General features: G+C 45.3%; 1 protein-coding gene across 2 annotated transcripts; it reads right to left on the reverse strand.

Annotated features, from left to right (window-relative positions):
- Positions 1 to 1,844: 1,844 nt before the first annotated feature.
- Positions 1,845 to 162,737, reverse strand: LOC138797559 (excitatory amino acid transporter 5-like). 2 transcript variants are annotated; one of them, XM_069977878.1, is made up of 11 exons: positions 162,333 to 162,737; positions 111,087 to 111,166; positions 99,413 to 99,622; positions 70,454 to 70,496; positions 49,199 to 49,421; positions 34,123 to 34,222; positions 14,277 to 14,510; positions 11,707 to 11,901; positions 7,528 to 7,662; positions 3,142 to 3,241; positions 1,845 to 2,147 (listed from the first exon to the last, which is right to left on the reverse strand). In XM_069977878.1, the coding sequence occupies exons 1-11, from the start codon at positions 162,546 to 162,548 to the stop codon at positions 2,010 to 2,012; spliced, it is 1,674 nt and encodes a 557-aa protein (XP_069833979.1). In that variant the 5' UTR covers positions 162,549 to 162,737; the 3' UTR covers positions 1,845 to 2,009. The 2 variants fall into 2 exon arrangements, with proteins under 2 accessions (XP_069833979.1, XP_069833980.1); XM_069977879.1 differs by lacking the exon at positions 162,333 to 162,737 and adding an exon at positions 153,265 to 153,336 and having other exon boundaries at positions 1,850 to 2,147.
- Positions 162,738 to 250,954: the final 88,217 nt, after the last annotated feature.

Below are 250,954 nucleotides of genomic sequence, written 5' to 3' on the forward strand. Positions count from 1 at the left end.
CTGCGTGTGAGCTTTTTTCTCCAATTCCCTCTCATCCCCCCCCCTCCCTTCTAAGACAGCCAATGTAAACAAGTCCCTGGCCACCCGTATGTGCACTCTGTAATGCTGGGGTAGTTATTCTGAAGTCAAGTTGCTGATGAACTCACTGTGATTATCCCTTCTGGCATTACAAAGAAGCTACAAAGTTGCAAATAGGACTTGTTTGCATCACCCGTCTCAGAAGGGAGGGGGAGGAGGGAGATACGGAGAGAAAAGCTCACATACAGATTTTTGTGTCTTCAGCAGAAAGCAGCAGCTCAGAACTGAGGAAGGGAGACTGAATAAGTATTTCATGAATTGTTAGTCTCACCTTGGGCAGCAACATATGTTTGACCGGAATAACCTTTTAAGGGGAAATGTGTTAGGCCTCATGCACACGTTCTGTGAATCACCTGAAGCGCAAAGATTTAAATACTTTAGGCCCTCCCTGTTAGTTTTCAATTCCACTGCGTAGCTTTATGGTCTACACGTTCTGTGATTCACTAAATGTATATATGAGGCCTAACTGACTGTGCATGTGTCTCTTTTAACCCACCTGGTTATAATGGCCTCGGCTATGCCTTTTTCCGCACCCTCTCTCAGAACCTATTGGTCTGATACCTGCTGGACAAGGTAGCTCTGCATAGTGTTGACCCATGTCCAAGTCTCTATGTCCATGGCTCATAGAGTTGAATAGAAGGGAAATGGGTCACAGCAGTCAGATCTTCATGATTAGACACTGTCCTGCGTATGGGCAAATCCCATTAAAGTTGTATACATCATGGTGGGCAAATATGTTCAATCGATAAAAACAAGGATACTGCAGATGTACACAGTATATACAACTGTAACTGGACAGCTTCCATTATTGTCTAAGCCTACCTTTCTGCATATATCCTCCACATAGTAAGCCAATGTGCTGTGAACAGAGCTGTCATCTCAGTCTTTTGTCTTGGTGGGTTATTTTATCGGATTGAGTTTTTATATTATTTTGCACATTTTTTTATATAATGATTGACAGTATATATGTTATTACTTCAGCCATGTTATAGTGTTAATGAAGAAGCATTGTAGGTTTGTTGGTCCGCATACTCTGGAACAGCTAAGGTGATGTTAATAGTAAGATCAATGACCCGGCAAACAGGCATTCATGACTTCATTCATCAAAACTAACAGTAAAACTAGACTTGTTTACACAGCAACCAGTCACCGTCCAGCCAGTCCACTCACCTTTCAGCTAGTCCAGCCACTGTGCAGCCAGTCTGGTAACTACGCAGTCAGTCCAGTCACCGCTCAGCCAGTCTAGTCACTGCCCAGTCAGTCCAGTCACTGCCCAGCCAGTTCAGCCACCGTGCAGCCAGTCCAGTACCATCCAGCTGGTCCAGTCATAGCCCAGTCACCATCCAGCCAGTTTAGCCACTGCCCAGCCAGTCTAATCACCGTCTAGCTAGTCCAGTCACCATCCAGCCAGTTTAGCCACTCTGCAGCCAGTCCAGTCACAGCCCAGTCACCGTCCAGCCAGTCCAATCACCGCCCAGTCACTGTCTAGCTGGTCCAGTCAACATCCAGCTGGTCCAGTCACTGCCCAGCCAGTCCCATAACCCTGTAGTCAGTCCAGTCATCACCCAGCCAGTCCAGTCACAGCCCAGTCACCTTCCAGCCAGTCCAGTCACCCTCCAGCCGGCCCAGTCAACATTCAGCCAGTCCAGTCACCCTCCAGCCAGTCCAGTCACCCTCCAGCCAGTCCAGTCACCCTCCAGCCAGTCCAGTCACCCTCCAGCCAGTCCAGTCACAGCCCAGTCACCATCCAGTCACTGTCCAGCCAGTCCAGTCAGTGTTCAGTTGGTCCAGTAGCGTCCAGCCAGTGTAGTCACCAACCAGCTGACATTTTCAGCGCAGTCTATGAGAAAACACTGAGCTCTGACTATTTTCTATAGAGGTTTTCTCTGTTAGCTTTGATATATAAGGTTTATGTTTAATGAGTATATGTTTTACACCTGACAGATATTAAACTGGATTCTTCTTTTTTCATATCGTGACTCTTCAATCATCTCCATGATCTGACAATCAGCATGTTGCTGGGAATCATTTGAAGATAGTTGCAATTGTGTTGTTTCACTGGATAGATCCTAAAATAGAAAACAAAACAAGCTTACACCATCTCTGTCCAACCCATCTCCCCATCTACACCCTGTGAGGTGTGATTACAGCATGCTGCCTAGTGGTGATTGATGCTGTAGGTGCTGCAGGTGCTGCAACTTCACCAATTATGTAACAGTCTGGAGTGGAATGAGATTTTGTAACAACTCTGGGCAGGAATCTGGGGGAAAGAAGTAGGTAGAGTGGAAGGACTGTGATAGAGAGCTGAGGGAAAGCAGTGCACTCTGGGTATTGTGGTACTGAGAAAATGCTCATTCAGGTAAAAAACTAAGACCCCCTAAAACAGATGGATATTTGGTGGTTTCAGAGCTGAGACAGGTAAGCAATGCTATCTGCTTCTGCAGCAGGTTTAACTTCACCTGGTGATGGAGTACCCCTTTTAACATTTACACTTGTAGTGTTAAATATACAATATGGATTCCTAGAAAATGCTGTATGGACATTTGTGAGCAAGTAGCAGAGGTCACTAAGATGTCTTATTGATCTGTGCCATCATCCTCTATTGATCTGTGCTATTGTGTCTTACTGATCTGTGCCATCATGTCTCATTTATCTGTGCCATCACCCTCTATGGATCTGTGCCATCATCCTCTATTGATCTGTGCCATTGTTCCATCGAGCTGCCTGTAATGATCCGTAATGCAAATGGCAGGCAGGACAGGGTGATGAGCATTGTTGTGTTCCTGCCAGCACTCAGCTTTTTACTTGAATATAATGATTGGACTAGACCAGTGCTTCTCAATTCCAGTCCTCAGGCCTCACCAACAGGTCATGTTTTGAGGCTATCCCATACAAAGAACACCTGTGTTTATACCTGATGCACTGAGTATAATTATATCACCTGTGAAATACTAAAGAAATCCTTAAAACATGACCTGTTGGTGAGGCCTGAGGACTGGAATTGAGAAGCACTGGACTAGACTAAAGGTTCAGCATGCGGTTCAGCATGTGTTATTGCCTTACCGTCTCTGGATTAGCAGCAAAATCGTGTCGACACACGTGAGCTACAACCCCCGCAGCCAAAGCATCTCCAAGGACATTGATCATTGTTCTAAATCGATCTCTGGATGTTTAAAACACATAATTAAATATTAAAAGTATGATATTCCAAATACAAACCATTAACATCTACCATATGTTTAAACACCCTAATAACATTTGGATGCTCTTACACCATGCGGTACAGCTAGTGGCTAATCCAATTCATTACAAAATACACACAAAAGTCACAAAAATCTTTACAAAACCAAGAGGGAAAAGTATCATCTGTTCTCTATCTTAGGTAATTCAGAGGTTGCCAACCAGGCAGCAGACCAATACAGGCCAATACCGACCAATATAGGCCAATACAGACTGAGGCTATGTTCCCACACAGCATTTTTACATCCAAAATCAGAAGTGGATTGAAAACACAAAAAGGCTATGTTCACACACTGTTGAAATTGAGTGGATGGCCGCCATTTAATGGCAAATAATTGCCGTTATTTTAAAACAATGGCCATTGTTTTGAATTAACGGATGTTATTTGCCATAAAATGGCGGGCATCCACTCAATTTCAACAGTGTGAACATAGTATTTCTGTGTTTTCAATCGCCTCCTGGTTTTGGTTGCAAAATAGTAAGCAAAAAAAATGTGTGGGAACCTAGTACAGATTAATACAGACCAATAAAGGCCGATGCAGATTAATACAGGCTAATACAGACTAGTACATATCGGTCCAGGCCAACACAGACCAAAACACACCAATAATGGTCACTATTAACTTTTTTTTGGTTAGTTGTTTGATAGAGATGAGCGAACCGGGTTCGGGTTCGAATCGATCCGAACCCGAACTTTCGGCATTTGATTAGCGGTGGCTGCTAAAGTTGGATAAAGCCCTAAGGCTATGTGAAAAACATGGATATAGTCATTCGCTGTATCCATGTTTTCCAGACAACCTTAAAGCTTTATCCAAGTTCAGCAGCCCCCGCTAATTAAATGCCGAACGTTCGGATCGACTCAAACCCGGTTCGCTCATCTCTATTGTTTGATCATTGCCGGCATACACACCAAAAGATTATCCCATGAAATGAAATTATTTAACGATTTTTCACACGATAATCTTTCAGTTTAATAGAGCACTTAGGCCACATTCACATGTTCTATAGTTTTGTCCATAATTACAGATTCACAGTTATGAAAAAATAAACAAATTTAGGTCCCATTGATATCAATTGGGCTGTTCCCACTGTCTGTATATTTACAGAGCTCCAATCCGCAAAAATTACTGACAAGATCTAGTACGGACCCTAATTGCAGCACAGATCGTCCCATAAAAGTCTACAGAAGCTTCTGTAATTCATAAGGAGCCGTAACTTTCGTGGATGAAACACTATTAACATCTGCAATTACGGATGAATAATAATTTTACTCCATTCCCACCTATTTAACCTATCACCTTTCCCTATTTTGATGATCTGCAAAAAATACAGATTACGAATGAATTTTGTGCAGATGAAGATTGCGGACGACTGCAAACATCATATATGGTCCTGAACATGTGAATGTAGCCCAGGGAACACCATGCTGTTTGTTCTGCACCGGACTGGAACTAAAAAGCAGCCGTGGCACGCAAATGCCTCCAGCCCACAAACCATACTGCCCCCTGCACTATACGAGGGTAAATAGTGGGGCAAATTGGAGGCTGCAATGGATCGTACTTTACACCTTCCCAGCCTCTGCCCTAATATGTAATGCTCACCATCAATACAAGAAAGGACATAAAACAAACTTTCAGACTATGTTAACACACTATAAAAAAGGTAACAGATGTATTTCCAGTATAATAATGAGCTTCATTGAACTCAATAGGAGATTGTCCGGCAGAGCACACTGTTTAGAATAATGTCTTTAATTGATTACAATTAGAAATGAGCGAACCGGGCTCGGGTTCGAGTCGATCCGAACCCGATCGTTCGGCATTTCATTAGCTGGGGCTGCTGAACTTGGATAAAGCTCTAAGGTTGTCTGGAAAACATGGATACAGCCAATGACTATATCCATGTTTTCCACATAGCCTTAGGGCTTTATCCAAGTTCAGCAGCCACCGCTAATCAAATACCGAAAGTTCGGGTTCGGATCGACTCGAGCATGCTCGAGGTTCGCTCATCTCTAATTACAAACGTCCACATAATGAACATGCTCAGTATTTACCACCTATTTTTGCAAAACAGTCTTTTTTTTCTTTTTTTTTTACCTGTTTACATATTGTTTTATTTTCACTCAAAATTGCGACCGTATTTAGCTTTGGGATATATTCACACAATGTTTTTTTTTTTTTTTTTTTTATTAAAAAAGAACGGCCGCTGTTTTCAATTAAAACAGTTGTCATTCTTTTCAGCCTGGCTGGCATTGCATTGAAATCAGTGCAATGCCATCCATTCCATGCACACACTGCACCGTTGTTCGGTGCAGCCGTGCAAAAAAATGAACATGTCAGTTAGTAACGGCCACTGTTCCACAAACAGCGGCTGTTACTAATCTTCCATGCACACGCGGATGCAGTCTGTGCATCTGTCGTGTGTATAGAAATCAATGCTTAATTGGGGCTATGCTGTGTGAACATAGCCCCAATTTTACTGTGAACCTAGAAACCTAGCTATAGATCAAGGGAGAAATGTATGCCACCACTATGCAAGCTCCAATATAATCAATACCGCCATACAGTGACCGTAGTGTAGACTGGTACATGGTGAACACAGGCTCTGCAGAGCATTACCACACTGCAGACTAGATGGGACAGGTCAGTACTATAATAGCATAACACACCTACCGAGTTCCATGGTGACACACTGTACCCCCCCTTCCCACGACTCTTAACAGGATTATGTATACTGTACACCCCTGAATGTAACAGGATCATGTATACTGTACACCCCTGAATGTAACAGGATCATGTATACTGTACACTCCTGAATGTAACAGGATCATGTATACTGTACACCCCTGAATGTAACAGGATCATGTATACTGTACACCCCTGAATGTAACAGGATCATGTATACTGTACACCCCTGAATGTAACAGGATCATGTATACTGTACACTCCTGAATGTAACAGGATCATATATACTGTACACTCCTGAATGTAACAGGATCATGTATACTGTACACCCCTGAAAGAAACAGGACCATGTATACTGTACCCCTAAATGTAACAGGATCATGTATACTGTACATCCCTGAATGTAAATGTGGTATCACTGTAATCCTAGTGACCCAGAGAATACATTTACAATGTTATGTCTACTGCACATTAAATAGTGGAAGTTTAGTATTTTTAAAAAAAAGATTTTTTCTATTATCCCTCAAAAAAAAAGGGATAAACAAGACCTCATACGATTATGTGGGCAAAAATAAAACAATGGCATGACTCTTGGAAGGCGGCAATGAAAAAAGTATAAAAATGCCTTGGTTATTAGGGCCCAAAATAGGCAGGTTACTAAGGGGTTTAAAAATTTTGCATATATAAGGTAAAGCAGCAGGCACTCTAACATGGACCCCTAAGGAAGTCGGCACATAGCTGACGGAACACGTGGGGCAGGGTTTGGTGCCGGGGGCCGATTCTCCTCCCTTTTCAATATTACTTAGTTGGTATGATATTGTTATTTGGGCATTTTGCTGTATGTTATGTATATTGTATTATACTATTCTTTTCATGGCACATGCTTGTTATTTTATATATGGATTTGTAAACTATCCTGTGGATGTAAGGCTAGGTTCACACTGCGTTTTCAGCATCCGTTTAACGGATCCGTTTTTTTTAACGTCCAGAAAAATAGGGTCAGCAACGTTTTTTGGTCCGCCAAAAAAAACGGATCCGTTTTTTTTATAATGGAAGTCAATGGAAAAACGGATGCACACAAATGAATCCGTTTTTTGCAATCCGTTTTTCATGCGTTTTTTGCAAAAAACGGATGCGTTAAACGGATGCTGAAAACGCAGTGTGAACCTAGCCTAAGGATATAGCAGAACTTTATATTGACATGATCTGACTTATGGGCTTCCGGTTAAAAGGTAGGATTTACCTTGATCCCCCTCAAGGTTTTTGTATTTTATTCTGAACTCAGCTTTCCTTTGTTTTAGTTCTTGTTGCATTAATAAAATATATTTTTATATATGTACTTCCACGTTTTTAACATTTTTGCCACGATCTTGGTAAAATTGTAGCAAAACAGCCCAGTAGAAAATTGAAACCCGTGAACACAGTCTAGTCTCTGCCATATAAAGCATAGGAGCAAGATGTGGGTTTAACTATAGCATACTAACTCAAAAACATTTAATACCATCATGTAAGAAAAATAACTTACAAAGCCCAATCAACCGCAACAATGAGTGTGATGTCATCAGTAGGTAGTCCGACAGATGTGAGCACAATCACCATAGTGACCAGTCCAGATTGGGGTATCCCTGCAGCCCCAATGCTCGCTGCTGTAGCTGTTATGCTGTAAAAGATTGTGTTCTTCCATCATTTATGTTTTATAACTATTCTTGTAACTATGTAAATAATTATCATTTTCTGACACGCTGGCTATTATGTAGAAACATGACGGGAATTTAGAGACGTCACAGAGATGCCAGAGAGAACGGTGAGATGTTATCAAAAACAAGGAAAGCGGTGAGATACTGATGCCACTATAGATGCCATTACTGTGTGTGAATAAGACCCAGCAGCTATAATAGTGTTGAGTTTACAATATCTCTTATGTAAATGTTCTACAAACACCTGGGACATCATGCGGATAGGCTTCATTACGGGACATCATGCGGATAGGCTTCATTACGGGTCATCAAAAGTGTAGGCGTGTGTGTGTGTAAAGTATAAAAGGGTAGAACAGGTTAAATATGGAAGGACATTGGATTAGCATTTTACTATACTCCAAAGACTGAATGGGGCCCTCCAATATTCTTGCATTTTATGGCTGCTCCTTCCAAACTCTGATGTGTAGATTGGAGCAGGGTAATATGTAAGAATATAGATTTGATAGACATCACACTCCTGGCTGATAAGCAGGACGTGGGGCATTTGGTGGAGGTAACTTCAAAGATCACTCTTGTTTTCCCTGGTAGGTTTAAAGCAACTCTGTACCCTTAATCTGTACCCCCCAAACCATTTGTACCTTCAGATAGCTGCTTTTAATCAAAGATCTGTCCTGTGGTCCGTTCGGCAGGTGATGCAGTTATTGTCCTAAAAAACAACTTTTAAACTTGCAGCCCTATGCCCAATGGCCGTGGCTTGGAGTATCTGTGCTCTGACTTTGCACCACCCCATCAGTCCCTCCTCCCTGCCCTCTTCACCATTTTTCCTTTTCCTGTGCAGTGAAAACTACACAGGTGCCTTAACGATCCAGCCCTTGTGCCGTATTCACACAGCTGATGAATAGGAGACATTCTACCTGAAGCATTCCTAATGATGAGGAGGGTGGGGAGGAGAGACAGAGAGGATGTGCCAGCCTAATGCATACACAATCTAGGCCACGGCCGTTTGGCACAGGGCTGCCAGTTTAAAAGTTGTTTTTAAGGACAATAACTGCATCACCAGCCGAACCGACCCCAGGACAGATCTTGGATTAAAAGCAGCTATCTGAAGGTACACGCGGTTTGGGGGGGTCAGATTGTGGGTACAGAGTTGCTTTAATTGTTTAGATAACACATCTCTAAAAAATAGGCTGACCTTGAAACCTTCCCTCCAAAAATCTTCAAAGGAAGGAAATCTGCATAGTTAGTGACACAAAATAGTATCAACCTTTTGGATCAATTAAAGTGAATGTTTAGTTATGAAAAACAGATTATCCTCCTCTTATCTAATCAAATGTTCTTCAATGTTAACCAATGAGGCAAAAATAGTATAAGAACTGGGTAAAAAGAAGCTAAAGCTTCTGAGTATTGTGGTGCATTCATTCATTACCCTATTACATCAGAGACATAACCACTTGCTGTCACTCTGGGACTGAATCTGAATAAAGGCTTCATTTCTGGAAAACAACTCAGGTTGGACTGGATTCTTACCTGGCTGTGGTAAAGAAGATCCCATGTGCATATTATACACATTATATACACTACAAGGATAGGCTTGATTGTGGGACATCATGTGGATAAGCTTCATTAAGACATATCACACGGATAGGCTTAATTATAAGACATCATGTAGATAGGCTTCATTATGGGACATCCCACGGATAGGCTTAAAGTGACACTGTCTCCACCATGTCTACACAGGTGTAAAGGGTAAATTTAGCGGTTTTCATACCTTATTTTATATCATATGTCATGGTGCTTGTTCAAGTACAAAGTGATCTTTTATCAACTGCAGATTGTGTTAAGTGGGTGGGGCCTCGCGGCATTAGCGCAACTTAGCCACGCCCACTGTGTCACCATTGGTCAAGCCCCCTTGTCGGCCATTGAAACAGGCTGGCCTGAAGGTCTAGGCCAATGGTGGAGCGGTGGGCGGGGCTAAATGGCGCTATTGCTGCGAGGCCCCGCTCACTTAACACAATCAGCAGTTAATAAAAGATCACTTTTTACTTGAACAAGCACCATGACGTTTGATATAAAATTACTGTATGAAAACTGCTAAATTTACCCATTACACCTGTGTAGAGATGTCAGAATGCAAAAAGGGGGCAACAGTGTCACTTTAATTACGGGACATCATGCGAATAGGCTTCATTATGGGACATCATGCGGATAAGCTTCATTACGGGACATCATGCGGATAGGCTTCATTACAGGACATCATGAGGATAGGCTTCATTATGGAACATCATGCGAATAGGCCTCATTATGTGACATTATGAGGATAGGCTTCATTAATGAATATCATGCGGATAGGCTTCATTATTGGACATCATGCAGATAGGCTTCATTACTGGACATAATGTGGATAGGCTTTATTATGGAACATCATGCGGATAGGCTTCATTATGGGACATCATGCGGATAGGCTTCATTATGGAACATCATCCGGATAGGCTTCATTATGGGACATCATGCAGATAGGCTTCATTACTGGACATAATGTGGATAGGCTTTATTATGGAACATCATGCGGATAGGCTTCATTATGGGACATCATGCGGATAGGCTTCATTATGGAACATCATCCGGATAGGCTTCATTATGGGACATCATGCAGATAGGCTTCATTACTGGACATCATGCTGATAGGCTTCATTATGGAACATCATCCGGATAGGCTTCATTATGGGACATCATACGGATAGGCTTCATTATGGGACATCATGCGGATAGGCTTCATTACTGGACATCATGTGGATAGGCTTCATTATGGGACATCATGTGGATAGGCTTCATTATGGGACATCATGCGGATAGGCTTCATTACGGGACATCATGAAGATAGGCTTCATTATGGAACATCATGCGAGTAGGCTTCATTATGGGACATGATACGGATAGGCTTCATTATGGGACATCATGTGGATAGGCTTCATTACTGGACATCATGTGGATAGGCTTCATTACTGGACATCATGTGGATAGGCTTCATTACTGGACATCATGTGGATAGGCTTTATTACTGGACATCATGTGGATAGGCTTCATTACTGGACATCATGTGGATAGGCTTCATTACTGGACATCATGCGGATAGGCTTCATTATGGAACATCATACGGATAGGCTTCATTACTGGACATCATGCGGATAGGCTTCATTATGGAACATCATACGGATAGGCTTCATTATAGGACATCATGCGGATAGGCTTCATTACTGGACATCATGTGGATAGGCTTCATTACTGGACATCATGTGGATAGGCTTCATTACTGGACATCATGCGGATAGGCTTCATTATGGAACATCATATGGATAGGCTTCATGATGGGACATCATGCAGATAGGCTTTATTACTGGACATCATGCGGATAGGCTTCATTATGAGATGACTGCTTTTGCCCAATATGTTCCCGAAGTGGGAACATGGCCCATATGTGATGTTATCTATTTGCCACACATTGGTATTTTGGTGAAAGTCCAGATGTCTGTCTTGTAATTTAGCCTCCATGTAGAATTCTAGCATGCTCTATATCACGGTAATACTTTAATAGAACTGTGTTCATTTTGAGAGATGTTTTCTTTCTCTTGGCCCTGGTCACTAAGGCTAGGTTCACACTGCGTTTTCAGCATCCATTTAACGGATCCGTTTTTTTTAACGTCCAGAAAAATAGGGTCAGCAACGTTTTTTGGTCCGTTTTGGTCCGCCAAAAAAAACGGATCCGTTTTTTTTTATAATGGAAGTCAATGGAAAAACGGATGCACACAAATGAATCCATTTTTTGCAATCCGTTTTTCATGCGTTTTTTGCAAAAAACGGATGCGTTAAACGGATGCTGAAAACGCAGTGTGAACCTAGCCTTAACCTAATAATATCTTCCTATACTGCTCCTGTACTGTAATGTAGATTTCATCTGACATTAATGAGGATTAAACAATCAATGTTGCTAATTTGATGAAAGAACTTACCTTATTGTTATGATTTGTCCTAAATCCAGATCATACTCATTCACTTGGGCAATAAATATTGCAGCCACGGCTTCATACAGCGCTGTGCCATCCATATTGATCGTAGCACCAACTGGAAGAACAAATCTGGCCACTCGTCTGTCTATTTTATTATTTTCTAGAAGGCATTTCAGTGTTATTGGAAGAGTAGCAGAACTGCAGCCAAAGAAATAATTGATGCTGGTTAATAGATAAGCTAGATATGCTACGAAAGGCTAGATATGCTATAATAGATAGGCTAGATATACAGCCTAGATATGCTATGATAGATTAACTAGATATGCTATAATAGATTAGATAGGTGCATGCTGCTTTGCTGTTTACATTTAATCTATAAGACATATGTCCTTGACTAGAATCGTATACAATGCTAAAAATTAATTCTTCTCTATGCCATAAAGCAGAATCGGTTTTCCATTGAGGTGCCTGACAGCTCCATTATGCCTCCCAGTGTGAAGGCAACACCTTTCATTCTCCAAATAATGTACAGCAAAACTATGAAAATTATTTATAGAGTTTTGTTCACACCATGTGGTAATAAATAGAGCCCCAGGAAGTATGTGAATGGTGTTGGTGGGGAAGTGGGGAGGGGAAATTTCCTGCCATTTCCTTTGTGTCAAGGATAGTGTTGAGCGAACATGCCGAATGTTTGAGTTCGGCAACGTACGTCTGAATCCGAAGTTAAATGCCGAGCATTCGTTTTTGGATGAATTTTGCCAAACCTGAACTTTCAGCAAGTTTTCTCAACACCAATCCGGACCAGGTAATAAGAGGTGAAGATCAGGACCTGAAAGTCAGTGAAGTCCTTGGTAATGTCAGAACAACAACGTGGAAAAGCAGGAAGAGAGAAAGGCTTTTTAAAATTCTTTTTAACCATTCTATCCCTTTAAATAGATAAAAAAAAATGCTGCTGGACAACCCCTCTAACACCTTCAACAGTAGTGAGCTAACCCTCTTTCGGGTAGTCATAGAAAGTACCCCCCACCAGACCCCACTTCCATTTCAATAGTCACAGAAAGTCTCTTAGGCTACAAACCCACTTGGCGGGTCTGCAGCGAGTCTCCTTGCTGCGTTTTTGCAGCGAGACTCGCTGCAGATCCCAGCCCTATACTTTCATTAACAGAGAAACTCGCAGCAGGGATGTACATCCCTGCTGCGATTTTGTCTGCAGCCCGCCCCATTAACCCCCTAGCCGGACATTATACATTACCGGGTCCCCGTTCCTGCTTGCTTCGGGGCATGCCCGGCCAATCAGTGCGCTGCGGCGGGGAAGCGCACTGATTGGCCGGGCGGAACGTGCCGGGAGCCGCCGAAGCAAGCAGGGGTGGGAACATGGTAATGTATATCCTGCCCGCCCCCCCTGCAGCCCCAATCGCCCCCGGCCGCATGATCGCCCCCCGCACCCCCCGGCCGCATGATCGCCCCCCGCACCCCCCGGCCGCATGATCGCCCCCCCGCACCCCCCGGCCGCATGATCGCCCCCAGCACCCCCCGGCCGCACGATCGCCCCCAGCAGCCCCCGGCCGCACGATCGCCCCCCGCACCCCTGCCGCATGATCGCCCCCGCACCCCCCGGCCGTACGATCGCCCCCCGCAGCCCCCGGCTGCACGATCATCCCCTGCAGCCCCGGTCCGCACGATCGCAACCCCCCCCCCCCCGCGCGCAGCCCGTGCGGCCGGGGGGTGATCGTGCGGCCGGGGGCTGTGGGGGGCGATCGGGGCTGCGGGGGGCGATTGTACGGCCGGGGGGTGCGATCATGCGGCTGGGGGGTGCGGGGGGCTATCATGCGGCCGGGGGCGATCGGGGCTGCAGGGGGGGCGGGCAGGATATACATTACCAGGTCCCCGCTCCTGCTTGCTTCGGCGGCTCCCGGCATGTTCTGCCCGGCCAATCAGTGCGCTGCCCTGCCGCAGCGCACTGATTGGCCGGGCGGGCCGTGAAGACATGTATAATGTCCGCCGGCTAGGGGGTTAATGGGGAGGGCTGCAGACAAAATTGCAGCAGGGATGTACATCCCTGCTGCGAGTTTCTCTGCTAATGAAAGTATAGGGCTGGGATCTGCAGCGAGTCTCGCTGCAAAAACACAGCAAGGAGACTCGCTGCAGATCCGGAAAGTGGGTTTGTACCCTTAATCTGAACTGTTTCTGTCACTATTTTTTTTTTTCAAGGAATTAGCAGGAGTTGTGATCACAAGCAGTTTTGCAATATGTAGTCTATGCTCCCTTTGTGCCAATATTCGGTCTTTTCTCTGGTCAAAAAAAGAGACCAAACACAGCACCAAACACAAGCGTACATGTTACACCCTTTGATAAATATGGGCCCTAATGTCTAGTTATTTAATATCTTATGATTCAAATTAAGTAAAAATTATTTATTGTAAAAAAAGAAATTGTGTTGTGCATGATAACTAAAAGCGAATGTATGTTCATTTTATAACCCCTATAAATATACATATCATACACCACCATCATCATCATAAAAATTCATGTGATTATTTCAGCACTAGACTATATATGAAAGGTTTAGAAACCTTGAAGAAGTGGCGAGAGCGATGAGCAGAGCCTGGAGGATTCCTTGTATGAATGAGAATGGGTTCTTCTTGGTAATGATGAGGTATAATAGTGGGAGAAGCAACACACCATGTATCATCAGTCCAGCCATAACTGTTATAGCGTACAGTCCCAGCTTCTTCCCAATTACAGACGGCTCTTCCATCTCAAGGATTTTCCCAGCAATCAAGAAAACGATTCCAAACGGAAAATACCTGATAAAACGTGGGTGAAATACATCAAATATGTGCTCCATTATTGACAATATAGTCCAATGTACATCTTGTATGATGTATGCAAACCTTGAAAAACCGATCGAGGTGTGTGAGATGTGTACATGTTGCTTGTTTAGAAGCCCAGATTCTGGATCTTAATCAGCAGCTGGCAACATTGAGAAACATTGCCAAACTGGAGTAGATGGGGGAGTGGGTCATAGCATGGAGGTGCAGGAGGAAGAGGCAGCTAGTTGGGTGACAGTTAGAAGATGGGGTAGAGGGAAGAGTGCAAGGGAGGCTAGTCCCCCAACAAGTTTGCCAAATTGGCAGATGAGAGGGATATTAGTTCAGGGGTGGCATTGCTGCAGCAGGACACTGCCTCTGAAAGTCAGGGGGTGTCTGCTCCAGTAAGGTAAGGAATAGGAGTAAGGTTAGAGACAGGTGGAGGGTCCTAAAAAATGATTTGAGGGACTTAGGGTACTATTACACCAAGGGGTAGTTTTATGAAAGGGTGTAAATATACACCTGGTGTAAACATCCCACAGCAACCAATCACGGCTGAAAGCTGAACTGTGATTGGTTGCTGTGGGCAGTTTACACCAGGTGTATATTTACAACCTTTCATAAATTTCCCCCCAAGAGTTTTGTCGCCGACTAACGATTAATGATAAACAATCTTTAACAACCGCTATGGCAAACGACCCCAAATCGTTCACCCAATTACATGGAACAATGATCATTTTTTATAATCATTCTTGTGTTCTTGTGGTCGTTTAGTTGTCGCTATTGCATATGTTTTAGCTATGACTTCTTATTCCACCGAACGATGTTCGAACAATTTGCAAACGATCAAACGATACAAATAGGTCCAGATCCTATTAAACGATCAACGATTTCTTGTTGGTTGTTTAATCGTACAATTCCGAACGATCTAACGATTTTTTTTTATGTTTTTATTTATTGCTTTTAAGATTTAACAGTAAAAGGCATAAACTAATGGCAACAGAGACAAAACATCCGTACTAGTGAGCAAAAGGGTACAGCAGTAGTACATTTTAACCCTCAGATCAATGGAAAATATGCAGGTCAACCTAACTATCAGGCTGGGTTCACACGCAGTAAATTTCAGTCAGTATTGTGGTCCTCATATTACAACCAAAACCAGGAGTGGATTGAAAACACAGAAAGGCTCTGTTCACACAATGCTGAAATTGAGTAGATGGCCACCATTTAATGGCAAATATTTGCTATTTTAAAACAACGGCTTACGGCTGTTGTATTGGAATAATGGCAGTTATTTACCGTTGTATGGCTGTCATCCACTCAAATTTACCATTGTGTGAACAGAGCCTATCTGTGTTTCCAATCCACTCCTGTTGGGGGCTCGGTTCACACGTTGTAAGAGTGCGGCTGTATTTGCGGCTGTAATTGTGCGGCGGTATTTTTGGTGGTTCGTGTGTATGCTTGGAAGTATAGGATATGCGGCTGCACAGTGCACACTATCTCTGAATCTACGGCCCGATCGTAAACGGACCCGTAAAAAATGAACAAGACCATTGTTTGCGGCTGAACATGCGGCCGAGGATTGACAGGCGGTCCGTACGGAGTACTTCAAAAATAGCCGGCAATGATGCCGAATGCCGATGCCTCTAATAGTTAATATATTAAATTAATCAAACACATTTTCTTTGTAATCAAGACACTTTCGTTGATCAATAATTTATTTCTAACGAATCCATCATTTTGCAATTAAATATACTGTTAAAAAAAATAGATATATAAATAAATGTATATTTATCTATATATTTATTTTTTGACAGTATATTGAATTGCACAATGATGGATTCGTTAGAATTAAATTATTGACCAACGAAACTGAATTTATTTAAACGAAAATGTGTTTTCTTAATTAAATATTAATTAGTACAGGAAGCTCTATAAGCCGTTAATTCATATGCCGGCAATAGAGCATTCTGTACTAATCATCACTTTACTTTAATGAAAACATCAAATGTTTCTTCTAATTATGTTATCACAATAGCATTATTAGAAGAAACATTTAGAATTATATGTGCGCTCAGCTGATTGGCTGTTCGGCTGAGCGCACATATAATAAGCCGGTCCGCAGTACAGTGACTTCATTGTGCTGCGGACCAGCGAAGAGGACACATCGGGGTGAGTATAGAGCTCTCCCCACCCCCTCCCCAGCACTCCACCCCTCCCAGCAAGGAAGGGGGGTCACTTAACCCCTTCCTTGCTGGGATGGGTGCAGTCTGACATCAGTCTGGCCCCCAGGGGGTAAGGGGGATACGATACATCCTCCCTTAACCCCTTGGGGGCCAGACTGTAAGCAGCGATCTGTAAAGATGCTGCATACTGTAAGGTGCACAACACCGCTCACAATGATAGGTGTTGTGCTCCTGTTTGTGTGTTTTTTGTGTGTTTCTCCCTTTTTGTTTTTCAGATATCGGTATCCTGGGGATTACGTCGGATTCCATGGACTACGTCAATGACCAGCGGTTGTTCTTTGAATTTTTTTTAATAAAATGGTCAATGAGGGGTGTGGGGGTGTTTTTATTTGAATAAAAAAATTTGTAAACTTGTGTCTTGTCTTTATTTCTTTACTTTATAGACTTAGTAGTGGAAGCCGTCTAATAGACGGAATCCATTACTAAGTTGGGGCCTAGTGTTAGCCGGTATAAAATGGCTAACACTAACCCCCTATTATTACCCCAGTACCCAATGCCACCAGGGGTACTGGGAAGAGCGGGGGTGCCAGTGGTCCCGGAGCGTCAATATTGGCGCTCCTGGACTGGGCGGCAGCAGGCTGGTAAGATTTAGGCTGGGGAGGGCCTAAACCAATGGCTCTTCCCACCCTGGTGTTACCAGGCTGCTGTCGTTTGGTTTTTAACCCGGCTGGTTATAAAAATAGGGGGGACCCTATGCGTTTTTTTTTTAATTATTTATTTATTTAAAAAAAAACGCATAGGGTCCCCCCTATTTTTATAACCAGCCAGGTTAAAAACCAAACGACAGCAGCCTGGTAACACCAGGGTGGGAAGAGCCATTGTTTTAGGCCCTCCCCAGCCTAAATCTTACCAGCCTGCTGCCGCCCGGTCCAGGAGCGCCAATTTTGACGCTCCTGGACCACTGGCACCCGGCTCTTCCCAAGACCCCTGGTGGCATTGGGTACTGGGGTAATAATAGGGGGTTAGTGTTAGCCATTTTATACCGGCTAACACTAGGCCCCAACTTAGTAATGGATTCCGTCTATTAGACGGCTTCCACTACTAAGTCTATAAAGTAAAGAAATAAAGACAAGACACAAGTTTACAAATTTTTTTATTCAAATAAAAACACCCCCACACCCCTCATTGACCATTTTATTAAAAAAAATTCAAAGAACAACCGCTGGTCATCGACGTAGTCCATGGAATCCGACGTAATCCCCAGGATACCGATATCTGAAAAACAAAAAGGGAGAAACACACAAAAAACACACAAACAGGAGCACAACACCCATCATTGTGAGCGGTGTTGTGCACCTTACAGTATGCAGCATCTTTACAGATCGCTGCTTACAGTCTGGCCCCCAAGGGGTTAAGGGAGGATGTATCGTATCCCCCTTACCCCCTGGGGGCCAGACTGATGTCAGACTGCACCCATCCCAGCAAGGAAGGGGTTAAGTGACCCCCCTTCCTTGCTGGGAGGGGTGCAGTGCTGGGGAGGGGGTGGGGAGAGCTTTATACTCACCCCGATGTGTCCTCTTCGCTGGTCCGCAGCACAATGAAGTCACTGTACTGCGGACCGGCTTATTATATGTGCGCTCAGCCGAACAGCCAATCAGCTGAGCGCACATATAATTCTAAATGTTTCTTCTAATAATGCTATTGTGATAACATAATTAGAAGAAACATTTGATGTTTTCATTAAAGTAAAGTGATGATTAGTACAGAATGCTCTATTGCCGGCATATGAATTAACGGCTTATAGAGCTTCCTGTACTAATTAATATTTAATTAAGAAAACACATTTTCGTTTAAATAAATACAGTTTCTTTGTTCAATAATTTAATTCTAAGGAATCCATCATTGTGCAATTAAATATACTGTCAAAAAATAAATATATATATAAATATACATTTATTTATATATATATTTATTTTAACAGTATATTTAATTGCAAAATGATGGAATCGTTTACATTTAATTATTGAACAATAAAAGGGACTTTATTACAAAGAAAATGTGTTTTATTAATTCAATATATTAACCATGAGAGACATCGGCTATAGTGCAGAGGATCGCAAACCCCGGTAATAGCGATTCATGTAAACTGTGTTCCCTGCTTTCCCAGATGCATCCAGAGGTGTTTGCATCACTTTCTTAACATTTTATTTGTTATTTTTAGTTGAACCAGATTTCCAAGTAAATGACCGTATGTTTTGAGCCGCATGTCTATTTTTTCCCACGGCAGTAGTTTCACCCGCACATTTACAGCCGCATAAAAAATACAGCCGCACAGTTACAGCGTGTGAACCCAGCCTCTGAGGTTGCAAAATACTGAACAAATACCGACTGAAATATACTGTGTGTGAACCAAGCCTTATACTACGGCCTTTGCAACAGAGTGTCTAACGGAGCAAGGGTGCCCAGGATGTGGTATCAAGGTATAAACTAAATCAAAGCCTCAACATTGTATATAGCCTGTTCTAGAATCAGAGGAAACACATGTACTATTCATTCGCTCACTCCATTCACACATTGCTCGGGAGGTGTGCCTCAACCCCTTAACCTAGCTAAAGTTGTTTTGGCAGATAACCAAGGTTCCCAAATGTAATAGAACCTTTTAGGGGTGCCTCTTGCCGACGACGCAACATTATACATTTCCAAATTATCATCTACCAGTTTCAGACAGTGGGACAAAGTAGGACGCTTAGGAGGTTTCCAATTGAGTAGAATTGTTTAACGGGCATAATATAGCATAAACCTATACAGAATACGGCTATATTTAGCAGGTATCAAATCATTTACCAGACCAAGCAGACTATTTTAAGGTGCGCATACTCCGGGAAGCCCCAACTCCGCATTTAGTAAATGATGCACTGTGGACCAGAAATTTTGAATGACTGGACAATGCCAAATCATATGGATCCATGTACCCTTCCCCCCACCACACCTAGAACAAGTGTCCACTGAAAGGCTGCCCAACCGCACTAATTTAACTGGGGCAAAGGCCCTATTCCATGGAACGATTATCGTTTGTATTCGGCCGATATCGGCCGCTATGGACGATAATCGTCCGGTGGAATAGAGTGCAACGATCAGCCGACATTGTTCATGTCGGCTGATCGTTGCAGTCGCTTGTTTTTCAACATGTTGAAAAACAAGCGACTGATATAGCAACGATCTGCTGCCGTCGCTCCGCTGAATAGGAGCATCGGCAGCAGACGCTGCTCCCCGCCGCCCCCTCCCGCACTCACCCGCTCGTTGCAGCCGCGTGGAATAGCGGCGGCAGCGAGCGGGGAACGAGGAGCAAACAAGCGCTGAGAGCGCTCGTTTGCTCCTCTAAACGACCTGTGGAATAGGGGCATAAGGTACACTCTGTGGAGCCACTTAACCTGGATCAGTTGGTCTCTAGCACATATTACTGATTTTTTTCAATAGCTTACCAATTCTTTAAGATGATGGTCTTCAAGAGTATCGGAATAAGTATTGGAATAAGACAGATTGAGGGAGATTAAACCTTTGCTTAAGGTCTGCAAATGCGGAGAAGACACCTTTCGGGTACAAATATTTAAGTCCCCGCTGGGCCCAAAAGGTGAAATCTGGAAGACTAAATAGTTCTGGGAGATGGCCATTTATCCATAAGGGAATATAGGGCGACCAAGAATTCTCCTCACCATTCCTGGGGTATGGTGCAGCTAATTTATTTCACACCTGAAGTGTGATGGCCATATTAGTAGTAGTGTACGGAATATACGCAGTGCCCTTCCTGTAAATAAGGTTTGTAAGAGCCTCATATGAACCAGTTAAGGCTGCTTCTAGTACCACTGCAAGGTTATTTGCATCCACCCTCCATGCTGCATATAACAACTGGGCAGCCATATAGTATGCATACATATCAGGCAAGGCTAAGCCACCCTTTTCCCATGGGGCCTTCAATGTGGCTCTAGCTAGTCTGGGTGAGCATCCACTCCACAGGAATGGTGTCAGGAATCTGTCCATGGCTACAAAGTGGGCTTTTGGCAAAGGAATCGGTGTTGCCCTATAGAGATACAACAACTTGGTTAGCAGAATCATTTTGAAAATATTGATACGACCTTTCAGAGATAGTAGGAGAGTATCCAAGGCTTTTAATTTACATGTAACCATTTGTATTGTAGGAGTGATATTTAGGGAGGCGAATAAATGTACATTTTTGTGTATTAGAATACCAAGGTATAAAAACTTATTAACCACCATGAGGGAGGAGGATGCTGTGACAGAGGTGGGATCTATAGAGTCTACCGCGTATAGTACAGATTTGGACCAGTTCACTTGAAGCCCAGAGTAGGAGCCAAACTCGTCAACCGTCTGTAGCAGTGCTTTAAGTGAAAGGCCCGGACCTGCCAATTAAATTAGCATGTCGTCGGCATTGAGAGATAATTTTTCAGTGATGCCTACAATATTCCAACCCTCAATCGCCGCGCTGCTATTGATCAGACTCAATGGCTCCATAATTAAAGGGGTCCTCCAGCGGGGGGGGCTATTTTGGGATCTGGCCAGGGAGGAGGTGGCTGAGAGAAAAGATGTCCACTCACCTCCCCATATCCAGCAGCGGGTCCCGTATCACGGCGCTCCGGTCCCCGCTTCCCGGCTGCTTCCTGGTGTCTGACGCAGGCTCAAGACGCGACGCTTAGCCAGTCAGTGACAGAGGCGGGATCCGTTTCAAGTCCACTAAGATCCCACCTCTGTCACTAACTGGCTGAGCGGACTTGAGACGTCACGTCTCGAGCCCGCATCAGACACCAGGAAGCGGACGGGAATCGGGGACCGGAGCGCCGCGATACGGGACCTGCCGCTGGATCCGGGGAGGTGAGTGGACGTCTTTTCTCTCAGCCACCTCCTCCCTGGCCAGATCCCAAAATACCCCCCCCCCCCCGCTGGAGTACCCCTTTAAAGTAAACAGCAGTGGGTCTGGTGCCTTGACCCAGTGAAAAGGGATTTGACAGGTATCTATTAACCATCACTTTGGCCCTTGGGCTTTTGTACAGTACCTGAAGCCACTTAAGGAAATTTTTAGGAATACCCATCCGCTTCAGTGTTAGGCTTTTTCATTATCTAGAGAAGCGATCACTCTGTTGCCAGCATTGTCATGGCTCAATTGAAAGTTGGTATAAAGACGCCTAATGTTGATATCAGTCGTTTGGCCTGGCATGAATCCGGATAGGTCTGTTTCCACTATGGACAAGATCACTGCGCCTAGTCTTATTGGCAGAACCTTTGCCAGAATTTTGGCATCCAGGTTAATAAGACGGTATGAGCATTGGTCCAGCGGCTTCTCAGCTTTATAGATCACCTCAATAGTGGCCACGTAGAATGGGTCCTGTAGGGTGGACGACTCAAGGGCATGTGTGAACAATGTCAACAGTCTAGGGCTGTGTTGCTCCACATATTGTTTATACCACTCTGCCGGGAAGCCATCCACGCCAGGAGCCTTGTGGGGTGCTAGTTGAGTGAAAGCTCTCTGTATCTCCTCTTCTGTGATAATGTCTAACCGGTCAGAAATAGACAGAGAAGGCAGAGCAACCTTGTCCAAGTAGGCAAACAAACTCTCCCTCGAGGCTCTAGAGCGTGAACCATATAGCTGTGAATAATATTATAAGAATTGGTCACATGTAACTTGTGGCTCAGTCACAACTGTACCATCTTCCAAGTTTAATTCTGCCACTACTGTTAGTGGTCTCTCGATCCTGGCAAGGAACGCCAACGCTCTCCCATTTTTGCCTCTCAATGCAAATGCAGATTGTTTGTGTGCCAACAGCCATTTCTGAGTATACTCAGTAAGGTGGATATTATATGTTTTTTTTGTACCTGTAGCCAGTGTGCCTGATTTTCCAACGTGGGGTCCCGAATATATGCCGCCCCTGCCGCCACCAGTTTAGATTCAAATGCGGTGCGTTTAAAAGACAGTTCTTTCCTATGAGTTGTTATTGCATTCATTAGAACACTCCCTATTACAGATTTGAGAGCGTCCCATTCAATGAGTGGATTAGAAGACCCCTCATTGTCTCTCCAATAATTATCAATTGCTTTGGACATGTCCTGAGCATAAGCGAAATTTGGGGGGGTGCAGGGGGGGCAGTGGCTCCTGGGCCCACACTGGCAGGGGCCCACTGAGGTCTCAGAGGCTTAATGCTGTCTGCAAAAGCTATTTCTTTTGCAGACAGCCTGCAGAGCGATGAGGAAGGACCTGTGGTGACGTCATAAGGGGCGGGGCTGAGAACTGGAGAGGATTCTTGTGGATGAAGGACCTGTGGTGATGTCATGAGGGGGCGGGGCTGAGAAGATGCTGGTGCATGAAGGACATGTGATCATTGTCCTCTTATATCTCCTCCTGTAATGTGATAGATAGATAGATAGATAGATAGATAGATAGATAGATAGATAGATAGATATCACAAGAAAATCCAAAGCACTCCAGCATAAGGTTAAAAAAGGTAGTGGTTTATTACAAAAATGTGCATCTCTCACAGAACCATTATCAAGCATAGATAGATAGATAGATAGGTAGATAGGAGATAGATAGATGCAGAAAGTCCGCGGCACACTAAAGTCCAGTGAGAAACAAACGTGATTTATTTAAATCATAGTGCAGCAATCCAGACGCGACGTTTCGGCGATATCATATCACCATTTTCAAGCGTAACAAGTGAAACACATAGTGGAGCATATATAGCAGTAAAAGCAAACATGATTGGTGTACAATAATTATCAAACAAAAAACAACTGTGTCAGGTGGAATCTCATTAGTGGAAGTCCCCTTTCACCGCCTACTGAGGGCGTTTAAGTCCGTGTTGGTAGTTTTAGGTCACATGGGCTAATTCCAGTTAGCCACTGTGATAGGTGGAAAGTCCGTGCAAGTCCGTGATCACCAAAGTGTAGTGAAAAAAGTGTGACCACTTGGAAAGGATGGCGATCAATCACATATTCTGAAACGTTTTCATATTTACAAAAAATTGAAAGGTAGAAAAAAGCTGGCTGCTGTTGGATCCGGGCTCCCCACCATATCCACGGGATCTCGGTCGGCTGGCGCATGCGTGGTCCATCAGCCTCCCTCGCGTCCTGTGTTGTCCTGGAGACTGGAGCAGGGTACGCACCTAGGAGTATCACTGCAGTAGTATAAGGAAAGCTAATTCTTTGTCACACGGCCCCTGGACTGGAATTAGCCCATGTGACCTAAAACTACCAACACGGACTTAAACGCCCTCAGTAGGCGGTGAAAGGGGACTTCCACTAATGAGATTCCACCTGACACAGTTGTTTTTTGTTTGATAATTATTGTACACCAATCATGTTTGCTTTTACTGCTATATATGCTCCACTATGTGTTTCACTTGTTACGCTTGAAAATGGTGATATGATATCGCCGAAACGTCGCGTCTGGATTGCTGCACTATGATTTAAATAAATCACGTTTGTTTCTTACTGGACTTTAGTGTGCCGTGGACTTTCTGCTGATATTTACGTCGGTCCCTAGTCAGGACTTGGACTGCAGGCACCTGCAATCGCATAAAGCAGTGCTGCTCAGTTTTCTTTTTTTTTCTTCTATAGATAGATAGATAGATAGGAGAGATAGATAGATAGATAGATAGATAGATAGATAGATAGATAGATAGATAGATAGATAGATAGATAGATAGATAGATAGATAGATAGATAGGAGAGAGATAGATAGATATAGGAGATAGATAATAGATAGATAGATAGATAGATAGATAGATAGATAGATAGATAGAAGATATGGAAATAGATAGATAGAAGATAGATAGATAGATAGATAGATAGATAGATAGATAGATAGATAGATAGATAGATAGATATAGATAGGAAATGGATATCTAGCAGCTCATCACATATCTTGGATTGTACATGTATGATAGATAGATAGATAGATAGATAGATAGATAGATAGATAGATAGATAGATAGATAGATAGGAGATAGATAGATAGATAGATAGATAGATAGATAGATAGATAGATAGATAGAAGATATGGAAATAGATAGATAGATAGAGATAGGAAATGGATATCTAGCAGCTCATCACATATCTTGGATTGTACATGTATGATAGGAGATAGATAGATAGATAGATAGATAGATAGATATATAAGATAGGAGATAGAAGATAGATAGATAAGATAGGAGATAGATAGATAGATAGAAGATAGATAGATAGGAGAGATAGATAGATAGATAGATAGATAGATAGATAGATAGGAGAGAGAGATAGATAGATAGATAGATAGGAGAGATAGATAGAGATAGATGATAGATAGATAGGAGATAGATAGATAGATAGGAGATAGATAGATAGATAGATAGATAGATAGATAGATAGGAGATATGGAAATAGATAGATAATAGATAGAGATAGATAGGAAATGGATATCTAGCAGCTCATCACATATCTTGGATTGTACATGTATGATCACAACCAGCTCAACCCTTTGAGGCTATGTTCACACTGCGTATGTTTGTGCACGTAGTTTTGAGGTTGATGCGTTCGCTTGAAAGTATACAATATACGGCCGCACAATGCACACTACCTATGAGCTTACGGCCGGATTGTATGCGGCGCCGTGAAAAATGAACAAGACCATTGTTTAATCACGGCCGTGGATTTCCATGTCCCGTACGGAGTACTTATTTCAGCCAAATTGAACTTGATTTTTCGATCCAAAAGGTTCTGTGAGTTTTATTGTGCTGGGCGAAGATTTCCAAGTAAATGACCTGCCTCAGATCGCTTCGAATCAAGCTAGGGAAGCATAACTCTACTACGGGCGTATGTTCGCGGTTCGCATGCATCTGGCTGCATGTCGATTTTTCCCACACCCGTAGTTTCAGCCGCACATGTACGCCGGCGTACGAAATGCGGCCGGACTCATACGCAGTGTGAACATAGCCTTAATGTCTAAAAACTTATTACCTATACCACTATTATTTTTAGGCAAAGATAATCTGGTTAAAAGGGTTCTCCAGAATTAAGAAAAAAAAACATAGTTGCTTTCTTCCAAAACAGCACCACCCCTGCTCTTTGGTTGTGTGTGGTATTACAGCTTGGCACTATTCACTTCAGTCGAATACCACACACAAACTGAGGACAAGAGTGGTGCTGTCAGTGGAAGAAGGCAGCTATATTTTTCTAATCTTAAGCACTTTAAATTTTTTTGTGGTTCTATATGTGAAATGTACAGAAGCTTCTTACACTGCTCTTTATCCTTATCCACTATGAGTAATGTAGAAGAATATTCCCTTTATTATTCAGAAAGCCTTGTCACCTGCTGAGGTTCCCTATGGGTAAGGTTGGTTGGGGGCCCACTCAGACTCACTCGCCCCTCCTAGACTGAACCCCTAGCTACGCCCCTGGTCCTGAGCAATGCGTGCATCCACTAACCCCATTGGATTCAAACGCCAGGACCTGGGAAGGCCTCCATTGGACTGTGTAAGGATAACGAGCAGAGGGGCATGATCAGATATCCCCCGTGGCAAAAAATCAACCTTGGACACCTGCGAGAGAAGATCTGTGTTTGCAAAGGCCAGGTCAATATGTGAGAGGGCGCCCACGATTTTGGAATGGCAAGAATATTGGTGGATACAAGGATTTCGCCATCGCCAGACCTCTGTCAAATTATTAGCAGTAGACCAATCTAGGAGAGATCTATTATGAGTAGCTGGGGGAGCTGGGGTCAAGTGACCTGCTTAATGTCACGTTAAAACCACCCAACAGAAGACAGGGGACAGGTGGGTATTGTGCAACCTTAGCCAAGATGGTGTCTAGCAGATCCCTTCGGAAGGGAGGAGGCACAAAAATTCCTACTAAGATATATTCTTGACCTCTAATCTGTACAGGTAGCAAAATATACCTCCCAGAGGAATCCAGATGGGTGGCAAGGGCTTGAAAAGGCAGGGCCCTCGTGACCAAGACCGATACACCCCTGGCATAGTTAGAGAATACAGAATAGGGCCCCGAGGCAGGAAGCTTAAGACAAGGACCTCCAAGGTGATATTTTCTGAAATATTACCTGTACCACGAGCCACGCTGGAGAGACGGCGGGAGATTAGGGAAGAAAATAAGTGGCTTAAAAGCTGGTGTAGGGTAGAGAGGTTAGGGTTCAATGAGAACTGGGTTGACTTCTCTGTCAATTACAGGCTCTACAGTAGGGACGGACTGCATCTCAATGGGGAGGGTGCAGTTGTGCTGAGGGAGAATATGGCTAAGAGGTTGGAGGAGTGTTTAAAATAGGGACCGTGGGGGAGGGCAACTACAACCTTGAAGGTCAAGACAGAGTATATGAAGAGCTGGGGCTAGATTATGGAACTGGGGATGGAGCGACGTGAGGGGATAGAACAGTCGCTAGTGATAAGAGGAAAGGATATACGGACATATTACAAATGCTAGAAGTCTCACTAATAAAGCTGAGGAATTAGAACTGATTATGGTGGAGGAGGAATATGATATAGTGGGGATAAGCAAGAAACGGCTGGATGATTGGTATGCCTTGGTGGTTAATCTCTAGAGTTATAGTCTGTTCAGAAATTACCATAAATGTTCACCTCCATAAACATGCGGTTTGAGACTTGACTTTGCCCAGATGCTGAGCTTCCCGGACTCTCCTGATTTCTTTGTGGCCTCTGAACTCCTGCAGTTTTAAGGCTGGCTTTAAATTCCTGACTTGACATGCCTGAGTACAGGGGCTGAGACTTTTTTTTTTTTTTTTTTTGGGGGGGGGGGGGGGGGCTGCTAGGCTCATGAAGAGCTTCGGTTGACTGCTATCTCCGGGATTGGCTACTGCCTGCCATGGAACTTGAACTTTGCAAGGATCCAGTCAACAATGCAAGCCTGGCTGGTGTTCACCTACTCACTAGGTGTAACTGATAGCTGAAACCTTCCTCCAACACAGTTAGGATCACCACTCACACCACTATGTCTTGCCCTGCACCACCCTGTGTGCCACCTTGGTCGTTGACACTGCTCATACCCTGAGAAGGGCCTGATTTTTTTTACAAGTTTGAACATATTGCTTGTTTTCAGAATTTAGAAGAAGCAAAATAAATTTTATTAGATGGTGGCTAGTGCCACTGATTTCAGATTCTTACGGCAACCAGTAAGTTATTAAGGCTTCCTTGATCTCAGTGATTTGGTATAATAGAGAAGAAATCAGGCGATACCTTTTGGAGGCTAACTGAGTATATTTGAGTGTAAGCTTTCGAGAGTCTAGCTCCCTTCGTCAGACAAGATGTTATACAGAACTGAAAAAAAATCACAGACTTATATACACACTAAACAGAACTCATCAAAGGATTTTAGGAAACTTTGGAATTAACAAAATGTAATATATACACAGGGTCTGCTATTTACAACAGGTCCATAAACTATAGCTCATGAGGCGTGACAAGAGGATGGTGATCTCTTGTTGCTATCTGATTGTTGTCAGATTAATGGCCTAATAGTAATTAATGGTCTTTATAGCCAGAACAGGTCACACATAGGCCGACATGAAGCTGGCATGGATATTGAGACCATGTTGCAAAGTTTTAAATTTGAGCATTAGTTTATATTCCCATTCCCTTCTTTCTCTTTGTGTCTTAAAATGTCCCATTAATACTGTAACCCGCAGGTCTTCTACTGTGTGTCCCTCTCCAGAGAAATGTGCAGCCACAGGGAGATCTGTCCGGCCGTTGTTAATAGTAAATCGGTGTGAGTTCATACGTTGACTCAGTCTCTGCCCTGTTTCCCCCACATAGAGGCCTGTAGTGGGACATCGCACACACATGATCAGATACACCACATTGGAAGATCTGCACGAAAATGTTCCCTTGATTGTGTGTACCTCCTGTGACTGTGGGACTGGTACACTGTCAGAGCTATGGATATGTGTGCAGGTTTTGCACCGGTTTTGTAGGCAGGGTGAGGTGCCATTATCCGTTGGGGCCTTCAGAGCACTGCGGATAATGATTTGTCGCAGGTTTGGTGGTTGCCGAAATGAAAGCAGTGGGGGGACTGGGAATATTTCTTTTAGTCTGCTGTCCTTGTGTAGCACAGATTGGAGTTCCCTAGAAATCTTTCGTAGGATCTCCAGCTGTGGGTTGTAGGTGACAACTAGGGGCACTCGGGGTTCATCTTGGGCCTCCTTGTATGTGAGGAGAGTGTCCCTGTTGATGGCTGCTGCTTGGCTGATCTGTTTGTCCGTCATGTTTGGTTTGTAGCCCAATTGGAGGAATTCAGTCCTAAGATTAAGGAGGTGCTGGTCCAGGTCTGCTTTTTCTGAGCAGATACGGTTGTATCAAATAGCCTGGCTGTATATAATGGATTGTTTTGTATGTTTGGGATGGAAGCTGTCGCTTCTCAGGTAAGCAGTTCGGTCTGTCTGGTTTGCGGTATATTGATGTTAGTATCCGGTGGTCTTTAATGCATATAGTTGTGTCCAAAAAATTGATTTCACTATGGGAATGGCTTAGTTTAAGGTTTATGGTGGGGTGAAAGTCGTTGAAGTCTTCATGAAATTTAAGCAGGGCCTCCTCACCTGCAGTCCAGATAATCAGGATATCGTCAATGTATCGAAGGTAAGTCATAGGTTTGATGGTGCATGTGGATAGGTCCTTCCAGTTCTGCCATAAAAAGATTTGCATACTGGGGTGCACATCTTGAACCCATTGATGTCCCCATTTGCTGGAGGTATAGGTCATCTCCAAAGGCAAAATGGTTATGGGTTAGCAGAAATTGAATGAGTTGTGTGATTGGTTTTATTGGGAGGTCTTGTTTCTCCAGGTATTTTCGACATGCTGCAATTCCATCTTTGTGGGGGATGTTAGTGTACAAGGATTCTACATCCATGGTGGCCAATATGGTGTCGTCAGGTAGTGGGCCTAAGGCTTTTAGTTTGTTTAAGAGGTCAGTAGTGTCCTGGATGTAGCTGGGAGTGTCTCTGACCAGGGGTTTTAGGATATTTTCTATCCAACCAGAGATATTTTCTGTCAATGTCCCAATGCCTGAGATTATGGGTCTACCTGGGTTGCCTTCTTTGTGGATCTTGGGGAGCATGTAGAAGCAGCCTGGTCTGGGATCTTCTGGAAGGAGCAGTTTAATTTGTTCCTGGATGTTATTAGGAAACTTCTTGATCATGTCCTTGAGTTGTTTTTTGTAGGCCTCTGTGGGATCACCTTCAAGTTTAGAGTAGTGGACGGGGTTGGATAGTTGTCGGTTTGCTTCCTGGATATAGTCACTGGTGTTCATGATGACTACTGCACCCCCTTTATCAGCAGGTTTTATTTTTATGTCCTGATTCCCTTTAAGTGACTTAATAGCCTTTTGTTCTTGCAGAGTAAGGTTATGTACTTGTTTTTTTCTTTTCTCCAGGATTTCAGATTTTACTTTGTTTCTGAAGCAGTCAATGTATTTATCAAGTGTTGAATTGGTTCCAGGTCGTGGTGTCCAAGTAGAGTTCTTAGTGGGTTTCCTTATAAGCTTTTCAATACCAGGATCCATGTTGCAGGGGGGGTCTTTGTCATGGAAGTATTCCCTCAGTCTTATTTTTCTGAAGAACTCCTCCATGTCGTTGCAGAGTTTGATGCTGTCAATGTTTCTTGAGGGGCAAAAGGAAAGACCTCTGGAGGTATAACACACTATGGGGGACATTTATTAAGTCTGACGTTTTTTATGCCGGGCCTACAAATGTCCCTGCAGCGCCGGAGCTGAGGATTTACATACAGGTGCACTGCCTCTACATAAATCCCATGCGCACGTAACCCATCCATGCGAACAAAGTGGAACCTACGCCGTTTCACTATAATTTTTATGCTGGAAAAATGATAAATGCGGTGCACCCCCAGGAACACCCCCCCCCGTTCCTTTGGCGCAAGTGGCACAGAAAGCCCACTTCCGAAAATTGTTTTTCAAATCAAGCATTTGCGAATATATTTATTCGCAAGTTGGCCCTCTGCTCCAGAAAATGCCCTATGCACCACATGATAAATGTCCCCCTATGAGTTTGCAGAACCCTTTAAAGTGACACTATCACCCCTTTGTGCATTCTGACATCTCTACACAGGTGTAAAGGGTAAATTTAGCATTTTTCATACCTTATTTCATATCATACGTCATGGTGTTTGTTCAAGTAAAAAGTGTCCTTTTATCAACTGCAGATTGTATTAAGTGGGCGTGACCTTGCGGCATTAGCGCCACTTAGCCCCGCCCACAACACCACCGTTGGCCCCGCCCTCTTGGTGCCCATTGGTTAGCCGACGTAAAGGGGGTGGGGTCTAGACCTTTCGGCCAGCCTGTTCCAGTGGCCGGCGAGGGTGCGGTGCCAACGGTGCCGTTGTGGGCGGGGCTAAGTGGCGCTAATGCCGCGAGGCCATGCCAACACTTAATACAATCTGCAGTTGATAAAATGGCACTTTTTACTTGAACAAACACATGACGTATGATATAAAATAAGGTATGAAAAATGCTAAATTTACCCTTTACACCTGTGTAGAGATGTCAGAATGCACAAAGGGGGTGACTGTCACTTTAAGTGTTTAAAGCTATTAGGGTTTTGATGTATATGAAAATGGGGTCGGAAGCATGTTCAAATTCGATATAAACAATTCAAGTTACAAGATAGAGATGGAGGCTTTGCGCTTTCAGATTTTAGATATTACTTTTATGCTTTACAGGTACAGAATATTCAAAGGAATCAATTGTAGCACTAGGTATATACCACTTTGGGAAAATAAGTATTTAGTGGAATTATATAAATTAGAGTGTGGGGTATTTTGGGCCCAGAAGGGCATTACACAAATTGCAGATGTTTTTCATAATTGTAGATTGGTCGAATTTCACTTTTTTCAATTATTCAATTGATGATCATCACTTGATATATTAGTGGCAGCTGTGGCAGAGAAAAAAAATAAGGAGGTATTTATTATAAAGGAACACGACTTACATAGGGGGATTTTAGAATAAATCTATTCTTAAGACTGGTAAGAATATGGTGTATGAACAAATCAGACAGAAATGGGAAAAGATATTGGTAAAATCACGGATAGTGACTGAAGAGGTATTTTATAAACAATCAGGTCCACATAATTTAATATGAACCATTGGATAATACAGTTCAAAATAATTAATAGGTTATATTATTCACCATATTCATTATGTAAGATGGGAATTCGTACACATAGTAACTTCTCTAAGTGCAGAATGACTAATGCTAATAATTATCACCTTCTCTGGGATTCCAGGAGTTCTGGAAAAGGGTAGTTGGGGTAATAAAAGATAGAATTGAGATCTCATTAAATTCCTTCTTCTTGATCTTAGGATTTATGCCTGATATACCGAAACATAGGTTATTGGTTGCAAAATTATTGTGAGTAGTGGTAGTGAGAAATTGTATTATTATTATTATTATTATTACTATTAGTTCCAAAGCGATATACAAGCGATAAGGTGTTAACAAACAGGAACATTACAAGATCAAAACACATTAAAGGCAAATGGCTGACTGGTACACGAGGAGAGAGGACCCTGCCCGCGAAGGCTTACAATCTGTAAGGTACTAGGAGAGAAACAGGAGGTAAAGTGCAGCCAGTCAAGTGTAATGCAAAATTTTTATAGGTTGTATCCTAGATAGAAAAGATGGGTTTTCAGGTTACTTTTGAAGGACTTGATGGTGGGTGAGAGCCGGATATGTTGGAGTAGCGAGTTCCAGAGTATGGTGAGGCTCAGACAAAGTTAAGGAAAGACTGGAGGGGAGGAAGGGTGTTAGATGGTAGACCAGAAAGGAGAATGTTACAATGTTCCAGGCGAGAAATGAGTGCATGTACCAGCAGTTTTGTGGAGTCAAATGTGAGAAAAGTGCGGACTCGAGAAATGTTTTTGAGGTGAAGGTGGCAGGAGGTGGTCAGGGTCTGGATGTGCAGTTTAAAAGACAGTAATCACACGGGATGCCCCAGAACTTCATGCTATGTACACTAGTACTAAACTTAAAGTTTCCAACCACTGTTAAGTTCTAAATTTAAAACATAACTTTTATTATTAATATTTAATAAATGTGCGATAATCAAACGTTAAAAACTGGATGGAGTGACTCACTTCCTTATCACTCTTAATATAGTGTGTAATCTGTTGTCAAACTGATTATTCAAGGAATCTCACAGGAGATAATTGTCTATAATAGATGTTGTGCAGCATCTGTTGGTAAAGTGATGAATCAGATTTGTAAGTTGTATAGGTCTTGTGGGAACCGACAGTTCCTAACCTCCAGCTATAGCGACACCTAAACCATAGGCAGATAGAATGTAACACAATGTTGATTTATCATGTGACCTACAGAACTCTTGTATCTCGTCTAGGAATTGACAATGTTTATTTAAGATTCACTGTATCTCAGAGGAATATCTGCAGTGTGAACAGGCGCTGATACTCAGCTTTGGTAAGTGACAACGATAGATGCAGCCTCTAGATAAATGTTAGTATCTGTAAAGACCGATAGCCTGATAGCAGAGTATCGGTCTCTATAATGTGACGAGATTCAGTCTCTGTTGTTAGACAGGATACATAGCGCTATAAACGGCGATCTTGGGATAATCCCTTTTGAATATCGCCATAATGCACAAAGTGAGTACGCAGTCAGTTTAAAAGACAGGGCAGAGTCAAAGGTGACCCCAAGGCAGCGGACTTTGGTGGACAGTGGAAAGAGTGCAGCCATTGATAGTGATTGATAGATTAGATGGTGGGGTGGAGTGAGATTGGGGGAAAGATGATTAGTTCTGTTTTGTCCATGTTGAGTTTTAGAAAGCGGGAGGAGAAGAAGGAAGATATAGCTGATAGACACTCTGGGATCCTGGATAAGCCAGAGACTTCTGATATCAAGGAATGAGAGAATTAGGTTAGCAAAATAAGTAGGTTTGAGACCATCTATCAGTCCCGGAAAATTAAGGGAAAGAAAGTACATCAGAAAATTTGGGGTAGATGTCATAAAGAATCCGTAGGATGATTGGAAATGTATTTTTCCCCCCTCTCTTTTTTTCCCTCCTGCGGTGGAGTTAGAATTGGTAAAACAGGGGAAATTGTGTATTTATGATCTGTGGTTGTATGCAATACAATATTTAATAAATAATTAATAATATCTATATATTGGAACTTAATGTTTATTATGAATATCTCAATGTAATTAAGCCAAATAATAATAGTATGAAGTAGATAAAATTGTTCATATCAATGGAATGGATTTGTATAATAATGTTGTTGTGCTGCATCAATATGTGCTTCGTGGTGGATGACGATTTTATAGGCACCCCTGTTGCTCTTTTTTTTTAAATAATAAATAAAAAATTTAAATTCCATAAAATATTTTTTCTTACCAAACAGCAACTGCAACAATTTTCATCACAGCTTCATTCAGACTTTGGCATACATTGACTAGTGGCGTTCCTCTTTCACCCATCTTTCCTAGCAGAAGACCTGAAACAATAATTTATATGTATAAATGTATTTCACAGAGAGAGAGAGAGAGAGAGAAAGGTGGAGGTGGTGGAGAGCACAGGGCAATGATCGGGGACCACCGGTGTGGTCGCGGTACAAGCGATCAGCAGTACATACTATATACCACTGATCGCTTGTTCCAAATGCTGCTGGCACTTTTTATCCCTTGTCACCAAAGTCAAGTACCCCAGATTACTCATAACCACTCCAGTTTACCTGTAACCGCTCAGATTACCGGTAACTGTCTCAGATTACTCGGAACCACCCCAAAATGGGATGACTTTTGGGGGGATTCTATTTTGCTGACACTACAGGGCACTGACAACACACCTGAAACTTCTTCAGAAAAATCTGCGTTGAAAATGCTAATTGGCTTCCCTTCTAAGCCTTGCTGTGTGTCCATACAGTGGTTTATGCCCACATATGTGGTACCGTTGTACTCAGGAGAACTTGTGTTACAAATTTTGGGGTGTGTTTTCTTTCATGTTCTTTGTGAAAATGAGATACTTTAATCTAAACGAATATTGGAAAATTTCTATTTTCCATTTTTTAAGCCCTAATGGTGAATACTTTCCTCAAGCACCTGTAGGGTGAAATGCTCATTATAAACCTAGATTAATTCTTTACGGTGTGTAGTTAGCAAAATCGGGTCACTTATGGTGGATTCCAGTATACAAGCCTCCTAAATCCACTTAAAAAAAGAACTTGCCCCTGAAAAAAAGCAGTTTTGGAAATTTCATGAAAATTTGATAATTTGCTGATACATTTCTAAGCCCTGTAACACCCTTAGGCTATGTTTACACTACGTAAAAGTACATCCGTTGTTGCCATCGGCAACAACGGCCGTACTTTGTGCGGGGTGGAACAATGCCTTACTTCAATGGGATCCCGGCTGGAGCGTATACACATCGTATACGCTCAGGCCAGGATCCCGTGCGGCGCCGCAAATAACTGACATGTCAGTTTTCTGCGGCTGCAATTCAATGAAATGCGGCCGTAGGAAACCCTGTCAGTTCACACAATGAAGCTTGTTTAACTTGTTTATTAATGATATTGAGAATGGAATTAACAGCAATGTTTTATCTTTGCAGATGACACCAAGCTTTGTAGTACAGTACAGTCTATGGAGGATGTGCAGATGTTACAGGATGACTTAGACACACTGAGTGTTTGGGCGTCCACTTGGCAAATGAGGTTCAATGTGGATAAATGTAAAGTTATGCACCTGGGTACTAATAACCCGCATGCATCATATGTCCTGGGGGGAGTTACTCTGGTAGAGTCACTGATGGAGAAGGATCTGGGTGTACTTGTAGGTAATAGACTACAGAACAGCACACAATGTCAGGCAGCTGCTTCTAAGGCCAGCAGGATATTGTCATGCGTTAAAACAGGCATGGACTCACGGGACAGGGATATAATATTACCGCTTTATAAAGCTTTGGTGCGGCCCCATCTGGAGTATGCTGTCCAGTTTTGGAACCCGATTCATAAAAAGGATGTTCTAGAGCTGGAGAGGGTACAAAGGCGGACAACTAAACTAATAAGGGGAATGGAGCATCTTAGTTATGAGGAGAGATTAAAAGAATTACATTTGTTTAGTCTGGAGAAGAGACGTTTAAGGGGAGATATGATTAACTTATTTAAATATATAAATGGCCCCTACAAGAAATATGGGGAAAAGATGTTCCAGGTAAAACCCCCTCAAAGGACAAGAGGGCACTGCCTCCGCCTAGAGAAAAAAAGGTTCAATCTCCGGAGGCGACAAGTCTTCTTTACCATGAGAACTGTGAATCTGTGGAACAGTCTACCACAGGATCTGGTCACAGCAAAAACAGTAGAGGGCTTCAAAACCGGCCTAGACAAGTTCTTAGAGCAAAATAATATAAATGCATATGTATAGAACCTATCGCCCCTCCCCCTTCCCTGTATCCATCCCCTCCTTGGTTGAACTTGATGGACATGTGTCTTTTTTCAACCGTATTAACTATGTAAGAGCGGCTCTGGCCGTTTGCTTAATTGTGTGCTGTGGGAGGTTCTGATGCGGGCGCACGCTGCTGCGCCCGCATCAGAACCCTGTGGCCGGAAAGATCATCCGGCTGGTACTTAAAGGGGTAGTCCACCCCAAAAAATGTTCTTTCAAATCAACTGCTGCCATGAAGTGCCAGAGATTTGTAATTTGCTTCTATTAAAAAATCTCAAGCCTTCCAGTACTTATCAGCTGCTGTATGCCCAACAGGAAGTTGTATTATTTCCAGTCTAGAGAGCAACAGAGGTTTTCTATGGGGATTTGCTACTGCTCTGGACAGTTCCTGACATGGACAGAGGTGGCAGTAGCGAGCACTGTGTCAGACTGGAAAGAAAACACCACTTCCTGCTGGACACACAGCAGCTGATAAGTACTGGAAGACTTAAGATTTTTTAATAGAAGTGAATTACAAATCTCTGGCACTTTATGGCACCAGTTGATTTGAAAGAAAATTTTTTTGGGTGGACTACCCCTTTAAGTACCGGCCGGGATGATCCGGGCAGAAACCGACCGTTCCGTGACCCCAGCCAGGGTCATGGAACGGCCGGTCATTCACATCGTGTGAACATGGCCTTAAAAAGTAAAATATGAAGCCAGAATAAAGATGACATATTGTTAATGTGACTTAGTAACTAATTTATGGCATATGACTTTCTTTTTTTAGAAGCAGAGAATTTCAAAGTTCATACATAGCAAATTTTTCATGATATTTTAATGTTTTTTGTTTTTTTTTACAAAAAAACATACAAGACAGTGACCAAATGTTACCACTAATTTAAAGTATCATATGTTACAAAAAGACTATCTCAGAATTGCTAGCATATGTTAAAGCATCATTGAGCTATAAGTGCATAAAGTGAGACAGGTCACATTTTGAAAAATGAGCCCGGTCATTGAGGCCCAAATAAGCTTGGTCACTAAGGGATTAAACCTACCACAATGTTTTTGATGGGTTTTCTATTCTCAAAAACAGCCACTTCTTGTGTGGGGGGTTGTTTGGGATTTAGCTTAGCCCTGTGAAAAGCCTTACACATTTAGGCTATGTTCACACAACATGTTTTTTTTCGTATTTCTACGGCCGTTGTTGCCGATTGCAACAACGGCCGTAGTTAATAGGAAAAAACAAACGTTCATTTGCTGTCTAAGGGGTCCCGGCCCCTAGCGGCCCCACAAACAACTGACATGTCAGTTTTTTTGCGGGCGCTATTCATTGAATAGTGGCCGCAGAAAGCTCAGTCAGCTCACACTATGAAGCGAGCAACTCCGGACGCTTGCTTTATAGTGTGCTGTGGTGAGTTCTGATGCGGGCCCGCATTAGAACTCTGCTGGCCGAAAGATCATCCTTTTCAGAGACCAGCCGCTCAGTGACCCAGCCGGGTCACGGAACGGACGGTCTCTTACGCCATGTGAACATGGCCTTAGTGACAATAACTGTGTATAATTGTATTTCACAAAGAGAAAGAGAAAAGGAAATCATGAAGAACACAAAAGGGTTGATTTTTGTCCATTATCCGTCGGTCATCCAACACATATCAACCCCCACATATCATCCCTTTCATACCATCCCCCACATATAACCACCCACGTATTATCTCCCACATATCATACCCTACGTACCATTACATATCACCCCCCACATATCAACCCTTACATATCCTCCCTCACATATCATCCTCTACATATCAACCCTTACATATCACCCCCACATATCAACCCTTACATATGATCCCTCACATATCATCTCCCACATATGACCCTCACCTATCATCCCCAGCATATCATCCCTTACATTTCACCCCCAGCATATCATTTCCCACGTATCAACCTTTAAATATAATCCACCACATATCAACCCTTACATAACCCCCACATATCAATGCTTCTATATCATCCCCCACATAAAACCACCACTTATCACTGCCCACATACTGTATCATCTCTCACATATCACCCTCACATATGAACCCTTACATATCAACCCCCACCTATCATCCCTTATATATAATCCCTCATATATCATTCCTCACAAATTAACAAACATATCAACCCCCACATATCATCCCTACATATCATCCCTCACATATCACCATCCACATATCATCCCTCACATATCAACCCTTAAATATTATCTACCATATATCATCCCTTCAATCTCATACCTTGCATATCACCATCCACATATCATCCCTCACATATATCAACCCTTAAATATCATCCACCACATTTCATCCTCAACATATCATCCCTCCCATATAAATCCCCACATATCATCCCTATATATCAACCCTCACATACCATCTCTTGCATATAATCTCCTACATATGACCTTCACATGTCATTCTCCACATATCATTCTCTACATATCAACACTTATATGTCATCCCTCCTATATCAACCTTCATATATCACGGCATATCATCCCTTAAATATCGTCTCCCACATATCATCACCCACGGATCACCGCTAAAATATGATCTCCCACATATCATCCCCCTCATATCATCTCTTACATATCATAGCTCACAGCCTCATGCTTATATACTGCTGGAGCACGCCCAGGACTTTGCTCCAGGGACATTGGCCATGTAACGTCATGGAGATCTGACAGCTTCCCTGGTTACCAGGGATACCGGGGGCTCGGCCGGGGGCACAGCTGAACCACTAATATATTTGTGTTACTGACAGATCTGCCAACCTGTCAGCCACAACCTGTGCAGGTGTTTTAGTTAGGGAATTAGGGCACTAGGCCAATCACGTCCTGGACCAGTTACCTGGTCACTTTTATAGTCTGTTCTGAATAGCCGTATATATTAGTAGACACCCAGCGCAGACACATGTGAATCAAATCAGATGTATATGGGAAGCTCCTATTCATGTGGAGCACATCAAAGCCGGTATGGATAAGTAAGCAGGTGCCAAGCAAAAGTAAGGAAGTTTTACATGCAGAAAATCACCATACATATTGCCATAATACTGCTCCGGAAAAAAGCCCGCTATACTGAGAACAACATTATATAAACACTAAATAATACCACCTGACAAGGACCACATATCACCACCCCATAGTGACTAAATATTACCACTACACAAGGGAAAAATCATGCTGCCACATCTTGAACACAGTACCACTGTCTGACTGAAAAATACCACTACCCCCACTGACAGTATAGCGATCAGGGTGCAATTACAACCAGTGACTCACAAGAGGCGTCTTCTCTCATCAGAGTAATTTACTTTCTCTTTTCTTCTCCAATCGGTTCAGGCCATCATGAAGACTTCTGTTAGCAATGTCTTATCCCTGGGGCATCTAATGGACAAACATTTTAGGCTCCACACTTTTCCAGCACCCTCCTCACCCCTATATAATACCTCACCAATGGCGCCGAAACATGAATAGTTCCCCCTATTTGACACCCACACAGTAACTAGCCCCTTCTCTTCCTTCACACTGTTAATAAGGGTGGTACACTATTAGTCACAGAATATGCATACAGGAGCAGAAACATCAGTCTCTGGTCCTGTAGTAGGTGGCCATGTATTTAATATATGCATGGACACTCACTCTGCAGGGTCGTATGATCTCCCACCTGAGGCAAAGTCACTTCTCCTGATTGCAGATGCGGGGCTGGTTATGGTATTCTATGTAGTGTTCTATTTATATTATAGAGATGTCCCTGTATACGAGTTCTTAGCAACCTCTAGGTGCGACCTACATATAGTTTATCACAAGGGCAGACAATGCAATAAATGACCCCTTTGATATGCATGTAATGTGGTTTTATTCTTAATGCTTTAAAAAGCAACCTTGTTTCATCCCCCTTCCAAATAAAAATCACTTCATCGATACAATGGTGCCAGAGGACCAGATCTGCACCCAGTTGACCATTGGGGTAGATGATTTTCCCTCTGGCCCGTGTATAGATTAGAATAAATGGGCATGAACCTAGTCCTCATAGTGGTGCCCCATTTCTGGTTCTAATAAAAAAATATTAAAAATCTTCAAACGTAAAATAATTATGCGTAAGGATGAAAGTGATGCAGTCCCCTATAAAATTAATTCTTGTATCTAAAAAGCGGTTGAACTTTTTTAGAAAAAATTCTGCAGATTGACTGCTGAATAAGCGTAAAAAGTTATGTCCCAAAAAATCATTTGCGCTGTCAAATTGAAGAAAAGGAATTTGTTTTATTTCAGGGAGTTTCGTGTTTGCACCATTTGTCCTATGGTAAAACTGACATGTTATCGATGTTCCTTACATTAGCACGATTACAACAATATACAACTTGTATAAATAGTAAAAACTTAAAACCTTGAAAAAAACTAAACGTGTTTAAAATTGCTTTATTACCATCCCTATAGCAACATAGTTGATAGGGTTGAAAGAAGACAAGAGTCAATCAGGTTCAGAGGAAGGCAAAAACCCCTACGAGGCAGATTGCCCCATCACAGGGAGAAAATTCCTTCCCGACTCCAATGGCAATCAGAATAATCCCTGGATCAACGTATCACCAGAGCAGTGGCGTAGCTATGGCGCCCCCCCTCCTTGCCATCGCACTGCCTGGCGACCCATTTTCCGTCGCCGCCCGCCGCATTGATTGATCACTGTTGTGACCGCAAGCAGTGTGCTGCTTGCGGTCACAACAGTCAGTGTTGGATGGGCCACTGGCTGATCCTGGCTCCCTGGGGGTGTCCGTGGGATTTCCGGGCAGGACACACAACAGGGAGCTGTGTGCCCGGGCTGTTACTTCCGGGTCAGGGAACGCGCTCTCTGACCCGGAAGTAACAGCCGTGGCGCACACAGCTCCCTGGTGCGTGTCCTGCCCAAGAATCTCAGGGAGCCAGGATCCAGGGAGCCAGGATCAGCCCAGGACCTGTCCAACACCGCATAGGAAGAGACAAGAAGGGAGCTGCGATGGGGGAGCGAGGTGTTAGATGAGTTGTTTGTTTTTTTTTTCTTTCTTTGTTATTTGCTTTGCATGGGACGAGATAAGGGGGGCAAATATAAGAGGACAACACAGGGGACCTCTACAAGGGGGGAGAAACATAAGGGGGCTCGTATAAGGGCACAACAAGGGGGGGCAACACAGAGGGGTCAATCTATAAAGGGGGGGCAACACAGAGGGGTCCATCTATAAAGAGGGGCAACACAGAGGGGTCCACTATAAGGGGGGGCAACATAAGGCGGGCATGTATAGGGGACAACAATGGGGCAACACAGAGGGGGCCATCTATAAGGGGGAGGGCAACATAAGGGGACAACACAGGGGGCATTTATAAGGGGGCATCTACAAGGGGGGGCAACATAAGGGGGGCATGTATAAGAGGCTAACACAGGGGCCATCTACGGGGGGGCCTGTATAAGAGCACAACATGGGGGGCATCTACAAGGGAGGGGGCAATATAAAGGGGACAACTAAGATGGGCAATTTATAAGGGGGGCATGTATAAGGGGACAACACGATGGAGGAGCAACAAAGATTGGCCATCTATAAGGGGGGCAACATAAGGGGGACAACACGGAGGGGACATCTATAAGGGGGACAACACAGGACCATCTAAAAGGGGGCAGAGGGAGACAACACAGGGGGCATCTGTAAGGGGGACTGCACAGAGGGAGCCATTTATAAGAGGTAATACACAGATGGGCAATCTTTAAGGGACAATACACAGAGGGGGGTATCTATAAGGGGGACTACAGAGAGGAGGGGCTGTATACTATAGGGGATACACAGAGGGGACCATCTATAAGGGGTACATCAAAAGGGCCATCTATAAGGGGTACTACACAGGGGGGCATCTACTATAGGGGGACTACACAGAGAGGGGCTGTCAAGGAGATGCACATGGGGCCATCTATATGGAAAACTGAACAAGGGGCCATCTACACAGGGGTGGCATATACTATTAGAGGATAATATAGTGTCAGGGCTACCCACTAAATGAGGGTGTAAAGGGGCCAATGCAGATGTGCAGTTTGTAGAGAGATGAGGATGGTGCCAGAGTTAGGAGCCTAATATGTCTGTCTGGCAGATTCTGTGTATTTGTGGCTCAGAGAAGTTCTAATGGCCCAGGGCAGATGGAGAAGAAGATGAAAAGGGAAGAACTCTGATCAGAGAAGACGTCCCCTGTGAGTCACCTGATATAACTGCACTGTAATGTATATGGAGTACAGAACCTGTGTAGAGCTGGATCTGCCATTATATGACTGGATGAGGTGATAGTGATCTGTGTACAGTGGATTATTCAGTAGCAGCAGTGGTGTTAGTCAGTATGCGGTGGTATTAGTCAGTAGCAGCGGTGTTGTTAGTCAGTATGTGATGGTAATATTTGTTACTTGTTATCTGGTACTGTCTCTTATTGGTCTTAGTATACAGGATTTGATCAGTAACAATATGGTGGTGATGGTAGTGGTTGTGGTGCGGCGGTAATATTTCCCCCTTGTATACTGGTACTATTGGTAATATTGGTCTCAGTATACAGGATTTGGAGTATAGCGGTAATATGTATGGTGATAATATTAACTATATACTCCTAAATATTCTTTTATCTATCTATGTATCTATTATCTATCTATCTTGAGAAAGGTCTCGTGATGAGACAGAAACGTTGCTGATTATTTTGCTTATGCACCAATAAAACACAAGAAGTTTTTTCACTATTTTGGATGTGCTGCAAGTTCTTGATTTTATCTATCTATCTATCACATCGCTTGGTCGAGGAAGGGGGGGCCAAGTTGAACTCTTGCACCAGGGCCCAAGGGACATCAGCTATGCCCCTGCACCAGAGGCCTAATGCCCATAACTTGTAATATTCAAATGATTCTAATGTTGTTTTTTCGTGGCACCTTGTACTTTATGGTAGTGATCAACAGAGATTAGGGATGAGCGAACTTTTCAAAAGTTCGGTTCGGTTCAATCCGGCGAACTTTTCTGAAGTTCGGATTGGTCCGAACCGAACCGAAAACGAACCTTGCTCTAACGGCTGAATAATTGTAGCTACAATAGTGGGAGTGTGATAGGGTATAGTTTCGTTTGGTTGCAGTTGATATTACAATGAAAAAAGTGGGGGGGGGAAAAGTGCAAAAATAATGAGAAAAAAAAAAATTATTATAGAAATAATAATAAAATATAGTAAATAAAAGTGCCAAAATAGTGACAAAAAATATTGAAAAAAAAAGTTTACAAGGAGGATGCGGCAGCACTTGATTGCACCCAGGCCAGTATTGTTGAGAAGAGACAAGTTGAGGAACAGGAGGAGACAGCAGTAGATTGCTCGCCTCTCAGGCCAGTATTGTTGAGAAGAGACAAGTTGATCAGCAGGAGGAGGCAGCAGTTGATTGATTCCAGTCCAGTATTATTGAGGAGAGGCTACTTGAGGAGGAGGCAGCAGTTGATAGATTCCAGGCGATTCCAGGCTAGTATTATCGAGGAGAGGCTACTTGAGGAGGAGGAGGCAGCAGTTGATCGATTCCAGGCCAGTATTATTGAGGAGAGGCTACTTGAGGAGGAGGCAGCAGTTGATCGATTCAAGGCCAGTATTATCGAGGAGAGGCTACTTGAGGAGGAGGCAGCAGTTGATTGATTCAAGGCCAGTATTATCGAGGAAAGGCTACTTGAGGAGGATGAGGCAGCAGTTGATTGATTCAAGGCCAGTATTATCGAGGAGAGGCTACTTGAGGAGGAGGCAGCAGTTGATTGATTCAAGGCCAGTATTATCGAGGAAGGCTACTTGAGGAGGATGAGGCAGCAGTTGATTGATTCAAGGCCAGTATAATTAAAAACAGACTACTTAAGCAGCAGTAGGAGGAGGCAGCAGTTGATTGATTCCAGGCCAGTATAATTAAAAACAGACTACTTAAAGAGCAGGAGGAGGCAGCAGTTGATCGATTCTAGGCCAGTATTATCGAGGAGAGGATAATTGAGGAGGATGAGGCAGCAGTTGATTGATTCAAGGCCAGTATTATCGAGGAGAGGCTACTTAAGGAGGAGGCAGCAGTTGATTTATTCAAGGCCAGTATTATCGAGGAAAGGCTACTTGAGGAGGAGGAGGCAGCAGTTGATTGATTCAAGGCCAGTATTATTGAGGAAAGGCTACTTGAGGAGGAGGCAGCAGTTGATCAATTCAAGGCCAGTATTATGGAGGAGAGGCTACTTGAGGAGGAGGCAGCAGTTGATCGATTCCAGTCCAGTATTATTGAGGAGAGGCTACTTGAGGAGGAGGCAGCAGTTGATTGATTCAAGGCCAGTATTATCGAGGAGAGGCTAATTGAGGAGGATGAGGCAGCAGTTGATTGATTCAAGGCCAGTATTATCGAGGAGAGGCTAATTGAGGAGGATGAGGCAGCAGTTGATTGATTCAAGGCCAGTATTATCGAGGAGAAGCTACTTGAGAAGGAGGAGGAAGCAGCAGTTGATTGATTCCAGGCCAGTATAATTAAAAACAGACTACTTAAGCAGCAGTAGGAGGAGGCAGCAGTTGATTGATTCCAGGCCAGTATAATTAAAAACAGACTACTTAAAGAGCAGGAGGAGGCAGCAGTTGATCGATTCTAGGCCAGTATTATCGAGGAGAGGATAATTGAGGAGGATGAGGCAGCAGTTGATTGATTCAAGGCCAGTATTATCGAGGAGAGGCTACTTAAGGAGGAGGCAGCAGTTGATTTATTCAAGGCCAGTATTATCGAGGAAAGGCTACTTGAGGAGGAGGAGGCAGCAGTTGATTGATTCAAGGCCAGTATTATTGAGGAAAGGCTACTTGAGGAGGAGGCAGCAGTTGATCAATTCAAGGCCAGTATTATGGAGGAGAGGCTACTTGAGGAGGAGGCAGCAGTTGATCGATTCCAGTCCAGTATTATTGAGGAGAGGCTACTTGAGGAGGAGGCAGCAGTTGATTGATTCAAGGCCAGTATTATCGAGGAGAGGCTAATTGAGGAGGATGAGGCAGCAGTTGATTGATTCAAGGCCAGTATTATCGAGGAGAGGCTAATTGAGGAGGATGAGGCAGCAGTTGATTGATTCAAGGCCAGTATTATCGAGGAGAAGCTACTTGAGAAGGAGGAGGAAGCAGCAGTTGATTGATTCCAGGCCAGTTTTATCGAGGAGAAGCTACTTGAGTAGGAGGAAGCAGCAGTTGATTGATTCCAGGCCAGTATTATCGAGAAGAGGCTAATGGAGGAGGAGGCAGCAGTTGATTGATTCCAGGCCAGTATTATCGAGGAGAGGCTAATTGAGGAGGAGGCAGCAGTTGATTGATTCAAGGCCAGTATTATCGAGGAGAGGCTACTTGAGGAGGAGGCAGCAGTTGATTGATTCAAGGCCAGTATTATCGAGGAGAGGCTACTTGAGTAGGAGGAGGAAGCAGCAGTTGATTGATTCCAGGCCAGTATTATCGAGGAGAGGCTAATTGAGGAGGATGAGGTAGCAGTTGATTGATTCCAGGCCAGTATTATCGAGGAGAGGCTAATTGAGGAGGATGAGGTAGCAGTTGATTGATTCAAGGCCAGTATTATCGAGAAGAAGCTACTTGAGTAGGAGGAGGAAGCAGCAGTTGATTGATACCAGGCCAGTATTTTCGAGGAGAGGCTACTTGAGGAGGAGGAAGCAGCAGTTGATTGATTCCAGGCCAGTATTATCAAGGAGAGGCTAATTGAGGAGGATGAGGCTGCAGTTGATTGATTCCAGGCCAGTATTATCGAGGAGAAGCTACTTGACGTGGAGGAGGAGGAGGCAGCAGTTGATTGATTCAAGGCCAGTATTATCGAGGAGAAGCTACTTGAGTAGGAGGAGGAAGCAGCAGTTGATTGATTCCAGGCCAGTATTATCGAGAAGAGGCTAATTGAGGAGGAGGAGGCAGCAGTTGATTGATTCCAGGCCAGTATTATCGAGGAGAGGCTACTTGAGGAGGAGGCAGCAGTTGATTGATTCAAGGCCAGTATTATCGAGGAGAGGCTACTTGAGGAGGAGGCAGCAGTTGATTGATTCAAGGCCAGTATTATCGAGGAGAAGCTACTTGAGTAGGAGGAGGAAGCAGCAATTGATTGATTCCAGGCCAGTATTATCGAGGAGAGGCTAATTGAGGAGGAGGAGGAGGCAGCAGTTGATTGATTCAAGGCCAGTATTAACGAGGAGAGGCTACTTGAGGAGGAGGCAGCAGTTGATTGATTCAAGGCCAGTATTATCGAGGAGAGGCTACTTGAGTAGGAGGAGGAAGCAGCAGTTGATTGATTCCAGGCCAGTATTATCGAGGAGAGGCTAATTTAGGAGGATGAGGCAGCAGTTGATTGATTCAAGGCCAGTATTATCGAGGAGAAGCTACTTGAGGAGGAAGAGGAAACAGAAGTTGATTGATACCAGGCCAGTATTATCGAGGAGAGGCTAATTGAAGAGGATGAGGCAGCAGTTGATTGATTCCAGGCCAGTATTATCGAGGAAGGTGAGTGGCATATTAATAACAGGGGACGGGGCAGAGGACTGTCGCCGACCGTCCCATGTAAGGGTGGTGTCGGATGATCCTGCCGTCCTCGTTTGGGAGCTTTGGGCAGTGGAACTGGAGGATTGGGTAAGCCAATCTAGAACTGCTGGCTGTGTGGTTCTTACATGACCCGTTGGCGTCTGGGGTAGCTGCACCCTGCTGCCACGCCTGTTGCCCCGGCTGCCACCAGGCCTGGTGCTGCCACTCCTCCTACCCTCACCGCCTGCCGTTGCAGTCCTTGCCTGGGAAGTGCTGGAAGTAGGACGCTTGGACATAGTTGTTTGGTTGGTGTAAATTTTGAAAAAGAAATACTCTATTGGCCAGAAGGCACAAAGCTTCAGTGACTATTGCTTTGTGGGTTGGAGGCACACAGCAAAGCAGAAATGTACAGGTTATCACAAAAAAACAATAATTTTTTATTTTTTATTTTTTAACTTTTTTTAGTTGCGGGTGGCGAAACGGGTTTGACGGCAACCAGCAGAGCACAAACGGACAGCTTTTGTGGGGCGCTGACTTAGCGTCAACTAAAACAGCTTATCACAAACAAACTTTTTTTTTTAATTTTTTTTTTACTTTTTTGGTTGCGGGTGGCTAAACGGGTGTGACGGCAACAAGCAGAGCACAAACGGACAGCTTTTGTGGGGTGCTGACTTAGCGTCACCTAGAACAGCTTATCACAAACAAACAAACTTTTTTTATTTTTTTTTTAAGTTTTTTTTTACTTTTTTGGTTGCAGGCAGCTAGACGGGGTTGACGGCAACCAGCAGAGCACAAACGGACAGCTTTTGTGGGGTGCTGACTTAGCGTCACCTAGAACAGCTGATCACAAACAAACAAACTTTTTTTTTTTTTTTTACTTTTTTTAACTTTTTTGCCTGCGGCTATACGCGGTTAACGGCACCCAGCAGAGCAACAACGTCTAGCGTCTCCTCTCTGTCACGGATCAGTAGCTGGTTCAATGCTACGTGTCCTGAGTGACTCTTCTCACTTTTCTCTCCGTATTTCTTTTTTTTTTATCTCCCTATCTCTCCCTAGATATCACAATTTTTGAGTTAGATGCCTATCTATCCCTCTCTCTACCTAACTCTTGATTTCTCAGCCTCTTTCACTATGTATGGGCTTATCAAGCTTTCCCTGGATCCTGTGATTTTTGTTTTTTTATCTTCCTCTCTCCTGCTTCTCTCACAAACAATATATACTCCTTCTCTATCTCCCTGTACTTATCCAGTTGTTTGGATATGAAATCTATGTGTTTTCCCTCTCTGCCTAACGTACACCTCCTCTCTCTCTGCAGTCTAGACACACAATGAGAAAGAGCATGAACGCTCAGGCACTTCCTGTTCCTGGAGTGACGTCACACACCTTGATATTCACATAATAACAGGATACAAAGGATTATAGGAGTAATAATTCCTTATATCCTCTTTCTTTCTGTGAAAACAACACAGTTTTGCGACGCCGTTGCGATTTTAACGAACTTCGTAACAAACTTTTGGAAAGTTCGGTTCGGTACCGAACCAAACTTTTTGCAAAGTTCGTAACGAATCTGGTTCGTAACGGTTCGGTTCGCTCATCCCTAACAGAGATCAATTATATCATAGAGTCACATGGTTGAGTGACCAGAAGAAAGCCATTACGGTGCAAATGCCCCAAAGTATCTTGCCTACAATGCGCCAAACAACACAAAGACAATCCTCAAAACTTCTGGAACAAGGTAATTAGGAGGGATGAGACCAAAATCGAACTTTTTGGCCACAACCATAAACATTACATTTGCAGAGGCATCAACAAGACCTATGATAAAAGGAACACTATTCCTGCTGTAAAGGACAGAGGTGGACAAGAAAGCAAAAATTATGACGGGGTATGTAAACTTTTGAGCACAACTGTACTTACATCCTTATTGCTTTTATACTTAGACCGCTATATATTTATATGTTTATATACTTATTGCTTATATACTTACATACTTATTGGTTATATACTTATGTATTTATTGATTATATACTGATGTTCGTACAATGTCAAAAAGTATTTAAAAATACGTCCGTTTTTGCCGCAATTTAATTTACCTCAATGCAATACACTGAAGTAAAAAAAATGACGGACATAGTGTATAAAATGACGGATAATGTCTGCATGGACGTCAAAATATTGATCATGACAATTCTTTTTGGACGTCTATTGCAAACTGTGAATGTTATTTTTTAGTTGTTCACACACATTTTTACTTTTTTCAACATCCTTTTGCCGTTTTTACTATTAAATTCAAAGGCCAATTAGTCCACCTAAACTAGAGTAATGTACCAACAGCCTTCATTACACTAACGGTCGGCCAAACAGGGAAATGAGAAAAAAACATGTAAACATAGCCATATACAGTACCTATATACTTACATACTTACTGCATATATACTTATATATTTATTGCTTAAATACTTATATATTTGTCGCTTACCTATTGTAGCAGAAAAAATAACGATTCCTAAAACATTCATTTCTGTGTTCGTCCCAGGCAATGTTTTGTATCTGACATCAGGAGATGGAGTAATTTCTAAGATCAATGGTTGATGAATCAAAGGATTTTTATCATCTGGTGCAAAGTATAGAAAATTAATTGGCTTTCCAACCACTTGTCGATTATCTTGAGTTTTAACAATTGGAACTAGAACTGTTCTGTACTAAATGGAAAGACAAAATGTACAAATTGTTACTTCATTACACATAGATACATTGTGGATAGTTCATTATATATAGATACATTGTAGATAGTTCATTATATATAGAAAACATTGTAGATACTTCATTAGTACATATAGAACTCATTGTATATAATTCATTACATATAGATACAATGTAGATGCTTTATTACATATAGATGTATTGTAGACAGTTTGGGAAACTTATTATTCTAATATTACCGCCTCAATTTCAGTCTAAGATCAAAGACACTTTCCAATATAGGCTAGGCTCACACAACGTCCAAAAAAGTCCCTTTTTGATATTTTAAAAACGTCCGTTTTTGCCTTTATTTTTTATTTTTCAATGCATTGTGTGCATTGGACGTCCGTCCTCCTATTGACTTCAATGCATTTCCATTGCATTCAGTTAAATCGCGGTAAAAACTGCCGTTTTTTCAATGTGTTGTGCGCATTGGACGTCTGTCCTCCCATTGACTTCAGTGCATTGCCATTGCAGTCAGTTAATAATGGCAACAACGGTCGTTTTTAAAATATCAAAAACAGCTGTTTTTGGATGTTGTGTGAACCTAACCATAGGCTAGGTTCACACAATGCAATGCAATGAATTGAAGTCATTGGGAAGACGGACGTCCAATGCACACAGCGTATTGAATAACGGACGTCTTTGCCGCGGGCGTCAAAATAGTGAGCATGATCATTATTTTCGGACGTCTTTTGCAAACAGCGGACATTTTTTATTTATAGTTCACACATAGTTTTCCTTTTGTCACTGTTCTGTCTCCGTTTTTACTATTAAATTCAATGGACTTTTCAATTAAGCCACATCCAAAGTCCAATTAGTAACCCCAAACTAGAATAATGTACAAACACCCGTCAGTCAACTAAGGGGAGGTAAGGCTGTAAAATAACGTCCGTTATTTTAGACTCAAAATGACGGACGTCATTTTAAACGGAGATGAAAAAACGTTGTGTGCACATAGCCATACAATGTAAAAGAAAAAGAAAAGAAAGCACTATACCAGCACACCTTTGTTATTACACAAAAAATATATAATTTTATTGAAGCTCAGAAAAAAAGGTTAAAAACATTTAAAAACATACAAGCATATAGTGCAATCCATGATAAGATGCACTACTACCTCTGTCCAAAATGGCAATGGTATACTGCCTATATCCCTAAGTAGGGGAAACAAAACCTAATAAACTAATGCACATAGATTTGGGGTGCAGATAAGTACATGATCCAAGTATCAAATATGCATGATATACTGCTCCCTCATCTTATATGCAAATACTCAATATCTCATTCTTTGCAAATCGCTGCATGAGAATAGGCCTATATTGCATTCTGCCCATAAATAATACATAGTACTTAAAAAATCAACATCTTATGTATGATTAGTTTACATTCTACCCTAATGATAACAAAATAATACTTAAAGGACAACTCCGGCGAAAAAATTTTTGGGCTTATTTAACACACATTACAAAGTTTATATAACTTTGTAATGTGGTTAAATACCCGGTCTGCCCCCCTTCCCCCACTTTCCGACCCCCGACCCCCCACCCCGGAAGTTAAGAATGTATACATTACCTATTACGGTCGTCACGGTCCTCTTCTCTGGTGTCGGGTGACGTCAGAGCTGGGGGGCGGTCCGGGTCTTCTTCCTCTTCGGCGTCTTCATTGAGAGTGAATTGGAGAGAAAAGGCACATGCGCACCAGCAGCCTTTTCATTGGCTGGAGCGCATCACATGGCTTCCAGCTTGCTCAGCCCTGATTGGCTGAGCTTGCTGGAAGCCATGTGATGCTCTCCAGCCAATGAAAAGGCTGCTGGTGCGCAAGCGCACTGGCAGCCTTTTCTCTCTCATGGACCCGGAAGCAAGAGACATCGCTGGACGGCAGACGCAGGTGACGGTGAGGCGGACGGCGGGCAAATGGAGTGGCGATCATCACCGGAGGGATGGTGAGTATGGTGTCTGTGTGTGTCTGTGTTTTTTTTTTTGGGGGGGGGGTCCCGCCGGAGTTGTCCTTTAATTTGACTGCACATAATATAAGTATAAATATTGAGAATTATGTTATATGTCACCAACCAGTGTACCGCACGCCGTCATACATAATTAATGGCACTAAACAATAAATCAATTCCCAGATATTGCACTCATATAATAAAATAAACACAAAACTAAGTCTCCAGGTGTGTATGTATATATATATATATATATATATATATATATATAACCATTATCTACAAGAATAGAATACATAGTAACATATTAAGATACCTCTTAGGGCATATCATGCCCTTTGGGGTAATCTTGTGACCAATCACAGATAGTAGTTTAAATAAAATAATAAATAGCGTAAAACAATATAAAGTTCAAATAGTCCCTGTATAACAGTTTTGGGTAATAGATACACAAAACAATAATAGTGATTAGCTAAGACCAGGCTGAGAGCAACAACCGTGTTACGCAAAGGCAGAGGGACAGCAGGCCTGGAGGCCAGAGGGGCACCATTAAGCAATCACAGGCAAATGTCCAATGTTGTAAATCCATCAAAATAGAATAATGTATATACCACAGTAATGGCCTTGTATTCTGTAAGGTACATTTTTGTAAATGAATCATGACGCAGATCCACAGGAGACGTGTGTGTAAAATAAGAGAGAAACCGTGAAAAATAATGAATGTGTGAACCGTTAGGCCTGCTCCGAAAGGCGCAGGGGAGTGCAGAAACATAACGCTGTGAGAAAAAAGTGAAGCAAGAGAAAAAGAGTAGAAATGAAAGAAAAATAAGGAAAATGGAGAACATGGGCTGAGAAAATTGTACCATTGTAGGTTTATTATGACACACAACACCCTTGCACTCGTCTTCAGACACCCCTTTTTCCCCCTTTTTGTCTTTGTACTTTTCCCACAATTTCTTCAGCTATTTTTTCTTCTTTTCATTTCTTCTCATTTTCTCTTGCTTCACTTTTTTCTCACAGCGTTATGTTTTTGTACTCCCCTGCACCTTTCAGAGCAGGCCTAACGGTTCACACATTCATTATTTTTCACGGTTTCTCTCTTTTTTTACACACACTTCTCTATACTTATTATTCATTATACATAAGCCTCAACACCACTTCACTTGCAGCCAGTGGGTACTTACATACACCATTCATTTTTTAGGCATACACGTTCCACATACACATTTTCTTTCTTTTTTAGTATATTTTGGGCAGTATTGCAATATTGGTCACACTACATGGATCTCCATTCTTTGCCTCCCTAAATAATTAAGAATAATAACTTCATTCCTTCTATTCCAGCAGGAGGAATGATAGTGCTCGATCCTACTGTGATGCCTTCATTTAATGAGAAACTTTACCTCTGATTTTTACCAGTGTCCTGAATCTGCGTTATGATTCATTTGCAAAAATGTACCTTACAGAATACAAGGCCATTACTGTGGTATATACATTATTCTATTTTGATGGATTTACAACATTGGACATTTGCCTGTGATTGCTTAATGGTGCCCCTCTGGCCTGCTGTCCCTCTGCCTTTGCGTAGCACGGTTGTTGCTCTCAGCCTGGTCTTAGCTAATCACTATTATTGTTCTGTGTATCTATTACCCAAAACTGTTATACAGGGATTTGAACTTTATATTGTTTTATTTACACTACTATCTTTGATCGGTCACAAGATTACCCCAAAAGGCATGATATGCACTGAGAGGTATCTTAATATGTTACTATGTATTCTATTCTTGTAGATAATGGTTATATATATATATATATATATATATATATATATACACACACACACCTGGAGACTTAGTTTTGTGTTTATTTTATTATATGAGTGCAATATCTGGGAATTGATTTATTGTTTAGTTCCATTAATTATGTATGACGGCGTGCGGTATACTGGTTGGTGACATATAACATAATTCTCAATATTTATACTTATATTATGTGCAGTCAATGTACAGTATGATAGATGAAATTGAGTATTGTTATGTATTCATTAGGGTAGAATGTAAACTAATCATACATAAGATGGTGATTTTATTTTTAAGTACTATGTATTATTTATGGGCAGAATGCAATATAAGCCTATTCTCATGCAGCGATTTGCAAAGAATGAGATATTGAGTATTTGCACTATCTATTATATATTAGAACACTCAGGCCACACAAATATGTCTGCCGTGTATATCATCTGCGCATGCGTTGTCATATATGTAGTCCCACAGTGCGGTTAATACATTTTACCTTAACTGAGATGGCGGCGGCCATGATTCACATGCACGTGTGGACGTCTTATGGGAATGCATTATAACACCTTTCCCAATATGGCGATCATTATCCTTTATGCTCATGCGCAAAACCTGAATAGGCGCCACATAGTTTATTTCTAACCCACTAAGCATGGAGTCTTTGCAACATCGGCATTGTAGCGCCGTGATTAGTAATTAGGGATATTTGCTTTTTTCTTTATTAAGCCGTGGGGCAGTACGCCACCACGCATGCGCTATACATCATTTCCGGTTCGGAGGGCACTTCTGGTCTTTGTGATCACGGCGCTGGAACCCAGTGTTGCTTGCTGTAAGTAATTAGATACATATAAAAGACAGGACATGGCACAGTTTCTTTGTCCCTGACGAAGTCGCATTGCACGACCAACCCGTTGGGCTGGCTTTTCCTATCTTTCCGTTATGACAAACCTTGGTGCAGGTTGTATTGCTTTGCCTATTGGCTACTGTATTTTCATGCACTGAGGCACTTATGCATATAAGATGAGGGAGCAGTATATCATGCATATTTGATACTTGGATCATATACTTATCTGCACCCCAAATCTATGTGCATTAGTTTATTAGGTTTTGTTTCCCCTACTTAGGGATATAGGCAGTATACCATTGCCATTTTGGACAGAGGTAGTAGTGCATCTTATCATGGATTGCACTATATGTTTGTATGTTTTTTAATGTTTTTAACCTTTTTTTTTTGTGCTTCAAAAAAATTATATATATTTGTGTAATAACAAAGGTGTGCTGGTATAGTGCTTTCTTTTCTTTTTTTTTTATATTGTGACTTATTTGAGCACTATAGCACCCTGACACTCAGTATTCAGTGGTGCCCTCCCCACATCTACTATAACTTTCCAATATACAACATTGTTTCTAACAAGACAACTCACAGGTGACCCACCACTATGAGAAATAAAAAGACTTTTTCACTGCAATATTAGGAGCATACAGAGACCCCTGCCCCCCCCCCTTTCCCCTCCAATGTTTCTATAATAAATCTTTGGCAGTGATAACGGGTCTTTCCCTTTCGTCCTATTAGCCTCACAACAGATGGGGTGTCTGTGCCCCTATGAGCTCTAAGGACGAAGGAATTTTAATGAAATAAACCTCCACCCCACCCTCTGCAGTCTATATCCTGCCATTAGCCCCCCCTTTACCTCAGTTTCTTTCTTTGTCTCTCGAGTTAAGGATGAAGGTTTTTGCTATGCTGCACTCTCTCAGGGATGCCCATAATCGCAGCAGTTCTCAGGAGCATGCTTGCGATCTCGGGCTATTGGGAGTTTATAGACGTTTCTCTGTGTAAAGTTTTCTCTTTCCTCAGAGTATGTGTTCGTCTCTTCTGTAGGGCGACGCCATTTTCCCGGAGTCCGCGGCATTTACCGAAAGTGACGTCACGCACTGGTGACGCACTTCCGGTCCACGGCCTGTGCCGGAATTACTGCCCCGTTCTTACTGTGTAAGTATATGAGGACGGCGGTTTTCATTTAGGATGGGCTTCAACCTAAAAACAACTCGCCCTTGCTTAGATTTGCAGGGTTTTCCAGACACCAGCATTTCGTATTTCCAGGAGGCGGGCCTATTTGGCTCCACTTTGACCATTTAAGCCCAGTGTGTTTGGGCGGCCAGTGCTGTTATACGGTGCTTCCATACCTACAGGTACAAGATTTTCGATATCTGCTTTTGCTGCCATCTCTACTGTGTTTGAGAGTAAGTTTCTGGGTATAAGATTTAAATTACTTGCCATATGATTTTAATGTACCTTTTTGGGCTTAGATATCTTCAAGAGAGGGTTCAGGTGGACCGGTAGCTGCAAAGAAAACTACCATGAAGAAGAAACACCTAACATGTGCCCAGTGTGGTAAGCGGTGCACTGCACCACAAATATGTTACATTCAGTTTGACCTGTTGCTTAGGGTCTTATCACTGGTTTAGATAAACCCCTTCCTGAGGAGTGGGAATACATTAAATGTTTTGATTGTCGGTCAGCACCTGCTGAGAAAGCTGAACCCACCATCCATGATATGGTTATTTTGGTTAAGAACTACATGGAACAGTCCGTCAGTGGTAAGCGTATCTATTTTTCCTCTTCCGAAATCCAATGAATTGCAGATCCTGTATCTGATTTGCTTTTATTCTCGAGGCCTAAACCAGGCTTTTAATGACCTAAAGGAATCCCTTTGCCAGCCAACAGGGGTCGTAGCCAGAAAAAGACCCAGGAGGGAGGACTCCCTCATGCAACAATCCCCGGCAGAGAACGACTATAGAGTTGTGGACGAGGTTTACGCCACCTCCCCAGATGAGGAAGAGGATTTGGAATCTGTCAGATGTTACTTTCTGACAGAGAAAATGGCTAAGCTCCTGAGGGCGGTTAGGATACAAAATCAGCCGGAGGATGACGATGAAAGGCCTTCTACTTATAGGGGTCGCAGAGGTTTTGATATAGCTGACTCAGTCCGAGACATGATGAAGGTCGAATGGCAAAAGCCTGAAAAGGTTGCAGTACTGTCCCGGAGATTTAAGACCATGTATCCTTTAGTGGAAGAAAAGTCTAAGGACTGGGTGGTAGCGGTGGCCAAATTATCCAAAAGGACCTTAGTCCCAGCAGATAGTGGCTCCAGCTTAAAGGTTCCTTTGGATCGGCGGTTAGAAGTATCTCTGAAAAGAGCATATTCAGCCGCTGCTGCCCAAGAAACTGTTTCCATTTTAGCCCTTGAGGTCAGCAAGGCCCTAAGGAAGTGGCTGATGAAGGTGCAAGAGGAAATAGAGACTGGAGTGGGAAGAGATGATATCCTAACTAGGTTTAAACAAGTTAACATGGGTATTGATCTAAATATTTTCTATGTAATCTTGAATATACTTGGGGGCGCTTATTTGGCACTGAGCTGGATCAGCTCATGTTAGACCTTTCTGACAAGAAGGGTAAGTCGCTTCCCCAGAATCAGAAACCTTTTTTTAGGTTTCAGAGGGATAGAACCCCGCAAAGAGTATGCCAGTTCCGCTACTTCTCCAGAGGCAGAGGATCTTATGCCACCAGAAGAGGTAACACACGGCAACAAGCCAAAGGAACCACAAAAAAGTCAGATTTCTGAAGGTGTATGCCTACCGGTAGAAGGCCGTCTAACTTTTTTTGCCAGTGCCTGGGAATCTGCAATAAAAGATCCCTGGGTTGTAAATTTAGTTCGGGAGGGTTACTCTCCTTCTCTGGATCCGCTACCCCCATAGAGATTTTTAATTTCACGCAGGCTGGGACCCTCAGAAAACAAAATATTAGAGAGGGAAATACAGATGTTAATTTCAAAACATGCCCTGGAGGAGGTTTCTCGAGAGGACAGGGGGAAAGGAATATACTCTCCGTTATTTTTGGTTTTCAACTAATAAAGAAAAGACTTCGCATGGATACCATAAGGTCGGTCCAGTTTGTTCTCCGAAGAAACAAATACCTTCAAGATGCATATTTCCACATTCCAATCTGGAAACCACACAGAAAATTTTTGCGGATTGCAGTATATGTCGGAGGCCAACTGAGACACCTTCAATTCAAAGTGTTACCCTTTGGCATAAGCAGAGCTCCTTTTGTGTTCACCAAAGTGGTGTCCTCGGTAGTAGCGGAACTCAGGCTTCAGGGACTCCAATTCGTCCAGCACTTGGGATGGATCGTCAATCAGGACAAATCATACCTAATTCCTTCGACATCCAAGACCTTTCTGGGGTTCATTCTGGACACAGTACAAATGAGAATTTTCCTAACCAGAGAAAGGAAGGTGAGAATTGTGCGAGGTTGTCATTTTCTTAACGAGACAAGTTCCCATAAGAATGGTCATGAGATTCTTGGGTCTCCTTTCTTCAACAGCAGACGCTGTACCATGGGCCCTCTGGCACATGCGTACACTTCAGTGCGAACTCCTAGGAACATGGGACAGATCCGAAGAATCTTTGGACAAAATTATTCTGTCGACTCGCAGCAGGAGGTCTCTTCTGTGGTGGAATGAGATAAAGGATGGCCTTCAGATAGAGGAACCCCAGAGGACAATTCTAACAACCGATCAGGTACAGGATGGGGAGCTCACCTGGAGGATCGTCACGTCTCAGGTCTGTGGACAATGGAGGAGTCCCGGATGTCTTCCAATGCGAGAGAATTGAGAGCAATCAGTCTAGCACTGCGTCGCTTTGCTCTGAACATCATCAGCAAACCAGTGCGAGTACGAACGGACAACATTGCATGCGTATGCTATATCAAGCAAGCTCTATTCAAGGAGGCGGAAAGGATCTTCAGTTGGGCAGAGGGGAGGATAACCCATATCAAAGGGGCACAGAACGTGCTGGTGGATCGCCTCAGCTGGGGCCTCACTATTCCAGGAGAATGGAGTTTGAAAGCACAAATTTTCAATCAGATAGTGGACAGGTGGGGTCTTCCCCAAATAGATCTGATGGCAACGAGAATCAATACCAAGCTACAGATGTTCTGTTCCCTATACACAGCAGACAACCCAACTGTAATAGATGCCTTGTCCATAACTTGGGAGTACCAGCTGGCATATGTCTTTCCGCCTGTGTCAATGATACTGCGAGTATTAGCAAAGATCAGGCAAGACCAGGCATCAGTCATTGCAATAATCCCCTTCTGGCTGAAGAGAGTTTGGTTCCCAATCCTCTGGAACATGAGCAGGGGGAACTTCTGGAGACTTCCCTTACATCAAGACCTTCTCTCCCAGAAAGGACGTCACTGCAACAATCTGAAGTCATTCAACCTGACAGCCTGGAGGTTAATATGCCCCTATTGAGACCAAGAGGGTTATCACAAAGGGTGTTGGAAACGCTTTCTCACTCTAGGAGTAAGGTGACCAACAAATCCTATGAAAGGATAAAAAGGATTTTTCAGAGCTGGGCCACTCCTAAAGGTATAGATCCACAATCTCCAACTGTACCAGAAATCTTACACTTCTTGCAGGACGGGTTTGATAGAGGCCCGAGGCCTAGTTCCTTGAGGGTTCAAATTGTGGCCATTTCATGTTTCCTAGGCAAAAAACTTTTACAAGTTCAAGAAATTAAAGACTTTACTAAAGCCATCGATAGATTAAGGCCTCCATTAGTTAGACTGGTATCTGCCTGGGATCTTGGCCTATTCCGCAAACGACTGTGTAGTGAACCCTTCGAGCCTCTACAGAAAGGGGAACTCAAGTTCCTCACTTTTAAGGTGGTATTCCTGCTAGCGAACACGTCCGCAAAGAGAGTTGGAGAGATACAAGCCCTGGGCTCTTCTGAACCGTATGTGACCTTTTTTACAGACAGAGTTCTCCTGAGATACCTACCAACTTTCAGAACAAAGGTGCCTTCGCACACAAACCTGAACCAACCAATTCTTCTGCCATTTTCTTCTCCTCTTTCGCAAGAAAAAATAATTTTTTCCTCCCTTGATGTGGTTCGTGCTCTTCAAACTTACCTCTCAAGGGTATCACAATTCAGGAAGGAGGAAAATCTTTTTATTCTTTTCCAAGGAAGATTCAAGGGGAAAAAACAAAATATAAGACAGCGCTCCATAGCGTAACTCAGACAGGGCTGAAGACACTTGATAAAGAGACCGGACCGGTCTCAAAACGCATTGTGTCGCTGGCATAATTCTTTTAATAAATTTTATGATATTTTATATTACTATTACCTCTTGGACCTGCGCCTGTTTTACCCGCCTTGGAGTGGAGAAGGATACTGACTGTCAAGGGGAAAAAGGCCTCCAAGCCTTCGATATCTAGGTGGATTTCCGACTGCATAGGTACATGCTATGAATTGGAAGGACTTCAACCACCAGACTTCCTGAAAGCTCCTTCTACAAAAGCAATATCCACGCCCTGGGCCGGGAGGTGCTCGGTACCCATTGAAAACATATGCCTTTTGGCAACCTGGTCTTCTCCTCCTATCAGACATTATCGGTTAGACTCCATCCTGTCTAGGCGAACTGAGTTCGCTAGATCTGTACTAAATGTTGTATCTACAGAGTGCCCTCCCAGTGGGGGTAATTCTTGCTAGATCCCCATCTGTTAGGCTAATAGGACGCAAGGGAAGTTAAAAATTTTTCATGTTAATGTGTTTTCCCTGAGTCCTATTAGCATCACAAGAGTCCCTCCCTGTTGACTACTTTAAAAATAACTGAGGTAAAGGGGGGGGGGGCTAACAGCAGGATATAGCCTGCAGGGGGTGGAGTCACAGGTTCATTTCATTAAAATTCCTTCGACCTGAGAGTTCATAGGGGCGGAGACACCCCATCTGTTGTGATGCTAATAGGACTCAGGGAAAACACATTAACATGACAAAATGTTAACTTATCTGCTACAATTGTTCCTTATGGCTCTATGGTGCAGTCATGAAACCCATTAACCAATAAAATGTTTGATGTTTAAAACCTTTTATCTGCACATCTCTCTTATAACTTGCCTTCAATACGTTTGTTTTTATTTTTTTGCACTTGATGAGGATTTTCAATTGCAGACAAAATGTTTACTACTACTAATACTACTAAGTAGACCTGCTGCATGCCATGATAGACGTAGTACAAGCAGCAGCAGAGGTCGTGGTAATACCAGAACTGCCGCACACCATGATACACCTGGTACAACCAGCAGCAGAGATGGTGGTAATACCAGAACTACTGCACACCATGATAGGTGTAGTACACGCAGCAGTGGAGGTGATGGTAATACCGGTGTAGCAGGCCAGTTTAACCCCCGTCCAGATTATACCCGGGTATAAAATGGCCTAGGCCAAAGTATACCCCGGGGTATAAAATAGCCTAGGCCAGAGTATACCCCAGGGTATAAAATAGCCTAGGCCAAACTATACCCCTCCAGGCCAGAATATACCCCGGGGTATAAAATGGTCTAGGCTAGAGTATACCTCGGGGTATAAAATAGCCTAGGCCAGAATATACCCCAGGGTATAAAATGGCCTAGGCCAGAGTATACCCCGGGGTATAAAATAGCCTAGGCCAGAGTATACCCAGGGGTATAAAGTAGCCTAGGCCAAACTCAACTCGGTGTGTAAAATAGCCTAGACCAAACTATACCCTGGGGTGTAACATAGCCTAGACCAGAGTATACCCATCCAGGTCAGAATATATCTATCTAATGTCAAACCAGGCCATAGCATACCCCAGGGGATAAACTCTATACCTGGGGGTGTAATATAGCCTAGGCCATGCTATATCTCTCCGGGCCATAATGTTATTACTTCACTGGTTTTCTCACCCCTGCCCCAGACCACAGTATACCCCGGGGGATATATTTTCATACCTAGGGGTGTAATATAGCCTAGGCCATACTATAAACCTTGGGACAGTCTAGCCCAAGCTACAATATACCCCGCCAGACTATATCCCTTAAGTTATCATGTCACTGTTTTTCTCAGTTCTGACCGAGGCTACAGTATACCCCAGGGGATATATTCTATACCAGGGGGTGTAAAATAGCCTAGGCCAGAATATATCCCTCCAGGTCATAATGTTATCACTTTACTGTTTTTTTCACTTTATCTCTAATTTGTTGAAAAGTGTGCAGATTTTTATTTTTCATCATACTCGGACATACAGCCGCTTCCTCTTGTTAAGTTTTTTTTGATACATCTTGCAAAATTTATTGCACAATTTATGCATTTTTGGAGTCCATTTTTTTCCATCCTTTTTTGCAACAAAAAAAAATGGATTGAAAAAAGGATCAAAAAGCTTTTTTTTTTAGTGTACACAAAAATGCGGTCAACCACAGTATTTGTATATGCTAAAAAAAGGATGCATTTTTATCCATTTTTTTATTATGGAATGGAAAAACTGATGAATGGAAAGACTAATCAAAATAGAGGCACACAAACGGTTCCTTTTTTCTCATCCATTTTGCAAAAAACTAATGGGGGAAAAAAATGGCTGCAATAACACAGTTTGAACCCAGTCTAAAACAGCTTGGCTACAAAGCTACGCTAGGGTAGGATTTTGCGCAGAAAAATGAAAATTTGCACTAGTTAATAGAACAACCCCCTTCCCCTTGCATACATTGAAAAATGGTGCAGGCATTGAAAACTGATGTAAAATAGCGCAAAACCCTTAATAAGTCTTGGACAGGTATTTATGAAGTGCACAAAATCTCCTTATTGGCCAAAAAACACCATAATGATAAATGTCGCTATGGCTCCGTTCACACTGAGCAAGAATGTCGGAATTTCGACATTTTCAGTGTGCTGCTTTGAATGAAGGAAAGGGCGAGCGCTCCTCCGCTGCCACTGCTCTCCGCTCAAAGAGATGACATGTCAGGACAATGACAGGAGGAAGCGGACGCCTTCACTCCTTCACTTACAGTGAGACACTGAGCATGGCGGGATTCTGCGGCGAAGCGCTCCACTGCGGAATTCCGACATTCTTGCTCAGTGTGAACAGGTCCTATGGGGGAGGCAACCAATCAGATTCAACCTTTCATTCCTCACAGATTCTTTTGAAAATGAAAGGTGAATTGGTTGATAGGGGCAACTGAGCCAGTTTCACTTAACACCATAGGGGAGATTTATCAAACATGGTGTAAAGTGAAACTGGCCCAGTTGCCCCTAGAAACCAATCATATTCCACCTTTCATTTTCCAAAGAGTATGTGAGGAAAAAAAAGTGGAATCGGATTGGTTGCTAGGGGTAACTGAGCCAGTTTCACTAACACCATGTTTGATAAATCTCCCCCCAAGTTTGATAAATCTCCTCCTATGTGTTTAGATTTTTAAGATTTACTTTGTATATCACTTAATGCTACTGATTTCATGGGGGTATAAAATGGCCTGAGGGGGTATGAATTGGCCTAGGCCAAAATATACCTTGAGGTATAAAATAGCCTAGGCCAAAATATACCCAGGGTATAATCTAGCCTAAGACATTTTAACCCCGGGTATAGTCTGGGCTGGGGGTATACTCCTATTACACCGGATCTACTGCACGCCATGATAGGCCTAGTACAAGCAGCAACAGAGATGGTGGTAATACTGGATCTACTGCACACCATGATAGACCTAGTACAAACAGCAGAGATGGTGGTAATACCCGACCAACCTCACACCATGAAAGGCCTAGTACAGGCAGCAGTAGGAGGTAGTGGTAATACTGCACCTACTGCACGCCATGAGAGGCCTAGTAAAAGCAGCAGCAGAGATGGTGGTAATACCGGATCTGCAACAAGCCATGATAGTCTTAGTACAAGCAGCAGGGGGTGGTGGTAATACTGGACATGCAGCGGGCCATGATAGGCCTAGTACAAGCAGCAGCAGAGATGGTGGTAAAACCGGACCTGCTGCATGCCAAGATAGGCCTAGTATGGGCAGCGACAGTCAACAGTGGTGGTGGATGGTGGCAGTAGTGGGTAGTGAATATGTACAGCTACATTATAGCTATTGTACATATACACCAGCCAGAGCACTGCTTTTAGAGCAGTAACCTAGACAATGGGCTGTCACCAATGGGAGGTAAAGAGCAGCATATCAGAAGGAAACAAGTTTGCTAAATGATTGAATTGGCAATATAACATGACAATTCCTATAGGTATATACTATATTGGCTGAAATGGGAGTATGCCTTTTACAGAATATTTGTTCCCCATTTTAACTACAAACATATCATAAATATATATGATACATTCACTTGCCATGCCAAACTGTCAAAATCCAGCAGGGAATGCTGTGACCTGCAGGTGGAGCAGTTTGCAGCTCCTGGTCAGACTCCATGTTTAAGCAGGTGGCCGAGGGCCCTTAGCGCTACTGCTCATTCTGCAAGTCAGAGCGCCCCCTGCTGGATCCAAGCTGCAGTGCTGGCACACAGCCGATCCCAACCACCTGCTAACCCACATACAGGAGATCCTGACCATGTGCAAGGAGATCCGCACACAGGAGATACCGGGGCAAAATACCCCCAAAAATGTCCTGTCAAAGATCAGGTTGGTTAATCGGCCCCAGAGTCGGTATTTTGATGGTTTATAGCTCAGCCCTCGGAAAGGCTCTCTGGCAGCACAGCATCACCAGCTCCCTGACTGCCACCAGGTTCGTGCTCCTGCAATGTCACCATCCTACTCATGGATTGCCTAATCAGCCAATCAGTGACTGGAGCGGGCCAGCGGGCAATCTATAAGCAGGCCATGTTGCAGCAGCAGATGCTGGGGCCATGATATACCAGGAAGCCGGGAGAAAATTACATCTTTCGTCTGTCAGAGAGCGGCACTATAAGGCACTATTCTAGAAATAAAATTATGTAAAAGGACAAAAAAAAAATCATATTTGGTATTGTGATGTGCCGAATTGACCAATCTATCTAAATATAATATTGTTCCTGCATAGTGAACAGCATAAAAACAAATTCCCAATTTCCCATCTAAAACAAAATGGTACCAATAGAAATTATAGATCATGCTAGATCATGGGCCTCCAAACAGCCCCATGGGTGAAAAATAGGAGAGTTATGGTTCTTAAAAGGTTTGGAGGAATAAATGTAGAGCACTGTTTCAGTGTGATCTGGAAATGCCTGCACCAATCACCTTGGGTCATGAAGGGGTTTTCCGGCCAATGTAAATTGATGAGTTACATAGTTACATAGTTAATACGGTTGAAAAAAGACACATGTCCATCAAGTTCAACCAAGGAGGGGATGGATACAGGGAAGGGGGAGGGGTGATAGGTTCTATACATATGCATTTATATTATTTTGGTCTAAGAACTTGTCTAGACCTGTTTTAAAGCCCTCTACTGTTTTTGTTGTGACCAGATCCTGTGGTAGACTGTTCCACAGATTTACAGTTCTCATGGTAAAGAAGGCTTGTCGCCTCCGGAGATTGAACCTTTTTTTCTCCAGGCGGAGGCAGTGCCCCCTTGTCCTTTGAGGGGGTTTTACCTGGAACATCTTTTCCCTATATTTCTTGTAGGGGCCATTTATATATTTAAATAAATTAATCATATCTCCCCTTAAACGTCTCTTCTCAGACTAAACAAATTAAATTCTTTTAATCTCTCCTCATAACTAAGATGCTCTATTCCCCTTATCAGTTTAGTTGTCCGCCTTTGTACCCTCTCCAGCTCTAGAACATCCTTTTTATGAATCGGGTTCCAAAACTGGACAGCATACTCCAGATGAGGCCGCACCAGAGCTTTATAAAGCCGTAATATTATATCCCTGTCCCGAGAGTCCATGCCTGTTTTAATGCATGACAATATCCTGCTGGCCTTAGAAGCAGCTGACTGACATTGTGAGTTATTCAAGAGATCAGCTGTTTAGCACCCGCACTACTCCATTAACTGGGCCAGAAACAGTTTATACACTGTGTTTCGGTGGCGACCTAAAACTGCAGCTCAAAAGCTATTCAATGGAACAGGAGCTGAGCTGCAATTACAAAAGCAGCTGATCGGCAGCGGTGCCAAGTGTCAGTGTCTGTGAATATCCTGTGGATTAGTCTATTTTGGCCAGAAACAGCTTTACTTAAAGCGGTACACGGGCACGTAAAAACAACTCACTGAGTGGGCAGTCACTCTCGAGACGAGTTCAGCTCAGAAGTGATTGCGATCAGTGGGCGACACCGGGGATAGCGTGGAGAGGTAAGAATTAGATGTTTATTATTATGTTTTACATGTTTTGACATGGATCTTCCTAATCATTCTTCTGGGTGTTCCTGCAGCTGGTACGGCACCTCCCTCTTTTAGCTAGTACTACTACTACTACTGAGGTGATGGGGTAGTGGTTCTCTATATTGTTCTGACAGACCGGCGAACGCGGTGAATAACAGCAGTGGTGTTAGCCATTCTGACACTCTGTGAGACCAGGGATTTCCGGGGATGTCCCGCCAGCCTTCCTGTCATAATGACAGTCTATGGGAGGCTTGAGCGCCTCCTCTCTCTGCGCTAAAGAATGAACATGTCCATTCTTCACCGCGGAGAGAGGAGGTGCGCGAGCCTTCCAAAGACTGTCATTATGACAAAGAGGCGGAATTCCACCAGTTTTGCTCCGTGTGAACGTTAGCGGTACTGTAAGCCATGCTAACACTGAGGTACTGTGAGATATGAGGGGGGAGGGTGCAATGGGGTGCTAGCGGTGCTAAAAGCTGGTCTTACACTGATACAGTATGAGAATGGAGTTACAGTTTGAGAATGGATTTACCCTTACTCTACACACCCGTACTCTCTATCCTCTTCCTGTCACACAACCCTATATGGGATAGGAATTTTTTCTCCCTAGGGGTTAGTTAGTTGGTCAGCTCTGATCAGTGTACACTTCCTGCTGTAGTGGAGCCTGGGGGACGCTGTGACTGACTTCCTACCTTTAACCAGCTTCTTTTATGTTCCCTGCAGGTACACCACCACCCACATACATTTAACTGGCAGGTCTTTACTGTCAGTAGCCAGAAGAAAGAGGCGGATAAAGAGGAGACTGCCCATAGAGGTACATGGTGCTGAAGGTACGAGTACTTGCCACAGCCTATTGAACTGTTGTGTGGCTGTGACATAGAAAGATGCCAGGACCAGGAGGAAGACAAGACTGGCCCACCAGGGGACTGGCCCCTCTTACATTTGCCTGAAATGCCAGATGCCCAGTCTGGTCCCTGGACTTCTTCTTTAAACAATAGGTAATTTTCTAAAGACCCGCTGTGATTCATGTCTGATGATACATCAAAAGTCATTTAGAATGACAGCAATTTCTTTGTAATTATATGGTACCAGTATAGGCAAATCTGCTGCATGTGAATAGCTGCAGGGATGGCGTGAGGGGGGGGGGGGGGAGGCAAACAGGGCAATAGCGCAGAGCCCCCATCCCCCCAGGGGCCCACTACACAGTTACATAATGTATCAGGGGCAGGACTGCACAGACAGTGTCCTGCAGCGTCTGGGAACGATCCCTGGCTGCAGCTAATGGCTGCTATCAGGGGTCACACAGAGGCTGCAGGACGCTGGGCTCCCGGTGTGTGCTCCCTTTCCTCCCCCTCCCTCCTGCACCATGTGACTTCCCTCTGTCCTTCTGCTTTGACTGGTGTCGGTACGATGGGGGGAGAAACCTGCAGGCTGCAGTGTGAGGATCCTAGACTGCTGCAAGGAACATGTGCACCACTACACCCAGCATGCTACTGATGTAAGTAAGTATACTGTATATGTAGTGTGTGTATAAATGTAGGTGTATAATGCATGGATGTAGTGTGTATATAGTGTATGGACTGGATGTTTTGGATTGGTATAATGTGTTTTTATGGATGTCTTAGTATGTGTATGAGAGTGAGTACGTTTGTGTGTAATATATGCACATATATATGTAATGGCCCAGAACGGTATTTATTGTCAGGCGTCTGGAAATGTATTGTTGCTATTGGCAACCTTAGACAGTCTGTATTAGGGCCTATGTATTTGCTGCTCTTCCTTAGCTCTCTTGTAGTGGTATTGTTTTCTGCTATGTATTTATTTAATATGTTGTTATGTATTAATCACTATTAATACTAGTGTTAAGCTTGATCAGTGCTCCTCCCCTGCAACCTATCACACTCTAGTGATCGGCCAGGGGAAAGCTAGCTCCGCCCACCTTTTACCCAGAAGGGCTGTGCGGTCTCCTCAGTGACAGTTGGTGATCTGGCATTGCCAGAGTCACATCTAACCTCCCTACGTCACCTCAGTAATCCTGTCAGACTCCATCCTCAGCCCCCTAACCTGCTTCCAGTCAGCCATAAGGACTAATACATATCTTCTAAGTCTCAGCAGGACATCCTCTGTATTTATTAGTGCCTGCTGTCGGATTGGTAAAGTGATAGAGGGTCTCACATTCACCGTCCACATCTTCCTGGCTTCCAAGTCAGTGGGGGAGATTTATCAAACCTGGTGTAAAGTGAAACTGGCTCAGTTGCCCCTAGCAACCAATCAGATTCCACCTTTCATTTTCCAAAGAGTCTGTGAGGAATGAAAGGTGGAATCTGATTGGTTGCTAGGGGCAACTGAGCCAGTTTCACTTTACACCATGTTTGATAAATCTCCCTCTGTGTGTCCATGCGTCTTCCTCCTACATGATAGTGAGCGTCGACAGCGTCAAGTCATGACCACTGAGGCCGGTGATTGGCTGTATATATGGCGGTTACACTATGCCGGTAATATTGGTCTATAGAGTCGTTATGTGGTGGTCACTCTATGACGGTAATCAGGGGCGTAACTAGAAATGGCTGGGCCCCATAGCAAACTTTTGATTTCCCCCCCCCTCCCCCGACTGACCACTAAACGATCAAGTGAAGTCATAACTACATAACTGCTAGCTCTGGTCAGGAGTGCTTGCAGTTAAAGGGACATTTGCAAAACCCAGGAGACCAGCAGGGCCACCCGGTGCTGCAAATGATGACGGCTCAGGGGACCCAGTGTATTGCAGGAGCAGGCCATGGGGCCCACTGATGCGGCGGGCCCCATAGCAGCCGCTATGGCTGCTATAGTGGTAGTTACGTCCCTGACGGTAATATTGGTCTGTATAGAGTGTGTATGTAGAGTCATTATGTGGCGATCACTCTATGGTGGTAACATTGGTCTGTACATAGTGTATATAGAGTCATTATGTGGCAGTCACTGTATGGCGATAATATTGGTGTATTTTATAGAGTCATTATGCGGTGGTCACTCTATGGTGGTGACATTGGTCCGTATATAGTGTGTATATAGAGTCTTTATGTGGGGGCATTAGTAATGTATAGAGTTTGTTTTTCGGTCATTGCAGTGGTGATATTATTGGTCTTTACATGCGTGCACTTTCTTCAGTAACAGTATGGAGGTTATATTTGGTATTTGGGATGCACGGACATAAACGAGCTGTCTTGTAGGTTCTGCAAGCAAGATCATTGCTAACTTATCCAGAAAATTTGGCCGTGTAATACCCGAACCCACCACGAGCAGCGGGAACAAAAGTGTATGGGGACCGTAAATTGTTTCTAAAATATTTTAAGCATTTGGGGCCCCACCTTCAACTTTGCCCAGGGCCACATTTAGTCTAAAACGGCCCTGAATAGCTGCATAGTACTACTTTACAGCATTGGTGCCATTACTGCTTATTTCTGCTTTATTAGTTTTATTGAAGTTTTCAGTTCGTACAGATATGGAAGAACAATAATAAATGGTGACATAGAGCCTCTGCAATCACTGTGATGAGTCCTGTCATATATACAAATCTGTGAAATGCAAACCACTGCTTTAAATGTTTTGTTTTATAAAGATATCCATTTTTTATATGCCTTCTTACATGACTGGCATGTAACTTCATGCTGTTTACACTGTATTTTTGGACAGCTGTCATTTTGTGGCGAAAATACAGCTGTATAAAAATATGTCTGAAAACAAATATTTTTGTGAACATAGCCCAAATTTATTCCATGTCAGTGTTTTTTACTGGTAGTTAAGGCCTAGGGTTTTAGCAGTCGGAGAGCTGTAAAGATCCTGCCTCTTCCTCTTCTGCTCTGTGGTCGCTCCTCTTCCTTCCTTCCTTTGACTGTCTGATAACTCCCGCAGATAAGGGGCAGGATTATAATGCTGGCAATGCTCAATAGCTGCCTGATGATACCAATCCTGTGGTGACACCGGGCAGCAGTGGCGTAGCTACCATAGAGGCAGGGAAGGCGGTTGCTATGGGGCCCGTGGAGGGAGGGGGCCCAGGGAAGATAAGAGCCTCCTATGTCCTTTTGCTTAAGCCCTTATGTACTGCAGTGTGTAAGTGACCCAGTGTTCTCTTACATGCTGCAACACAAAAAAGGGTTAATATAAGCTCAAGACAATTAGCTCTCTGATAACCTCTAACCTCTAAGCTCCTGCAGAATTAAGGGGTTATCAGTGCAGGAGTAGTTAAGGAGAGAGCTAATTGTCTTCTGCATTAACCCTTTGTGTTACAGCATGTAAGAGAACTCTGGGTCACTTACACACTGCAGTAAATAAAGGGTTAAACAAAATGCAGTCTGCTCCTGCACCTATGTATATAACCATGAGGCTCCTAATAGGCTGTTATAGTTAAATACAGTGGATGGACAGAACAAGCAGACATTGGCTTTCTCCTCTGACAGTCACTGTTGTGGCTGCAAGCAGGATTCTGCCTCTGGCCACAAGAGAATTTTTTTTTGCCACATCACCAAGTATATATATATATATATATATATATATATATGGGAGGGGGGCCCCATACAGTTTTTTGCTATGGGGCCCCATGAATCCTAGCTACGCCCCTGCCAGGCAGCTATTGGACATTGTATGTGGGCATGTTTCCACCTCTGAAGATGTTCCCATTCCCCACTCATCTGTGGAATTTTTTAGCAGAGATGTCACAGGAAGGAAAAGGAGTGCCACAGAGCAGAAGGAGTGGAGCACTGGAGAGCGGAAGAGAAAGTGGTGCGCCACAAAGCAGAAGAGGAGCGCCAGAGAGCAGAAGAGGAAGTGGAGCACTGGAGAGTCGAAGAGGAAAAGGAGCATTGGAGAGCAGAAGAGGAAGAGGAGCATCAGAGAGCATAAGTGGAGAATCAGAGAGCAGAAGAGGAAGAGGAGCACCAGAGAGCAGAAGAGGAAGAGGAGCACCAGAGAGCAGAAAAGAAAGAGGTAGAACCTTATCTGCGCTCTGGATAATCCCTTAAAATAAAGGAGTTGGCATCATAAACACTTTTAAAAGAAATGTTTCTTCTAAAACTGATTAACATTTTGCTAAAGTAATCTGAGAAGAATAATGCAATTGTATTTACCTGTTGGAAAGAAGCTTCTATCAAGTTTGCAGGAAACATATTTCTAGAATTCAGAGGAAAAAACAAAGAACTAATAAGCATGAGGATTCACAAACAAGTAACAACAAATACATTCATTGTTCCACACATCTATGGTTCTCAGGAAAATGTTGTCATCCATTCTAATGTGGCTGTGCACATTAGATGAGATCATTAGACCATTCATGAATATAGAATTGTCCAAACTCCACCCAACAGCAGGTGTCACAGAAAAGATAAGTCAGTCGTGTGGAATCTCACCACCCCAGATCTTTGTCTTCTCAGATAATCAGCCACCAAAGGACACACTACAAACCTAGTGATCGGCCAACAATGTAATATGTATGGTATTATCCCAACTCTCTCCCTATGTCCAAGAGCAGTATCTTGCCATTATTGCCATATGATTTTTTTTGCTGTACCTATGTCAGTATTAGAGATGAGCAAATCGCTGATGTCAAGAAAGTGAAGCACTTTGTTTGATCAGCACTCCTCTCATTAGCCCACAGCCTTTCAGCGATGTGCCCTGTCAGTCATCATAGCTGGGAATAGGTCTCTGAGCCATCAATGTAATCCACCAGCCCTGACTAAGAGATCTCTCACTAGATGAAAACCTTATATTTATCCCTATTAAACATCATTTAACATTTCAATTTCTCTGCCCCAGCCTTCAACTTTCTTAGATCCCTCTACATTGTGATTTTACCCTCCTCATTATCTTACAGACCTTAGTATCACCTGAGAAACACTGACATTTTATTCTGTATTTACATTTATGTAACTGTAACCCAAAAGTACTGAAGTATTTTCCATAAAAAACAACAATGATGATACTACTACTACTACTACTACTACTACTACTACTACTACTACTACTACTACTACCACTACTACTAACACTACTACTACTACTAATGATATTACTACTGCTAATAATAATAGTCTTGCCATGGGCAGAAATGTCTGACAGCGTGATGTTTGTTGCATTGTAATGTCCAGTGGTATAGATGCTTGTTTTGTCACCTTGACTCCCTCATCTACCCCAAAATGGTATCAATAAAATGGCTCATCCCACAAAAATCTTTGGAAAGTGTACAAATTAGCTGCATTCTAAGGCTATGGTCACACAACATATATTTTGCAATCGGCAACAATGGCCGTACTTTTTACGAAAATATACGTTGCCTTGTCTTCTATGGAATCCCGGACGGAGCGTATACACATAGGGGGACATGTATCATCGGGCGTACAGGGGTTTTTCGGCGGAAAGTGCCGATTTGCACATTATTTTATTTGCAAATGGCCAATTTGCGAATAAAATATTCGCGAATCGTCACTTTCCGCCGGGTACGCCGGGGGGGCGGGGAGAGGGTGTGAAGGGGGCGGAACGGAGGGCGCGGACTCAGAGTCCACGTGATTCACCATCCGTTCTGCCAAAAGATATGCCGAAAACCTACTCCAGTCCTCGGCTGTGCGCACCGGAGCGCACAGGATTTATGTAGAGGCAGTCCGCCTCTACATAAATCTCTGTAGCGCCGGAGATGCGGGGACATTTATAAGTCCGGCATAAAAAAACGCTGGACTTAATAAATGTCCCCCATAGTGTACACTCCAGCCAGGATCTCTTGTGGCACGATATTCAGTGAATAGTGGCCGCAGAAAACCCTGTGCACACTGTGGAGCGAGCGGCTCCTCCGCAGGCTCCATAGTGTGCAGTGGGGAGTTCCGATGCAGGCGCACAGGGATGAGCCTGCATCAGAACTTTGTGGCCCTATAGATCATCCAGCTGGTACTGCAGTACCGGCCAGGATGATCTTTTCAGAGAACAGCCGTTCCGTGACCTGGCCGTGTCACGGAACGGCTGGTCTCTTACGTAGTCTGCACATGGCCTAAGGGTGCATTCACATGTACAGGATTCGCAGCAGATTTGATGGTGCAGATTTGATGCTGTGTTCAGTTCTTTCGATCAAACCTGCTGTGGATCTGCAGCATAAAACCTGCTATGATACGGTGTGGGTGAAGCTACCCTTAATGTAAAACTTACAGCAGGTTAGAAGAATGTAACCTGCTGTTCTGTTCCCATAGGGTCGGAGACGCTGAGAAGGAAGGTCGTTCTCTTACAATCATCCTTAGTGCCATTTTCCAGAAAACATATTAATGTTGTTAGGCATCTTTATGAATATTCAGGTGGAGTGGCTCTGGATGTTCACCCCTACATGACGCTTGTTGGTTGGAGGTGGGCTGGTTGGTGCACCAAGGACTGTAGTTCCGCCCCAGTGTAATGAACCACCAAATTAGAATTTTTATAATACACAGGATTTCATGGTACAGTTATATGGTATGAAATGGTACGGTTATATGGTATGTTGCCATAAAACTTATGTTTCACCAATCCTCAGTCCCATTAAAAATTGAAGTAAGGTGAAGGTCAATCATGTTAGCAACACTAAGGAACATATATGGTATATTTTATATGGGGATAAATTCTCAAATACATAGGAACCAGTCCTAAAGATGGTCATACATAAAGGAGGTGTCCAATCAGTTGGAAAAGGGAAACTTCAAGTGGTAACTTCATAGGAAATCTTCTATGCCTGGAAGAAATACCATATAGTGACAAATACACATCATTAAAAGGTAAGGCAATAACACGACCTCCGAAACCCCAATAGAGGCTAGAGAAGAAATAAATACCAAACACATAATACAAAGCTAATATTCGCATTCAGTCCTGAAGGAAACACGGTACTTAGTTGGTAAATCCATTGAATTCCCTCCCCTCAATCCAACAGACCTGAAGGGTCACACTCATTAAAGGGTTTTCATGCGACCTTATAGATGTAGCTGTGCTGAATCAGCTGATGCCCTCCTTTTTTCAGTTGCCTGCTTTCCAGGATCTTTGTTGTTATCCAGATATGCAAATGAGGTCTGTTGGTGCACTGGAAATGAGTCCAGTGCACCTAGTGCATGGGTCTCCCCCAGGTGATGGAAGCCTTCTCCTCTCTCTCTGTCCTGCCTTTAGTTTCCTCCCCAGCCTGTCTCTGCGGTCTGATCTTGGGCGCCATCACAAGAGAGGGGTATGAGTCTGTCCCTCCTTCAGTTTCCTGTCGGTCTCTGCAGTCTGATCTTGAGTGCCATCGTCAGAGAGGGGTTTGAGCCTGTCCCTCCTTCAATTTCTTGTCCGTCCCTGCAGTCTGATCTTGAGCGCCATCATTAAAGAGGGGTATGAGCCTGTCCCTCCTTCAGTTTCCTGTCCGTATCTGAGGTCTGATCTTGAGCGCCATCATCAGGGAGGGGTATGAGTCTGTCCCACCTTCATTTTCCTGCGCAGCCCCTCCTGGCTCTGCAGTTTGATCTCAAGTACCGTCATCAGAGCAGGGTATGAGTCTGTCCCTGCTTCAGTTTCCTGTCCGGCCTGGATCTGCAGTCTGATCCTGAGTGCTGTCATCAGATTAGGGTATGAGCCTGCGCAGTAGGTCAGGCCACCGAGGAAGGCTGGGCAGGAAACTAAAAGTGGGACAGAGAGGGAAGAGGTGTGCATGGGGGTAGGGAAGATATCTATGCACAGGGGGCAGGGGACCACCCTCAGAGCACCAACAGACCTCATTTGCATATCTTGATAATGGCAAAGATCTCAGGAACCAGGTGACAGATTTAAAAAAAAGACAGCATCAGCTGATTCATCGCAGCTGCACCTGTAAGGTTGTATGTAAAGCCTTTTATTGTAACTAAAGTGGTACATTCGATTTAAACTGCCGGGATGGTTGTGATCTTAGAAGTGTCTTCTTGTTTCTTCCAACGCAGGAGCCAGAAGCAGCTATCTCTGTAAGCTAAGTTCTTTTATATTGCTATTTGTGAGCGAGTTTTTTATCTAAAGTGTGTTTTTGTCTCAAGTGTGGGGTTTTAATATTCTGGGACTTTAGAGTCAGGAAATTTAGAGGAGAACTAATTGTTTATTTGTTTGCTTTTGAACAAATTGTTTGTTTTGTTTGCTTTTGTTGTTTGTTTTTTTGCTGGACCTGATCTTCACCAATAGGCCAGACAGAATATCAAAAATAGAGGTGTGGGGGGGGGGGGGAGGGGTCACCTAGGTAATAGTTACCATAACACAGTAAGTTTTCAATTATCTTTTAATAAAATGATTAGTAGAGGGGCTACAAAAACATTAAATTTCAGGAAGGCTAATTTCCAAAAACTAAGAGAGGACCTTGAGGACAAAGACTGGGACACTGCCTTCAGAAATAAAAGTACACAAGAGAAATGGGACATATTTAAGAGCATCCCGGTTAAATTGTGTGAACGGCACATACCATATGGGGAAAAAAAGTAGTAGAAATAGGAGAAAACCAATGTGGCTAACTACAGCTGTAAGGGGTGCAATAAATGATAAGAAAAAAGCATTCAGACTTCCAAAACAAGAAGGTAGTGGGGAAGCATTGAGCAACTATAGACAGAAGAACAGAATGTGTAAAAAACAAATAAAAGAAGCAAAAATTGCAACAGAAAGAGGGATAGCCACAGAAAGTAAAACAGATCCCAAAATGTTCTTCACCTATATAAATAACAAAAGATTTAAAACCGAAAATGTTGGTCCCCTCAGAAATAATCTGGGTGTAATGGTGGAGGAGGAAGAGGAAAAGGCCAATCTACTAAATACATTTTTCTCTACTGTATTCACAGAGGAGAATCCCATAACAGACAACATGACTAGGGATAATGTAAGTCCTCCCATAAATCTCACCTGCCTAACACAACAAGAAGTGGGGCAACGCTTAAAAACATTAAAATCCATAAGTCACAGGGCCCAGAAGGTATTCATCCTAGAGTTTTGCAAGAATTAAGTACTGTGTTAGACAGACCATTAGTCCTAATATTTAAAGATTCTATAATGACAGGGATTGTTCCACAGGACTGGCGCATAGCTAATGTGGTACCAATATTCGAGAAGGGGTCAAAGAGTGATCCTGGAAACTATAGGCCTGTTAGTCTAACATCTATAGTGGGTAAAGTATTTGAGGGGTTTGTAAGAGATGCTATACTGGAGTATCTTAATGAAAATAATCTTATAATGGAGCACCAGCATGGATTTATGAGGGATCGATCCTGTCAGACTAATCTGATCGGCTTCTATGAAGAGGTAAGTTATAGACTGGACCTGGGGGAGGCTGTGGATGTTGTGACTAGGGGAAAACATATGCAAATGGGTAAGTAACAGGTTGAGTCATAGAAAACAGAGGGTGGTCATTGATGGAACATATTCAAATTGGGTTTTAGTTACTAGTGGGGTACCACAGGGGTCAGTGTTGAGTCCACTTCTTTTTAATATTTTTAATAATGATCTTGTAGAGGGGCTACAGAGTAGAATCTCCATTTTTGCAGATGATACTAAACTGGGTAAAGTAATCACCACAGAGGAGGATAATATATTACAGAGGGATTTGGAGAAGCTGGAGGCTTGGGCGGTGAAATGGCAAATAAAGTTTAATGTGGATAAATGTAAGGTTATGCATTTGGGCCGTAGAAATAATAAGTACAGTTATGTGCTAAATAATAAAACACTGGGTAAAACTGCTTCCGAAAAAGACCTGGAAGTATTGGTGGACAGTAAACTCAACTTTAGTGATCAGCGCCAGGCAGCAGCTGCCAAGGCTAATAAAATAATGGGATGCATCAAAAGAGGCATAGATGCTAAAGATGAGAACATAGCTTTCCCTCTTTATAAATCACTGCTCAGACCACATATGGAATACTGTGTACAGTTTTAGGCACCGGTATGTAAGAAGGACACAGCTGAACTGGAGCAGGTGCAAAGGAGGGCAACAAAGGTCATTAAGGGAATGGGTGGGTTACGGTACCAGGACAGGTTATCAAACTTTGGGTGTTTTACACTAGAAAAAAGACATCTTAGGGGCGATCTGATCACAATGTACAAATATATGAATGGACAGTATAGAGATCTTTGTAGTGGTCTTTTTACTCTTAGGTCTATAGCCATGACAAGGGGGCATCCTCTACGTACGAGGGGTAAGACTGTGGAACTCTCTGCCACATGATGTTGTCATGGCCAATTCATCAAATAAGTTCATGGGAGGCCTGGATGCTTTTCTTGAAAAATATAATGTTACAAGTTATGGGTATTAGATTTCTGGTGATACGTTGATCCAGGGATTATTCTGATTGCTATTGGAGTCGGGAAGGAATTTTCACCCTGTGATGGGGCAGTTGTCATCTGCCTCAAAAGGGTTTTTGCCTTCCCCTGGATTAACACAGTAGGGTTTTCTTTTTTTTTTTTTTTTTTTTTTAACCTTTTTTACTATGTTACTATGTTTTATGCTGCTTGGATGCCTAACACTCGGTCACAGAGTCTGTAGCCAACTTATTGTGTGACCTACAAAAATTAGACTGCAGGAACAGGTAGCACATAGATTAGACTTTAGGAACAAGTATAGCAGGTAACATCATCCATTATGTTACAAGTATAACTCTGAACATGAGAAGATAATAAATCTCAGCCCACTGACCTTTCTTCTATGTAGCCCTGTAAGTACCAGTGTCCCTCGCACTCAATTTAGCTCTGTTATAAGCTTTCTGTATGTAACGATCATCAGAGACTCTTTCACAGGAACTATAGCACAAGAATGATTCCTCATGGTCTTCACTTACAGATAGACATTCATGCAGCAGACTCAGTAGCGAAATTAGAGGCCGCTACTGGGCCTACACTGGCAGGGGGCCCACTGAGGTTTCAGATGGTTAATGCTGTCTGCATGACCTAGGTAAGGCAGATTGTGGGGTAAGGAAGTAACCCATTATCATCAATAACCCTCTTACCTTAGAAGTTCCCTCTCCCAATAAAAGGACACCATGCTGAGTGACATTGGAAAATACTGGCCACAGCAGCCTCTTTATTAAATAGTAAACATAAATACTCTGTAAACATTGTTACCATAGCAACTTTATAATTACATTCATAAACTTTTTGTAAACATGTGTAAACCTATAACAATAGCCTTAATTCCCAGGGGAGGTGACAGATGGCCCAAACCGAGCAGTACAAATGTAAACTATAATCCCCAGTCGCACCACGCCAGCTCGGGACTTACAAATATGCCATGTACTGCTGTAATGCCAAAAAGAGGGGTTCCCCATTACTTTAAATGGGCCCCCGAACCACCTCACTCAGGGCCATTGGTGACCACCCCTCTGCAGGCTGCCACGACATGACTGCAGGAGAGATGATATCCGTTTTTCCTTTTTTCCCCCAACCCCTAAAGAACCCACACACAGACAAGGGTTAAGTGGTATAAAAAGGCCACGGCTTTTATTATAAACAACCATAATTTTACATTTTCAAAATAGATTCTGTAATAAAAAACATCTTATTACTTTGTAAACATCCTAGTGCAAATTGTAACTTGCTACATAAAGTTCAGAGAGGGGGGTCCCCCGAAGGCACCCATCCATCAACAACCAGTACTCGGTCTGGACCTTGCCCACAGTCGTAACACACCAGGCCTGCGGACACCCATCTTCCAGACCTACATAACTCTTCCTGGGAACCCTGTCCAACAGGAATTTTCTTTTAAACTTCAAGCCACCGTTATATTATTATTACCACTTCTTCCTCCATTGCCTTCTAGGACCCCACCTCCCCTCCATTCCTTAAAGTGTCACTGTCGTGAAAATTTTTTTTGCAGAAATCAATAGTCCAGGCGATTTTAAGAAACTTTGTAATTGGGTTTATTATCCGAAAAATGCATTTTTATCATGAAAAAGTAGTTTGAAGCTCTCCCCCCTGTCTTCATTGTTCTCCTATGGAGAGAGCTAGACAAAAGACCAAAACAGGACAACAAAGAGTTAATCTACAAATATCTCACCCGTTATCTTCTTGGACAGTCACCAGTGATCTGTCTGAGCTCGGATTACAGCTGTCACCCAGCTCCTTGCCTGTAATCCTCTGTTATCTGCTTTCTGCTGCCGGCTAACTCCCTCCTTCCTCCTCCCCCCTCCCCTCTCCCTAGAACAGACAGGGGACGTCTCCTGCAACAAGTCACAATTTTCAGATTTTTCAGAGTGGATGAAAAAGAGGAAGGAGGGGGGGACCTGGGAAAAGGCTTTTTACATGCAGATAATGGCAGATTTGGCTAATAAACCCAATTACAAAGTTTCTTAAAATCGCCTGGACTATTGATTTCTGCAAAAAAAAAAATACGACAGTGACTCTTTAAACTGCCGCCGTGACAAAGCAATAACTCCAGCACCCAAATAAAGGGCGGGCGGGACAACTTCTCACTCCCAGCACCAGGCTAGACTGACTCGCCCACGTGATGCTAACTTTTATACTAGCCCCCCTTCTGACCAGCTATAACTCCACCTCCCCACTCCTACCCCTCCCCTAGTCATGGGCCCCTCCCTTTACCCTTTGGCTGAACTCCCGGGGCCTTACTATTCAAGCAACTCAAGCCCCATTCCACCGACCAAGCAATAGGGCGGGCGGGCTGTCTCTGGTCGGACGCGTGGAGACTGAGGTAAACCCTCTCCCCCTCTACCCCCCTGTACCCTCTACCCCCCTGCTAACCATTCCCCCCCACGCTCCTACTCACTCTTCTATTGGCCCATTTACACTACACCACGCTACCTTACTGGCCAGTAATCACTAACCTCCAACTACCAAACTTCAGCCTAACCTAACTACTTAACCCCTTACTGCCCCCCCGTCATGTACAGGCTGCACTAGGCTGCCCCCGTTTTGCCCTCCCTGTCTTAGCACATGTGTGTAGTGGGCCCCCAAGATGGCAACAGCACCCGGCAATATCGGGCCCCCTGCTCCTGGGGGCCTACTTAGCCGTTGGATGCTGAGCCTGGCCAGGGCTGGTTCTTATTCCCAGCTACCTTCCTCCTGCAGCTGCTGCTGCTCTTCTGCTGGCCCCTCCTCTCCTCCACTGTCATGCAGAGCCTTTTATGAGGAGAAGGGAGGGGGATGACAGCAGCTAGAGGGATTCTGCCTGTTTATGACTGCCAGGGACAGTAAAGAAGTCCAGCAGTGAGTAAGCACTATTAGGCTGGGTTCACACTGCGTTTTTGCAATCCATTTTTTGCAAAAAACAGATGAAAAACTGATGAAAAAAAATGGATGCATTTGTGTGCATCCGTTTTGATCCGTTTTTCCATTGACTTCCATTGTAAAAAAAAAACGGATCAAAACGGATCCGTTTTTTTTAACAGACACAAAAATAGTGTCAGCTACGTTTTTGCGTCCGTCAAAAAAAACGGATCCGTTTTGATCCTTTTTTTTTACAATGGAAGTCAATGGAAAAACGGATCAAAACGGATGCACACAAAAGCGGATTGCAAAAACACAGTGTGAACCCAGCCTTAATGTGTCTGTTAGGGTGCTGAGTGCTAGAAGTTGTCAGGTACAGAGTGAGGACTGTATGAGAAGAGCAACCCCCCCCCCACACACACACACACACACACATACACCACTACCAGCAGTAGCTATACACTCAGCGGCCACTTTATTAGGTACACCATGCTAGTAACGGGTTGGACTCCCTTTTGCCTTCAGAACTGCCTCAATTCTTCGTGGCATAGATACAACAAGGTGCTGGAAGCATTCCTCAGAGATTTTGGTCCATATTGACATGATGGCATCACACAGTTGCCGCAGATTTGTCGGCTGCACATCCATGATGCGAATCTCCCGTTCCACCACATCCCAAAGATGCTCTATTGGATTGAGATCTGGTGGCTGTGGAGGCCATTTGAGTACAGTGAACTCATTGTCATGTTCAAGAAACCAGTCTGAGATGATTCTAGCTTTATGACATGGCGCATTATCCTGCTGAAAGTAGCCATCAGATGTTGGGTACATTGTGGTCATAAAGGGATGGACATGGTCAGCAACAATACTCAGGTAGGCTGTGGCGTTGCAACGATGCTCAATTGGTACCAAGGGGCCCAAAGAGTGCCAAGAAAATATTCCCCACACCATGACACCACCACCACCAGCCTGAACCGTTGATACACGGCAGGATGGATCCATGCTTTCATGTTGTTGACGCCAAATTCTGACCCTAGCATCCGAATGTCGCAGCAGAAGTCGAGACTCATCAGACCAGGCAACGTTTTTCCAATCTTCTACTGTCCAATTTCGATGAGCTTGTGCAAATTGTAGCCTCAGTTTCCTGTTCTTAGCTGAAAGGAGTGGCACCCGGTGTGGTCTTCTGCTGCTGTAGCCCATCTGCCTCAAAGTTCGACGTACTGTGCGTTCAGAGATGCTCTTCTGCCTACCTTGGTTGTAACGGTTGGCTATTTGAGTCACTGTTGCCTTTCTATCAGCTCGAACCAGTCTGCCCATTCTCCTCTGACCTCTGGCATCAACAAGGCATTTCCGCCCACAGAACTGCCGCTCACTGGATGTTTTTCTTTTTCGGACCATTCTCTGTAAACCCTAGAGATGGTTGTGCGTGAAAATCCCAGTAGATCAGCAGTTTCTGAAATACTCAGACCAGCCCTTCTGGCACCAACAACCATGCCACGTTCAAAGGCACTCAAATCACCTTTCTTCCCCATACTGATACTCGGTTTGAACTGCAGGAGATTGTCTTGACCATGTCTACATGCCTAAATGCACTGAGTTGCCGCCATGTGATTGGCTGATTAGAAATTAAGTGGTAACGTGCAGTTGGACAGGTGTACCTAATAAAGTGGCCGGTGAGTATATATATATATATATATATATATATATATATATACAGCAGTGACCAGTAGGAACCACATATCTACATACACCATATATATATATATATATATACACTGGGGTAGATTTATGAAACATGGCGTAAAGTGAATCTGGCTCAGTTGCCCCTAGCAACCAATCAGATTCCACCTTTCATTTTCCAAAGAGTCTGTGAGGAATGAAAAGTACAATCTGATTGGTTGCTAGGGGCAACTGAGCCAGTTTCACTTTACACCATGTTTGATATATATATATATATATATATATATACAGTAGCGTAGCCACCGTGGTCGCAGCAGTCGTGGCTGCGGGCCGCCGCCCCCCATCCCCCCCCCCCCCCCGCCACAGCACTAACCACCAAAACCACCACCCCCCACCCCCACACACCAGGGAGCTCAGTGTGTGGCTACTTCCGGCACAGGGAGCGATGCGCTCGCTGACCCGGAAGTAACACCCTCGGTGCACACAGCTCCCTGGTGCGTGTGCTGCCCGGGAATCTTTGGGACACCCCCAGGGAGCTGAGCATCAGCCAGAGAAGAAGAGGTTAAGAGAGCCACGACGGGGGAGCGTGTTGTTAGGTAAGTTGTGTTTTTTTGTTGTTAGTTTTTGTCTGCTTTGCACAGTGGGACAACATAAGGGGGCCCTCTACAAGGGGGCGAGGGCATGTATAAGGGGACCATCTACGGGGGGGGGGAGCGCGTGTATAAGGGGACCATCTACAAGGGGGGGTATGTATAAGGGGACCATCTACAAGGGGGGGCATGTATAAGGGGACCATCTACAAGGGGGACATGTATATGGGGACCATCTACAAGGGGGGCATGTATAAGGGGACCATCTGCAAGGGAGGCATGTATAAGGGGACCATCTACAAGGGGGGACATGTATAAGGGGACCATCTACAAGGGGGGGCATGTATAGGGGAACCATCTACAAGGGGGGCATGTATAAGGGGACAACATAAAGTGGGGACATGTATAAGGGGACAACATAAGGGAGGCAACATAAGGAGGTATGTATAAGGTGACAGCACAGGGGGGGACATCTACAAGGGGGGGCAACAAGGGGGCATGTATAGGGGGATGGGGGGTGCATGTATAAGGGGAAAACTCAGGGCATCTATAAGGGGGGACAACAGAGGGGGACATCTAAAAGGGGGGGCAACACAGGGGCCATCTAAAAGGGGGGCGGAGGAGGACAACACAGGGGGCATCTGTAAGGGGGACTACACAGAGGGGGCCATCTATAAGGGAAAATACACAGAGGGGGGGCATCTATAAGGAGGACTACACGGAGGGCATATACTATAAAAGATACACAGAGGGGACCATATACTGTAAGGGTGATCACAAGGGTGAGTCATGGCTACCCACTAAATAAGGGCACAAAGGGGCCAATACAGATGTGCAGTTTGTAGAGAGATGAGGATGGTGAGGAGCCTAATATGTCTGGCAGATTTTGAGGATTTGTGGCTTGGAGAAGTTCTAGTGGCCCAGGGCAGATGGAGAAGATGAAAAGGTAAGAACTCCAATCAGAGAAGACCTCCCTTGTGAGTCACCTGATGTAACTGCACTGTAATGTATATGGTGTATAGAGCTGTGTAGAGCTGGGGCTACCTCTATATGACTGTATGAGGTGATAGTGATCTTTGTACAGTGGAATATTCAGTAGCAGCAGTGGTGTTAGTCAGTATGTGGTGGTATTAGTCAGTATGTGGTGGTGTTAGTTAGGATGTGGTGGTGTTAGTCAGCATCTGGTGGTGTTAGGATGTGTGAGGTGTTACTCAGTATGTGGCAGGGTTATTTGTTACTTGTAATCTGGTACTGTGTTTTATTGGATTTAGTATTCTGGATTTGGTCACAATATGGTGGTGATGGTAGGGGTTGTGGTGTGGTAGTGATATTTGTCACTTGTATACTGGTATTATTGGTAATATTGGTCAGTAATAGTATGGTGGTAATATGTATGGTGATATTTCCTTCCAATATACTGGTATTATTAGTAATAACGGTCTTGGTCTATCTATCTAGAAAAACACAATGCACGCAGCACTCATGAACAGTGAAGCATGCTGGGTGCCTGTGGTCCCACCTTGATCCACAGGTGTCTATATAGGTAAATACAAAAGCAACTGCAGCACTCCCGACTTGGTGAAAAAAAAACCCTTGTTGTCGTAATTTATTCCATACAAAAACACACGGTGAAAATCAGCTGATTTTCAATGTGTGCTTTTGTATTGAATAAATTATCTATCTATCTATCTATCTATCTATAGCATCGCTTAGTTGAGGAAGGGGGGGCCCAAGTTTACCTCTTGCACCATGGCCCAAGGGACATTAGCTACACCCCTGTGTGTATATATATATATATATATATATATATATATATATATATATAGCAGTGACCAGCAGGAGCCATATATATATACAGCTCAGACCAGCCATACTGACGTCTCCCGCCTCCGGCCCCCATCACAGGCCACACACAGGTCCACAGGGAGCAGCGGAGGCGGCAGAGCTCCAGCACCAGGTAAAACACCAGCTATCCAGGGTACTTGCTGCTGACCTCAGCCAGGGAAAAACTCAGCCATTAGGAGAGACTACTGCACCCACCATTTCTATGCAAGTGACATGGGATCTGTCTTTTTCACTGATTTTCATGAGAAAAACATGGATCCCAGAGTTCTATGGGGGAATAGGTGCCGTGATCACACTCCGGGTTTTGACATGTCCTATTTTTTCACAGATCAGATTGCGGATCCATGAAAAAAGAAACGTGTGAATAACACAATAGAAAGCAATGACTTAACAGGACGTGTGAATTAGTCCCAAATGTATCTCACCTGTACCCCAACAGTGCCACTTACAATGAGTTCAGCTCCCTTTCATGGGATGCATGGATCATGTTGCAGCGGGGGTAAGGTATCTTTATGCAGAGGTGTAGCTAGGCTCTCCTGCACCCGGGGGAAAGATTCAATTTGCCCCCCCCCCCCCTTGTGTGCACAGCAAGCACAGGGGGGCCCATGTTGTCCCTTCACTGCTGGCATATAACATATATATATATTTTTTTTTAATGAAGTTTAGATACGCGATTTACTAAGTACCTGGAATGTTTTAATGAAGAATGATTATCAGGCAGCTCTGGGCTCAATCAGCATTTTTCCCATTTAAAATTTGGTCCCTAAGTACCTTAACAGAGGCGCCTTTGTCTCTGCTCCCTGCTGTCTGTACTTGAGGAGGCGCCGTTGTCTCCACTCCCTGCTGTCTGTACCTGAGGAGGCGCCGTTGTCTCCGCTCCCTGCTGTCTGTACCTGAGGAGGCGCCGTTGTCTCTGCTCCCTGCTGTCTGTACCTGTGAATTAGGAGGCGATGCTTCCTGATCTATCTCCAGTGTGACACCCAGTGTAATGTGATTCTATGGTGCCGAGTTGATCGAACCTCGGGAAATCCAAGGTTTGATCGAACTCAAACATTCACGAACCTGACGCATTTGATTGCTGATGCCTTCCCGGTCCGTGGGGAAGGAGGAGAGTGCCTGGGTACCTATTACCTAGGCTGAATCCCAGAATTCCAGGTGGTACTCGGGCACTCTCCTCCTTCCCCACGGACCAGGCAGGCATCAGCAATCTAACATCTACTCTGATCCCTAGCCTTCTTCCTCATGCAGCATCCATACTCTTTCAGAGGCCATGCTAACTTGTGTCCCTTTATAGAGCTCCTACCATGCTGAATGCTCTCCCTCCCTCTAGTGCTTAGCCCTTGCCACATTTACACAAGCGCCCCACACACATTTGACCCTCTTGCTGTACCCGCTCCATCATGTAGTTGCAATTACAGGTATCTATACACCTTACGCTAAAGTCAGTTAAAGGGGTAGGAGGTTGATCGAACCTCGGGAAATCCAAGGTTTGATCAAACTCAAACATTCACGAACCTGACGCATTTGATTGCTGATGCCTTCCGGGTCCGTGGGGAAGGAGGAGAGTGCCTGGGTACCTATTACCTCGGCTGAATCCCAGAATTCCAGGTGGTACTCGGGCACTCTCCTCCTTCCCCACGGACCAGGCAGGCATCAGCAATCTAATGCGGCAGGTTTGTGAATGTTAGAGTTCGATCGAACCTAGGATTTCCCGAGGTTCGATCATATAATAATGTACAACCAGACCAGACCCCTAAATGTCACCCCCCATCCCAGACTGGTGTCACACTGTACCCCCCCTGCCCCCCTCCCCACTCCAGACTGGGCACCCTTCACCCCCCTCCCCAGACTGTGCACCTTTTATTGTCCTCCCCTTCCCACAAGGTACCTGTATTTTCTTTCTTCCTCCTCCATAGTGCAGTGTACATACAGGACCTGCGGTGACATCATAGTCACATGTCAAGGTCCTTCACCATCTACACAGTAACTTTTCTGTACTGTCTCCTGGCTGCTGTTTAACCGTGATTTGCACAAAATCTCGGTTAAAACGCAGCGATTTCACGCAAATTATAGCTAAACAGCAGCCAGGAGACAGTACAGTATGGAAAATACCTCTTTTGATCAAGTTAAAATCGTCTCCTGTCTCCCCACACGGACAGAGGGCAGGAGGCTTCCAGGCTGCCTCATCCACTTTGATCCTTCTCTCTCCCCTCCCTACGGCCCTGCTTAATGGGTCACTCTTGTGGGTCATAAAGCCAAAAGCCCACCACATGTACTCTGATCCCTAGCCTTCTTCCTCATGCAGCATCCATACTCTTTCAGAGGCCATGCTAACTTGTGTCCCTTTATAGAGCTCCTACCATGCTGAATGCTCTCCCTCCCTCTAGTGCTTAGCCCTTGCCACATTTACACAAGCGCCCCACACACATTTGACCCTCTTGCTGTACCCGCTCCATCATGTAGTTGCAATTGCAGGTATCTATACACCTTACGCTAAAGTCAGTTAAAGGGATAGGAAATGAATATCTAGCAGCTCATCACATGTCTTGGATTGCACATACATGTATGATCACAACCAGCTGACCCCTTTTAATATTTTAAAGCTTACCTATACTGCTATTATTTTTAGGCAGAGATCATCTAAAAGGGTTCTCCAGAATTAAAAAAAAAACAACATAGTTGCTATCCTCCAAAAACAGCGCCACCCCCTGCTCTTAGGTTGTGTGTGGTATTAGAACTTGGTTCCGGAAGGCAATAAGGAAATTATACGGATTACCGTTCTGTCTCTCAAAGAGATTTCCTTTATGGCATTCTCCACTTTCCCCAACTCTCCCCGATAACTTAGACTATACGGAGTGGAAAAATGCAAACATTTCCTTTATAGGAGATCTACTAGATAATATATCAGGCCCCTACTTAACATGGGATACTATCCATACAAAATTTAAACTTCCCTCCTCTCATCTCCCACAATATAATTCATTATTAGCATTTTTTACCTCTAGAGTAAAAGGTGTTGCAGAAGCAGAGAGTGACAATGAATTCGATAACCTCTTTCTGACACCTGCAATTCCTAATTCTTTGTCACATACTTACAGAGAACTTAGATCATATACTCAAAAAAACTTAGCCCAACAAATATTTCAACACAAATGGTCCTCAACAATCCAGTCTTCAGATTTAACACCAAAATTTTTAAGAGGATCCTATTTCTGATGTTATCTCTGCTTTGAAAGAAATATTTCATTGGGAACTCTTATATAATACGTTCTAAAGAAAGGTCAACAAAGTCATTTATGTCTAAATGGAACCACTTCAAACTTCTTAATCTCTATTTTCTTCTCATAAGAAACTTTAGTATACCATATTGAAAGTATTAGTATATTACTGACATTTACGTTTTGTTCGAGATGAATTTTTTGTTATTGTTTTATTTGTATTTCTTGAAAATACTTTGTTACTAAATGTGTATATATGTGTGTATATATATATATATATATATATATCTGTGTGTGTATATGTGTATGTATATGTGTGTGTATATATGTATTGATATGATAAAAAAAGAAAATAGGCATTCTTATACTATATATTATAATAAACATACTCCTGTAGTCGCCTGCGTGCGACATCTTTTTGTCAGATAATATTGACTATTATATGTATGTTTCCTGTTTTTGACAATGCCGTCAATAAAATATCTTTAGAAAAAAAGAAAAAAAAAAAGAACTGAAAAGAAATTCAGTCGAGCTGAGTTGCAATACCTTATTCACTGTAAGTAATTTAGAAGAATTTATTATTCGGAAAACCCTTGTCACCTGCTGAGTTTCCCTATGGGTAACATTGGTGGGGGCCCACTCAGACTCACTTGCATCCCCCCCCCCAAGGGTGAACCCCTAGCTACGCCCCTGAACAGACTATTCATTAACCAGAATTATAAAACCTCAGATCAACTCTATATAAAGATCAGGAAACCTTAGAATCAGCTCAACCAAGTATCAGCAGACAAATTGTAATGCTTTAATGCTTTCGAGAATTAGGGCCAGTTCACACGGAGTAAAAGAGATGGAACTCTCCACTGCCAAATGCCACCAGGCTCTGTGTCATACAAGCTGTCTATGGGAGGGCGTGCGCGCCTCTCCGCTCTTAGAATTGACATGTCCGTCGCAGAATTCCGCCTCTTTTACTCCGTGTGAACTGGCCATTAGAGGAGTTATGGCGAACATGGGAAAGCAGATCAAGGGTATGAAAGCCAAAAAGAGATATAAGATTCCCAATCCCAGAGGGTATGTAAGGGAAAATGTGCGAGCAATGCATGAATACCCCTTCCCCCTCTATGGCATCACTTACATCGGCAGGGATTGAATCCAAAACATCATCTGTATGATTTAGGCGTCATCTTTCTCAAAGATGTAAAAAAGGAAAACAGGAAAGTTTAAATGGCCCTCCATATAGATGGTGGGAAGAGAGGTGACAATAATGCTGAGTGATCCACATAAAAGGTCACTGATGCTTGGGAGGAGGCATTGCTTTAACCTTTCTCCTGTTTCCAGAATTGGTCATTTAACAACCATCAAAGATCTCCAGTTATTTGTGAGAAAACTAGTTTGTAAGAAAATGTTTCCTAAAATACATCTAAGGTAATTTGCATGGGAAGAAGCAGAGATGTTAAATTTAGGGGGGATCCAGCATTATAGAAACATGCCCTCTTAAAAGAAATTCCAAGTCAAAAGGCATCAAAAATAAAATAATCCAAAAAGTTTATTTCCCAAGTTTCTATACAATGTTTCGATCTAAATGGTCTTTTCCAAGTATACAATTTTGGTCAAAACATTGTATTAGAACTTGGAAAAATAAACTTGTGGACTATTCTACTTTAGATGCCTAAAGACTTGGATTTCTTAGATATACTAGTCCACTAAACTGGGATTGTGAACACTAGCGTGCGTCCTATCTACCTATTAAAGCCTATAGATCATTTGGTGCTGCTGGACACGTGTGTTTGTACAATTAGTTGCAACCAAAATTCTCTAGGAAACATATAACCGACAATTGGACAAAGATGTGCAATTGAGGAATTTCTGGCTATGAAGGATATAGAGATCAAAAGATCGGAAAAGGGTGGAAGCATGGTGCTCCCAAAATTGATATATAAGTTGATGTTCGCTACCCAATATTCGAAGTCCTTCCTTCATATGTAAAGCTCTTACCGATGTCTTACATTGACTGGAATATATCCAATTACTACAGAGCATGCATAACATGTACATCTACGTCAATACATCACATATATGGCGGTAAAAATGTTTACCGAAATGACAGGTCTGGATATATCCTTTAGGCTATGTTTCCATATTAGGGATGTCATTGTGATATGACAAGTATCCCCAGAGTTTATGAGACCTGTAAATATGAATAACAATAATGTATGTAAGATGGGACCAACATGGATTTTTTGGACATCATGTTGCAGCTGGGTGAATATGGATTCATTCAGATGGATATGTTTCATAAGATGACACAAGCTAATTAATTTCTGCATGCAAAGTCATCTCATCCAGGATATTAATTCAGAATATCCCAATTGGACATTTTTTTTTACAGATATAACAGGTAATTGTTTTGAAAAACCAGCTCAGAAGTTAGGTTGTGATTTCTGTTAAAGTAGCTATGATGATGGTTATAAATAAAGAACATATGAGAGAGGTAGACACCTGTACATACAGGGTGACCTAGAGGACAATCAATCAGGTTTATTCTGACATTTCATACACCATCTCATGATGTTTAGAATCCTGGGATATACTTAGGGTAGATCCAATTCTCCATATTCAGATGCCTAAATCACCAGCTATGACATTGAATATTCTGCACATTTTTCAATTAACTGTCCAGAAAAAGGACTGAAATTGAGATGTCACCCGTGTGGCATGTAGCAATGTAGTCACCACAAATCATTTTATTGTCTCTAGTGGGGAATTTACTATGATGCATGGCATTACACACATTACATGTAACCCAGTGGGTGTTTACTATGATACCCCTCCTAGTAATCTATGTAGGACCCTTAACATCAATGCAGCAGAAAACTAGGAAGGCACTTCTAAAACAACAACCATTCCAAGGATACATTTGGTAAGGGAAATAGTTTGGGTCTTTATTGGATCGAGGGGATGGAAGACTCAAATACTGTGACTCCATCAAGCTAAAGAAGAATATTAAAGGGGAACTCCAGGTAGAGGTTAAAAAAAAACGTCTGCAGAAGCATAACGCATTACTCACCTGTCTATCCCAGTTTTGAAACTACCAAAAATCCATTTGTTTGGGGGAGGGGGGGGGGTGCTCTGTTTTGTGTTTTTGTTCTTCCTGGTTTGGCATTTCCCAGAATGCAGTGCTTTCCCTCATGTGATCATCACAGCCTCCACCCATTACAATCAGGAAAATTAGTGCAACACCTGCTTCTGGCCGGTTAGAGATGGTGAATCAGTCAGGGGATTGGGGGATCCGGCCAAGCCTCCTGTGAGATCACGCCCTGCCCCCTGTGTGCATCATCAGCAAACGCACACAATGTGGGACAGAGGCATGTAAGATTGGTCTCCTAGGGGGAAATAGCAGCAGGAGCAGGAGACAATGTGAATTGGCACAGGGGCCTTTTTTCACTTCCTGGATTTTTATTAGCTACCAGTGAGGCAGAACCGTACAGATACAGTAATACATTGTATAGGCACATCTATATAAAACTTTTAATGTACTTTTAATAGAAAACAATTTTTTCTTATCCGGAGTTCCCTTTAAAGAACTTTCTGACACGCAGCACACAGCAGCCCCTCCACACCAGATCCACAGAACCTCAGATAAAACTGGAACTAATACTGATAATACCAAGTCCAAGATAAAACCATCATCCAGCAGAAGTAATATCCAGTGATCTTTATTAATCCATGGTAAAAAATAAATAAATACGATCGATATACAGTGTGATAATCTGACATGTATTCATACACTGACCTCAACACGCAAGTGCAAATTTATCGAAGATTCATAACATTTACATTAATTAAGCACATGTGATGTATCAGCCATGATGTATAGTTACCCCACAGTAATATCATTCTGTATTATGTATATAGAAAATCATATAAAATTTCATATATGAAATGCAATAGAAAATGAAACATTAATAGAACACATGTAGCAAAAGAAAAACATATACAGTGGTACCTTGGTTTAAGAGTAACTTGGATTAAGAGTGTTTTGGTTTAAGATCTCACAGTTTTTCAAAATTGCGACTTGGTTTAAGAGCATTGCTTTGGTTTAAGAGCTCCCTGTACTGGGTGGGAGGCGGAGTGGGGAAGGGACATGGCGTGAACAGGGTGGTCTACAGCACTGTACTATGACCCAGGAAGCCTCCCTCACCTACCAAAATAGCAGATCCACTTCAGACTGGGGCTTGCATCAGGGGACAGGACTGTGAGGGTAATCTCTTCACAACTTTAACCCCTTTCTCCCCGGACAGAGAGTGCTGCTATACTGTGCCCACATCTGCCCTGCTCATTCCTTCATACTCCCTGCAGTCTCTTTCAGCCCCTGTGTTTCCCATCCTCTATATTCCAGCTATAATGTGTCTGAACTAACATTCAGCTTTACACACTGCTGCTGAACTGTGCCTGCACTCACACTCAGCCATTATGGGGATCTGCAGTTCCATCCTGTATCTACAAACAGCTGATGTTTTTTCAGGTTTATGCTCGTATCATACGTTATACACCACATGCTGATTGCTATACTGTACAGTAATTTATATTATGACATATCCAGTGTTTTCTAAATCTTTGTTTAATTAGTTTTACATTCAGAATAAAAAAATCATTTTTTAAGTGTAGAACCAATCGTCAATGATTTCTTATGGGAAGTTTTGCTTTGGTTTAAGATTGGATTTGGATTACAAGCGCAGTCCTGGAACAGATTATGCTCGTAATCCAAGGCACCACTGTATATATATATATATGTATATATGCAGTGTCCCAGAACATGCAGACTACTACTCCTATTATGGCCATTTCTATTGCTGTGTCAATGCCTGTTCTGGTAAGTGTTTGCACTGCAACTGCTGCTGGTTTTCCCCTAGTATTCTCTGGTAATGTACATTCTTATGTGTATTCTCATGTATTCCTGTGTACTATTATATTGTACAGTGGTATGCAAGGCTGTTGATCACGTGACCTGTAACCATGGTTCCTCCAATGGCCGACTAGCTCTGGCCAGGAGCAACCATGTGACCTCCCACTTCCTCCTAACAAGTTAGTCTTCCCCCTGCTTCCAAGCAAGGAGGATGTGTGTTGTCCCTCTCCTGCCTCAGAGGAGTTGGGCTTCTTCTCTGCAGCCTTTTCACCATAAGCAGAGTGACTGATTCTGCTGCTGTATTCAAGTCTTCGGCTGTATCTGCCTGCTCAAGTGACCGGATTCTTCTCTCTCATCTGGGTGTCATTCCGTTATCTCTCCTCATCGCTGCAAGGATTCACAGCAAGTATTATTCTCAAGCTAATCCACCCAGCAACGCTATTCCTCTCATACTCCTACTCCCATCATCCGGCACGTATTCTCACAGCCTATGCAGCACCACTCCTGCTTTATTTGTCAAAGCCTGCTATATACCCGGTTGCATCCGGACAGTACTGTTGCTACTAGTTACTTCATCTATAATAAAACCGCTGTTACTGAACCCTGGCATTGGTGTCCACTAACTGGTGCCCTGACTAAGTGCAGCGAAGAATCGCATGCCCATCATCACCCGCAGATTCCTCAGACCGGCCCTACAGCTGTGCTGCCCTCAGGCCTATACCGTGACAAGTATACACCCTGCAGCTGCCCCGGTCATTGCCCGCTCATAACACCAGCACTGCGGAAGTGGCCCCCAGGGGCCAGGGCATCGCATTTTTGGCGTCACGAACAGGATCTACCCGCCATGCGGTGTACCAGATCTACAGTTTAATATCGTCTCCAGAGACTGTGCTAAAATTGCCATGGGAGTTCTGATAACTGAGTCGCTGCACGGCTGGGACTGTACACAAAATGGCCGCTTCTTGCTGTTATTTCTACCTGCGCCATCCCCCAGTGACGAGAGGGTTAACTGCCATGCGGCCGAGAAGCGGGAATTGCTTGGCGCCATTGATAATGACTGTGTCTCTCCTGATTGGCCGGCCGCTTCCACTGACGTCATTGTTGCTGGGCAGACTTTGGAGCCTGATCCTCCAGCCTGGCGCTCCTCCCCTTCCTGCTACAAGTTCCGGCCAGTGGAACGCAAGATGGCGGCCTATGAAGAGCACCTGCCTGCAGCCCCAGCGCTTGTGATGCCTACACTGCCTGAGAGTCTGCCTCTGCTCAATCCTGCGTGCCTGCTAATGCCGCTACCCTCCGACAGCGATATCAGTTGGGGCTCTACACCAGTCTCCAACGGTCTGGAGGAAGAGCCTGTCTCCATCGCCAGTGTCTCACCGGGATCTCGTTGCTCCAGCACTCCCGAGGTTGCCTTCTCCACAGGAGGATCGACCTCGCCAGAAAACGATGGATCCGTGAGTACCGGGGTTCCGGGCGCCCCTCTTCCTGCTTCTAGCCAGGGGAATAACTTTAAGGCCACCTGCTACGCCAGTCCCTGGAGGCTCCCCGGGCCCGAGACACCATCCCTGCCTCAGTGGGTGTTTGGGGACGACCCGGTTATCAAGAAGTTGGCGGATGAGATCAAGCAGGCCCTAACCTTGCTACCTCCGGTGGCTAAAGCCCCCCTCACCATGGCTACTACGGTGACTCCCCCTACCACTGCCGTGGCTAAAGCTGCGACCACCACCACTACCTACCATGTGGCCCCTACTGTCTCTCCTGTGACCACCGTGACCCCTAGCCTCGTGGTCACCACCGCAGCAGATGAGGCTCCTGCTCCGGCTTCCTCCCGGTATTACCCCTGGGAGAAGAAGAGGGGTGCCATTTGGGGTCCTCCAGGACACCTCTATTAGGTGTTCTCTTCAAAGGCTGAGTTCTATGACTGTGTTTTTTTTGTGTGCTGTTCCACCATTTAGTTCCTGCAACGTTCAAGGTTCGTGCCTGGTCCTCCTGACCAAGTTCCCTGTACTAACCAGCCATGAGCTGATGGACACTTACCATTACAAAAAGTTCTCTAGTGCCTGTCCCAGAGCCTTTTACATGGACGATGTCTAATTGCCTAAAAGAGACTCTACCTAACAGAGACACTTAACCCATTCCTTCCTAATGCACTTTCCTGTGATTGTGTGTTCCACACAGGGTATTATTGCACTTATTTCATTATTGCACTTATTGTACTATTGCATTCCAGTGTTATCGGAGTCTTTGTATTTCCTCCTCTGAGTAAGCACAAGGTTACATAGATTACCTCAGAGTAGAGTGCCTATTTTGTAAAACAGTATATTTTTCCAGTGTCAGAGTCAGATAGCTCCTCCTCTGAGTAAGAGAAGTCAGTTTACATATATATATATATACCTCAGAGAAAGTCCAGTTTATGTAGGAGTGTATTTTCTCATCCAGTCTCATAATTGTGTATTATTATATCTATATTATATCTATTATATCTATATATTATCTATAGCTGGAAAGATTTAGTTGAGCCAGTTTGCATTCAGATTTTTCTCAGATTTTCATTCAGATTTCTCTCAGGTTTCATTCAGATTCATGTGAGCCAGTTCTCCTCAAGACCTCGCAGTATTTGTTGTCCCTTGTGTTCCCTTCCTTTTGTTTCCAGTATTTGTTCGCCTCTGTCTTGTCCCAACACAGTAGTTATCACACATAGTCATACCTAACCTTCACACTTGTCCATACATATCGCACCTTGGATACCCTTTCGTGTGTTTGGCCTGTGGAGTGCTTGTGTGTGTGATTGAGTGGTATGTAAGGGACCTCCCCTTGTATGTTTGCTTTTATTATTTTGTTCTTTTCTCTTCCAGGTATCCAAGACACTACTCAGACACGCCAAGGTAGTACACAGGTCTTCACAGTTCTCTTTTCCAGTAGGGTAACACATTTAACAGAAAACCTACTGTCTAACTGGCTGGAATATGGAGGGTCACCCGCCAGCAGTTAAGTTGTCCTGGCTTACACGTCAGATGGTTCATGCACTAGCTACCTGGTCGCCAGAGTACGTTAGGCACCCCTAGGTGAAGTCCTGCCACTAGGGTTTCTCATCCTCTCTCTCTTCACACCTGTGCCTTGGGCGTGGGAAACACACACCTCATCACACTCACTCTCATCATTCATTCCTGTTGTTTGATTGTCCAGTCTATTCATGTTTGCTGCCTTCTAGATTCGCCGAGGTCGGCTCAAATTTGCTAGGGAGGTATGCAGTGTCCCAGAACATGCAGACTACTACTCCTATTATGGCCATTTCTATTGCTGTGTCCATGCCTGTTCTGGTAAGTGTTTGCACTGCAACTGCTGCTGGTTTTTCCCCTAGTATTCTCTGGTAATGTGCATTCTCATGTGTATTCTCATGTATTCCTGTGTACTATTATATTGTACAGTGGTATGCAAGGCTGTTGATCACGTGACCTGTAACCATGGTTCCTCCAATGGCCGACTAGCTCTGGCCAGGAGCAACCATGTGACCTCCCACTTCCTCCTAACAAGTTAGTCTTCCCCCTGCTTCCAAGCAAGGAGGATGTGTGTCGTCCCTCTCCTGCCTCAGAGGAGTTGGGCTTCTTCTCTGCAGCCTTTTCACCATAAGCAGAGTGACTGATTCTGCTGCTGTATTCAAGTCTTCGGCTGTATCTGCCTGCTCAAGTGACCGGATTCTTCTCTCTCATCTGGGTGTCATTCCGTTATCTCTCCTCATCGCTGCAAGGATTCACAGCAAGTATTATTCTCAAGCTAATCCACCCAGCAACGCTATTCCTCTCATACTCCTACTCCCATCATCCGGCACGTATTCTCACAGCCTATGCAGCACCACTCCTGCTTTATTTGTCAAAGCCTGCTATATACCCGGTTGCATCCGGACAGAACTGTTGCTACTAGTTACTTCATCTATAATAAAACCGCTGTTACTGAACCCTGGCATTGGTGTCCACTAACTGGTGCCCTGACTAAGTGCAGCGAAGAATCGCATGCCCATCATCACCCGCAGATTCCTCAGACCGGCCCTACAGCTGTGCTGCCCTCAGGCCTATACCGTGACAAGTATACACCCTGCAGCTGCCCCGGTCATTGCCCGCTCATAACACCAGCACTGCGGAAGTGGCCCCCAGGGGCCAGGGCATCGCATATATATATATATATATATATATATATATGTGTGTATATCTATACATGTCCCTGCAGCTGCGGAGCTCAGGGGATTTGTGTAGAGGCGCATTGCCTCTACATAAATCCCGATCGCACAGAGCCTATCCATGCGAAAATTTTGAAACCTACGCCAGCTCAGACCTGTGTAGGTTTCAGTATCATTTTCCACCGGAAAAAATGATAAATGCGGCGCACGCAGAGGCCGCGCCTCCTCTGTGTGCTGCCACACCCCCGGTAACGCGCCCTCTCTGCCCACTGGCGATGGGTGGTGCATATGGGGCAGATGCGAAAAAATCTGCTCCTAAAAAAGGCATTTACGCCTTTTCATACATGTCCCCCACTGTGAGTATATATATATTATATATAAATATATATATTTCTTAGGCCCCGTTCACACTGAGCAAAACTAGCGGAATTCCGCGGCGGAATTGTCCGCCGTGGAATGCCGTTAGCCTTCCGCTCATAATGGGAGTCCTATGGCAGGTGCGCGCTCCTGCCCTGGTCCGCGCTGAAGAATGAACATGTGGAATTCCGCTAGTTCAGGATTTCTGTAACGAGTCAGAAGAGACTAATTAGCAATGATTAATAGAACAATTAAGAGTCTATAAAGCACCAGAAAGACCAGAGACACACTGGGGGATAATTATCAAAAATATAACCCTTTTTTTTGGAGTGGAAATTTCGCAAAATTTTGAGCAACCGCATAGCTGCGCAAAATTTTGCGACTTTTCGGGCACATACACCAATCATGTATTTCACCACCTAATGTGGAGCCGGTATGCTCTGTAGGTGGGGTGCAGTGCACCCGGTCCACAGAGTGTAAGGGGTTAAGTAGTGATGCAGTAGCATCACTACTAATCCTCTGGGGATGTACATATAGCGCATAGCATAGCGCACCACTCCTTGCAGTACAGGAGCAGGGAATTCCCTCATTAGTCTTCTTCTGTGCGGGACATATAAAATCCCCGGTATGGGAGTTACAGTCTGGCTCCCAGGGACTTAACCCCCTGGGAGCTAGACTGTAACTCCCATGCCCATACTGGAGGTCACCCAGCTTTCCCAGCATCCTGTAAGGTTAACCCTTACAGGATCCTGGGAAAGCTGGGTGACCAGCATGGGCATTGGAGTCACAGTCTGGCTCCCAGGGGTGGCGATCGGAGCGGCGGCGGCGGGGGTGGCGATCGGAGCGGTGGTGGTGGCGATCGGAGCTGCGGGGGGGGGTAGCGATCAGAGCGGCGGCGGGGGTGGCGATCGGGGCGGCGGGGGGTGGCGATCAGAGCGGCGGCGGCGGGGGGTGGCGATCGAGCCAGTGCAGGGGGCTGTGGATGAGCGGGGGGCCAGGCGGAGGGCGGCGGGCGGACGGATTATCGCGCGATGACTGTTTACACGGAACGATCGGCGAATTTTTGGCGAACTACGAACGACGATTTATGAAGATGTTAAAAGATCAAATTGAACGATTTTTCGATCGTTTCGCCGCGTTTACACGTACGATTATCGTTCGAATTCGATCATTATCGCGAAAATTCGCCCGATAATCGCTCCGTGTAAACTTAGCATAAGGGTCCATTTACACAAGAAAGATTATCTGACAGATTATCTGCCAAAGATTTAAAGCCAAAGCCAGGAATGGATTTGGAAAGAGGAGGAATCTCAGTCTTTTTATGTCTTCTTTATGACCTGATCTGTTTATAGTCTGTTTCTGTTTCGTCCCAAGCAGCATCAGATGTCTAAACACAGATACAAGTATCTCTCTCACTCTCAAGTATCTCTCCAAAGTTCTTGCAGAGCACAGTACTACTTTGGGTTGGGACTCCCTTGACAAACTCCTCTACGCTGCTCTGCTCTACTTTGCACTCTCTAAGCACCGCTACAACTACCTTTACTCTACGTTTTCAAGCATCTCCTCAGCACAACGGAGTTTAAGTACTAAAGCATGTACAAATATTTATCTATTTCTGCAAAGGTGTTTGTCATCTCAAGAGACTTTACAGTAAAGCTGTTTTATTCTTTATCACTGGGGACTTAGTCATCCTTTCCTTAGCACCAGCACCTATACAGACAGCATCACACCCACTTAGGTTAATTTTTCCCTTTCAGTGGGTGGCGGTACCGATAGTTGAGGTGGGCGATTGCCACTCAGGACTACCGCGGACTAGAGCCCAAGGGACCCATCACAACCCGGCAGGTCACCGACCATTTGGGGAACAGTACGAACCAGCCACCCTAAAGCAGGTACCAACATCACCCCCACTCCGAAATATTATATGGCCCCCTCTGTGCAACCACCATAAAGTATATGCCCCCTTTGTGTATCCCACATATAGTAAATAGCCCTCTTTGTGCATTCCCGTAAGTATTCCTCTTTGTGCATTCCCATTCTGCTGCCCCCTCTCTATAGTAGATGCCCCCCCTGCTTCTACCAAATAGATACCTCCCCGTTGCACACAATATAGATGCCCCACCCCCTGCTGCTCCCAATATAGATGGCCTACCCTGCTGGTCCCACTATAGATGCTCCCCTCCAGTGCCCCCAACTTAGATGCCTCCTCTGCTGTTCGTAATATAGAGGCCCCCTCTTCTTTCTCCGATATAGATGGTCCCCTGTTACCCCAATATGATGACATGCTGCCAGACTAAATGGAGAGGGCTAAGAAGGATTATATTCAAAACAACCGCCCTGTGTACATGGGAAGAACACAAGCATTCGCACAAGGATGGTTACCTAGTGCTTTATGTGTGCTAAGACATAAGAGGAAGCCTTGCTTTACTTTCAGGATCTAGATGGAGCCTGTGTGTTCTGTTTGGTTCTCTCTAACGGGAGAGACACATTTCCATTAACAAGAGTCAGGGGGCAGCGATATCCAGAGAAGATTAGAGACCTAGTGAGCCAGGCTATGGGGCTTTTTCGGGGCAAGCAGTATTTTTGTTGTGAATGTGTGATTTACAATAATTTTTGAAAAAGACAGTGACTATTTATGACCATGTTCACACACTTTTTAGGACTTATTTAGCACATAAAATTTCCAATAATATCCATATAACGCTCAGAAACAATCTTTTTGCCCTATTGCTTTTGATGGGAAAAACATCAGTTCACATGTGGTTTAATTTCAGTCTAATTATTACAAATGGCGAATAATTCTGTGCACAGGATTTAGATTTGTGGCAAAAATGTGTAATTAAAAAAAAAAACGTGCATTTTTTGGCACATGTAAGTTACAGCTCTTCTATACCAAAGCCACACCCACATTTCCATAAGCCCCTCCTCTAATGAGCAAAGTGCAAACAAATGTCATGGGACTTCTTTTTTCTTTTGCAAATAATGAAAAAGAAGCAACCGAACAACCAGTTAAAAATTGCTAAAAAAACCCAAAAAACACCTGAACATTTCATAGTCATGTTTCATGTAAACTATATTTATATAACAGCAAGGTGAGGCTTATTATGCATACAATGATCATTCTTTTCCCTCACCTTATTAGGTCTAGTAAAGCATCTGCAGAGCTCAGGACAGGCTTTCCGCAATATGATCCTCCTCTGCGCTGCAGCCCAGGATGGATGCAGATCACCAGTATAATGCCCACTGCAACAGCCAGAAATGTCGTCCATAGATAATATGTGATGGTTATAAGACCCATTCTTCCGCAAACTTTTGAGTCCATTGTTGCTAATCCCGACATCAGACTGAAAGATGAAAATTTTATTTTTAATAATCATATTGATCCAATCAACTTTATTGTCAGAACCATTTGAAACAGCGGCTCAGGGGGTTTGATGTGGTGTATGTTTAGAACCAGGTAAAGATTTAGATTCATAACAAAAATGTGTACATAAGCCATAGCCCCTTTTATATCAATACCACTCTGTTTTGCTTACTCTTAAGCAAAAGGTTCAGATACGTATTTAAAGAAGGCGACCAATTAAGATACAAGGCAATTTTATTAAACAAATGATTAAAAAGATGACAAGAAATCTATAAAAGGATTATATACAGATGGTATATCAGAAATACAATAACCAGGTGTTCTTAGTATGAGATTGCCTACACTTTTGCATAGATATAAAAACAAAGGTGAAGTACTTACAATATCATTAGTGCATAGTTACATAATCTGTCCTTAAAGCATCAACCGTAATCGGTGAAGACAGAGAACATCCCCAGGAATTTCATACTATCATCTGTCTGAACATCAACCGTCAGAGGCTACCGGCGAAGACAAAGAAAAATATCCTGGGAAAAGCTACACCGTGTAGAGAGTCCCCTAGACATGGGTCCAGGCCTCTGTCATTGTCAGTAGCTATTGCAGTGCTTCCCAACCTTTTCCACCTCGGGGCACACCTTGGAAAAAAAAAATTCCACGGGGCACCCTTACTAAATAATGTTCTACAAAATAAGAAAAACCGTCATACAGTGACTACTACTAGTACTACTTTTCATCTCTTCAGAACCTGCGAGACAAACAATTTAGGCTCCGCACATTTCTAGCAACCTCCTTTCCTTTCTCCCCCCTGTAGGCTCCCATAGTAACTGCGCTGTTTGGTGTTATGTGCAGTAAAGCGAGTAGGAATGTGGGATGCCCCCTGTATGTAGGATCCCCTGCTGTGATGAACTAATAATGCCCCCAGAGGTGCCCCCATATACTAATAATGCCCCAGGGGTGGCCTCCATATATTAATAATGCCCCCAGAGGTGCCCCCATGAACTAATAATGCCCCCAGAGGTGCCCCCATAACTAATAATGCCCCCAGAGGTGCCCCTATGAACTAATAATGCCCCCAGAGGTGCCCCCTATGAACTAATAATGCCCCAGAGGTGCCCCCATAACTAATAATGCCCCCAGAGGTGTCCTATGAACTAATAATGCCCCCAGAGGTGCCCCCTATGAACTAATAATGCCCCCAGAGGTGCCCCTATGAACTAATAATGCCCCCAGAGGTGCCCCTATGAACTAATAATGCCCCCAGACGTGCCCCCATGAGCTAATAATGCCCCAGAGGTGCCCCCATGAACTAATAATGCCCCCAGAAGTGCCCCCATATACTAATAATGCCCCCAGAGGTGCCCCCATGAACTAATAATGCCCCCAGAGGTGCCCCCATATACTAATAATGCCCCCAGAGGTGGCCCCATTAACTAATAATGCCCCCAGAGGTGCCCCCATGAGCTAATAATGCCCCAGAGGTGCCCCCCATGAGCTAATAATGCCCCCAGAGGTGCCCCCATATACTAATAATGCCCCCAGAGGTGCCCCTATATACTAATAATGCCCCCAGAGGTGCCCCCATGAGATAATAATGCCCCCAGACGTTCCCCCATATACTAATAATGCCCCCAGAGGTGCTCCCATATACTAATAATGCCCCCAGAGGTGCCCCCATATAGTAATAATGCCCCCAGAGGTGCCCCATGAACTAATAATGCCCCCAGAGGTGCCCCCATGGGACGTCCGGCAGGCGTTATGACGTCACATCATCACGCCTGCCGGAGAGGTCACGTCCCGGCCTCCCATAGGCTGCTGGCATGAAGTGCTGGCAGCCTATGGGAGTGAATATAGGAGCAGGATGCTGACACTTCCTGCTCCTATATTCTGCTTACTTTAATGTTCCGCCCGCTCATAGTGCGGGCGGAACATGAAAGTGATCCGTGCATCCCGAGAAGCTGCGCGGCCGCAGCTTCTCGGGATGCTTAAAGAGACAGCGCACATTTCCCACCGGGATCCCGCGGCACCCCTGGCGGGTTCTCCCGGCGCACCAGTGTGCCGCGGCACCCCGTTGGGAAACGCTGAGCTATTGGCTTCTTATACCCTTTTTAGAATCTATCTCTCAATACAACCTGGGGTTGTACAAAGAAAAAAATTCTCAGATGTCTGCTTGGATTACCTTATGTTAAAGAATAGAATGGCCGGTTCTAATCCTTAAACTCTTGAGGGTGCGTTCACACCTACAGGATCTGCAGCAGATTTCATTGTCCAGATTGGATTTCCCTTGAATCTGCAACTTCAAATCTGCTGCAGATCCTTTATGTGTGAACGCACCCTAAGGACGGAGCCCAAAATGGCCTTAAGGAGCAGACCAAATTTCAGGAATATGACGTGTGACACTTTATCCATTAATAACTTGGGGATGCTTTTACCTATCATGCTGATTCTGAGATTGTTTTCTCGTGACATATTGTACTTTATATTTCTGGTAATTTGGAGTCGATACTTATAATGAATCTTTATGAAAAAAAAAATAATAATTCTAACTTTGAAATTTTCTCCTTGCAAGGAAAATGGTTATGCCACATAAATTAGATATGAAATAGCATTAGCTATTTATGTTCGTGGCATTTATTAAACTTACCTTCAATTTTTTAAGACAATAGAAAGCTTCAAAGTTTAGCAGCATTTTCCAAAATTTTCGCAAGAAGTTTAAAATTAGATTTTGCAAGGGACCAGTTCATGTTTGAAGAGGATTTAAGGGGGCTGTATGTTTGAAGCCCCACAAAGCACCCCATTCAGAAACTGCACCCCACCCCAAACTTTTCAAAATCAATTCCAGAATTTTTTTTAACTTTTTAGGTGAGTCACAGAAATAAAAACTAAGTGTGTAAGAAAATTGAACATTTCAATTTTCTTTGCAGAAATTATATTGTGATCCAATATCTTTCATAATAGAAAACTTATTTCCTGAGAAATGCACCACAATTTTTATTGCCCTGTTTCTGCAGTTTATAGAAATATATTATATGTGGCCATATTGCGCTATTTGACTCAACCACAAGCCTCAGATACAAAGGAGTGCCTAGTGAATTTTGAAGCCTCCATTACAATTGGCCAATTTTCAAAGTACCACTTCTGGTTGGCAGAGGCTCTGGGGTGCCAAAACCTAACAATCACCCCTAAAGGGACATCATTTAGGAAACTACACCCCTCAAGGAATGTAACAAGGGGTATAGTGAGCATATGGACTCACTGGTGACAATGTGCCGTGAAAATGAAAATTTTAATTTTTTACACTAAAACGTTGGTTTAAAGAGTCACTGTCGTATTTTTTTTTTTTGCAGAAATCAATAGTCCAGGCGATTTTAAGAAACTTTGTAATTGGGTTTATTAGCCAAATCTGCCATTATCTGCATGTAAAAAGCCTTTTCCCAGGTCCCCCCTCCTTCCTCTTTTTCATCCACTCTGAAAAATCTGAAAATTGTGACTTGTTGCAGGAGACGTACCCTGTCTGTTCTAGGAGAGGGGAGGGGGGAGGAGGAAGGAGGGAGTTAGCCGGCAGCAGAAAGCAGATAACAGAGGATTACAGGCATGGAGCTGGGTGACAGCTGTAATCCGAGCTCAGACAGGTCACTGGTGATGGTCAGAACAGATAACGAGTGAGGGATTTGTAGATTAACTCTTTGTTGTCTGTTTTGGTCTTTTCTTTAGCTCTCTCCATAGGAGAACAATGAAGACAGGGGGGAGAGCTTCAAACTGCTTTTTCATGATAAAAATGCATTTTTCGGATAATAAACCCAATTACAAAGTTTCTTAAAATCGCCTGGACTATTGATTTCTGCAAAAAAAAAATTCACGACAGTGACACTTTAACTTTGAACTTTTCATGTTCACAAGGGATTAAAAGAAAAAAAACCATAAAACTTGTAGAGCAATTTCCCCCGATTAAAAAAATACCCCACATGGGGACATATTGTGCCATGATGGCACAGGACACGCCTCCAAAAGGAAGGTGTGCCATTTGGATTTTGGAAGCTGGATTTTGCCAGAAAGGAGGACGGAGGTCATGTTGGGTTTACAAAGCCAATATATTAAGGAAAATGTGAAGGAAAAAAAGAGGTTCAACTCTCACCAGTCTGCTGATATCTTTGGATGATTAGACCCAATGTGCACTGTACTTGCAGTGCAATAAATACTCACTTAGTCCGGTAGACTTCTAAGTCTGGCAGCACGTGGGTCAGTGGTTAGCACTGTAGCCTTGCAGCGCTGGGGTCCGCCAGGGCAAGATCTGCAAAGAGTTTGTATGTTCTCTCCGTGTTTGCGTGGGTTTCCGCCGGGTACTCCCCTTTTCTCCCACACCGAAAACGTACAGATAGGTGAATTTAGATTGTGAGCCCTAATGGGGACAGGGAGCAATAATTGGCAAGAAACTATGTAAGTGCTGCGGAATCTGTGTGCACTATACAAATTAAAGCATTATTATTATTATTATTATTATTATTATTCTCTTATTGTAACTTTGGATGCAGCATACAAAAGATAGTTTGCTCACAGTTGATGTGAACTCAGCATACGGACGCCCAGGCACGTCCTCCTTGCGGACATTTCGGAGGCACAAGACTCCTCCTTCCTCATGCGCATGAGGAAGGAGGAGTCTTGTGCCTCTGAAACGCTGAGTTCACAACAGCTGTGAGCAAACTATCTTTTGTATGCTGCATCCAAAGTTACAATAAAAGAACTTAAAAGTCTACCGGACTAAGTATTTGTTGCACTGCAAGTACAGTGCACATTGGGTCTAATCACCCAAAGATGTCAGCAGACTAGTGAGAGTTGAACCTCTTTTTTTCCTTCACATTTTCCCTATTATATTGAATGTTGAAGCTGGACTGGTGGAGTCTGGTACTGTGGAGGCTGTAATTAACCTACAAGTGCGTACTGTGCGGGAGGCAGAAAAAAATAATTTTTTGCTTTAAAAAAAAAGAAAAAAAAAAAAAAGAAAGAAAGAAAGAAAATTTACACTGAAAAAGAAAAAAAACAGCCGAGGAGAGAGGCAGGGGACACTACATCACCACCGATCCAGGGGAGAGGGTGGCAGGAAAAAGGGAAGGGAGGCAGGAGAGGGAGAGGGTAAGAGGAGAGAGGAGAGGGTGGCAGCGGAGAGGGAAGAGGGTGGCAGTAGAGGGGTGGCAGGACAGAGGGTAAGAGGAGAGGGGCGGCAGGACAGAGGGAAGAGGGTGGCAGGAAAAAGGAAAGGGTGGCAGGAGAGGGGAGAGGGTAAGAGGAGAGAGGAGAGGGGCGGCAGGATAGAGGGGAGAGGGTGGCAGAAAAAAGGAAAGGGTGGCAGGAGAGGGGAGAGGGTAAGAGGAGTGGGGCGGAAGGACAGAAGGGAGAGTGTGGCAGGAGAGTGGCGGCAGGAAAAAGAAAAGGGTGGCAGGAGAGGGGAGAGAGTAAGAGGAGAGAGGGTGGCAGCGGAGAGGGTGGCAGGAGAGGGGAGAGGATAGCAGGAAAAAGGACAGGGTGGCAGGAGAGTGGAAAGGGTGGCTGGAGAGGGTGGGAGCGGAGAGGGTGGCAAGAGGAGAGGGTGGCAGGATGGAGGGTGGCAGGACAAAGGGTGGCAAGAGAGAGAAGCAGGAGAGAGGAGAGGGTGGCAAGAGAGAGTGGAGGGTGGCAGGAGAGGGGAAAGGGTAAGAGGAGAGGGTGGCAATGGACAGGGTAGCAAGAGGGTAAAAGGAGAGAGGGTGGCAGCAGAGAGGGTGGCAGGAGAGGGGAGAGGATGGCAGGAAAAAGGACAGGGTGGTAGGAGAGTGGAAAGGGTGGCAGGAGAGGGTAAGAGAAGAGAGGACGGCAGTGGAGAGGGTGGCAAGAGGAGATGGTGCCAACAGGGAGGGTGGCAGGAGGAGGAGGGTGCCATCAGGGAGGGTGGCAGGAGGGGGAGGGTGCCAGCAGGGAGGGAGGCAGGAGGGGGAGGGTGCCAGCAGGGAGGATGGCAGGAGGGGAGGGTGCCAGCAGGGAGGGTGGCAGGAGGGGCAGGGTGCCAGCAGGGAGGATAGCAGGAGGGGAAGGGTGCCAGCAGGGAGGGAGGCACGAAGGGGAGGGTGCCAGCAGGGAGGGGAGGGTGCCAGCAGGGAGGGTGGCAGGAGGTGGAGGGTGCAGGGAGGGTGGAAGGAGGGTGAGGGTGCCAGCAGCAGAGGGAGAGGGTGCCAGTGGAGGGAGGGTGCCAGGAGGGTAGCAGCGGAGGGAGGGTGGCAGGAGGGGGAGGGTGCTAGGAGGGGGGGGGTGTCAGGAGGGGGATGGTGGCAAGAGGGTTCCAGCAGGGAGGGTGGCAGGAGGGGGAGGGTGCCAGCAGGGAAGGAGGCAGGAGGAGGAGGGTGCCAGCAGGAGGGGGAGGGTGCCAGCAGGGAGGGAGGCAGGAAAGGGAGGGTGCCAGCAGGGAGGGAGGCAGGAGGGGGAGGGTGCCAGCAGTGAGGATGGCAGGAGGGGGAGGGTGGCAGGAGGGGGAGGGTGCAAGCAGGGAGGGAGAGGGTGCCAGCCGGGGGAGGGTGGCAGCAGAGGGAGGGTGGCAGGAATGGGAGGGTGCCAGCAGGGAGGGAGGCAGGAGGGGGAGGGTGCCAGCAGTGAGGATGGCAGGAGGGGGAGGGTGCAAGCAGGGAGGGGGAGGATGGCAGGAGGGGCAGGGTGCCAGCAGGGAGGGAGGCAGGAGGGGGAGGGTGCCAGCAGTGAGGATGGCAGGAGGGGGAGGGTGGCAGGAGGGAAATGGTGCCAGCAGGGGGGGGAGAATGGCAGGAGGGGGAGGGTGCAGGGAGGGTGGCAGGAGTGGGAGGGTGCCAGCAGCGGAGGGAGAGGGTGCCAGCCGGGGGAGGGTGGCAGCAGAGGGAGGGTGGCAGGAGGGGGAGGGTGCTAGGAGGGGAAGGGTGGCAGCGGAGGGAGAGGGTGCCAGGAGCTGTAGGTTGGCAGGAGGGGGAGGGTGCCAGGAGCCAGAGGGTGGCAGCTGAGGGTGCCTGTAGGGGAAGGATGGCAGCAGAGGGTGCCCCGAGGGGGAGGATGGCAGCAGAGGGAGGGTGGCAGGGAGATGGAGGAGGAGGCGGCAGCAGTATGGGGAGGCGGCAGCAGCACCTGGCAGAATGGAAGGGGAGCAGGGGTCACACCGGGGAGTAAGTGGCAGCATAAGGGGGAGGCGGGGGGACACACGGGGAGCAGGCAGGGGACACACGGCAGCAGCAGTATAACGGAGGAGGCGGGGGAAGCAGGAGTTGCACAGGGGTGAAGGCAGCAGCAGCTGCATCATAGAGGAGGTGGGGGCAGCAGAGGGACACAATAGGCAGCAGTGGCGGCATAACGGAACAGCGAGGCAGCTGGGGGACACACGGGGGAGGAGGCGGCAATGGCGGCGGTGGCATTACATGGACATGATCCTTCTCTGCTCACGATCCTTCTCATTCTCTCCTTCTCTGCTCGCCGATGCGTGATGTTGCCCCCTACGTGACACAGGAAGATGGCTGCTCTAGTAAACAGCAGCTATCTAAATAGTCCACTCCATTATATTCTTGAGCTAAGAAGTCCTCTCTATGCCTCAACATTCCTAGTTTGTAGGCTTACAACTGTGAAATACAAAGGAGTAGAAAGCTACAAATAACAGATTTGGAATCAGCATCCTTTATCCTATTTACTGACGACTTTAGTTTAAGGTTTTGAGGAGGATTAATTGGAAGTTACAGAGTGCCTTTAAAATCTTCAGTGCAATACAAATTAATAGAGGAGCAGGTGCACATGCAGGTCTAAATTGTGCTTTAGGTAATGACTGGTAGAAGGTGCTGAGGGTGTCTTGGGGGCCTTGCCTAAGTATTTATTATAGTACTCTGCCAGGATAGTGTGAATAGTAACTTAGTGTTACAGAAAAAGAAATCCTCGTCCTCATGGTTAAGATAGGTGAAGTAAACAAATGCTTTTTGCCAAACAAGTCCAGCAAGTGTCAGGTTTGGTAGTACGAGTCCCAGGCTTGAACTAATGGGTGAAGCTAACCCCTCAAGATTACTTGAGAAGGCCAAGTAGGTACCAGTGGAATACTTCAGCCCTTTGTCCCACTGAGGACCAGTCTTTGACTGTAGATTGTCCTGACTGTTTAGAAGGATCCTAGGCATAGGCAAGGTTGAACCAAGGTGACCACCCTTTGGGTTTAGCAGGGCATAGTTGCTTTGTAAGGTAGCTCAGGAAAACAGTCTCTCTCCTCCAATACTGCTGACTAAAGACAACTTATAACTCCCCGTGGTCCTGGCCCAGTATCTCCTCACTGCAGATGAGTGGAAGAAAGAACCTCCCACCAGGAACTATCCTGCCTATATAGGGGTGACCGAGTGACGAGTTGCTATTGGTGGGGACATACTGAAGATAGAGAAGGAAAAAGTGTAATAGGTCAGAAGGGGTGTGTTGTATCTGTACCAGTCAGAACAGCAAAACAACAACAGTTAACCCTTTTCATTCAGATGTGCCTAGGAAAAACAGGGTAGAGTAAGACACTAAGTGGTGATAGGGCAGAAAGGCACCCATCATCCCAGAGTGTGACACCTGACAGAGTTACCTTTGGACAGGGGGTACCAAAGGGTTACTCTTTCCTGTGTATTATGTACTTTTACTAACCTATTGTAGATGCTCTTTCTTTGTAGCCTAGTACTCTTCTTCTTTTCTTTGCACACATTCCTTTCCACCCCTCACAGGGTAGATAACACATCCCCTTTAGGAAGTTACTTGGTGGGAGGGGGTGTAGCTTCAGTCTTATCCAGATTCTCATAGGGAAAGGCTCTGCCAGGACCCTTGTCCAGGACAGGTCTAGATAGTGTGTTCAGTGATTGGTGATATATGTGTATGGAGATGCAACCAGAGACACTTAGTTCTTCCAGTCTATCTATTATATCTATTATGCAAAGCTAGACACTACCAAGGGAGATAAGTTAGTGATCAACCTAGCCTACGCCATGAACCAGCCTAAACAGTGTAGGGCAGTATCCTACAACACATGAGGAACTAGCCTGGATAAAACAAAGCTACCAGAAGGTCTACATATTCTATTTCGCAGTGCAAGTAAACCAAAAAAAACACGGACACTTAGCTTCACCCAGGTAACCAAGTCTGGGGCTTGTATCACCCTATTAGGAAGAGTACCTCAACACTGTAGGGCAGAAGGTGGTCAGACTATAGTCTAAACACAGGTACAAGTATCTCTCTCACACTCAAGTATCTCTCCAAAGTTCCAGCAGAGCACAGTACTACATTGGGTTAGGACTCCCTTAACAAACTCCTCTCCTCTGCGCTACTCCACTCTACTCTAAACTTTCAACTACCTACTGCAACTACCTCTACTCTACGTTTTCAAGCATCTCCTCAGCACAACTGAGTTTAAGCACCAAAGTCTGTACGAAGATTTATCTATTTCTGCAAAAGTATTTTGTTTTATCAAGAGACTGTACAATAAAACCGTTCTATTTTTTCATTACTGAGTCATCCTTTCCTACGCACCAGCACCTATACATTCTAGACGTACACCTTGGGCAAATTTTCCCCTTTCTGTCGGTGGGGGTACTGATAGCCCGGGTTGGTCAATTGCCATTTAGGACTCTCGTGACAAAAGCCCAAGGGACCCATCACAACCCGGCAGGTCACCGACCATTTTTGGGGAACAGTACAGCCAGCCACAACACAAAGCAGGTACTACCACCATACCTGTGTGATGGACTAGCACTGGCATCACGACAATTACATCTTTCGCTGAGCTGTACAACAAAACCGACCAACCACCATAGAAGTGGCATCACCAGTAACATCTCAGTACGTCACCGGTCAAGCACCATACATATATTGGTAGTTAAACTGACCAGTAGATAGTATATCCCATGTAGGGGATTGCACCCCAGTAGGCTGTATGTCCCATGTTGCATCCCATCAGTAGTTAGTCCACCAGCTCGCATTATACTTTTGTAGAAAAGAGAACCACCCATACTCATATGGCCCCGCTGCATCCTAGGGCTGCATCTAACTTCTGCACTGCGAATCAAATGCTGCACACTTGGGTTCGGACAGAGCCGAACATAGTTGAGGTTTACTCATCTCTACTACATACATCTCCACCAGCAACACCAAGGTGGTCAGAAGTCTATTTAGAGACTTTTGTGCACCACTTCAGTTATTGTAATCTTACACCATATGGTGCAGTATAAGGCCGGGTTCACACTATGTGAAACACCAGCCATTCTGTGACCAACAATGGAGAGTGAGGCCGGACCTGTCAGGCTTATGCGGCTGCTATTTATAGTTTTTCGTGGGGCTGCTAGGGAACCTGGCTGGAGTATATCCTATGGGGGACATGTATCATCTGGCGTACGGATGATTTTCGGCAGAAAGTGACGATTTGCGCATTATTTTATTCGCAAATGGACGATTTGCGAATAAATATTCGCAAATAGGCACTTTCCGCCGAGTACGCCGGGGGGGCGGGGAGGGTGTGTGAAGGGGGCGGAACGGAGGGCGCGGACTCAGAGTCCGCGCGATTTACCATCCGTTCCGCCAAAATATACGCCAAAAACCTACTCCAGTCCTCAGCTGCCGTAGGTTTTCGGCTGTGCGCACCAGAGCGCACGGGATTTATGTAGAGGCAGTTCGCCTCTACATAAATCCCCGTAGCGCTGGAGATGCGGGGACATTTATAAGTCTGGCGTAAAAAAACGCCGGACTTAATAAATGTCCCCCTATGTGTATAGACTCCAGCCAGGATTCCCTCAGACTGCAGTGCACGTAACTTTTGTATTAATTACGGCTGTTGTTGCAAATCGTCAACAACGGCCGTGATTAGTGCACAACTTATGTTGTGTGAACATGGCCTAAGAAACCACTGCCCAGATTTCTGGCGGTTGGGCCCCCTGCAATCTGACAGTTAGGGTCCTATTACACGGGGGGGGGGGGATTATTGTGAGAAAAATCGTTATCGTTTGAATTTACACACTAATCTCTAAAACGCTAAGATCTGGTCTTTTTAATCTTTTTAGATCCTCAGGGTAGGTGGGGGTCCAACTCCTGGCCCCCGTGCTGATCAATTGAGAGTGCAACAACCGTTTTTTTTTTTTTTTTGTGTCAAAGTATATCACAATATATTATAGCAGTGTGAATACAGACTGAAGCCTTGTTATCACGTTCCGTAATCCACGGACCCTATGGACCCTATGGAGCGTGCAGACTCTCAGACATCTTGGTGTCATATGATGCCGGCAGAGCTGAAAGTGTTTAAATCTTTGCAGGACTAACACATGACGCCGGGAGGCCTGCAAGTACACTGCACAGCTTCACGGTCCGGAGGGTCTGTGGAATAAACAGTGTAAGAATAAGGCCGGAGGATGTAAACTCATCGAGTCCTGTGTAAAAACTAAAAATGATTAAACTATAAATATGAACTCTTTCACCTGGAAGTTATAAGAGGCAGAATTAACATCTTGAGCATTCTCATTAGCAGCTCCCCAGGGAAGGAAAAGTATTGTTTTTCCTGAAAAAAAATGAAATATGAAATAAATATAGAAGGCAGATATTTCCTTAAATAAACAAGTACATTTGTTGTTTTATGCAATTTCAGACTATGCAAAATATTTTATTTTCATGAACATCCATATATAACCAACATTGCATGCAAAGATCATTGAACATATAGCCATGTATAGTACACAGTATAAAAACTATAGCAGTCCTATAATAATTATATAATTATAATATTTCATGTTAGCGACTAATAATAAGAATAATAATTAAGCCCTTAAAGTGTCACTGTCAAATTTCAAAATCGAAATCAGCAGTAGACGTGATATAAAGCAAGTTTGCAATTTATATTCTTTTTATCTTTTTTTTTTAGTTATCATGGAAAACACAGCACTTCCTGTTTTCTTACAGTTTTTATTTTTTAAAACACAGGAAACAGTCAGAAAACAGGAAGTCATGTGTATCCTAGGCCATCGGCGCACTCACAGAGAGAAGGCAGTCATGTAATTGAAGGACACATTGAGCCGTGACTCTCTGTACTGGCCGGAATTCCTGTGTTTCGTCTGTTTTTTCAACAGACATAAATCTGAAAATCTGCCTTCAGGAGACAGGACCTGGATTTCTGGTAAGTTCAGCTTTGTTTTACAGCATGGTAGCAACAAAAAAAAAAAATATCAATGTATATTGCAAACTTGCTTTATTTCACATCTACTGTTCATTTGGATTTTGGAAGTTATAACGACAGTGAAACGTTAAGAACTAAGGCAATTTTTTGTTTTTGCACTTTTGCTTTTTCCTCTTTATGTTTATAAGGCCATAGTGCTTGTATTTTTTTACCTACAGACCCACATATTTTTTGCAACACTAATTGTACTTTGCTATGACAGACTTGATTTTCCATAAAATGTGCTGCGAAACCGGCAAAAAATAATTTGCGTTGTCAAATTGTGTTTAGGTCATTTAACCTATGGTAAAATTAACATGTTCTCTATGTTCCTCACATCAGTACAATTACAACAATATGCAACTTGTATAACTTTTTTTTTATTCGATGGCTTTTAAAAAATTTAAACTTTTTTTTTTTAAACTAAATGTGTTTAAAATTGCTCTATTACCATTACCATTACAATTTTTTAGTCTATGAGGCTGTGTGAGATGTCATTTTTGGTCCACAGTCTGTACTTTCTACTGGTACCTTGTTTGCATATATGCGACTTTTTGATCACTTTTTATTACATTTTTTTCTGTCAGGTTTGACAGCTGCTTTTAAATGGTTAATTAGCCTTCAGGAGACGGGACCGTGTGGCTTATAGAGGTGCTCCTTAGCTGCTGATAGTAGTTAAGAGTGGCACCATTGAGAGCAGGGTCCCGGCGAGCCCCCTCTCTGAACCTCCATCGTACTAGGTACATCATAGGATGCAAAGGGCTCAGTTACTAGATTTATAAGAGGGTAACATACACTAGTGACGCCGATAAGAACAGCATATTGTAGTGTCCTATTACAGGTCTTCTGTATCTTCATACACCCAGGTAAAAGTGTTTCCGTCATGTGTCACAGTTAGGTAATGTAGCTGCTGTGCCCTACTCCAACCACTAGGTGTCTCATCCCCCTGTGCACAACTGCAGTTATGTAGGAAGGTTTAGCCTGCTTCACACACTCACATCACTTCCTTTCTGTAGTTAGGCAGCTCTAGCCTGGCTCTCAGTCAGTGAGGAGCTACTTAGTTGTGAGTTAGATAAGGAAGACTAAACACCCGATTTCAGTCCCAGAGAATACAGCAGTCATGCACAGATGAAAGTAAGCCACTCTCTACTGAATTACAATTGACTAAGTAGGAAAAATACTATTAGTTAGCTGCACTCAGAGACAGAGGCCTGAGACTCGTACAACCTATTAGGGCGGTCACCAAAATGCAGAGGCAGAAGGCGGTCAGATATGTTAAAGCTATCTAAATGTGAATATGAAATCTCCAAGATTTCACTTCACACACATCCTGGCAGAGTACTGACACTAATTAGGCAAGGGCCTCCTATTCTGCCCCTACAGTTTCCCTTACTCTACTCTATCTCAAGCTGCTGTTACTGTTTTATTGCACTGAGTACCAAAGCACTGTAACCTTTTGTATTGCACTGAAGATATTTTTAAGTAAAGTTCAGTCGCCGCACCCTGCACCTCAAACTAGTCCTACCAAAGGTCTGGTTTCTCGTGTGTTCAAGGGTGGGTGTTACCACTCCTGGCCACCTTGGCAAGTCGCCCCAAAACACCAGAGCCCACCGGCTGGTTCAACACCAGTATCCAGCGCCCCGGGCCACGGCAATATTACTTACATCATTGTGAAGCTATAGGTTATGTTCACAAACCGGACAATAGAGGTGAAATAGAGCCATATGTTGAAAATAATAATGTTCTATATTAAAGTAAATTGTTAAATTCAGCGCACTCACCATATAGAATAATGGCCACAATCGATTACAACTGTCCACATAATGAACATGCTCAGTATTTACCACCTGCTTTACAAAGCCTTTTTTCAACTGTTCACACATTGTTTTATGTCAACTCATAATTACGGTGGTATTTAGCTTTTATTGCACTGTGTGTGAACATAGTCATTGATTTGATGCCCCTAGGCCCAGCACAGTACAGCTCCCCCCACCCAGCAGCTGTCCGCCTATGCTTTTTATCAGTAATGATATTGAGGTGTATGAGCTTATGCACATAATGGGAAGGACTGCTCCCCTATGTTCGGTATCCTCCATATTATTAATGTTACTGAACAATTGATTGTTTTATTTCTTTATGCAGCCTTGAAACTATTAAATTACTAATCCATCTTTTATCACATACAGATGTAGCCAGGGTTAACTTGATCACAATAACGCATTTAACTCGACACTCTAATTGACTTAGCATAGCTCCCTGACACAGTTGTTGAGTCAGGGATCATGTTAACCCTGGCTACATCTGTACCGTAGTACATGTTGGGGATACTTAAAGGCTGGTCACTATCTTTAAAATGTTAATTTAACTTGAATTAACTAGTCCTATTAACCCACATTTTGGTTGCCTTTGCAGCCCTCTACCCCTTTTTGTGGCCCAAAGTTTGGGTTCTGATTGACTTCAATGGGGTTCTGTTCCTTGTGAACGTTCGGTTAAAATTCTGGGTAATCAAATTTTTTTTCGGTTTCAAACAAACCAGTTAAACCTGACTATCCACAGGTCCGCTCACCACTAATTATATGTAGAGATGAACGAATATATAGTATAGTAGCCTATTCCTAGAGATAGATAGAATATTAAACCAGAGAGCCAACTGTCCTAAAATATGAATAGGGGACTTCAATGAAGTATTAGGGCCCATACCACAAGAGCTATAATCGGCCGAATCGGCCCCATTCGGCCCCATTCGGCCGATTTTTGCTCAGTGGAATAGAGAGAACGATCAGCCGATGATTGTGCCATCAGCTGATCGTTCATTTAGGTTCAGACCTAAAATTGTCATTCGCCACCAGCGCATCGCTATGGTTGAATAGCGGTGCGTGGTGGCAACCGACGATTTCAGCAGATCCTTACAGCCCTTGTTTCATAAATTACCTGTCCGGGCCTCAGATCTTCTTCTCCCAGTCCCGCGTGGCAGCATCGGCTCCTGAGAGGGGCTGTCTGAACTTACAGACCACTCAGCCAATCACTGGCCGGAAACGCCGCGGCCAGTGATTGGCTGAGTGGCAGGGGCGGAACTACCGCCGATAGCAGCCGTAGCGGCTGCTACTGGGGCCCCTAGCATCGGGGGGCCCGTGGCCTGGGCCCCCGGAGCTTACTGCCTACAACACCCGGTGGCCGAGCGGGCCTCCCGGGTTTTCAGTGTTCTGATTGACAGCGCGAGAAGCCATAGTCTTCCCGCCCTGTCAATCACTTTTGTGACCGCAAGCAGCATTTGCTTGCGATCACAAGAGTGTTGCCCCCGCCCCCGACAGATCAGCAGCTTCCAGGCGAAGTCCCGGGCAGCGACATCACTGAGGTCAGTGTTGCGTCGCGGCGGCTGGGACTTCCGTACAGGAAGTGACGCGCACCCCTGTACCGGAAGTCCCAGCCGCCGCAGCGCACACTGAGCTTAGTGGTGGCGCTGCCCGGGACTTCGCCTGGAAGCTGCTGATCTGTCGGGTGCAGATGAAAGAGAAGAAGAGGCCTGCGACCGACGGGGATCGTGTGGTTAGGTGAGTTGTGAGTTTTTTTATTTTTATCAGAGGGGAACACTGGGGGCTGTATATATATGGGGATGCACAGCACTAGGGCTGTATATATATATATATTTATATAGCCCATAGTGCTGTGCATGCCCATATATATATATATATATATATATATATATATATACAGCCCCTAGTGCTGTGGCATCCCCCATATATATATATATATATATATATATATTATATGGGGGATGCACAGCACTAGGGGCTAGTATACATATACATATAATATGGGGGATGCACAGCACTGGGGGCTGTATATATATATATATATATATATATATATATATATATATAGGGGATGCACAGCACTAGGGGCTGTATATATATATATATATATATATATATATATATATATATATATATATATATACAGCCCCTAGTGCTGTGCATCCCCTATATTATATATATATATATATATATATATATATATATATATATGCACTAGGGGCTGTATATATGTGGGGGATGCACAGCACTAGGGGCTGTATATATATATATATATATATATATATATATATATTATATAGGGGATGCACAGCACTAGGGGCTGTATATATATAATATATATATATATAATATATATATATATATATATATATATATATATATATGGGGGATGCACAATACTGGGGGCTGTATATATATGGGGGAGGCACAGCACTGGGGTTGTATATATATATGGGAGAGGCACAGCACTGGGGGCTGTATATATGGGGGAGGAACAGCACTGGGGCTATATATATATGGGGGAGGCACAGCACTGGGGGCTGTATATATGGGGGAGGGACAGCACTGGGGGCTGTATATATATGGGGGAGGCACAGCACTGGGGGCTGTATATATAGGGGAGGGACAGCACTGGGGGCTATATATATGGGGTAGGCACAGCACTGCGGGCTATATATATATGGGGGATGCACAATACTGGGGGCTGTATATATATGGGGAGGCACAGCACTGGGGCTATATATATGGGGGAGGCACAGCACTGGGGCTATATATATGGGGGAGGCACATCACTGGGGGCTATATATATGGGGGAGGCACAGCACTGGGGGTTATATATATGGGGGAGGGACAACACTGGGGGCTATATGGGGGAGGCTCAACACTGGGGGCTGCATATATGGGGAGGCACAACGCGATACTCGAGGAAATCTCGTCATCCGTTTCCTGCAAGTTTGAGCGCTATTTCTCAGCCAATAAACATGCAGGAGACTCTTTGGTACATCCTGCGATGACGTGGGACCCATTCATGTCGATAGCAGAGATTGGTTGGCCAGATCAGATGACCCTGCCATATAAAACTCAGCGCCGGCAGTGCTCGCTTTAGATGCATGCTGTGAGAGATCAGGGACAGAGCTGCTGCTGGTCAGGGAGAGTGTCAGTGTAGGATTTAGCGTTCCAGTAGGCAGGGTATATACTAGCAATACAAACAAACAGCCCTTTTCAGGGCTAAAAGCTTTTATTAATACTATTACTAGAGACTGCTGGCTGGGACTTGCAGTGCAGCTACCACAATTTCAGCAGTACACTGTGGTGACCGGCTGCTGGCAGAAAGGGGACATTAGGTGTTGCATACACACCCCTAAGAAGTGCTCAGTGTACTACTTTTCGATTTTGGGGCTGGTGGTCCTGGTGTACTACACTGTATTGCTGGGATTTGTAGTGCATCCTGCATAGAACTTCACTGCTCATTGTATAGGGGTGACAGAAAGTGTGTACAGTTGGTGCCCATACCAGATAGCACCCCCTAAACTAGTGTGTACTACACTGTATTTCTGGGATTTGTAGTGCATCCTGCATAGAACTTCACTGCTCATTGTATAGGGGTGACAGAAAGTGTGTACAGTTGGTGCCCATACCAGATAGCACCGTCAAGCACCCCCTAAACTAGTGTGTACTACACTGTATTGCTGGGATTTGTAGTACATCCTGCATAGAACTTCACTGCTTATTGTATTGGGGTGACAGAAAGTGTGTACAGTTGGTTCCCATACCAGATAGAACCCCCTAAACTAGTGTGTACTACACTGTATTGCTGGATTTGTAGTGCATCCTGAATAAAACTTCACTACTCATTGTATAGGGGTGACAGAAAGGTGTGTACAGTTGGTGCCCATACCAGATAGCACCATCAAGCACCCCCTAAACTAGTGTGTACTACACTGTATTGCTGGGATTTGTAGTGCATCCTGAATAAACTTCACTACTCATTGTATAGGGGTGACAGAAAGTGTGTAACAGTTGGTGCCCATACCTGATAGCACCGTCAAGCACCCCCTAAACTAGTGTATACTACACTGTATTGCTGGGATTTGTAGTACCGTCCTGCATAGAACTTCACTGCTCATTGTATTGGGGGTGACAGAAAGTGTGTACAGTTGGTGCCCATACCACATAGCAACCCCTAAACTAGTGTGGCACTACACTGAATTGCTGGGATTTGTAGTGCATCCCTGCATAGAAACTTCACTGCTCATTGTATAGGGGTGACAGAAAGTGTGTACATTTGGTTCCCATACCAGATAGCACAGTCAAGCACCCCCTTAAGCTTAATGTGTAACTACACTGTATTGCTGGGATTTGTAGTGCATCCTGCATAGAACTTCACTGCTCATTGTATTGGGGTGACAGAAAGTGTGTACAGTTGGTGCCCATACCAGATAGCACCATCAAGCACCCCCCTAAACTAGTGTGTACTACACTGTATTGCTGGGATTTGTAGTACATCCTGCATAGAACTTCACTGCTCATTGTATTGGGGTGACAGAAAGTGTGTACAGTTGGTGCCCATACCACATAGCACCCCCTAAACTAGTGTGTACTACACTGAATTGCTGGGATTTGTAGTGCATCCTGCATAGAACTTCACTGCTCATTGTATAGGGGTGACAGAAAGTGTGTACAGTTGGTTCCCATACCAGATAGCACAGTCAAGCACCCCCTTAACTTAATGTGTACTACACTGTATTGCTGGGATTTGTAGTATATCCTGCATAAAACTTCACTGCTCATTGTAAGGGGTGTCACAACATGTGTGTATAGTTCCGGCCAATACCAGATTGTACCGTAACAGCCCCCCCTAAACTAGTGGGTACTACACTGTATTGCTGGGATTTTTAGTACAATCTGCATAAAACTTCACTTGCTCATTGTAAGGGGGTATCCCAGCGTGTCTCTAAGTCTAGTCACTACCAGATTGTACCGTACAGCCCTCCCTAAACTAGTGGGTACTACACTGTATTGGCTGGGATTTGTAGTACATCCTGTATAGGAACTTCACTGCTCATTGTAAGGGGGTGTCACAGCGTGTGTGTATAGTTCCAACTAATACCAGATTGTACCGTACAGCCCCCCTAAACTAGTGGGTACTACACTTTATTGCTGGGATTTGTAGTACTGCAGATCCTGCCTGGCCCCCATGTTAACTACTGTTGCTCCCTGTCTGGCCTCCATCTTTGTTACTGTTGCTCCTGCCTGGCCTCCATGTTTGTTACTGTTGCTCCTGTCTGGCCTCCATGTTGGCTACTGCTGATCCCGGCAGTTCTCTGTGTGCTCAATGCCATGCAGTGTTTGGCCTAATTTTGGGGAGGCTCACTTTCTTCCTCACTCACTTCTAATGGTTCTCTGTGAGCTCACTGCCATGCTAGGTCTGGGTATAATTTTGGAAGGCTGTCTGGCTACCGCTTCTACCTTGTTCACTCTGTCCTCACCGCTATGCTGTGTCAGGCTGAATTTTTGGGTGGTTAATGATAAGCTACCTCTGTTTTAATGGTTCCCTGTGTTCTCACTGCCATGCTGTGTCAGGCTGAGTTTTTGGGTGGTCCCCTATGCCTACCTCTGTTTTAAACCAGGCTGTTGCACAGAATTAGGCATAATGGTGCCATTAGGCAGCCTCAGAGGCATGCATACATGCTGCCCCTGCCTTTTCCTGTCCATTTCCGTTGTGTTTTCATTAATTTCTGAGGTTGACAGGTTTTCACTACGACCTTGCCTCTACCGAACTAGATTCCCTATAAAAAAATGCTCGAGTCTCCCATTGACTTCAATGGGGTTTGTTACTCGAAACGAGCACTCGAGTATCGGGAGATATTCGGTTTCGAGTAACGAGCACCCGAACATTTAAGTACTCGCTCATCACTACACAAGACCTATTCCAAAATAGATATAGCCCTGGGCAATGAGAAGGTGGTGAATATAGTGTCTAATATTAAGTTATGAAAGGAAGGCTTATCTGACCATACACCTCTAGTCCTTGAATTAAACATACACAGGTTTCTTTAAATAGAACAATAAGAACAAATCCTCACCCCCTGTTCTCCAAAGTTGTCACTTACAAAAGATACATCGATGATATATTCATCATATGGAAAGGGTCACCTGAGGAACTTGACACATTTGTGTCCAGCATCAATGCCAACAACTGGGGCCTACAGTTCACACACCACAGTTTTTACCAATCATGCTATCTTTCTGGATATCATAGTATCACATACCACAAGCAATACCATAGAAACTAGAAATTATTTCAAACCAGTGGACAGTAACAACTACATCCATTTCAAAAGTGCACATTTCAAAAAATGGCTCACCAACCATCCCTTTTCGGACAATTCAGAAGAATACGCCGGAATTGTTCCAACAATTGTGATTACCATACACAATGTAAAACGCTTTCCAAAAGGTTCAAAGCCAAAGGATACCCATCAACTCTAATCAAATCATCCCAAAGGAGGGCAAATACACTCACTCAGCATACATGTTTACTTTCCCAGCCAACGAACCAATACACCTATGGAGACAACCTGTAACTTCATCACTACTTTCACCAATGAAAATAAAGCCATTCTAAAGAAACATTGGCCTATACTCAAACAAGATCCCTATCTAACGGACATTCTCCCTGCAGCACCTTGCATCACATTCAGGAGAGCACGCACGCTGAAAAACCTTCTAGCCCCCAGTAAACTCAAAAATAACAAACCTTCCCAGAGAAATTACAATAACTTCCTTGCACTTTCTGGGAGCTATAAGTGTGGCCACACCACATGTAAATGTTGCAGCACCCATAAAATCATAAACAGAAATCCTTTACATCCAATCAAACAGGTACCACCTACGAAATAAAAATCTCATATGACTTGTAATTCAGATTATGTCATCTATCTGATAGAATGTACCCTGCGGACTACAGTATGTGGGACGGAACCATCCAGACCCTGAGAAGCAGGCTGAGGCTGGGTTCACACTAAGTATATTTCAGTCAGTATATGTATATTTCAGTCAGTATATTTCAGTCTGTATTGCAACCAAAACCAGGAGTGGATTAAAAACACAGAAAGGATCTGTTCACACAATGTTGAAATTGAGTGGATGGCTGCCATTTAAATGGCAAATATTTGCTGTTATTTTAGAACAAACGGCTGTTATATTGAAATAATGGTCGTTATTTACTGTTATATGGCGGCCATCCACTCAATTTCAACATTGTGTGAACAGATCCTTTCTGTGTGTTTAATCCACTCCTGGTTTTGGTTGCAATACTGACTGAAATATACTGACTGAAACATACGTAGTGTGAACATAGCCTCATGAACAAGCATAGAGCCAACAACAACAATGGATTCATGTTACACAGCAATCTCCAGACATGCAGCACTAGAACATAACAGTGACTTCTCCGAATTTAAAGTTACCCCAATCGAACAAATACACAAAGACAATTGTCAGCGATTCTCAAACTAAAACAAAGGGAAAATTTCTGGATTTACACCTTGCGAACCCTGGTACCCCGCTGGACTAAACGAATGCATTGAAAACATAGGTTGATTATATGTCTTGTATCTACTGTATATTTGTGACTGTTCATGTTCTCCCCCCCCCCCCCATACTCCTCTTTCTATATACCAGCTCTGACCATTTATAAACTCCCACACATATTTGATACCATATCCATATTTAATTCATTTCACTGTATAGCCTATACATTATCTGTTATAACATTGTAGTATATATTCCATTAAGCTGCCACATACAATTTGAGACCCTATTCAACTGCTTATATAGCTGCACTCACCTTATCTCTCCTGATGTATTCAAAATACCCTTTCCTTCCATTTTACCCCTGTCCAGTTGCTCACCCACTCCTCTATGCTACATTGAATCAGCTCAGCTATATCCTCTATTGAGTTCACTCATAGCCACTCCCCCCTCCCTTTTTTTTTCTTATTTCCAGTGTCCCATCTACACCATATTTTGTCATCCTCCTCATACTGTCTATCCTCCTCCTTCTCCTCCCATTATTTTTGCTGACAGAAACTTCAATTATTCACTGTCAGACCATTTTCTTACCCACTCCTCTCCACTACTCTGAATCAGCTCTGCTACATCCCCCTGCTTGTTCTCCATTGGCCTCTCCATATCATGTGACCAGACCTCTGAGCACACCACTCAGGGCCCGCCTCCTGTTACTAGGATACGGGACACTCACTCTCTCCATTGGCCAGCAGGAGCTGCTCAGGACTTAATTACACTGTTACTGCTATAAACATCCATTCATTTATTTATGTTTCAAACCCCCTTTTCCTGCCTGTTTATGAATGAATACATGTTTAAACCACTCATGCTGTGTAGTGTAAACCATTATGTTACTATTGTTCACTGTTTACTATTGCTTAGCCCCGCCCCCTAGGCGGATTGGCGCCTTTTTTCAGCTCATATAAACAAGCTGTTTGGCACATGGCATACATGCAATCTGATGAAGGGAGATGCAACTCCCGAACGTGTAGTTGCTTATTTTATGTACATTTTTACTGATTTATCCAATAAATCAGCCATTTTATGTTTATACTCTACTCGTTGTGAAGGATTTTTTGGCAGAGCGCCAGGATACCTACCCAGGTACTTTTTTCTTCTGTCTACTGCATGAAACCACGGGTCCCGACACTGGGAGAGTCCCGTTTCCAGGATCCTTCGGCCCGGCAGCCATCATCCGACACTACAAGTTACCCCATAGTGGGGTGATACGCACAAAGCCCAAGGGGCTAAAAGGTGAGAGTCCACCTATACTCTTAATTCACCGTCATTTCATGTAACAGGATTACACGAGGCGCCATCCTCCCGGCTCCTTTTTTTTCCCTCTTGTCTTATTTCTGTTTTAACCAGGCTGTTGCCCAGAATTTGGCATAATGGTGCGATTAGGCAGCCTCATAGCCATCCATACTGTATATGCTGCCCCTGCTGTTTCCTGTCCATTTCCGTTGTGTTTCCATCATTTTCTGACATGTTTTCACACGACCTTCCCTCTACCGAACTTGGGTCCCCTGCAAAAATGTTCGAGTTTCCCATTGACTTCAACGGGGTTTTTTACTCGAAACGAGCACTTGGGAGATACTCGTCTCAAGTAACAAGCACCTGAGCATTTTACTACTCGCTCATCACTAGTAAATTGCAAGATTTCGTATTTTGGGTAAATAAGGATATTATTAGAGTTTACCACCTATTTGAAAATATGGGAAATATTAAGCCATATGATGTAGGGAGGTGGGGTTGAAAGACATAGAATACTTTAGCTATATACAGGTAAAATATGCTGCAAAAAGGTCACGTGTCAAAGACTTGTTTAAAGGGGTATTCCCCCCCAAAATTATTTTTGCATTAATACGCTGCCCACCCGTAGCTTTTCATCTTTCCAATATAAAATTATTATGGATTCTGCACAGTTCTACTGTTATCTAGGTGCACTCACCTCCACTGTTTGCAAAGAATCATCAGCTCCCTGCTCCTGGCCCGCACCCTCCGAGACGTCATCACGTGTCCTCCTTTTCTTCATGGGCTGGCTTCTAACCCTGCCTATTGAAGAGAGGAAGGACACTGACAGCTGCTGCTGTCTCCCGACTGCCTTCCCCAGGTCACCTGTGTGCCCCCTCGCCCCTGAACTCACCTGTGGCCCTCACACTGTGCACCCTGACGTTGCTGCCCCCCCCCCCCCCCCCCAGCTCACCTTGGCACCACCTCCCCCGTTCTCTCGCCCGCGCTCTCCCAGCTCACACCCCGATGCCAAATACATCACCCCCTTCCCCCTCCAGACCCTGTGTACCCCTCACCAGATCTGCAGGTCCGGCTCTCAGCTCCCCTCACAGCATCTCACAGCGTTCTGTGCGGGACGGAGCGTGGTGAGCTGCTGAGGGGAGCTGGGAGCCGGCCCTGCAGATCTGGTGAGGGGTACACAGGGTCTGGAGGGGGAAGGGGGTGATGTATTTGGCATCGGAGGGGGGGGTCGGATCGATTACTGAGCGACGTATAGCACCCCCCGCATCCTGAGAACCAAGCAAGCAGAGCAGCCGGCGGCGGGGGGTGCTATACTGAGCTGTGTGGGGTCCAGGGGTGTTGGTACCGCCGCTCCCTGTCAGCTGTGCGCTCCCTGTCAGCTTGTATTATGTCTCACCCCACCCCCCCAGCCTTCACCTCCTCTCTCCCCCCCTTCACACCTCCTCTCTCCCCCCCTTCACACCTCCTCTCTCCCCCCCTTCACACCTCCTCTCTCTCCCCCCCCTTCACACCTCCTCTCTCCCCCCCTTCACACCTCCTCTCTCTCCCCCCCCTTCACACCTCCTCTCTCCCCCTTCACACCTCTCTCTCCCCCCTTCACATCTCTCTCTCCCCCCCTTCACATCTCTCTCTCCCCCCCTTCACATCTCTCTCTCCCCCCCCCTTCACATCTCTCTCTCCCCCCCCTTCACATCTCTCTCTCCCCCCCCCCCTTCACATCTCTCTCTCCCCCCCCTTCACATCTCTCTCTCCCCCCCCTTCACATCTCTCTCTCCCCCCCCCCCCTTCACATCTCTCTCTCCCCCCCCCCCCTTCACATCTCTCTCTCCCCCCCTTCACATCTCTCTCTCCCCCCCCCCTTCACATCTCTCTCTCCCCCCTTCACATCTCTCTCTCCCCCCCTTCACATCTCTCTCTCCCCCCCTTCACATCTCTCTCTCCCCCCCCTTCACATCTCTCTCTCTCCCCCCCTTCACATCTCTCTCTCTCCCCCCCTTCACATCTCTCTCTCCCCCCCCTTCACATCTCTCTCTCCCCCCCTTCACATCTCTCCTCTCTCTCCCCCCCTTCACATCTCTCTCGTCCCCCCCTTCACATCTCTCTCTCCCCCCCTTCACATCTCTCTCTCCCCCCCTTCACATCTCTCTCTCCCCCCCCTTCACATCTCTCTCTCCCCCCCCCTTCACATCTCTCTCTCTCCCCCCCTTCACATCTCTCTCCCCCCCCCTTCACATCTCTCTCTCTCCCCCCCTTCACATCTCTCTCCCCCCCTTCACATCTCTCTCCCCCCCCCTTCACATCTCTCTCCCCCCCCCTTCACATCTCTCTCCCCCCCCTTCACATCTCTCTCCCCCCCCCTTCACATCTCTCTCCCCCCCCTTCACATCTCTCTCTCTCCCCCCCCTTCACATCTCTCTCTCCCCCCCCCTTCACATCTCTCTCTCCCCCCCCCCTTCACATCTCTCTCTCCCCCCCCCTTCACATCTCTCTCTCCCCCCCCTTCACATCTCTCTCTCCCCCCCCTTCACATCTCTCTCTCCCCCCCACCCTTCACATCTCTCTCCCCCCCCCTTCACATCTCTCTCTCCCCCCCCCCTTCACATCTCTCTCTCCCCCCCCCTTCACATCTCTCTCTCCCCCCCCCTTCACATCTCTCTCTCCGTCCCCCCCTTCACATCTCCTCTCTCTCTCTGTCCCCCCCTTCACATCTCTCTCTCTCTCTGTCCCCCCCTTCACATCTCCTCTCTCTCTCTGTCCCCCCCTTCACATCTCCTCTCTCTCTCTCTGTCCCCCCCTTCACATCTCCTCTCTCTCTCTCTCTGTCCCCCCCTTCACATCTCCTCTCTCTCTCTCTCTGTCCCCCCCTTCACATCTCCTCTCTCTCTCTCTCTGTCCCCCCCTTCACATCTCCTCTCTCTCTCTCTCTGTCCCCCCCTTCACATCTCCTCTCTCTCTCTCTCTGTCCCCCCCTTCACATCTCCTCTCTCTCTCTCTCTGTCCCCCCCTTCACATCTCCTCTCTCTCTCTCTCTGTCCCCCCCTTCACATCTCCTCTCTCTCTCTCTCTGTCCCCCCCTTCACATCTCCTCTCTCTCTCTCTCTGTCCCCCCCTTCACATCTCCTCTCTCTCTCTCTCTGTCCCCCCCTTCACATCTCTCTCTCTCTCTCTCTGTCCCCCCCTTCACATCTCCTCTCTCTCTCTCTCTGTCCCCCCCTTCACATCTCCTCTCTCTCTCTCTCTGTCCCCCCCTTCACATCTCCTCTCTCTCTCTCTCTGTCCCCCCCTTCACATCTCCTCTCTCTCTCTCTCTGTCCCCCCCTTCACATCTCCTCTCTCTCTCTCTCTGTCCCCCCCTTCACATCTCCTCTCTCTCTCTCTCTGTCCCCCCCTTCACATCTCCTCTCTCTCTCTCTCTGTCCCCCCCTTCACATCTCCTCTCTCTCTCTCTCTGTCCCCCCCTTCACATCTCCTCTCTCTCTCTCTCTGTCCCCCCCTTCACATCTCCTCTCTCTCTCTCTCTGTCCCCCCCTTCACATCTCCTCTCTCTCTCTCTCTGTCCCCCCCTTCACATCTCCCCTCTCTCTCTCTCTGTCCCCCCCTTCACATCTCCTCTCTCTCTCTCTCTGTCCCCCCCTTCACATCTCCTCTCTCTCTCTCTCTGTCCCCCCCTTCACATCTCCTCTCTCTCTCTCTGTCCCCCCCTTCACATCTCCTCTCTCTCTCTCTCTTCCCTTCACATCTCCTCTCTCCCTCCCTCTTCCATATAGGATCATTGTACTTCGAAACTCACCTGCGGCACTACACGCAAGCCCCCAGCCTCCCCCGCAACTTAACCCGTGGCACCCAAACCCCCCCGCATGGCTCACCGGCTGACCTGCGGCCCCCTTCACTCAACTAACTCAACTCTGCCATGCTACGCACTCAACCCTGCCATGCAAGGCTCTCAACCCTGCCATGCAAGGCTCTCAACCCTGCCATGCAAGGCTCTCAACCCTGCCATGCAAGGCACTCAACCCTGCCATGCAAGGCACTCAACCCTGCCATGCAAGGCACTCAACCCTGCCATGCAAGGCACTCAACCCTGCCATGCAAGGCACTCAACCCTGCCATGCAAGGCACTCAACCCTGCCATGCAAGGCACTCAACCCTGCCATGCAAGGCACTCAACCCTGCCATGCAAGGCACTCAACCCTGCCATGCAAGGCACTCAACCCTGCCATGCAAGGCACTCAACCCTGCCATGCAAGGCACTCAACCCTGCCATGCAAGGCACTCAACCCTGCCATGCAAGGCACTCAACCCTGCCATGCAAGGCACTCAACCCTGCCATGCAAGGCACTCAACCCTGCCATGCAAGGCACTCAACCCTGCCATGCAAGGCACTCAACCCTGCCATGCAAGGCACTCAACCCTGCCATGCAAGGCACTCAACCCTGCCATGCAAGGCACTCAACCCTGCCATGCAAGGCACTCAACCCTGCCATGCAAGGCACTCAACCCTGCCATGCAAGGCACTCAACCCTGCCATGCAAGGCACTCAACCCTGCCATGCAAGGCTCTCAACCCTGCCATGCAACGCTCTCAACCCTGCCATGCAACGCTCTCAACTTGTAACTCAGGAACGGAAGCAGCTAGAAAGACGGGAGATGGCTCAAAATTCTCAGGGGGACTTGGTGAGTAAGACCAGCTAGGTTTGGGAGCATTTTATTTTTTTAGCTCTTGGGGGGAGTACCCCTTTAAGGTGTAGAAGCACAAGCTTTATTGGGATAATGTGTGTAAAGCAAAAAAAGTGTTTAATCTGAAAAATGTATATAACTATTAAGAAGTCTCAAAAGCCTAAAAATAATAATCAATAGAAGTGAAGACATGGATTGGAATGATTTATTTGTGAATATTAAAAGTTTAAGTATAAGATTAAACCATATGATCATGCAGGTGTTTATTATATATAGGCAGGGCTCCAGACTAAAAAATTTACCTAGGAGCCATTGGCTCCTAACCTGAAAAATTTAGGCGCCAAATAGAATATTTGGTCGCCAACATTTTAAACCATGTAAAATTAATGTTATGTTAAATGGGACTTACTGTGTGCAGAGGCCACGGCAGCCTCCTCCTCCTTTAGATCCTTTCTTTTCTTAGTTTGTATATGGTTGTCAAGTTGCAAGTTTCCATGTTGAACGTTTTCAGTCTGACTCAGTACTTCAGCTTCACTTGGCTAGCCTTCTAATGAGGCTTACTCTTCTGAACTTGAACTTAAAGGGAACCTGTCGACCCCCGTGCCGGGGTGACAGGCTTCCAACCCCCCGTTAGAACCCCCTATACTCACCTCATCGCGCCGGGTCCCGTTTCTGAAGATGGTCGGGTCACGGAGATCTCAGCCGCTGCAGCCCGGCGTGCGCTGAGAGATGAGTCCAACACTCATAGAGAATGACGGGAGAGTCCAGCGCTCCGTCATTCTCTATGAGCGTTGGACTCATCTCTCAGTGTGCGCGTCGGGCTGCAGCGGCTGAGATCTCCGTGACCTGACCACCTCCAGAAGCGGGACCCGGCGCGATGAGGTGAGTATAGGGGGCTCTAACGGGGGGTTGGGAGCCTGTCACCCCGGCATCGGGGGTGACAGGTTCCCTTTAAAAGCTTGCAACAGTCTATACATACTGAGCTAGACTTATGACTGCAGCCATAGTGACCCCCCACAAGATGTGTATATAGATAGATATATCTCTCACCTAGTGACTAATGCAAGGGACCCCCTACAATACAGACACCTGAGGGGCCCTGATAATAATAATTGTGCATATATCTATCTCCCAGTGTCTGCAGCCAGTTTGCCCTACACTTATAGATGGCCCCCTCCTCTTATAGATGCCCCCTCTCCCCCCCCCCCCTTATAGATACCCCCTCCCCTTATAGATGCCCCCTCTTCTCCCCCCCCTTATAGATGACCCCCCCCTTATAGATGCCCCCTCTCTACCCCCATTATAGATGCCCCCTCCTCCCCCCCATTATAGATGCCCCCTCTCCCCCCCCCCCTTATAGATACCCCCTCCCCTTATAGATGCCCCCTCTCCCCCCCATTATAGATGCACCCTCTTCTCCCCCCCTTATAGATGACCCCCTCCCCTTATAGATGGCCCCCTCCCCCCCCCCCCATTATAGATGCCCCCTCTTCTCCCCCCTTATAGATGGCCCCCTCCCCCCCCCCCATTATAGATGCCCCCTCTCTCCCCCCCTTATAGATACCCCCTCCCCTTATAGATGGCCCCCTCTCCCCCCCTTGAAGATGGCCCCTCTTCTCCCCCCATTATAGATGCCCCCCCTTCTCTTCCCCCCATTATAGATGGCACTCTCTTCTCCCCCCATTATAGATGCCCCCCCTTTCCTTTATGCTAAGCAGTATTTAAAAAAAACAAACAAACAAACTCACCTGACAACCCGCTCCCCCGGCGATCCTCTTCTTCTTTAGGTGCTGTCCCCGGCTGATGCGCGGCTGCCGGGGGTGTCCCGTCCTATCCCCGGCAGCACGGCGCGTCAGTGTACGCCGGGGCTGTGACTTCTGACACAGGAAGCGTCTCTGACGTGCGCTTCCTGTGCCGGAAGTCAGGGCCCCAGGCAGCTCACTGATGCGCCGCGCTGCCGGGGATAGGACGGGACACCCCCGGCAGCCGCGCATCAGCCGCACATCTTAAAGAGACAGCGCGCCGCCGCCGGGGCCAGTCGCAAATGGCGCCCAGATTAATAAATCTGGGCGCCATTTGCAAAATGGCAGTCGCATTGGCGACCATTTTGGTCGCCATCTGGAGCCCTGATAGGGTGCACTTTAATCTACAAAAAACATTTTGTAATGAAACTTAGAAATTCAAATAGATGTGGAAGGGGTGGAAAAGAGAGGGGTGACTTGATCCACTTATTATGAAGATGCCAGAATTTATATAGATATTGGGAGCCTGTATTGGAGAAGATTGAAGAAAAACTTAAAGGGGTATTCCCCCCCAAAATAATTTTTGCATTAATACGTTACCCACCTTTGCTTTCCATCTTTCCAATATCAAATTAATATGGATTCTGCACAGTTTTGCTGTTTAGGTGCACTGACCCCCATAAAATGCATAGAATCATCACATCTCAGTCCAACCCGACACCACTCCCTGCTCCTGGCCCCCACCCTCCATGTCAGGATAATGTGTCCTCTGTCTTTTCGATGGGCCGGGTTAGCGCTTCTAACCCAGCCCACTGAAGTGAGGGAGGACACTGACCGCTCCTGCTGATCACTGTCTCCCTCCCCCAGGTCACCAGCACTATGTGCCCCCCCTGCCCCTGAGCTCACCTGCAGCCCCCCCATATTGTGCCCCAACCCCCCCTCCCAGTGCTCACCCGGGGCCCCCCTGGCTCACCTGCATACACACACACCCTGTGGCTCACCCACAGAACCCCCTGAGGCCCCCCTGCAGCTCACCCTCGGAACCCCCCAAGCTCACCCACAGCCCCCCTGTGGCTCACCTGCAGCCCCCAGTGGCTCACCCGCGGCTGCCCCCAAGCCCCGCCCCCCCGCGGCTCATCCATGTCACCCCCCTAGGCTCACCTGCGCCCCCACCGCAGCACCTCCCGCAGCTCACCCACGGCACCATCCCAGGCCCCCCACGGCTTACCTGCGACACCCTCAGCTCTGCTATATCACTGACTCAACTCTGCTAGCTATGTCACTACCTCAACTCTGCTATGTCACTACCTCAGCTCTGCTATATCACTGCCTCAGCTCTGCTATATCACTGCCTTAGATCTGCTGTCACTACTTCAGCTCTGCTATATCACTACCTCAAGTCTGCTATGTCACTACCTCAAGTCTATGTCACTACCTCAGCTCAGCTATATCACTGCCTCAATTCTGTTATGTCACTACTCAGCTCTACTATGTCACTATCTCAGCTCTGCTATGTCACTACCACATCTCTGCTATAACTCTGCCTAAGCTTTGCTATATCACTGCATCAACTCTGCTATGTCACTACCTCAACTCAACTCTGCTATATCTTGTAGATATCAGCTCTGCTACATCACGCCAGACTTGTAACTATGGGATGGAGAGAGAGGGGGATAGAGGGTTTTCTCTTTGGGGGGGGTTAGGGAAGGAAGACCAAGGGGGAAGTATACCACTAAAAACACAAATGAGCATACTTTTCTTAATTACCAATCTTTATTCCTAAAAAACATTATTTACCAAAATACATAAAAAAGAGGGAAGGATGTCTACAGTACAATGAACCAGGGAACAAACAGATCTGGGATTAAAAACAAATTAGATAATATAATATTCATGATTCCTAAACAGTATAAATATAAATAGAAAAAAGAGGGGGTAATGATGTAATAAGAGAGACTCAGTTAGTCTGTACTAAAAGTGTGTCGCACTAAATCGGCATAGTAAACAGACACAATCAAGAATCATAAACTCAGTAATAGCAATAGCTGTAAGCCCAAATAGGAATAGAGTGCATCATGAACTGTAACTCAAATATGAAGACTTGCCCATACTGTTGTTCACCTGGTACTGACCCTGACGCGCGTTCCGCAGATGACCACTTTATCATGCCCCTTGATAAAGTGATCATCTGTGAAACGTGCGTCAGGGTCAGTACCAGGTTAACTCAAATATGAAGTCTTACCCATTTTGTTGTTCAAGTTCATGATGCACTCTATTCCTATTTGGGCTTACAGCAATAGCTATTACTGAGTTTGATTCTTGATTGTGAATCTGTTTACTATGCCGATTTAGTGGCGCCACACTTTTAGTACAGACTAACTGAGTCTCTTGTATTACATCAGTCATGTCAAACACTGGCCCGCGGGCCAAATCTGAATTACATCTGGGCCACCATGGCTACTATATAAGAGACTATGGGGGAGGGTTGGCTACTATATAAGAGACTATGGGGAGGGCTGGCAACTATATAAGAGACTATGGGGAGGGCTGGCTACTATATGAGACTACTGGGGAGGGCTGGCTACTATATAAGAGAATATGGGGAGGGCTGGCTACAATATAAGAGACTATGGGGGAAAGGCTGGCTACTATATGAGATTGTTGGGGAGGGCTGGCTACTATATGAGACTACTGGGGAGGGCTGGCTACTATATAAGAGACTATGGGAGAGGGCTGGCTACTATATAAGAGACTATGGGGGAAGGCTGGCTACTATATGAAATTGTTGGGGAGGGCTGGCTACTATATAAGACTACTGGGGAGGGCTGGCTACTATATAAGAGACTATGGGGAGGGCTGGCAACTATATGAGAGACTATGGGGGAGGGCTGGCTACTATATGACACTAGGGGGAGGGCTGTATCTGTTTACTATGCCGATTTAGTGGCGACACACTTTTAGTATAGGCTAACTGAGTCTCTTATATTACATCAGTCATGTCAAACTCTGGCCCGCGGGCCAAATCTGAATTACATCTGGGCCACCATGGCTACTATATAAGAGACTATGGGGGAGGGTTGGCTACTATATGAGATTGTTGGGGAGGGCTGGCTACTATATAAGAGACTATGGGGAGGGCTGACAACTATATAAGAGACTATGGGGAGGGCTGGCTACTATATGAGACTACTGGGAAGGGCTGGCTACTATATAAGAGACTATGGGGAGGGCTGGCTACAATATAAGAGACTATGGGGGAAAGGCTGGCTACTATGAGATTGTTGGGGGAGGGCTGGCTACTATATGAGACTACTGGGGAGGGCTGGCTACTATATAAGAGACTATGGAGAGGGCTGGCTACTATATGAGAGACTATGGGGGAGGGCTGGCTACTATATAAGAGACTATAGGAGAGGGCTGGCTACTATGTGAGACTATGGGGGAGCCCTAGCTACTATATGAGACTACTGGGGAGGGCTGGCTACTATATTAGAGACTGTGGGGAGGGCTGGGTACTATAAAAAGAGACTATGGTGGAGGACTGGCTACTATATGAGACTACAGGGGAGAGCTGGCTACTATATAAGAGACTACAGGGGAGGGCTGGCTACTATATAAGAGACTATGGGGGGGGCTGGCTACTATATGAGACTACTAGGAAAGGATGGCTACTATATGAGACTATTGGGGAGGGCTGCTTACTATATATTAGACTATGGGGGAGGGCTGCCTACTATATAAGAAACTATGGTGGAGGGCTGGCTACCAGTGGCGGATTATAATGGGGGTGGTTTGGTGGCCGCCCGGGGGCCCGAGGCTCCGGGGGGTCCATACCGTCCACCTTATTACTATGCATGATGTTTCACAGCAGCACGTCACTTTCGGGGCCCAGAGGGCCCCTAAATGATGTGCTGCTGTGGTGCGCTGTCCCTGGAGATCGCAGGCCCCCTGCTCCCCCTACTCCGCTCGCAGTTGATGCTGCACCTCCTCTCACCTCCGGTCTCCGATGGGCTGCAGCCGCTCTGCCCCTTTGAACTGCAGAGCCAATGGCAGCAGACATGCCTGCGCGCGGCACGTCTGCAGCCATTGGCTAGAGACCGGTGACGTCACTCCTCGACGTACGCAGCGCGGATGCCTGGAGAAGAGAGGACCGATGTTGCCATGCTGCAACAGCTGGTTGCAGTTCCAGGAGAAGAGAGGCTGCTGGGGAGCGCTGGGATAGGTGAGTAGGATTTTATCATTTTTAACATGGGGGGGTAATGCTGCACAGAGGGGGCGATGGAGGGGATGCTACAGAGGGGGTATATGGAGGTGATGCTACAGAGGGGGCTATGGAGGGGATGCTAAACAGGGGGGCTATGGAGGGGATGCTACAGAGGGGGTATATATGGAGGGTATGCTACAGAGGGGGCTATGGAGGGGATGCTAAACAGTGGCTATGGAGGGGATGCTAAACAGGGGGCTATGGAGGGGATGCTACAGAGGGGGTATATATGGAGGGTATCTGCTTGCGCACGCTTTGCGGGGATTGTGGTCGCTGACCGGCACAGTGATGTTTTTTGGTTAGGGACTCAGAAGACCTGCACGTGGTACATGAGGCAATATGGTTTGGCCAAATTATATACTAATTTCTGATGTTGGTTTTAAATGTAGCTGAATAAGCTTTCGTGTCAGCCATGGGTGCGATGTGCAGCCATTTCTGTCTTTTTGGCTTGTGCATATATGGAGGGGATGCTACAGAGGGGGCTATGGAGGGGATGCTAAACAGGGGGGCTATGGAGGGGATGCTACAGATTGGTAATTTGGTAAGAAAAGTATGCTCATTTGTGTTTTTAGTGGTATATTATGGTTATGAGTGTTTTCTGTTACATAGGGATATATAGTACGTGTCATAATAATTTCGATATGAGGTTTTTGTTATTGTATGATATTCTTACGTACTTTGGAACATCTCCTGGTATTAACAAGGGGGCAAGTAACCTCCTTTCAAGAGAAATAAGGAGAAAGTTATGAATATAAGTTGATAGACTCTTTTAGATGCGGTACATACACGGTCGGAAACACAGACAATGGGGTTTTTTTTTTCCTTTCCTTTAAAAAAATTCAATTGGTAAAGACACAGATGGGTACCATAAAAAGGAAAGCGAATAGAAAAGCCTGCATTGAAAGTAACTGGGCCTCCTATTTGGCTTGGATTCCCCCTAACTGGGGAGCTTAGGCCAGGTGGAGGGGCTCCAGTAAGATGGTAGAGGGTGGCTTAGAAACATAGAAAACATAGAAGGTTGTCAGTAGAAAAAGACCACTGAGTCCATCTAGTCTGCCCTTTTAGTATTTTCTTTCTTATTATCTTAGGATAGATGTATGTTTATCTCAGGCGTGTTTAAATTCTGTTATTGTAGATTTACCAACCACCTCTGCTGGAAGTTTGTGCCAGGTATCTACTACTCTTTCAGTAAAATAATATATTCTCACGTTGCTTCTGATCTTTCCCCCAGATAACCTCTCACTGTGTCCTCTTGTTCTTGAGCTCAGTTTTTTACTAAAAACACTTCCCTCCTGAACCTTATTTAGTCCTTTAACATACTTAAAAGTTTCAATCATGTCCCCCCTTTGCCTTCTTTCCTCCAGACTATACAGATTCAAATCCTTAAGTCTTTCCTGATATGGTTTATGCTTCACACCCTCCACCATTTTTGTAGCCCGTCTTTGGAACTGTTCTATTTTATCAATGTCCTTTTTTAGGTGAGGTCTCAAGAACTGGACACAGTATTCCAGATGTGGCCTCACCAGAGCTCTATACAGTGGGATCACAATCTCCCTCTTCCTACTGGTTATACCTCTAGCTATACACCCCAGCATACGATTTGCTTTCCCCACAGCCTGGTTCCACTGGTGACTCATTTTAAGGCTGTCAGAAATCACTATCCAAGTATCACATTGGCAGTACTGTGTTGGAAAAGACTTCAGAAGAGAAGGATTTAGGGGTAGAGTATTCCTCCTCCCCATTTTACATTTGGAAACATTGAACTTCAATTTCCAATGTTTGGACCACTTATCTAGCAAAGCTAAATCATTTTCCATATTACTGACACCTCCAGGAAAATCAACCCTGTTGCACACTTTTGTGTCGTCAGCAAACAGACAAACTTTACCGACCAAACCTTCTCCTATGTCACTTACAAACATCTTAAAAAGAATAGGACCCAGAACAGACCCTTGTGGCACACCACTTGTAACCAGTCTGTGCTCGGAATATACACCATTAACAACAACCCTCTGATATCTATCCTTTAGCCAACCACCAATCCACTGAACTATCCAGGGATTAAGTCCAATTTTCTCCAACTTCTCTATTAGCTCTTTAAGGGGAACTATATAAAAAGCCTTGCTGAAGTCCAGATTGGCAATATCCACAGCACCACCTTCATCCAGCACTTTTGTGGCATAATCAACAAAATCAATTATATTAGTCTGACATGATCGGCCCTCAGTAAAGCCATGCGGGTTTGGATCCATCAAATTGTTGATTCTTAGGTGATCCATTATCTTCTTCTTTAGAAGAGTTTCCATCAATTTCACTACTACAGATGTTAAGCTCACTGGCCTGTAGTTACTGGGATTTTCTCTACTCCACTTCTTGTGGATTGGTATAACATTGGCTGTTCTCCAATCATAATATATGCACTCTGAGAGAGAGACTGGGAACCCTCGAAATGGGAGGAAGAGAGTCGGCGGGGTTGTATCTCTTGGAGGAGGAACCTGGATGAGTGTGATAATGTGAAGATGGTGTTGCAGGTCATATACAGTCATGGCCAAAAGTTTTGAGAATGACATAAATATTATATTTTCACATGATCTGCTGCCCTCTGGTTTTTATGTGTGTTTGTCAGATGTTTTTATCACATACAGAAATATAATTGCAATCACATTATGAGTAACAAAAGCTTATATTGACAGTTAGAATGAGTTAATGCAGCAAGTCAATATTTGCAGTGTAGACCCTTCTTCTTCAGGACCTCTGCAATTCTCCCTGGCATGCTCTCAATTAACTTCTGGACCAAATCCTGACTGATAGCAGTCCATTCTTGCACAATCAATGCTTGCATTTTGTCAGAATTTGTTGTTTTTTGTTTGTCCACCAGTCTCTTGATGAATGGGATTAAGATCTGGGGAGTTTCCAGGCCATGGACCCAAAATCTGTATGTTTTGTTCCCTGTGCCATTTAGTTATCACCTTTGCTTTATGGCAAGGTGCGCCATCATGCTGGAAAAGGCATTGTTCATCGCCAAACTGCTCTTGGACAGTTGGGAGAAGTTGCTCTTGGAGGACATTCTGGTATCAGTCTTTATTCATGGCTGTGTTTTTAGGCAAGACTGAGAGAAAAACTAGAATGTAAGTGCGAGATCAACTGTCTATTAAGTCTAACGAGGTTAACCTGAAGGGGCTCCTATACCCTAGGAGAGATGAACAAACAGAAAAAGAATGATATAGCCAGGTCCTCCAGAAAGACAGAGAGGTAGGTATGTTGAAGATTAAAGTGTTTATTCAACAGTATTATAAACTAGATAAAAGATAGACTAAAAACAATATTAATTGATAAAACCTGCAAAAACAGTCAATAATAAACGTATAACATTGATGAGTACTCTATGCATGCATGCAAAAAAATAAATAAAAAAATAAAAAACAAAAAATAAATAAATATAAAAAATAAAAATGTAAAAATAGATAAATATATGGGAGTTGGTCTGTTTATGGATGTTGACCAAGTATTACAGCAATATTAGTAGTAAGAAAAAATATATTGCTGGAAATGGATATTAGTTCATATTCCGTATCCTTTATATTTGTAGTTGCGGGCATATACCGGTAATTTCAAAGTGCATCTGACAATGTCATTTAGTGACATGCAGTGGTAAATATCCATTTACCACTACAACAAGCGAGCATACCAGCATTCTGACTTACCGCCTAATGTCCACGAGGTTCAGCGGGCAACAAGCGCTACTACGCATGTGCACAACCAAGTCAGTGATAAAAGTGAGTGGTGTCCAGTGCCAGCTGTCAAAAGAACTTCATCCACGGAACAGCACAAAAGCACTGAAGAGACGGTCAGCATCAGAGACGTCCAGCAACAGCTTCGGAAGCGGTGAGCGGTGCTTGTAGCACCAAACATCTTCTTATCTGCATATCCATCTCCTGCTCCGTCAGTAAATCTTATCTGTTACAGCGTGATTCATTGAGCTACAAGTCTGCCATAAGACGCTACATTCCTGAACACGCTCTGTTGTCACAGCTATTACAACTAATTACAGCTGACTCCAGTACTGTCAGGATCCATCTGCACACCAACTCACCACTGACTTTTGGAATTTATGATTTTGATTCCATCTCTATCAACTTTGACAAAGAGATTCATCTTTACCACTGCATGTCACTAAATGACATTGTCAGATGCACTTTGAAATTACCGGTATATGCCCGCAACTACAAATATAAAGGATATGGAATATGAACTAATATCCATTTCCAGCAATATATTTTTTCTTACTACTAATATTGCTGTAATACTTGGTCAACATCCATAAACAGACCAACTCCCATATATTTATCTATTTTTACATTTTTATTTTTTATATTTATTTATTATTATTTATTTTTTTTCTTATTTTATTCATTCATATATTTTTCATTTTTCATCACACTTTTTTTTTTTTTTTTTTTTTTCATGCATGCATGCATAGAGTACTCATCAATGTTATACGTTTATTATTGACTGTTTTTGCAGGTTTTATCAATTAATATTGTTTTTAGTCTATCTTTTATCTAGTTTATAATACTGTTGAATAAACACTTTAATCTTAACACTGTGAGAGAGCCGATTCCCTTGGCTGAGAAGCAACCCCACACATGAATGATTTCAGGATGATTTACAGTTGGCATGAGACAAGACTGGTGGTAGCGCTCAGCTCGTCTTCTCCGAATAAGCTGTTTTCCAGATGTCCCAAACAATCGGAAAGGGGATTCATCAGAAAAAAGTCCTCAGCAGTCCACTCCCTGTACCTTTTGCAGAATATCAGTCTGTCGCTGATGTTTTTTCTGGAGAGAAGTGGCTTCTTTGCTGCCCTCCTTGAGACCAGGCCTTGCTCCAAGAGTCTCCGCCTCACAGTGCGTGCAGATGCACTCACACCTGCCTGCTGCCATTCCTGAGCAAGCTCTGCACTGCTGGTAGCCGATTCCGCAGCTGAAACACTTTTAAGAGACGGTGCTGGCGCTTGCTGGTCTTTCTTGGGCGCCCTGGAGCTTTTTTGGAAACAATGGAACCTCTCTCCTTGAAGTTCTTGATGATGCGATAGATTGTTGACTGAGGTGCAATCTTTCTAGCTGCGATACTCCCTGTTAGGCCATTTTTATGCAGTGAAATGATGACTGTACGTGTTTCTTTACAGATAACCATAACTGAAGAGAAACAATGATGCCAAGCACCAGACTCCTTTTAAAGTGTTCATGGTGTCATTCTTACTTAATCATGACAGATTGATCTCCAGCCCTGTCCTCATCAACACCCACACCTGTGTTAATGGAGCAATCACTGAAACGATGTTAGCTGGTCCTTTTAAGGCAGGGCTGCAATGATGTTAACCCCTTAACGACATCGGGCGTAAACTTACGCCCTCGCGCCCTGGTACTTGGCGCATCGGGGCGTAAATTTACGCCCGATGTTTCCCCGATCGCTGCGTGTTCGCACACAGCGATCGGGGAAGATGGCCTGCTATAAATCATAGCAGGCCATCTTAGCTTCACGGCACGGGGGGTGGTTAACACCCCCCGTGCTTACGATCGCCGCTATAGGCTGATCAATTCAGAAAAAAAATCGGAAAAAAAATGGCGGTCGGTGCTGTCCGAGGACTGCACCAACCACCATTACTGTAAAAAGTAATGGTGATCGCCGTGCCACCGGCCCGATCGCCGTGAACGGCCGCCCGGCCGTTCACGGCGATCGGGCCGGTGGCACGGCAATCAAAGTCCCACAAAATAGTAAATACCTGCCCTGGACCCCTCAGCTAGGTAGCCGAGGGGTCCAGAGCAGGTATTTGTACATTACTCACCTGTCCCGGGCTCCTGATCGGCGTCCTCGTCTTCGTTCGGGTCTTCGGCTTCCTCCGTGACATCACGTTTGGCTTCTCTCGGCTATTTTCGGCTCCAGCGTCGGCCTTTTCCGTATTTTGCGCTTTGCTGCCCTCTAGCGGCTGATATGTGTAATACACTTATCAGCAGCTACAGGGATGTTCAGAATGTAGAATTTTTTTTTTATTTTTTTTTTCAAATTTTTTTTTTTTCTATTTTCCGCACCCTATCGCCGCTGAGTGTTGATCAGCATTGCACGAAAGTGCGCTGCTAATCAGCAACTCCTCCTTTTTGGCGTAGGGTGTTTTTTTTCTATATTCTACTGCCACGGTCTGCTGATAAGTGCCGCACATAAGTGCGGTATTTATCAGCAACTCCTTTGTTGGCGTAGTTTTTTTTTTTTATACTTACTGTAAAAAAACACGTAAAAAACACTACATTACACCACACTACATTGAATAAAGTTTGACACTACACCACTACATACCCCATATACTAGTCCCCATATAAAGATGGCCCCCAGGGTGTTTTCGGCGTCAGAGGGATACGTTATTATTGCCTCCGACACCGAAACAGCCAGTGAGGATGAATGGGGGGATCCTTCTTTCCTCCATTCATCCTCATCATCCAGTGACGTGTCTGGGGGTAGCGTAGCGTAGCGTACGCTGCCCCCCAGACACGTCTTTTCTGCCAGTACCGTCCCAATAAGAGATGACGGTATGGTGTGAAATTCTACAAACTCTGTGAGAGTACCTCAGGGTACACTTACAGATATAGGGTACGTGCACACTGCGGAATGGCAAAGGATAACCCTTTGTGCATTCCGCAGCTGGCACCCGCCGGCGGACTGATGCGGGCGCATGTCTCCACCCGTGTCATAGACTCCATGTTATGCACGGGCGGATTCCATCGTCCATCCCAAAGAATGAATACGTTGGACGGAGAGCAGAATCCGCCCGTGCATAGAATGGAGTCTATGACACGGACGGAGACGTGCGCCCGCATCAGTCCGCCGGTGGGTGCCAACTGCGGAATGCACGAAGGGTTATCTGTCGCGATTCCGCAGTGTGCACGTACCCTTAGAGTGTATGTAGGAAGGGACACCCGAATCCAGCCCCAGATGCCCCCCCATCCTCGGAACAAGTGGGAAGATCGTCCGGGAACTGATCTTCCCACTGCTGGATTAAGGTTATCACCTGTACGGGGATAACCTTTATATCAGCACCCCCTCTTCCGGTCCCTCGCTGCCCGAGCTACTGTAGCTTGCGGCACGATACGAAAATATCAGAAGTAGTAATAGCGCCCTAATATTTAGCAGCCATGGATCGGACCGAGCGCTTCTGGATATGAAGGACCCCGTATCGCACCAGGACAACATTTTCTAGGTGACGTCCCCCACACTGGAAAACAGGAGACCCCAGAAGAAGTGCAGAGTGTGGGGTAACAGGGGGATCAGGAAGGACACCATTTTCCAGTGTGACACCTGTCCTGATCCCCCCGGCCTCTGCATACTGGATCGCTCCAAGGCGTACCACACGTCATTGGGGTTCTACATTATCTAAATTCTGTCCCTTATTCCTATTTCAGGGGTCACGTTGATCCAGGGATTATTCTGATCGCCATTATGGAGTCAGGAAGGAATTTTTTCCCTGTGATGAGGCTACTGTCGTCTGCCTCACGAGGGTTTTTTGCCTTCCTCTGGATCAACACAGGTTGAGTTTGATGGACACCTGTCATTTTCAACCTTATAAACTAATAATTGGCCTAATACCCCCAAATAAATTAGAATGGTCCCTTTTCCCCAGCTAAGTAGGTATGGCCGCCATTCCCATTAGAGGATGCCATGATGCAATTACAAAGCCTCTGTGCGGCCAGGACAGTAGAAACCCCCCACAAGTGACCCCATTCTGGAAACTACACCCCATAAGGAATCTAACAAGGGGGGCAGCGGGGATATGGCCCCCTGGTGACGGCCACATTTGGGACGTGAAAATGAAAAAAATGGTATTTTTTATTTTCTCGGCACATGTTCTACGTAAGTGCCCGTCACCAGTGGGGTCCATATGCTCACTGCACCCCTTGTTAGATTCCTTATGGGGTGTAGTTTCCAGAATGTGGTCACTTGTCGGGGGTTTCTACTGACCTGGCAGCACAGGAGCTTTGTAATTGCGACATGGCCTCCATCCTCCATTCCAGCCTCTAAATGGCGCTCTGTCCCTTTGGTGGCTTGCCCTGTGCCCATATAGCACATTATGCCCACATGTGGGGTATTGACGTACTCAGGGGAAACTACCCTACACGTTTTGTGTTCATTTTCTTTTTTAACCCCTTGTGGAAATGGAAAAAAATCAAGGCTAGACCAACATTTAGTGTAATTTTTGTAAAATTTTTACTCTAAATCATTAATCTTGTCATGATTTTTTCATTTTCACAAGGGGTTAAAAGATAAAAAAAAACATTTAATGTGTAGCGCAATTTCCCCTGAGTACGGAAATACCCCACATGTGGACATAAAGCGCCATGCGGGTGCAGGGTAAGCCTCCAAAAACGAAATGGCGCTCCTTCTCTTTGAAGGCTGGATTTGGATGGAATGGATTTCGAGGGGCCATGTTGCATTCAAAAGGCCCCTGTGTTGCCAAGACAGTTGAAACCCCCCACAAGTGACCCCATTATGGAAACTGCACCCCTCAAGGAATGTAACAAGGGGTGTAGTGAGCATATGTACCCCACTGGTGACGGACACAAATGTGGAACAATGTGGCGTGAAAATGAAATATTAAATTTTTTACACTATAATGTTGGTTTAGCCTTGAATTTATAATTTTCACAAGGGGTTAAAAGAGGAAAAAAAAACAAAATGTGTAGAGCAATTTCCCCCGAGTCCGTAAATACCCCACATCTGGACATAAAGCGCCATGTGGGCGCAGGGCAAGCCTCCGAAGGGAAGGAGCGCCATTTGGATTTTGGAGGTTGGATTTGGCTAGAATGGATGATGAACGCCATGTCGCATTTACAGAGCCCTCGTGCTGCCAAAACACTGGAAACCCCCCACAAGTGACCCCATTCTGGAAACTGCACCCCTCAGGGAATCTAACAAGGGGTGCAGTGAGGATATGGACCCCTTGAAGACAGGCACATTTGTGCCATGAAAGTGAAAAAATGAAATTTTTCCCTTTCACGTCACATTGTTCCACATTTGTGCCCGTCACCAGTGGGGTCCATATGCTCACTGAACCCCTTGTTAGATTCCTTGAGGGGTGTAGTTTCCAGAATGGAGTCACTTGTGGGGGGTTTCCAGTGTCTTGGCAGCACGAGGGCTCTGTAAATGCGACATGGCCCTTGAAATCCTTTTCAGTGAAATTCAGCTTCCAAAAGCCAATTGGCGCTCCTTCCCTTTGGAGGCTCGTCCTGCGCCCCCTTGGCACTTTATCGCCACATGTGGGGTATTTCCGTACTCGGGAGAAACTGCGCTACACATTTTTTGCCTTTTTTTCCCTCTTATCCCTTTTAAGAAAATGAAAAATTGAAGGCTAGAACAACATTTTAGTGTAAAAAAAAAAATTTTTCTTTTTTCAAGCCATATTGTTCTGAAAATCTGTGAAGCACCTGTGGGGTCCAGATGCTCACCGCACCACTTGTTACATTCCTTGAGGGGTGTAGTTTTCTAAATGGTGTCCCTTTAGGGGTGTTTTTTAGGTTTTGGCACCCCAGAGCCTCTGCCAACCTGAAGTGGTACAGTCAAAAATGACCAAATATAACAGAGGCGTTGAAATTCACTAGGCGCTCCCTTATATCTGAGGCTTGTGGTTGCGTCAAATAGCGCAATAGGGTCACATATGGGGTATTTCTATAAACTGCAGAAACGGGACAATAATTATTGGGGTGCATTTCTCTGGTAATAGGTTTATAATTATGAAAAATATTGGATTACAATAAAATCTCTGCACAGAAAATTAAATTTTCAAATTCCTTACACACTTAGCTTTTATTTCTGTGACTCCCCTAAAGGGTTAAAACACTTTCTGGATATGCTTTTGCAGAGTGTGGGGGGTGCAGTTTCTGAAATGGGGTGCTTTGTGGGGCTTTCTAACATACAGGCCCCTCAAATACACTTTAAACCTGAACAGGTCCCTAAAAATATCTGATTTTGAAATTTTACTGAAAATTTGGAAATTTGTTGCTAATGTTTTAAGCTTCCTATTGTCTAAAAAAAATGAAAGATAGTTTAATAAGTGCCGCCAACATAAAGTAGACATGTTGCTAATGCTATTTAATATATAACTTATGTGGTATAACCACTTTCTGTATACACAAAAAAGTTTAAAAGTTGGAAAAATGCATTTTTTTTCTCATTTTTTCACATTATTTGGGTTTTTTTCATAAAGATTTGTTATGAGTATCGACTCCAATTTATCAGAAATGTAAAGTACAATATGTCACGAGAAAATAATCTCAGAATCAGCCGGATAGGTAAAAGCATCCCGAAGTTATTAATGAATAAAGTGACACTGGTCATATTCATAAAATTTGTCTCTGTCATTAAGGCCATTTCAGGCTCTGTCCTTAAGGGGTTAAAATGTGCTTTGGGGAATAAAGTTCATTTTCTAGGCAAATATTGACTTTGCAAGCAATTGCTGTTAAGCTGATCACTCTTTATAACATTCTGGAGTATATGCAAATTGCCATTTTAAAAACTGAAGCAGTAGACTTTGTAAAAATTTATATTTGTATCATTCTCAAAACTTTTGGCCATGACTGTATATCACTGAATAAAAAATAGAGGTGGATAATGTAGAATCATTCAACAAAATAAAAAAATATGGTTTGTGAAACCAGCAGTGCTGTCCACGGATGGGTGGACTTGGTGACCTGCAGTAAGTTAGCTGAGTGGCCCATGTCCAGTTGCCTCCGCTTTCACAAAAAGGAGGTTTACTAAGAAATAATATGCTACAGAAAGGGGGGAACAAATGGAGGGGATGCGCCCCACTTAAAAGATATGTGATGTAAAGAGTCAATAACATATTTAGTCATAATCACTTATTTGTTTTTTTACGTTTTTAAGTTGTTTATAAAAATAAAACATTTTTGAAAAAAAGGTTACTTAGTAGTCTTTTAGTAGTTTTAGACTTGTCTACTTGTACAGAAGATAGGGGTTTACCAAGGGGAACTGTCTAGGCCAGCGTTTCCCAACCGGGGTGCCACAGGATCCTGGTGGGAAATGTGCGCTGTCACTTTAAGCATCCCGAGAAGCTGCGGCCGCGCAGCTTCTCGGGATGCACAGATCACTTTGATGTTCCGCCCGCACAGTGAGCAGGCGGAACATTAAAGTGAGCATAATGTAGGAGCAGGAAGTGTCAGCATCCTGCTCCTACATTCACTCCCATAGGCTGCCGGCACTTCATGCCAGCAGCCTATGGGAGGCCGGGACGTGACCTCTCCGGCAGGCGTGATTATGTGACGTCATCACGCCTGCCGGACGTCCCGTCCCAAGATGGAGCCAGAAGAGGAGGAGGAGAGCTTCTGCCTGCAGCCACACAGCTGGATTAGGTGAGTAGGATGTTTGTTTTTTTTAGGGGCAGAGCAGGGGGCATTATTAGTTCATGGGGGCAACTCTGGGGGCATTATTAGTTCATGGGGGGCACTTCGGGGGCATTATTAGTATATGGGGGCACCTCTGGTGGCATTATTAGTATATGGGGGCACCTCTGGTGGCATTATTAGTATATGGGGGCACCTCTGGGGGCATTATTAGGTCATGGGGGCACCTCTGGGGGCATTATTAGTTCATGGGGGCACTTCTGGGGGCATTATTATTATATGGGGGCATTATTAGTATATGCGGGCACCTCTGGGGGCATTATTAGTTCATGGGGGCACCTCTGGGGGCATTATTAGTATATGGGGGCACCTCTGGGGGCATTATTAGTTCATGGGGGCACCTCTGGGGGCATTATTAGTTCATGGGGGCACCTCTGGGGGCATTATTAGTTCATGGGGGCACCTCTGGGGGCATTATTAGTTCATGGGGGCACCTCTGGGGGCATTATTAGTTCATGGGGGCACCTCTGGGGGCATTATTGGTTCATGGGGGCACCTCTGGGGGCATTATTGGCTCATGGGGGCACCTCTGGGGGCATTATTGGCTCATGGGGGCACAGCAGGGGATCCTACATACAGGGGGCCCACATTCCTACTCGCTTTACTACACATAACACCAAACAGTTCAGATACTTTGGGAGCCTACAGGAGGGAGAAAGGAAAGGAAGTTGCTAGAAATGTGCGGAGCCTAAATTGTTTGTCTCGCAGGGTCTGAAAAGATGAAAAGTAGCTGGAAGAAATCATCATGGAGGTCTGGGCCGGATGGAGAGGAAAAGGGAAAGTGACTCCTCAGATCAAAGAAGACGTCACCTGTGAATCACTGTATGACGGTTTTCTTATTTTGTAGAACATTATTTAGTAGGGGTGCCCAGAGGAAAATTTTTTTTCCAAGGGGTGCCTCGAGGTGGAAAAGGTTGGGAAGCACTAGTCTAGGCACTGCAGTACTCTGTCAGGATAACTTTAATACTTGAATCTTGATAGAAGACTTTCACCTCTTTCTGGATGAGATCACAAAATGCCAGATCCAGGAACATAGGCCTCGGGCTTGGAGATCTGGGTGGAGCTAATCCCTTGAGGTTGCACAAGGCCATCGAGCGACAATCATTGGGGCAATTTAGCTCCTGCTTTCCCAACCACTGGGGATAGATCTGGTCAGCTGAAAAACTTCCTGAGAAATACTTGAAGTGGTCCTCTGACATAGTCAGGTTGTGAACCCCTTTAATAATAGTTGCTCCTGCTAAGGTTTAGTAAGACATGATGTTAAGAAGATACTCGAGGAGAAAAATCATCCTTTGCAGGAGCTGGCACCTAGCCATAAGGGCCAAGCCCTGAGGAGAAATCTTTCATAAGCCTCTGATTTTATAGTAGAATTTGTAGCCCTCCTAAGGGACTCCAGATGTACTGCATTGTTTGATGTTACCTATACTTGATTACTAAAGGCTGCTGAAGTCCCTAGTAATCGAGCACCGATTTGGGACCAGCGTCATTACATTACCGAGGACCGACCTAGTAAGTACGAGGTATCGGCTTCTAACATACCCCCACTGGACCACCATGGAAACCTTTTAATTGACCATTTATATGTTGCTGTCAGTTCTAACAGTGGCATTTAAATGGTTAATTAGCACAGGCTAATAGCCACGATCCCTGGATGCTGATAGCAGCTAGGAGTGACGCCTGTCGTAAGCCCTCTCTGTACCCTTTTAATGACAGCATTACGGATATAAAGTTATGGACCCTTGATCCTGGACATTTGTTATAATAGAAGGCCATTTATTGTACTTTCAAGGGTAAACTTGCACTGTGTTGTTCTGTTGTGCTCACTTGTGCTGTTTTGTATTATTGAACTTTGGCATGTGTTTTTATTATGTTTACTGTAATTGCACTGTACCTGCACCACACTCTGAAGGGGTTAATATAAATATGTATGTGTGTGTGTGTATATATATATATATATATATATATATATATATATATATATATATATACATTTATATACACACATGTATCACCCTCGAAAAAAGCACTATGCGAAACATGTTTTGGGTGAGCAGTGTGGTGGTCCTATGTGGTGTCCCACTAGGGGTGTTACTATTGTATACACCCTTCGCAAAGTCTGTACTTTTTGTGGTCTTATTATGGTGAAGTTAGTATTAAAAGTTGACCACTAGATGTTGTTGTATTATATATTGGTATATGGAAGCTGCACAGCTGAAGGATCGCAAAGGGTTAATGTGTTTGTGTGTACCAGAATCTGTAGACCAGTAGGTTTTCTGCTTTCTTCTTTCCTATCACCTCTCCCCTCTCTTCTTCTATTGCACCCTGTTTACCCAATCGCAGCGCACCCTACACGCTGTGGAGGAAGCTAGTCCCATGGGTGGCTTTCCATTCAGGACGGTGTGGAAAAAGGATGCAAGCTAGATAGCTCTCCACAGTGGTCTTGTCCGGGCCCTGGCCCTCTGCCAGGTCCCCAAAGTTAGCCAGTGCCCTGCATGGGTAGGACGCAAGACTGCACTCTGTTATCAACCTTCTTACAAGTACCCACACAAAGCACTATGCAGTGTTCAACCTCTTAGGACTAGCCAACAGATAACCTCAACCCACATCATGGACAAGGAGAAGTCACAGAGCAGGACAGTATCCACTATAGAGCCAAAGAGCTAGGAACTGATCCGGGTAGAGCAAAGTTGCAGTAAGCCTATGAACTCCATCTCACAGCGCGGAAGTCATCAGGGAACCCTCAAGCATTCCGTTCAACCAAGGTAACAGGGTCTGGGACCTGTGTCACCCATTAGTACAGTTCGGCCAACGCTAGTGGGCATAAGGTGGTGTGAAGACTAAGGTAAAGGTCAATACACAGGCACAGGTGTTGTTGTTGTTCTTCTTCTTCTACAAGTATTCTATTGTATCCTCCAACATCCCGGCAGAGCACACTACTACATTGGTTGAGACTCTCACGGCATCCTCCTCTTTGCTCCTCTACCTCAGCACAACTCTATTGACGCAACTACCTCCTACACTGCACTTATCCTACAGATCTGGTTGTCCTAAGTTCTAGTCTTTTATTGGAACTTTATCAGTGTATATCAAAGATCTTTTGTATAACCTGCTGCCGCTACGGACGATAATCGTCCCGTGGAATAGAGTGCAACGATCAGCCGACATCGTTCATGTCGGCTGATTGTTGCAGTCGCTTGTTTTTCAACATATTGAAAAACAAGCGACTGATACAGCAACGATCTTCTGCCGTCACTCCGTTGAATAGGAGCATTGGCAGCAGACGCTGCTGTATCCTATGGGCTGCCCGGACGATCAGCGATCACCCAGGCAGCTTCCCCGCAGCTCTCCGCCGCCTCTCCCGCACTCACCCGCTCGGTGCATCCGCGTTGAATAGCGGTGGCAGCGAGCAGGGAACGAGGAGCAAATGAGCGCGGACATCGCTTGTTTGATCCTCTAGACGGCCCGTGGAATAGGGCCATTACAAGTAGTAAACCAACTCAACATTATCTCAAGAGTCTGTGATCATTCATCACCACCTACACAGCATATACACTGCAACCTTGGGACACTTCCCCTTTATGTGGGTGGCAGGTCCTACTATCCGGGAGGGTCATTACACCACTCAGGTCATCCATGACTACATCATCTGTGACACTACCTCAAAGCACCTGGTAGCAGCCCAGCAGGACACAGACCACAAGTGAAAAGGGTAAAACCGACCTTACACCTTAAAAGCAAGCGTGCCATCACACCTGTGTGTCCACCAGGCACTGGCGTCACGTGACAACGTAATAAGATCTGTCTGTATCTCGGCCATCCACCACAAGAGTGGTGTCACACTACAACACCTAGCAAGTGACCGTCCGTCCCTCCGATATAACACCTCCGGGTGTACACCACACCTATACTAAGGACTTATTCCCACATTTTATGTTTCACACAGAACACGGATGTGGAAGGCCTGTACTGGAGTCTTCCCCCCCGCATGGAAGCCTTTTTGATATGATTCTGGGAGCAGGGAAACTGTATGGATATGCGCTGTGATGACAGAGCCGCACAGCTCAAAGTTAATTAAAATAACAATGCCACGTTAGCACTCTGACAGTACATTATACCGACACACACAGCTGTGCTGCATGCACAATACACATTACTAATGACTAATCACATGACTGTGACATCAGTGAAGATCCTACAGGTCGTTCAGCTGCCATTCTGAGTAAGTTCTCAGATGCGGTTTCTACATGTAGGAATCTAGAGGTCATGCACATCACATCTAAAAACGCCCAGAAACCTTTTGGTGATTTTTCTATTTTTGTTTTTTCTATTTTAGTGTAAATTAGAATACCATTATCTACCATTTTATCCCTTGCACGTCTTCAGTACAAATCATGTGATTTTTTTTATTATGTGATTCTGGGATTTCTATAAAAGAAATACTAATAAAACATGCATCCATACATGACCCCTATAGAAGTTTAGAAGGTAAAAACACAAAAAATCCTGTGGTATTGCATTTCACATTACTCCAGCTAACATCTGGCCACATCTGCCACAATTTTGGCAGTTTCCTCAAAAAAAAAAAAGTTAAATGGTCATGAGTCTATACCTTTGATGCAAACATGGAGGCATTTGTGTGGTGAATAGTAAAAGATCCCACCCTCATTACCCAGGTGTTAGAATTACTCATGTACATTTGTATCACATTGATTGTATACAGTACACATGCGGTAAATGAGTGTTACAGCCGTGGCTGTGACCTGCTCTACAGGCCACGCTACTATTCCCGCTCTGTCCTCTGTGGTGCACACTGGATCCTGGCTCTCTCCTGTAGCCGCGGCTCGTACCTCCTTGTTCTCCCCTGATCTGGCACCTGGCAGTCTCCTCCTCCTGTGCACCATTCTATGGTTCCCTCCTGGCAAATGCAGCCCTGCATCCTAGGGTGCGCGTGTCCTGGCTCAAATTTAAAGGTCCTTGCACACCACTAATTGTCTGACGATAGCCAGTGAAACTATAGGTGCCTTCCTCTTCCTGCCTTCCCTCGCCAGATCTTTAGTGCCTCTGCTTTGCTTGTTGACTCCTGTTCTGTGTACCAGTCCTTTTGCCAAGTTTCCTGACACCTGCCCTGACCTGAATGACTGTCCCGGACTACACACCTGTCGCATGTTCCTGTATCATGCTTCAACATGCAAGCAAGTCCACCAGGGGTAGTAACCTGGGGGTCACCTGCCACAGCAAGCCCGTCCTAATTTGTGGATTGCTTAAACTCTTTATCCTGGTACACAGGCCCGCTTCTGCCATGAGGCAGACTGAGGCTTCTGCCTCAGGCGGCAGCTCCTGTGATCTTGCAGGGGGCGGCACAATCTTCCTTGCCACTGTCATTTTAGTGAAGTGTAACTTCACTAAAATGACAGCAGCCCCCGATCTCCTAGCATTGCTCAGTCCCTGGTCCGCCCCCCTGCTGCCCTCCCCAGGAACTGCCGGGCTACGTCTCTTTTATGTGTGACGTCACCCAGCAGTCTTCCTGAGGATTGGGTAAGAGCCTGCACGGCCGGCCACAGCGCTCCACACTTGATCCCTCCTCTGCCTCAGTAGTGAGTATTACAACCAGGGCAAGGGGGGAGGCTGAGGGCGGTGATTGTAGATTAGGGCTGGGGGAGGGCACTGTCTGGAGGGAGGGGGATGAAGGTCTCAGACCCGAGGGAGCCAGCCAGGTGTGAGCCAGAGCCAGGCCTGTATGTCAGGGATTACAGTCACTGTGTTGTGCTCCGTGTGGGTGAGGGATCTCAGTCAGAGCCCGTACAGACAGGGCAGTGTGCAGATAGGAGTGTGTGCACACTGGAGAGAGGACACATCATCCGTCTTTGTGACAGCTTCTGATCCCGGCTGATGTGCAGACTGATAAGAGCAGCAGAGCAGCCTTGTATCTCGTGAGTGTGTGCCCCTCCTCCTCCTGCCTGTGCTGGACTCCAGCCCCCTCTTCCACTACTATGCTCAGTGTATACCGCAGTCTGGGGCATAGTGGTGGGGGTGGTATATATGGCTGCACATGTGGATATATATGTACTCTGGGGCCCCCCGTGTACATATATATCCATATGTGCTACTATATACCACCCCCTCCACTAATATACTACAATGTACATATGCATCCACATGTGCTGCCATATATACCCTATACTGCCATATACCACACTATATTGTTAAATAGTGTGGAGTAGCATGCTGCCATGCTGTGCAGACTAGTTAGTAATGAAGCGCACAGCTTGTCTGGATCCAGCCCTTAGCCTCTCTGCGCTGAAACTTGTAGTACAACAATTTCAGCCTAAATATTATGCCAGGTTCTTTATAAAGTAAGGGGCTTATGATGTTCTGCAGCAGCTGAGGTGTATCATGAGGTTCTGTAGCAGCTGAGGTGTATGATGATGTTCTGCAGCAGCTGAGGTGTATGATGATGTTCTGCAGCAGCTGAGATGTATGATGAGGTTCTGCAGCAGCTGAGGTGTATGATGAGGTTCTGCAGCAGCTGAGGTGTAGGATAAGGTTCTGCAGCAGCTGAGGTGTATGATGATGATCTGCAGCAGCTGAGATGTATCATAAGGTTCTGCAGCAGCTGAGGTGTGTTATGAGGTTCTGCAGCAGCTGAGATGTATCATAAGGTTCTGCAGCAGCTGAGGTGTGTTATGAGGTTCTGCAGCAGCTGAGATGTATCATAAGGTTCTGCAGCAGCTGAGATGTATCATAAGGTTCTGCAGCAGCTGAGGTGTGTTATGAGGTTCTGCAGCAGCTAAGGTGTGTTATGAGATTCTGCATAACATCATAATACACATTGAAAAAATAATAAGTTTACTGATAGCTGTGGTATTCACATGGGAATAGTTGATAAACAATTGATTCTAGGATTGGGGGGGGCGCCATTTTTTAATTTTTGCCTCAGGCAGCACAAAAGCTAGAATCGGCCCTGCTGGTACAGCTTATACCTTTGCTTGCACAGGTACAGCGCATCCACTATACTCCAGCTCCATACTTTTTTCTGTATAACTAGCTGCACTGTAATGCTGTGGTCTTGGGTGCTCAGATGACAACAGCAAGTGGGCTCTGGTGTTTTCACTGTCACACTTGTCATGGTGACCAGACGTGGCTTCCCCCACCCCTGGACACACTGGCACTGGGACTACACACCTGTCTCACCTCTAGTAGCACAATGTGTGGGTGCAGGTGCAGGTTCGGTGGAAAAATGGTGTAGGTTGTGCTTGAGGTAGTGACTGACAGTAGAAAGTAGTGGAAGGGTTACTTGACTTGAAAGAGCTGTCGGGATAGTGTAAAGATTGACTTAGTGTTAAAGAAGAAGAAATACTCATACTTATGGTTAGAAGAAGTGAACTAAATAAGAAGGCTGTCTTTTGCCAAACAAGTCCAGAGACTGTCAAGTTTGGTAGCACAAGTCCCAGGCTTGAACTACTGGGTAAAGCTAACCCCTCAAGACTACCCAAGAAGGCAGATACCAGAGGAATACTTCAGCTTAGGCCCTTTGTTCCACTAAGGACCAAGAGGGGAAAAAGGAAAGAGTGTGTGTGCGGTACCTGAACCAGTGATTGGTCAGAACAGAACAAACAATAACCAGCAGTTAACCCTTACACCTTCAGCTATACTAACGAACAGGGAAGAGTGAAACACCAAGTGGCGGAAAGGATAGAGGAGGATAGATGAGGATAGAGAATAGCAATAGAAAGAAGCCAATTACCCCCATGTGATGAGGTTCTCCAGCCAAGTACCCCATGTGATAAGATGCTCCAGCTGAGTACCCCCAAGAATGTAATGTAATTTAATGTGACTAAATAAGCAAGAGATCACACTGCTACCATAGGCTCTGTAGCAGTTGATTCCAAGATCCCTCTGTATCCAGGTGGCTACTGGGCCAGATATTTATGGTCAGGTGATCCCAGCAGGCAGTTTTGCCCTTTGCAGCCAGATATGCTGCTTGTAGCAGGCAGGCATGTATGCCCCTTGTATTCAAATATGCCCTTTAAAGCCAGGATATGGTCCTTGTGGTCAGGTATGTTCCCTTCAGACAGATTTGTCCTCTGTAACCAGATTTGTATGCCTTCTGAGCCAGATTCGCTCTTTGTAACCAGGTATGTTCCCTGCAACCAGATATGTCGCTTATAGCCAGATGTGCCACCTCTAATAGGTTTACCACCTGGTGTCTGATATGCCGCCTGCAGCCGGATGTGCCTTCTGTATCAGGCTATTGCCCCTGCTAGGTGTGATTCCCCTGAAGGGTATTACCCCTGTAGCCAGATGTTCTCAATGCAGCCAGTTATGTTCCTTTGGGTTAAGTATGCACCCTGCAGCACAGGACAGCAGTACACTGCCAGTCTCCCCACACACACAACACGGACAGTAAGCAGGGCTGGATTTAGACAAAGTGTAGCCCTGGGCAAAGTTACTCTCGGCCTCAGTAAATTCAAAAGGCGTTGTACCAAGGTTGTTTCAGGGGTCTGAAAGGGTTAGCTCCAAGGCATATGTCCTATGTACAAGCAGGGCCGGATTAAAGAGGGGGCAACAGGGGCACCTGCCCACAGGCCTCCACCACTAGGGGGGCCCCCACCAGCAGGAACCCGGAAGTGAGTGAAAACAGTATCTGGGAGTGAAAACAGTACCTGGACACAGCACTGGACAAACTACATGCTGTCCAGGGAAGGAGAGAGGTGTAGGGTTAATCTTGTGTAAATATCTTCTGCCTGGCAAACTCAGACTCCCCCCTGGCAGGCCCTGAGTGGATTCTTCCTGTCAGGATGTCTGTCTCCTGCCGATGACCTCACTCCCCCTCCCCCGCCTCACTGAGGAGAGGACAGCGCAGGACCTGAGCAGTGAAATCTGATCTCTCCAGCAGCAGCAGGGAGGTGACATCATGGAACCTGCTGGAGGATCTGTCACAGCGGCTGCCTGGCTGAAGATACAGTACAGAGCCAGAAGAGAGAAGAGCAAGAAGAGAGAAGAGCCATCCCCTGCCCAGATCAGGTGAGTAGGAGGTTTTGTTTTGTGTTGGGGCACATCAGAGCAAGGGTATATACTATGGAGGACATTACAGCAGGTGTATATACTATGGAGGACATTATAGCAGGGGTATATACTATGGAGGACATTATAGCAGGGGTATATACTATGGAGGACATTACAGCAGGGGTACATACTATGGAGCACATTACAGCAGGGGTATATACTATGGGGGACATTACAGCAGGGGTATATACTATGGAGGACATTACAGCAGGGGTATATACTATGGAGGAAATTACAGCAGGGGTATATACTATGGGGGACATTACAGCAGGGGTATATACTAAGGAGGACATTACAGCAGGGGTATATACTATGGGGGACATTACAGCAGGGGTATATACTATGGGGGACATTACAGCAGGGGTATATACTATGGAGGACATTACAGCAGGGGTATATACTAAGGAGGACATTACAGCAGGGGTATATACTATGGGGGACATTACAGCAGGGGTATATACTATGGAGGACATTACAGAAGAGGTATATACAGTATATAGCCTGTGTACCACATATGCTTTATACTGTATATAGTCTGTGTGCTGCATATGGTATATACTGTATATAGTCTGTGTGCAGCATATGGTATCTACTGTATATAGTCTGTGCACAGCATATGATATATAGCCTGTGTGCAGCATATGGTATGTACTGTATATAGTCTGTGTGCAGCATATGGTATATAGCCTGTGTGCCACATATGATATATACTGTATATAGTCTGTGTGCAGCATATGGTATGTACTGTATATAGCCTGTGTGCAGCATATGGTATATAGCCTGTGTGCAGCATATGGTATGTACTGTATATAGTCTGTGTGCAGTATATGGTATATACTGTATATAGCCTGTGTGCAGCATATGGTATATACTGTATATAGTCTGTGTGCAGCATATGGTATATACTGTATATAGTCTGTGTGCAGCATATGATATATAGCCTAAAAGCAGTGTATGAGATATAGCCTGTGTGCAGCATATGGTATATACTGTATATAGCCTGTGTGCAGCATATGGTATATACTGTATATAGCCTGTGTGCAGCATATGGTATATACTGTATATAGCCTGTGTGCAGCATATGGTATATACTGTATATAGCCTGTGTGCAGCATATGGTATATAGCCTGTGTGCAGCATATGGTATATACTGTATATAATCTGTGTGCAGCATATGGTATGTACTGTATATAGTCTGTGTGCAGCATATGATATATAGCCTAAAAACAGTGTATGAGATATAGCCTGTGTGCAGCATATGGTATATACTGTATATAGCCTGTGTGCAGCAAATGGTATATACTGTATATAGCCTGTGTGCAGCATATGGTATATACTGTATATAGCCTGTGTGCAGTATATGGTATATAGCCTGTGTGCAGCATATGGTATATACTGTATATAGCCTGTGTGCAGCATATGGTATATACTGTATATAGCCTGTGTGCAGCATATGGTATATACTGTATATAGCCTGTGTGCAGCATATGGTATATACTGTATATAGCCTGTGTGCAGCATATGGTATATACTGTATATAGTCTGTGTGCAGCATATGGTATGTACTGTATATAGTCTGTGTGCAGCATATGGTATATACTGTATATAATCTGTGTGCAGCATATGGTATGTACTGTATATAGTCTGTGTGCAGCATATGATATATAGCCTGAGAGCAGTGTATGAGATATAGCCTGGGTGCTGCATATGATATATAGCCTGAGAGCAGTGTATGATATATAGCCTGTATGCAGCATATGATATATAGCCTGAGAGCAATGTATGAGATATAGCCTGTGTGCTGCATATGATATATAGCCTATATATGTCATATGCTGCACACAGGCTATACTGTATATTCCATATCATGGGCTGCGCACAGCTGTGTATTTTAATCCTTAGTGTACGTTCCCTTGTACCATATCCGCTATATATTCTACACAGCCTTTAAATACTTTCTGGTTGCTCCTTACCGCTTCAGCTAGTGTACATGGTTGGGAACTGCAGATGGGACTTAGACTTGCAAGTCCAGGTTCTGCCTGTAATTTACAACTCCATATGCTGCTGTGGGGGCTAACACAGGGGGCAAGAGAGCACAGAAAGTACTGAAGTGCTGTGTTCTCGCATTGCATTATTAACATAAACACAAAGTGGGAACACACCCCGAGTGGGAATAAACCCCGTCCTGTCCTGTTTCTAGGGCCTGGCATCTTCCTCTGGACTGCAGCCTCTAGTGACCATCATATGCAGAACAGAAGAGGATGCCGAGCCATACAGCCAGGAGTGAGGAGGGGTAGGTGCTACAGTAAGAAGCCACCTAAATAGAGCACTGTATGGGTTATATTTGGAAAAAAAAAAAAATGGGCCCCCAACAAAATTTCCGCCCAGGGCCTCCACCAACCTTAATCCGGCCTGTGTACAAGTACAACTGTACATACAAATATATGGCTAATAATATCACTGTATACCAGGACCAGATATAATCTTTATAGCCATCAGTTATCTGTCCCATCCAGACCCCATCCTCCCCAAACACAGAATCATTCGCCACAGCCGCACTTTTCTGTGTTCTCTATGGGCTCTGACTGCGACTTATCTCCAAAACAAAATGGGTTGGGCGATGATCTTGTAAACAGTCGGGAGACCTCCTTACACCTTAGAATGACGTCCAAACATGGAGTACAGCCAACTAAAATCTAAAGTGTATAGGGGCCTTAAAGTGAGCCTGTCATCATAAAAAAGACATGTCATAGAGACAAATAGACATGTCTAAAGGTCCGGATCTCTGTGTTAACACCCTGACTGATCGTGGGAATGAGCAGCGAGAAGACCACGCTGAAGCACTGTGTCAGTGAAAGAGTCGGGCTCCATAGACTTACATGAGAAGCTCATTACTCATCAAGGCCGGCATTGGGGGGGGGGGCATTGGGTATGTAGAGAAACTGCTGCACGCCATGTGGCATCTGCTAAGCAAATCATCTGATGAAGGTACTAGAGATGATCAAAGCAGATTTGTTTTGCTTCGTACAAAGTAGAACGGATCTCTAGCAGGTACCATGCATATGGCCTTATAGGAAGTATGTATATTGCCTGCAAGGTGGTATATGTGTGGTGTCCCTCCACAGGTGTGGCTATCCGAACCGGGTTCTCAAAAGAGCATACCAGAGGGCCCTTCTGTGCAACAAAGAATGACCTCCTGATACCCAAGAAGATTGACAGAACATCGGAAGACAACAAAACGAGTATTATCGGAACATTCGACAGCGCCGCCCCACAAATTAGGGAAATCGTACAACAATTCTAGCCAATCCTGAAGTCGGACCCCATGATCTTGGACTGTATCTCGGATAGACCACTTATTATCTACCGGAGAAGTAGGAATCTGGGCGATATGCTCACAAATAGCCACTACACACCAGTACCAAATGAACCAACGTGGCTAAGGAAGGACACTACAGGCACCTATAAATGCGGGAATTGCAGGGCCTGTGGATACATTAAGACCTCAAAGACCTTCCAGGTGCCACCACAAGATAGAATCTACACCATGAAGCAATTTGGCAACTGCTGATCGACAGGAGTCATTTACCTGGCCACGTGTCCATGCCCACGGTCATACGTGGGCAACACTATAAGAGAACTAAGATGCAGGGTCTTGGAGCACCTGGGTGACATACAACACAATAGGCCCAAACCCCTATCCTCACATATGAGGTCGTTGCACCCAGAAGACCCCTTTAAAATCCATTTCCAGATAATCGACCAGGTGAAGACCACAGTAAGAAAAGGGGATATAGACAATCTGCTCCTACGAAAAGAAGCGGAATGGATCTTTCGCCTTAAAACATTATCCCCTAAAGGACGGAATGACCAACTGCTCTTCACCTCATTCATCTAATTAGCCTATACTGTACCTTCTCCCTCCATGACTCTCTCATTCAACATCTCCACTGCTTAGTGGGTATTTAGTTGGGAGATTTATCCCTCTCCTCCCACCCCGTCTGTCCCCACAAACCCAACCCCCCCGCACCCTATTTTCACACCATCTGATGTGATACTCTATCCTTAATATCTTTAATATCTACAACAGACAACACACGTGCTCTAGTCTAGCAGGTTAGGAGTTCAGTAACTTCACCTCATTCATTTATGTATTTATGCATTCCTCGATTTACCTATCTCTAGCATCAATTATGTATACATTGTTTTAATATTTGGCAAACCCCCCCTCCCGCCCCCCATTGAATGTTCCAAGGTTGCAGCCACCTGGATCTTAAGGGTGGCATTACCCTGAGCGGACCTCGCATAGCAGGTCCAGTTCATACTTTATTACTCTTAATTCACATACTGTGGAGTATCAGACTCGGCAAGGTACATGTTTTGTGCACAGTGTTTCTATGGTTACCACGCACACCGCTCCCGGCTCACATGACATATCACGTGAGGAATTCGGCTCGCGTGACCAAGCCGGATGACGCCCCACGGCAACAATCAAGTGACTGGCTTAGGCACATGAAGTCCGCGTCATATACGACGGCCCTGGGGCACCGCCTCTCACTATGACGCCTCCGTGGCAATACCTCCTACCACTAGGACGGGACCGGGGCTGACACGCCCCTAGTATGACGTCAGCACGCACCCGTACCATATAAAAATAGGCGCCCGAGAACCTGGTCACACCCACCAACAGTTCCGGCTATCTCTGGGGACGCCACTCTCATATGATCAATTACTTCCACATAGTAAGTCTGATTGTCTTTGTTCTTTATTGTGGCGGTACTATATTCATAGCAGGCGCATGTATAGCTTGAGTCTTACCACTTTACTGCTTCCTTTGTTATTAGTCACCTGGGTAGTGACCCGCTGAGGCGAAGTACAGCAACCTTACTGTGCTGACAGGACACAAATTCCAGCGATCTTGGAGTCTGTAAGTAATACTCCAATACTCTATATAATACACATAACACTGTATATGTACCTATACACCCAGTTATTCCTATACTTACGGAGATATTGGTACATGAGTGGTCCTCTTTGACGTAGGTGTATGTTATTTGGCAAATCAGAGGTATTCCCTGCACCCTGTGACATACCGACACTATACCTACCAGGGACACCACCCCTGGGCCATCGCATAGAGGGAGGACAATACATCTCCAGCACTCCCCTAAGTGGTTCTGAGCGTGAGTATGTCACCTTCAATATATAGCATAACCACTCCATATCTATACCCAATTATTACCTACCGGCACAGCCAACATTACTATCTATCTATCTATCTATCTATCTATCTATCTATCTATCTATCTATCTAGGTATTAACATACAATTAATTGCCTGCACAGCCTATGTGGTTCCTATGGAGCACTACAGACGTATGGGCCTATGACATCAATACTAAATATCCATGACAGGGGCTGCTACCCAACTGGATTACAGGTAAAATGTCATCACTTGACCTATTTTAAACAGTGACCATCTGACTAACTGCACACCAGATACAGCCGACCCATTCAATCCCTGAGGAACCCAACGTCACAGACTGGGAGAAACGTGTCGGATGAGGACAGAGGGTCTAATGGTGGCCAGCAAACTATTGTACTGACTGCCTCACAAATGGACATTAACTAAGGCTGTTATAATAATTGTTACCAGCATTTTCACTCTACTCATACAGCTTATGGTCAATGGTGATCCACTGTCACCAACTTAGTACCTGACACTGACAGTGAGGGACATACACCACTACTTTTATCCTACAGAGGTAGGGTTAGTCCCGCCTGGCAAAGGGGATGCCCATACCAGGCGGCCTGGTCTAGCTATAGGTAGGGACTTGGTAGGGTAACATTCTGACCAAACATAACCCTATAAGAGTTTTTTTAGGTCAGAGTCTACCACCTATCCAACACTTATTTTGTTTATTTGTTCACTGCACGTTTCTTTTTTACACTATTAACCAATAAAAGTTATATTATCTTTATATAACAGTCAACCACGGTTGTCGTGCTAAATTTTCTACTGTCTGTAAAAGACACTGTGGTGACACATGAGAATCTGGATTGTTACCCCTATCCTGATTTTCCACACCCCCATAATAGCTATTGCAGATTCAGTCTTCCCAGCCTGGTGCAGGGCTACAATTTTGTTTCTGGTGTCCTTTGACAGCTCTTTGGTCTTCACCATAGTGGAGTTTGGAGTCTGACTGTTTGAGGGTGTGCACAGGTGTCTTTTTATACTGATAACAAGTTTAAACAGGTGCCATTACTACAGGTAATGACTGGAGGAAAGAGGAGACTCTTAAAGAAGAAGTTACAGGTCTGTGAGAGCCAGAAATCTTTATTGTTTGTAGGTGACTTATTTTCCACCATAATTTGCAAATAAATTCTTACAAAATCAGACAATGTGATTTTCGGGATTTGTTTTCTCATTTTGTCTCTCATATTTGAGGTCTGCCTATGATGTAAATTACAGACGCCTCTCATTTTTTCTCTCATTCTTTTTAAGCGGGAGAACTTGCACTTTTGGTGACTGACTAAATACTTTTTTTCCCCACTGTGTGTGTGTGTGTGTGTATATATATGTATATGTATGTATATATATATGTATATGTATGTATATATATAATATATTACACATACATACTGCTGCAGGGAACATAACAGTGCTGCATACTTACCTGTCCTGCTCTGCCAGCTGCTGGTTTCTGGGCTCACCCGCTGCTCTCCGTCAATGTCAGTGTTTTGACAACATCAGCTCTGAATTACTCAGCAAAGACAGTATGTGGAGCCAGACCGGTAAGTATGTGGCACTGTCCCCCACAGCAGCATAGATTCATGGTGTATTCCAGACAAGCCTTTTAAGGTCCATTGTTTTATAACATTGCAGCACCTAATGATTTGCCAATAAATCCTAAGGGCATGTTCACACAAAAGGTTTCTTTATCTGATTTGGAATGTAGATTTGTAAGAGAGTCTGAGGTGAATATCTGAGGGCGGCCCTGTGGATCTGGATGCAAATTAGCCCCTGACATAACCTCCTTGTATAACAGATCTTGTATCCCCCCCCCCCCCCACCCTTCACAGTTGATCGGTGAGATTGGTGCTCATTTGCAGGGCCTTTGAATGGCACAATTAATCAAGTGGCAGGGATCATTCATGCAAAAAAATTATAGAACAAGGTCAGCTCACCGTGTGAATATGTCCCAATATTGACGGCAACCCTCTTGGTAAGGAGCAGGTGATAAGAAATGGGCCATTCACCCAGGTATGCAGTCCATAAAAGTAGAAGGAAATCACAGCTCCAAAAAAACGTGAAGGAGTTAAAATGTCCAAAAATCTTTATTCCAAAGCAAATTAAACAACAACCATGTTAAAAACATCACGTCTACGCGTTTTGGGGACAAGCCCCATAATCATGACAGAGGGGCTTGTCCCCGAAACGCATAGACGTGCTGTTTTTAACATGGTTGTTGTTTTTTAATATGCTTTGGAATAAAGATTTTTGGACATTTTAACTCCTTCACGTTTTTTTAGAGCTGTGATTTCCTTCTACTTTTATGCAGGGATCATTCGTGCGGCCATCAGCAGCACGTCTCTTGTTTACACAGGGAGATAAGCGGCTGGTAAACAATTACTTATAGGGCTGATTATAAGATGCGATCAGACGAGGGTCAGTGTAATTTACCAATCCCCGGCTGATCAATGCCACTTTTACTCGGGTCGGTTATCAGCCACATTACCGTTTCTAGCAGCACACCCTGTCAGTTATCAGGACATGTAAAAGTCCCATAGTTTCTACATACATTCAGTGTCAAGAAGTGACTTCTTTTTCACTTGGATTTCAAACCCACATCAGAATTAAATCTGCATTTTATGAACTATGGTGCTAAATGCCATGAAATCATGCAACAAAAACTCAGTGTGAACCTACCCTTAGTGATAAATTTATAACAGGGACAGTAGTGTCGCCTTGTCATCCTCTTATTCTGATCATCACTACTGTGTTTTTGTTTTATGATGCACTAGGTTCCGGATCCTTATTCTTCAGGCATTGTTGCTCTGTTTATGACCTGTGACTTCTGTGCTCCTGTTCTATGATCCACTATGTAGGTGACATTCCGGTTCCTTATTCTGGGGGCATTGCTGCTCTGTTTATGACCTCTGAGCTTTGAGTCTCTTATATGCTACGTAACAAATCCTCTTGAATCCTCTGGTTAAATTTGGATGCTTCGTTGCACTCGTAGTGGTAGTGTCATCCCAAATCACCACTTTTTACGATAGAAGTCAATTCTGTAACTATTTCTATGATATGTTCTGGATTGTAAATAAGATCATACAGATTTCAGTAACGTTAAAGAGCCCTTATGTAACCAGGTGATCTTACAAAAATCTGATTTAACACGAATGTGTTCACACCCTAATCCACTGAAAACCATGGTATTTGTAGCCTTACATGAGAACCTACTCATCAAAAATTCTTCATGGCCCAACGAATAATTCTTACTTCCTCCTCACTAATATACAGGTCACATAAGAGGACCTACAGTATATGTAATATTAGGAGTATATTACAACTTTTTAAATATATTAAAAGCATAAAAGGATCAAATCATTGTTTCAGCATTGGAGAGCGTGCATCTCATCATAGCTATAACATAGTCACTTACCAAATCACTCAGCTCCAGGATTCTAAGTAAAAATCCAATAAGGCACCCTGTTACCACAGACAGGACTGAGAGAGTCAGCAAACCATTTTGAGCCCAGAATGTTTTTATCCATCGACAGAAGTTTAACCGCGAACACGTGAAGACACTAAGAAGACATGGTTTGAGGCATTCCCACATTTCTTCACTAAAGGTCTTCGAGCATGAGAAGATCTGCATTCAACAGGCCATCAATGGATGTGTCGCTGAACATGGATGGTTTGCATTTTCTGAGAACACATCCATAATCTTACAGCGGCTCCTTAGAATGGATCAGGAAGCAGGGAAGCGTCCAGACCAGCTTAAAGTGTCAGCTCACTAAGTGGATTAAGCTATTTAAAGAGCAAAAGAACATGGCCTGGTCCTCATTTCACATGTGGGGCTCCTTCTTTTAGGTGGGTACCAAAAAACAATAGATAAAAAACTTCCTGTTGTTTTCCACCAAAAAAATCACATTATATTGAAACGGCAGCTTATATTTCTCAGTACATAAAGCCACCATACATAGGCATTGGGAGAGATTTATTAAGCATGGTGTAAAATGAAACTGGCTCAGTTGCCCCTAGCAACCAATCAGATTCCACTTTTCATTCCTTACAGATGCTTTGGAAAATGAAAGGTGGAATCTGATTGGTTGCAACTGAGACAGTTTTACTTTACTCCATGATTGATAAATCTCCCCCATAGTCTATAGACACTGGACAATATATTTCTAGATAGCTTTCTATTGTCCAACTGCATTTTGTATGTAAAAACCTGCCATGGCCTGAGCTTATAAACCAAAGCATGGATCAAAAGGCTTCTCATTCTCCTTTACTATAAAATATGCAAATTAGCTCAAAAAGCCAATATAACATAAAGGGAACCTGTCAACCCCCGTGCCGGGGCAGAGCCAGGACGAACCCCTCGCTAGAGACCCTTATACTTACCCCAGTGCACGAAGTCCCGCTCCTTTAGCCGCTGCTGCTACCGCCGGAAGCCCAGCACGTATCAGAGATGAGTCCAATGCCCAAAGAGAATGAATGGAGCTGTCATTCTCTATGAGTGTCAGGCTCATCTCTGATGTGCGTGCCGGGCTTCTGACGGTGATATCTGGGCAGCGGGAGCGGCTCCAGGAGCGGGACTTCATGCACTGGGGTAAGTATAAGGGTCTCTAGCGGGGGGTCGGCCGGGCTCTGCCCCGGCACGGGGGGTGAAAGGTTCCCTTTAAGGAGAGTGGTGAGCTCAGGGTGACTCACCTGTGGACGTTGTACTGAGAGCACAATATCTATATATCAGTGTATGGCACTGTAGCAGCCAAACTCTGTCAAGTGTCTGATGCCTAAGCCAGAGGGTTCCAGACAGGAAATATACCTAGTCTGAACTGACAGGGGTCCTGGCATAAGCCAGGCCCAGGCTTAGCTTCTGCAGGAACGGTTTCATTTGTGTCCTATCTAAGAATCTACATCTAATCTCCTGCACTTCCTCCACCAGACTTTTGTGTACCTGCCTGTGAGTGGTGGGGACGAGTGTGTGCAGAAGAAAGGCTGAAGAGGATAGGATAAAGAGAAAGAGCACCTCCTAGTGGTCAACATTCAACACATAGTACAAACAACATTAACCCATTACTCCCTTCAGCTGGGCATAGAAATACATATAATCATAAGAAACACTGACACCGAGTAGGGAAAGTGCAAAGCACCTCATCAACCACATAGGGTACTATTACACAGAACGATAATCGGACGAATCGGCCTGTCAGCTGACAAGCCACTCTGAAGCTAGAGTGCGCGGGACCTGTGGAGAAGTGGACCACAGGAGCAGCCCTGGAACGTGGATAGGTAAAGTATGTAGTTTAAACAAGGGCTGCAAGGAGATCGGTAACGATGTCCATGCAGCCCTTGTTAAACGATTATCGGGCCGTGTAATAGGCCCAGTAAACGAGCGACGATCTAGCAGATCGCTGCTCGTTTACAGGTATTATCGGGCCCCCATCAGCCTGTGTAATACCACCCTTAACCTGAAAACTTTTTGACAGGTGCAGAAAGGAGAAAAAAACACCAGTGGTGGGACACCACAACAACAACACTTGCGGTCGGTCTGTGGGTGTAATGCATGCTCACAGATGAAGGGGGTGCAAATTGGCCAGTAAGGTGTCGGTGGCTGAACCAGAACGTATTATGGTGTTGGTGGCTGGGTAATTGCAGCTATCAGTAACTGGAGAATGGCTGATTTGAGGTCTGGTAGAGAAACTCATAACGTGATATCAGGACACGGAGAAGTAAGGGGATGGATATAAAGAAAGTGCTAATGAATGAACAGTTGCATAGTGGTAGGAAAAAATGGAAGATAGGAAGACATGTAGAGAATACTGAGATAGATACATTCACAGGAAGAATATAAGAATGCAGTTTATGTACAGAGAATGAAAGGAAATTAGCTGTAGCGATCTTTAGCATTTCACAAGGTTTTTGTAAACTGCAAACAATGAATAAAAATGATAGCATAATTCACAATGTGGATAACAGAGATGAAGTGGTGCTGTGGGCTACAGGTAAAAAGGGGGCTAGGCCCTGTAGAAGAATGATGGTGGTGGTAATATGGTAAAGGGGAACTCTGGGGGGTAGTAGTTCATATTCAATTCAAATGCTTCATTGAGACCTCATAGATATAGAGTGTTGAGTTTATTTATCCTGTTGATGTATCTTTATCACTATTCTCTACATATCTTAACTATCCTCCATTATTTCTTTCCACTGTGGAACTGTTCATTCATTAGCACTGCAGTGTCCCAGTGAGGGGTCCACTATCTTTTTCTCAACAGGTATAGGTTGGTACCAATTATAACTGTATTACACAACTCCTGCCACTAGGTGTCACTGTTGTACTGCATGGCTCATAGTCAAAAGTGCATAAGCGATAAGTGATGTCTATTATTGATCTTGTATTTCCTGCCACTGTCTGCAGATATTCAAGTAACCAATCCCTGAGCGAGTTACCTCTGGAACTGTACCTTATCACAGAGTTATTTGTAGTCTATTGCCCAATGATATCCACTCCTGTTAGCCCTATATATATATATATATATATATATATATATTGGGGTGGGACTTATGGGTTCAGTTGTAGTTGGTTCTAGTTAGTACTGACAAGTATATGTGCAACATTCCAGAGACCGTGTACCTATGAGCCCTGGGCTGCTGCCAGGAGCCTGGTGCGGGTTTCTGTATTTTCTTCCGCCTACTAGATGTTCCCCACTTCCAATAATCCAACAGCATCCTAACCTACCTACGCGCTACAACCACAGTCTATCATCCTCTCAAAAGAAAGATAGCATATGCACAAAAAAATGGTAGCACATCATGAAAATCTTTATTATAACACTGATATAGATACAAAATACCACATAAATGAATGTACAGGAGTAGTACATTTTTTTGTGCATATGCCATTTTTCTTTTGAGAGGATGATGTACTACTTATATGCATTGGTTTAGCACTCCATGATTATTAGTGGTGCCCTCTAGCTTTATATATATATAACAACCACAGTCTATTCCAATTAACTACAAAAGTATTCCTCAACTGCTAACTACCATTATATTGTCTACCAGTATGCGATGGCTGGGCGCTAGGGTTTTGGTTTAATGCGTGGTCAGCTGGTACGATGGTGTGATAGCTGAGAGGGTCTAGGTGTGGTGTTGCTTGTATGGCACCTGTTGCAAAGTTATCCTTTCAGTGGTGATGAAGGTGTATTCTTTAGTTTCACCACAAGGTGCCAGTGTTATGTGTTGTGTGTTGCATAGGAGGCCACTTGTTGCAAGTAATGGTACACCCATACCCCAGATTGGTTACTAGGAAGCTACTATATAGTTAGTTAGAGATAGGATACCAGGTCAAGGGATTATTGTGACTGAAACTTATGGTGGTACTAGTTCTGATATGGTATTAGGCATGAATGCAATCTGCCACTGTTTTAATGATGTTCTTGAAGTTTTGCATACCTCTTTGTCCTCTGTTTCTTTCTCTGACAGACACTCTGTCCAGAAAGCTATCAGCTGGCTCAACGCCCAGCAGAAGTTTGCCAATTCCCAGGGAGAGATTTGTAGAGTCAGAATTGCAGTCCCTTGTCCAATAGTCCTTCTGGCCAATAGTGAGGTGGTGATCTGGTGCAGAGCACAATCCAGTATAGGGAATGAAGATTACCAAGCCAGCTTCGACCCATCAACGTGGGTGGCCATCCACTAATCAAAGCAGCACGTAACCATCTCCAACGGGCGAGTACCTGTCCGTCTTGTCAACCTCAGTGATTTTCCTGCTCGGCTACCCAAGCACCATTCAGTGGCTCAGCTGTACCAACTGCATCCAGAAGATATATACACCTATAAATGTATTCGGCGCCAACATAACAAACCATATTAAGAGAGTACAAATATAGTTGACAAACTTTATTAAGAATTATCGCAAAAAAAACAAGATTAAAAACAAAGACCTAGGAGGTGGGAGACCATATATGAGGACAAGGTACATGTTGCCACATAAAGTGCACGTGCACATATAAAATTAATGTCTAGTACCTCATTGCATCGCTATCTGCTTCTGTGTGGACTACAGAAAACTCAATAACCTCACCCACAAAGATGCTTATCCTCTCCCCCGAATAGAGGAGTCACTTACAGCATTGGGGTCAGCCTTCTACTTCTTCAAACCTGTAGCTCCAGAAGACAGAGAAAACTGCCTTCACTACTCCCATGGGACTGTATCAATTTACTGGGATGCCATTTGTGATGCCATTCTTTCCATTAGCTCCTGCTACCTTCCAGCACCTAATGGAAAGATGTCTTGGCCGTGTTAACTTCCAAAGTGTCTTGCTATACCTAGATGACGTCATTGTTTATTCCAGCTCTTACCAAGACGACCTTCAACACCTGACTGAAGTCTTCCAGGTCATTATCCGTCACGGCCTAAATATCAAGCCATCCAAGTGTCATCTGTTATACTGGCGACACTCCCGATATAGTCTTTTCAGAAATGACGATAAAAATAAGAAAGGGGGAGGGGTCTGCATATATGTTAAATCATGCCTTAAGCCCATTCTGCGGGAGGATATAAGTGATGATAATGTGGAATCTCTTTGGGGAGAAATAAGGGGAGGGACGAGCAATAATAAAATTCTTATAGGAGTGAGTTATAAACCTCCAAGTATAGTGGAAGAGTCAGAAAATCTTCTTATAAGACAAATAGATATGTCAGCGAAGCAGGGGGAATTCATTATTATGGGGGACTTTAACTACCCAAATATAAACTGGGAAGCAGAAACCTGCAGCTCCAGGAAGGGAAGCGGGTTTTTTGAAATAGTAAAAGATAATTACCTTTCCCAACTAATACAGGAACCAACAAGAGGGGGGGCACTCCTGGATCTAATCTTAACCAATAGGCCAGACAGAATATCAAAAATAGAGGTGGGTCTATTACCTAGGTAATAGTGACCACAACATAGTAAGTTTTCAATTATCCTTCAATAAAATGATTAGTTAAGGGGCAACAAAAACATTACATTTCAAGAAGGCTAATTTTCAAAAACTAAGAGAGGACCTTGGGAACATAGACTGGGACAATGCCTTCAGAAATAAAAGTACACAAGAGAAATGGGACATATTTAACCTCTTAACGACACATGACGCATGCGGCCGTTAAGAGTAAACAGAGAGGGCTCCCGGCGTGAGCGCTTTCTGCAGCGCGCTGTCCCCGGTTGCTAAGTGCAGCCAGGGACCGCGTGTATTAGCCGTCGCGGCCGATCGCCGCGGCCGGCTAATTAACTATTCAAATGCCGCTGTCAAAGCTGACAGCTGCATTTGAATAGCAGCTGTGCCCCCTCTCCCTGGTGTCCAGTGGGGGATCTCCCCCCCGCGATCGCGGAGGGGAGATCCGTTCTAATGAGCCGGCCGGGGCTTAGCGTCGGAATGACGCTGATCCCGGCTCGGCAATCTATTCAGATGGTCTGCAGCAGACCATTATAATAGAGCACCGTCTGATGGATCATTGCTCTATTATATACACAGGATTGATCTCAATGGGAGATCAGTTCTGTGTATATAGAAGTCCCCCACGGGGGCTTCATATTACTGTATGTGAAAGTTAAAAAAAGTGTTTTTATTAATAAAAAATCCCCTCCACTAATAAAAGTCTGAATCACCCCCCTTTTCCCATTTTACAAATAAAAATAAATAAATAAATAAACATGTTTTTTATCGCCGTGTGCGTAATTGCCCGAACTATTAATTAATCACATTCCTGATCTCGCACGGTAAACGGTGTAAGCGCAAAATTGCGCATTTTTGGTCGCATCAAATCCAGAAAAAATGTAATATAAAGCGATCAAAAAGTCGCATATGCGCAATCAAGGTACCGATAGAAAAAACACATCATGGCGCAAAAAATGACACCTGAAACAGCCCCATAGACCAAAGGATAAAAGCGCTATAAGCCTGGGAATAGAGCGATTTTAAGGAACGTATATTTGTTAACAATGGTTTTAATTTTCTACAGGCCATCAGATACAATAAAAGTTTTACATGTTATATATATCATTTTAATCGTAATGACTTGAGGAACATATATAACAACTAAGTTTTTCCATAGGACACACGGCGTAAAAATGAAGCCCCCCCAAAGAAAAATAATTGCGTTTTTTTTTTCAATTTCACTGCGCATATAATTTTTTTCTGGTTTCGCAGCATATTTTATGGAAAAATTCAGCCTGTCATTGCGAAGTACAATTAGTGACGCAACATGGAGTTAAGCACATGGAGGAAAAAACGAAAACGCAAAAACGAAAGTTAGCACAGTCCTTAAAGGGTTAAAGTGACACTGTCACCTCCTTTTTGCATTCTGACATCTCTACACAGGTGTAATGGGTAAATTTAGCGGTTTTCATACCTTATTTTATATCACACGTCATGGTGCTTGTTCAAGTAAAAAGTCATCTTTTATTAACTGCAGGCATTATCGCCACTTAGCCCCGCCCACAACGACACAGTTAGCCCCGTTCCCTCGCCGGCCATTGGAACAGGCTTGCCGAAAGGTCTAGACCCCACCCCCTTTACGTCGCCCAATGGTGAAATTGTGGGCGGGGCTAAGTGGTGCTAATGTCACGAGGCCACGCCCACTTAATACAATCTGCAGTTGATAAACGGACACTTTTTACTTGAACAAACACCATGACGTATGATATGAAATAAGGTATGAAAAACGCTAAATCTACCCATTACACTTGTGTAGAGATGTCAGAATGCACAAAGGGGGTGACAGTGTCACTTTAAGGGCATCCTCGGTAAATCGTGTGAACGACACATACCATATGGGAGTAAAAGTAGTAGAAATAGGAGAAATCCAATGTGGTTAACTTCAGCTGTAAGGGGTGCAATAAATGATAAGAAACAAGCATTCAGACTACTTATATAAGAAGGTAGTGGGGAATCATTGAGCAACTATAGACAGAAGTATAGAATGTGTAAAAATAAAAGAAGCAAAAATTACAACAGAAAGAAGGGTTGTTACAGAAAGTAAAACGAATCCCAAAATGTTCTTCACCTATGTAAATAACAAAAGACTTAAAACTGAAAATGTTGGTCCCCTCAAAAATAATCTGGGTGTAATGGTGGAGGGGGAAGAGGAAAAGGCCAATCTACTAAATACATTCTTCTCTACTGTATTCACAGAGGAGAATCCCATAACAGACGACATGACTAGGGATAATGTAAATCCTCCTATAAATCTCACCTGCCTAACACAACAAGAAGTGGGGAGACACCTTAAAAACATTAAAATCCATAAGTCACAGGGCCCAGAAGGCATCCATCCTAGAGTTTTGCAAGAATTGAGTACTGTGTTAGACAGACCGTTATTCCTAATATTTAAAGATTCTATACCGACAGGGATTGTTCCACAGGACTGGCGCATAGCTAATGTGGTATCAATATTCAAGAAGGAGTCAAAGTGTGATCCTGGAAACTACAGGCCCGTAAGTCTAACATCTATAGTAGGTAAAGTATTTGAGGGGTTTGTAAGAGATGCTATACTGGAGTATCTTAATGAAAATAATCTTATGACGTAGCATCAGCATGGATTTATGAGGGATCGATCCTGCCTGACTAATCTGATCGGCTTCTATGAAGAGGTGAGTTATAGACTGGACCTGGGGGAGGCTGTGGATGTTGTGTATCTGGACTTTTCAAAGGCATTTGATACTGTGAGGCATGAAAGGTTGGTCTACAAAATGAGGATGCTGGGACTCGGGGAAAACGTATGCAAATGGGTAAGTAACTGGTTGTGTGACAGAAAACAGAGGGTGGTCACTGATGGAACATTTTCAGATTGGGTTTTAGTTACTAGTGGGGTACCACAGGGGTCAGTGTTGGGTCCACTTCTTTTTAATATTTTTATTAATGATCTTGTAGAGGGGCTACAGAGTAGAATCTCCATTTTTGCAGATGATACTAAACTGGGTAGAGTAATCAGCACAGAGGAGGATAATATCATATTACAGAGGGATTTGGAGAAGCTAGAGGCTTGGGAAGTGAAGTGGCAAATGGAGTTTAATGTGGATAAATGTAAGATTATGCATTTGGGCCGTAGAAATAATAAGTACAGTTATGTGCTAAAGAATAAAACACTGGGTAAAACTACTTCCGAAAAGGACCTGAGGGCATTTGTTGACAGTAAACTCAACATTAGTGTTCAGTGCCAGACAGCAGCTGTCAAGGCTAATAAAATAATGGGATGCATCAAAAGAGGTATAGATGCTAAGGATGAGAACATAGTTTTACCTCTTTATAGATCACTGGTCAGACCACATATGGAATACGGTGTACAGTTTTGGGCACCGGTATATAAGAAGGACACAGCTGTACAACTGGTCAGAAAGGTCATTAAGGGAATGGGTGGGTTACAGTACCAGGACAGGTTATCAAGCTTGGGGTTATTTACGCTAGAAAAAAGACCTCTTAGGGGCGATCTGATCACAATGTACAAATATATGAATGGAGATCTTTGTAGTGGTCTTTTTACTCCTAGGTCTGTAACCATGACAGGGGGGCATCCTCTACGTCTAGAGGAAAGAAGATTTCACCATCAGCATCGACGCAGGTTGTCATGGCCGATTGATTAAATAAGTTCAAGGGAGGCCTGGATGCTTTTCTTGAACAATATAATATTACAGGTTATGGGCATTAGATTTCCGGTGATACATTGATCCAGGGATTATTCTGGTTGCCATTGGAGTCGGGAGGGAGTTTTCTCCCTGTGGTGGGGCGGTTGTTGTCTGCCTCATGGGGGTTTTTGCCTTCCCCTGGATTAACGCAGTAGGGTTTCCCTAGTTTGAACCTGATGGAGTCTTCTCTTCTTTCAGCCTTATTTACTATGTTACTATGTTGATGTTCGGGCAACAAGGCCAACTACCTAAGGAAAGGGCCTTAGGCATGAAAGTTACAGATTCTCCTAACCCGTTACCACAAACAGAGTGGGTACAGGAACACCAGGAAAATCCAAGAAGCACAGGAAATAGTCAACAGCAGGATGAAAGAAGCTCACCACCGCCAAGAGGAAGACTATAACCGGCGTGCCAACACCAACCTATCAAAATTAGTGATAAAGTCTGGCTAAAAGATGGCCACCAATCTGGGAAACTTGATTTCCTGTGGGAAGAAGATCCATACCTCATTACAGCTATCCCACATGAACCTGCTGGCATTTACCAGGCCCAAAAGACTGGGAAACTACCTATCAACGTCCACCCCAACCGGCTGAAGCTCTGCAGCGACAGAGACATACCTGCCTGGTCATCAGCTGTTGAAAACCCCAAGAACAATCCTGCTCCAACTTGCCTACCCTCAATAGGGGAAGAACTTCTGAATGCAGAGCCTTTCTATCCACCGTATGATCCTGTTACTACTCCAGTTCCAGCAGAGGTTCCCTTTCACCCACCAAGAAACCCAGATCACCTTCCTCTCTACCAACCGGCAGACAACCGCTCCCCTGACTCTGCTTTCCTACTATAAGATCTGGTCCTAGGAAGATCTACCAGGTCCAACAAAGGTCAACCACCAGATCGGTACCATCGGTACAAAAGCCATGGACTAATGGACTTCTACTGTTGTATATATTTTACTCTCAAGGATTCTTGATAAAAAGTTTACAAAGTTATTGCACTATGGTTGCTTTAATTATTGCCTCCTGCACTGTTACCTTATTATTACATTGTTACACTGTTATTTATTATATTGCCTAGTTATAACCCTTGCTGTGATCAACCTGCAGTTCTAACTTTTCTCCAGGTGTTACGCCTTGGATGGCTTTTCTCAAGTGGGGGATTATGTGGTGTCCAACCATGGATGATCCTTGTATGGCACCTGTTGTAAAGTTATCCTTTCAGTGGTGATAAAGATGCATTCTTTAGTTTCACCACAAGGTGCCAGTGTTATGATTGAACTCTGTTACACAGCCCTTAGAAGACAGTCCAGTCAAGTTCAGTTGTCTTAGTGGTTAGAGACACACATGTATGGAGAACCCATAGACTTTCCTTTCTAAAGCTGTAACTACAGACACTATGCACTGTTAGACCCCTAAAGGAGGACAAGTAAGAGATCACCCCAGCCCACGCCGTGAACCCCTTTAAAAAGTGCAGGGCGGTATCCTAAGGCAGAGGAACTGTCCCGGATATAGCAAAGCAACCGTAACGAAGGTCTACGCACTCATCTTGCAGCGCAGGTGAAACTGGGACACCCTTGGACACTTAGCTTTACCCAGGTAACTTATTAATACAAATATAGTTCCAGATTGCGGGAAAATACCATATAAGTTGCGTGTGCCAAACAATCTATCCCACATATCAATTATACCAAATGTAACTGGAAAAACTCAAAACTACCATAATTTACCAAAAAACACCACTTGAGCTTTCTTTCCTTAACTCAAAAATTACTTTATTAAAAAAATCATGTAAAGCAGAAATATCATACATAAAAAAATGAGGGAAAAAAATGATAACAGTACATTGGTCCAGGGGATCAGAATAAATATGGGCCATAAGACTACTTGAAAAATGTATTGCATACACGAATGTATTGTGACACTAAAAGGGCTTTGGATAACTAACAGTTTAAAAAACAGAGGTCCCAATAAGTCTGTATTTATAAGTGCACAAAAGGAGGACAAGTAAGAGATCACCCCAGCCTATGCCGTGAACCCCTTTTAAAAGTGCAGGGTGGTATCCTAAGGCAGAGGAACTGTCCCGGTTATAGCAAAGCAACCGTAACGAAGGCCTACGCAAGGGTGAAACTGGGACACCCTTGGACACTTAGCTTTATCCAGGTAAGTTAGTCTGGGGCTTGTGTCACCCTAGTAGGACGGGTACCCTGATACTGCAGGGCAGAAGGTGGTTAGTGAAACACAGGCACAAGTATTCTTCTCTTCTCACAAGTATCTCTCTCAGGTTCCAGCAGGGCACACTACTACCCTGGGTTTGGGCTCTCACGACAAACTCCTCTACTCTCCTCAACACTAAGCTACACAAGCACTGCTATTCTACCTCAGCACTTACGGTATCTCCAAGCCTGTATCACAGAAGCTGTCTTTTGCCAAGCTATCCTGTATTACAAGATCAGTAAAGCCTTTTTATTTATTCTAGTGGGACTCTAGTGGGACCGGCTACACACTCCTTGGGTTACTCTCCCCGTTCAGTGGATGGCGGTACTGACAGTCTGGGTGGGTCATCTTCCCACTCCAGACCACTGTGACAAGAGTCCAACGGACCCATTACAGCACGGCAGGTCACTGACCCTTTCAGGGGAACAGTACAGCCAGCCACCATTGAAAGCAGGTATACCACCATACCTCTGTGCTGAACCAGCACTGGCGTCACGACCGTACCATCACTGGCTGAGCTGTACTGCACCACCGACAAACCACCACAAAAGTGGCATCACCAGGGACAACTTAGCAGGTGACCGGTCGAGCAGCACCACATAGGGTCATTTGGGCACTTGTCACGGTATCCTGGAGTGGTATAGGACCCACCCCGGACAGTTTGGCACCCCGCCTGCAGATAGGTTTAACCCAAGTGTAGTTATGTATAGGTGAGGGCATACCCAAAGATAGGCCAGAGTCCAACACTTGAAAAATAGAATAGTTTATTTGCAGAAATTCAGTGCAATACAGATGTACTTGGCAAAAATACAGTTTAGTACAATGCAAAAGAAGAACACTTGAGGTTACTTACGTGCTTGTGGTTGAGGTAGAGACAAGGTGCTTGTAAGAGAAGGTTTTGCAGAGGAGAGAGTAGAGGAAAGAGGGTGCCTAAAGGGCCTTGTCCAATTAGTAATGTACTCTGCCGGGAACAGTTTGAACTGAAGAAGAAGATATAGAGAACACTCTTACTCACGTATAGACTATGTCTGACCACCTTCTGCCCTACAGTAGCGGGCTACCCGTCCTGCAGGATAGTATGAACCCCAGGCCTACTTATCTGGGCTAAGCAGACTTCCAAGACTTCTCAGTTGTCTTGCAATGGGCAGTGGAATACCTGGACTTATAGTAACTTTGCTCCACTGGGGTCGGTACCTGTGACTCCTAGGTATTTGCCTTGCACATTTTAGAGAGGTTCCTGGCGTGGACTAGGTGATTCTGGCTGCTCTCCCCCTAGCGCTGCATAGTTTCTGTGTCGTTCATAAAGAGAATCTGTGACTTGCTTGCTTGTGTCCCTGACATGGGACCTGGCCTAAGCCAGACCCTGGCTTAACTTCAGAAGAGACTCCTGTCTGTGTTGATTCTTCACACACTAACTCTAGGCTGAAAAACTGATTCTTCCTACCAGGAACAAACTCCTTACTACAGGGTCTGACCAAAGCCTCCTGTGATTGGTGGGGGCTGCTTGTGTACAAAAGAGAGAAGACAGTGGATAGGATAAAGACTAGAGAACAAGCCTCCACACCTAAGAGGACAAAACACTGCATGTGACATAAAACAGTTAACCCAGGCTGTGGCTGCTGGAGAGGATGATGGCAGGGGGAAACTGAGGGACACAGGGCACTGGAGCAGCCACAGCCCGCACAGCTCTGGGAGTCAGGTCATGACATCACCATTTTATTCAGGAAGTGAAGCCCTGATGCAGTAGTACGTGCAGGGAAAAAGCACTTTATAAGCATTTCCCGCAATAAGTGTATATTGGTCATTTGTATAATCCTCACATTGGGCGGCCCAGGGGTCAACAAATATAACAAAGAGGTTTGTGTAGAACTGTATTCTCTACCTGTCATAACATACTGTAGGTAACACAATAACGTGCCTGTCTGTATAGTCTGTTATCATCTTGCCTGTTCCAGGGACTGTAAGTGGACTTCATCCAACTGCCACAGGTGGTTCATGTAGGTATGTCCTTGTCTGTATTGAAGCCCTAGGCACTAAAAACTGAAGATGCCCCATCTTCTCTCACCAATTAGCATCATGATTTTCTAGTTTCTGAACATCATATTGATATCTGATCAGCCGCGTTCCCACATTTACTGTACGCCACCACATGCAGCCGAGACCAGACCCTCATGCGGTAACCAATAGGCGCATGGCCAATAATCCTGGTAACAGCACATGACTACTGAGGAAGAAATGGGAGAGTGGTTTCGGCCACATGCATTTCTCTATATGTAGAAACATTGTCTGAATCACGTTTTTCATGGTTTTTAACTGCTTAAAACATAAACAAATTTCACTGAATCAATGATTAGAGCAGTCTGCATGTTGTTTGAAGGAATTCTCCCCCGAAAAGACACCAGATTTACTGGAAAGTCTGTACGGGAGGTGGGTTACAAAAATAAAAACAAAAAAGTTGTTTTCTTCCCCTGGTCCCTAGTGCTGCCCCCCTGCAAGGTGCTGCCTTAGGCACCAGACCACGGATGCCTAGTGGTAAATACATAAGAAAAACAGATGGCTTATCTCCGGGAGACCAGCCAAACTATAAAACTGCTGGCTGCCGGTTAAAGTGCTCAGTGCAGCAAAATCCTAGGTAGACTGCTCCCTGAGAAACATAAACATGCAAAAGAAGAACCCGTGGAGCCTCAGTTAAGGTCTCGAAACACAGGACTAGACATATATCCCTCCAGGAAGGACCCAGCCAAGGGGTGGCTCTTGTAGGGAAACCATTAAAACTACCATATTAAAGGGGAAGTCTGGGCAAAATAATTTTAAGATATGTTATTGCCCAACAAAAGTTATGAAAATTACTAATAGACATTTATTATGGGAAATGCAGCAATAGTGCACCGGTATATAAGAAGGACACAGCAGAACTGGAGTTCAATTGCAAGACAGGTTATCAAGCTTGGGGTTATTTATGCTAGAAAAAAGACGTCTTAGGGGCGATCTGATCACAATGTACAAATATATGAATAGACAGTACAAAGATCTTTGTAGTGATCTTTTTACTTCTAGGTCTGTAACCCTGACAAGGGGGCATCCTCTACATATAGAGGAAAGAAGATTTCACAATCAGCATTGACGCGGGTTCTTACTATACAAGTGGTAAGACTGTGGAACTCTCTGCCACATGATGTTGTGATGGCTGATTCATTAAATAAGTTCAAGGGAGGCCTGGATGCTTTTCTTAAAAAATATAACATCACAAGTTATGGGCATTAGATTTCCTGAACTATCGGCTTCTGATTTCCGCTGTCTGTTCGCTGAGGAGTTGCTTACATGGGATGGAGGGACTAACTACCATGGCACATGCCTAGATGATGTGGTGGAGGGAGATTACTAACATGGGGATGCTATCTGCCGGGGGTCTAACTAACAGGGATATTATCTATACTGGGAGTAATTAAACTGTGGAATACTATCTACTTGGAGGCTAACTACCAACAGAATTGTCTAGAAGGTGATGCCAAAGTGGGCACTGTTACAGCTTGGAGCGATACTGATGGGGGTTTGTATAGAGGTGAGAATCCTGGTGCAAAAATGTTTGTCCGGTAGATTCTGCGGGGACAAGTTGTAGCTGGGAGAAGTCTTTATGATGACCGGTCAAGTTAGAGACTAAAAGGGAGATACTCTGAACAGAGAAGATTCCCCTTGTGAGTCAATGGATATAACTACACTGTAATCACTTATATGGTGTGCAGAGCCTGTGTACCATTATTATCTACCTCTATATGGGCCAGTGGTCTTAGTATAATGGAAGTTATTTAGTAATAGTATGAGGGTATTAGTCACTATGTGGTGGTCATGGTATAATCCTTGGTAGTCTGTGCCCTGATTATAGTCATACACTCTTATCCCTATGTGCTGACTGTATAGTTCTACACACCTATCCCCAGTGTCAGACTGGGGTACCTGGGGCCCACCAGAGGAAATGATCCTTGGGGCCCACCAATATAGAACCAGCAAGACACGACATGCTGACCCCATCCTTTCCTGGTTTCATCTGTATCAAATCTCAGAACCAGGGCCGGCTCCAGGTTTTTGTGGGCCCTTGGGCGACAGAGCCTCGGCAGGCCCCTTTGAGGAGCAAATCATGGAGAAATAGGCGAGGAAAGATTTGCAGCAAAAGAAACATGCGGCTGCTGTATATCTTTCTCCTCCTGTATCTCCTGATATCTGTGGTAGTCAGGACTCTGGAGGAGTCAGACCCAGTCACAGGATTATATATATATTCTAGTTCTCCTATATAGACCTCTAGTTCTCCTATATACAGGTCCTACAGTGATATACAGTATCACCATGTTCATATGATAGATAGATAGATAGATAGATAGATAGATAGATAGATAGATAGATAGATAGATAGATACCAGCCAGACACCGAGGAGGAAGCATCTCTGAAGATGAGCTCCTGAGTCAACATAAGATTATACCTTGTAATGAGCAATTTGGAGGACACTACTAGGAAATCTTGAATATGGGACCACAAGACAAGACCCACTACATGAAAATTTAAAGGATCTCTAAACTAAAACAACAAAACAACCAAAGAAAAGATAAAACCTGAAATCAGCCCAGGATTGCACAGGAGACTATACAGAGGAACAGCAGAGGAGAGGAGCCCAGCCACATCTGAGAGGAGCCCAGCCACACAGCAGCTCAAGGTAAGGGCCTCCGCCATCACACTGCAAGATCTGAATAGACTGTATATAATATCATACATAGCTAAAAGAAGAAAGTATTATTTAAACATAATCAAGCAAATAACATTACAAGCAATTGTGAGCATTGTGGAATGCAGGAGAGTGGAATGGCAGCGCTGGGCAGCAGGGGGTCAGAGGTGTCCGAGATAACATTCCCGGAGACAGCCAGGTCTAAGGAGGCCAAGAAAGCCATAAAGAAGACCCAGATAATGCAGAGCCCAGAGCAGCTGTTTGTGAACTATGATAATCAGAGGGTGAAAACAAACTTATTATTCTATACAGAACGCCATAGTGCCTGGTCTGACACCCTGTGTGACCACTACAAGAACATCACAAAAGGTGGAATTAATAGCGGGAAGCAGATTAGAATAAAAGATACAGATGGAGAAACCTCCCTCACCATTAACATCTACAATAATGGAACCATCATGGTACAAGGAATTGAAAGTAAATTAGAAGAATTCCAGGTTGCCTTCCCCCACATAAAGCAACAAGTAAAGCCAGTGACAACCATAAATAATCCCACCAAGAAGAGCAGCAATGCCCCAGCTCTCCCCCCACCTCACAGCTCGGAACCAGGCCCAAGTACCTCACACCCCAATGCCCCAGCTCTCCCCCCACCTCACACCTCAGAACCAATTACCTCACACCCATCTCTACAGACACTGACAGAATGCCTCTCAGTACTAGAAAGAGACTTCCATAAATTCAGGGAAGATTTACAGAAAGACCAAAGCCCCATAAATAGCAGCGAGCAGATGAAGGAAGAGATAGCCAGGCTGAAGTGTGAGCACAGTGCGGCCATGCACGACATCCAGGCGTCCCTTAACTCACTGAGACAAGAAAATGAGCAGCTCAGAGAGGAGATAACCAAACTAAAAAGACTACATCTGCCCCAAAACCTAGAGGGATACCCACAAAATGCAGATAAGACCACTAGAAATGTACCAACATATGCCGTAATAAACAATTCACCCCCCGCAAGGAAGTCAAGAGAGACCAGCGACAAACACAAGGACCCCACCCCCAATCACAGTGACAAAACTCAAAGAACCCCCCTAACACAGGAGAACAACCCGACTGACACCCCAGAAACCCCCCGGATACAGAGAACACCTGACATAAATAAACCACCAGGCCCAGACATTGTGCTAATCATAGACTCCAATGGGAACTACCTCAACACACAGAGACTCTTCCCAGGGAAACTGGTGACAAAAATCCGCTGCTCGACAATAGCACAAGCAGCAGAAGTGATCAATAACCCCTATTTTACCGACCCCAAACACCTCATCCTACACACCGGCACAAATGACCTGCAGCAGGAGAAGACTGCAGAAAGACTTACACAGCTAGCCAAAGCCACCCAACAAAGATTCCCCAGGTCACAAATAATCCTGTCTGCCCTGCTCCCAAGACAAGACATTTCCCCTCGTGTAACTGAGCAGATTAACGCAGAGCTGGCCGCCAGTATCTCCTCAATACCCAACACTAAACTGGCTGTACACCCGGATATCACACCCCAAGACCTGTATGACACCAAACACCTGGACAAACAAGGAGTAAGCAAACTGGAAAAAGAATTTAAGGACATAGTACTTGAAAGACCCCAAAAACCCCAACCAAGCCAAAGTCCTGGAAACAGACGCCGAAACACAGAAGGCAACTACCCCAGACCCAGTCCACAGCCATGGCAGAGGTGGAGGAGAACAGCGGTCCCACAATGGCAGCACTCTACAACAGAGGGCAGCAGCATGGCAGAGATAAGAAACCTGCTCAGCACACTATGTAAGAAACTAATGTGACCCCTCTAACACAAGCTGCCACGTCCGATGAAAAAGCAACTCATTACAAGGTATAGCGAATGACAATGACGTCCCTCATCATCAGTAGCTGGAATATCCAAGGATTAACTTCCTCAGCCTTTGGATCCAAAACCAGGGATCCAGACTTCAAAGAAAGACTAAAAACTGTTGACATACAAATCCTCTTGGAGACATGGACCCGGGCAGAGGATGAGTCCCTAGCACCCATGGGTTATAAGGAATTCTCTGTCCCTGCCCAGAAAAACAAAAGTACCAAACAGGACCGTCGCTCCGGGGGCATAATGATCTGGTACAAGGAAGACCTGAAAGATCACATGACAGCAGTCAAACGGGGGGACAACCACATCTGGATTAAAATAAACAGCTCCATCCTTGCTTCACAGTAGGACATCTACCTGTGTGCAATATACATCCCCCCAGCTGAGTCCCCCTACCACAACCCAGACATCTATGAGGTCCTACAAAATGAGGCTGCCCAATTCCAGTGCCAGGGCCGGGTGCTGATCTGCGGAGACCTCAACACCAGGACAGGTATGGAAAAGGACTATGTCACCTCCGATGGCAACACATATATCCTAAGAGGTGACTACTACTCAGACTCCACACAGACAGTACGGAACAGCTATGACAGGACTGTTAACAAGAGTGGGAAAAAACTGCTGAACCTGTGCCGGAGCCTGGGACTGTACATCATGAACGGGCGTATCAGGGGCGACTGTTTAGGCCGATTCACTGTAAACTCCCACGTGGGCAACAGTGTGGTGGACTATGCCATCACAGACGCAGACCCCCAAAACATCAACGCTTTCATAGTCACTCCGGACACACACCTCTCAGACCATAACCAGATCCTGCTGTACATGAGATCCACCAAGAGAGCATCCACACAGCCCTGCCAGTCGGGTCTCTACAACCTGCCACCATCCTTCAAGTGGCGCAGACAATCTGCCACTAAATACACCAATGCGACCAATAGAGTGGAAATCAAAGGGATGCTTGAAAACTTTCACAGCACTCCCTATCAGCCAAGCCAACACGGTGTCACTCTGGCAGTGAAGGACTTTAACAAGATCCTGTACACAATGGCAGAACTAGCAGACCTTGAACAAACCAGTGTCAAGAGACCCTCTAATAAAGACTCCCAGAAATGGTTTGACAAGGAATGTAAGGCCCTACGTCACTCCCTAAGGACAGCCTCAAACAAAAAGCACAGAGACCCCAATGACAAGACTGCGAGGGAAGCCTATGACACCCTACAGAGGAAATACAAGCGCACCCTCAGAGAGAAAAAACAGAGCTACCTCTCCCACAAGATCCACCAGCTGGAGGACTCCCTCCAGGACAACTCATTCTGGGAGACCTGGCATCATATCGGCACAAAGCCCAAGAAAAACTCTCTCCATATCCAAAATGGCACCATCTGGCTCAACTACTTTAGGGACCTCTACAAAAACATCCCTGAAGAAGAGCAAACCCAGGAACAAAAAGAAATAACCACAAAACTGAGGCACATGGAAGAGGCAATCAAGGACTTCCAGACCCCCCTGGACCGGCCAATCTCCACACAGGAAATACAGGAGAACATCACTCTAATCAGATGCAGAAAGGCCAGTGGTGCTGATGGCATCCCGCCCGAGATGCTGAAATACAGCCCGCCAGACATCCACGCTGCACTGGCTAAACTGTTCACCCTTGTCCTGAGCTCCGGACACTTCCCACAAGACTGGAACCGAGGCCTCATAACCCCCATCCATAAAAGTGGGGACAAATACGACCGAGCGAACTACCGTGGGATCTGTGTGAGCAGCACTCTGGGGAAGCTATTCAGCGGCATCATCAACAGAAGAGTCCTCACCTTCCTCACACAGCATGAGGTCCTCAGTAAAAGTCAAGCCGGTTTCATGCCGAACCACTGCACCACCGACCACATCTACACCCTGCACAGCCTCATCAAGACCCATGTCCACAACACCAAACGAAGCAAGATCTATTCCTGTTTTGTGGACTTTAGGAAGGCATTTGACTCCGTGTGGCACCCGGGCCTATTCCTGAAACTCCTGCAGAGTGGGATAGGAGGGAGGACGTATGATGTCATCAAGAGCTCATACACTGGGAACCAATGCAGCGTGAAGGTAAACGGCAAGAGGACAGCATATTTCCAGCAGGGCCGAGGAGTCAGACAGGGCTGCAGCCTGAGCCCAACGCTCTTTAACATCTACATCAACGAACTGGCTGCAGCTCTGGAGGACTCCTCAGCCACCGGCCTCCTCCTGCATGACCGTGAGGTGAAGTTCCTGCTGTACGCTGATGACCTCCTGCTGCTGTCCCCCACAGAGAGCGGCCTTCAAGAAAGCCTGTCAGTCCTGGAGAAATTCAGGGCACTACCCATCATGGGCACTACCCATCAACTCTAAGAAGACCAAGGTCATGGTGTTCCAGAGGAAGGGTCAGAAAAAAGCCTCCATCTCCTCCTCCTTCACACTAAACGGGTCAGTACTGGAGAACACCAGCAGCTACACATACCTGGGCCTGGAGCTTAACCAATCAGGGAGCTTCAAGTCTGCAACAGAGGTCCTCAAAGGAAAAGCCAGCAGAACCTTCTATGCCATACGAAAGCAACTGTACCACCTCAAACCAACAGTGAGGGTCTGGCTAAAAATCTTTGATGGTGTCATTTCCCCAATCCTGCTTTATGGCAGTGAGGTTTGGGGTCCGGCCACTTACCCAGACCAGTCAAAATGGGATCCAAGTCCAACAGAGACCTTTCATCTGGAGTTCTGCAAGTACCTCCTCCAGGTCCATCGCAGCACCTCCAACATGGCGTGTCGGGCAGAGTTGGGCAGGTTCCCACTATGGTTCCAGGTACAGAAGAGGGCGCTTTCATTCTGGATGCACTTACAGAGAAGCAACCCAGACTCCTATCACCACAAAGCCTCCCTGAGCCATGGGGCCCAATGTGCCCTCCAACAGGGCATCCACCACCAGTCCAGCCAAACCCCACAACATGCCCTGACAAAAGCCCAAATAAAAGGGGCAATAGAGACATACCAGGGGCAATATACAGAGGAATGGAGGAGAGAAATAAGTAACTCCCAGAAACTCACCATCTACCAGTCACTGCAGAGAGACTACACCATGGCGCCATACCTAGAGAGGCTGCACCACCCCAAACACAGGCAGACCCTAAGCCTCGATAGACTGAGCGCCCACAGCCTGGAGATAGAGACGGGCGGCACAAACAACGATACAAGTTGCGGGAGAGCCGACTGTGCCGACACTGCGAGCAGGGAGACCTGGAGGATGAGGCCCACTTCTTGCTACACTGCAGCAAATACTCATCCCCCAGGGTCACCTACTTCCAGAGACTCTCCACCATCATCCCGGACTTCACCTCCATAGATGAGGAGAGGAAACTCCACATTCTGCTGGGGAAAGAGGAGACCACCATGGAAGTAGCGGCCCAGTATGTCTCTACCTGCCACCGGCTGAGAGGATTATGAGATACCATGGACTGTTATACGCCCTATTATCCCCCAATCCTGCCCCTTACCCCGTATACACCCTCCTCCCCACATGACCCCCCCCCCCCCCCCGCTCTCCCCCATACTCCATCTATTATACTCTGTTGCTTTGGCAATGCTAAATGTTTATTTTGGACTTCCGGTTCCGGCGCGCGGATGGTGGTAGCGTGAGGGAGCAGCTCCGTCCCGGACCCTGACACATATCTGTCCCCCCCGCGCAGTTACCTTCCAAAGTGGGATCCTTAGTGAGAGAAGGACTCACGGACATCATAATCTCCTGATGGAGAAGTTTGTACAGCGGGGAGGAGATCCGGCACAGGCAGCAGCATTACAGCAGCGCACCAAGACTAAGTCCAAGATGGCGCCGACTGCCGCTGACCACGAGGGGCCGTCGATTTCTATGGCGCAGCTCTCTTCTTCACAAGCTCCAGAAGTGGTGGTGGATGACACGGGAGACACCCTCATACCGGGCTTGCAACTCTCATGTAAGTCTCTTGCCATAGAAGTGGCAAAAATCCTTGCCCCAGACCTCAGAGCCTCCCTGGAGACGACCATTACCTCAGCCCTGACACAGATGCATGGGGAGATAGAAAAGCATACAGGGCAGATTTCTGACTTGGGGGAAAGACTGGATGCAGTAGAGTCAGAACTGACATATGCTAAAGCAAAATTGCAGCAGTCAGCCCGCATGATTAAAACTTTACAGGACAAAACTGAAGACTTAGAAAATCGCTCCAGAAGGAGCAATCTGAGGATTGTCGGACTACCGGAATCCTTTGCAATTACATGCCTCCACAAAATCTGCGCTGAGGAATTGCCTCAGGTTTTGGGAATGTCTGCAGTATACACGGTGGAGAGGGCTCACAGGCTAGGTCCGCCCCGCACCTCAGCTACCAACAATTCTCAGCCCAAACCTAGACAGGTTATTGTAAAGTATCTCAACTATGCCGATAAATTCGCCATCCTGCAAGCATATAAGAAACACCAGACAGACACCATTGTCAGGGGTCACAAAGTGTTAATCTTTAATGACTTTTCAGCAGATGTGGCCAAGCGCAGAAAAGCTTTTGCGCCTCTATGCACTGAACTTGTCAAACGACATATCCAATTTGCACTCCAGTTTCCTGCTACACTCCGAATCTTCAGGGCAGATGGAACTTCTGAGATCTTCCACAATCCTGATGATGCAGCGCACTTCGTCGGTATGAAGGCGGCGACTGCACCACAAGATACCTCCAAACGACGCAGGCTAAATAGCCCTCCAGCATCCCAAGACTCGATGGACTGAAATCTCTACTTATAGCATGAGTATTGGTTACACCATTTCATGATATGCTTCACTTTATATATGTTTTTGTGTATTCTCTCATAGGACTAGATAACATGTTATAGCTAGGTTATATTTTCTATACGGGGTATGTTTTTACAACCTGTATGTGTTTCACTACACAGCGTATGACCTTTAATGCGGCCTCTTGGCTTACTGTATATGTCTGCTGCATTGCTATTAGATCTCTCTGTCAGGAGACGGCGAGGACCGATCTGTGACCGCTCTTGAAACCATAGTACTATACGTAGGAGTGGGTATGCGAGGCCCACCCAGGTTCCGCGAAAAAAGTGGAGTCTCATAAAATAACTTCTCTCGCAGTGTTAGCAGTTTCGCTTTTCTTATGTTTGTTAAGTTTGTCATGCGGTTCTTCGTTTATGTAGTTTATACAGTCCAGTCCCCGACGTTGCCAATCTGGTGCGCACTATTTTGCCCTCTGTCTCTTTCACGGTCTGATTCGGATATACTAAACGTCTCACCCTACCCCTTATTCCCCCCATGGTATTACTAGTATGAACATTATAACTTGGAATGTAAAGGGATTGCGATCCCCATCTAAGAGAATCAAAGTATTACGTCATCTCCGTCGCTTAAAGGCAGATATTGCCATGTTGCAGGAGACCCATTTAACAGAGGCGGACTTTTTCCGCATGAATAGACTGTGGGTGGGTGAGACGTTTGGTTCCCCGGCAGTGGAGAACAAGGGTGGAACATTAACGTTATTGCATAAAAATCTCCGTTACTCTGTTATTAAGCAAACCCAGGATGTTGAAGGGAGGTTGCACACGATATTATTGGATACACCATCCGGTAGACTTTCTTTGTATAACATTTATGCCCCTAACTCAAACAGGCGCCCGTTTTTTCAGAAAGTGGAATCTACTTTATTACAGGATGGTGAATCCGGTAAAATACTTGGTGGGGACTTCAACGCAGTAGTTAACACAGATGAGGACCGTAAGAGGTCAAGGATGGTGTCCAACACCAGTGGGCAGGCTGACTTGTACGTTCAACCCATAATGACCTCTAATTCATTGATAGATGTGTGGCGTCATTTCTCCCCTGCTGAAAGAGAATTTACTCATTTCTCCCATGCCAGGGAAGCCTGGTCCCGCCTGGATTTTTTTCTCATCTCTCCTTCTCTCCTAGATAAAACTACCAAGACACATATCCACGACCTGGTCATATCAGATCACGAGCCAGTGAGCATTACTCTCAGAGAGGACATTCCCAGAGGAGTGGACAGATTGTGGCGATTTCCAACTTATCTAGCAGGTGACACTGAATTTCAACAACTCCTACAACACTGGTGGTTAGAGTATTCCAGGGATAACGCAGAACATACATCAGACCCGGTTTTATTTTGGGAGGCGTCCAAGGCGGTTATAAGGGGTAGAATAATAGCATATGTAGCGGCATACAAGAAAAAAACCTCACAGGCCTACAATGACACTACTGCGGTCCTTAGACTTGCCTATACTAGGTTTCTGTCTACCCCTACCCAAGAGAACATAGATTCTTGGACTGCAGCTAAGCAGAATTTTGATATAGCACAAGACCGGATGGAAAATATACGCAGAGACCAGCTTGACGCTGAACTATACAGGTTTGGCAATAAAGCCGGAAAAATGCTGGCAAACTTGGCTAGGGGTAGACGTAAACCTGAACACATCGGTTCTCTCAGAGACAACTCAGGGGTGTTGCACAGGGAGCCGAAAGACATTTCTGGAATCCTTAGGGATTTCTACAAAGACCTATACTCCTAGGGTCCCTTAGACTTAGATGCGGGTGCACGCTTCCTGGCCACTCTAAACTTGCCCAAACTCACTGAGGAAGCACTATTAACATTGAATGCACCCATCTCGCCTGAGGAGGTCACGATCACTATAAAATCTCTGCACAATCACAAAGCCCCGGGCCCTGACGGACTTTCAGGTGAATATTATAAGATACTCCTAGAGCACTCCTCAAAGGCGCTGGTGGATCTATTCAATGCCATTTTCTTAGATGGGAAGAAACTAGCATCGGGCGACGTGGCCCATATTAAGGTCCTTCACAAACCAGGCAAAGACCCGCATCTTCCTGAGTCTTACAGGCCAATATCTTTGATAAATCAGGACATTAAACTTTTGTCCAAGATATTGGCCTCTAGATTAGGTTCTCTGCTGCCAGGCTTGGTGGGCCCGCATCAGTCGGGCTTTGTAGCCGGACGGTCTGCTGTCACAAACATACGGACTGTACTAGCAGTCCAGACAGCTGTTGGCAATCGCGCTTACTCCAGCCAGGCCCCGGCTCTCTTTGTGGTGGATGCCGAGAAAGCTTTTGCCAACGTCAGCTGGGCCTGGCTGGACTTGACACTTGATAAATTTGGCATCCAAGGTAATTTTTGTGGGTTCCTAAAGTTGATATACTCAACCCCCAAAGCCAGGATCCACACACCGGGAACCCTGTCTGAGGCCTTTCCCCCTCAGAAGGGCACCAGGCAGGGATGTCCACTTTCCCCACTATTGTTTAATCTGGCCATAGAGCCCCTGGCCCACCATCTCATCCACTCTGACACATTTCGGGGAATAAGCATAGGAAACCAGGAGGTGAAACTCGCCTGTTTCGCCGATGACACACTTATGTTTTTGGAGTCGCCCAGAGAACATCTGTCGTCACTTCTTGACACTATTAGTAATTTTGGGACTTTTTCAGGATACAAAATAAATGTAGGGAAATGCCAGCTCCTGCCCCTAAATTGTAACCTAAATGACCGGGACATACCCTCTCCTATATTAGTGAACCATTCACACATAACCTACTTAGGCATCAAAATAGGTAAGACGCCACTGTCACTGTATAATCTCAACTACCGCCCACTAATCAAAAAAATAGAACACGAACTGACACAATGGGCATCCCTACCTCTCTCGCTCTTGGGCCGGATACACCTGTTGAAAATGATGACATTCCCCAAATTGCTCTATCCTATGCAAACGATCCCCCTTCTCATAAGACACGTAGACCATACTAAACTACGCAGTTTATTCATTAAATTCATATGGAATGGCAAAAGGCCTCGCATTTCCTATGAGACTTTGTGTTTGCCCAAGAGTGATGGAGGTACCCAACTGCCACATATCCGGTTGTACAATCTAGCAGCCATGTTCAGACATGTAAGGGACTGGATACACCAAACGAGTCGTCATTCCAATTACGCACTGGAATCCCAATTAGTGTTACCTTGGTCATTGGGAGCACTACTACACACCAAATTTGCCAGTATCCCAAGAACCGTTAGATCTAGCCCACTTCTGATAGACACCATCGCAGCATGGAAGGAGGTCAGAAAGATTTATAACCTACCATATAGTGTATCTAAATATTGCCCTTTGTGGGGCGCCCCCTCTTTCCCACAGGGTACCGCGAATAAATTTTACAAAGAATGGAGAGATCATAATGTTAACTATCTTGGGGACTTATTAGACCTCCAGGCTGGGTCATTCCTGACATGGGAGAATTGCTCCTCAAAATTTAATCTGTCAAAGACACAATCATGGCAATTTATGCAACTCCAGTCCCACTTTAAGGCCATGGCGGCCAATTGTGCTCAGCTAGAAAAGTCTAACAAATTTGACCCACTGATAGGCCCTGCGACTAGACATGATTCTCTATCCCATATTTATAGGTCTCTGAAACAGGAATTCCAGAAAAAAGAATCTCATAAGGCACTGTCCAAATGGGCAAATCTGATCACTACTGATGATCTGCCAGATAAAATAAGAAAAGGCATCTTATTTGTGCGCCAATCTACGGTGAGCGAAACATTAAGGGAATCACACCTGAGATTGGTACACAAAGCAACCTATGCTTTCGACTTACCTTACAGAGACATCCACATTGTCCATTTGGATAAATGTCCGAAATGCAAACTTCCGAAAGTGGATTTACTGCATTGTGTATGGCTCTGTGAGGACGTGCAGAAGGTATGGTCAGAAGTTAAAACGACTAAACATAAAATCTGGCATGTGGACATACCGGATCCCCTAGCTTACATACTTCACTATACTTCTACTGACTTGCAGGATCCCAATAGGCCCATGATAGCTAATAAAGGGATACACCTATTTCTCATAGTTGCTCTTAAATGCATACTCAGGCACTGGTTACAACCCTCAGTTCCATCGATGGGAGAGATACAGGAATATATGGACGTAGTGTTACAACATGAGCTGCCTGCCACACTTCAGAACAAGGAGAAGCTGTCATATATACAGGCCTGGGAGTCAGCCACGAAAAGATGTCAGCTGATGCAACATTTCAAACTGACCACCTGGTACTGTCAGGCAGATCTAAGTGGGTCTCTAGGGAACCTTAAAATTAATGCCCCCAGCTAACGGGCATTTATTCTTACCCGAAACATACTTGAGGCTCTCCTGGGGTTTTCGTCCTGGGCGACCAACGGACTGCCCCCCCTCCCCTCCCTCCCACGGTTTCTTACCCATTTCTTACCCATTCCTTTCATTTAAACACATTTCTGCTTCACTCGCTCTAAGCCAATCTGTCGCAGCACACTCAGACTGGGTATTCATGAGTATGCACTATGAAACGATAATTTTATTTCAATGGCAATATGGACTGGACTAGGTTCTATGTTTGTAGTTATTGTGTTCAGGTTTAAGGTTGGCTTTTGATCGTCCGCAGGTGGCGGAAAATATTTCTATATTTTATGGACAACTTGAGCTATTCTTAATAACCGAGACCCGGGTATTTTGGACCTGCCAATAAAGCTTTTTTGAATTGAATTGAATTTGAATTGATAGGAGATAGATAGATAGGAGATAGATAGGAGATAGATAGATAGATAGATAGATAGATAGATAGATAGATAGATAGATAGATAGATAAATCAAGAATTCCGCGGAATTCTTGATTTAGTTACGGGGAGACGTGGATTTGGTCTCCAGCTGCTGGCACCCGCTCCACTACTTGAACAGAGTGCACTCCATTGTGGGAATTAGATAGATAGATAGATAGATAGATAGATAGATAGATAGATAGATAGATAGGAGATAGATAGATAGATAGATAGATAGATAGATAGATAGATGGATGGATGGATGGATAGATAGATAGATAGATAGATAGATAGATAGATAGATAGGAGATAGATAGATAATAGACAGATGGGAGATAGATAGATAGATAGATAGATAGATAGATAGATAGATAGATAGATAAATCAAGAATTCCGCGGAATTCTTGATTTAGTTACGGGGAGACGTGGATTCGGTCTCCAGCTGCTGGCACCCGCTCCACTACTTGAACAGAGTGCACTCCATTGTGGGAATTAGATAGATAGATAGATAGATAGGAGATAGATAGATAGATAGATAGATAGATAGATAGATAGATAGATAGATAATAGATAGGAGATAGATAGATAGATAGATAGATAGATAGATAGATAGATAGATAGATAGATAATAGATAGGAGATAGATAGATAGATAGATAGATAGATAGATAGATAGATAGATACTTTAAAAATCGCCCACAGCACACCGATCTTAGCAAAAAACAAGTGAATTTATTCCATGGTGAAACAGCACAGCACAATGTTAAAGAGAACCAATCACCTAAATATAACTGTCCCTATTATGAAAGTATATCTCTCCCTAAGTCTATTCATGAAGATACAGACTGCATTTGCAGTCTGTATCTTTATACTTTACCTGATCCTCTGTTCCCTGGCTGTTCCGGTGGGCGCCGCCATCTTGATGACGTCACTTGCGTTCCAGCGGTGTGTTCCAGCGTGACGTCATCAAGATGGCGCCGCCGCCGGAACAGCCAGGGAACAGAGAATCGGGTAAAGTATAAAGATACAGACTGCAAAGGCAGTCTGTATCTTCATAGATAGACTTCATGAAGATACAGACTGTATTTGCAGTCTGTATCTTTATACTTTACCTATCCTCTGCTTCAGTGCCGCACGGACGGGCGCCGCCATCTTGATTACGGGCCTTGCGTTCCACCGCTGGAACGCAAGTGACGTAATCAAGATGGCGGCGCCGGCCTTGCTGCACCGAAGAGGAGGATAGGTAAAGTATAAAGATACAGACTGCAGAGGCAGTCTGTATCTTCATAAATAGATTAGAGAAGAGGGACTAGAAAATACACAGCGATCTTGCGCTGTATAGCGCGAGATCACTGTGTATTAACGGAGCGGCGGGCAAAGGATCATGGGAACCTTTCCTGCCGCTCTGCATGACGGGAGTTTCCTGTCTCGCGCCGGCTCTTTTGAAAAGAGCCGGCTCGAGACAGGAAAGTAAAAAGTGAATAATTAAAAAACGTGGCAATAAAAATAATGAATTATATTTACAAATGTTAATAAAATGTTGATTTACATCTAATTAGGGAATAAAAAATTTTTAACTTTCGTCCATGATTGCTTCTCTTTAAATAGCGACGTTTCAACGACCTCCGTCTTTTTTTTAAGCGTGATAACATAGCAAACACAAGACCTTCTTATACAAGTGAGTTGATTGGTGCAGACCAGTGATTGGTGCATAGGTGCACGTTACTTTTTACATTTGTACAAAGCATTTATACAGGTATATATACATGTGCACGGTGTAGTGATTAAAATATAGAAGCTCGAGCCAGACGGCGAGTACATAATGAGTCCATGATTGAAATATAAAAAAATAAATTCAAGCGGCTTTCTTCTCACCACCCGTAGAGTCAGAAATCGAACTACAGCAGCAGTGCGCAGTATAGCGCTGGTGTACAAGCAGGGAAACACCCATCAGAGTCAGGTGTAAAAAAGGCATGATGGGAGTAGTCATACTGGTGTTCGGTTGCTCGGTCCGTTCCGTGATAGATCGCATCACCCCGGCTGTCATAACAATCGGGTACCTCAATCTGTAAACACCGGGCCGGCCTTCCCAATCACCAAAGTTTAAGAACTTTGGTGATTAGGAAGGCCGGCCCGGTGTGCACAGTCATTAGCAATAGGTAAAGGAGGATGATCGGTACTTGGGACGAACCCTTTGGGAAGTGCATCACCCCAGCTCATATGATATGTTCCGGTACCGCATCCTCCCGTCGTCCTGTGGCCGCTCTGGGCCCTTTCCCGAACATCACTCCATTTTACCGTACATGCAAAACCGCTGTGTCTGAATAGTGACAAGCAAGTCACAACATAGTTAAAAGATTGTTAGATGCAAGATTTGCTGCCTCGGTTCCTCTTTACATCAGTAGGTGGTGAGTAAGTCCGCTTTATTCCTGAGTCCATCATCTGAAAGTACAATAAAAAAATTAGAAGATCTAGTATATACAAATTTTACCCTAGAGACAACGGGTTAAGGCAACAGGAGACTGACAATCAAACATGCACCTTATCTCGTTATATGTTTCAACGTTTTGTATTCCACATTGAGTCCATCTGGACCCAATGCATCAGTTCTAAATATCCACTGTAATTCTCTTTTACGCAGTGCAAGTTGTCGATTACCTCCTCGTGCAGGCATATCAATTTAACCTGTTAACCTGGTTCTAAAATCCCATGTGGTCTCACCCACGTAGATTTTATTACATGGGCACCACAAGATATATATCACATGATCAGATTTACAGTTAAGGTAATGTCTAATTTTGTATTCTTGTTTGGTTTTAGGGTGAATAAAACTCGAGCCCTTCACCATGTATCTGCAGGTCACGCAACCCAAGCAAGGAAAGCAGCCCAAGTTCCGAGCCCAGGTAAGTTTGTGTGTCTTTTTTCTTTTTAGAAATGTCTGTTTTTACTAATTTATCTCATAAATTTTGTCCTCGTCTATATGATAACAGAGGAGGGATTTGAAATTCTGGAATACCCGGAAAAGCTGTGTTTTATTATGGGCCAGTGTTTATTTATTATTTGTCCAATTTTAGGGGAGAGATGTGTGTAAGTGGACACAAAGGGGACTCTTGCTGGTTTGTCATCCCTCTTTCTACCTATCAGTAGATTCCCTCGTTCCATTTCCGTCACACTAGATTTACAGTCTTTGAGTAATCGTTTGGGTTAACCCCTCTCAGTGAATTGTCTAGTCATCTGATCTAAAGTTTTTTCTAGATCCTCTGTTTTTTCTACTGTTCTTTTTGCTCTAATCATCTGGCTCTTCGGAAGGGATCTGATCATCTTCCCTGGATCACAGCTGTTATATAATAGAGTGTTGTTACAGTCAGTCGGTTTTCTTCTAAAAAGAAAAAAGACACACAAACTTACCTGGGCTCGGAACTTGGGCTGCTTTCCTTGCTTGGGTTGCGTGACCTGCAGATACATGGTAAAGGGCTCGATTTTCATTCACCCTAAAACCAAACAAGAATACAAAATTAGACATTACCTTAACTGTAAATCTGATCATGTGATAAATATCTTGTGGTGCCCATGTAATAAAATCTACGTGGGTGAGACCACATGGGATTTTAGAACCAGGTTAACACAACACCGGTACAGTATCAGAAAACAAAAAATGGATCTGCCGGTCTCGAAACACTTTGTCGAAGCTAATCATAACGAAAATGACCTTAAATGTATGATAGTGGACAAAATTGATATGCCTGCACGAGGAGGTAATCGACAACTTGCACTGCGTAAAAGAGAATTACAGTGGATATTTAGAACTGATGCATTGGGTCCAGATGGACTCAATGTGGAATACAAAATGTTGAAACATATAACGAGATAAGGTGCATGTTTGATTGTCAGTCTCCTGTTGCCTTAACCCGTTGTCTCTAGGGTAAAATTTGTATATACTAGATCTTCTAATTTTTTTATTGTACTTTCAGATGATGGACTCAGAAATAAAGCGGACTTACTCACCACCTACTGATGTAAAGAGGAACCGAGGCAGCAAATCTTGCATCTAACAATCTATGTTGTGACTTGTTGTGACTTGCTTGTCACTATTCAGACACAGCGGTTTTGCATGTACGGTAAAATGGAGTGATTTTCGGGAAAGGGCCCGGAGCGGCCACAGGACGACGGGAGGATGCGGTACCGGAACATATCATATGAGCTGGGGTGATGCACTTCCCAAAGGGTTCGTCCCAAGTACCGATCATCCTCCTATACCTATTGCTAATGACTGTGCACACATAAGAACTTTGGTGATTGGGAAGGCCGGCTCGGTGTTTACAGATTGCGGTACCCGATTGTTATGACAGCCGGGGTGATGCGATCTATTACGGAACGGACCGAGCAACCGAACACCAGTATGACTACTCCCATCATGCCTTTTTTACACCCGACTCTGATGGGTGTTTCCCTGCTTGTACACCAGCGCTATACTGCGCACTGCTGCTGTGGTTAGATCTGTGACTCTACGGGTGGTGAGAAGAAAGCCGCTTGAATTAATGTATTTATATTTCAATCATGGACTCATTATGTACTCGCCGTCTGGCTCGAGCTTCTATATTTTAATCACTACACCGTGCACATGTATATATACCTGTATAAATGCTTTGTACAAATGTAAAATGTAATTTTTTGCTAAGATCGGTGTGCTGTGGGCGAATTTTAAAGTTACTTAGCAAAGTTTCGTCAGGACTATACCTGCTGGCACCCACCATGATTGACAACAGTCGTGCTGCTCCAAGATACAAAGAATCTAGATAGATAAATAGATAGATAGATAGATAGATAGATAGATAGATAGATAGATAGATAGATAGATAGATAGATAGATAGGAGATAGATAGATAGATAGATAGATAGATAGATAGATAGATAGATAGATAGGAGATAGATAAGTAGGAGATAGATAGATAGATAGATAGATAGATAGGAGATAGATAGATAGATAGATAGATAGATAGATAGATAGATAGATAGATAGGAGATAGATAAGTAGGAGATAGATAAGTAGGAGATAGATAGATAAATAGATAGATAGATAGATAGATAGATAGGAGATAGATAGATAGATAGATAGATAGGAGATAGATAAGTAGGAGATAGATAACTAGGAGATAGATAGATAGATAGATAGATAGATAGATAGATAGATAGATAGATAGATAGATAGATAGATAAATCTAGAATTCCGCGGAATTCTTGATTTAGTTACGGGGAGACGTGGATTCGGTCTCCAGCTGCTGGCACCGCTCCACTACTTGAACAGAGTGCACTCCATTGTGGGAATTAGATAGATAGATAGGAGATAGATAGATAGATAGATAGATAGATAGATAGATAGATAGATAGGAGATAGATAGATAGATAGATAGATAGAGTAGGCAAAGTCCTGCAGCACTCCAAAAATATAATACAGGTGGTGCCAAGCGGTAAGCACAAGGGACTAGTCGTGCCAGACATATAAAGAGGTAGAAAACCGCAGCACTCCGGATAAATTCAAAAGAAAGTGTTTTTTATTTTCTCCCAAAAAACTTGCGACGTTTCGCTCTCACTGAGAGCTTTATCAAGCAGCTGCTTAGATAGATAGATAAGAAAGAAAGAAATTCAGAATGAATGCAGCACTCGTGTAGCGATGAATGTGGTGCCAGGCGGTATATACCAGCGATCACCCGGTATAGGTAATATAAATCAGAAGAATACCGCAGCACTCATGGGATAGAATTCAACACAACGTGTTTATTTCCCCAAACCGCTTTTTGGGGAAATAAACATGTTGGGGGAGATTTATCAAAGGGTGTAAAATTTAGACTGGTGCAAACTGCCCACAGCAACCAATCACAGCTCAGCTTTCCTTTCAGCACTGCCTAAAGCTGAGCTGTGATTGGTTGCTGTGGGTAGTTTGCACCAGTCTAAATTTTACACCCTTTGATAAATCTCCCCCGTTGTGTTGAATTCTATCCCATGAGTGCTGTGGTATTCTTCTGATTTAGATAGATAGATAGATAGATAGATAGATAGATAGATAGATAGATAGATAGATAGATAGATAATATATAGAGATAGATAGGAGATAGATAGATAGGAGATAGATAGATAGATAGATAGATAGATAGATAGATAGATAAAGTAACGATGATCAGCGGCACACCAGTAACGTGAAAAACCGAAGTAATTTATTGTTCAAACTTCAGAACATTCAAAATATGCAGCACAGCAAAGCACGACGTTTCGGCGGGGTGTCCGCCATTTTCAAGTGCAAATTAGTGAACTCAATCTCAGGTTAAATACACACACGAAAATGCAAAAACAAATCTGATAGGTGCAGAGATCTGTCGATCAAAGTAAGGGGCCAATCGGTCCATAGTGATAATTACAAGGCTCCAGGTGAGAGTATCAGTGATAAAGTGAAGTACAGTGAATGCAGCACTCGTGTAGCGATGAATGTGGTGCCAGGCGGTATATACCAGCGATCACCCGGTATAGGTAATATAAATCAGAAGAATACCGCAGCACTCATGGGAACCGCGCAAGCTGTGTGAATTCCCGTGCGAATGTTTGGATCCGGTTTCCACCCGCTGACTACTCGTCCTTCATTGGAAGAGGATCGGTGGAGCCTCTCACTCGTGAGTGGTCCGGCTGAGGCATTGAAATTTATTACAGTATCGATACACTGCTGTTTACCAAATACGCACCATGTGAATGGCAGCCAGCTATTCACTAGCCGTTAGCTCTATTCACTATTTTGATGAACATTTAAGCCCCTTATTGGCGTCTCTCTCTCCAAGAACCCGGTTTTAGTGACTCACTCATGAATATAATATATATGTATGCCCGATTTCAAGTGATTACTATTGTTGTATATATTTTTTTCTTTTCACTTTGTACTTTAAGCAGTGTACTTCACTTTATCACTGATACTTTCACCTGGAGCCTTGTAATTATCACTATGGACCGATTGGCCCCTTACTTTGATCGACAGATCTCTGCACCTATCAGATTTGTTTTTGCATTTTCGTGTGTGTATTTAACCTGAGATTGAGTTCACTAATTTGCACTTGAAAATGGCGGACACCCCGCCGAAACGTCGTGCTTTGCTGTGCTGCATATTTTGAATGTTCTGAAGTTTGAACAATAAATTACTTCGGTTTTTCACGTTACTGGTGTGCCGCTGATCATCGTTACTTTATTGATAGAAGTTCGTGGTCGGAACCATATCGGCTGGCACCCGCCGCGTTGTGACTTGGAGTGCCACTCGTTTCCATATTCTAGATAGATAGATAGATAGATAGATAGATAGGAGATAGATAGATAGGAGATAGATAGGAGATAGATAGATAGATAGATAGATAGATAGATAGATAGATAGATAGATAGATAGATAGATAGTAGATAGATGCAGTGTCGGACTGGAGTCCTTGGGCCCACCAGGGGAAATCATTCTTGGGGCCCACCCTTCTGCCACCGCACTTATGTATGGTAACATTAATAAGGGTCCAGTAACACGGCGTAATATGGGGCAGCATGGGGCTGCAAACGATTGCTAATCAGCAGGGCAGGAATATATAGAGATGTGCGGCCGACAGCAATGATTATTACACCCGCACAAAAGATCAAATCAGCAGACTATGGGGCATTTGTCAGCTGATCTCTGGCACTTTTACATGGGGCTTCCTAGGAGCGCTTGTTACCTATAATTGGCCGATGTAATTGGGCTATGAGACAATTTTCTTTGCATGATAACACTGTATACTACTGTATGCTACCAATAACACCAGTATATAAAGAGCAAACATCCCCACACATATTACTGCCATACTATTACTGACCAGATCCTGTATACCAATATTACCAATAATACCAGTATATAGGAGGGAAATATTATCACCATACATATTACTGCCATACTGTTACTGACCAAATCCTGTATACTGAGACCAATATTACCAATAATAACAGTATACAAGGGGGAAATATTACCGTCACACCACAACCAATACCATCTCCACCATATTGTTACTGACCAGAACCAGTATACTAAGACCAATGAACACTGCACCAGATTATAAGTAACAAATACCACCACATACTGACTAATACCATCACATACTGACTAACACCACCACATACTGACTAACCCCACCGCTGCTACTGACTAACACCACCACATACTGACTAACACCACTGCTGCTACTGAATAATCCTCTGTACACAGATCACCATCACCTCTGGGCCGTTATGAGAACTTCTATGAGCCACGAATCCACAGAATCTGCCAGAGAAATATATTAGGTTCCTCACTCTGTCACCATCCTCATCTCTATACACACTGCACATCTGTATTGGCCCCTTTATGCCCTCATTTAGTGGGTAGGCTGAATCTATGTATATATATCTCCCTTATAGTATATGGTCCACTCTGTGTAGGCACCTTATAGATGGTCCTTTGTTAAGTCCCCAATATAGACAACTTACAGTGTTGTCCATGCCCCATATAGGTAGACCCCTTATGTTGTCCATCCCCATATATATAGCCCCCTCATGTTGTCCTTCTTCAATATAGATACCCCCCTTATAGCCCCCTCATGTTGTCCATTCCCCCCATATAGCCCCCTCATGTTGTCCATTCCCCCATATAGCCCCCCTCATGTTGCCCATCCCCCCTAAAGCCCCCCTTATGTTGTCTATCCCCCCATAGCCCCCTTATGTTGTCCATCCCCCCCATAGCCCCCTTATGCTGTCTATCCCCCATAGCCCCCTTATGTTGCCCATCCCCCCATAGCCCCCCTTATGTTGTCAATCCCCCCCTATAGCCCCCCTTATGTTGTCCATCCCCCCCTATAGCCCCCAATGCTGGCCACCCCCCCTATAGCCCTCAGTGCTGGCCATCCACTCCTCTCCCTCCCCTATAGCCCCCAGTGCTGGCCATCCACCCCCCTCCCTCCCCTATAGCCCGCAGTGCTGGCCATCCACCCCCCCTCCCTCCCCTATAGCCCCCAGTGCTGGCCATCCACCCCCCTCCCTCCCCTATAGCCCCCAGTGCTGGCCATCCACCCCCCCTCCCTCCCCTATAGCCCCCAGTGCTGGCCATCCACCCCCCCCTTCCTCCCCTATAGCCCCCAGTGCTGGCCATAAACCCCCCTCCCTCCCCTATAGCCCCCAGTGCTGCCCCCCCCCCTATAGCCCCCAGTGCTGCCCCCCCCTATAGCCCCCAGTGCTGGACATCAACCCCTCTCCCTCCCCTATAGCCCCCAGTGCTGGCCATCCCCCTCCCTCCCCTATAGCCACCAGTGCTGGCCATAAACCCCCCCCTCCCTCCCCTATAGCCCCCAGTGCTGCCCCCCCTCCCCTATAGCCCCCAGTGCTGGCCCTCCCCCCCTCTCCCCTATAGCCCTCAGTGCTGGACATCCACCCCTCTCCCTCCCCTATAGCCCCCAGTGATGGCCATCCACCCCCCCTCCCCTATATCCCCCAGTGCTGGCCCTCCCCCCCTCTCCCTCCCCTATAGCCCCCAGTGCCCCTATAGCTCCTCTGTGTATTCCCTCTTATAGATGGCTCCTCTGTTTATTCCCCCTTATAGATGGCTCGTCTGTGTATTCCCTCTTATAGATGGCTCCTCTGTGTATTCCCTCCTTATAGATGGCTCCTCTGTGTATTCCCTCTTTATAGATGGCTCCTCTGTGTATTTCCTCTTATAGATGTTCCCCCTGTGTTGCCCCCCTTATAGATTGCTCCTCTGTGTATTCCCTCTTATAGATGGCTCCTCTGTGTATTCCCTCCTTATAGATGGCTCCTCTGTGTATTCCCTCCTTATAGATGGCTCCCCATGTTATTCCCCTTATAGATGTTTCCACTGTGTTTTCCCCCTCATAGATTGCTCCTCTGTGTTTTCCCTCTTATAGATGCCCCCTGTTGTCCCCCTATAGATGGACCCCCATGTTATCCCCTCCATTATAGATGGCTCCTCTGTTATTCCCCCCCTTATAGATGGCTCCTCTGTTATCCCCCCCCCCTTATAGATGGCTCCTCTGTTGCCCCCCCCTTATAGATGGCTCCTCTGTTATCCCCCCTTATAGATGGCTCCTCTGTTACCCCCCCCCCTCCTTATAGATGGCTCCTCTGTTATCCCCCCTTATAGATGGCTCCTCTGTTATCCCCCCTTATAGATGGCTCCTGTTCCCCCCCCATAGATGGCTCATCTGTTGTCCCCCTATAGATGGCTCCTCTGTTATTCCCCCCCCCCCTTATAGATGGCTCCTCTGTTCCCCCCCTCTAACCCTTATAGATGATTCCTCTGTTATCCCCCCCCCCCCTTTATAGATGGCTCCTCTGTTTTCCCCTCCTCCCCCTTATAGATGGCTCCTGTTTCCCCCCCCTTATAGATGGCACCTCTGTTATTCCCCCCCCCCCCCCTTATAGATGGCTCTTCTGTTTTCCCCCCTCCCCCTTATAGATGGCTCCTCTGTTTCCCCCCCCTCCCTCCCCCTTATAGATGGCTCCTCTTTCCCCCCTCCCTTATAGATGGCTCCTCTGTTATTCCCCCCCTTATAGATGGCTCCTCTGTTCCCCTCCCTTCCCCTTATAGATGGCCCCCTGTTGTCCCCCTTGTCTGTGCACAGCAGAAAAAAAAAGAAAATACAAAAAAACTCACCTAACAAATCGTTCCCCCGTTGGCTGTGTTCTTCTCCTCTCCTTCCCAGCTGCTGCTCCGCTCCCTGGGGGTCTCGCACAGCCACGGCGCACACAGCACGAAACTCAGTGTGCGCCGGGGCTGGTACTTCTACTTCCGGTACAGAGAGCGTCACCAACACATGTCCTCTGATCCGGAAGTCCCCGCTGTGAGACACCCCCGGGGATCGGAACAGAGCAAAGGATCAGCTGGGGGCCTCTTGTGACCGCAAGCAAAACACTGCTTGCGATCACAAGAGTGATTGGGGAGAGGAGCAGTGCGGCAAGGGGGCCCACGGCAGCACTGTATAACTGTCGGGGGCCCTTTCCCCGACAGTCAGTGTGCCACATCAGCGTAGGGGGCTGGGGGCTGGCCCAGTCCGACGCTGTCTATCCCTATGTGCCCCCCTCCCCCTGTGTAGTCAAACACCCCTATCCTTATGTAGCCACTCTAATAGTCATACAACTTTTTATGTTGCTTTAAAAAGTGTCTGGTTTCTTACCGTATAATAGACCCAAACTTGCTTATTATTTTATCGTGGGCAGCACGGTGACTCAGTGGTTAGCACTGTAGCCTTGCAGCGCAGGGGTCCTGGGTTCAAATCCCAAAAAGGGCAACATCTGCAAAGAGTTTGTATGTTCTCTCCGTGTTTGCATGGGTTTCCTCTGGGTACTCCGGTTTCCTCCCACACCCAAAACATACAGATAGGTAGATTTAGATTGTCACCTCTATTGGGGACAGGGAGCAAAAATTGGCTAAATTATGTAAAGTGTTGTGGAATCTGTGTGCGCTATACAAATAAAAGCATTATTATTATTATTATTATTATTATTATTATTATTATTATTATTATTATTATTATTATTATTATTATTATCATGGGTGCAAGTTGGATCCTAAAAATTGTTATATATATTCAGAAGAATCTTTCACTCATAATTTCCCACATGTTCATAAGGCCCTATACACACATCTGTAGGTGTTAAGGATCAAACTAAAAATATATAGTCCTCTAAGTCATAGCAGCCCTATGTGATATGGAAAAGAAGCATAATAAAATAACCAAAAAAAATGCTAATTTAATTATAATATATAAAATCACATATAATGATCATGGAAACAAAAAAAGTACAACGAAAAGACAGGGATGCTAGTAAAATGCTGCCGAGTCCTGGCAGGAATTTTTTTTTTTAATAAATGGATAAATTTAGGAGGCACCAGAACTGCGGGTAATGTCTGTAATGGGCAATGTCCGAACAGCAAAAGGCAGAGTAGCTATAGATTGATGGGTGACAGATATTAGCCACAGAGCTTGCTGTATGCAATAGATCAGATGCAATCACGCAGTTGTAGCAGTTTGTGCTACCGAAGGTAGCGATCTTGTAACAATCAGCAACATGAATGTTATGCTGAATAAACAGATAGGAATCCATAGATAGTCTGTAATTATAGATTTTTAGCAAGGTTCTTAGTGATTAGCTGCTGCCAAAACTGCTCTGAGTTTGGTGAGTTTGTCAGTATACCGGTACTGAGATGACTGGGATTGCTGGGATCTGTAGTTCTATACAGTGCTAGTCCAAGTATATTTTACAGATACTTGCTTATTTGTCCAGAGAGAGGTTATGTAGTAGCAAGCAAAGCGTCTGGTGTCTGTGACACCTCTCACCCGTCCCGATGGAGACAATCAGGGCCGGCCGGTGGCAGTGTGTCCTTGTGAAGTGGCACTAGCAGTTCACACACTCTGCAAGGCCTTGTTCTGGATGCTCTCACCGTCCTCTTTTTGTCAGTTTCTGATGCAGCAATATTCAGGTATAACCAGCAGTTTGTTTGGAGAAAATGGCATATCTTAAATGGGGCCCCAATAGTTAAAATGGTGTATAGGACTTGCTCTTACACATGTGTGGGAGCATAATATTTAGCCATACGCGTTTCAGAGTGTCAGGTTATCTCCTTTATCAGTGGCACTGGTGTTACGGATCAGTTTATGGACATGATTCATGCAAAAAAACAAAAACAATTACGCCATTGTGCATTGTCCGTGTCACCTATTTGACAGTGGGTCCCTGCAAATATGGACAGTTACTGAAACACATTCGTATTGCTGTCCTCAGTTGTGGGTCCCTAATTACAGAGAGGGTTACTTGACTCTGTGTATAGCTGAGTTCCTTCTGATCGACCTTCCTTTACCCATGCATTCCTATCCCACCTTCTAGCCGCTCCCCCTCCCAACACCATCACCCCCTCCCCCTTGTACCTTTACGTCACAGACTTCACCGACTCCAGTTTAACGTTGGAATAGAACGGCCACAACAGCCTTTTCTTTATTAAAGTGCTTGAACATAGCAATAAATAACATGTCAACAAAAAACATCCAACACATTCAAACATTAACATTGTCTGATTGACAAGCAGGGAGGTCTGTCAAGGCACCATTCCGGGCAGTACCCAAATCTAACCCAATTTTCTCCCCTAGCCGCACCGCGCCGACTCAGGAGTTGACAATAAGTCTACTGGTACTGCCGCACACCAAACCGTTCCCAGGGTCCTATCCCGAAGGGAACCACTTAACTTTACCACACTTTCCATTACCAAATAACTTGGTAAAAATAGGAAGCCATCCCTATGATGGGTCCCCATTTAACCAGGCCAATTTTTAGGTGCCCTGCAAGACCTCCCCACGCCACAGTGAGCATGCTTGACCCCCTTAAGCATGCGAACTCCGCCACACTTCAATCGCTTTTTCAATTCCCTCCTGAAGGCCCACACACCAAATATCAATGCCCACCCCGTTAAGGTGGACTCTGTCGTCCGATATGTGCCCCTTCCCCGGAATCTCCAGATCCTTATGTCGAACGGCGATCCCGCCATTCCTAGCAACAAATCTAGACACAGCCCGATTAACCTTACGCCTGGCTTTATTCAAACACTCCACCGAGCGCGCATGTCGCCAATGCAAACGGGCCACTATCTCTGACCACACCAGCACTATGCCCGGAAACATTGACCACAGCCGCAGGACGTCATATTTTATGTCCCGAATGAGCTCCCGGGATGATCTGACCCCTAAATCGTTCTCGCCCATCAGGCACACGATCCAGACGGGCGTGAAAATGCAATTCGGGAAGCAGACCACTCCACAGCATACCCCCAACCCCAATCCATCTGATCAAAGCCTCGCTCCTCTGAAAACCCAGCTGACGCCCGTCCAATCTAACCTCAGCTCTCTGGGCCCCCCTGCGAACAAAGGAATGACCCATAATCCATAACAGGCATGCTGCAGCGGCTAGAAAACAAAAGAAAAACAAAACAGAACCCCATGTAGCACTCAGCAAGATAACCCATAACGGAAGAATGAAGAGAAAAGAAGCACAGTCCGCTACCATTATTCACACAACAAATGCGGCCTCACGTACAAACGGTACCTCCTCGACTCCCACCGCCCAATCCTCTTAATAACTGTCTCCGGAAGATTCCACCTCGCAGCCTCCGTAGCTGCCCCAATTCTGAAGGAATGAGAATTGAATTCGGCAAAAGGCAGCTGCAAGCTCCGCAACACTTTCTTGAAAACAGCCACGAACTGGAATCTGGAGACAGATCTACCATCCGCATGCACTAGCAAGGACCCAGCACCCTCCGGCCTCACTTCCAGGAACCTCCGCAGACACTCCACCGGGCATGCCACACAACCCACCACGCTCCTCAACCAAATCCGCACCCCGGCACCGCCTCGCATCGTCTTGGAACGTCTCAACAAACACATCACCCGCCCATGACTCAAACACACATCCGCAAACTGCAAACCGCCTCCCACTTTGCACGCACTGCTTACCAACTCCCCAACACGAAAAGCCCCAAAGAAAGCCAAGGAGTATGCTGCACTAAACAACCGCCGCTCATACCCATCTAGACACACCACATCCAGTCTCCGGCCATCCACCTTCCGGACCGAAGACCCATACCCCTTCAAAGCCTGACGCACCAAAAAATGCTTCGTCACATCACCCATATTGAAGACCTTGAACCAAAACGCCAACCCAGTCAGTCTTCTCTGCATCTTTGACCTGGAGATTCCCTTCGCAAAGGAATCCCCAAGCCAAAACAACAGGACCACCAGGACATCCCCTGTAACCGGATCACACCCCAACTCCTCACACACACACACACAATCCTGCCACACCGTACTATACGCCGACCAGGTACCGCCACTCACCGACCTCTTCACCAACTCTAACGCCGTCCGAACGCCAGCTCCCAGAGACCGTGAGGACAAGGAAGTCCGCGTTGCTCCGCATCCGGCGCCAACTGCCGGAACCTGTCCCACTGAAACCGAGAGAGAGCGTCAGCTATCGTGTTACAAACCCCCGGCACATGCACGGCCACCACCCACGCATTCATGGACAGACAGGACAAGACCATGTGACGCAACAACCGCACCACGGGAGGGGAAGAGGCCGACACGGAGTTAATGGCATTCACCACCGCCATGTTATCACATCGCAAACGAATCCTCTGATTCGACAATCGCCCCCTCCATACCTCTAGGGCCGCCACTATGGGGAACAACTCCAATAATGCCAAGTTCTTCAAAAAACCAGCCTCCCGCCAAGAAGCCGGCCATTCACTCACCATCCACTGGCCCCCAAAGTACACTCCAAACCCCATACTCCCGGACGCATCCGTATACAGCTCTAGCGCCTCATTGTCCATCCACTCTCCCTGCCAGACAGACCGCCCATTGTACAAGGCCAAGAAATCCATCCACACTCTCAAATCCTCCTTCAGGTCACCCGTCAACCGAATAAAGTGTAAGCGCTTCCGAACCCCAGCCGTGGCCATGGACAGACGCCTGCAGAAAATGCGACCCATCGGGATAATTCGGCAGGCAAAATTCAATTTGCCGAGCACCGCCTGCAATTGGCGTAAGCGAACCTTCTTCGCCGCCGCCAATTCCGCTACCGAATTCCTCAGGTCAACCAACTTGTCGTTCGGCAAACGACACTCCATGGCCACCGAATCGATTTCTATCCCTAAAAACCGAATCGTGGTCGTCGGCCCCTCGTTTTTTTCCGGCGCCAACGGAATGCCAAAACGTTTTGATACTTGCTCTAACGTACTTAACAAAACAGCACAACGATGAGAACCTGGGGGGCCGATGCACAAAAAATCGTCCAGGTAATGCAGTATGGATCGGACCCCCGCCTCCTCCCGCACAACCCATTCAACAAAGGAACTAAAACGCTCAAAATAGGCGCAGGAAATCGAACAACCCATTGGGAGACAGCGGTCCACGTAAAAACACCCGTCCCACATGCATCCCAAGAGGTGAAAACAATCCGGATGAACCGGCAACAATCTAAACGCGGCCTCAATATCGGTCTTGGCCATAAGGGCCCCCGCCCCGAAGCGACGCACCCACTCCACCGCCTTATCCACCGACACATAGGACACCGAGCACAACTCCTCCGCGATGCCATCGTTCACTGAAAACCCGTCGGGATACGACAAATGGTGGATAAGCCTAAACTTGTGTGGCTCCTTCTTAGGGACCACCCCCAAGGGAGACACCCTCAAATAAGGCCAGTGGGGGGACCGAAAAGGGCCAGCCATGCGGCCCAATGCCACCTCCTTCCCCAACTTTTCGGCCACCACCTCCGGGTGCAACCGAGCAGATTTCAAATTACGCGGACGGAAAACCGGCGCCTCAGCAACAAACGGAATGCGAAAACCGTACTCAAAACCGTCCCCCAAAAAACGAGCCGCCTCAACGTCCGGGTATCTACTTAGGTAAGGCCGCATCGCGTCGACCCTCAACGTCGAGCTGCCCACCTCTCGACTTTTTGAAGCATCTGACTGCACTATGACTACCCCCACAGTGGGAACATTCGTGTTTAAAGCGGCAGGTGCCCGGGTACCGGCACTGCCCTTCGTTAAATTGCCAGCAGCACCCAGGACGCCTAGAGGCCGAGGATCCCTGCGAGTCACCGGAACCCCCGGCCTCCCCGCGAAATGGCTGCTGAGGCGCCTTTGCGGCAACCATAAGGCGCATCCAAAGACTGATGTCCTTATGATCCCAGCGAATGGAGGGACGGACTGCCTTCCTCTGACGGAACTGCTCATCATACCGCAGCCAGGCCGTCCCCCCATACACCCTATACGCTTCCCCAATCGCATCCAAATAACAGAAAAGGCCAGAGCAATGTTGCGGGGCCCTTTCCCCAATTACGCTAGCCAAAATCGCAAAGGCTTGTAGCCAATTAGCGAAAGTACGAGGTATGAGGCGATAGCGCCGCCTCTCCTCCTCTTCCTTCTTGGATTCGGTGATCTTTACTCTATCAAGATTAAACTTCTCCAATGGAAGCAAGGAAAGAATCTCGACGTACTCGTCTTTCCAGATCTTTTCCCGCACTTCCTGTTTCAGGTGAGCCCCAAGGGGACCATCGAAACAAACGTACACCTCACCCCTCGCTGCGTCGTCCAAACGGACGGAATCCAGCGGGGGATCAGGAGACACCGATGCCGTCGCAGCGGGCGGAAGTACAACCGGGCCAGCTAACCCTCCAACCCCCGCTGACACTGACACCGGAGCCCCAGACAAACCTTGCGAACCATCAGCACTCACCCAAGCACCCACAGGGGACGGCGCACTAGGGGGCACAGGCGCGAAACGACTAATCAACTGACACACCCCCGCAAGCAACTGCCCCACCCATTCGCCCGACACAGACACACCAGCAGGAGAGACAGTCGAGGGAAGGAGGGCCAAAGCCGGCCCCCCCGCAGAAGAGACAGAAGAAGAAGACACAGATGGCAAAGACTCACCGAGCTGCCTCTGGCCAGGCGCCGGAACAGCTGTAGACCCGGATCCTCGATGTGACGGACCTTCATCCCCGGAACCAGCACCGGAGCTCTCAGACGCTGAGGACCCAGACCGCACCGCTTCATTCCCGACGACTGCCCTGGGACTAGCCAGCCCCGCACCAACCGCGATACCTGGTCCCGTGTCGACTGGGGGAGTCGCGACCACCACACGCTGCCCGAACACACGACTGCCGACCTCCTCCCGTCCTTGATCAGCGATAGCAGGGGAAGCTCCAGCCCCCCTGCGCCCAACTTCGGCCGCACCAGAGGCCCGATCCCTGCCGCCCGTCCGGGTCCGCACGCTCCTGCGTGCACTCACGCGCCGGGCTGCAGCGCCGCTGTGGCAGACAGGCGCAGCAGCCGCATCGGTCCTGACAGCAGCTGGGGGTGAGGAGAGAGCAGAAGAGGAGGCTTGCAGGGAAAGCTCCGCCCCCTCACCCAGAGCCACGCGCGCCGAGGGATTCCTCCTGGACGCACCACGTGATGCGGCGGCCTGAGGGTCCCCGCGGGGGCTCCGGACACCACGTGACGGCCGTATCGGTCGGGGAGATGTCTCCCCACCGGGAGAGGCCACAGACAAGGAGGTGCCAGCCCCGACAGCCCGGCCCCTGCGAGCCTCCGGATTCCTCCCCGATGGCCCCCCGCCGGAGGCCGGAGCCCGCCCGGGGGTACCTACCGGAGGGTCCCGTGAGTCCTAGCCCGCCGACTTCTTTTGGGGCCAGGTGAGGGGCTGAGACGAACTGGCGGCCGGCTCCTGCGCGGCCGCCGCACACCGGATGCAGGCGGACCAGAAGGGGCAGGTGTGGACGCAATCAGCGGCGGGGAGAGCGGGGGCTCCATGGCCAGCCTGACCTGTTCCTGCAGCCACGCTGCCCCATGCTCCGCCACCGCGTCCCTCAGTGATCTTCTCAGCACCGCATCCATCTCCGGTCGTTCAGCAGCACCTCTCCTCCTGAAGCTGGTCCGGCGAGCTCTGACGATCCATGTGATTCCTCCTTCCTGACTGACCCCAAGCTCCACCCCTGGTGAGTAACCTGCTCCAATCCCCTCCTTCCTTTCAAAACACTCGCCCCCACCTCCCCTCCTGACCTTTTCCTGACCCTCTTTCCTACTCCCCTCACTCCCCACACTCCCTCTATCCCATTAACCCTATGCTGCAGTCCCAGCTAACCAGGTCATGCCGGGCCTCCACTACACTGCGTATGCTCCGTGCCCTCCCTGATGTGTGAATGGGACCTAAGGATGTAGTTACACACAGGACCTGCTGCAGAATTGCAGATATCAATGTAGCTGAATGCATCTACAGCAGATCTTGTATGTGTGGATGCATCCTTGAATTAAAAAGAATAGAAATGTCTGTAAAATTTTTCTAGACTGAAGCACACGTGTCCCTCTTTGGCCATCCAAAATGTTGGGAGGTATAAATTATTGTTCAATAATCTATACAGCCAGGGCCATATTTACCACTACGCACCCGTGGTCCGGGGCCTAGGGCAGCAACTTGCAGGGGGGCAGCACCAGGGAGCAAGGGGAAAGAAACAACTTTTTTATGTTTTAAATTTTTTAGTCTCCAACCTCCCGTTCAGACTTGCCAGTAAATCTTTTGAGAGGGGGGGGGGGGGGGGAGGTATGGTCGGGTCTGGTGTGGCGGTGTTGTTCAGGTCTGGTATGGCTGTAAAGCCTGGAGCTATCACCTACCAATCACCAATTCTCTTGTGAGAATTCCTTCAGACAATATGCAGACGGCTCTAATCATTGATTCAATGTGGAAATTTATGTTTTAAGCAGGTAAAAGCCATGAGAAATTCAATTCAGACAATGTTTCTACATGTAGAGAAATGCATGTGGCCGAGGGCAGCAGTAGCTGTTAATACGGCCCTGGTTACAGCAGCTACATGTACGATTAAACATTATATAGATTTAGGCCATTACCGCTCAGCTCTACAGTGTGCTGTGAATCAATTTCTGGCTTTTGCCACATTTTCTGCTTCAAAAACTCTGCAGTGTGTGGCACTACCCTATGATTGTGTGAACAGCAACAAGAAAAGGGTGTGGTATGGCATGCAATGGTGTGGCACGGTTCATTGAATGTCCCTCTTTGCTGTATGCAACAGTTAGGAAATATGCGGCCATTGTGGTTGTTTTTAATATTAAATGGATAGAAGATGTGTTGCTTGCTGCAGAATGATGCATAGATAACATACAAGCTAACATTATATAGAGATACATTATAGGACGAGTTGTTCTTCCTTGTGTTGGGCGTACAGATTTCTTCTGCACATAGATTATGATAAATCTTTCCCTTCCTGCCAAGCTGTGCTGAGTAAAGGAGATTAGCATTAAATAATTACTATTAGCATAAACCTTTCTATCTAATTGGAAACAGCTTTTTGGTAATTGTATGAGTAATTTATATCTTATAAACCATGGTACTGCTAATGTAAAAAAAAAAATTACCACACACATCTATATAAGCCTATATGTGTTAATATTCTTTTTCTGCAATGGTAAGTAGTGATTTGAGCCCCTTTTCATGTTTTTGTCTCATTTTTGGCCATGATTACCTATATACCCTTAGAAGAGTACGTGTGGGCCATTTTATTATCTGTTCATTATATCACCCCACCGTGGGAGAAGACCATGTCACCTCACTCTTACCTTCAGACTAAAGATACAGATGTGACAGGGAGTGGAGAGGGGGTGTGAAAAACAGGATGTTCTGAGCATTCACCACAAAGACTACTGGGAGATGTAGTCTGTAGCACTGCAGGGAAGAGGAACGGCAGAGATACAGAGCTGGCAGAAAACGGCATCAGAGGACCTGGACTACTGTTCAACCACATGAACAGTGTCCGGGGGGAACATAGGTGAGAACCTTGCAGTGTGTGGAAATTGTGTTTTTTTACAAAGTTGCCTGGAATTCCCCTTTAAGGTGTGGTTGTTCTATAATACCCTTATGGCCCTATTACACAAAACGATTATCGGCCGTATTTGGCCGATAATAGTGTAATAAGAAGACAACGATCAGCCGACATGAACGATGTCGGCTGATCTTTGCTGTTGTTGAAGACGCATATAATAGCGCCGGTAGCGAGCAGGGAACAAGGAGAAAATGAGCGCTGACTTGTTTGCTCTTCAATATCGCCCCGTGTAATAGGGGCTTTAGGCTATGTTCCCACATTTTTGTTTACATAATCAGAAGCTAAACTGTGTGGCTGTGCTCAGCAATGTGGTCAGAATCATCAAGAGCATAAGATTCTGTATAATAAAGACTGGTACTAAATCATGTTTTGTCAGTTCAAATAAAAAACGCATGCAGATGTTTTCATGATCATCATGATAAAATTATGGCTGTAGACAGAACTGAGCCGCACAATCCAATTCTTGGCTGTATCTCCTGATCGGCTAAAGGCCCTATTACATGAAACGGTTATCGGCCGTACCTGGCCGATTACCGAACATTCGAGCCGATAATCTCTTGGCATAACGCTTGGCATAGCGCTTGTTGAAAGGTCACGATCAGCCAACCTGCACAATGTCGGCTGATCGTGATCTTTCAATTTGCTGAAACAAACAATAAGCACATTGACGGTCTGCTGTGTTGCCGTATATAATAGGAGTGGCGACAGCAAGCCGATCTAAAGTTCGTCATGTCCCCGACCCCCCGACTTAACACTGTCAATATATGAGGCAAACGGCTGGGAAGTGGATGGAACGGCTGCCACTCTATCTCCCCAGCTATATCTCCTCATCACAACGAATCTCTGCAGTGATACCTGCTCAATGAGATAGGAGTAGTAGTCTTCAAGAAAGCTGTATTTCATATCCAAGGCAAGTAGCAACATTTCGACCATCAGTTGGTCTTTGTCAAGCATACAATCAGTGTAATACAAAGCAGGGTATATAGGGTATATATGTGCTAAACATCAAATCAGGGGCCAATCACCAGAAAAGGGGAGGAAAAACAACAAAAACAGGTACATACCAAACAGTGGAACCAGGAATGCATGATCATATAAATGTAAACCGTACATACTAAATGTAATGTGGTCAAACCAGAGAGTCCTCATAGAAGAAAAATCTAAATAAGGAGAAATAGAATAAAAAGCTCATGTGACCTTATAAAATGCAGCAGATATATTACTACATTAAGATGTGGATTTGGTGTTTCCTGTATGACGACTTTCAGGTTGATCACATTACATCACACAACATGAACACCCGGCCTTTCCGTGACCCCGGCCGAGTCACGGAACGGCCGGTCTCAGCCTGGATCATCCGTGGTCTTTCCGGCCACGGAGCTCTGATGCGGGCGCATCAGAATGCGCCCCCATCAGAGCTTCTCCTAGCCCACAGTAAAGCAAGCGGCCGGAGCCACTCGCTTCACTGTGTGAACTGACAGGTCTTTCCGCGCCCAGAATTCACTGAATTCCGGCCGCAGAAAACTGACATGTCAGTTCTTTCCGGCGCCGCATGGGATCCTGGCCGGAGTGCATACGATGTGTGTACGCTCCGGCCGGCATCCCATTAAAAATAAGGTTATGTTCCACCCCTCAAAACTAGTTTTACGTAGTGTGAACATAGCCTTAGTATCAGGGGCGTAGCTAAAGGCTGATGGGCCCTGGTGCAAAATGTTAGCTTGGGGGCCCCCCCATCTCACCCGATCAGGCAAAGTCATATCTAACGTTATATCCAATTACTCTAATGTGCCACCATGTTCTAATGCACTGCCACTGCCTCCACCTCATGTACTGCACTACTGCCCCCTATAATTAATGGACTGTACTGTGTCATTGTCTAATCATTGTATTCCAATCTTTGACTCTCCAGCTGAAAAACTACAACTCTCATCATAAACTGCCAGTTGGAAACGATGGGGGTTGTAGTGCTGCAACCTGAAGAGCCACATGCTGCAAAACTACAACTCCCATAATAAACTGTCAGCAGGGCATGATGAAGTTTGAACTTCTGCAACCTGGAGAAATCACCTGACACCACATAACACAGTGGTATCTATGAGTACAGATAATGTAGTAGATTTCACCTGCAGTCCTATGTAACAGCACAGATAACACAGTGATATCCCTCTGAGTACAGATAATGTAGTAGTCACCTGCAGTACTATGTAACAGCACAGATAAGACAGTGATATCTCTGAGTACAGATAATGTAGATGTCTCCTGCAGTCCTATGTAACACCACAGATAACACAGTGATATCTCTGAGTACAGATAATGTAGTAGCTGTCACCTCGGGGCACCCCTACTAAATGATGTTCTTATTAATAAGAAAAGTGTCATACAGTTACTCACAGGTGACGTTTTCTTTGATCTGAGGCATCACTTTCCCTTTTCCTCTCCATCCGGCCCAGACCTCCATGATGATTCCTTCCAGATATGTTTCATCTTTTCAGAACCTGCGAGACAAACAATTTAGGCTCCGCACATTTCTAGCAACTTCCTTTCCTTTCTCCCTCCTGTAGGCTCCCATAGTAACTGCGCTGTTTGGTGTTATGTGCAGTAAAGCGAGTAGGAATGTGGGATGCCCCCTGTATGTAGGATCCCCTGCTGTGCCCCCTGTATGTAGGATTCCCTGCTGTGCCCCCATGAGCTAATAATGCCCCCAGAGGTGGCCCCCATGAACTAATAATGCCCCCAGAGGTATCCCCATGAGCTAATAATGCCCCCAGAGGTGCCCCCATGAGCTAATAATGCCCCTAGAGGTGGCCCCCATACACTAATAATGCCCCCAGAGGTGCCCCCATACATTAATAATGCCCCCAGAGGTGCCCCCATACACTAATAATGCCCCCAGAGGTGCCCCCATACACTAATAATGCCCCCAGAGGTGCCCCCATACATTAATAATGCCCCCAGAGGTGCCCCCATATACTAATAATGCCCCCAGAGGTGCCCCCCATGAGCTAATAATGCCCCCAGAGGTGCCCCTAAAAAAGCAAACATCATACTCACCTAATCCACGCTGTGCAGGCAGCAGCTCTTCCTCCTCTTCGGGCTCCATCTTGCGAGCCGCAGGGACGGGACTTCCGGCAGGCGTGATGACGTCACATGAACATGCCTGCCGCGTCCCGGCGTCCCATAGGCTGCTGGTATGAAGTGCCGGCAGCCTATGGGAGGGAATACAGGAGGAGGACGCTGACAGGTCCTGCTCCTGTATTCTGATCGCTTTAATGTTCCGCCCCCTCACTGTGCGGGCGCAACATCATAGCGATCAGTGCATCCCGAGAAGCTGCGCAGCCGCAGCTTCTCAGGATGCTCAAAAACAAGTGGCAAGGGGGGCCGTGCGGGCCCCCCTAGAGTAGGGGCCCGGTCGCCAATGCGACCGCTGCAACCCTTATAGCTACGCCACTGCTTAGTATATATGGTTTATATTTATAGTATGGTATAGCCTCAGATCCGATAACCCGGAACCTCCGTCAGCTCTGCTTTTGGTAAGAATTGCAAACCGTAGTCGGGGTCTACACGAACCCCACATGAACTTCAAAACAGCCCGCTGCAGGACCCGAAAGAACTCTACCGAGACACTGATTGGGACTGTCTGAAACAGATAAAATGGTTTGGGCAGTATATCCATCTGGACCACATGCATGGGCCCAAACCAGGACATGGGCCTGTGCGCATACGTCTGTAGTTCTGAAAGAATTCACGTTTGCAATGTTGAGTAATTTAGAGGGAACAATGAGTGTAATTCTGCAGGCATTTTAAGCCCCAAATATGTAAGGCTTTCCGTCTGCCATTGGAAGGAAAACGTGGCTTTCAAACTCTCAACCTCCGAGTTAGGCAGAGTTATATTAAGCACTTCTGTTTTCGTCATGTTAACCTTGAAATTACTCAACGCACTAAACCTGTCGAACTCAGTAAGAACCGATGGTAGGGAGACCAATGGAGCAGATATATATATAAGTAAGTCATCAGCGTAGAGAGCTAATTTGTGGTGATCCCTCCCTCCCGACCCGCAACCCACTAATATCAGGGTTATTACGTATGGCCACCGCTAGATGTTCCATCGTGAGAATATAGAGGAGGGGAGACAAGGGACAACCCTGGCGAGTCGAAAAAGGGTCTGATAGGATTCCGTTAACTCTAACCCGGGCAGATGGTTGTGAATGTAAGGCAAGGACCCTGTTAATAAACGAGACACCCAACCCAATTTGCTCCAGGGATGCTCGCAGGAACCTCCAATGCACCCTATCAAATGCTTTCTCTGCATCCACGGATAAGAGACACATTGGAAGGCCCCTGTGTTTAGCATAAGAAATTAAATCTATGGTCCTAAGGGTGTTGTCCCTTGCCTCCCGTCCCTGCACAAATCCCACTTGATCGTTGTGTATAACCAAGGGAATAATTCCCCCCAAGCGGTTCGCCAACAGTTTGGAATAAATTTTAATGTCGCAGTTGATCAAAGAGATGGAGTGATAGTTACCACATATCCCCGTATCCTTGTTGGGCTTCGGAAGGACCACCACATGAGCCTTGAGCGCTTGTTTAGGAAAAGGACAGTCAGGAGAGATAGCGTTAAACGTTTTAGTTATGAGAGGAAGAAGCTGTTGTTTAAAGGTTTTAAAGAAGCTAGCAGTGAACCCGTCAGGGCCAGGGCTCTTCCCTCCTTTCAGGCACACAATGACAGCTTCAATTTCTCTGTCAGAGAATGGTTCATCTATGCTCTCTGCTTGTGTCGCCTTCAGAACTGGAAGAGCCATGTCGCGCACATAATCAGCTATTTTAGCATCTAGATACCCTAGGGGTAGATCTGCATATTTACCCTTTAGATTGTATGGCGAGGCATAATAATCCTTAAACAGATCCGCAATTTGTCTAGGGTGGACCACCTCAGTATTGCCCTGCCCTCTAAGAGACGCAACATGCGTGTTAAAAGACCTTAGATGAAAAAGCCTTGCCAGGGCCCTACCACATTTGTTTCCGTGCTCATAGTGAAAACTGGAACCTTTCCTTTTGCCAAAGCGAGTTCCGGATCAGAAGGTCTCGCAGTTTCTCCTGCGCATATGTTAACGCTGCTAGATTCTCAGATGTTGAGGCCCGTTTGTGAGCTACAGAAAGCTCCTCGATTTTAGCTAGTAACTTCTGCACCTTACAACCCTGCTCTTTCTTGAGTTTGGTGCCGTATTTAATTAATTCTCCCCTCACCACACATTTTAAGGCTTCCCATTGTATCGGGGAAGCAGTCTGATCTTGCGCGGGGCCTGTACAAAATTTTTGATTGCCTGCTCCACCGCGGCCTTACAACCAACGTCCTTCAACAATGCCTCATTCAACCTCCATGTCCACTCCCTCTGGACTAAACCAGGCAGAGCAAGTAGTCCCGATGGTTGATTAGGGGTGGAACATAAGGGCCGAGTGAGATAAGAAAAACATGTCCAGTCTGCCATACGACCCATGAGCTGCCGAGAAATGTGTAAAATCTTTATCCATAGGATGCAGTACTCTCCAAACATCCACCAATCTATGTAACATAGTAACATACATAGTAAATAAGGTTGAAAGAAGACAAGAGTCCATCAGGTTCAACCTAGGAGAATCCTACTGTGTTGATCTAGGAAGGCGAAAAACCCCTATGGGGCAGAAGACAACCGCCCCACCACCTGGAGAATCTCCCCCCCCCCCCTCCCGACTGCAATGGCAACCAGAACAATCCCCGGATCAACGTATCACCAGAAATCTAATGCCCATAACTTGTAATATTATATTGTTCAAGAAAAGTATCAAGGCCTCCCTTGAACTTATTTAATGAATCGGCCATGACAACCTCATGTGGCAGGGAGTTCCACAGTCTTACCGCTCGTACAGTAAAGAACCCGCGTCGATGCTGATGATGAAATCTTCTTTCCTCTAGACGTAGAGGATGCCCCCTTGTCATTGTTACGGACCTAGGAGTAAAAAGACCACTACAAAGATCTCTGTACTGTCCATTCATATATTTGTACATTGTGATCAGATCGCCCCTAAGACGTCTTTTTTCTAGCGTAAATAACCCCAAGCTTGATAACCTGTCTTGGTACTGTAACCCACCCATTCCCTTAATGACCTTTGTTGCCCTCCTCTGCACCCGCTCTAGTTCAGCTGTGTCCTTCTTATATACCGGTGCCCAAAACTGTACACAGTATTCCATGTGTGGTCTGACCAGTGATTTATAAAGAGGCAAAACTATGTTCTCATCTTTAGCATCTATACCTCTTTTGATGCATCCCATTATTTTATTAGCCTTGGCAGCTGCTGCCTGGCACTGATCACTACAGTTGAGTTTACTGTCCACCAATACCCCCAGGTCCTTTTCGGAAGTAGTTTTACCCAGTGTTTTATTATTTAGCACATAACTGTACTTATTATTTCTATGGCCCAAATGCATAACCTTACATTTATCCACATTAAACTTCATTTGCCATTTCTCCGCCCAAGCCTCTAGCTTCTCCAAATCCCTCTGTAATATGATATTATCCTCCTCTGTACTGATTACTTTACCCAGTTTAGTATCATCTGCAAAAATGGAGATTCTACTCTGTAGCCCCTCTACAAGATCCTTAATAAAAAATATTAAAAAGAAGTGGACCCAACACTGACCCCTGTGGTACCCCACTAGTAACTAAAACCCAATCTGAATATTTTCCATCAATGACCACCCTCTGTTTTCTATCACACAACCAGTTACTTACCCATTTGCATACGTTTTCCCCCAGTCCCAGCATCCTCATTTTGTAGACCAACCTTTCACGCGGCACAGTATCAAATGCCTTTGAAAAGTCCAGATACACAACATCCACAGCCTCCCCCAGGTCCAGTCTATAACTTACCTCTTCATAGAAGCCGATCAGATTAGTCTGACAGGACCGATCCCTCATAAATCCATGCTGGTGCTGCGTCATAAGATTATTTTCATTAAGATACTCCAGTATAGCATCTCTTACAATCCCCTCAAATACTTTACCTACTATAGATGTTAGACTTACGGGCCTGTAGTTTCCAGGATCACTCCTTGACCCCTTCTTGAATATTGGTACCACATTAGCTATGCGCCAGTCCTGTGGAACAATCCCTGTCGTAATAGAATCTTTAAATATTAGGAATAACGGTCTGTCCAACACAGTATTTAATTCTTGCAAAACTCTAGGATGGATACCTTCTGGGCCCGGTGACTTATGGATTTTAATGTTTTTAAGGCGTATCCCCACTTCTTGTTGTGTTAGGCAGGTGAGATTTATGGGAGGATTAACATTATCCCTAGTCATGTCGTCTGTTATGGGATTCTCCTCTGTGAATACAGTAGAGAAGAATGTATTTAGTAGATTGGCCTTTTCCTCTTCCCCCTCCACCATTTCACCCAGATTATTTTTGAGGGGACCAACAGTTTCGGTTTTAAGTCTTTTGTTATTTATATAGGTGAAGAACATTTTGGGATTTGTTTTACTTTCTGTGGCTATCCTTCTTTCTGTTGCTATTTTTGCTTCTTTTATTTGCGTTTTACACATTCTATTCTTCTGTCTATAGTTGCCCAATGCTTCCCCACTACCTTCTTGTTTTAGTAGTCTGAATGCTTTGTCATGGCCGCGGCGGCGTCCCGTGCTCCGGGACGCCGCCGCAGCCGACATCCAGCTCAGGCAGCCGCCGGGGTCCTGGTGCAGGGACCCGGCGCTGCTGTCTGTTCGGCCCCGGGGGGCGCCTCACCTCGTCCCGCTCCTCCTTCCGTCTGTGCCGGCCGGCGCGCGCGTCCCCGCCTCCTAGGGCGCGCGCGCGCCGGCTGTCTCAGATTTAAAGGGCCAGTCCGCCCCTAATTGGTAGTTGCACCCAATCACTCCCTATAAATCCCAGCATGCCCTGTCCCCTGTGTTGGAGCCTCTACATGCTTCCCATAGCGTTTGGCCCAGCTCCCTGTTGTTCCTGATTCCTGTCCGCTACCTGGTCCCTAGTCCTTGTTCCTGATTCCTGTCCGCTACCTGGTCCCTAGTCCTTGTTCCTGATTCCTGTCCGCTACCCAGTCCCTACTCCTAGTCCCTGGTTCCTGCTTCCCGTCTCTCTGCTGTTCCTGTGTCCAGCCTGTCACCTGCGGTACGCTTTCACGCCACTGTCAGTACCTGCTCCTGCCACGCCTCGCCTGCCGTCACCAGCAACCAAGCCAGGGGTAGCGACCTGGGGGTCGCCTGCCGCAGCAAGTCCATCCCGCCTTGCGGCGGGCTCTGGTAAAAACCAGCGGCCCCTTAGACTCCGCTCCCTGGTGAGGTTTGTGCCATCGCTGGTGCCGGTCCAGTGGATCCACTACTCCGGGCGTTACAGTAGGCTCCAACCATGGATCCCGGCGAGGTGCCTGATCTCCGTGACGTCGCCAGAGTGGTCGCTCAACAGGCTCAACAGATCCAGCAGCAGTCGCAGCAAATCCAGCAATTGACTGCCGCCCTACAGCAGCATACCACAGGCCAGCGCCCACCACCACCTGCAACCACTTCGGGACTCCGATTGGCCCTCCCGAATAAATATGGAGGTGATCCCAAGTTGTGCAGGGGATTCCTGACTCAATGCACAATGCATATTGAACTGTTAAGTAGTCAGTTTCCCACCGAGCGCTCTAAAGTGGCCTTTATCATCAGCCTATTGGAGGGTAGAGCTCTGGCCTGGGCCACGCCACTGTGGGACCGTGATGATCCTGTTGCTGCCAATCTCCGGGCCTTCCTGGCCGAGTTTCGCTCCGTCTTTGAGGAACCTGCCCGTGCCACCTCAGCCGAGACTGCTCTTCTCAACCTCTCACAAGGGAGCTCCTCTGTCGGTGACTACGCCATCCAGTTCCGCACCCTGGCAGCTGAATTGGACTGGAATGAGGCCGCCCTAATAGCCACCTTCAAGAAGGGTCTATCCAGCCGAGTGAAAGACGTACTCTCCGCCCGCGATCTTCCTCCTTCTCTAAACGATCTTATCCTACTGGCTACCAGAGTCGACAACCGGTTTTCCGAGAGAGAGGAGGAGGTCCGGCAGGAACGACGACTGAGCCTGCCCCGTCGCCTTCCTCGGCTGGCACCGGTGTTCCAGAGTCCCGTTGCTCCCATTCTCCAGTCGCCTCCAGAAGTCCCTATGCAGGTGGAACGAGCTCGCCTGACGGCTGATGAGAGAGCCCGCCGCATGGAGCTGAATCTCTGTCTCTATTGCGGTGGTGCAGATCACTTCCAGCAGAGATGTCCCCAACGTCCTCAGCGTCCGGGAAACGCTCGCACCTAGGTCCGGTGGGAGAGGCCTCCCTAGGTGTGAATGCCACCTCTCCAAGGTTGACTATACCCGTCTCCATCCAGACACCTACAGGGCAAGTTTTCCAGACTTCTGCCCTCATCGACTCTGGCTCTGCTGGCAGTTTCATCTCTGCTTCTTTGGTCCAAAGATGGCGGCTACCCGTGATCCAGCTAGCCCAACCCCGGTCTATCTCTTCGGTTACGGGGGAGATTCTTACCGAAACTGTGCACTGCCAGACGGCACCCCTAGCCCTCCGGGTGGGCGCCTTACATCAGGAGAGGATCTCCTTCTATGTCTTGAGCCATTCCTCCTCTAACATCCTGCTGGGCCTTCCTTGGCTGCAATTTCATGCCCCTAAGCTGGACTGGAGAACTGGGGAGGTTCTCAGCTGGGGCCAGGACTGTCATAACCGGTGTCTGAGATCTCCTCAACCCAAGTGCTCTACGAGGTCTCCTGCTAATGACAAGCCTCTAGCCGGTCTACCAGAGGACTACCAAGATTTCGGTGATGTTTTCTCGGCCAAGGAGGCGGACTCTCTACCACCTCATCGGGTCTATGATTGCCCTATAGACCTTCTTCCCGGGGCATCTCCTCCACGTGGTCGGGTATACCCTCTCTCTGTGCCCGAGACTGAAGCCATGTCCTCCTACATCCGGGAGCACTTACAAAAGGGCTTCATTCGTAAATCCACGTCTCCCGCTGGCGCAGGATTCTTCTTTGTCCAGAAGAAGGACGGTTCCCTTCGCCCATGCATAGACTACCGGGGCTTGAATAAGGTGACTGTTAAGAACCGCTATCCTCTCCCACTTATTCCTGAACTATTCGACCGTCTTCGTGGAGCTAAGATCTTCTCCAAGCTGGATCTCAGGGGAGCGTATAACTTGATCCGTATTCGTAAAGGAGACGAATGGAAGACCGCTTTCAACACCAGAGATGGGCACTACGAATACCTGGTCATGCCATTCGGCCTATGTAATGCTCCAGAGGTCTTCCAGGAATTCGTGAACGACATCTTCCGAGACCTCCTCTATGTCTGCGTCATTGTCTATTTGGACGACATTTTGGTCTTCTCCCCGGATCAGCAGACTCATGTGGCACAAGTGCGTCAGGTCCTCCGAAGACTACGGGCCAACCATTTATACGCCAAGCTTGAAAAGTGTGTTTTCCATCAGCGCAGTCTTCCATTTCTTGGCTATATCGTCTCCGACCAGGGTCTACAAATGGACCCGGCCAAGCTCTCAGCTGTCCTCCAATGGCCACGCCCTGTGGGACTTAGAGCAATCCAGCGTTTCCTTGGATTCGCCAACTATTATCGGCAATTCATCCCTCACTTTTCTACCCTGGTCGCACCCATCGTGGCTCTCACTAAAAAGAAGGCGGACCCCAGACGTTGGCCTCCAGAGGCCGAACAAGCCTTCAATAGCCTCAAGTCTGCCTTTGCCTCTGCTCCTGCCCTAGTCCGCCCGGATGTCTCCAGGCCGTTTTCTCTCGAGGTCGATGCTTCTTCTGTGGGCGCAGGAGCCGTTCTCTCGCAAAGGGACACAGCAGGCAAGACCAGAACCTGCGGGTTCTTTTCTAGGACTTTCTCCCCTGCCGAGAGGAACTATACTATTGGGGACCGTGAACTCCTGGCCATTAAGTTGGCACTGGAGGAGTGGCGTCATCTACTAGAGGGGGCTAAACACCCCGTTAACATCTACACGGACCACAAGAACCTCCTCTACCTCCAGTCGGCTCAACGCCTCAATCCCCGGCAGGCCAGGTGGTCTCTCTTCTTCTCTCGGTTCAACTTTACCATCCATTTTCGTCCAGCCGAGAGGAACCTAAAGGCCGATGCATTATCCCGAGCATCCGATGTCATGGGGCAAGAGGAATCTCCTCGTCACATAATACCTCCCGACCGCCTAGTACCAGTTGCTACTTCTGCTCTGCAGAGACTGCCCCCCGGGAAGACTTATGTGCGCCCCGCGCTCCGTAGACGCATCTTGAGGTGGGGGCATTCCTCTTTGGTGGCCGGGCATCCAGGAACTCAAAAGACTGGGCAATTGATCTCCCGTCACTACTGGTGGCCCAATCTCCTCCAGGATGTCAAGGATTTTGTGGCTTCCTGTGCAGTCTGTGCCAGGAATAAGTCTCCCCGTCAAAGACCTGCCGGCCTACTTTTGCCCTTGCCAGTCCCGGACCATCCCTGGCACCACATTGGGATGGATTTCATCACCGACCTACCACCATCTGCGGGCAATACTGTTATTTGGGTGGTGACGGACCGCTTCTCTAAAATGGCTCACTTCGTGGCTCTTCCTGGTCTACCCTCTGCTCCTCGTCTGGCTCAGTTGTTCTTCCGACACATCTTCCGCCTGCATGGACTTCCTCTTCACATTGTGTCCGACCGAGGCTCTCAATTTGTCTCTAAGTTTTGGCGTGCCCTCTGCTCGCAGCTCCAAGTAAAGCTGGACTTCTCATCAGCCTACCATCCCCAGTCTAACGGGCAAGTGGAGAGAGTCAATCAGATCCTGGGTAACTACCTACGGCATTTTGTGTCCAGCCGCCAAGACAACTGGTCCGACCTCCTTCCATGGGCGGAATTCTCCTATAACCATCTGGACTCGAGTTCCACAGGCAAGTCTCCTTTCTATGTGGTCTACGGGCATCATCCTCGTCCTCCTCTGCCTCTTTCTCCATCCTCTGGGGTCCCAGCCGTGGAGGAGCTGTTATCTGACCTGCAGTCGATCTGGGAACAAACTCGACAGTCCTTACTCAAAGCCTCAGAACGCATGAAGGACCAGGCTGATAAGAAGAGGAGACCTGCCACAAATTTTCGTCCAGGTGACAAAGTCTGGCTCTCGGCCAAATATGTTCGACTCAAGATTCCCAGCTACAAGTTGGGTCCCCGATTCCTTGGTCCTTTTTCGGTGCTGAAACGCATAAACCCTGTCACCTACAAACTCCGCCTGCCCCCTACTATGCGGATTCCGAACGCCTTCCATGTCTCCCTCTTGAAGCCTGTGGTCCTCAACCGGTTCTCCGATCAGTCTCCGTTCTCTGTTCCACAAGCCGTCTCAGACGACGTCTACGTTGTTAAAGATATTCTGGCCATGAAAACTGTCAGAGGGAGACGTTTCTTCCTGGTGGACTGGAGAGGATTTGGTCCGGAGGAGAGGTCCTGGGAACCCGAGGCTAACATCCTGGATAAAGATCTCATCAAGGGGTTCCTGCAGGCAAGAAAAAGGGGGAGGCCAAAGGGGGGGGGTACTGTCATGGCCGCGGCGGCGTCCCGTGCTCCGGGACGCCGCCGCAGCCGACATCCAGCTCAGGCAGCCGCCGGGGTCCTGGTGCAGGGACCCGGCGCTGCTGTCTGTTCGGCCCCGGGGGGCGCCTATCCTCGTCCCGCTCCTCCTTCCGTCTGTGCCGGCCGGCGCGCGCGTCCCCGCCTCCTAGGGCGCGCGCGCGCCGGCTGTCTCAGATTTAAAGGGCCAGTCCGCCCCTAATTGGTAGTTGCACCCAATCACTCCCTATAAATCCCAGCATGCCCTGTCCCCTGTGTTGGAGCCTCTACATGCTTCCCATAGCGTTTGGCCCAGCTCCCTGTTGTTCCTGATTCCTGTCCGCTACCTGGTCCCTAGTCCTTGTTCCTGATTCCTGTCCGCTACCTGGTCCCTAGTCCTTGTTCCTGATTCCTGTCCGCTACCCAGTCCCTACTCCTAGTCCCTGGTTCCTGCTTCCCGTCTCTCTGCTGTTCCTGTGTCCAGCCTGTCACCTGCGGTACGCTTTCACGCCACTGTCAGTACCTGCTCCTGCCACGCCTCGCCTGCCGTCACCAGCAACCAAGCCAGGGGTAGCGACCTGGGGGTCGCCTGCCGCAGCAAGTCCATCCCGCCTTGCGGCGGGCTCTGGTGAAAACCAGCGGCCCCTTAGACTCCGCTCCCTGGTGAGGTTTGTGCCATCGCTGGTGCCGGTCCAGTGGATCCACTACTCCGGGCGTTACATGCTTGTTTCTTATCATTTATTGCACCCCTTACAGCTGAAGTTAACCACATTGGATTTCTCTTATTTCTACTACGTTTATTCCCATATGGTATGTGTCGTTCACACGATTTACCCAGGATGCTCTTAAATATGTCCCATTTCTCTTGTGTACTTTTATTTCTGAAGGCATTGTCCCAGTCTATGTTCCCAAGGTCCTCTCTTAGTTTTTGGAAATTAGCCTTCCTGAAATTTAATGTTTTTGTAGCCCCTCTACTAATAATTTTATTGAAGGATAATTGAAAACTTACTATGTTATGGTCACTATTACCTAGGTGACCCCCCCACCTCTATTTTTGATATTCTGTCGGGCCTATTGGTTAAGATCAGGTCCAGAAGGGCCCCCCCTCTTGTTGGTTCCTCTACTAGTTGGGAAAGGTAATTATCTTTTACTATTTCCAAAAACACGCTTCCCTTCCTGGAGCTGCAGGTTTCTGCTTTCCAGTTTATATTTGGGTAGTTAAAGTCCCCCATAATAATGACTTCCCCCTGCTTCGCTGCCACATCTATTTGTCTTATAAGAAGATTTTCTGATTCTTCCACTATACTTGGAGGTTTATAACTCACTCCTATAAGAATTTTATTATTCTTCGTCTCTCCCCTTATTTCTACCCAAAGAGACTCCACATTATCATCACATATATCCTCCCGCAGAATAGGCTTAAGGCAGGATGTAACATATAGACAGACCCCTCCCCCTTTCTTATTTTTACGGTCATTTCTGAATAGACTATAACCCTGGATATTAACGGCCCAGTCATAGGTCTCGTCCAGCCATGTCTCGCTTATCCCCACTATATCATATTTCTCTTCAACCATTATGAGTTCTAATTCCTCAGCTTTATTAGTGAGGCTTCGAGCATTAGTATACATACATTTAATATATTTGTCCATATTCCATTTCCTTTTATCACTAGTGACTATTCTAACCCCTCCCGCCGCTCCACCCCCAGTTCCATAATCTAGGCCCAGCTCTCCATCTACTCTGTCTTCACTTACTATATTGTAGTTGCCCTCCCCCCCGGTCCCTAGTTTAAACACTCCTCCAACCTCTTAGCCATCTTCTCCCCCAGCACGGCTGCACCCTCCCCATTGAGATGCAGCCCGTCCCTACTGTAGAGCCTGTAACCGACCGAGAAGTCGGCCCAGTTCTCCATTAACCCAAACCCCTCTATCCTACACCAGCTCTTGAGCCACTTATTTACCTCCCTAATCTCCCGCTGTCTCTCAGGTGTGGCTCGTGGTACAGGTAATATTTCGGAGAATATCACCTTGGAGGTCCTAGTTTTTAGCTTCCTGCCTAAGTCCCTGAAATCGTTTTTAAGGACCCGCCACCTACCTCTAACTTTATCATTGGTGCCAATGTGCACCATGACTGCTGGGTCATCGCCAGCCCCTCCCAGTAATCTGTCAGCCCGATCCGCGATGTGACGAACTCGAGCGCCAGGAAGGCAACACACTGTTCGACGATCCCGGTCTTTGTGACAGATTACCCTGTCTGTCCCCCTAATAATTGAGTCAATGTAGTCGCAGGACAGACTGGACGCGGCAATATTTGAACGAGCCACCGAAGATTTGCCGGTGGACGAGTCCAAGGACGGGTTCAGGAGGATATTAAAGTCCCCACCCAGGATGAGAGTACCTTCAATGAAGGACTCCGCTTGCTGGCAGATAAAATTTTGTCGTATATGCGCATCTTGACAAAGACAAATCTGCCATTGGGACAAACTAGTGTGTCGAGCACCACATGAGGAAGCGACTTATGAATGGCAATGGAAGTTCCCTTACATTTAGCCTCTGGAGTGGTGCTATGCAACCAGAAGTTGTAATAAGTGGCCAGACTTAAAATGGGTCTCCTGGAGGAGTAAGATGTGTACCTTCTGCTTGTGCATGGTATAGGTGATTTGGGCTCTCTTTTCAGGCACGTTGAAGCCCCTGACATTCATGGAGGCCAGCTTGATTGACGGCGGTGACATCTCGGGAGGGACCAAAACTACAAAAGGAAAACAAACAAACCCACAAAAGACAAAGACAATACAAAAAAAAAAAAAAAGGGAGGGGGGGGGAGAGAGGTTGGAAAAGAAGAGAGAAGTGCAGGAAAGAGTAAGAAAGGTGGAAGAAGGACCAAAAGAGATAGGTCCCTAACTTAAGAACTTCAGCAATCAATTTCAAACAAACACCAACAGCTCCCTCTATAGGAGAGAACGATACTGCCGGGATCTAACCAGGCAGTTAGTATTCCAACAGGAAACCGACGCTTAAAACGTCACCCTACAAGGGCGTAACTGACAACGGAAGTGCGAACTTCCGCGGCGGGACCCAGGGATCAAAACTAACTCAAATAGACCCCCCATATAACCTACAGAAATAGCCCACCAAAACTTGACAACAACATTTGACCATTGGAGGACCACACCAGGTGCTATGTGGCCCTTGCCGCTAAGCTAGCGGTGGTAAGTATCCCCAGTCAGGCAAGGATACGTAGGGAAGCTTCAGCTCAGTAAGGAACACTTGCAATTCTTCAGGCTCCCTCAGCCCGATACGACGGCCATTTCTACGGACGATGAGATGAAAGGGAAAGCCCCATGCATATGGAATATCTCTGTCACGGAATAGTTCCAATAATGGATGGAGAGATCTACGTTGTGCAAGCGTTGCCCGTGACAAATCCTGTAGGAAGAGTAGACGTGACCTTCGAACTCCACGCACTCCAGATTCCTAGCCGTACACATGACCTCTTCCTTGAATTTATAATAATGCAAACTGCATATCACATCTCGCGGTTTCGTGGCGTCAGGATTCATGGGACCTAATGCTCTGTGTGCACGGTTGATTTCAAAATCCTCTGTAATCTCCCTGTCCAGTAAGCTGCTAAAGCACTTTTGCAGAGTGTAGATAAGATCTGATGCTTTATATGATTCTGGCAAGCCCCTGATCCTGACATTATTCCGCTGATTGCGGTTTTCTAAGTCATCCTGCATTTTGTAGAGTTGTTTAATGTGAAGTTCTTGAGTCGCCAGAGTACCTTGCACATCATCTACTGTATTGCAAAGGGACATGTGATCAGCGGCTCAGTCCTGCACCTTGGATTCCACAGCAGTAAAATCAGCCCTTAAAGCCCCAATCTCCTTTTTATAAGTGTTTTCCAGCCTCTCAATAAACTTCTCCATTTCTGATTTAGTTGGTAGAGACTTTACATGCTCCTGCCAGTCCCAGGGAGCAGAAGTAGTCCTGTGAGGACGGCCCCTCCGCCATTAGCTGTGCAGGCTGGGAACAAAATAGCGCCGCCATGGGCGACAGGGAGGAGGAGGGGAGAGGAGAAGATGGCGCCTGCACCTGCGGGCCCTTCCCTACTTGCTGAGGCTTTGGCTGGGATACCGACATGCCAGGCTGTGTGCACAAGTGGCGACCGGCTAAAGTGGGTGAGAATATGCCCACTGGGCTGACCGTTGCTGCGTCGGGTGCCGGGCTAGTGTTGAGGCCGGGACGGGAGACGGTGCATGAAGCCTGCTTTGCTGCCGCTTTTTCTCCCCGCAATGCCGTGCTGCTGGCCGCGTCGCTGGCCAAGAAGCGGTTTAGGTTGGCCTGGGAAGCCGGGCTCACGCTGCTGCTGAGGCTGTCGGGCTAGTGCTGGGGCAGATGCGGGATGTGGTGATCCTTGTCTGCGGGTGCAATAAGAGGGACCACTGGTTGCCGGGTCCCGCCGACGGAGCTCTGGAGCAGACGTGTTCACTCTGCCATAGCCAGGCCACCCGCCCCCCCCCCCCCCCCTTGTTGGCGGCTTTTATTAAACTAAGTTTCTTTTTTTTTTTTACACAATAGAAAGCTTAAAACATTAGCAGCAATTTTCCAAATTTTCAGTAAAATTTTAAAATTTGATTTTTTTAGGGACTTGTTCAGGTGGGGGCTAGGTTCACACTATGTAACTGTGCGGCTGTATTTTTTATGCGGCTGTAAATGTGCGGATGAAACTACGGCCGTGGGAAAAAAATAGACATGCGGCTCAAAACATACGGTCATTTACTAGGAAATCTGGTTCAACTAAAAATAACAAATAAAATCTTAAGAAAGTGATGCAAACACCTCTGGATGCATCTGGGAAAGCAGGGAAACAGTTTACATGAATTGCTATTACCAGGGTTTGCGATCCTCTGCAGTAATGCCGATGTCTCTCATGGTTAATCTATTAAAAAAATTAAAACACATTTTCTTTGTAATAAAGTCCCTTTCGTTGTTCAATAATTAAATTTAAACTAATCCATCATTTTGCAATTAAATATACAGTTAAAATAAATATATAAATAAATGTATATTTATATATATTTATTTTTTGACAGTATATTTAATTGCAAAATGATGGATTCATTAGAATTAAATTATTGAACAACGAAACTGATTTTATTTCAACGAAAATGTGTTTTATTAATTAAATATTAATTAGTACAGGAAGCTCCATAAGCGGTTAATTCATATTGCCGGCAAAAGAGTATTCTGTACTAATCATCACTTTACTTTAATGAAAACATCAAATGTTTCTTCTAATTATGTTATCACAATAGCATTATTAGAAGAAACATTTAGAATTATATGTGCGCTCAGCTGATTGGCTGATCGGCTGAGCGCACATATAATTAGCGGGTCCGCAGCACAGTGACTTCATTGTGCTGCGGACCAGCGAAGAGGACACATCGGGGTGAGTATAGAGCTCTCCCCACCCCCTCCCCAGCAAGGAAGGGGGGTCACTTAACCCCTTCCTTGCTGGGATGGGTGCAGTCTGACATCAGTCTGGCCCCCAAGTGGTTAAGGGGGATGCAATACATCCTCCCTTAACCCCTTGGGGGCCAGACTGTAAGCAGCGATCTGTAAAGATGCTGCATACTGTAAGGAGCACAACACCGCTCACAATGATGGGTGTGGTGCTCCTGTTTGTGTGTTTCTCCCTTTTTGTTTTTCAGATATCGGTATCCTGGGGATTACAACGGATTCCGTGGACTACGTCAATGACCAGCGTTTTTTTTTTTGTTTTTTTTTTAATAAAATGGTCAATGAGGGGTGTGGGGTGTTTTTATTTGAATAAAAAAAATTTTTTACTTGTGTGTTGTCTTTATTTCTTTACTTTATAGACTTAGTAGTGGAAGCCGTCTAATAGACGGAATCCATTACTAAGTTGGGGCCTAGTGTTAGCCGGTATAAAATGGCTAACACTAACCCCCTATTATTACCCCAGTACCCAATGCCACCAGGGGTACTGGGAAGAGCCGGGTACCAGTGGTCCCGGAGCGTCAAAATTGGCGCTCCTGGACCGGGCGGCAGCAGGCTGGTAAGATTTAGGCTGGGGGGGGCCTAAACCAATGGCTCTTCCCACCCTGATGTTACCAGGCTGCTGTCGTTTGGTTTTAAACCCGGCTGGTTATAAAAATAGGGGGGGAACCTATGCGTTTTAAAAAAAAAAAAATAATAACAATAATAAAAAAAAAAAACGCATAGGGTCCCCCCTATTTTTATAACCAGCCGGGTTTAAAACCAAACGACAGCAGCCTGGTAACACCAGGGTGGGAAGAGCCATTGGTTTAGGCCCTCCCCAGCCTAAATCTTACCAGCCTGCTGCCGCCCGGTCCAGGAGCGCCAATTTTGACGCTCCGGGACCACTGGTACTCGGCTCTTCCCAGTACCCCTGGTGGCATTGGGTACTGGGGTAATAATAGGGGGTTAGTGTTAGCCATTTTATACCGGCTAACACTAGGCCCCAACTTAGTAATGGATTCCGTCTATTAGACGGCTTCCACTACTAAGTCTATAAAGTAAAGAAATAAAGACAACACACAAGTAAAAAAAATTTTTTATTCAAATAAAAACACCCCCACACCCCTCATTGACCATTTTATTAAAAAAAAAACAAAAAAAAAACGCTGGTCATCGACGTAGTCCACGGAATCCGACATAATCCCCAGGATACCGATATCTGAAAAACAAAAAGGGAGAAACACACAAAAAACACACAAACAGGAGCACAACACCCATCATTGTGAGCGGTGTTGTGCTCCTTACAGTATGCAGCATCTTTACAGATCGCTGCTTACAGTCTGGCCCCCAAGGGGTTAAGGGAGGATGTATTGCATCCCCCTTAACCCCTTGGGGGCCAGACTGATGTCAGACTGCACCCATCCCAGCAAGGAAGGGGTTAAGTGACCCCCCTTCCTTGCTGGGAGGGGTACAGTGCAGGGGAGGGGGTGGGGAGAGCTCTATACTCACCCCGATATGTCCTCTTCGCTGGTCCGCAGCACAATGAAGTCACTGTGCTGCGGACCCGCTAATTATATGTGCGCTCAGCCGATCAGCCAATCAGCTAATCAGTTGAGCGCACATATAATTCTAAATGTTTCTTCTAATAATGCTATTGTGATAACATAATTAGAAGAAACATTTGATGTTTTCATTAACCCCTTAACGACATCGGACGTAAACTTACGCCCTCGCGCCCTGGTACTTGGCGCATCAGAGTGTAAATTTACGCCCGATGTTTCCCCGATCGCTGTGTGTTCGCACACAGCGAACGGGGAAGATGGACTGCTATAAATTAACACCCCCCGTGCTTACGATCGCCGCTATAGGCTGATCAATTGAGATCAGCCAATAGCGGCGATCGGAACCTTTCCGGGTCATCGGTCACCCGATGACCCGGAAAAAAATGGCGGTCGGTGCTGTCCGAGGACGGCACCGACCGCCATTACTGTAAAAAGTAATGGTGGTCAACGTGCCACCGGCCCGATCGCCGTGAACGGCCGGCCGTTCACGGCGATCGGGCCGGTGGCACGGCGATCAGAGTCCCACAAAATAAAAAATACCTGCCCTGGACCCCTCAGCTAGGTAGCTGAGGGGTCCAGAGCAGGTATTTGTACATTACTCACCTGTCCCGGGGTCCTGATCGGCTTCTTCTGGGTTCGCGGCGTCCTCTGTCATTCCGTTCGGTCTTCGGGTCTTTCCGGCGGTCCCCGTCGTCTTCTTTCGGCTATTTTCGGCTCCAGCCTCGTCATTTTCCGGAATTTGCGCTCTGCTGCCCTCTAGCGGCTGATATGTGTAATACACTTATCAGCAGCTACAGGGATGTTCAGAATGTAGAAAAAGTTTTTTTTTTTTTTCCAAATTTTTTTTTTTCTATTTTCCGCACCCTATCGCCGCTGAGTGTTGATCAGCATCGCACGAAAGTGCGCTGCTAATCAGCAACTCCTCCTTTTTGGCGTAGGGTGTTTTTTTTCTATATTCTACTGCCACGGTCTGCTGATAAGTGCCGCACATAAGTGCAGCATTTATCAGCAACTCCTTTGTTGGCGTAGGTTTTTTTTATACTTACTGTAAAAAAAAAAAAAACTAAAAAAAAACACTACATTACACCACACTACATTGAATAAAGTTTGACACTACACCACTACATACCCCATATACCAATCCCCGTATAAAGATGGCCCCCAGGGTGTTTTCGGCGTCAGACGCATACGTTATTATTGCCTCCCACACCGAAACAGCCAGTGAGGATGAATGGGGGGATCCTTCTTTCCTCCATTCATCCTCATCATCCTCATCATTCTGTGACGTGTCTGGGGGTAGCGTAGCGTACGCTGCCTCCCAGACACATCTTTTCCGCCAGTACCGTCCCAATAAGAGATCACGGTATGGTGTGAAATTGTACAAACTCTGTGAGCGTACCTCAGAGTACACTTACAGATTTAGAGTACGTACACACTGCGGAATGGCGAAGGATAACCCTTCGTGCATTCTGCAGCTGGCACCCGCCGGCGGACTAATGCGGGCGCATGTCTCTACCCGTGTCATAGACTCCATTCTATGCACGGGCGGATTCCGTCGTCCATCCAAAGAATGAATACGTTGGATGGAGAGCGGAATCCGCCCGTGCATAGAATGGAGTCTATGACACGGATGGAGACGTGCGCCTGCATCAGTCAGCCGGCGGGTGCCAACTGCAGAATGCACGAAGGATTATCTGTCGCGATTCCGCAGTGTGCATGTACCCTTAGAGTGTATGTAGGAAGGGACACCCGAATGCAGCCCCCAGATGCCCCCTCCCCTCCCCCATCCTTGGAACAAGTAGGAAGATCGTCCCAGAACTGATCTTCCCACTGCTGGATAAAGGTTACCACCTGTACGGGGATATCTTTTATACCAGCACCCCCTCTTCCGGTCCCTCGCTGCCCGAGCTACTGTAGCGAAAATATCAGAAGCAGTAATAAAGCCCTAATATTTAGCAGCCATGGAGCGGACCCAGCGCTTCTGGATATGTAGGACCCCGTATGGCACCAGGGCAACATTTTCCAGGTGACATCCCCCACACTGGAAAACAGGAGACCCCAGAAGAAGTGCAGAGTGTGGCGTAACAGGGGGATCAGGAAGGACACCATTTTCCAGTGTGACACCTGTCCTGATCACCCCGACCTCTGCATACTGTATCGCTCCAAGGCGTACCACACGTCATTGGGGTTCTACATTATCTAAATTCTGTCCCTTATTCCTATTTCAGGGGTCACGTTGATCCGGGGATTATTCTGATCGCCATTATGGAGTCGGGAAGGAATTTTTCCCCTGTGATAAAGCTACTGTCGTCTGCCTCACGAGGGTTTTTTTGCCTTCCTCTGGATTAACACAGAAAGAATTTGATGGACACCTGTCATTTCCAACCTTATAAACCAATAGTTGGCCTAATACCCCCAAATAAATTAGAATTGTCCCTTTTTCCCCAGCTAAGTAGGTATGGCCGCCATTCCCATTAGAGGATGCCATGATGCAATTACAAAGCCTCTGTGCGGCCAGGACAGTAGAAACCCCCCACAAGTGACCCCATTCTGGAAACTACACCCCATAAGGAATCTAACAAGGGGGGCAGCGGGGATATGGCCCCCTGGTGACGGCCACATTTGGGACGTGAAAATGAAAAAAATGGTATTTTTTATTTTCTCGGCACATTCTACGTAAGTGACTGTCACCAGTGGGGTCCATATCCTCACTGCACCCCTTGTTAGATTCCTTATGGGGTGTAGTTTCCAGAATGGGGTCACTTGTCCGGGGTTTCTACTGACCTGGCAGCACAGGAGCTTTGTAATTGCGACATGGCCTCCATCCTCCATTCCAGCCTCTAAATGGCGCTCTGTCCCTTTGGTGGCTTGCCCTGTGCCCATATGGCACATTATGCCCACATGTGGGGTATTTTCGTACTCAGGGGAAACTACCCTACACGTTTTGTGTTCATTTTCTTTTTTAACCCCTTGTGGAAATGGAAAAAATCAAGGCTAGACCAACATTTAGTGTAATTTTTGTAAAATTTTTACTCTAAATCATTAATCTTGTCATGATTTTTTCATTTTCACAAGGGGCTAAAAGATAAAAAAAAACAATAAATGTGTAGAGCAATTTCCCCTGAGTACGGAAATACCCCACATGTGGACATAAAGCGCCATGCGGGTGCAGGGTAAGCCTCCAAAGGGAAGGAGCGCCATTTGGCTTTTGGAGGCTGGATTTGGCTGGAATTGATTTTGAGGGCCTTGTTGCATTTGAAAGGCCTCTGTGTTGCCAAGACAGTTGAAACCCCCCAGAAGTGACCCTATTATGGAAACTACACCCCTCAGGGAATGTAACAAGGGGTGTAGTGAGCATATTGACCCAACTGGTGACGGGCACAAATGTGGAACAATGTGGCGTGAAAATTAAATTTTACACTATAATGTTTGTTTAGCCTTAAATTTTTCATTTTCACAAGGGGTTAAAAGAGGGGAAAAAAACACAAAATGTGTAGAGCAATTTCCCCCAAGTCCGTAAATACCCCACATGTGGACATAAAGCGCCATGTGGGCGCAGGGCAAGCCTCCGAAGGGAAGGAGCACCATTTGGATTTTGGAGGTTGGATTTGGCTAAAATGGATGATGAACGCCATGTCGCATTTACAGAGCTCTCGTGCTGCCAAAACACTGGAAACCCCCCACAAGTGACCCCATTCTGGAAACTGCACCCCTCAAGGAATCTAACAAGGGGTGCAGTGAGGATATGCACCCCTTGATGACGGGCACATTTGTGCCATGAAAGTGAAAAAATGAAATTTTTTACTTTTACGTCATATTGTTCCACATTTGTGCCCGTCACCAGTGGGGTCCATATGCTCACTGCACCCCTTGTTAGATTCCTTGAGGGGTGTAGTTTCCAGAATGGGGTAACTTGTGGGGGGTTTCCAGTGTCTTGGCAGCACGAGGGCTCTGTAAATGCGACATGGCCCTTGAAATCCTTTCCAGTGAAATTCAGCTTCCAAAAGCCAATTGGCGCTCCTTCCCTTTGGAGGCTCGTCCTGCGCCCCCTTGGCACTTTATCGCCACATGTGGGGTATTTCCGTACTCGGGAGAAACTGCGCTACACATTTTCTTGTCTTTTTTTTCCTCTTATCCCTTTAAGAAAATGAAAATTGAAGGCTAGAACAACGTTTTAGTGTAAAAAATAAATTTTTCTTTTTTCACGCCATATTGTTCAGAAAATCTATGAAGCACCTGTGGGGTCCAAATGCTCACCGCACCCCTTGTTACATTCCTTGAGGGGTGTAGTTTTCTAAATGGTGTCCCTTTAGGGGTCTTTTTCAGGTTTTGGCACCCCAGAGCCTCTGCCAACCTGAAGTGGTACAGTCAAAAATGACCAAATATAACGGAGGCATTGAAATTCACTAGGCGCTCCATTATATCTGAGGCTTGTGATTGCGTCAAATAGCGCAATAGGGCCACATATGGGGTATTTCTATAAACTGCAGAAACGGGGCAATAATTATTGGGGTGCATTTCTCTGGTAATAGGTTTATAATTATGAAAAATATTGGATTACAATAAAATCTCTGCACAGAAAATTAAAATTTTCAAATTTCTTACACACTTGGCTTTTATTTCTGTGACTCCCCTAAAGGGTTAAAACACTTTCTGGATATGCTTTTGCAGAGTGTGGGGGGGGTGCAGTTTCTGAAATGGGGTGCTTTGTGGGGCTTTCTAACATACAGGCCCCTCAAATGCACTTTAAACCTGAACAGGTCCCTAAAAATATCTGATTTTGAAATTTTACTGAAAATTTGGAAATTTGCTGCTAATGTTTCAAGCTTCCTATTGTCTAAAAAAAATGAAAGATCGTTTATTAAATGCCGCCAACATAAAGTAGACATGTTGCTAATGCTATTTAATATATAATTTATGTGGTATAATCACTTTCTGTATACGCAAAAAAGTTTCAAAGTTGGAAAAATGCAGTTTTTCACATTTTTTCACATTATTTGGGTTTTTTTCATAAAGATTCGTTGTGAGTATAGACTCCAATTTACCAGAAATGTAAAGTACAATATGTCACGAGAAAACAATCTCAGAATCAGCCGGATAGGTAAAAGCATCCCGAAGTTATTAATGAATAAAGTGACACTGGTCATATTCATAAAATTTGTCTCTGTCATTAAGGCCATTTCAGGCTCTGTCCTTAAGGGGTTAAAGTAAAGTGAGGATTAGTACAGAATGCTCTTTTGCCGGCAATATGAATTAACGGCTTATGGAGCTTCCTGTACTAATTAATATTTAATTAATAAAACACATTTTCGATTAAATAAATTCAGTTTCGTTGTTCAATAATTTAATTCTAACAAATCCATCATTGTGCAATTAAATATACTGTCAAAAAATAAATATACATTTATATATATATTTATTTTAACAGTATATTTAGTTGCAAAATGATGGATTCGTTAGAATTAAATTATTGACCAACGAAAGGGACTTTATTACAAAGAAAATGTGTTTTATTCATTTAATATATTAACTATTAGAGGCATCGGCATTCGGCATCATTGCCGGCTATTTTTGAAGTACTCCGTACGGACCGCCTGTCAATCCACGGCCGCGTTTCCAGCCGCAAACAATGGTCTTGTTCATTTTTTACGGGTCCGTTTACGATCGGGCCGTAGATTCATACATAGTGTGCACTGTGCATCCGTATATCCTATACTTTCCAGCGTACGCATGAACCACCAAAAATACCGCCGCACAATTACAGCCGCAAATACAGCCGCACACTTACATAGTCTGAACCTGGCCTTAAAGTGTATTTGAGGGGACTGTATGTTAGAAAGCAACACAAAGCACCCCATTTCAGAAACTGCACCCCCCAAACTCTGGAAAAGCACATCCAGAGTTTTTTAACCCTTTAGGGGAGTCACAGAAATAAAAGCTAAGTGTGTAAGAAATTTGAAAATTTTAATTTTCTGTGCAGAGATTTTATTGTAATCTAATATTTATCATAATTATAAACCTATTACCAGAGAAATGCACCCCAATATTGATTGCCCCGTTTCTGCAGTTTATAGAAATACCCCTTATGTGTCCCTATTGTGCTATTTGACGCAACCACAAGCCTCAGATATAAAGGAGCGCCTAGTGAATTTCAATGCCTCCGTTATATTTGGTCATTTTTGACTGTACCACTTCAGGTTGGCAGAGGCTCTGGAGTGCCAAAACACCCCCAAAGGGACGCCATTTAGAAAACTACACCCTTCAAGGAATGTAACAAGGGGTACGGTGAGCATTTGGACCCCACAGGTGCTTCACAGAATTTCAGAACAATGTGGCGTGAAAAAGGAAAAATCTATTTTTTTACACTAAAATGTTCTAGCCTTCATTTTTCATTTTTACAAGGAAATAAAAGGAAAAAAAAAACACCAAACCTGTAGCGCAGTTTCTCCGTAGTACGGAAATACCCCACATTTGATCATAAAGTGCCAAGCGGGCGCAGGACGAGCCTCCAAAGGGAAGGAGCGCCAATTGACCTTTGGAAGCTAAATTTCACTGGAATGGACTTCAAGGGCCATGTCGCATTTACAGAGCCCTTGTGCTGCCAAAACACTGAAAACCCCCCACAAGTTACCCCATTCTGGAAACTACACCCCTCAAGGAATCTAACAAGGGGTGCAGTGAGCATATGGACCCCACTGGTGATGGGCACAAATGTGAAACTATTTCACGGCACAAATGTGCCCGTCATCAAGGGGTCCATATCTTCACTGTACGCCTTGTTAGATTCCCTGAGGGGTGTAGTTTTCAGAATGGGATAACTTGTGGGGGGTTTTCACTGTCTTTGCAGCACGATGGCTCTGTAAATGCGACATGGCGTTCATCATCCATTCTGGCCAAATCCAGCCTCCAAAATCCAAATGGCGCTCCTTCCCTTCGGAGGCTTGCCCTGCGCCCACATGGCGCTATATGTCCACATGTGGGTTATTTACGGACTTGGGGGAAATTGCTCTACACATTTTGTGTTTTTTTCCCCTCTTTTAACCCCTTGTGAAAATGAAAAATTTAAGGCTAAACAAACATTATAGTGTAAAATTTAATTTTCACGCCACATTGTTCCACATTTGTGCCCGTCACCAGTAGGGTCCATATGCTCACTACACCCCTTGTTACATTCCCTGAGGGGTGTAGTTTCCATAATAGGGTCACTTCTGGGGGGTTTCAACTGTCTTGGCAACACAGAGGCCTTTCAAATGCAACAAGGCCCTCAAAATCCATTCCAGCCAAATCCAGCCTCCAAAAGCCAAATGGCGCTCCTTCACTTTGGAGGCTTGCCCTGCATTCGCATGGCGTTTTATGTCCACATGTGGGGTATTTTCGTACTCAGGAAAAAATTGCTCTACACATTGTGTTTTTTAAAATCTTTTAACCCCTTGTGAAAATGAAAAAATCAAGACAAGATCAATGATTTAGTGTAAAAATTAAACATTTTTTTACACTAAATGTTGGTCTAGCCTTGATTTTTTCCATTTCCACAAGGGGTTAAAAAGAAAATGAACACAAAACGTGTACAAAAATACCCCACATGTGGACATAATGTGCCATATGGGCACAGGGCAAGCCCCCAAAGGGACAGAGCGCCATTTAGAGGCTGGACTGGAGGATGGAGACCATGTCGCAATTACAAAGCTCCTGTGCCGCCAGGATAGTAGAAACCCCCCAAAAGTGACCCCATTCTGGAAACTACACGCCTCAAGGAATCTAAAAAGGGGTGCAGTGAGCATATGGACCCCAATAGCGACAGGCACATATGTAAAATATGTGCCATGAAAATAAAAAAATACAATTTTCATTTTTACGGCACAAATGTGTCCGTCATCTGGGGGCCATATCCCTGCTGCCCGCCTGTTAGAAGTTTCCAGAATGTGGTCACTTGTGGGGGGTTTCTACTGTCCTGGCAGAACAGAGACTTTGTAATTGCATCATGGCAAATCTCTAACGGGAATGGCGGCCATACCTATTTAGATGGGGAAAAGGGACAATTTTAATTTATTTGGGGGTATTAGGCCAATTATTAGTTTACTGTATAAGGTTGAAAATGACAGCAGTCCATCAAATTCAACCTGTGTTGATCCAGAGGAAGGCGAAAAACCCTCATAAGGCAGACGACATCATCCTCATCACAGGGAAAAAATTCCTTCCCGACTCCAAAATGGCAATCAGAATAATCCCTGGATCAATGTGACCCCTGAAATAGGAATAGGGAAAGACTTTAGATAATGTAGAACTCCAATGACGTGTGGTACGCCTTGAAGCGATCCTGTATGCAGAGGCCGGGGTGATCAGGACAGGTGTCACACTGGAAAATAGCGTCATTCCTGATCCCCGTTACGCCACACTCTGCACTTCTTCTGGGGTCTCCTGTTTTCCAGTGTGGGGGATGTCACCTGGAAAATGTTGCCCTGGTGCCATACGGGGTCCTACATATCCAGAAGCGCTGGGTCCGCTCCATGGCTGCTAAATATTAGGGCTTTATTACTGCTTCTGATATTTTCGCTACAGTAGCTCGGGCAGCAAGGGACCGAAAGAGGGGGTGCTGGTATAAAAGTAATCCACGTACAGGTAGTAACCTTTATCCAGCAGTGGGAACATCAGTTTCCAACCAACAACTTCCCACTAACTCGGAGGATGGGGGGGGGGGGCCAGACTCGGGTGTCCCTTCCTTCGTACACTCTAAGATTACGTGCACACTGTTGAATGGCGGACGGACGACAGAATCCGCCATGCGCACACCCGCATCAGTCCGCCGGGGCGGGGTGCCAGCTGCAGAATGCACAAAGGGTTATCCTTCGCCATTCTGCAGCGTGCACGTACCCTAAATCTGTAATTGTACCCTGAGGTGCTCTCACAGAGTTTGTAGAATTTCACGCCATAATGTCATCTCTTATTGGGACGGTACTGGCGGAAAAGATGTGTCTGGGGGGCAGCGTACGCTGCGCTACCCCCAGACACCTCACTGGATGATGAGGATGAATGGAGGAAAAAAGGATCACCCCCATTTATTCTAACTGGCTGTTTCGGTGTCGGAAGCAATAATCGCGTATGCGTCCTCCACCGAAAACACCCTGGGGGCCATCTTTATACGGGGATTAGTATATGGGGTATGTAAATGTGTATTGTAGTGTAGTGTAAAACTTTATTTCATGTAGTGTGGAGTAATGTAGTGTTTTTTACATTATTTTTGACAGTAAAAAAAAATATATAACTACGCCAAGAAAGGAGTTGCTGATAAATGCCGCACTTATGTGCGGCACTTATCAGCAGACAGTGGCGGTAGGATACAGGGGGGAAATGCCCCTACGCCAAAAAGGAGGAGTTGCTGATCAGCACTCAGAGGCGGTAGAGCGCATAAAAAAAAATAAAAATTTGAAAACAAAAAAAAACAACAACCTCTTTTTAACCCAAATCCACTGATCAGTGTATAATATACACTGATCAGCCGCTAGGGGGGCAGTATAGTGAAGCTGTCAAAGATTGCTAAAGCCCGAAAAGCCAAAGATTTTCGAAGTTAGACGAAGCGGACCTGACGGAACCCGGAAGTGACTAGACGCAGAGAAGAGGATGCCGAGGGACCCGATCTTCGCTCTGAACACCGGGATCAGGTATACACACCTGTTCTGCAGGGGAGGTGGGTTTAATCGTCCCCCGTGCCGACGAGCAGAGATGGCCTGCTATACATTATAGCAGGCCATCCTCCCCGATCGCTGTGTGTGTACACACAGCGATGGTGGAAACATCAGGCATAAATATACGTCCATTTGCGTTAAAGCCTACCCTGCGGGGGCGTACATTTACACCCGATGTCGTTAAGGGGTTAATATTCAGGGACTTTAGATTCAGGGAGTTTAGAGGAGAACAAATTGTTTGCTTTTGAACAAATTGTTTGTTTGCTTTTGTTGTTCATTTTCTATGTATATATCTTATCCCCATTGAAATGAGCTCCATGTTTGACAATGCAGTCCAATTTGTGATGAATGCAATCCTTGATCAACCGATTGAGGCTATGTTCACACTACGTATATTTCAGTCAGTATTGTGGTCCTCATATTGCAACCAAAACCAGGAGTAGATTAAAAACACAGAAAGAATCTGTTCACACAATGTTGAAATTGAGTGGATGGCCGCCATATAACAGTAAATAACTGCCATTATTTCAATATAACAGCCGTTGTTTTAAAATAACAGCAAATATTTGCCATTAAATGGCGGCCGTCCACTCAATTTCAACATTGTGTGAACAGATCCTTTCTGTGTTTTTAATCCACTCCTGGTTTTGGTTGCAATATGAGGACCACAATACTGACTGAAATATACGTAGTGTGAACCCAGCCTGAGGGTACATACCATTGTGTGGTTGCATGTTGCTGGTTTGGAAGCCCAGATCCTGGCTCTAAATGAGCAGCTGCAAAGATTGCGATACATTGGCAAACTGGAAAGGAGTCTGCTGCTCACTGAGCAAGCACTCACAGGGATAGATGGGGGAGTGGGTGTTAGCATGGAGGTGCAGGAGAATGAGGCAGCTAGTTGGGTGACAGTTAGAAAACAGGGTAGAGGGAAGAGTGCAAGGGAGGCTAGTCCTGATCTGGCACACCCCAACAAGTTTGCCAAATTGGGTGGATGAGGGGGTTGTCGATTTAGGGGTGGCATTGCTGCCACAGGACACTGCCTCTGAAAGTCAGGGGGTGTCTGCTCCAGTAAGGTGGGAAATAGAAGTGAAGGTAGGCCAGACAGGTAATGGTCGTGGAGCACTCTATTATTAGGGGGACAGAGAGTAATCTATTATAAAGACCGGAATCGTCAAATACTGTATTGCGTACCTGCAGCTCAAGTTCGTCACATTGCAGATGAGGTTGACTGATTACTGGGAGGGGCTGGCGATGATCCAGCAGTCATGGTGCACATTGACAACAATGATAAAGTTAGTGGTAGGTGGAGGGTCCTTAAAAACGATTTCAGGGACTTAAACAGGAAGCTTAAAGCGTAACTGTCATTTCAGGGTCATTTTTCTGAAAACATTAAATATCAACAGTACAAGCGATTTTAAGAAACTCTGTAATAGGTTTTATGTACTAAAAGAGTTTTTATGTGGATAAAACTGGAGAAAGGTAAAGTTTTATGTGGATGAAACTCTCTGCCACATGATGTTTTCATCGCTAATTAATTATGTTCAAGGAAGGCCTGGATACTTTTCTTAATTATAATATTACAAGTTATGGGCATTAGACCATTGATAGGTGGATCCAGGGATTTATTCTGATTGTCATTGGAGTCAGGAATTTTCTCCCTGTGATGGGGCAATTATCTGCCTCAAAGGGGTTTTTGCCTTCCTCTAGATCAACAGAGTAGGGTTTCCCTAGGTTGAACCTGATGGACTCTTGTCTTCTTTCAACCTTATTTACTATGTTAGCATTTGATATATACCTGTTTTTGAGGTTTTCCCTCCCCTCTGTATGGTGATTGGCCACTGATTTGGTTTCAGCACATATATTCCCTGCTTCGTTACACTGATTGTAAGCCTGACAAAAACCAACTGATGGTCAAAACGTTACTACTTGTCTTGGATATGCAAGCTTTCTTTAGGACTACTACTCTTATCAGATGCTGTTAAATCTTTTCCATTTGATGTTTTCTTGCTGGTTAAACGGGAATACCAGCCATACAGGATGCATCCATCTCTATTTGTTGGCACACAAATCGGATTTCTGGGTGCTGTTGAACTTAGTCTTTGACATCTCATCAGGCATAACAAAAAGATTTTTTAATGATAAGGACTCTGTAAGCTTTACTGACAAAAAAGAGAGACTGTCGCCTATATTTTTTCTAAATAAAATCTCTCATTCCCACTTATGTACAAATCAATTTCCTGTACATTATGGGGTGCGGCTGTATTGCCAGAGCTGCTACCTACAGCGTTTCAAAGATGCTTTAAAAAAAAAAAAAAAAAAAATTACAATTATCTATGAACAGGATACAATTTAATGGTGGTGGTAAAAATAAATAAAATGCGTTAAATGTGATTTTTAAAAAATGGCAACAAAGTGACTGAATTTTACTTCCAACATATAAATTGTAAGTTCTACAAAGTTACATTGTTTGTAAGGCCAGAAAAAAAAAAATCCATTCAGTTCAGCCTATTACCGTGTTGATCCAGAGGAGAACAAACTGTCCTGCTTTGTTGGTGCATGTTTCATGGAAACAATTTGCCTTTTTTTTTTTTACTATGTGCAAGTATCAGCAAATTGTGAAAGGCGAAAATTTGTGTTCACAAAATGCATTTTACATGTTATTTATTCACCACATTGAATTATATGGGATAGTTTGCTTAGTATTCTTTGTAACTTGGTCCAAGTGCAAGAATAGATGGGGGGGGGGGGGGGGGGGGGGGACTGCTTGCAATGACCATCACCCACTGTGAAGGTGTGACTATTCTACATTCTGTGTTGTATTCCTGCCTTTAATCATAAGATTTCTGCATAGTAGGAAGTTTTGTTTTTTTAACATGACATTGAAAACGTCACAATCTCAAAACTTTATGCTTAGTTAACCCTTTAAGGACGGGGCCACTTTTCGTTTTTGCGTTTTTTCCTCCTTGTGTTTAAAAGGCCATAGCACTTGCATTTTTCCACCTAGAAACCCACATTAGCCCTTATTTTTTACGTCACTAATTGTACTTTGCAATGACAGGCTGAATTTTTGCATAAAGTATACTGCGAAACCAGAAAAAAAAATTCTAAGTGTGGTGAAAATGCATTTCTTTTATTTGGGGGGATTGTGTTTTTACGCCATTCGCCCTGGGGTAAAACTGACTTGTTATGCATGTTCCTCAAGTTGTTAAGATTAAAACGATATATAACATGTATAACTTTTCTTGTATCTGATGGCCTGTAAAAAATTCAAACCATTGTTAACAAATATACGTTCCTTAAAATCGCCCATTCCCAGGCTTATAACGCTTTTATCCTTTGGTCTATGGGGCTGTGTGAGGTGTCATTTTTTGCACCATGATGTGTTCTTTCTATCGGTACCTTGATTGCGCATATACGACTTTTTGATCGCTTTTTATTACATTTTTTCTGGATTTGATGCGACCAAAAATGTGCAATTTTGCACTTTGGGATTTTTTGGCGTTTACGCCGTCTACCATATGAGATCAGGAATGTGATTAATAGTTCGGGTGATTACGCACGCGGCGATAGCAAACATGTTTATTTATTTACTTTTATTTATAACCTGGGAAAAGGGGGGTGATTCAAACTTTTATTAGGGGAGGGGGCTTTTTACTAATACTTTTTTTTTTTTTCACACATATACTAGAAGCCCCCCTGGGGGACTTCTAGTATATACACTTTGATCTATCATTGAGATCTTTGCCGTATAGTTATACAGCAAAGATCAATGAGATCGACACTCGTTTGCTTTCGGCTGCTGCAGCCGAAAACAAACGAGTGCTGATCCGGGGACGGCGCCATCTTGGAGCGGTCCCCGGCCGGCTTCAGTAACAGAGCCCACTCCTCCGGGACAACGTCCCAGAGGAGCGATCTCACCCACTAGACACCAGGGAAGTGCTGCATCCAGTAATCGGATGCAGCTGTCATGTTTGACAGCTGCATCTGATTACTGTATTAGCGGGCACGGCGATCGGACCGCTAATACCCACGGTCCCGGGCTACAAGGGGCACCCGGAACCGCAGCGGTTTATAGCGGGGTCGCCGCGCGGCACCGCTCTGAACACCACTTACGGGCGCATGACGTACAGGTACGTCATGCGTCCTTAAGAGGTTAAGACAGAGCCCAAAATGGCCTTATGGACCACACAAATTTTCAGATTTTAATTTTTTCCTCCTTGCTAAGCTAACTCTTATTTTTCCATCTACTGGGCCAGGACTTTTTTTTTTTTCCAGAAACAGGTGTACTTTGTAAATACGCCTTTTAATCTACCATAACACGTATGACGGAACTCCCAAAATTTTATTATTTGGCGGGGGGAAAAAAAAAATCACAATTCTGGGAAAGGGGGCAATTTAATTTTTTTATTGGGTAACAGGCTATAGTGTGTTTTTAAAAACTTTTTTTTTTTTACACTCTTTACATTGCATTTAATACACTGATCATTACTATGCCATAGCATTAATCAGTGCTATCCGCGATCATTGCATAGAGCCTCTATGCATCGATTGCCAATCTGACTGTTGAGAGGAAGGTAAGGGACCTCCAGCAGTCAGATAGAAAAACCGGAACTGCAGCTCCTGTCACTGTGTTAAATGCAGCGATCATGGCACTGCAGGGGTTAATGGCGATCGTGGGGGACAGTCATTAAGTGAGGACCCGGCTGCATGTAGCAGCCAGTCCCCATGTACTATAAAGTGAGCTCACTTCAAGGTGCCACTGGACACCGATACGTCATGGGTCCTTAAGTGAAAGGCTCCCATGACTTACTGATACATCATGGTTCCTTAAGGGGTTATCCAGCAAAAATCGTTTAAATCAACTGGTTTTAGAAAGTTATATAGATTTGTAATTTACGTCTATTTAAAATATCTCAAGTCTTCCCATATTTTATTTTCAATCTGACACAGTGCTCTCTGCTGCCACATCTATCCGAGACAGGAACTGTCCAGAGCAGCAGCAAATCCCCATAGAAAACCTTTCCTGCTCTGGACAGTTCCGGTCTTGGACAGAGATATCAGCAGAGAACACTGTCAGACTGAAAAATTTCCTGCAGGACATACAGCAGCTGATAAGTATGGGAAGACGAGATTTTTAAATAGAAATAAATTATAAATCTATATAACTTCCTGAAACCAGTTGATTTAAAAGAAAAAGATTTTCAATTTATAACCCCTTTAACCCCTTAGGGACCAAGCCTATTTGAGCCTTAATGACCAGGCTCATTTTTCAAAATCTGACCTGTCTCACTTTATGCGCTTATAGCTCAGTGATGCTTTAATGTATGCTAGCGATTCTGAGATTGTTTTTTCGTAACATATGGCACTTTATGTTAGTGGCAAAATTTGGTCACTGTCTTGTGTGTTTTTTGTGAAAAACATCAAAATATCATGAAAAATTTGAAAATTTTGCACTTTACGAACTTTTAAATTCTTTGCTTCTAAAAAAAGAAAGTCACATGACAAAAATTAGTTAGTAAGTCACATTATCAATATGTCCTCTTTATTCTGGCTTCATTTCGTAAACATGTTTAAATTTTTTAGGGTGTTACGGGGCTTAGAAATGTATCAGCAAATTATCAAATTTTCATGAAATTTCCAAAACTGATTTTTTTAGGGACCAGTTCTTTTTTTAAGTTGATTTAGGAGGCTTGTATACTGGAAACCCCCATAAGTGACCCCATTTTGGAAACTAGACACCTTAAAGAATTAATCTAGGGGTATAATGAGCATTTTAACCCTACACGGGCTGGAGGAAAATAATCACAATTAGGCCGGAAAAAAATGGAAAATAGAAATTTTCCAATAATATATTTGTTAAGATTATAGTATCTCATTTTCATAATAAACATGAGAGAAAATGCACCCCAAATTTTGTAATGCAGGTTCTCCTGAGTAGAACGGTACCCCATATGGGGGCGTAAACCACTGTATAGGCACACAGCGGGGCTCAGAAGGGAAGAAGCGCCAATTAGCATTTTCAGTGCAGATTTTTCTGAAGAAGTTTCTGAGCGCCAGGTGCGTTTGCAGAGCCCCTGTAGTGTCCGCAGAATAGAACTCCCCCAAAAGTCACCCCATTTTGGAAAGTGCACCCCTCAAAGAATTCATCTTGGGGTTTGGTGACCATTTTGACCCCACAGGTATTAGAGGAAAGTATTCAAAAGAAGACAGTAAAAATGAAAAAATAGAATTTTTCCAATAACATGTTTGTTTAGTTTGAAATTTCTCATTTTCACGAGGAACAGGGGAGAAAACTCACCCCAATATATGTAACGCAGGTTCTCCTGAGTAGAACGGTACCCCAAACATGGTTATAAACCACTGTGTGGGCACACAGCGGGCCTCGGAAGGAAGGGAGTGCCAATTAGCATTTTCAGTGCATGATTTTTCTGAAGAAGTTTCTGAGGGCCAGGTGCGTTTGCAGTGCCCCTGTAGTGTCAGCAGAATAACCCCCCTCCAAAAGTCACCCCATTTTGGAAAGTACACCCCTCAAGGAATTCATCTTGGGGTGTAGTGAGCATTTTGACCCCACAGGTATTGGAGGAAAGTATTCAAAACTAGACCGTAAAAATGAAAAAAATTGAATTTTTCCAATAACATGTTTGTTTAGTTTGAAATTTCTCAATTTCACTAGGAACAGGGGAGAAAAAGCACCCCAAAATTTGTAACGGAGGTTCTCCTGAGTAAAATGGTACCCCATATGTGGGCATAAACCACTGTATGGGCACACAGCAGGGCTCAGAAGAGAAGGAGTGTCATTTTAGTTACAGGCATTATGTGGGTGTTTACTGGTTATCTGGGGTGGTAATGGACAATCTTGGGGTGTTTACTGGCTATCTGAGGTGGCAACAGGCAATCTGGTGGGGTTATGGGCAATCTGGGGTGGTTACGAGCAGTCTGTGCCAATCTGGGGTGGTTACGGTCAATCTGGGGTGGTCACGGATAATCTGGGGGTGTTTACTGGCTGTATGGGGTGGTTATGGGCAATCTTGGGGTGTTTACTGGCTATATTGGATGGTTATGGGCAATCTAAGGGTGTTTACTGGCTATCTGGGGTGGTGATGGGCAATCTGGGGGTGTTCACTGGCTTTCTGGGGTGGTGACGGGCAATCTGGTGGTGTTCACTGACTATCTGGGGTTATGGGGGTAATCTGGGGTGGTGACGGGAAATCTGGGGTGGTGACGGGCAATCTGGTGGTTGTGAGCAATCTGGGGTGGTTGCGAGCAATCTGGGGTGGTTACAGGCAATTTGGGGTAGTTACAGGCAGTCTGTGGCAATCTGGGGTGGTTACGGGCAATCTGGGATGGTTATGGGCTATCTGGGATGTATACGGGCAATCTGGGGTGTATACGGGCAATCTGGGGTGTATACGGGCAATCTGGGGAGATTACAGGCAATCTAGGGTGGTGACGGGCAATCTGGGGTGGTGACAGGTAATCTGGGGTGGTTACAGGTAATCCAGGGTGGTTACGGGCAATCTGGGCACTTGACTTTGGTGACAGGCGTAAAAAAGTGCCGGCACCATTTGGAACAAGCGATCAGTGGTATATAGTATAAACCGCTGATCACTTGTACTGGGACCCCACCGGGTGGACACCGATCATTGCCCCATGCTCTCCGTCACCTCCGGTGGTGGAGAGAATGAAGCTTTGATCATTTTTAGGAATCCATCACTGTGAACAGAGTCTGTTCACAGAGATGGCGGCGGCCATCTTGGATCAGATGGCCGCCCTGGGAGGGGGGGGGGGGGGGTCAGTGACCAGGTCACTAGGGTTAATTCTGGGGAAGGGGGGGACATGTTCTCATCTCCTCTCACCGTGGATGCACGGTGAGAAGAGATGAAAGCGTTCAGCTGAGCTGGCAATGCCTGTTACCGGTGGCCGCTGTTATACTGGTAATAACGGCGATCGCCTGTGAGGAGACTTGCCGGGACTGACCCCACACTCTGCCCCAACCCCTCAGCTACCTCCGGTAGCTGAGAGGAGGGGGCTGCGGGCATTACCGGCGCCGCTGCACTATTCTGCACCATCGCCATAAAGAGCTGATGGCAGTAGAATAGAGCCCATTAGTGATCGCCGTAAAAATCCGTATCGGCGGTCACTAATAACATAATACACGTATTCTCTGGGTCGCTACGGTTACGGTGATACCACATTTGTGTAGGTTTTTTAACTATTACCGCTTTGGCGCAATAGAAACTCTCTTCCTAGCAAAAACCCACAAAACCTGTCGCCGCATTGCAAGATCCATAGCGTTCTCATCTTTTGCGCGACAGAGCTGGTTTTGGGCTTATTTTTTGCGGGAAGATCTGTAGTTTCTATTGATACCAAGTTTTATATGTATATGACTTTTTGATCTCTTTTATGACGTATTTTCTAAAGTGGATTGATAAAATACAGCTATTCTGGTACTGTTTTTTTAATTTTTTTTTTACAGCGTGTGTCGTGCGATATAATTATTGATATAGTTTTATAGATTGGGTCATTATGGACGTAACGATACCAAATATGTATATGATTTGTGTTTTTGATCACTTTTATGTCATGTTTTATTGGGTATAGGGAATATAATGCATCTTTATTATTGGGGGGGCTGGGGGGCTGTGTTGTGTTTGGTGCACATTTTTTTTCACTTTTTTTTACTTTTACACTAGTGTACATTACTGTACACTAGTGTAAAATACTTTGATCACTGATACAATACACTGCAGTACCTAATGTACTGCAGTGTATTGTATCATGCCTCATGCTGACAGGCAATAGCCACGGCCACCCCTGTCAGCATCAGGCATCTCCATGGTGACCCCGGGGACCTTCATTAGGACCCCGGGATCACCATGGAGACATCCGAGGACCGGACGGCGCCGCGGGACATCGCGATCACGTAAGTGACCCACGGCGCCGTCCGGGATCCACCGGGACCCGTTAGATGCCGCTGTCATGGTTTGACAGCGGCATTTAACGGGTTAAACTGCCCGGAGCGGAGAATCCTCCGCTCCGGGCAGTTACAGGAGGGTGTCAGCGGTCACACTGACCGCTGATCACCCATCCTGCAGCCGACGGCGGGCGGTAATTTATTCCGATGCGCCCGCCGTTAAAAGGCGTACGCATCGGAATAAAGCCCATTAGTGGCCGCCGTGAAAAGGCAGCATGGCGGTCACTAAGGGGTTAATCCTCAGGGTTCTCTAAATTATTAATACAAAACGCAAAGGGTCCTTCTTTAAAATGAACCAAATTTGCACCAGTTGTTTAGTCTGGGGCCAGTAACTTAGGTGGGTTTTGTATTTAAAAAAAAAAAAAAAAAAAAAAAAAATCAAAAAATAAAGTCAAAATAATCCCTAGATTACCGTCCTATCATAAGTAATCTATTGACAATAACTTTTTTCAAGAAAAGCATCCAGGCCTCCCCTGTAGTTATATAATGAATTAGCCAAGACAACATCATGTGGCAGAGAGTTCCATAGTCTCACTGGCCTTACAGTAAAGAATCCCCATCTCTGCTGGTAAGGAAACCTTTTATCCTCTAGACGTAGAGTATGTCCCCTTGTCATGGTTACAGACCTAGGAGTAAAAAGATAACTACAAAGATCTCTGTACTTTCCATTCATATTTTTGTACATTGTGATCAAAATCGCCCCTAAGATTTTTTTTTCTCTGTAAACTAAATAGCCACAAGTTTGATAACCTGTCTTGGTACTGTAACCCACCTATTCTCTTAATTACCCTGGTCACCATCTCTGCATCCGCTCTAGTTCAGCCATGTCCTCCTTATATACCGGTGCTGTATACAAAATATGCCACATGATTAGTGATTAATAAAGAGGCACCCCATGATGTTATCCTTGGCAGCCACTGCCTGGCATTGATCACTAAAGTTGAGTTTAACATCCACCACTAAACCAGTTCCTTTTAGGCAGCAGTGTTACCCAGTGTCTTATGATTTAGCACATAATTGTACTTATTATTTCTACGGCTCAAGTCCATACCGTTACATTTATCCACATTATACATAACCTGCCATTTTTATGCCCAAACCTCCAGCTTCCCTCTGTTAAAGTAATCAAAAAAAAGGTATCATGTACAAATTTATCTTCTTTAAATTGGACAGTTGTGCTTATTGTTAGTTGTAACAAAGTTTTTTCAAGTGTACTGCCAAAAAAAGTCTATGTTGCCTAACAGTAACACAGCTGGGCTAATGGAAAACACATTCTTGTCATGTGTATTACAAATAAAAAGTATATGGTGTATGATAATACAGCTGGGCTAATGTAAAAGAGTTGGGGCCATTTTAACAGTGTTGGCAAGCTTACTGAAAAAAAGGTATTTTCTGAATAAATGGCAGAGTGTGGCCAGTGACCACAAACATTTCTCAGTCTTTGCTAGTTTGGACACCTTCAACCCACTTCCCTCAACCTCTAAACTAAAGTAATCTGTAAATAGGATAAAGGATGCTGATTCCAAATCTGTAATTTGTACCTTTCTAATGTGCTGCATTCTGCCGCTGTAAGCCTACAAACTGGACATGTTGATGCATAGAGAGGACTACTTAGACTCTTGTTTGTGGGCTTATAGCAAAGGAATGCAAGAACACAGATGGCGATGCCCAATATGGAGATCGGGGGTACAAAGGTTGGACCCCCGCAACCTCCTACTTTTCCTCTATCCTGTGGAAAGGGAAGAGTCAATTTTTCCTGGACAACCTCTTTAAAAATTAAAAAAGAAAACCCAATATTCTTGCCGTAAGGGAACCAGAGCTGTACTAAATTTCTCAGTGAGTGCAAACTAATAGCTGTCTTGGCTAAATACTTGTCTTATTTTATGTATAGTGAAATGTCTATCAGTTGACAGCAATGCCACATCAATTCAGTTTTAGATAAATGCATCAGAGCATTTTGAAGGCAGCAGATGATGTTACACGTGTGCATTGAACAACTGGAGTGTCTGTGCCACTTCTTAAAAGGGACTTCAATGGTATCCCCCCCTGCTCTGGGGGACTGTTTTTCCAGGGCCTGGCCCCTGCGGTCAGGTGCCTAAGCCTGACCAGAACTTTTAGATTAGTCTTTGGCA

This window comes from Dendropsophus ebraccatus, chromosome 7, assembly GCF_027789765.1.
Source record: "Dendropsophus ebraccatus isolate aDenEbr1 chromosome 7, aDenEbr1.pat, whole genome shotgun sequence".
In the NCBI taxonomy this organism is placed as follows: Eukaryota; Metazoa; Chordata; class Amphibia; order Anura; family Hylidae; genus Dendropsophus; species Dendropsophus ebraccatus.

What these genes read in the sequence shown, in the direction of transcription:
- LOC138797559 (XM_069977878.1), bottom strand. Translation starts at nt 162,548, where the DNA reads ATGCAGATCTTCTCATGCTCGAAGACCTTTAGTGAAGAAATGTGGGAA. An exon ending in TAGAAGCTTCTTTCCAACAG is followed by an intron (nt 49,422 to 70,453) that starts GTAAATACAATT and finishes CTTTCCATTTAG; the next exon opens with TACAGAACAGTTCTAGTTCC. An exon ending in GGACAAATCATAACAATAAG is followed by an intron (nt 7,663 to 11,706) that starts GTAAGTTCTTTC and finishes AATCTTTTACAG; the next exon opens with CATAACAGCTACAGCAGCGA.